Source organism: Mya arenaria, chromosome 11 (assembly GCF_026914265.1).
Source record: "Mya arenaria isolate MELC-2E11 chromosome 11, ASM2691426v1".
Lineage (NCBI taxonomy): Eukaryota > Metazoa > Mollusca > Bivalvia > Myida > Myidae > Mya > Mya arenaria.
In genome coordinates, this window is record NC_069132.1 from 51,475,049 (window position 1) to 51,763,406 (window position 288,358).

A 288,358-nucleotide genomic window follows, 5' to 3' on the forward strand; every position below is an offset into this window, starting at 1 on the left:
TAACCCAACGCTGAATTTATGAAAATGGTTTCAATTAACAAAACAATTTTATCCAAAGTATGGCATGACGTACAGCATAACAATATTTCTCAGAAAAAAGTACTTAATTACGCCATAATGCACCAATTCAGACTAAAAATATTTGATATATTCTAGGGGGAGTACCCCTTAACCCCACTTCCCACAATTTAAACATATTAATGTCATGCCCACTCGAGGGATCATGTACAAAAAAGTGTGCCCTTAAGTAACGCCCCTCTAACGCAAGTCCCTGTTCAAAACCTGCTCCAGCAAACCCACGAAACTTTTGATGGATATCATAATGATATCCACCTAGTTTTGTCTGATGTTATACATTTACTATCTTAATAAGCATGTATGGTGTAAACGTGTAATTTCAATACATCATTGAAACAAAATATCCATGTGGATGGAAGAACAGCCCTCCAACCCACTTGTGTCCCCCAGTTATGAATTACGGGATCTGCCACAGTGAACCATAACAATTAAGTGGGGGATTTCAAGAACATGAAAAAATGGATATCCTGAGTCTTAGATTAGAAAAACAAACGTGCGATTTTTCCCCTCCAAAAGGGCTAGGTCCGCTTCACCTAAATGTGAAAAAAGCCCTGACTTTTGAGTGTGGGTGGGGTATAAAAGCTAGCAGCAAGTAATAATTGTTTATTAGCAATAAATTGACTTCATCATTAAAATACTTTATTAATTACCTATAAAATAATATTCGTTACAGTATAATGTACGAGTTATATGAAGTTGTAATCTTAGTGTATTTTATCCATACAGTTCCAGCTACCAGAAAAAAAAACAAGTTTTTACCGGCAATATTGTAACACTAGCACAAATGGAAAGGTGATACAAAATTCTTTTTTTTTTATAAAAATGCATGAATAAATCATTGCAAATGTTCTAAAATATGATAGATCAGAAATTGCTGTAAAAGATTATGTTGAAATCACAAATCTGCAATAAATTTTAAAAATCAATATTCGCTGCAGATGACGGTGCAGAAAAAGTAATTGATTTGCCATCTCAAACACTTGCTGCTGATGATGATGTAGAGAACCCTGAAAACCAGATAATTAGAGAGAATCTGAAAGAAAAAGAGTATGTAGTGATTGTGTATAATGATTGTCGTTACATAGGTCAAGTTACAGAAATAGATGATGAGGATGACGAGATAGAGGTCAACTGCATGGAGGAATGTGGTAAGGTCAGTGGTCGTTACAGATGGCCAAGAAACACAGATAAGATATGGCTTAAAAGAAACGATGTATTGAAAGTAATTGAGGCTCCTAGACCCACAGGGAAAACACAAAGAATCTTTAGTGTTAATGAGAACACCCTTTAATTTATGTTGGCCAAGTAGAAACCCCAAGTTTCAATGACCAGTTACGGGACACATAGTTTGCATATACTGTTCACAATTGTTAATAACATAGTTACAAAGTTAGTGTTATTTTTCTTTGTAAAAATATTTCATGAACAAGGGACAGTTCTTTAATTCTGCTTAACTGTTAATATTTCATACTTAGTATCGCGAATATGACCCCAGTGTAATTCATTGATAAAAACCATCAATATTGATGCCGGATAAAACAAATCAATAGCACAAATGATAATTATTTACATCTGTTTTAAACAAATATATCAATCATATTTAGAAAAAATATCAGTGTAAACAGAAATATGTTTCTTTTGACTTAAATGCTAAATAGCAATTTACGAGACATTTTTTAACCATTTACGAGTCCAAAATTAATATCAAAATAATGTTTGATCAAGATATCTTACATTCCTATGTTTTGCATGGTTTATTGATCTTAACTTTGATAAACTTAAATGCATTTTTGTGTTTCCTATTGCTTTGTTCTCATGGTATTTTTGTAAATTAAAGACAAGCTGTGTTGCCAACATGTTTTACTTTCAATAAAACAGTTGACAATTGATTGGCGTCGTACATTTATAGTTTTGTTAAAAACGGTTAAAATAAACAAATTCTTACACAGAAGGAAGTACTTCTTCAGAAAATAATAATAAACAATTTGTGACTGGAGCGGTTTTGTTTGTGTTATTGCATCATGCCCATTAGTATTGTCTCGAAAATAGCATAATAAAATGCATTGGTGGTTTCATAAACACTCTCATTTTTAAAAAAAAACTATAATAGTTGTACTCATAAAAATTTACATTTCAATGCCAAAAAGGTATTGCAATAATAAAATGAACCCAAATAACAGTTATTCAAAACTCTTTTTTTTCTCTGTTTACATGCTGTTAATGTCGCACATAAGCCGGAATGAGTGTGTGAACTTTTTGGTCACCAAAACGTGAAATCTGCCCTAGTTGGCATCAAGCCACTTGGATTCCCATGAGTGTGTTGAATAGAACTTTTATGAAAACAAACTATGTCGAAATAGCAATCTATTTTTAGATAAAATATTTTAAAATATTTTATAAAATCGATCGATATTTACCGTTCACCGTGGGAATGGTGATGTACTGTCCTTAAAATGAACATTTTGCGTTTATGAATCAAACTATTTTGTGAATGTGTACTTCAGCATAGGCTGAGGTTTGAACCAAACATTATTAATGCCAACAATTTACAAGAACCAAAACTCGCAAAGATATTTTTAAAAAACTGTCAAAACTGTTCGGATTTACAAACTCAACCAGTAGACGTGTTATACGGAATTCTTCCAAGGATTTGCCATATCAAAAATCGTAAAAAATATAATTTGTCAACGTACAATATTTGAACTAACATTAACTACTGGACATGTCACAGGATTTAGTTTACAATGGATCGCAGTGAAAGTGGAGAGAATCGACACCAGAGAGCAAGAATAAGATTTCATTTTAGTATTAGCATTGAGCCTTTTCCGCCAATGAGAATTTCCAGAACAATTGTTCCACTTCCACCAACCCCAGCAGCCTCTGACCTATTTGACGAGCTTCCTGCTCCTAACCTGCTTTAGTCTACCCATCAGGAAATGTTCCTTTGGATGGGCAATAACAAGATTTGTCGAACTTCTCTTTTTAGGATATATTCTTATAGTTGCAGATGGACTTATGAAGGATATGGTTGAAGATTATGAGTATGTTAACCAGCATATTTTTTTGAGGAAACAGAACCGTTTTAAAACCTTTGTTTAAATCCTGTAGGTAACCAGCTAAAAACTGCTCAAAACCAGTTCAAGAGGTGTCGGGTCAACTCGGCCCTATTACCTTCAGCATCCTTAGGAAAAGAGTCAGCCTTAATTGTAGTCTGCTGCATGTATTTGAGTTTTGAATTCTTTCCCAGACACTAAATTATAAGTGCAAATGGTTAACACGAATTTCAAGAAATATTGCAACCCAACAGGAGAGAAGAAGTGAAAAGCAGGTGAGATAGGGATCACCTTCTAATCTAAGGTATTCACTATTGTCACCTTAAATTATAAATCATTTATACATTTAGAAATAAGGACTTACCGCAGCTGCTGTATTTCCATTTATCCATTTTATATCAAAGTGTCAGATGACCAGTGAGGGCAATCAGTTACGAATACAATATTTTTTTTAAATACTGTACTGACTGTATGATAAAACTAATAACCCTCACTGTATTCTAGTACTTTCAAGTTGTATTATTTATCCATTGGGGTATCACATATTTAGTTCATCAATTATAAGATGATATTTCATTCAATTGATTGTGATATGCATACTTTGACTTTCCATATTTTATTCATATTCTAATATTGAATACAAGTTAAACGTCTGCTTGCAAGCATCTATTTATTATGTAGTTATTTCATGTGGTGGCCACTAATCCCAATTCTTTAGTTAAATATTTTTTTGTTTACATTTACGATAGCCGCCATTTTGCTTGCAGTTCAGAACGTTCCCAGGTTAAACATTCGGAACCCCTCGGCCATTTTTTTCAATTTTTTTGAAAATAATGGCCGAGGAGCTCCGAATGCAGGTTAAAACGTCCTACGGGGACGATTTGACTTTGACTGTAAATCACGCCACAACCACAGTGACTTGAAGGGAATGTGCTGACTTTTGACCTCTACAAAATTTAGTGACATTATACCTAAATTAACCTAAAATATATATTTTTTTCTTCAGATTCATCAAAGGGGTCACTCATACCAACTATCTAGCATAAATAACTATGATTTACGGCACTTTTACAAAGTCAGAAAATCTCGATTTGTCTAAATTTGTCTAGAATATTGGTTGCAATTGAAAAATTGAAGTTTTATCTGCATGTTGGCTGCATGTTTTTGTTGCAACTTTTCGTTTGGGTGCCTTTGTAGGCATGTTGTTCTTAGCTGTCACATTTCGATGAAATTGGAGTTGTTTCACTTTACTCTATTTAGACAAATAGAGATTTTCTGACTTTGTAAAAGTGCCGTAATTCATAGTTATTTATGCTAGATAGTTGGTAATGAGTGACCCCTTTGATGAATCTGAAGAAAAAAAATAATATTTTAGGTTATTTTAGGTATAATGTCACTAAATTTTGTAGAGGTCAAAAGTCAGCACATTCCCTTCAAGTCACTGTGGCCACAACCAATGTTTACACACCGTCTCAAAAATAGAGAGTACGACCGGTGTGTACACAACGCGCCACAACTGCATTTGGAATTCCTAAGTTCTGGCTTCCATAACTTTAATGTTGATATTTATTTTTTGATGTTTACAACACATTAAACACGTCCAAAAAGGTAATATATAACGTGTTCGCTGAAGTTCTTTAGCTAGGAATTCCTCGGCCATTTTTAATATTCGGAACAAAATGACCGAGGCGTTCCTAATGGGTTTATCTGGGTCATGTCCTAAAAGGTCACTCGTCCTAGGACAAATTTCGAACCTTGGGACATCTGGGTGATAGATCACAACACTGTTTAAGTAATTCCTGTTTCACTGCTTTCAGAGGACTGATGAGGCTACTATTTCCGGTTACTATATTTCTCAAAATCATTCCATTTTTTAACTTTTACGATTTAACCTGTTAGTCGTTCTAGAATGTTAATCCTTATTTCCAGTAAATCCAAGTGTGATAGAATATTCTACAGAACATTCTGACAAATAGTGAAATTTGCTGGCGTATTTGTAGCCAAAATGGTTCACTTTATTACAACTCAGTCAATCGAAAACATTTTCGATGGAAAATGGCCGCGATGTTCCAATGTGTACACACCTGTCTCAAAAATAGTCCGTAAGACCGGTGTGTACACAACGCGCGATGTTCCAAATGGGAACTTAGTACGCACTGTAAACTGCCCCGTTGAACCGGATATTACTACACACAAAATAGATCACATATTTGTGTCTTTTTGACTGAAATAGTGGGTGCAGGTAATGAATTTTAGTTGAAAGGGTGTAGACAAATAGAAAAATGTGCACATTCATTGCATTGCAATGCCCTTTTAATGAAATATTGATGTTTAAAATCATACAGTAGCATTTTGACGGCTAACATAATTTTGACAGCTAACCGCCAAATTTGAACGGAATATTTCGTATCCCTGGTAGTCACCTTGTACCCTATGTATGAACTATTGAATGGAGGAAGACATTTATATGAAACAAAAGAAAATTGAAATGTTGTTCATGCCCGCATACAGTACAATGTAGTAGCTGCTTCAACCATAGGGGCCGATTTGTCTCGCTCCCGTTTTACCCTAGCTACATGTAGCTAGATCTATACTATTATAAAGTCGTAATTTAAAAGACCATAACTGTAAATATAGGTATATATACTGGGACCAATAACAAATAAATCCTACTCCCAAATATAGGGTATTTTTTTCGAGAGAACCTTTTTTTTTAAATCCAGTGACATCCCTATTAAAATGCACAAGTTACAACCAGATATGTATTTTAAGTGGCTGATAGGTACATACATTTTCTATTTCTTCTATTTGGTGAAAATATAAGAACAGACAACAGAAGTAAAAAACATTACAAGAAAATACCCTTATTCATTTTATATTTTGCTACTCTAAAATTATACTAGTATATATGCTTTCTGATGGTGCCCCCCCCCCCCCCCAAAGAAAACACAAACAAAACATACAACAACATTTTTACCATCTGGACGTATTTCTATTAAAGATGAACTGGAGCAGATTGTCAGGAAAATGGAATATTTTATTCGACAAAAGCATTAATAAATAAAATAATGCTCTTATTTCCCAATGTTTTGGAACAGGTTGTTGGTCCATTCAAAGTGGAGATGGAGGACACTGCTATCATTGGATCAGCGTCTGCTGCAGACTGTGTATGTGGATTCTCGATACAGAAGTGGGTGAAAATGCGCCTGCAATTGCCTAGGCAAAGACACCTTCAACACTCCTAATGATCTCCATTTAGGTGCTCACATGTATCAATACGCCAATCAACCTATTACAGACACAGTTGCATATTTCAAATAACAGTAGTAAAAACATCTAACAAATAATTTGTAAATAACCCAACGCTGAATTTATGAAAATGGTTTCAATTAACAAAACAATTTTATCCAAAGTATGGCATGACGTACAGCATAACAATATTTCTCAGAAAAAAGTACTTAACTACGCCATAATGCACCAATTCAGACTAAAAATATTTGATATATTCTAGGGGGAGTACCCCTTAACCCCACTTCCCACAATTTAAACATATTAATGTCATGCCCACTCGAGGGATCATGTACAAAAAAAGTGTGCCCTTAAGTAACGCCCCTCTAACGCAAGTCCCTGTTCAAAACCTGCTCCAGCAAACCCACGAAACTTTTGATGGACATCATAATGATATCCACCTAGTTTTGTCTGATGTTATACATTTACTATCTTAATAAGCATGTATGGTGTAAACGTGTAATTTCAATACATTATTGAAACAAAATATCCATGTGGATGGAAGAACAGCCCTCCAACCCACTTGTGTCCCCCAGTTATGAATTACGGGATCTGCCACTGTGAACCATAACAAATAAGTGGGGGATTTCAAGAACATGAAAAAATGGATATCCTGAGTCTTAGATTAGAAAAACAAACGTGCGATTTTTCCCCTCCAAAAGGGCTAGGTCCGCTTCACCTAAATGTGAAAAAAGCCCTGACTGTTGAGTGTGGGTGGGGTATAAAAGCTAGCAGCAAGTAATAATTGTTTATTAGCAATAAATTGACTTCATCATTAAAATACTTTATTAATTACCTATAAAATAATATTCGTTACAGTATAATGTACGAGTTATATGAAGTTGTAATCTTAGTGTATTTTATCCATACAGTTCCAGCTACCAGAAAAAAAAACAAGTTTTTACCGGCAATATTGTAACACTAGCACAAATGGAAAGGTGATACAAAATTCTTTTTTTTTTATAAAAATGCATGAATAAATCATTGCAAATGTTCTAAAATATGATAGATCAGAAATTGCTGTAAAAGATTATGTTGAAATCACAAATCTGCAATAAATTTTAAAAATCAATATTCGCTGCAGATGACGGTGCAGAAAAAGTAATTGATTTGCCATCTCAAACACTTGCTGCTGATGATGATGTAGAGAACCCTGAAAACCAGATAATTAGAGAGAATCTGAAAGAAAAAGAGTATGTAGTGATTGTGTATAATGATTGTCGTTACATAGGTCAAGTTACAGAAATAGATGATGAGGATGACGAGATAGAGGTCAACTACATGGAGGAATGTGGTAAGGTCAGTGGTCGTTACAGATGGCCAAGAAACACAGATAAGATATGGCTTAAAAGAAACGATGTATTGAAAGTAATTGAGGCTCCTAGACCCACAGGGAAAACACAAAGAATCTTTAGTGTTAATGAGAACACCCTTTAATTTATGTTGGCCAAGTAGAAACCCCAAGTTTCAATGACCAGTTACGGGACACATAGTTTGCATATACTGTTCACAATTGTTAATAACATAGTTACAAAGTTAGTGTTATTTTTCTTTGTAAAAATATTTCCTGAACAAGGGACAGTTCTTTAATTCTGCTTAACTGTTAATATTTCATACTTAGTATCGCGAATATGACCCCAGTGTAATTCATTGATAAAAACCATCAATATTGATGCCGGATAAAACAAATCAATAGCACAAATGATAATTATTTACATCTGTTTTAAACAAATATATCAATCATATTTAGAAAAAATATCAGTGTAAACAGAAATATGTTTCTTTTGACTTAAATGCTAAATAGCAATTTACGAGACATTTTTTAACCATTTACGAGTCCAAAATTAATATCAAAATAATGTTTGATCAAGATATCTTACATTCCTATGTTTTGCATGGTTTATTGATCTAACTTTGATAAACTTAAATGCATTTTTGTGTTTCCTATTGCTTTGTTCTCATGGTATTTTTGTAAATTAAAGACAAGCTGTGTTGCCAACATGTTTTACTTTCAATAAAACAGTTGACAATTGATTGGCGTCGTACATTTATAGTTTTGTTAAAAACGGTTAAAATAAACAAATTTTTACACAGAAGGAAGTACTTCTTCAGAAAATAATAATAAACAATTTGTGACTGGAGCGGTTTTGTTTGTGTTATTGCATCATGCCCATTAGTATTGTCTCGAAAATAGCATAATAAAATGCATTGGTGGTTTCATAAACACTCTCATTTTAAAAAAAAAAACTATAATAGTTGTACTCATAAAAATTTACATTTCAATGCCAAAAAGGTATTGCAATAATAAAATGAACCCAAATAACAGTTATTCAAAACTCTTTTTTTTCTCTGTTTACATGCTGTTAATGTCGCACATAAGCCGGAATGAGTGTGTGAACTTTTTGGTCACCAAAACGTGAAATCTGCCCTAGTTGGCATCAAGCCACTTGGATTCCCATGAGTGTGTTGAATAGAACTTTTAGGAAAACAAACTATGTCGAAATAGCAATCTATTTTTAGTTAAATATTTTAAAATATTTTATAAAATCGATCGATATTTACCGTTCACCGTGGTAATGGTGATGTACTGTCCTTAAAATGAACATTTCGCGTTTATGAATCAAACTATTTTGTGAATGTGTACTTCAGCATAGGCTGAGGTTTGAACCAAACATTATTAATGCCAACAATTTACAAGAACCAAAACTCGCAAAGATATCTTTAAAAAACTGTCAAAACTGTTCGGATTTACAAACTCAACCAGTAGACGTGTTATACGGAATTCTTCCAAGGATTTGCCATATCAAAAATCGTAAAAAATATAATTTGTCAACGTACAATATTTGAACTAACATTAACTACTGGACATGTCACAGGATTTAGTTTACAATGGATCGCAATGAAAGTGGAGAGAATCGACACCAGAGAGCAAGAATAAGATTTCATTTTAGTATTAGCATTGAGCCTTTTCCGCCAATGAGAATTTCCAGAACAATTGTTCCACTTCCACCAACCCCAGCAGCCTCTGACCTATTTGACGAGCTTCCTGCTCCTAACCTGCTTTAGTCTACCCATCAGGAAATGTTCCTTTGGATGGGCAATAACAAGATTTGTCGAACTTCTCTTTTTAGGATATATTCTTATAGTTGCAGATGGACTTATGAAGGATATGGTTGAAGATTATGAGTATGTGAACCAGCATATTTTTTTGAGGAAACAGAACCGTTTTAAAACCTTTGTTTAAATCCTGTAGGTAACCAGCTAAAAACTGCTCAAAATCAGTTCAAGAGGTGTCGGGTCAACTCGGCCCTATTACCTTCAGCATCCTTAGGAAAAGAGTCAGCCTTAATTGTAGTCTGCTGCATGTATTTGAGTTTTGAATTCTTTCCCAGACACTAAATTATAAGTGCAAATGGTTAACACGAATTTCAAGAAATATTGCAACCCAACAGGAGAGAAGAAGTGAAAAGCAGGTGAGATAGGGATCACCTTCTAATCTAAGGTATTCACTATTGTCACCTTAAATTATAAATCATTTATACATTTAGAAATAAGGACTTACCGCAGCTGCTGTATTTCCATTTATCCATTTTATATCAAAGTGTCAGATGACCAGTGAGGGCAATCAGTTACGAATACAATATTTTTTTAAATACTGTACTGACTGTATGATAAAACTAATAACCCTCACTGTATTCTAGTACTTTCAAGTTGTATTATTTATCCATTGGGGTATCACATATTTAGTTCATCAATTATAAGATGATATTTCATTGAATTGATTGTGATATGCATACTTTGACTTTCCATATTTTATTCATATTCTAATATTGAATACAAGTTAAACGTCTGCATTTACATTTACGATAGCCGCCATTTTGCTTGCATTTCAGAACGTTCCCAGGTTGAACATTCGGAACCCCTCGGCCATTATTTTCAATTTTTTTGAAAATAATGGCCGAGGAGCTCCGAATGCAGGTTAAAACGTCCTACGGGGACGATTTGACTTTGAGTGTAAATCACGCCACAACCACAGTGACTTGAAGGGAATGTGCTGACTTTTGACCTCTACAAAATTTAGTGACATTATACCTAAATTAACCTAAAATATATATTTTTTTTCTTCAGATTCATCAAAGGGGTCACTCATACCAACTATCTAGCATAAATAACTATGATTTACGGCACTTTTACAAAGTCAGAAAATCTCGATTTGTCTAAATTTGTCTAGAATATTGGTTGCAATTGAAAGATTGAAGTTTTATCTGCATGTTGGCTGCATGTTTTTGTTGCAACTTTTCGTTTGGGTGCCTTTGTAGGCATGTTGTTCTTAGCTGTCACATTTCGATGAAATTGGAGTTGTTTCACTTTACTCTATTTAGACAAATAGAGATTTTCTGACTTTGTAAAAGTGCCGTAATTCATAGTTATTTATGCTAGATAGTTGGTAATGAGTGACCCCTTTGATGAATCTGAAGAAAAAAAATAATATTTTAGGTTATTTTAGGTATAATGTCACTAAATTTTGTAGAGGTCAAAAGTCAGCACATTCCCTTCAAGTCACTGTGGCCACAACCAATGTTTACACACCGTCTCAAAAATAGAGAGTACGACCGGTGTGTACACAACGCGCCACAACTGCATTTGGAATTCCTAAGTTCTGGCTTCCATAACTTTAATGTTGATATTTATTTTTTGATGTTTACAACACATTAAACACGTCCAAAAAGGTAATATATAACGTGTTCGCTGAAGTTCTTTAGCTAGGAATTCCTCGGCCATTTTTAATATTCGGAACAAAATGACCGAGGCGTTCCTAATGGGTTTATCTGGGTCATGTCCTAAAAGGTCACTCGTCCTAGGACAAATTTCGAACCTTGGGACATCTGGGTGATAGATCACAACACTGTTTAAGTAATTCCTGTTTCACTGCTTTCAGAGGACTGATGAGGCTACTATTTCCGGTTACTATATTTCTCAAAATCATTCCATTTTTTAACTTTTACGATTTAACCTGTTAGTCGTTCTAGAATGTTAATCCTTATTTCCAGTAAATCCAAGTGTGATAGAATATTCTACAGAACATTCTGACAAATAGTGAAATTTGCTGGCGTATTTGTAGCCAAAATGGTTCACTTTATTACAACTCAGTCAATCGAAAACATTTTCGATGGAAAATGGCCGCGATGTTCCAATGTGTACACACCTGTCTCAAAAATAGTCCGTAAGACCGGTGTGTACACAACGCGCGATGTTCCAAATGGGAACTTAGTACGCACTGTAAACTGCCCCGTTGAACCGGATATTACTACACACAAAATAGATCACATATTTGTGTCTTTTTGACTGAAATAGTGGGTGCAGGTAATGAATTTTAGTTGAAAGGGTGTAGACAAATAGAAAAATGTGCACATTCATTGCATTGCAATGCCCTTTTAATGGAATATTGATGTTTAAAATCATACAGTAGCATTTTGACGGCTAACATAATTTTGACAGCTAACCGCCAAATTTGAACGGAATATTTCGTATCCCTGGTAGTCACCTTGTACCCTATGTATGAACTATTGAATGGAGGAAGACATTTATATGAAACAAAAGAAAATTGAAATGTTGTTCATGCCCGCATACAGTACAATGTAGTAGCTGCTTCAACCATAGGGGCCGATTTGTCTCGCTCCCCTTTTACCCTAGCTACATGTAGCTAGATCTATACTATTATAAAGTCGTAATTTAAAAGACCATAACTGTAAATATAGGTATATATACTGGGACCAATAACAAATAAATCCTACTCCCAAATATAGGGTATTTTTTTCGAGAGAACCTTTTTTTTTAAATCCAGTGACATCCCTATTAAAATGCACAAGTTACAACCAGATATGTATTTTAAGTGGCTGATAGGTACATACATTTTCTATTTCTTCTATTTGGTGAAAATATAAGAACAGACAACAGAAGTAAAAAACATTATAAGAAAATACCCTTATTCATTTTATATTTTGCTACTCTAAAATTATACTAGTATATATGCTTTCTGATGGTGCCCCCCCCCCAAAGATAACACAAACAAAAAATACAACAACATTTTTACCATCTGGACGTATTTCTATTAAAGATGAACTGGAGCAGATTGTCAGGAAAATGGAATATTTTATTCAACAAAAGCATTAATAAATAAAATAATGCTCTTATTTCCCAATGTTTTGGAACAGGTTGTTGGTCCATTCAAAGTGGAGATGGAGGACACTGCTATCATTGGATCAGCGTCTGCTGCAGACTGTGTATGTGGATTCTCGATACAGAAGTGGGTGAAAATGCGCCTGCTATTGCCTAGGCAAAGACACCTTCAACACTCCTAATGATCTCCATTTAGGTGCTCACATGTTTCAATACGCCATATATGACTTGGCTGTTCTGTTTAACAATGACATGTTCTTAGTTGTGTATTGACTTTGTTTTGGCTGTATATATATATATATATATATATATATATATATATATATATATATAATATATATATATATATATATATATATATATATATATATATATATATATATATGTGCATACAATGTAAAAATATGCAACTATAATGAGATGTATTTACATTTAATTACTTTGCATTCATTGTGTTTTATCATAGTATGTTCAACTTTTTTGTTTAAATCGAAACAAAGGTGTAACAAAAAATGTTTCCGATTTCACTTTTTTTTTAACCTATCCTTATTTTTTTCTTGCCAGCAGACAATTGTTTTTCTGTTATTTTTTCGGATAGATTTTATGAAATTTCTTGCAAAATTTTGAAAGACCAAATTAGGTCGATTTTTAATTTAATGTGAAAATGATTTTAGACCCGACTTAACATGAACTTAATAAGAAAGATCTTACTTGAACAGAACAACAAATATCCAGAGTCCAGGGGCAGTATTCTTAAAACTTCTCGAGTCATTTCCTAACTAAGTCATTTTCTTAAAATTTTCATAATTGAATTAAAAGCAATATACATTTTGTTTTTAACATTTAAGTATGTTATTTTCAATATGGTCAATGAAAATAATATATTTTGGAAATTCTTCATCTTTTATTTCATATTTCTAAAGAGACATTAAAATTAGGAAAATGACCTAAGTTAGGAAATGACTTAAGAGTTTTTATGAAAACCTCCCAAGACTTTCTTGACTGTTGATGCTGGAAACAAGGTTAGAGTAAAAAGACTATTCGAACATCTAACTTTTATGATTAGATTATTAAATATTGGCTTTTGTTGTAAATTGCTATTGTTTAGAACATTCATACAAGTACTTTTTAAGTAATTGTTTTTGTTTATTTCGGCTGTACTTAACCATTCATTAAGCAAATTAGCCAAATGGTTAAATCAGAATCTGCCCGTTGGTCCCATTGGTGGTCACAATGATGATCACGAGTAAAGATGTTCATAAATCAAAGTGTTTCATACACATGTAGGTCACAATGGACACAATAAAAACAAACACTTGAGGTTATATCGTGATAAATCTAACGCATAGCATCATCACTCTGGTGAACGAGAATGACTATTAAATAATAAGTAGTGGTCAGCATTATATTTTGTCCAATGATAATGCAGAACCGAGTTTTTCTCAAGTTTTCCAATACATTTATTTCAGTAAATCTGCAGTCAGCTGTTATTTATATCTTAATCAGGTTAAGCCGTACAAACAGTGACTGGCCCAGTTAGTCGGTAGTTTACACAATATAATGTAGACCACTCAACAAGTTAAGTGTTGTATGTACTTAAATAAATGTTTTTGATAATGGCTTGCACTACATATAATCTTTAACCATTATGCAGTAGTAATAAATTTATTAAATGTAATATCAAAATGTATTTCATTGTAATGAAAAAGTTTAATATCAGTGCAATACGAATGTAGATAAAAAGATACCTTTCATTATTGTAAGAATTACTTCGTACAAACAAAAATACATATCTGTGGATGCATAAATGTTTTCTTCTATTAATTTCAAGAGTATGAAATTATTGTGGAATGTTAATTACAATTTGGCAATCCAGCTTTAATTTTTTTTTTTTTCGGAAAAACATTTCAGAAAGTTCTTGTTTAATAGAAAAATGTGTCTTGTTGACCCTGTTTTGTTTTCTTCTTTGTCTGGCTATGTTCTTTGTTTTGTTTTCTTCTTTGTCTGCCTATGTTCTTTGTTTTGTTTTCTTCTTTTTCTGGCTATCCCCTGTGTTAAGTTTTCTTCTTTGGCTATCCCCTGTGTTACGTTTTCTTTTTTGTCTGGCTATCCCCTGTGTTAAGTTTTCTTTTTTGTCTGGCTATCCCGTGTTCAGTTTTCTTCTTTGTCTGACTATCTTCTTTGTTAAGTTTTCTTTTAAGTCTGGTTATCTTCTTCGTTAAGTTTTTTTTTGCCTGGCTTTCTTCGTTGTCTGGCTATCTTATTTGCCTGGCTATCTTGTTTGTTCTCTTCTTTGCCTGGTATCTTCTTCTATCTTCTTTGTTTCGTTTTCTTCTTTGTCTGACTCTCTTCTTGTTTTGTTGCTTTTTTTTGTTCAAAATGTGATCTCTACTATATTCTCATTCAGTCCCTCTAATCAAAATGTGTACAGTAATGTTTTGTAAGATTAATAGAAATTCAAATAAAATGTCATTGTGATTTTTAAAAAAAATCAAAGAATATCTCATTTCCCAGAATGTGCAGTGCATGAAAAACATCTAAAAGACTATTGTATTAAGTTTGTTTTAAAGAATTAATTGTTCATGCTATTTAACAAAAGTGATTATTCACTTACTTCTTGAAGGCTATTCCGGTTAAGCATATAACCCCGGGGGGAAGGCAATTATTTGAATAGTATATAGGTGGGTGTTTTTTCCAAAGGCTACTTTGGACCACAAAATGATTAATTTAATTCTGAAGGGGGTTGGCATAACAAAGTGACTTCCACCTGCGGGATATATGTTAAAATGGAATAGCCCTGAGTCAAGTTTTGAGCAAATTATGCTATTGTTTAATATATTTTTTGTATTAAATTTGTTGGATCCTTGTTAACAAATTGAAAGTATGCAATATAAGTTATTAGATTATTTTTGTATTAAATTTGAATGATAAATTATATCCATTTTCAATAAGTTTGATTGAAATCATATAATTTTAAAACTAAAGCTGGAAATTGAAATATTGCTACGAAATAAATCAATATTGAACCCACAACCTGTCACCAAACAGATTTGTCACTATAAAAACTAGCTGTGAGTGATCTTATTATATGGTGGCGGATGTGGTCTAGTGGTAACATACTTGACTATCAATCCAGGGGTCAATGGTTCGATTCCCCGTCGCATCACTAAAAATACTAATCGTCTTCCGGGAGGGACGTTAAATGGGGTCCTATGTGACAGTACTATACACTGGTGCACTTTAAAGAACCGGGGAAGCTCTAACCAGGGTTACATTCTGTCTGTGCACTATGCTCCAAAAAAAACTAAAATGACTAACAATCCTAATGGAGCACTCGCCAAATTGGCAAGGCCCGAGTAAATAAGCTTACACACCACCATCTAATTATAGGTATCTACCTCTCACCCAGCAGCCCGTCAGTTTGAATCCCTGCAGCTATATAAGCTCATTCAATATTAGGGAAACTGTCTCTGTGTTTTTCCAAAATGCTACTGCAAGTATATCATATACATGTAAACATGCAGAAGCATTTCGACAAAACACAGAGACAGTCTCCCTAATATTAAATGAGCTTTTACTATTTACAATTTATACAGTTTATGATAAAAAATGTCCAAGTATTATTCCATGCCAATTGTAAATGAATAGCCCGTATAAATTCATATGAATATTGACTTCATTAACTTTGTATGTATATATTTTTCTGTTGTTGTGTATATATAAACATATTGTATTTTGGTATCAACTAAACCTGCTGTATATATGTTATGCTCTCCATATGTGGAGGAAAATAGAAGATCTATCTATTATTCTTAATTAAAAAAATAACCTACAATGCAGTTATTTTTATCATAATTCAGAATTGAAATGTGCACTATTAGAAGTAAATAATGTATACCCGGTACACAATATACAGTTTCAAAAAAGAGCGCCAACTATCAGAAAATATGCCCGTCCTAAATCTGGAGCACCAAGTTTGATAATAAGTTGTTGTATTTGGAAGTCAAATTTTTAAGAGCGGACACTTTAAAAACATTTCATGCTAATTCAAGGCCATAACTCTGGAGTGACGGATGGCTAGTTATCAATCCTGACCAAGATATTGTGCCCATACACATTCTGACCAAATTTGGTGATGATTGGAAAAAAGGCTACTTTATTAATTGATTGGACAAAACTGATTTAAAGTTATGTATATAATTAAAGGGCCATAACTCTTGGGTGACTAGAGGGACATGGCTGGTTATCCATTTGTCCGATATATTATGCCCATACACATTCTGACTATATTTGGTGATCATCGGACAAAGGTTTCTGAAGTAATTCATCAAACAAGACAGATTTGAGGTAATTTTCTCTTTCGAGTGACAATAGCGATATGGCTGGTTACTTGTCCGAGATATTATGCCAATACACATTCTGACCAATGCTGGTTATGAATGGACAAAGGCCATGACAAGACCAATTTAAGGTTATTTCAGTTATTAAAGGGTGATAACTCATGAGTAATCAAGCAATATAATTGGTTAATGAACTTGTCCAAGATATAATGCCAAAACACAATTTGAAAAGACTTAGTAATGATTGGATGCCTAAACAACAAGTTCAGAATGATTGCCGATTGTTTAATTATATAAATATTATTTTTAATTCCTGTGTTTAACACATATGGCACAGTGAGGAAGAAAAAAGCAATAATAAGTATGGCAAATGCGATAAAAACAACAAAAATAAACATGAGGCCCTGTAATCCATCTATTTGCATATATATTGTCTTCAAGTCAGCCGGGTCTTCATGTATTTGCACATCAGCCTCCACTTCAAAACCAGAAGAGCAGCGTTCTGTCTAATTTGAAGAGTTGTGGGAGACCTGTCAGACATGCCAGTGCAATCTCCTTGTCGCCAGTCCATCTATTATAAACAATATAATATCATTTACTATATTTAACTTTGGTCCAGCCACAAACATTCATCTCTTAAAAAATGTAACATCAAAAAATAGTTTTGTTTACACGGATATCCTATTATTGCTAAGGTAAAAATTTCTGAATAAAAACAATTTAGTGACAAAAAACAGGAAAAAATTCAAACAAGAAGTCAGAAGAAACAGCAAAGTTTGAAGGAAGCAAGCGAACGGTTTTTAACTGAAATATGCTCACTCTCAAGGTTCTGTTTGGTTGTTTGAGCCGGTAAGCGCAGTGGTCAGCGCATTCACTTTTCACCTAGGTGACCCCAGTTCGATTCACGCCCTGGGCACTGCATGTGAGTTTGGTTTGTGTTCACCAAACGGGACAAGTTGTTTTTTTCCGGATACCCTGGTTTCCCTCACATCACAAGACCACACTCAAATAACATTGTGCTGACAAGAGTGTTTAATATAATGTTATATTTCACCTTGTGAACATAAACAAGAGCTGTCATAGAGACAGCGCACTCGACTTTTCCACCGCTTTTCGGTGTATGGATTGAAAAGTTTTGGCGAAATATGCATGGATCACTGTAAGATTAGATTTCAATGCAATACATGATGTGCTGAGATATTTACATAAATTGAATGGAAAATATTTGAGGTGGTACGCAAACTTTAACGTAAATTCAAAGTCGAAAAAGGGGCATAATTTTGTCAAAATGCTTGATAGAGTTACCTCCTCCTGTGTACAGGTTGGGGGTATGATGGTGAACAAGCGTGCGAAGTTTCAAAGCCAGATGTCTAAGGACTTTGAAAATATTTGAGGTGGTACGCAAACTTTAATGTAAATTCTAAGTCGAAAAAGGGGCATAATTTTGTCAAAATGTTTGATTGAGTGACCTCTCTCTGTGTACAGACTGGATGGCATGATGGTGAACAAGCGTGCAAAGTTTCAAAGCCAGATGTCAATGGACTTTGAAAATATTTGAGGTGGTATGCAAACTTTAACGTAAATTCTAAGTCGAAAAAGGAGCATACATCTGTTAAAATGCTTCATACAGTCACCTCCTCCTGTGTACAGGTTGGGGGCATGACGGTGAACAAGCGTGCAAAGTTCCAAAGCCAGATGTCAATGGACTTTGAAAATACTTGAGGTGGTACGCAAACTTTAACGTAAATTTAAAGTAGAAAAAGAGGCATAATTTTGTCAAAATGCTTGATAGAGTAATCTCCTTCTGTGTACAGGTTCGGGGCATGATGGTGAACAAGTGTGCAAAGTTTCAAAGCCAGATGTCAATGGACATATTTGAGGTGGTACGCAAACTTTAACGTAAATTCTAAGTAGAAAAAGGGGGTATAATTTTGTCAAAATGCTTGAAGGTTAACAAGTATGCAAAGATTCAAAGCCATATGTCAATGGACTTTAAATATATTTGAGGTGGTACAAAAACTCTTACAAAAAAATGAACATAAGTGGTTACGCCGACGCCGACACTCGGGTGACTAGGATAGCTCTCCTTATTCTTCGAATAGTCGAGCTAAAAACGAATATAACACTCATGGCTGCGCCACTCGTGAAATATAACTATTGGTGCTCACTCCGTAAAATACATATTATGATCTTACCCTGAAACAAAAAATTATCCTCTATGTAATAACTTGTTTCACAATCGTTTTACAATAAATAAGTTAACTAAACTAAATGTTCTGTTGCTACACATATACTCACTCGGAGGAAAGTATGAGTCATGGCCATTCTCAGACTGGGCTTCTTAGATGACGAGTTTGAGTGCGAACAAGATGGAACAGTTCATCCAGAGTAGGCATTCTTCACATACCTTGGAGGGAAGAAGATGGAACAGCTTATGCAGAGTAGGGCTTATCTGCTCACCTTGGAGCATAGGACCCTAAGGGGGTTTGGGGCATCCTTGAGAAATGTGATAAGAAAATCTGCCGCCTTATCCTTAGATGAGGTTAATAGACCTGTCAAGAAGTGTTAAGATATTACATAGTTATTAATAATCACTCAGATTGTGTTGTGATTACTTAGAAGACTGAAGTTCGTTAAAATTAACAATGCAGTAAATGACATCTATGGTGGAGGTGAAATAGTTTATAATGTACTCAAATATTTAAATGCAATAAGTACAGCTGAAACAGCTATCTGTAATCTGGTTACGCATACTAGTACTATATATCACAAGTGTATCGATGAAACTCCAAGAGCAGTACTGATCTAAAAGTTAATGATGAAGATATTAACACCGTTGTTAACTTTAACAAAGTTCTGAACAATCAGCTCACTGAATCAGTTTGATAAAAAAAATTATAAAGAAGTGTGTGTGTGATTTCATAAAAATAAGGTCTTCTTTACCTGAATATTTTGCGACATTTCATTTTACATTTTAATTATTATTAGTAGTAGTTGTAGAATTATTACATTCTAATGAGAAATGAAGGCAGACATAATAACTAAACTACAATTCTGTGTATATCCATTTTTATATTAATATCTCTTTCAAGTCTTTTAACTGTCAGAGGTCTAATATCCATATTGTCTTACCCAAGTTTGGTTCATGAGGTAACGCCCAGAGGTTGTGAGGTAAGTGAATTCTTTCAGAAGTCAGTTATCACTGCCCATACAAACGCCCCTTCCAACTGGTACACATCCAAAAATGGTATCAAACTGAAAAACATTTAACATAAACCATGACGGGTGTCTTGTATACAAATGTATAGATTTATCTGTGCATACAGTGGACATTAACATGCGACCAGACTATGCATGTGGCTAGAGCTACACTGGACCCAATTTCTGGAAACTTCTTAAGTCACTTTCAACAGGATTAAGCTAAGCTCATCATTTTTGTTTTTTCAATAATTTGCGTAACATTTACTTCTTTATGAGTTTTTAAACTTAAGATAGGAATTATCTTTATGATAATCACAATATACCGTTTTTCAATTATCAAAATTCAATTGAGGTTATATTTTGGCATATTGAAATAAGCCTGTTCAGCTTACAAATTGTGAAATTGGGGCCTGAATCTTAAACAAGCACCTGTGCATTCCACTGTCACACAGACCTCCATTTAACATCCCTCCCGGAAGATGGTTAATATTTCGTAGTGGTGAGGCAGGGGCTTAAACCTGGGATCCTGGTGTTGACATATCCCCTACAAATTAAACATATATACATGCATCATAGACATGCATTGAAAAGGGGAAATTGTACGGCACATCTTTCCAAACCGTCTAACAAATCCTATTAAGGAAACCAGGATATTGCTTCAGTATGAATCCCAGGAGAAATTTTGTACCTAGGAGTTGTTTTCAAAGTGCAGTACGACTATTTAAAATCCACCTCGAATACAAAATTGTTCCTAAGCAAGATTCTTAATAATATGGGCAACCATACGTTATCTAAGGTACAGTTACACAAAACATTGGTTATCCGGTAAGCAGGGCTTCTAAATGTTTGAAACCACAAAAGACTGTCTCACTGTTTGTTTCTAAAATGTTAATGAATATCATTTTGAGAACATACAGCGCCAATGTGACAACACCTTGGATCTGGCATCAGAAACAGAGGTTGAGATGAGGGCAAGGCTACGCAAAGAGCAGAATCCAAGTCAACCGAAAGCTAAAAGGTAAACCTTATGATGGTCAATAAGAATTTTTTTAAATATGTTATAATTATGCTTCAATAAACCTGTAGTTGGTTTTACATGGACATTATGAATGTAGCTGTCAGAGAAATATATATGTTTATATTATAATATACTTATATATATTATATACCCATTGCCTTATGTCTAACCAACATGGCTGGCGCATTTTCCAGACCACCTGGCATTATGTCTAACCAAAATGGCTGGTGCATTTTCCAGACCACATGGCATTATGTCTAGCCAACATGACTGGTGCATTTTCCAGACCACATGGCATTATGTCGAACCAACATGGCTGGTGCATTTGCATGACCACATGGCATTATGTCTAACCAACATGGCTGGTGCATTTGCATGACCACATGGCATTATGTCTAACCAACATGGCTGGTGCATTTGCATGACCACATGGCATTATGTCTAACCAACATGGCTGGTGCATTTTCCAGACCACATGGCATTATGTCTAACCAAAATGGCTGGTGCATTTGCATGACCACATGGCAATATGTCTAACCAACATGGCTGGTGCATTTGCATGACCACATGGCATTATGTCTAACCAACATGGCTGGTGCATTTTCCAGACCACATGGCATTATGTCCAACCAAAATGGCTGGTGCATTTGCAAGACTACATGACACTATGTCTAACCAACATGACTGGTGCATTTGCAAGACTACATGGCATTATGTCTAACAAATATGGCTAATAAATTTGCAAGACCACAGTCATGGCATTATGTCTTACAAACTTTTCTGGTGCATTTGCTATACCATATGGCATTATGTCTAACAAATATGGCTGGCGGCCTTGCAAGACCCCATGGCATTATGTCTTACCAACATGGCTGGTGCATTTGCAAGAACACATGGCATTATGTCCAACCAAAATGGCTGGTGCATTTGCAAGACTACATGACATTATGTCTAACCAACATGACTGGTGCATTTGCAAGACTACATGACATTATGTCTAACAAATATGGCTAATAAATTTGCAAGACCACAGTCATGGCATTATGTCTTACAAACATTTCTGGTGCATTTGCTATACCATATGGCATTATGTCTAACAAATATGGCTGGCGGCCTTGCAAGACCCCATGGCATTATGTCTTACCAACATGGCTGGTGCATTTGCAAGACCACATGGCATTATGTCTAACCAACATGGCTGATGCATTTGCAAGACCACATAGCATTATGTCTAACCAACATGGCTGGTGCATTTGCAAGACCACATGGCATTATGTCTAACCAACATAGCTGGTGCATTTGCAAGACCACATGGCATTATGTCTAACCAACATAGCTGGTGCATTTGCAAGACCACATGGCATTATGTCTAACCAACATGACTGGTGCATTTGCAAGACCCCATGACATTATGTCTAACCAACATGGCTGATGCATTTGCAAGACCACATGGCATTATGTCTTACCAACATGGCTGATGCATTTGCAAGACCACATGGCATTATGATTATGTCTGCGCCGTAGGATTGAAACTCCTCTATGCTTGACAACAATACAGCGTGGGTCTTGCAAATGCAACATTGCCTTTACGTGTAAAATACATATGACAAGTTTTTTTAAATTGATTCTGAACATCAAAAAAAAAACCCACCCATATTTGACAACCTACATTCTTATGTCCTTATATGCAGAACTCCATAGTATTCAAACACTAAATGTTACCTTAAACTTAAAGGAAGGAACACAGGTCTTGTACGAGACACATCATCTTTATATGCTGAACACATGTGGCAAGTTATTTTAAAGTCTGTCCAGAAGTTGAGCCTGACACACAGACGGAGCGATGGCGCGATTTTAATATGCCCACCTTTTGGGGCATAAAGAAAATTCCAGGCAAACCCACTGAGGCATACAGGTAGTCCTCAGTTCATATCAGCACATTCTACCCCTATCATTGATAGGGGATGTTTAGTAAACTTGAATATAATTTTTTTTTTTTCTCAAAATAAATAAATTTCAAACTATATGTAGCTTGTTTATAGATTGCAACAGAAGTATTATATGTTGGCTGAGCTTAAAAAGCTAGATATTTTTTAATTGATAGATTATTTCATGATTTAGATCAATTTGTAGTACAAATGTGTTATCTCCCACATAGGCTGTAGGGGCGTGTAACTTCCCACTTTGGGATGTACCGGTATGTGTGGTTCGATGTCACTGAGTCCAGACTGAGTGAGGTTCCAAACTTTTAGAAGCCCTGATAGAGGATAATGTTGAGTGTTTTGGATCATTTTGGAGATGAAAATTACAGCAGTTTCTGATTTTTCTTTGTGATCACTCTTGGAAATGAAAGAATTCGTTTAATAAAATGATCTAAAACATTTGATACATGCTAGTCGACCTCAAACAGATAAACATTTAATTTTTAAATAAGAAAATGAAATAAGGAAATGTTAAAAAGAGGACAGTACCTTCTGACATTTGGTCTTCCACTTTCTCCTTTACAAAGGTCCTCTATAGCAGATAATCTTGCAAGCATTCATGAAATGACTGAAATTAAGCCATCAGATACTTTCGTACTATTTCTAATTTATATCTATTAATAACACACATATTTCATATTGAAAACTTAATCATATAACTGTCAGCATTTTCATTAACAACCTTCCACACATATTTGATATTTTCGATATACATGTTATTAAGAACCATTTGCCATTTCTTAGTGGAAACTAGTACTCAACATTGATGAAGCTCAGAGTGGGATCGCACCAGAGAACCTTTGGTTTAAAGTCTGATATGCTGACACATGAACTACTGGTATTCCACATTAGAAAACATTGTATTCCAGCTCCAAATACATACCTGGCATACAAGTTCACTGGTGACACTAGATCCAGTGAAGTCAGGGTGTTGGTTCATCTCGCTTGATCACTTTTACATTTATAGCCAGCTCTCAGGCACATCTCTTTAACAGACCCGACAGTCAAGCTCAGTGGATCACTGTCTGCCTGCTATTGGTTGGTCTTACTTTGATCATATATATAACACTTATACCCAACTTATAAAAAGTCATATACATACCTGAAAGACAAGTTCACTTGTGACGCTAGATCCAGTGTAGCAGCTGCCTGAAAAGGTCAGGTAGTTTGTTGGCTTCACTCTGAACATGTCTGCACTTATTCCCAACCAATATGCACACGCTTGTGCAGCCTGCAAGGATAAAGCAAGTCTTTCTTCAATGTAATGTGTTAAATTGATTTGTTTCTTTCTGTCCACACATTAACTCCCATATCGAAAAATGTTGCAAGTAGGCTGGGATTACCCCAACAATTTCTATCATGAAGATAAATTACAATGCTTATCCCTTATAAAACTGCTAGTTATTCAACGTTGACATTGACAATGTGCATTATCGGCAACCACAGAAGATATAAACAGTAGGAGAATTGACTGACAAAATCTCATTTTAATGAATATGCACGAGGCAGGGGAAACAATGCCTTTTCCAATAAAATCGCATGTAATAATTAAATACTCTTCAATAACCTTGTACTGTAAATTGTCTCCATAGGTGACAGGTACAAGTAGCCTGTAATTTGAAGTGATCAGGCAGACCGAGTTCAATAAGAGCTTTCGCCAGGTATACTTTTTCTACGGGAAAACATAAGTATGAGTTTCTGTGCAAATGTGAGAGTCAGATTTCTTGAAAGTTTTCCTTGCCAAACCAATGAAACTGCCCCATTTTTTATTCATGATAATGTCAGACGTTTTCGTAGCTAAATCTTCCAAGACACCACGTAACATAGTGCCATAGTTTATTGGGGGTATAGGACGATGAATGATGAATGAAGTCTAATGAAAGAAAGAACCATTGCCAATGATGACTTAACATGAGTCATGTTTCTTAGTAGAAAACTCACTTGGTCCTATTTAAATATCTTAAGTTTTTTTTTCTAAGTTTCTCTCATAAATTTTACTACCTTGAAGCTTCATTTCATTATAAATGGAAACATCCATTAAAATCAAGCTACAGCCTGTGGATTGTACCAATATCTAATGTCAATATCACATAGATTTAGCTCATGTGTGTTTTGTAAGTTTGTGAGTAAGGCCTAAAACACAATATTTGGTTTGGTTTACCATTTTTTTTTAGTCAGTTGTTTAAAAAATATACAATTTTATTTTGATTTATTTTGAGTGTGTTTAAATATGTAGTTGAAAACCTTTAAAAGGTTATACAAAAGATTATTTTAACATCATTCTCCTATGCTCTAAAACCGCTCACAATATTATGGTAGTGCATAATATAGCTATATTCAAACCCTTTTTTATCTCTTTCCATACATGTGCAATGTGCACAGAGGCCATTGGCGACGTCTTTTCTAAGAGAAACCCAGGCTGATTGGGGGTGATCAGTAGTCCGGGTGATAGCTCCTCGCGGAAAGCAGTACAGACTGTCTTCAAGTCCGGGTGATAGCTCCTCCTGGAAAGCAGTACAGACTGTCTTTAGTCATTCTAAAATGCCGTCCAGGCTTTTAAAAAAAAAAGCCTGGACGGCATTTTAGAATGACTACTTTAAGACTGTCTTCAAATTCATAGTAGTGCACCACTACTGAACCAGTACATGTCTGTTTTCCAAATACCTGGAAATATGTATATCATATTAAGCCAATGCAATCCTTCTTGCAAGTTCTTTTTTTTGTTTAAATTGTGCAAAATAAAGTTAAATTAAAAAATTAACACATTAATGTAGGCTTTTGCAGAGGAAGAGGAGTTGACAGAGATAGATAGATTTTGCATGAGGTGTTCAAAAGGGTCAAAATTTAGATTGACAGAAGTTAAGTTCTTGGACCCTTACTAAAATTAACAACAAAACCGGGAATCCTGCCCTGTACTGACTAGGAGAATCGTGAGAAATGTTCATACTTTCGCAAACTACATTCGGAGCTCCTCGGCGATTTTTGTATTTTCGATAAAAATGGCCGGGGAACTCCGAGTGGCATTGCCTTGATCCGCTATCTTGGTATTTTCGAATTTTTGTTTTGTTTTAATTCTTTACATAAATCATTCTCATACGCAAGAAACGAATAATTTTTTACATGAAGTAGTTTTTTATATGATTCGTTTCATTTATTTGCAGAATTCGAACATAATAGCCAATCGTTCTAAAGATGGCTGAGCCAGGCGAAAATCAATCTTAAGACGTATTTTCTGGAATAATGGCTTCGCAAAGCGTTTTACAAGCTAATGAATTTAGTCAGTCGACATTAGTTGAGGTACACATGTGATATTTCTTTATTTCTGTTCTATTTATTGTTGCTGCTTTATTATGTTTATATATTTTGGCTGTTTGGCATCTGTCACAGTGCCAATATATTTACCATGAAGTATTGAAGACCATCATGGTCATTGGCGAAGATTCTGAAGAAGTGTTGAATTCTCGCATGCGTCAATCGTGTGTGACAATGTGAAACGGAGAATTGTTATGTTTTTATCTTGTTGTTGATGAGTTTATTAAGATCTGTCTGCTCCTTATAATGCCTGCGTTATGGCTTTACCCCTTCACATCCCCAACTTGGCCCAAGTGTGACTTACAAAATTTTGAAACATTTTAAGGGGGAGTTTTCCCAACACTGATTGATGGGATATTTGTCAAAGTAGTAATGTTGCACCTAACATGATGAATGACATCGAGAGGGGTCCCACAGCTCTGAATATTGGATGAGCAGGACCTTCCCCGAAAAATTATTCAGGCGTGAGGTTTAGAGGGAGAAGATGTTGCAACACCCTGCTATTTAGGATTAGCTGGAGCACTGTCTACTATTGCCTCACTGTTTAAAATAATTTAAATCTCTTCAAGACAAATGTGTTGACTTTATTTTTTATCCTGTCATGTTTTTTAAATTTTCCAAGAACTGTGTATAAACGCAACACTTTTACTGCCATCTTATTGAAGTGGTGGATTCATGGTCTAGTGGTAACACACTTGACTATTCAAATGTCACATGTACCACTTTAAACAGTGGTCGAAATTAACACAAACCTGCACTGGTAAAATGTCTTCCGGGCTTGCTAAAATTCTGAATTTTATATAGCAAGGCTTGTTAAAAAATTTGATGCTAAGCAATAGTGTAAGAATTCGGACTTGTTCATCCAAAAGTCTAATTTCAATGACTGCTTAAAGCGACTTATCATCTTTGAGAAGGGACGTCAAATGGTCTTATTTATTTTCAACAAAATGAATAATAAAGATAAAAGCAATTTTGCACAAAAAAAATCATGCTGGTGACTGTGAACTAATTTGTAATAAACAGATTAAAACACCCTAAGGACAAGTCTTATATACATATTTTTATACATGTACTTTGCTTTTTTTTCGGAAAATGACAAATTGAAAATGAAAGTAAACAAATAACTCTATGTAAGGGAAAGTGACTATGTTAATTACAATGATGAAATATATATATATATATCATATCCATAAAAAGGGTAGGGTTGGCGCCTATTTTGTAGAAAAGTGTGTGTTTTTTGGCCTTAGTGAATATTTCAATTAAAAATACTGATTTTTTGGTAATTTACAATATTAATGATTTTTGCAGCAATGGAAACAAAAATACCAGACGGGGGATTTTGTGAGCCTTCTCAAGAGACACTGGCGCGAATATGTTCTGATCGTGTTTCAACCATCAGATGACCAGACACGTGAGGAGAGACTTGCTAACAAGTACTTGTTTGGACCCCTGGAGCACTTTCTTTGCGATGGGGATCCCGAGACCGTGTTTCAGGAGTTGAAAGAGAAGGACCAGCCCTCACAGCTCTGTGGACATGTATTTAAGAATGGAGAACCCACATATTCTTGCAGGTGTGAACTCTAGCTAATGCAAAACCCATTAAGCTTGAGTTTTTTATTATGCCCCCCTTCGAAGAACAGGGGTATATTGTTTTGCACATTCGGTCGGTCAGTCAGTCGGTACATGTAGCACTAACTGGCCAAATAAAATATTGGATAAGCTTATTAGTGAAATATGATGGATTGGAATATGTTTTAGGTACCCTTGCTTTATTATCAAAACATGATAGTTAAGCAAGATTACAAAATAAAACTATATGGTAATATTGTATTGTTTCAGGGAGTGTGCCACAGACCCAACATGTGTTCTATGCATGGACTGTTTTCAAGCATCACCTCATAAGAAACACCGATACAGGGTAAGGGAATGGAAGATATGATGCAGGGCTTTTTCTGCCCATTTTGGGAAAAAGACCCTAGACATTTTGGGAAATTTTGCGTCGTGAAAATGCCAAAATTGGGAAATTTTAGTTAAAAGAAAAAGCTGTCTAGTCTCCTGCGATTAAGGAAATGATTTAAAATTAGTTTATTTTCACCTTTAAAGACCCAAAAATATCAATCCTCGGGGTGTAAATATCTTTTGCAATAAATCATGACAGATCATTTTTCATACTGATCTCTGAATGTGATGGAAATCAATTATTTCAGAGGTCAATTATCAAAAAAACTTTGCATCACATTATTTATTAGGATGTTGAAAATGAACCAGTACAGGTAAAAAAAAAACTTTCTGGAGACTGAGAAAAATTTCTTATATTTTGCTTTGGGAATGGGTCCGATAGTCGGACCCGTGGGTACTATAGAAAAAGCCCTGTGATAGCATAACTATCAAACAGCAATTCCTTCATTTTTAGATCAGAATTAACAGAAACTTCTGGGTGTTTGTTGTAACTTGTTTATAATCATGGAACTGGCCTGACATGGAACCTGCAAACCCGTGTAATTTGTTGTTTCGTATATACATGTGACATTGCCAGCAAATTGAGTCATGTGGAGTGAAAAGTGAATCGTTGTTTGTGCTGATTTTATAATACTTTGCTTTTTTCTAACTGTTTGTCAATCTCTTAGTAATTCTAATAATTGAGCTTGAAGTGTGTATGCAAAACAAAGTTAAAATTCCAAAATTTGAAACGCTTATACTAATTAAATTTCCCAGGTCTAGTAAACATACAATGTTAATCATCTGAAGACATTTCCTAACTTCTAACAGTCATATTTCTAAGTTTAATATCACACTGGTTATATGGTGTAATTACTTAATAACTGGATTGGAATACTTAATTTGTATTGAATATACATACTTAGATGTTAAGAACACTTGTATTTTTTAATTACTTAACTTTAAATTTTTGGAAATCTACCTAAGTAAGGAAATGACTTAAGATCTTTTATGAATACAACCCTTTGCCTCTTATATTTTTTGCTAAAATAGCCCTGAAAATATCTATGTATAAAATGCTGAGATGATTTGAGTTCTTGAATAATGTCTAAAACACAGGTTTGTCCTTTTTCCGTATGGTAGTTAAATTAAACGTTGGGAAAATTGTATGTACGTTTACCTTATTTATTACACTCAGATGAGCACTTCGGGAGGTGGAGGGTATTGTGACTGTGGCGACCCGGAGGCATGGAAGATAGATCCGTTTTGCGGCAACCATAAACCCAAGGAGGAAACACAGACAGCTGAGGTAAATATGAGACACAGACAGCTGGTGTAAATTATATGAGATGCAGACAGCTGGGGTAAATAATATGAGACACAGACAGCTGGGGTAAATAATGAAACACAGACAGTTGGGGTAAATAATATGAGACACAGACAGCTGGGGTAAATAATATGAGACACAGACAGCTGGGGTAAATAATATGAGACACAGACAGCTGGGATAAATAATATGAGACACAGACAGCTGGGGTAAATCATATGGGACACAGACAGCTGGGGTAAATAATATGAGACACAGACAGCTGGGGTAAATAATATGAGACACAGACAGCTGGGGTAAATATGAGACATTAAGTTAATATGAGACACAGACAGCTGAGGCAAATATGAGACACAGACAAATATGAGACACAGACAGCTGGGGTAAATAATATGACAAACACAGAGCCGGGGTAAATATGAAACATGAAGTAAATGTGGGACACAGACAACTGAGGCAAATATGACACAGAGACAGCTGAAGTAAATATGTGACACAAACTGCTGAAGATAATATGAGACACAGACAGCTGAGGTAAAAATGACATACTGACAGCTGAGGTAAATATGACACACAGCCAGCAGGGGTGAATATGACACACAAACAGCTGAAGTAAATATGAAACACAGACAGCCGAAGTAAATATGACACACAGACAGCCGAAATAAATATGAGACACGGACAGCCGAAGTGAATATTTGACACAGATAGCCGAAGTAAATATTTGACACAGACAGCTGTAGTAAATATGACACACAGACAGTTGGAGTAAATGTGACACACTGACAGCTGAGGTAAATATGTGACACAGACAGCCGAAGTAAATATGACACACTGACAGCTGAGGTAAAAATGACATACTGACAGCTGAGGTAAATATGTGACACAGACAGCCAAAGTAAATATGACACACTGACAGCTACGGTTAATATGTGACACAGACAGCCAAAGTAAATATGACACACAGGCAGCCGAAGTAAATATGACACACTGACAGTTGAGGTAAATATGACATACTGACAGCTGAGGTAAATATGTGACACAGACAGCCGAAGTAAATATGACACACTGACAGCTACGGTAAATATGTGACACAGACAGCCAAAGTAAATATGACACACAGGCAGCCGAAGTAAATATGACACACTGACAGCCAAAGTGAATATGACACACTGACAGCTGAGGTAAATATGTGACACAGACAGCCGAAGTAAATATGACACACAGACAGCTGAGATAAATATGCGACACAGACAGCCAAAGTAATTATGACACACTGACAGCTGTGTGACACAGACAGCTTAAGTAAATATGACACACAGACAGCTGAGGTAAATATGTGACACAGACAGCCAAAGTAAATAAGACACACAGACAGCTGAGGTAAATATGTGACACAGACAGCCAAAGTAAATATGACACACAGACAGCTGAGGTAAATATGTGACACAGACAGCTGAAGCAAATATGACACACTGACAGCTGATGTAAGTATGTGACACAGACAGCTGAAGTAAATATGACACACAGACAGCTGAGGTAAATATGTGACAAAGACAGCTGAAGTAAATATGACACACAGACAGCTGAAGTAAACATGACACACAGACAGCTGAAGTAAATATGACACACAGACAGCTGAAGTAAACATGACACACAGACAGCTGAAGTAAATATGACACACAGACAGCTGAAGTAAACATGACACACAGACAGCTGAAGTAAATATGACACACAGACAGCTGAAGTAAATATGACACACATACAGCCAAGGTAAATATGGCACACAGATGTATGAGACACAGAAATATAAATGTTTCATGTTTTCCTAAAGACCATGTTGAAAGGAATCCACATCCATTAAAACAACAGTGGTCAAAAGAAGCAACAGGCTTGAAGCCCAGAAACCCTGCAATGTTAAACTCATAATCTCATTTTTGTTGCAATTTCCCCGATTGTAATGTTATAATTGGGGCTTGTTGATTCAACACCTTAATTTTGATGAATGAAAAAAAACACAGTAGAAGTGTTTTTATTAGCAATTTCAATGGTTTACTTACCAAGTTGTATGCCATATTTGTTGTTAGCAGAATGTCAAAGCTTGAAGTAAAAAGTACATGTTATGAAATGTGTTTAGATTGGCATCTAAGCCCATTTTCGCAAAATATTTTAAGCATAACAAGTTGATTTTTATAGCATCATCTTTTCATAGCATTATTATCTTTTAAATAATTACAGTTCAAAGTCTAAATTTGCCTGCATGACAAAAATTACGAAATTTAAATTGGGCACAAACACTGACTAAGTTTAGGGCAATACAAATTAATTGCTAGATTTTCATTCATTTTTTTTTTAATCTGGGCAGGGCAGGGGTGACATTTTATTTTTTGTTTTTCTGATATATGACTGTTTCAACATTGAATATGTGTTTAGTCTCTTTTTTTTGCAAAAGGGACCTTAAACATGTGTTTCTAGATGAACCAAGAACATGATTGTAACAATTCCTTTTTTTGCATGTTGTGTTTATACATCGACACTGTAGGTATTAATAAAAGCTGCTCCCGGACAGTTCTGGACTGATATGCAAATACAGACCCAACTTTTTTTATTTGAGACAATAAAATATAAGGGACAGGGGTAAAAAGTGGGTGGGTGGGGATGAAAATCTAGGAATTAAATTATAGTTTAGCTTGATCCTCTTATCAGGGACTTTAAATTGTTTGAGAAGTTGGGTCATGGTACATGTACCAAATAAATAACTTCTTATAAATTAAAACCTCCATCATTCATCCCAGAACTCAATGGACAGCCTGCCTGATCTCCTGGTAAACCGAGCATCGGCTCTGTTCCTGGCGTGTCTCCGCTACACAGTGGAGATCCTTACCTGGGAGCAGTCTGACAGCCTGCCAGACAGTCTGCAGCCTGACGGGGAACTATCAGACACATATGTCTGCATGCTGTTTAATGATGAGGTTCATACTTATGAACAGGTCAGTTTTATATATATATTCAAAGGGCTGTGAAAAGTTTACTTCCATTTTTAGCTTGATATATTGTCATAGCCTTGGTGTATCTTGTCTGTGTTGGCAGTTGTGTTATAACTTTACTTGTCCGGTTAGCGCAGTGGTTAGCGCACTCGCTTCTCACCTAGGCGACCCGGGTTCGATTCCGGGCTTGGGCGCATGTGAGTTTGGTTTTTGGTCACCAAGCCGGACAAGAGGGTTTTCTCCGGGTTCTCCGGTTTCCCCCACAACACAAGGCCACACTCTCACATAAAATCGTGCCAACGAGAGTAATTAATATAATGTTGTAATAACTTTATTCACAATTGTTGTAAAATAAATATGTTTAAACTAACTTTACTCATGGCCATGAGTAAGAAATGTTCAAGGAATGGAACTTGGTACACATGTTGCCAGAGACAATCAACTCATGCCCAGCAAGGCCCATAACTCTGGCTTTCATGATTGCCCAGTTTTGGTGTTTGCTCTGCAGAGCTCTTGTTTGGTAGAAGACTTAGAGTCAATGTTTGCCATTTTAACACTACATACTGCGTGTCGTATATTGTGTATGTATGTTTAGGCTGTATCTGGAATTTATAATTATTGAAAACTATATCACTTAAATCTTAAATTGGTATATATTTAAGGATTGAATATTCAACACTGTGTCTGTTTCACAAAAAAAATAAAGCAATTTGTATAAAAACAGCAGCATCAGGAGCCTCATTTTATTTCATAAGCTAACAATATAACCTCATTTAACCAATCACAATCATTAGAAAACTTACAAACAGAAACCGTCTCCATGGCGTAGTGGTTAAGGCATCCGCCTATGGAGCAGGAGGTCGTGGGTTTGATACCTGGCCACGTCATACCGAAAGACGGTTAAAAGTTGGTACAAGTAGCTCCCTTGCCTGGCGCTTGGCAATTACAGGGCAGTGCTTGGAAAAGTGGTGTAATCAATACTGGTTTAACCCAGGAAATTTGTTCCCCGTGTATCAGTGCTTTACACCTAGCACATAAAAGAACCATGGCCTCTCTTTGAAAAAGAGCTAGGGTATCGCGCCCTGAGTTCCTTGAATCCCACCACTGTCTTTACCGCATGCTGTCCCTTCAGCAAAAATAAAGGACCCTGTTGGAAATAAGTGCTTGCACTTTCACAGGTTATTCTTGACCACAAGGTCTAAAGAAATACATACATACATACAATAAGCTGTACTTTCTTTTCAATCTGATTCTACCGGTATATATTATGTATGTAAATGTTTGAAATGTATTTAATGTGAACTTTGATGATTATGACATATATTTAATATCAAATTGAAAGAGGTTTAACATTAACAAGCATCTTTTTTGTAATATAAGAGTATTTAGAAGATGTTAAATTGTTTGGAATATGAAAATGCAATTGTAAAAATATATACATTCATCTAAAAAGGTAAATATAATGAAATTAATAAGATTTTTTTTGATGAATAGAAGTTAGGATTGATCAGGGTTTTTTGCGATTATGCTAATCGAACACAGTAGGGACGCAAGCAAATTTTCATGAAGCTTGTTAGCACATCTTGGTTATTTGCTTCCTTGCTCTTCGGCGTTCATACAGCATAGATGCAAGAAAAATAGCATTATTACTTTATTTACATTTTAAATAATAATTCATTGTGAATAAAATATAGCAGTATCTTCTGAAATTAAGTATTTGTTCTTAAAGAAATGTTACCAACAGCATGCGTTTGTATAAAAGAATAGCTGATAGTAGTAATTTGGTATATTATTGGTAAAATGATGTCGCGCTTATCCAAACAGGGTGCAATATTGAAATAAACGATGGCATCATAAGTCCTTGCATGTTATGCATTATGAATATCAAGGTTTATTGATACAAAGGACCAGGTGAATGTTAATATGAACACTTTAACCTCTGTGACCTCAGGGCTTTTTCTATAGTACCCACGGGTCCGACTATCGGACCCGTTCCCAAATCAAAATATGAGATATTTTTCCCAATCTTCAGAAAAAAATCCCAATAAAAAATATTTTTTATTTTTTTTAGAAAGTCTTTTTACTTGTACTTGTTCATTTTCAACATCCTAATAAATTATGTGAGGTAATGTTTTTTTGATAATTGAACGCGGAAATCATTTATTTTCATCACATCCAGAGATCAGTATTAAATATTATCTGTCGTGATTTATTTCAATAGATATTTACACCCCAAGGATTGCTATTTCAGCCATTTTGGGTCTTTTAAAGGAAAATAAACTTATATTAAATCATTTCCTAATTCCCAGGGGACTAGACAGCTTTAACTGTAAAATTTCCCAATTTCGGCATTTTCACGACGCAAAATTTCCCAAAATGTCTAGGGTCTTTTTCCCAAAATGGACAGAAAAAGCCCTGGACCTATCATTGCAACTACATTCACATGATGACCTGTTATACTCTTGACTCAGAAGAGTTCTTTGTCTCTTTTCAGGTTATCAGTACGCTACAGAAGGCAGTGAATTGTTCACACAAGGAGGCCGTTGACTATGCTACCACTGTCGATAGGGAGGTAGGGTTCATGTTCAATTTTTGTCATTCTGCTTAATTGAGAATTATCATGATTTATGCCTCTGGTAAAAGCATTGGAAGAGATTGAAGTCAACTAAAGAACTTTTGATACAAGCAAAACCACTTAAGATTTTTTGTAGTGTTTATAAGATTTTTTGTAGTGTTTATAAGATTTTTTGTAGTGTTTATAAGATTTTTTTATAGTGTTTATAACTGCATCTTATTTTACATGCATGTGTTTCACTAACCATATCAGTATATTATTCATTTATAATTCTTAAGAACTTCATCATTTGGAGAAGATTTTGACAATTGTTTTTGGTTAATTGTCTCACAGTGGCTGTATTCAGTATACGGAAGTTATTTTATCCTTAGACATGCTTCAGTGAATCCATTTGGTTCATTAGCCAATTCATTTAACAGTCCAATCAAAACACTCAGATAATTATCTTAAAAATTAAGTTAAATCATAGACAATTCCAATGCTGTAAAGACAGGATTCAATATCATATATATTATTAAATGGATTTGAATAAATCAGACAAACCATACAATAACTTATTGTTTATTATGTAACAAAACGAAACAACACCAGCAATGCGATTGTCCATAGCATGGCAATATACATATATAGTAAAGAGATTATCAGAGTGGCGTAAATGGTCATGTGGCTTGTGACGTAAAATCCCGGCACCAGTTGAACAAGTTATGCGTATCGAAAGTGAAAATTTTTCGCCGTGCATACACGTACAGTAAAACAAACAGACGTCCCTGACTTGACACATGTTTTGAATGGGCAGAAAAACACCACGCGGTTTTCTGCCACATGCAAGTCTGGGGACTGACACGGAAACTAGCTTGACACATGACTGGCCAGTGAACCAGAGCACTGGCACCTGCATGCAAGCGTACATTTATACACATGACACAACAAGCTTGACACATGTCTGGTCGGTGAACCAAAGCACCGGCACCTGCATGCAAGCGTACTTACACATAGACACGTTTAACACATTTACAGCACGGCGTTACCTAACTAATGCAAATAAATAAGAACTAATTGGAATGCAGTCCCAGCACCACGAGTAAGACAATTGAGCCGAAGTTCCTTTACCCGCAGTTTGGGAGAGCAGACCTTGTATAATAAGTATTGGTTAGAAATCTGGCTAAATTCAGTTTAAAGATTTGTTATTCGCCTGCCGCCAGAATTTTACGCCCACACGACTTAAAAGGACAAAAAAAAGAAAAAAGAAAAAAAAAGAAAGAAAAGAGTACATGTTCGTAGTTTAAAGCTTTAAAACACTGTTGTGTCTGCATTGTTCCAACAAAAAGGCATTGCCGTATGCTCCCTATGACCATTGATAAGTGGTTAGTTTGGCGACACACTGCACTATCTTGGTATGATTGTTTCTGAAGACTGGTCCGGTGGTGTTCGGTGTGAGCTGGAACCCGAGTGGCTTGGGCCCCTAGTTAGGCATAGCTTGCTCGCTGATGTTGCTACGAGTGATGTGCTGTCTCTCAGAACGCAAGCTGCCGAAAACTGCAATTATAAAGAACTCACCAGCAGCATTTTGAATGAAACGGCATTATGAAAGATTAACATGTACACACTATTGAAGTGATGTTTCATACGGGTCATTCAGATTATATTAATATTTTAATCGGGTGTGGTGGGTGGGTAAATAATATTTTTTCGGTATTTTTCCCACGTGTTACTCCTTCGAAGGTTAGCGAGAAAAGAACGTGCTGGGCTAGTCACGTGGTCAAGTAATCGGATGACCGGAGCGTTCCGCATGTTGATTTCCGGGCAACCACGTGTGTTTACCCGTATCTAGGAAGTATTTCCGAGAAATCGTAGATAAAAAGAGAAAACAATTTATTCCGTCTTAATAAATGAAATTATTTCCATATGTAAATAATTTTTATTATTTATTTTTTTCCACTGACCATCAACAAGGTGTTCATATCTTTCAGGGTCGAAGTTCTGTAACATACGGTTCATTCGCGGAATGCGAGAAGGCAAGAAATCTTGTTGAGGTATGTTTTGTATATCATTTTAATTCTGTAAATGTACACATAATTATTTTGTGTTTTTTTTATATATATATATATATCACGATTTTTTTTCTAAAATAGTGTTATTCCATTTGATGATCAAATGTTGTTTATCTCAATTGTTTGACATATCAATAAAACTGAGACATAGTGAGGTACTTCCTCAACACATATGACAAACTTCAGAATAAAGTCCCCTTAAGAATGGTTATTTCTAAGGTTACCTAAGAAATGGTACATTTTGGCTTGCACAGTTTCTTTATTCCGCTAGGATATTTCAAGTGAATGTACTTTTTCAGCCATTTCAGAATGAAGTACATGTTTAAATTCTAAAGAGGAATAAGGTTTAAGTGTCTGTTTAAGGTCAGATTAATAACCATAGTCTGGAACATTATGATAACCTTGGGGTCATTATCTGCATGGTCATAATGCAATAACTTGGCCTTGGCCTAAACTAAAAAATCTTCCAAGATATTCAAATAAAACTTGGTACACATGTTGGCACAGACAGTACTCACATGAATTTCAAGGTCCATAACCCTGACTTTAATAATTTATGCCCCTTGTTTAATTGAGAAAAAAAACACAACTCCCTTTTCTTATTTCCTCTCACTTAATAGATATGAGCAATAAAATGATTGCGTACTGATTTGAATATTTATGTAACACATTATTCAAGGCTGCTAGTAAAGAATTGTGGCATCTGGTAATATATCTTAAATATTTCCTTTGTTCTTAAAGCTGCACTCTCACATATTGACTGTTTCGACAACTTTCTTATTTATTGTCTTTGAATGAGCGAATTGTTGTTAAAATGTCTTGAAACCAGTGATATAAGACTGCTGACAAAAGATCACAGATTTTCAAATTTACGTTAAGAAATTGATGTTTAATTACGATCTGAACCTAATTGAAGGCACTGATGCCACAATCAGCTGAATCTGAGATGAAAAATAAAAAAAATGTTAATCTGTGGGAGTGCAGCTTCAACATTGATTTTGAACATATTTATTTGTTTATCATTTCTTCTGTCAGTTTGTTTGACTTTGTTCAGGACAAATAAATAATGATGTGGTTCCTGTTAAGTGAAAGATCCTATTGATGACTTTTATTGAAGTGTTTTCTTGGCAACAGTAATGCCAGAATGAGTATATATGTTGAACAATACAATGACAAACATACGATGCACACAATAAAATTATTTTCTTAACTAAAAATGTGTTTTTCTACATAGCTAGCAACAACCCGAGTCTGTTTTTGTCAAAATGTTACTGGAACCATAACATTACTTTTTCTGTCTTACTTGTTGAAAAATGATAATTTTAATAGGGTAAGTTTTGTGTAACACCTCCAATGATGAACTTTCACTCAGTCATTCAAGTATTTAATAGCTCTGGGCTATTCCAGTAAAACATAACCCATGGGTTGGTGTCTTTTTCGCTTATTTGGACTCCAGAAGGGTAAATTTGCTTCTATAGGGGTTGGGGGCATAATTTAGAAGTGCCTTACCCTGTTGGTTATATATATATGTTTAAATGGAATAGCCGTCTAAGGGCTATTCCAGTAAAACATATGTCCCACCCCAGGAAGGCACTTTCAAAATGGACCATCCCCCTTCAGAAGTTTATTTGATGAGAAAAGAACCCCCTTTAGAATATTTTTTGAGCAAATTCGGACCCCCTTGAGAAGTTTATTTTTTTATACGTCTATATGCAAAGATTATTTGCAATTACTCTTTTGTAACTCGTTTGATCAGGTGAGCTATATAGGACCTTATAGCTCACCCTAGTTTCTAAGCCAATCATCACCCAGAGATTTTCAAATCTTTGCTCGAATAGGTTTCATATAAGATCACATCTGCATCCAATAAGTTAATTATTATAACTAGGTCAACAGACATGGCGCGCGCCAAATGAACTTCGAGCAGCCAATGGGCACGCTGTATACGGCCTTGTTCGATGATTGGCTTAGAAACTAGGGTGAACTATAAGTCGGTTACAGCTCATGTAATGGAAAATAATAAATTTGGTTATTTTCCATTATATGGACTATAACCTACACACCATGGTTCTCTTGTTTCTTCATATGTTGCTATAAGTGCATATTAAGCCACATGAGGCTGAAACTTTCACCCATGTAATTATATACAACCTTAAAATAACTTGTGGTCGAAATGTTAAGGGGACGAAACATTCGGATTTATAACATTTACGCAATACGTACAAATTATGATTTCTAATAAAATTCTAGACAACTGTTGTCAATTTCAGGGGTCGACACTAACCATTTTTCCAAGGGATCCCAAAGGGACACCAACATTTGAAATCAGGTGTCCCTTCCTGAAATTAGGAGTCCCTTTCACTTTTTACATTTTTTCATTGTTGAGCCTGTTTTAATATTAAATTCAACATCCTTTTACTTTTCAATTTGTAATGCAAGTATAAACCACCATAATTATTATACATGTTTTCAGCAGCATGTAATGACAGGTTAGTAGCACTGAATGGCAGTGAGGTATATTTTGGTCTCTAAGTTGGTAGATTGGGTTCAAAAGCGGGAGAATGTCTAAGTCCCTTTTGTTTTCAGTCAAACAAAAACTTGATGTTGTTACTATTTTTAGATTTTTGGAAAATACGCATAAAATACATCATGGTTCAGGGTCTTGTCAAATGTCGGTGCTTTTCATTAAGAAACTGTAGGAATATAACATCTGGCTTGTGAAAACTCCAATCAATATTTAGTAGAGCTGTTGATAAATCAATCAGACTGCCCAACAGTCGTAGTGCATACTGGAAGAGCAGACGACCAAAAATTGTGTATACATGTTAATTTTCGCGCCAAAAAGTCATAACATTTTATAAATTTATTGAATTAATGAATAAAACCCTGCAAATTTTATTTCTATTATTTTTTATCAAGGCATAAAATATATGTCTTTAAAATTAACAAAGAATATTGATAAGTTGAATGCCAATTAACAAAGAATGCTGAATGTAGGATGCAGTTCTTTTGTGTCGTAACTGTAAATACTCAAAGGTCGCATCATATTATATAAAAGGTATCATCAGAGTTGGCATCTTTTTGGGCGGTTCTGACACATAAGCAAAACAATTCCACATAAGTATTTTACCGATAATAAATCTCTGTCAGCTCTGACCTTGTTTAAAATGTAAACAACAAAACGGAAGCGTTAACCTGCGCCTGTGAAATGACCTGTTTATTTATAGATTCATGACGTAACTATAGTCAAATAGTCAGCTATACTTTCGCTTTGACGAGTCCGATAATGATAATTAATAATATTGTTTTGACATGTGCTGTCAAGAAATTTAGGGAGCCCGAATTTAGGTAATAAATTAATTAAATGCTACTTATTTATTGATATTTAGCGTTTATCAGTCAGAAATTTAAAGTGTCCCGACGGAATACCGGACTTCGAAGTTCAGGTGTCCATCCTGAAAAACTGGTGTCCTCGGGATCCCGGGACCCCGTTAGTGTCGAACACTGCAATTTGGTATACTTACCACGAAACGTATCCACACATGCGGCGCAACTATTGGTTTCTAGCCAATTTTGTAGGTTGGTCTTCGACCACGACTTTACAAATTCTGGCGCCTCCGCCATCTTGTTGTCAAGGGACGCAACTTCTTCTGATTTCCGGTACCGCGGAACCGACTCGTAATATCGCGAAAATTTGTATCCAAACCAATTCTGTACACGACGTTCGGTAAAATATGTTATATGGATAAAAAAACCCCGGTATTTCACCATCGGGCAGTGAATATAAATGAGCAGTTCATACGGTCAGAAGCAAAAAAGAAAATGACGCCCCCCTATAGAAGCGAAATTGGACTTATCACCACCCCCTACAGTAGCAAATTAAGACAAAGACCTACCCCCTACAGAATTTCTTTATTTTGCCGTCCTGGGGTGGGACATATGTTTAACTGGAATAGCCCTAAAGAAAAGTAACAATATTTGTATTATATTACCTATTTTGGGTTTCTTTTTTGGCAACCTTAATGTCCAAAATGTGAATGTATGTGCATAAAAGCTCGAAATAAAAGTAACAGTTTATGCTCCAACTCCATTTTTCAAGCGTTCCTTCTTTTTCTAGGGTTTGAAGTGACCTCCTACAATTTCTGATTTTTTGTCAAAACCTATTATATACCCATTATTAGTATTATAAGGTCAGTGATAAATTTCTTGTTATTTTTTTTCACTGATTCAAACTTTTATTGAAACTGGTGTTGTAAAGTCAAATCCTGTATCTTTCCTATTATTTCGTGAAAAAGGTCCGTATTTTTCCTACTTTTTGATTTGGATTATGTGAAAAAGATCCTTAAATTTGTTTCTACTTCTGGGCATCAATAGAAAGCCTGCATGCTATATCTTATAACATTAATGATGATTATAATAATTCCATCTTATTTTTCCAGAGGCAGACATCGCGCTATGGAGGAAAGGCATTGAAGGTTCAAGTGATGCACACAGCCGTCGTGGCTCATCAGCAGTTCGCTTTACGTATGATTGGCTGGCTGCAGACTATCATTGGTCGCTCAGGTAAACTGTCATTTAAGGAGTTTAAAATATACCTAGGCTTATCAGCAGTTTCGCTTGACTTACGCTGGCTGCAGATTTTTTGTGTAGCTTGGGTAACAGTTATTGTTGGAGGGGTAAAATATATGTCTTATCAGCACTTTGCTTTGTGTATAATTGGCTGGCTGCAGACTATAATTTCTAGCTCAGTAATATTTGGGTAGGGGGAGGGGGTAAAATATATAAAGGCTTATCAGCTGTTTGCTTTGTATATGATTGGCTGGCTGTAGACTATAATTGGTCGCTCAGGTAAACAGTTGCTGGAAGTTTGAAGTATACCAAGGCTTTTCAGGAGTTTGCTTTACGTATGATTGGCTGGCTGTAGACTATCATTGGTCGCTCTGGTAAAAAGTTACATTCGAGGGTTTATAATATGCAAAGGCTTATCAGCAGTTTGCATTGCACATGTTTGGCTGGCTGTATACTTTCATTGGTTATGCAAATTAACAGATATGTGTGTGGGGGGGAGGGAAGGGGGGGAATAAAATATACAAAGGCTTATTAGCAGTATGCTTAATGTATGATTGACTGGCTGCAGACTATCATTGGATGATCAGGTGGATAGAGGATTGAAATGTTTGAGGTAAAGTTGTAAATTTAATTTGACCAGAAAATACAAAAAAGGTAAAAAAAAAATTGTGTAATGAGAAAAGAATGATAAGTCGCCAGTTGTCAATCAAACAATCAGTTGACCAAATATGTGTTTATATTTTATAAATAAATTAAAGCATATGGTTGCATAATCCAATGGAATAAGATAAAAAATAAAGATCTTGACAAGTTGCAGTTATTACTCTGGTGACAGGTCAGTTGTACACTGCTACCTTTTCTTGTTGTACATGTTCCCTTAATTAATTAAGAGATGATAAATTTAGGATAAATCCTGAAATCCAGATATAGAGCTTTCAATTTCAAATTATTAAACAGTTGTGAAGATTGTTTTTTTGAATGATATTTGAATTGAAAATAGTAAACAGTACCTTGAAATAGATATTAATGGCTTTGCAAACAGTTTAAATTGGGGCCTTAGCCTGCTTATCTCCACTTGGGGCTGGAAATTCCTCATATTTAAAACTTGATTTTCAGGATTTGGTGTTTGGTCTGTAATCCTCCCTGTTATATGTTTGCAGATGGTTTACGAAGTCTGTTCTGTCTTCTGAGTATGCAACAGCAGGAAAACGAGAAATCTCTCATGGAAATACTCCTTCTAGCAGATACACGGCTATGGAAAAGTGAGTTGTTGTATGACATGGAGATCGTGTAATCACTTGGTGTTTCCACTCATGTCTCTGTCAATTGTAGCCCTCGATTCTGATTTAATCACTGAGAAAGCTTTTGACGACAAAATAAACAGCCAAAGTTACATTCGGTCATTAAATGTTTTTATTAAGTGGATGTTCGAGGGTTCACACATGCCCGCTTGCTGGAATAAAGACAATTTTGCCAAAGACCAAGTCAGTTATTTTATGTTTTTTCTTTACAAAACAATTAAATCAAAAGCCAAAAATTAGCTATTGCTTGGAGTCAATCATAGAAGACCTGTTTTATATTGAAATAGTTATATTTAAGTGAAATTTATCATAGTTTTAGTCCAGTAGAATGTGATAGTTGGCTTAATACTGGCTTAATACTTCAGTTTGACAGACAATATTTGTTGTATTCAGTCACACATCTAAATTACACTCTTAGATGAACATGAATGATTTCTTATGCTTGTGTTTAGAATCATTACTTTTCTACTAGCCATGATATATAAAATCCAGATTTTGAGCAAGCCCCACCAATAAGCAACTTAGATTGAATTTAAATTTAAGATTAGAATTTAAGTGTTTTGATTGGTCTGTATATTTAGCTGATCAATAGGCTGAATGGAACCACTGAGGCATGTCTAAGGATAAGGATAAGATCAATATTGAATACTGAATGCTGAAGAAAGCATTTTACGATTGAACTTAAATTTAAGATTAGAATTTAATTGTTTTGATTGGTCTGTATATTTAGCTGATCAATAGGCTGAATGGAACCACTGAGGCATGTCTAAGGATAAGGATTAGATCAATATTGAATACTGAATGCTGAAGAAGGCATTTTACAAGTGCTGGACTTGTGGGCTTGTGCTAATTTCAACCTCTGTTCAATGTTTTACTAAATGTTGATGTTAAATTTCAGCTGCTAGAGTTCAGAGTCACCAGTTAATGATGGCTGGGTAAGTATCCTCTCACATAACTTTGTTAATACTCATTGCTTATGTACTGTGTTTTTTTTAAAGAGATGATAAGCTTAGAACTTACTCGAGTGGATTTTTGCAGATTCGGATAAAATCTCCATAAATCCACAAGATTCCGGATCAAAACGCAGTACTAATAACCCTTTTATTATATACATTACTGGTCACTTAAAAACCACATGTTTTCATAATAAATGTCATTTTAACGACACACTATTTTGTTTTATGACGTCATTTTAACTTCGCGCAACGATACTTGTTATGACAAGAGTGGAATACGGCCGTGTTGAACTGGAGTGGAATACGGACTACCGTATTTTGAGATATGTATTGCGTTTGGATTTATGATGGGTACAATATAATAAAATTGAATACCATGCAACAAAATACAATATGCAATACCATATAATACAATAATAATACTATACAATACAAAAACCAATACACCAATCAGACTTTAATCACAAGTTAAAACAATTTAAATTGATAAAATTTTGTTCAAGAATCAGAAATTAAATCAATTATCATGCTATAAATAAATTCGCAAAAATGGTATCATATGCTTCATTATATTTGCAGTGTTCTGATGGACCAGGAATGTAAAAAGAAATTTGCTATTATCTTCACCAAGGTTGGTACTTTCCTGTCTTTGTATCAAGTTTCATTCATTTTGGATAAGAAATAAAAAAATAATTTTAAAAATATTAATGTTAATGTACCATGAATTCTTATGACTATGACTACTGTTATTGCGATATTTCTTGATTGAAAGTTATTTCCTTCCTGCTTTGCTACAAAATAATGGTTATCAAATTTACATTATCAGGGATGTGATTTGTCCATGAATTTGAGAATTTCCACAAATTAAAGGGCTCCAGGGACCCCCCCCCCCAAAAAAAAAAAAAAAAATTTTTTTTTTTTCAAATGATAAAAAAAATTTGGGTTGCTACTTTATTTGTTGTAATATTGACACTCAAATTTGCTTTGAAGTAGAGCCATCAAAAGGCTCTCAAAGAAGTCTGTTTTCTTCTGTGGCAGAGTGCTTCATCACCTTTGAACTCCATTAGGGGCCAAAAGTGCCGCCCAAACCCATGGCCAAAATGGTTTCAGCCCTTCAGCTGCCTGGTTAATCACATTCCTGATAATTATTATAAACAAAAAAAGAAATCAGAACTATGTGTCTGGATTATTTGATTATCCCAAACATAATTTTAATCATAATTTATGACCATTTGATCTATTTATAAACCGCAAATTCTATATTTTAGGAAGAAGTGATTATTACCTCGAACATTGACTATTATGTTAAATCTGATTGCTTCAACCTGTCATGGATTACTTTTGTAATGAACTGCATCATTTCAAGAATACACATGGTGTTTATGCTCACGTCTCTGCGTAGTTACAAAATAAACAGATATTGAATATGATCAGTGTATGCGAAAACATGACTGATTGTTGGTTATTGCTGGTTGATGTTAAAACTGTCTGCGGTAAATGCGAAGTATGATGTGCTGAATTGTCAGGCGTTTTTTTTGTCCGAAAAAAATATTAACATTCAAAAGAATCCCATGCATACTTCACTTAATGACATTTGTACAGTATTTTAAAAATTATTTCAAATGTTTAATGCTTGATTTTGAAATGTAGATTGGTGTCTAAATTTATGGTATGTTGAAAGTTACATATATATTATTTTTTTTTCATAAAACAAGATTATATACATCAAAGTATTGTACTGTAATATGTCCTGCGTAGAATGCAATTTTCTTGTGTAAGCCTAACTCACACCTGACAAATAGTCCAGCCTGCTGAAAAAAGTTTTCACAGAGACTGTATGATATTTCATTGTCATGTCTTAGTAATGTTTACTACTTGTAAACGATAGTTTATATGTATAATGTATTTATTTCTCAATAAATATGTTCAAAATTCAAAATTTAGCCCAACAAACCCTGACAGGTCGAAGTAAATCAGACTAATGTTTAAAAGAGAAAGAAAAATATGATTTACAATAACGACATTGTGAATATTTGTAACAGCACTATAGCGATCTGATGAAAGCTTTCTGCCTAGACGATCATGATCACGATGTTTCCATAGCGTCTCTCTCCGTTCAAATTTTCACTGTTATCTCGTTGGTACGTCTTATCCTTTGTGTCCACGTTACATTGTGGTTGGCTTAATTGTGAGCCTGGAGAAATGAAAGTGTTCTCAGCATTCATTGGCTATTTATTTTTAGATATTTAAAAATTCAGGAATATTTGGCTATCTATTTTTAGATATTTATAAATTTTATAATTCATTGGCTATCTAATTTTAGATATAAAATTCTAGAATTCATTGGTTATCTATATTTAGATATTTAATAAAAAAAAGAATTCATTTGCTATCTATTTTTAGATATTTTGGAAGGCTCAGATTCATTGGCCATCTATTTTTAGATGTTTAAAATTCCAAAATTTATTGGCTATTATCTAAGTATTTTTGAATGCTTAAATACCTATTGCCAATCATCAAAGTTTGACTTGAATGAATAAGCCCAGGTTCTTAAACCAATGTTCGGAATGAAAAAAAATATCAGCAAGCCCTGCTTTCTAAAATCCAGAATTTGTGCAACCCCTCAAAGCATTTTACCATTGCAGGTCTTGGGCTAATTTTGACCACTGCATAAAATACATTGCCAATTATGGTGTGTATCAAATTTTAACTGTCATTTATTGGCAACAACTTTGCAAGATGAGTTCTTGGAGTTTAAGCATTAAGTAAAGCAATACATGTTGCTTTTATATGTGTGGGGGTATTTGTAACTCCTGTGACAGCTTAAGAATATTGAGCTGTCATCTTTAATACTGAGAACACATTTCAAAAGGCCCACAAGTGAGCTTAAATAATTCAGCTTTAAAGCAGCTTATGACTAGCATTTCGAGCTTCAATATCTTTTCCTTTGTGCAAGATTTCATGCACATTTAGTTTTTGGCTTTGCTTATTCCACCTGAAAAGCATGGAAGACAATGGTTGCACCACTTAGGTAAAATGGTAACAGTGATAAGGGGTGAGACTTTGCGAATCTCCAGGATTTTTTTGTCTCCGAAAACAATTTTTAATGTTTTTTTTTAACTAGTATGTTTATGTTTCCATGCAATCTTAGACACTTAAAATTCTCCAAAACTATGAAATAAAAAGTGGGAATTCGCCCTCTTTGACTCCGACCAAGGCACTGCCCCGGACCCTCCTAGAAGCCTTATTGGGTCCTGAGTACCCACTGGCGATAATATCAGGGATTTTTTCTTTCTTCCAGATCACACCCTGATCACAAATGTAAATGAAACTATAGAAAGAGTCTATTCAAAACGTAGGATATTATTTTTTTTTTAAAGAAATGCCTGTCCTAGCTGCTTTGAGGCTTGAACATACAAACCGCAACATGCAGAAAATGGTCTTGAAGTAGATTTTTGAATTATCAGTTTTTCGCATCATACCAAAGATAATCTTCATCAAAAAGTGTAAACTACCTGAAAAATATCATGGATCTTAGACATGTTACACCTTTTGGCTGCCAATCTATTTACAGTTTAAAAACTATGATGTCATATCCTGCTGATGTCATAGTTACTACAAGACCTATTTCTGCTGGTGGCGATTCATACTTTACTAACTGTATATGGTTCTATAAGAGAACTTTGTTTTATATTTTAGAACTATAGTGTTCTAACGAGGGAGTTTATTCAGGATGACCATTATAGAACTGTATCTGTCACCAGCATTACAGTACAAATTTTCACTGTACCAACGCTGGTATGTTTCCAAACAGTACATGCAGAATAATTGTGTCGATTAATTCTATTATACACTTAATTCCAGTAAATACATGTATCCTTGCTAAACATATAAAAATTGCTTAAAGCACTTAAAGGTACTCGCTCATGTTGTGTAAATTGCACTTTTTTTGTATGACAAAATAAAGTGTGGCAAATCATAAGGAGTGTTAAAACTAAGATACCATAAGGTGAAACCCTTCAGCAAATGTTGATATTTGCTCAAATATCGTGTTCGAAGACCACAATTTTCTATAGTCATAACAACGCTAATATCACTAAATTCCAGCTTTGTTGTTGCGTAATTGGTTGATTGACATTATCACATGATGTTATCAATGTATTGTTAAGAGGTGAAAATAAATACCACTTTTGAAAAACTCCCAGTGGCCTTGTGGTTTAAGCGTTGGTTCAATAATTTTTCTTGACTTCTACCGGCATGGGTTCACACTAAACCAAAATACTTTTTTGATACTATAACTGTATTTTTTTTGCAATTTCAATATTATTGAGTTACATAATATTAAAGTAAGTGTTTTCAGATGCATAACTGAGAAAAACGAATTTTTGGTCCAAAAACATAAGCGAGTAGCTTTAATTTTAATTTCTGCACTTGAGGGAAGATTTAACTCGTCTGGTGCATTTAAAAAAAGGCTCGCAAACTAATAGAAATAATTTATCACAAACATTGCATTCATTGGTTTTGAGCGCAGTTTGTTCAGTGTTTTTAAGATTCCTTTAGATTTAAATATTGTGATATCATATGTGTCGTCTGCTGCAGCAACATCATGCTAAATTTTAACCTTGGCCAAAACTCAAAATCCATTCCAGATATTTATATGAAACTTGGTTCACATGTTGCCAGAAACAACACATGTATAACAAGAGCCATAAGACCCATAACTCTGGCTTTGATAATTGTTAGTTATGTCCCTTGTTTGACTTGGGAACACTATGACAGACAACTTTTTGACACGTATTGGCTCTGCGAAGCTCTTGTTTACAGTGTAGAATGGGATTTTAATGTTTTGGGTTTCATGTACTTAATTGTTGATATATGTTTTAGCAAACGGTAAATTACATCAGTAAAATTTATCCTGAGTGTTGATAATTGTGTCTAATAATTATACAGTAAGGTTTGTAAATCTATTGAAAGTCCCAAACTTTTTGTAATTAATAAGTAATAAATGTAACCTGTTTTGCATGGGTGAGAGTGATATAGTGGTAAAGGTTGCTGCCTATCAGCAAAAAAGTAAAATGTTTGAGTCTCATCCGAACATTACCTTGGTATCTCCATAAATACTTGTGTTATATTCACTTACTTCCGGGGTCTGAGTAACAAGTGCTTATTTTAATTTATTGATTTTTTTTTGCTAATAATGCATTGATTGTGAAAATTGCTGCATAAAATTATGTTAAAAACAATTGGTGTTTTCTACCTACGATTAGGATTTCAGATTGTTTTAATAAGCTTAAAGCTGCCTTCTATGTCAAGCTTGAATTAATATGGATAAGCATAATTCTTGTAATATATTTTCAAACTCTCTAAGAATTAGAATAAAGTGAAACAGGTTGTTTTTTTTGTTGGATGACAAGTACTGGTTGTTACCCAGGATTGATAAATGTTTTTTCGTCACCTGTATATTGCAGATTTTAAAACTATACATATGTTTGCCATTTTAAAGGTTTAAAAGCTCTTCAGAGCTTTTGTTACATGTTCATAAATTTAACGTAAAATAAATCTTAGCTTAATTGTGATTGTCATGATACCATGTTCTTTCTTTTTCTCCAACCCCCTGTATGATCCCTGACTACCTGATATTTCCTCAGGCTCGACTCTTGGTGTCCGAGCATAATCTGCTGTCTGTGATTCTGCAAACCTTCCTACAAGCTTGCGAAGAAAAGAAAAGTACGTAGTTTTACACTAACCTTTCTATCTGTACTTTTATATTTGTTCATGTTCTACCATGTTTGACAGTGTTTTATTTCATTCTCTTTATAATCTTTCTTCCTGTACTTTTATATGTGTTAGTGTTTTACCATGTTTGACAGTGTTTTATTTCATTCTCTTTATAATCTTTCTTCCTGTACTTTTATATGTGTTAGTGTTTTACCATGTTTGACAGTGTTTTATTTCATTCTCTTTATAATCTTTCTTCCTGTACTTTTATATGTGTTAGTGTTTTACCATGTTTGACAGTGTTTTATTTCATTCTCTTTATAATCTTTCTTCCTGTACTTTTATATGTGTTAGTGTTTTACCATGTTTGACAGTGTTTTATTTCATTCTCTTTATAAAATTTCTTCCTGTACTTTTATATGTGTTAGTGTTTTACCATGTTTGACAGTGTTTTATTTCATTCTCTTTATAATCTTTCTTCCTGTACTTTTATATGTGTAAGTGTTTTACCATGTTTGACAGTGTTTTATTTCATTCTCTTTATAATCTTTCTTCCTGTACTTTTATATGTGTTAGTATTTTACCATGTTTGACAGTGTTTTATTTCATTCTCTTTATAATCTTTCTTCCTGTACTTTTATATGTGTTAGTGTTTTACCATGTTTGACAGTGTTTTATTTCATTCTCTTTATAAAATTTCTTCCTGTACTTTTATATGTGTTAGTGTTTTACCATGTTTGACAGTGTTTTATTTCATTCTCTTTATAATCTTTCTTCCTGTACTTTTATATGTGTTAGTGTTTTACCATGTTTGACAGTGTTTTATTTCATTCTCTTTATAATCTTTCTTCCTGTACTTTTATATTTGTAAGTGTTTTACCATGTTTGACATTGTTATGCCCCCACAAAGTGGCGGCATATAGGGTTGCCCTTGTCCGTACGTACGTCTGTCTGTCTGTACGTACGTATGTCCCGAAGATTGTTTCCGATCTAATTCTTGAAAACCGTTTGTCCAATCCTCACCAAACTTTAAACACATGTTTGTGACCATAATATCTTGATCAAGTTCCTTAGCCATGGAAATCGCTTTTGTCATTTAGGAGTTACGGCCCTTTATTATGCCCCCTTTTGAAAAAAGTGGGGTATATTGTTTTGCACATGTCGGTCGGTCGGTCGGTCGGTCGGTCTGTCTGTCTGTCGGTCGGTCGGTCGGAATACCAAATGGTTTCCGATCAATAACTTGAGAACGCTTTGACCGAGGGACCTCATACTTGGTATGTGTATTGGTCATCACCAGCAGATGAACCCTATTGATTTTGAGGTCAGTGGGTCAAAGGTCAAGGTCAGTGTGACCTTTACATGAAAAACGGTTTCCGATCAATAACTTGAGAACGCTTTGACCCAGGAACCTCATACTTGGTAGGTGTATTGGTCATGACCAGCAGATGAACCCTATTGATTTTGAGGTCAGTGGGTCAAAGGTCAAGGTCAGTGTGACCTTAACATGAAAAACGGTTTCCGATCAATAACTTGAGAACGCTTTGACCCAGGGACCTCATACTAGGTAGGCTTATTGGTCATGACCAGCAGATGAACCCTATTGATTTTGAGGTCAGTGGGTCAAAGGTCAAGGTCAGTGTGACCTTTACATGAAAAACGGTTTCCGATCAATAACTTGAGAACGCTTTGACCCAGGAACCTCATACTTGGTAGGTGTATTGGTCATGACCAGCAGATGAACCCTATTGATTTTGAGGTCAAAGGTCAAGGTCAGTGTGACCTTAACATGAAAAACGGTTTCCGATCAATAACTTGAGAACGCTTTGACCCAGGGACCTCATACTAGGTAGGCTTATTGGTCATGACCAGCAGATGAACCCTATTGATTTTGAGGTCAGTGGGTCAAAGGTCAAGGTCAGTGTGACTGTAAGCTGAAAAAAGGTTTTCTGATTGTCCATATTTTATTTTCTTATATAGTAGACAGTAGAAATTTATATGTCACTAAATGCATGAGTTGAAGTATCAGTTTTCAGTGAACATCTAGTTTAATTATGCCCCCCTTCGAAGCAGAGGGGTTATATAATTGCTTTGCACATGTCGGTCGGTCTGTTGGAAGACCAAAGCTTGTTTTATATGATTCACTTATCTTTCTATCTGTACTTTTATATGTGTTCATGTTCTACCATGTTTGACAGTGATTTATTTGATTCACTTAATATTTTCCATAAATGCATTATTATGTAAGTAGTTGAGGGTGTATCACTAAAAAATTATGTTTGTTTTACATGTGTATGTATTGATTTTGATTAAGAGCGTTACTTTAAATTTCATTAGTATTCTAATGATGAATTTCGTTCAACTTTAATGGGATTGTTGCTTGGATATTTCAGAAGATGGCAAGCTAAGTTTTGAGAGGGCTGGGACCCAAATGTTCAAAAGAGCCTGCTTCTCTCTACATGACCTCAAGTAAGTGGGACTGATTTTTCAATATTAATATTCACTGTTTGAACTGGTTGACCTTCCTTTGACCTTTGTAAGTGGAGTTTATGCAAGAAAGACCTAGGTCATGCATATGTAAAACACAATTATTTTTTTATGTGCTAAAAGGTAAACACACAAAAAGAAGTAATGAAAGGGGGAAAATGTTATTATAAGGATTGATTATTTTTTTCCTGTATTGATGTGGTATGAATGTTCAGACGTGATTTTGCAATTTTGACAAGAAGCTCATTATTGGAATTGCAAAATTGTGGCCACGCTTTCATATGGCATGAATGCAATAAAACTAAGAATTAATCTTTAATTCATATTTAAAACCATAAAATTCTTTAAAAAAAACAACTGTGCAATGTGGAAGTTACGATATAAAAAATTTCATCTTTTAAGTGTTGTTTAATTATATTTCTTTTTCACCCTAGCATAACATTACAGTACTTCATATTTAAGATTTATGTTAGTTTATAAAAATGTTGGTTTTGAGTAAAGACTAAATTAACATTCAAATTTTAGCTTGTAAAAATTGTATGATATAATTATCTTTTAACAGCATTTGGAAGAATTTTTTTCCCTGTGTTTCTCATAGATAATTAATCTTTATTAAAACTAGTAACAAATAAACTTTACATTGTAAAAAAATATAAAACTGGATCTCATTATTCTATTTTTTCCAGGTACGCATTGCTGTGTAAGCCAGGCCCAGGTGAATGGACAGACCAGTTCAGGAGAAGTTTTCTGGCAGGATACTCTCACTTCCTGGAACTGCTCAAGCTCATTGAGGTAGGAAATGCTGGCCTCTGATTGGCTGAGAGTTTTGAAACCAGTCCCTGACATTTTAAGCCTGTCTGTTTTTAGAGATAAAATTGTTGAGGCATTGTCATAGCCATAGTATCATTGTCTGCATCAGTTTCTTTGTGCAAAAACATGGCCATAACTCGAAAGCATTTGATATTTGAATGAAATTTGGTACACATGTTGCCAGTGAACATGCACCAACAAGGCCCATCACTTTGGCTTAATTATTTAAAGTGTAATAAACCTTTTTGAACAGAAAAAAAAGACAGATGAGTGCATACATTTGCTCATGTACATCTTTTCTAAACTACATTGCATTTTCTGGGAGGTAAGATGCACAAACAACAATTTTTTTTGCTAAAACTGGTGTCAATTAACTATAAAAATTGTTTTGAAATAAATTTATTTATCATTTATATGAGATTATCTGAACTTAAACAGTAGTCCCACTAAACCATTTTTAGCTCTGCTTGGTTTGCACTTCTGGTTTGAAATAGATAGTGGCGGAGCAAGTTATTGTGATTTATGTTAAGTGTGCTTTTTTGTGCATTGGACACAAGTATCTGATGTGTTTTTTAAAGGAATCATCCAAGTAAATATACATGTTGTGTAACAACGTGAATGATTGTTTATGTGTTACTCCTTATAGTTTGACCAGCTTTGGACTTGAAAAAAAACTGCACTCTGAGCCCAAGCGTGATGGTATCTTCAATCTTCAACTCAAACTAGTGGACAATATTGCACCCTATATTGACGATGTGTTTAACAATCTGTTTCTCCCTAGGGTATTGACCAGGTGAAGTGTCAGACCGGCAAACACATCAAATTGTTTGGGGCCTTCAATCTTCAACTTATACTAAAGGATAACATAACAACCTTCATGGACTGCTGTATGTAACAATCTTTCTGTTTCTCCCTAGGGTATGGACCAAGTGAAGTGTCAGACCGGCCAATAGTTTGAGTTTGACCCCGAGAGGGAGGAGGCTTTTAGTCTTCAACTGAAACTAGAGAATTACAAAGCACTCTTCATAGACTAGTCTGTGTAACAATATTTCTGTATCTCCCTAGGGTATGGACCAAGTGAAGCGTCAGACCGGCCAACACCTGGAGTTTGAGCCGGAGTGGGAGGGAGCCTTCAACCTTCAACTCAAACTAGAGGACAATATTGTGCTATTCATGGAGTGGTGTGCAAGTGATGTGAGTGATGTGATTTTATAGGTTAGGCCATTCAAAATAATTACTCTGTTTTAAGCATCACTGGCAGGTAGGTTTATTGATTGTTGACTCCAAAACACTGAACAGTTTTCAAAAATAAAAAAATAGGGAATTTAACTGCTTTTATGAAGTTTATAAATGTGAAACAAGTTTAAAAGTGACTCTCCATTCAAGATATCCAAATGTAATCTAGACATGTTGCTAGAGAACTTATACTCATGCATATCAAGGCCCATAACTCTGGCTTTGATCAGTGTAGGATTATGTCCCTTGTTCTACAGAAAAAAGGGGGACAAGCATTGGTGATTTATAAATGTTTCTCTTTCAGAGACAAGTGTTGGTTGAGGCATACAATCTAACTGTGGAAGCCCTGAGCTCCTGCACAACTGTTGACAGGAACAAGAAAGAGATATGCACAGGTAAACCCTAATATCTAGAAAATTGGATAGCATCACGTTATAATGAGTTGTTAGTTTTCATGACTTGTTATATGGGATTTCTAAATTTGGGGTCTGGGTGGGGTAGGATTGGGTTGTTTTGGTTGGGATGGGGGTGGGGGCAAAACCTGACCCAAGAAGTTTGGGTTCTAGTTCATTTACTCAGCCAAGAGGTTATGGGTTCTAGTCCCCTCATGGTGGGAGTGGTCCAGTGGTTAAGATGCTGGTCTTGCACACCAGGCCCCAATTTCTCGAAACTTCTTAAGTCTCTTGTAACAGGATTAAGCTAAACCCACTATTTTTGTCTTTCAATATTTTGCGTTATATATACTCCTTTAAATGGTTTCATACTTGAGATATGATTTATCGCTACGATTATCACAATAAACCATTTTTCATTTATACAAATTTACTATATATATATATATATATTGGCTAAGTGAAATAAGCGACTTAAGCCTATTTAGCTTAAGAAGTTTCAAGAAATTGGGGCCAGAGGTTATAGGTTTAGACTCTCATCAGGGGAACATTCTCATGTCTTCTTAAAAAGGATACCGGTACTGGTTACTGCCCTGGAAACGGAAAGATGCATGATATACATAAATATGTCATTTATAATTGTTTTTATGAATGAAAAATTAAGGAATATAGACAGAAACCAGAATATCCTGTGGTCTATAAACCAATATTGTATATGTTTTCCAGTTGCTGGACACAAGACTGAGTGTATCAAGTTCGATGTGAGCGCTCACCATGTCTCTATTCATCTACCCGTGACGAGGATGCTAGCTGGTATGTGTCTCTGGGATTTCAATGTTTAATTCTTGAGTCATTGATGAGAGAGTGATGGGCTGGTTAAGGTGTCTGCCTCTCACCCAAGAGTATTATAGGTTTGATCCCCACCTGGGGTACATTCTTTTTATCACTGATAAAGGACATGTCTGGTTTCTACCAATAAGTTGTATATATAAGATATAGACATCAGATGTATATATGAGTGTTACTGATTGATTTTTCACATAAGAGATCAAATAAACACAAGTATTGTCATTTTAAATTAAGGCATCATAACATTTCAATGCATTTTTAAAAGAAAATTTCAGTGAACATCACACATATACACACTTGCACACATGTTCACACATTCATGGATGGTATACCAATACAACAAATATCTACATTGCTCAAGTCTTAAATGATTACATAATGGACATTATCATTTTGAAAGTTTTTTACCAACTAATTGGGACAAAATATAGCATGACCATGAGAAGTTTTTATCTTGTTTGATTCTGAGGAATACTTGTTTTGGCTTGTCTTGTCTGCTTGGGCATAGTTGTACAAAAACTGACAACTTGTCCATACATGCCATATTTTCTGGAGACCATTCAGGGGGATTTGTTCAAAAGTCTGAAAATTCAGGGGGATTTTGGTAGTATTCAGGGGGATTTTTTAGCAGATCTAATTTGGCAAAATTTCGAAGTATTTTAAGACGCAAGTACGAAAAAACAACAAATTGCCATAATTTTGAAAGGCTCCCGAGGGGATTATGTCCACAATTTAAGGGGATTTTGGTCACATACCAGGGGATTTTCATCATCGCCATGTAGCCTTACGGGCATGACACACATGCCAATTCACCTTGTTTACCCCTTTTTCCAGCACTTCATCTATATTTTTATAAGACACAACCATATTGCATAATAAAATCACTCACTTGCAAAATAGAATACTTCACAGAAAAATATGTTTCAGAGACAATTTAATGTGCTTACCTTCCTCTAAAATTGGATACAAAATCTGCAGCCTATGATCATAAATGATGACTTTCAGACTAATAGAGAGAATGGAATGAATTATCAATATTTTTCATTTCAATTCCCAAATAGTCAGAATTGTTTGCTTCTGATAAAAAGCAAATGCATAATTTATTAAGTTATAAACATATCTTCTTTTGGCATTCATAAAAAAACAACAACAAAAACATCACCCTAATAAATAAATAAGTCATTTCATCCGAATTGTCTACTTTCAGTTTCTCTTCTGGAACTTGTGGAAGTTCTGTTATTTTCCAATATTTGCGATGAAGGTCAATGTCATGTATGTAAACATATTAGTGAGGCATAACAAAGAACAGCATTGTCTATTAGTTATTTTAATCCTTTTCTTTACTGAATAATTTACAGTCACCTTTAAATTATTAATTCTTTTGATGACAATGACACATGTTATGAAGAACGCTTTAATTTGTTACATCCTCTCTGATTGGATAAAAATTATAGTTTTAACCAATGAAAATCGACCTTTTATCTGACCAGTCTAATTGACATTTCTTACGCAACTTCTGTCAGTTTCAATCAAAACAATGCATGAAATGTGCCCTGCTGATTTATTAAGTGTCACCCAATAGGTGTTGTTAAAACACACCATCAGTTGATAATCCAATTAAGCTTCAGGACAGGAAGGGCATTATAACTGTAAAAAGGCATATATAATTAAACCCTGTGATAAATTTGCGTAATTTTAAACACTTTAATTCCGGGGGATTTTCATCCCCCTCCGGGAGACCGGGGGATGGGTCGAAATTCCGGGGGATTTTATCCCCCTCCGGGGGATATGGCATGTATGCTTGTCCATAAAAATAAAAAAAAACTTCCAATTTATTCATTTGAAACTTGGTATACATGCCGCCAGCTGCAATATGCATGTGTATACCAAGGCTAATAACTCTTGCCTAAGTAATTTTCAAGTTTCAAGCCCTTGTTCAAATTAAACAGACAAAAAGCTTTCACATCTGCTCTGTAGCACTCTTGTTTACATGCATTATATGACCATGATCTGTTTTCAGGTCTGCACACACATTTGGGAGAACATGGTCTGGCATTCGAGTCACCTGACTGCTCCCTTGTGGTATGTATAAACAGTTCGGTATCATTCTATGTCAGAATTTTACTTATTTAACAATATTTGCAGGTATTAAGTATATTATTATTGTCCACAAAAAGAATATCAATACCTGGTTGTCAGAATAAAAAATTTCAATGAACAAAGCTGTATTATTAGACTAGTTCTTAGCATCACTATTTTGAATCAGCCCTTCTGTATAAAATCTAGAATTTGAGCAACTCTGAAAAGTATTTTACCTGTGCAAGCAGTTATCAAATTAGACTTTTGGATAAGCAAGCCCGGATTCATTTACTAATGCCTTGCATTACATTTTTGAACAAGCCCTGCCGTATAAAACTCAGAGTTTGAGCAAGCCCGGTAAACAGTTTACCAGTGCAGCACTTGGGGACCTGTGCTAATTTTGACCACTGTGCAAATTTCAATCACTGAATACCCTCTGGAGTTAGTCTAGCATATCTTTGAAATTGGTTTTAAAAGACTTGTGGGGGGGCACTGTACTTCTAATTGGGTACATGTATAACAGTGGCAAAGTATAAAGTATTGTTGCACGCAGAAATAAGCTGGTTTTTAGATGAAACTGCAAATGGCAACTTTTAAAGATCATGGTGTTCTGAAAAAGGGCAGATGTTGAGACAAACATACCCTTTTAATTGTTGAATTGTTATATGATTTAATGAGATAAGATAATTCAAGCCAAATTTAAATATGAAAATTATTATCTTTTTTCTGTTTAAGTTGATATTTGAATGAAAAATGATGCAAATTTTTCTTTTTCCAGCGGCCAGTGCCGATTGAGTTGATTGAGCTACCTCTAAGAGTTCTGGTCATGGTTGCCCAGAGTAACGCCAACATGTGGAGACGTAACGGATACGCCCTAATTAACCAGGTACATGTAAATTCAAAGTCATGCAGCGCATAAACCACTCTGTATGAAGATGTTCATCTCTTAAATACTAAGGCCAAAAAAAAGGTTTGGTAAGGGTTACGTCCTTTTCAAGAAACAGGTAGGGTAGGTAGGCTGTTTTTATTTTCTTATTAGGCTTTATTAAATAACGTTATTGTCATCATTGGAGAATGGTGTTAAGGTTATCTTTTGTATAAACCTTTAATAAAGGAATAAAGGTTTTATACTACATTAAAAGACACACACTTAATTTATTTTTTTCACAACCGACTATAGAAAAGGTTTGATTGGTGTCTATTTTATAGGCAGGGTCGGGTAACCAGAACCAAAAGTTTTAAAAGATTAGGCCTAAGAAACTCAAAAAACGAGTTGTGATAGGCCTGGCATTGTTTTTGTTTGCATTTTGTAATGTAAAACTTTAAACTTGGCTACAACTCTAAAACTGTCAAGATATTCAAATAAAACTGGATATAAATGTTGTAAAAGACAATACACACCTGTAAAGCAAAACCCATAACTCTGGGTTTATTGATTTCTGCATTAAGTCTCTTTCAACTGAAAAATCAGCAGACGAGCAATGAGGTTAGCTCTCTTGTTTTGTTTAAAACAGTGCAGATAAGCTGTGAATGTATTCTTTTCCTGAATTATGAAACTACTTTCATTTCAGTAACAGTTCATTTTATTATGCCCCCACAAAGAGGCGGCATATAGGGTTGCCCTTGTCCGTACGTACGTCTGTCTGTCTGTACGTACGTACGTCCCGAAGATTGTTTCCGATCTAATTCTTGAAAACCGTTTGTCCAATCCTCACCAAACTTTAAACACATGTTTGTGACCATAATATCTTGATCAAGTTCGATAGTCATGGAAATCGCTTTAGTCATTTAGGAGTTACGGCCCTTTTTTGCCAAAAATACTTCAAAAATATATGTTTCCAATCTAATTCTTGAAAAGTATGTGTCCAATCCTCACCAAACTTTACATACATGATTGTGACCATAATATCTTGATCAAGTTCGATAGCCATGGAAATCGCTTTTGTCATTTAGGAGTTACGGCCCTTTATTTGCAAAAAAAGACTTGAAAAATACGTCCCGAAGATTGTTTCCGATCTAATTCTTGAAAACTGTTTGTCCAATCCTCACCAAACTTTTAACACATGTTTGTGACCATAATACCTTGATCAAGTTCGATAGCCATGGAAATCGCTTTAATCATTTAGGAGTTAGGGCCCTTTATTTCCCAACAATACTTAAAAAATATCTTATCCGATCTAATTTTTGAAAAGGATTTGCCCTTGTGCAGATTATCCTGAATAATCATTATGGCTTATTTTCTGTGACAAAAAATCGACGTGGGGGCATCCGTGTCCTATGGACACATTTTTTATGTAATTAAATGATCACATCATAAAATATTAAACGATAAAATTTAATAACAATCTCACTTTGTTAACTTAAACGAATTCTGAATAATAAGCCCAATGTTTCCAAGGTCTTTATAAAAACAATGGGTATTATTTCAAAGAAAAACATTTTATAATACCAGCTAATTTGATACATATTCAAAATGTTTAGAAAAAATAAAGAAAAATTGGATGGAAGAAACAAGCAAACTATGGAGTTGAGATACAAAAATAATATAGGACAATGTATTGCTTTATAAATATTGAAACTATCCAAACAAAAAACTTTTTAACTGAATTGAATTAAGTCTACATCAAATAACAAATGTAAAATTATATATGTAACGTGTATACTATAACAATAAAGATAATGACCATATGCCATGAAAACTGTTTATAGTTTAAGCATATAATAATATTATGCAACATTTATATAAAACAAATACAAAATGTCGGGGAATGTCAGCCTTAAATATGAGCAAGTTTTGGAATGATTTATTTACATGTAAGTGTAAAACACATGCAATCATGTCAGCTCAATGCAAACAAAAAATATTGCTTCATTGCTAAGCATATTTCACAGAAATATAACTTTTTACATGATATTCTATGATAGCAAATATCGAACTTCAACAGCCAAACAAATATTAAATTCCCAAATATCTCCCACACTCATTATAATTTGAGATCAACAAAACTCCTCCTTCACCGCATTTAAAGACAGTCATACAGATAGGCTTTTGGTTTAGATAAATTCAACTAGAGCTATCACAGAGGTGATGAATGCCCCGTGATGCCACCTGGACACAGGAATGGTTAAACATTGTGTTTTGGAACTAACAACATGAGCATGTACATTATTAAACTGATCAAAATTTTCTGCTCTTGCCTTATATATATTTCATACCATTTTTACTAAGTCAAACGCAATTAAATAATATGTTATACACAGTGGAATGTCACATGAATATCAGGTACACTATTTCCCATGTGGACCAACTTTCCCAAGTTTCATGTGAGTAGGTGGAATACTTTTGGAGCAATACGCAACACAAGATCTTTCAATTTTAAATGTGTCAATGGCCATAACTCTTGTAAGGCAGATTGATGTGCGACACAAATTTCAGGTGCACAATATCCAACAATCCTACAGTGTCATATGTGTAGGTGAAACACTTCTTGATCTAAATGTGATACGATTATTCCAACCAATTTTTACTAATTAAAGGGCCATAACTCTTTGTTATACAAAGTGAAATGACGCAGGAAATGCAAGTGCACAGTTTCCTATGCTGACAAACATTGTAATGAATTTTGATGTCTTTATCAAATTATGGGAGCAACTTTTGGAGCTACACACAACACAATATTGACTGAAGATGTTGAGACAGGACATACGCACCTCAAATATAGCCCCCAAATATATTTATCTGGGGTTTAATTACAAATTGTTTTTATTTTAGCTTATACTATTATGTTATGATTGTATAGTTACAAATCTATGAAGTCATGAATGATTTCTTTGGTTTTGAAAGACAATCTTACAGTTTGCAAATTAAAATTATTGAAGCATTATATGTGTGCATTACACAACAATATGACTGTTTTAAAAGCATTTTTGGCCTTGATAAACGGGACATCACAGTCCTGAGTATTGTATCATCACACAACAAAATTATCATATCTGAAAGTCGGCCATGTTTTACATGCTTGTCTGCAACAAGTCTAATCTAAATAAGTGATGCCACAACATTCCAATGGCTAGCTCACTTGCAGTTTCTCAGCAAGGTAAACATTTCTAGGTCAGTGACCCTTGTCCTCTCGGTAAGTTAAGTAAGTTGAGGCATTCTAGGTCTGTCAACAGCTTGGCCAATTTTTCCTTGCAGCAAGGCCATTCTAATAAAAGCTAGTCCGAAGTTTTACCTGACAGCCAGGCCAATCTTTTGATAACTAAGCCAGTGTTATTGAAGATAGCTAAGCAAGACTGTTTCTTCACGTCTAGGTAATTGTTTGCATTGACAGATAAATCAACATTAGAATTTCCAGATAATTATCATATCAATTTCCAGTTCATGTTTTTTGCTGTGACTTCCTGAGGTTCCGTAGTTTGACAAGGTTATCCTGGGTCACCTTGTCCCCAGGTTTCAGCTCAAGGGCTCGTGTGTATGACCTCTCTGCCTCGGACAGTTTCCCGTTGATGTGGTACATTGCTCCCAAATTCATATGGGCAGTTGCATCCTGGAGATGAAATCATAGTAAGTAGGAGTTAGTGTGTGACAAAGATTTTATTTTTTTCAAGTTAAGGAAGGAAATCAGCAATTTCCAACATGGAAACTCTAAAATAGATAGAGAACATTTCTGAACTATGTCAAACAAAGTAAAATATTGTTCAGTTAGTCAAGTAAGTTTCTGAAAAGCAGAGATATTAGCGCCTGATGAGCCAACTTACATTTCGCCTGAGCTGTGTAGCTCGATGAAAGAGTTTCTCTGCCTCGCTGCTTTTATCAATCTGTCGGAGGATGTTGGCGGCATTAAAAACCATCTCGAAGTTGTCTGGATCCCGTTCCAGCACTTTCCGGTACACGGCTGCAGACTCCGTTAGCCGGCCAGTCTCCCCAAGGTACAGAGCTACAGTCACAGAGAAGGCCATACATGCACAAGGAGAAACACTTTACTATATTATTTGAACGCTCAAATCAACATTTCAACACTCATTGTTTTTAATTATGTTTTTGTCGTAATAATTTCGATTTTTTTTGCACATTATGAAATTGAGTCTTGTCATGGCTTATATCTAAAAGAACACCTTTTGAGAAAAATGCTTTTTTCAATAATACTGGAAGCATTGTATCTTTGGCATAACACAGAGTAACGTCTTTGCTTACCATAGTGTTGTTGAACTGAGCTGTCGCTGGGATCTACAGTGCGTGCCTTGGCAAACCAGCTCTCCGCATCATCCAGTCTACCCTGTGTAGCATGGGGCATGGTTTATGTGAGAACATGTATAATCAAACCTTAAGGAATATTCTTCATATTTTCATACCATGTAAATTGGAATTGACCTTGCCGAATCAGTGAAGAGATCAGGTATAAACTAAAGGCAATATGAAAACAAATCATTCTTCACCACAAAGTATATATCATTCAAATCCAAGAAGAGCATCGCATATGGGTTCAACCACTGGTATTTTGTTTGCAACATTTTATGCACATGTCTCACACTTGGATGGTACCTGGTAAGTTTCATTGGATTATTGAAACAATTTTTCAGTGTTGATCAAAGTAAGTGATGATGCACTCCAAACAATGACACCAAGCCTATCCATGTATCTTGACGTTTTATTCAAAGCACAGACAAGCAAACATAGTGAAAACAAATGGTTGTATCAACCAAACAAGGGCCCAATATGGCAGTTCAACGAGTCCATTCAAACAATATGAAACTGACTGTTGTAATGAAATTCTACACTTACCAGTTTGTGCATGAGTTTTGCCATGGTGAGATGGGCAGGGATGTGGTCAGGTTTGGCAGCCAGGGCCTTGCGATAGTAGCGCTCTGCTTCCTCATGATTCCCCAGGCTGGAGAATGTCTCTCCTAAAATATGTTATGGTACTGATGCATTTTGCTATTGCAGGTATTGACTTGCTTTCTGTGTTTGGTTGCAAGCAAAAAGGGAAAGGGCTCAAATTCATACACAACAACAAACATTAATAGCCTAGATCCTTGTTATCAAGTAATCATGTGATAAAATATTTGGGCACTTATTGGTAGATCTAAGGCTGACTGATGATTTTTTACGTTAAGCAGTATCTTCAGAGTCAAAAGCCCTCAACCCCCTTAGCCCCTTGCTGTCCTTATTGTCTAGAATTGATTAATTTTGTACTTCTTTGCATATGTTGGTATTGCTAGCTTTGCCCTTGTCCAATATACAATGTCTAACATAGATACTGATACAGTTCCATTTTAACCTTGTGGGATGATACAAGCATGCATTACAGCAGTGTAGATGTTACCTACCATAGAGGTTATACAGGGACTGGGGAGCGTAGTGGTCTGGGCGTCTTCGCAAGGCCTCCTCAAACACAGATATGGACTCCTATAAACAAGAAACATGAACATTACTGCCTTTATAGCACGATTTCATTTTTAGCATTTACACACTCATAAATAAACATTGGAAACATTAGAAATAAGTACTGATATGCACATTTATTTCATATTTTAATAGAGAATTATTTCTGACCTGTGAAAAATTACATAAAACTTTTGCCCTTTTCTTTTCCAAAGATTAATAGCAAAGGGCATTTCACCATGGTTACGTCAGTTATAGAGAATGATTTCTGACCTGTGAAAAATTACATAAAACTTTTGCTCTTTTCTTTTCCAAAGATTAATAGCAAAGGGCATTTCACCATGGTTACGTCAGTTATAGAGAATGATTTCTGACCTGTGAAAAATTACATAAAACTTTTGCTCTTTAATTTTCCAAAGATTAATAGCAAAGGGCATTTCACCATGGTTACGTCAGTTATAGAGAATGATTTCTGACCTGTGAAAAATTACATAAAACTTTTGCTCTTTTCTTTTCCAAAGATTAATAGCAAAGGGCATTTCACCATGGTTACGACAGTTATAGAGAATGATTTCTGACCTGTGAAAAATTACATAAAACTTATGCTCTTTTCTTTTCCAAAGATTAATAGCAAAGGGCATTTCACCATGGTTACGTCAGTTATAGAGAATGATTTCTGACCTGTGAAAAATTACATAAAACTTTTGCTCTTTTCTTTTCCAAAGATTAATAGCAAAGGGCATTTCACCATGGTTACGACAGTTATAGAGAATGATTTCTGACCTGTGAAAAATTACATAAAACTTTTGCTCTTTTCTTTTCCAAAGATTAATAGCAAAGGGCATTTCACCATGGTTACGACAGTTATAGAGAATGATTTCTGACCTGTGAAAAATTACATAAAACTTTTGCTCTTTTCTTTTCCAAAGATTAATAGCAAAGGGCATTTCACCATGGTTACGTCAGTTATAGAGAATGATTTCTGACCTGTGAAAAATTACATAAAACTTTTGCTCTTTTCTTTTCCAAAGATTAATAGCAAAGGGCATTTCACCATGGTTACGTCAGTTATGAGCTATTGGTGCTCACTTAGTAAAATATACATGTATTGCAATTACACACTGAACCACAGATAGGAATACATAGTTCACATAGTACATTTTTACCTGGTATCGTTTCTGGTCACTGTAAAGACGCCCCAGGTTGTATAGACACGAGATCTTCGTGCTCTCATGGAGCCGCGGGTCTTTGAGTTTAGAGGTGTCTAGGTCTGCACAGTGGCGGTACACTTGTATTCATACATGTGAGGTTGTTATGTTTCAATAAAACATATCAGCTGAGTGAGATAAAAGACTATAGCCTTATTACTACAAGTTTATCACCACCATACAAAACCATCACAGCCAAAAAGCAGAAGCCTTTTTTAATCATTTGTAGACAATCTTTAAGATTTATTTAAAGTTTAATTAATATCTAAAACTACGGTCTCAAGTGATGGCAAGAGAACCTGAGCATACTAGTGACATTTCACCTCTGTCACAAAATACATGTCCCTGTTCACAGGTAGTCTGATAATTAACTCCACTGCCAACACCATACTAATATCCCCCCAGCACACATCCCACCCTCTTCCCCAACCCCACCCCCTCAACACCACACCAATATCCCCCAACACACATCCCACCCTCTCCCCCACCCTCTCCCCCACCCCCACCCCCTCCTCTCCCTATCTTCTAAGCTGTTCAATCTGTTTGTCATCCACCAGCTGTGCCAGCTGAATGTCCCATCTACTGACCTGTTCAGCCTGTTTGCCATCCCCCAACTGTGCCAGCAGAATGCCCAGATTCAGATGAGCCACTGTAACATACATAATAATTGCAACACAGATTAATTACTCACATTTGATGCTGACAGCATCCGTCCATTATGATATTTAAACAAATGTAAATAACTATTTAAAAAAAAAAATAGAAACGAGAGCACAAGCTGATGCCAATGCACATCTGTTTAAATATTTGACCAAGGGGCGTTACTGGACAATAATCAAAGCCCGAGATTTTGGCCTTGTTACACATGTCATTGAGATCATGTGAGTAATGGCCCATATAAGTTTTTGCATGATGCTGATGCCACACCAGACAGCATCATGGGTATGACATTATCTAACCTCAAGAAATCGAATGGATCACAAACAGTATTATAATAATGAATAATAATAACAATAATGATAATAATAAAACATTATTTAAATAATTTTGCTCTAACATCATTTTATAATTATGTTTTCCGTGTATTTCAAACTTTAAACTACCATTTTGCACTTGCCTAAAACATTCATAAATTTAAAACCCTTATTTATGGTATTATATTCTGTCTAACCCAATTCATAAAGAGTCTGCAGATTTTATCACCACAAGGACTTTATGAAAGATGATGAACAGTATGATATTTTATTAGCTGTTTTTTGAGAAATTGTTGCCGAGTGCAGGTCTGGAGGTGCACACGTCATCATCATGTGAAACATAACGTCATTTAATATACTGACTTCAAAAATCACTGTTGCAAGTTTGTGATTTTTATTATCACTTTATATTTAATCTATTATATAACCGGGATCTGATGATGAATATCACTATAGTTTCCACACTGCCACATTTTTTTCAACTTTATACTCTTATGCTAAGGCTATCCTTCAATGCTATCAATTTCAACAATTTTTATCTAATTATTATTCAATATTTTTGTGGTTAATTAATGCAACTTTCTTTTAACTGAGATAACTTATGCACCAAAAATTGTACTTTAAAATTGCTTTAAGGCATAAAACATGACTTGTATTATGATGTTATTTTAACTTACCATTATTGAAATGAGTGTTTTTGCTAAATCATTAAATTCACAAGGCTGTGTGTGGCATGATGAAAGTAATTAACAGGATCTCAGGTAAACAAGCCTAAAATTTGGAAGGCAAAGGGCCAAAACTCTGTAAAACATTATTCAATCAGGGTGGAATTGCCAGTTTCAATGGAACATTGCTGGAGATTCTGGTTATGATGCAAAGATGGACAGATTGCAAACCGAGTCACACGATTGCTGACAGAAGTATGACAAGTGGATGACCTCATTTGTCCATTTTCCACAGGGACATAATGAAACACTTTTTAAACAAAGTGTTAAGGGCCTTGCTAATTATAAACATATGTTATTTTTAAAATGTATGCTTTGTTTCATTTTTTTTTTATTATGGGCATTTTTTTCTCAAATCCACAGAAGACAAGGATGACACCAGTACTATGCCAATAACTCAGCTTATTCTTTTAAAACTACTAATAAACATTTAATTCAACAAAACAAAAAGAATCAATTGGCACATATTTTGTAGACTGTCAATATTGTAAGAGTCTTACTGGAGAGGTTTGGTCTGAAGCTGATGGCCTTCTGGTAACTCTCGATGGCGTCCTGGTAAAGCTTCTTGTTCTGCAGCAAGATACCCCTGGAATACAACAACAACAACACATGGTCATACTTGCATCAGGGGTCAAAATCAGCACAGGCTTACATGCCATTTACCGGGAAAATGGCACATTGTCATCCCAGTATCAGTGGTCAAAAATAGTACAGGCTTACATGCCCTACATTGGGAAAATGGCATATTGTCATTAGCACGGGCTTACATGCCCTAAACTGGGAAAATGGCATATTGTCATTCCAGTATCAGTGGTCAAAATTAGCACAGGTTTACATGCCTTACACTGGGAAAATGGCACATTGTCATCCCAGTATCAGTGGTCAAAATTAGCACAGGCTTTCATGCCCTTAACTTGGAGAATGGCATAATGTCATCCCAGTATGAGTGGTCAAAATTAGCACAGGCTTTCATGCCCTTAACTTGGAGAATGGCATAATGTCATCCCAGTATGAGTGGTCAAAATTAGCACAGGCTTTCATGCCCTTAACTTGGAGAATGGCATAATGTCATCCCAGTATGAGTGGTCAATATTAGCACAGGCTTACATGCCCTAAACTGTGAAAAGGGCACATTGTCATCCCAGTATCAGTAGTCAAAAACACAGGCTTACATGCCCTAAACTGTGAAAAGGGCACATTGTCATCCCAGTATCAGTAGTCAAAAACACAGGCTTACATGCCCTAAACTGTGAAAAGGGCACATTGTCATCCCAGTATCAGTAGTCAAGAACACAGGCTTACATGCCCTAAACTGTGAAAAGGGCACATTGTCATCCCAGTATCAGTAGTCAAAAACACAGGCTTACATGCCCTAAACTGTGAAAAGGGCACATTGTCATCCCAGTATCAGTAGTCAAAAACACAGGCTTACATGCCCTAAACTGTGAAAAGGGCACATTGTCATCTCAGTATCAGTAGTCAAAAACACAGGCTTACATTCCCTAAACTGTGAAAAGGGCACATTGTCATCCCAGTATCAGTAGTCAAGAACACAGGCTTACATGCCCTAAACTGTGAAAAGGGCACATTGTCATCCCAGTATCAGTAGTCAAGAACACAGGCTTACATGCCCTAAACTGTGAAAAGGGCACATTGTCATCCCAGTATCAGTAGTCAAAAACACAGGCTTACATGCCCTAAACTGTGAAAAGGGCACATTGTCATCTCAGTATCAGTAGTCAAAAACACAGGCTTACATTCCCTAAACTGTGAAAAGGGCACATTGTCATTCCAGTATCAGTAGTCAAGAACACAGGCTTACATGCCCTAAACTGTGAAAAGGGCACATTGTCATCCCAGTATCAGTAGTCAAGAACACAGGCTTACATGCCCTAAACTGTGAAAAGGGCACATTGTCATCCCAGTATCAGTAGTCAAGAACACAGGCTTACATGCCCTAAACTGTGAAAAGGGCACATTGTCATCCCAGTATCAGTAGTCAAAAACACAGGCATACATGCCCTAAACTGTGAAAAGGGCACATTGTCATCCCAGTATCAGTAGTTAAAAACACAGGCTTACATGCCCTAAACTGTGAAAAGGGAACATTGTTATCCCAGTATCAGTAGTCAAAAACACAGGCTTACATGCCCTAAACTGTGAAAAGGGCACATTGTCATCCCAGTATCAGTAGTCAAAAACACAGGCTTACATGCCCTAAACTGTGAAAAGGGCACATTGTCATCCCAGTATCAGTAGTCAAAATCAGCACAGGCTTACATGCCCTACACTGGGAAAATAGCACATTGTCATGACAGTATCAGTGGTTAAAATCAGCACAGGCTTACATGCCCTAAACTTGGAAAATAGCACATTGTCATGACAGTATCAGTGGTTAAAATCAGCACAGGCTTACATGCCCTAAACTTGGAAAATAGCACATTGTCATGACAGTATCAGTGGTTAATATTAGCACAGGCTTACATGCCCTAAACTTGGAAAATGGCACATTGTCATGACAGTATCAGTGGTTAAAATCAGATCAGGCTTACATGCCCTACACTGGGAAAATAGTACATTGTCATGACAGTATCAGTGGTTAATATTAGCACAGGCTTACATGCCCTACACTGGGAAAATAGCACATTGTCATCTCCGTATCAGTGGTTAATATTAGCACAGGCTTACATGCTCTGTTCTGGGGATAATTGCAGGGATGGTTCAAAATCTGAACTTTTCAAAAGAGGGCTGCAATATTCATATCCAGAAGCTGTGTGGTTGAATGTAAGAGCACACACTTGTTGATTCAATATTTTGATGTACAAAGGAAAGTGTAATCAATTATGATCACTCTATTATCAATATGGAGGTATTTATTAACGGTTCACAAATACCGCCTGTCCAGTAATAAATATATACTGTTTGTTTTCTGAACCTTTTTATTCTGTAGATAATAATTCTTATATTCAAATGAACAAATATCTAGACTATAGATTTGTTATTCAGAAAATAACCTTCTCTTTGTATAAGTTTGCCAAAATAATGCATAGAATATTAAGCACATTCATGAGCATTGCATTTAAGGATTTTTTTCCCTAGTCTAGTGAGTCAGTTTCATAACTGAAGCCATCATCCTGTCAGACAAATTCATATAAGTTTCTCAAAATTGCCTTAAATATCACTGAACAAATTTGTTGCTATGGTTATTTAGCCTTCTTACAGCCATCCCACAGAGTTTTTTGATAATTGCCTTTTAACGGAAAATCCTTCATCTATCTACAATCTATTTTTTTCCCTCAAACTATCAAACATGAACTATTAAGAGAAAAAATGGCATTGCCATGGTTCTGAATTCTAAATACAACTATCACTATAAACACTTTTGTTACTATCTACTGGTTTGCTGCAGTGTCTAAAAGTTAAATGATGTGTTACAGAATGGAGTTGTGTGCAGGACCAGTTAATCAGAATTACATTGTTTACGTAATAACTAGGGATGCAAACGAATGGCAAAATCGATATTCGAATATTCGGTAATTCTTTCGATCGAATATTCGAATATTCGATAAAAATTGAATCTTTAAAAAGTTATAGTTACCTATTAATTTTAGTTATAAACCACGATACCCTTTTCTTTATCTGTCGAATGTTTCCAGTGTTATCGTAATACAATACAATACATAGCAGCGTGTCGAATATTATTACATCTACATATGAAATACATATCTAGCACATAACAAGCACATAACAAGCACATACAATTCAATGAAATAACTCATCAATAAAATCATCACATATGATGGCCTTGTTCTTATTCAGAAATATTATCTTATCAACAAGATCACATGACAGTCTGTTTCTAAGTTTGTTAACAATGAGTCGGCGCAGGAGAAAATTCTGTCTGATGGCACAGACGTCGCAGGTATCCCAAGCAGTTGGCGAGCAACATGTGCAACGCGAGGAAAGCGTCCCTCGTTCTTTTTCCATCGTGCAAGTGGAGTGGCCTCCTCGTCGGAAGGTTCGTGCCGGTACCGACGCAGCTCGTCGTTAGCCGTCTTGGTCGTCTTTGGAACCATGAAGCTAAGACGGGGTCGTTTGGAGGGTGTTGACGCACTCTCGTCGGGGTTGGCAACCGAAATGGAACATCGTCCAATCTACTCTCGAGCGCGTCTTCCGTGTAGCGCCGCTGTTCCGACAGACAGGAAGTCCAGGTCTTTGTAGCGGGGGTCCAATAGAGCGGCAAGGACTAGGGTGGATGTGGCGGTGGCATCGTTCGAAGGTCGGAAGCGTCGACGAAGCTCAGCAGCAATAACACCCTTCACTTCCTTGACGACATGGGAATCAGCCTCGCATGCACGGAGTGTGTTGTCCAAAAGACTTGTCACGATGAGATAAACTTCACGTTCTTCTCCGTTGACATATACGAAGTCGTCTCAGTCAAATGACTGAGTACGTCGCTCAGCTCGGTCCACTCGCCGTCCTTCAACGACAGGTGCTGGTCGGCCTTCCGGGTAACCCGAGTGTCCAGCATGAGGTCGGACAGGACGCGGCGTTGCTCGTTCAGCTGGGCCAGTATAGCATGCATGATGTTCCATCGGGTTGTAACATCCTGCACCAGCTCGTGTTTGGGCACCTTTAGAGTAGCTTGGCGCTTGCGCATTTCGGCCGTCAATGTAGTCGAGTGTTTGATGTGCCCGACCAGCTTACGACATCTGGAGACGACCCTGTTGACATCCGGGAGAGCAAATGCCGGCTTGATGGCCAGCTGCAGTGTTTGCCCAAAGCACCCAGAACACAAATCATGTTTAAGACCAGAAACGTTAAACTTTTTCATTGATTGCTGTTTACTGCTTTCACTTTGAGAACTCGGATGCTTAGCCTTCACATGATTCCAGAGATTAGTCGTCGTGCCCATGTACGACAACCTCACACTGCATAGTTTGCACGTGACAGATTTCTTGTCAACAGAGCGGGTGAAAAAAGTCCATACTTCAGATGTGGCTGGCATCTTTTACGTTGTTAAGAAATACAAATCTAATATATAATAATAATAATAAGTTTAACTTATAATGTTTTGCGAACATATATTCTGAAGGAATGAAGTGGTATCTACTTTCAGCGTATAATATCAATCACCGATTTGAGCAATATTGATCAGCTTAATTGGCAGGCAAACTGACAAGAGGGTGTGAAGGCCGCTTCCTTAAATTCTTAATTGGCATGGTCATTTAAAAGAACTGAAAATCAATTAAACTTGTTTGATGTCACTTCCTAATAGCCAGTTATTTTACAATTATGGACACTGTGTATAGTACCCTACGATCGATCCCTAATTGACACATGACGCACACTCGATTGTCATCTCGTTAACGCCTCAGGCACAAGATGCGTATTGTTGTAAAAACAAGACAATATAATTTTAAACACAACAACTGCCCTAAAGACTCAAGGTTTATATCATTATTTTTTGAAAAAAAATAAGCAAATATTCGAATACCGATTTTAACATTCGAATACTAAACGTTCAATCGAATATTCGAATATTCGAATATTCGTTTGCATCCCTAGTAATAACTAAACATGCAAAAAAGGAGATGTATCAGCGCCAACATCATCAGGCCATTAGTTATCAAAGGGAAACATCATTCAAATCATCACATGATTGACTGACAGTTGTAAGATAGACAAATCAACATTAGCAATTCATAAAAACAAAGAATTAAATTATCGCCCACTCAAAAGAATATTGTTGTCTAATAAATGAAGAGTTTATGACTTAAAAAATGAATGTTTTGTCTAATCTGTGGTGACAGCGTAGACGGGAGCATGATTGCAATTGTGCTGCAATAAAGGATACGTATGTCACCTGAACGTAAAAAATGGAATAAAATTGTCCTCCATGGTCTAGGTGACACTGGAAATTAGGAAATGTTTGCCGAACAAGCGTGATTACAAGTGGATGCCGATGTTTATTTCTTAAACAAGCACTGCTACCAAAACACAAAGGCTACAGCAACATTTTTTCATTTGGACACTGCCAATGGGACATTTATGATTCATCTTATATTGTGACTCTGGTAGATCCAACTGGTATGTATACAGCACACCAACATTACAGACAGTTTTCCAGCTATTTAAGGAAAAGGACTCTACTAAAAATTGGGGAAAATTATGACTTTTTGTACCAATTTTGTAATTCAATGCCAAGTTACTTTCATACAAAAAAAGTTACAATTTGTTAAAATTTATAAAAATGATAATCTGTCAACATGTACATTATCCTTTTTTATTGGGCTTTTTCTGGTAATTTGAAAAATTAAGATGAAATTGGTCTGTGACAAAATGGCCCTAAAATACCTGAATTACATCAATTATAAGGCATAAAAAAACTGATTTTGATTAGTATATATTTCACAAATAAGTTATTTCTAAATGTCTTCTGTGTAAGTACACAACAGTGAGTTAGTTTATATGCTCTATATAAAGCAGGAATGAGGCAAGACTTACAGGTTATAGTGGGTGTCGGACATGTTAGGCCGGTACTTGAGAGCATTCCTGTACGCAGTCTCGGCATCGTCTACACGACCCTGGTTGTTGAATATATTGGCAAGGTTGCCCCATGCTGTAACACACACACGTACATACAACACATGCTGTCAGTCATCGTCAGCCGGCTAGGTCACCTGTCACATGTCATCATGGCTTCGCGGCTCAGGGTTGGCATTTTACAGATTTTACATCCTCTAATTAATACATGCTTCATGTTAATATTTTACAACAGTTTCATGCTGAAGGCACCATATTTATTGTAAATGACATGCTCCTACTAGCTGATGACATTAAAATGCAATAAATCTAGACATCAAATTTTTAATACTTTTAATTACTTTTTTGCTCTACCTTTATACTATAGAAGTATCACTTTGGATATCACTTATTTTCAATAAATTACAAACATTAACGCAATAAATAAGGAAGGTTTCATACAATGTATCTCTAATAATTAAGGACATGAAACTGGCGCCAATTTCACAAAAAGAGCAACAAACTTAAGTATCTTATTACACTAATAGCTAAACCACTTTGTTAAAATTGAGTTTAAAAAGTTGATTGTGTTCAATTATGATAATCATTAAGAAATCTTTCTATAAAAGTCTCAGAACTTTTTAGAATGGGAATATAACACAAGCTATACCAAAAAAAATATAATGTGCTTAGTTTGATATAAGGGACTTAAGATGTTTGAGAAATTGGGGCTTGGTGTTCAACATTCAGGATTTAAAAAAAGCAATTAAATATCTATCTTAATATCTCTGCGCATCAATACACATATATACTTAATGCATTTAAATTTAATTCTTGGACTTTAATGGACATGCCATATTAAGGATTAAGTAGTAAAGTTTTTTCTAACAAATGCATTCATGCAACAAGGCAAACCTTTTGGAGGGTTAACTGCGATTCCCGATGTATACAGCATCTCCTCTGTCCTCCAGTCAACATTTCGCCGGACTGTCTTGCCTGAGTACATCAGAATTAAGAATACAGTTGCAATGGCAAGAAGTTTCTGTTTGAGCATGTTGCTATGGAAATGGTTGTAGATTGTGTGGAGGCCGTGAGCCACAAGCAGACAAAAGCCCATGCTTGGAATGTAGAGGACACGCTCCGCAATCACAAACCTGACGTAAAAGAACAGGTTTGTGGCAGGGATAAAGGGTAACACCATTAAAGCTGCAGAGAATATTATCACATTAATGGTATGAGACGACACTGTGAACACTGTGAAATGACTTTTGGAATAAGAGACAGTTGTGTCCCCTGGCACAGAGGTCTGTCTCTCCGTGTGGAATGATTTGTGCTTCAAGCTGGAATGTCGTGAACTGTTTATCACATGGCTTGAGTGACTATTGCCATTTAACATCGTTTTCTCGTTAACTTGACTATGTATATATGATAACGTCAAATAAGCAAAATAAAATAAAAATGAATAAAACAAAAATGAGAAGGTATTCCTAAAGTCTGAGATGCTCTCAACGAGTGGTATGGATGACATCGACCAATCAAAACTGAGAACATTAGGGCAGAGTAATATCCACATGTTGAGTGCCGGCAAGAGTGCATATGTCAGCGTGCGGGTAGTAAAACTGTCCGCGTCCGAGGCAGGGTTGTCTGATGGGGCAAACTCAGGGGGTGTGTTGCCCATGAAGTAGACACGAGCAGCCACCAGCGTTACCAGGACAACCACAAGCAGAATCACGCCCTCCATGGTCCGCCGCCACTCTACCTGCAGAAAACATCATCATCAATTACTTTATAGAATTCATTATTCATTGCCATCTTTTCTTACATTTAATTAATAATCCAAATTAATTGAAATATTCTTTTTGACATGTAATTCATACATAAAAATAAATTATAAAATTAATATAGCTTTCAAAATACATTTTTCTTTTATCTATTTAAGATGACACTTTGAGTTATGAGAATAGCTACTTTTAATACTAAATCTGACTGAATTATTTTTGGATTTAAAAAAAGAAAGAAATAGATTAATCAACATCTCTGGTTATCTCATACTTTTACTTTTTTTAAGAATAATTTATTGTTCTTTAAAATGAGGTGTGTTGGGAAAATATGACCATATAAAAGGAGCTCAAGTGATTTGCTATAATTCACATTTTTTTTTTATATCTGTGTATCAGAGAGAGTGACACAACCATGCACGCTATGTTTGTTGGCCATTGTTATCTACTCCAACGGCACCCTGACACTGACATACATTGTGCTTCATTTGACGGCTCATTTATCCGGCATTGTGTCCCCTTCATGTAACACCAAGAAGGCTCAACCACGTATTACATCTTATTATTATTACGTCTGTCCCATTATGTACAAATATATCTGGCAATGATACTGCAGTTTTGGCTTACTATTATGGTAGTCATTTCATTTTTATTTTTCAAGTCAAGGCCATCTTTTCAATGTGCGTGCGGCTAAATATGGTAAGATCACAAATTAAGTTGGATAATACGTCCATGTTTTGCTGGGAAAATAACTAATATGTATGTTTAAACTGACATTATTTACTACAACTAAATTCACATAACTTTCTGAGTTTCAAATGATATAATTATATATAATTACTTCACAGAAATATCATTTTGAAAAAGTGATCATACAATACAGTTGCTGATAAGGCCATTAAGTTTTGCTTCTGTGGAATCAGACTTGACCATGATTTTAATCCATATACCCATACTATGAAGTAGGGATGGCAACGAGTAGTGAAATTAATACTCGAGTACTCGGACGATCGTTCGATCGAGTACTCGGGTACTCGAAAAAATTGAATATGTGTTCGTGAAGACAAGATTGTGTATACATGTATCGTTAATGGCGTATATTGTGCGTTGGTCGTATTAATGGTCATTTTCACCTTATAAGAAAACTTTCATTGCGTATTTTAACGAAAAATGATATAAAAAGAAAACAAATGTTGTTTCAGGCTTTTAATTTGTTTTATTCGTTTCATTTTATACAAGTATGCACTGCAGAAATGAACAACAATCAGAATTTCAATGAACGAAAGTTAATAGCATAAAATAGTGAACGAAATTCAATACGAAGTTCAGTTTTTTAGTTGTTTACTCTACAATTTTTTTTTTAAGATGATAGTTTTTCGTACTGTGTAATTGTTGTTTACCTCATTAATATTCATAATTCTTGATTTAAAATATCAACCAATCAATTGTGATAATCATTGCAAAAATAGTTAAAATACGCCCATTAAGAAATCAATTCTCGTAACAGTCGATACTCTTTCGGGGTCCTTTGTTGACAGTTTGCAACTATCACAACAACTGTCAACTAATCGATTGAGGTCAATTGTATACACAGCGGGGATTAGAGGGACCGTAAATTGTCCTATTGGCATCTAACCAGATCTGATATTTTGTCTGTTAATCGTGTATTTGGTGATTTTTATAGATTTTTTTTTTTCCCCAAGTACTCCAGTAGTGATTTGGTACTCGAGTACTCGGACGTTCGATCGAGTACTCGGGTACTCGTTGCCATCCCTACTATGAAGCAGTGTAGAAGTAATGTATATTTTGTGCCCATCTCTAACCCGGAAGGTTCTGGGATCAATCTCCGTTGTGATTTCAATGACGGGTTTTCTACCAAAGATAATTGACACCTATTGTTTGCAACCAAAGAAAAGGCCTCAAGTGTGATTCTGTATTGTAAAATCTCCGCCCTCATTTTACTTAGTAATTGTTAGTGTTTAGTTTGGGATTTCTAAACAAATAAGTTGAAAGGCCAGGCACAGACCAAAAATAAATGATAACTTTTTAGAGTTGAGCGCTAAATGCCTCTATACCAGCCCGCATGCATGAGCTTCTTAATAACCCAGTTAATAAACCAATTAATGATCGTTATCTGCTTAATAGATTTTTGGTTGTCAGGGCTCCCTCTATTCTAAATGATTAAAAGTGAATGTGTTGAGCAATGTCGTTGGCATTCATGAGTCTGAACACTAAAATAAAGGGCTAAATTAAATGAGCAGCTGAAGCCAATCTGTAGAACAAAGAAAAACAACAACACTTTTTAATTAAGGTGGGACCGTCAATGACAAAATTAATACAATTATTACAAAATATATAATGTTATGTGATTATTAATACCCTTATTAGCATGGCAAATCTGAATACAAAAGATTAAAAATATTTTGATGTTAAAATTGTTGATATATATAAAGTGGAGTTTACTTGATGTTTGACCATAATATTTGGACATAACTTTTGCATTGAAATATGAATTACCCCTGTCAATTTGATAAGAATAAATCAAATCTAATTTCAACACTTGACTTTTGATTTAAGTTATACCCTAAACCCTGTCCTTACTTTCAACAGTCATATCAACATATCTATGAAAACAATCATAACAGTTTTCAAAAGCCACCATTAAATTTTATAAAATTTAACTTAAGAAGATCAGACATTTATAAGGTCACAGGGAAAAAAAAAGCTGACATGCTCATTTGTTAAGAGAAGATTACAAGAGGATAATTGCAGCCACATTTTCATGTGTCTGAATAGGGTGTAATTATCGTCAGGGTTAAATACTGCTTGCGAGACATGAAATAATTCATGTCTATGTTTATGAGGAGTTTCTGACGGCTAAAATATGCCAGACAGTTTACTGCACAACATAAGGGGTTGATCCACAGTGCTTGTTTGTACATAATACTAAACAACTCTCAAACTTCAAAAAAAAAACACTGGTCATATCATGACAGACTTTATAAACAAAACATCAACAGACATTTAATATGTTCATGAACACAGTGGTCGAAATTAACACAAGCCTGCAAGCCCTGCACTGGTAAAATATTTTTCAGGCTTACTCAAATTCTGAATTTTATATAGCAGGGCTTGTTAAAAAATTTGATGCCAAGCACTAGTAAAAGAATTAGGGCTTGCTCATCCAAAACTCTAATTTCAATGACTGTGAACATGGCCTGCCTTTACAAAAAAAATAAAATATTGCTGGAAATCCTAAATCAAATTCGATGGTAATTAAAACAACACAGTGTTTGCTTGGTCTATTAACAACTTATCAAAGTTTTTTTTGCGAAACCGCGGCCCTGAAATTTGTCTTTAATTACTGAATCATCGGATACTTAAGAAATATATTTCCCTTTAAGTTTCTTCAATTTGCTGACAATGTCAGGTTACATTAATGATTTTCCTATCAATTAAACATCTCTACCTTCCTGTTTGACACTCGGTTCTCAAGTCATTCCCCGGATCTTTGAACCGCCAGAGACGACACTTGAAGTCTGCTAGACAAATATTTACAATCTGCCTAAATGTCTGCCTTTTGTTTAAAGTAATGTCAAAAATAGGGATATATAATACAAAGTCAACAGTTCACTGACTATTTTTATGGAAAGTAAATATTCCATTCCCGTCCTGGAGAAAGGAAATGCTTATTAATTATTTTGCCTTTCCTTTTTATGAAATATAAAATATGATCAAGAAAGGAAGTTTTTAATGAAATAATGTTTATGATTTTCAAAAAAACAACATTGAAGTTTTAGTTAAAGTTTTAGTTAAAGGTCCACAGAACCCTTTCATAGGCAAACTAATTATTTTGCAAAAAATGAAATGTAAAAGGAGCTAAACCTTGCAGTGAATTAAGTACCTGTGGCAAATTATCCCACAATTATTGAACAAGATATTAACCTTCTATTATTAATGAAAAAGGAGCATAACTCTGGATTTATTTGTTCCATTTAACCCACAATCAGGGACATTATGCTCACATACACTATGACAAGTTTCATCTTCAGGATTGAATACTGAACTTGTCAACAAGTTCCATGATGATTGGATAATAAATTCTGATTTATCGTCTACAATAAACTACTATGCATTATGCACAAGAGGCAAAACTATGGAGTTACTAGTGCAATTTCCCCAACAATCAAACTAGACCGAGACATTTGCCCGCACACTCTGTCACCAAATTTGATAATGATTGGATAATTAGTACTTATTTCTGCAAAAAAACTGGACATTGTATAAGAATATGAATCCATACCTACATGAAATGGAGATTAAATACAACCAAAAGCAAAGCAGACAAATTATCATACATCATTTCATTATGTATATATATATATGCAGCATTTTATTTATCAAAATTGCTTTCCTATATATTTGAAAACTCTTTCTACACACAAGTGATCATTTGAAGAACACATTACCACTTTGAAAAATAATCTACTATCAAGCATTGATGTAAAAGCGAGTATCAACATTTAATATTTTCATTTAATCCATGAAAGGCCTGGTTAGACGAAAGTAAGCCTTTCACACAGTCTGACCACAAGTGTTTACATAAAGTAAAGGGTCAATGAATCCTCAACAATTAAACTAAATAGCAAACTTTCAAATAATTTTGAATGACATATTTTGCTATGCCTTCACTTTGGATCCATTGACATCCGTTTGAGAAAGGAAGAATAGTGAAACACTCGTATTTATGTTTGAAAATGGTATGTGAATTTTAAATTAGAATGAGCATGTGCTTTGGGTATATCAAACCATCAAAGGGTTTTTTCACCGTGATTTTATATTAAAAAGACTGTTTATGAAGTATAATATTTTGTCACAGCAATTCAGATTTTGTAGTAGGTACTTAGTCCATTAAGTTTTAACTTGCTGCTACATGCCAATAGAAGGATTTCCATGTCATCTTAGTAACTACATACGAGGATGAAACCCCCTTACATCATTGTGTACCAAATTCTCTGAATCTAGGAGAACACATTAGTTGTAATGAATTTTATAGTATAATGCATACAAAATAATGTCCATGTTTTTGTTTCTGTATGTACTACCCTCTTGCTTAATGAATACTCCTTAAAAAAAGGCTAGTGTTTTCTTTCACCTTTTGTGAAAGGGGCCAGGGCCCTTGGTATTGTGAAAATAGCAACAAGATGCCTAAAAATGTGAACTTACCATATTTTAAACAAAGAATCAAACACAGCCCCCCTTAAAGATCCTGGGTTTTAATATTTTTGTAGGCAATTTGCATTTATTTAAACATTTTCAGATTCATTTTTTTTAGGTTTGTGAATTTTGAGATCAATTTTTGTGAATTAAGTATATTTTACGGGATTGTGAATTTGGCCAAATTTCAGCCCAATTTGCTGTAGAAAAACAGCAATGTAGGCATACCAAAAAGAAAATTTATGCCTACACGTACATATTGTATGAGAAAAGCTACCAGTGGGAAAGTCTACTCGCCGTCACAGCTTCATTCGCCCAGGATTACCCATATTTAGCCCGATAAATGGATTGTCAATAACATTACCCCTCGACAATAAATCATTTTCACATCGCATCGCTTCAATCATAGCATCCATAAGCAATCCATCAATCTGTTAATGCACTACATTTTTTTTCCTTTCAATTATAAAACACTCCTAACATTTAGGAATATAACATTTTGGAATAGGTTTGTAAATGGATTTTGATGGCACAGGCAATTGGCATGTTGTTTTCAATTTTTCGCTATAGAATTCGGGGTTATGGAGGAAATTATCTAGTTGGGAAACGCTAAACAAACTATCTATTAGGGCCCAACAATAAAATTACAAGTGCCTTATAGTAATCACCCTGTCCGTTCATCTGTCCATCAACATTTTTTTATGGTTTTTGTTAATAATTATACCCCCACAAACGAAGTTTGAGGGGGTATAAAGGAGTGAGCTTGTCGGTCGGTCGGTCGGTCGGTCGGTCGGTCGGTCGGTCGGTCTGTCTGTCGGTCTGTTTTCATGGTTTCCGGACGATAACTCATGAAAGGCTAGACAAATTTGAAAAAATTTTGGTACACAGGTGTAACATCAGAAGATACAGGTCAAGTTCGATATTGGGGCTGGTGGGGCCAAGGTCAAGGTCACTGTTACTAAAAATAGAAAAACGGTTTCCGGACGATAACTATTGAAAGGCTTGACAGATTTGAAAATTTTTTGGTACACAGGTGTAACATCAGAAGATACAGGTCAAGTTCGATATTGGGGCTGGTGGAGTCAAGGTCAAGGTCACTGTTACTAAAAATAGAAAAATGGTTTCCGGACGATAACTCATGAAAGGCTTGACAGATTTGAACATTTTTTGGTCAGCAACTTCTAAATTACTCAACAGATTTAAATAAAACAATACATGCATGATAAAAGACGATGCAGTGTGCAGTAACCTTGGAGTTATGGCCTCTTTTCAAAGGAATGGTTTGCCATTCCTGTGTCCAGGCGGCATTTGGGGGTATTCATCACTCCTGTGACAGTTATCAGACTTTCAACATACATATGCTTAGGGTTACAGTAAATAGTCAAAAATGACTTAGTTTAAAAAGCCCCAGTTCACCAAGGCCCATTTTTGAAATTGAACAAAGCGAAGGTTCTTCACACGTATGGTGGGTTACTTTGAAGGGGTATTTTGTTGAGTGTCTTTAATGAGACAATAACAAGTCATTACATAGAATGACACTTAAATGTGTTAGGTTTTGTTTGATCCTTCCGTTCTAAATACCGTAATTATTTTTATTAATCGTCCAGGCGTTTATTCATATCCGGGATCAGAGTCATTAAAAGGGCATTAAAAACAATTGCTTTTAAGGGGACTCATCATGCATATAAGTGTAGAAATAATTGGAGAACCGCGTTCATCATCAAGCGTTCATCATCAAGGGGAACATTTGTGAAAGGTGGCGGAATAGAATTGCCGTGTTCGTATAAAATATTTAGACGTCAACACAATAAAGTGAAGTAAGATCGTATATAAAGCAGGAAACAGAAAACTGGGGGTTGGGCGATTATTAGAGGATGGGCGATTAATAAAATCATTACAGTACTTTGCACTAAATAATGACTATCAATCCTGTGATAATGCTTCACTACTGAAGTAAGGAAGTCTTTGATATTAAAGGTACTAAGCAGAATACAAAATTAGCAGAATATGTTTGAGAAATACTATGTAACAGGCTCATTCAAATTACATTGAATGCCTGATCCAATTTACAAAATCTATGATTACAAATTGGATTGATTTTCAGCTGAAATTCCTTTGACTGTCAGTATACAAAGCCTCCATTAGGCACAATATATATTAAGAGACACAGACCAGTCTGTTAGGTAATTGAAATATTCAAATCACAAAACGCAAAAAAACATGGAATAAAGCCAACATTTTATAAACTCAAGCACCATTTCAATAACCTATATGAATGATCATTTTCTGAATTCTGACAGCTATTAAAAACAAGTCATTATACAATCATATAACCCTATTATTGAATATACAAATTACTGTAACAGAATGAATTTGGTTTTCCTCACTGGCTTGTTAACACAGTGATAGCATATTTGAAAGGGGGGGCAATTTAAAGGCATGTTATTACTTACATAATCTAAATCTGACAATATTTAAAAATGAATATAAGATATAAGGTTTACTTGCAGTAATTTATGGTCATTAGAGGTAGTTCTATGCTATGGTATGATCACAGTGCTTGATCTTTAAAATTAATAGTTTAATTTCATATTCTTCAATAGGTTTGTTTTCATGGACTTTCAGTCTAACTAGAACCTTGGTCTGGCTTTGGGTACTTAAGGATCACTTATCATGAATAATTTTATTATTGAAAGCCTTTTGCAGTTTTGGGACATAATTAAAACTCACAATAATCTTCTTGAATATTATGTGCAGGTCTACCGTGCATAATATGTGAGAGCTTCAGTGCATGTATATAATAAATTTTATACATGTTTATATATATATATATGCAGCAATAAGGTGTCTGCAGGGAAGGTAGTTTTATTCATTCAAAGTTTTCTCTTGAGAGTTTAAGCTGATAAGATTAGAATGTTTATTACAAAAAATGAACTACTGTCTAACCATTTTTGTTGGCTTAGTGCCTCTAAACTATGCTTGTATGTGCAACAAGAAATTATCTGCTTTTTCAATGGTCATTCACTTGATTTTTTAGAGGCAGTTCGGGGAGATTGAGCAAATTAAAGGTTTCTTGGCTGATTCAGGGGAGATTGAGCCAATCAAAGTTTACTTGGCAATTTGGGGGAGATTGAGCCAATCAAAGTCTACTTGGCAATTTGGGGGAGATTGAGCCAATCAAAGTCTACTTGGCAATTTGGGGGAGATTAAGCCAATCAAAATTTACTTGGCAGTTTGGGGGAAATTGAGCCAATCAAAGTCTACTTGGCAGTTTGGGGGAGATTGATCTAATCAAAGTTTACTTGGCAGTTTGGGGGAGATTGATCTAATCAAAGTTTACTTGGCAGTTTGGGGGACATTGATTCAAACCAAGTTTACTTGGCAGTTCAGGAGGGATTGTGTCAAACCAAGTTTACTTGGCAGTTTGGGGGAGATTGTGTCAAACCAAGTTTACTTGGCAGTTTTGGGGAGATTGTGTCAAACCAAGTTTACTTGGCAGTTTTGGGGAGATTGATTCAAACCAAGTTTACTTGGCAGTTTTGGGGAGATTGATTCAAACCAAGTTTACTTGGCAGTTCAGGAGAGATTGTGTCAAACCAAGTTTACTTGGCAGTTCAGGAGAGATTGTGTCAAACCAAGTTTACTTGGCAGTTCAGGAGAGATTGTGTCAAACCAAGTTTACTTGGCAGTTCAGGAGAGATTGTGTCAAACCAAGTTTACTTGGCAGTTCAGGAGAGATTGTGTCAAACCAAGTTTACTTGGCAGTTTTGGGGAGATTGTGTCAAACCAAGTTTACTTGGCAGTTCAGGAGAGATTGTGTCAAACCAAGTTTACTTGGCAGTTCAGGAGAGATTGTGTCAAACCAAGTTTACTTGGCAGTTTTGGGGAGATTGATTCAAACCAAGTTTACTTGGCAGTTCAGGAGAGACTGTGTCAAACCAAGTTTAGCCAAACCAATTTGAACTGGCTGGTTTAGGGCATATTTAGCCAATCGAAGTTTACCCGGCAGTTCAGGGTAGTTAAAGCCAAACCAAAGTAACTTGGAAGGTTTGGGGATTCTGAGCCAAACCCATACAGGCCTATCTATGCTATTAAGGTTTTAACCTGATTTTTCGTCTGTTTATCTTTCTGTCTTGTCATTCCATCACAAATTGTGTCTGCTTCATAATTCCTGAACCTTGGGGGATTTTGAAATAACTTGCCACAAATGTTCCCCATCTTGAGATGATGTGCAGAGCGTATGTCAGTCAACAAGCTCAATACAAGGTCAGGGTCACACTCATATGTTTTGAACCTGTTAAAGGATTTTTAATTACTCGCCACAGATGTTTACCATATGTAGAAAATTGAACTCCTTTTTATCAAGCTAGGGAGGTCAATCTCTTATACAATTTCGGTGAATGTAAACAATTTTGCTTAAAAGCTTACAACTCTCCTAAAATTACAAATTTGTTTTTAATTGTTAATATATTCCATAAAACCTTCTTCAATAACCTGTCTCTATGGTGTAGTTGGTCCTGTCTGACCTTTAATAACCGGTATCCCCAGCTCGATACATTCTGTTTTTGAAACCTTTTTTGGTATCGTTTGTAATTAACTAATTTGCTTTTTAGCTCCACTGGCCGAAGGCCATGGAGCTTATGTCGTCACAGATTGTCCGTCGTGAGTGCGTGCGTGCGTGCGTGCGTGCGTGCGTGCGTAAACTTTTACTTTAAACGACATCTCCTCTGAAACTGATAAGCGGATTTTGACAAAACTTCACAGGAATGTTCCTTTGGTGGTCCTTTACCAAAATTGCTCAAATGGTTCCGGTCCATTGCACAATATGGCGCCAGAGCTAAAAATAGCAAAATCTTTAAACGACATCTCCTCTGAAACGGTTCGGCAGATTTTGATGAAACTTGACAGTAATGTTCCTTGGGTGGTCCTTTATTAAAATTGCTCAAATGGTTCTGGTCCATTGCACAATATGGCCGCCACAGCTAAAAATAGCAAAATCTTTAAACGACATCTCCTCTGAAACGGATAGGCAGATTTTGATGAAACTTGACAGAATTGTTCCTTGGGTGGTCCTTAACCAAAATTGCTCAAATGGTTCCGGTCCGCTGCACAACATGGCTGCCAGGGCAAAAAAATAGAAAAACCTTTAAAGAACATCTTCTCAGAAACCGATGATCAGATTTTGATGAAACTTAACAGAAATGTTCCTTGGATGGTCCTTTATCAAATTTGCTTCAATGGTTTCGGTCCACTGCACAAGATGGCCCCCAGAGGTAAAAATAGAAAAACCTTTAAACGACTTCTCCTCAGAAACCGATGATCGTATTGCAATGAAACTTGACAGAAATGTTACTTGGGTAGTCCTTAACCAAAATAGCCCAAACAGTTCTGGTCTGCTGCACAACATGGGCACCAGAGCTAAGAATAGAAAAAAACGTTAAACTACATCTTCTCAGAAACCGATTATCAGATTTTGATGAAACTTTACATAAATGTTCATCGGGATGCCCTTTAACCAAAATTGCCCAAATGGTTCCGGTCCGCTGCACAACATGGCTGCGAGAGTTAAAAATAGAAAAACCTTTAAGGACTTCTTGTCCGCAGTCTTCACGAAAAACATTTTAACCTACTAGCCAGTTGGACTAGCATAATGGCATATTTTACTAGTCCGAATGACAATCTAGTAGTCCGACTATTTTGCCACATTATAAAATTGTATGCTTGAGGTAAATACCTATTTCAATTGAGCAGCTTGCAGTTTGAGTAAACATTTCTTTATTATGATGCTCATGCAGTGATAGGGAGTGACATCCTTCTGTTGGGAATAGTGCTCCTTGTTTTTCAGAACCTATGGGTACTATGTAAAAACAAAAGGCATCTTGCTTGAATAGACTGTAATAATATCAACATGGTTAGAAAAGAAATGCCATGCTTTAATAGCTTTGATTACATTTTACTACTGAATTACCTCCCTTTAATAGAAAAAAAAATAATGTCTTAATTTTTCACGTATAGCATCTTTAAATAATTTTTAAACAATAATAATTTATGAGTAAACATATAAGCATAAAGTTCTCACAAAAAGATCAATTTAAAAACCTTACATTTATACATAGGAAAGTATATATAGACTGAACATTAATTTTCGTTTAAGTGACATTCTGAAAGTTTATGAAACAGCTATTTTTAGTAACTTAAATGGCCGAAAAGTGTAAGTGAAACACCAAGTCGATTCTATCTCGTCAGTTCTTGTTCAGGTTAGATATTTGCTTCATAATCTATTCAGATTAAATGTTTATTAATTGTTTAACTTTTAAGCATTATTTTGGGTCGATATTTATAGTTTAAAGGAAAAACTTATATCTTAAACAGCGACAACGTGTCGCGAGTGGCAAAAGACCCGACATCACATCAGAAGTGAAAAAAAGATGGTCTTATGCAGGACTAAGTGGATGCGTGTTGAATGCTGCTTGTATAAATATATTTTGATAATCAGTAACTAGTGATTAAAATCGATATCACTTAAGTTAAAAACTAAAAAGACAGTAAATGCTTATATTACTTCAGGTTGAGGGTTCTTTTCTGTTGTTGTTGGTTCTTGTCGGTTTTTAGTGACAGCGATTATTCAGAAGGTCTCGTCGATTTCCAGATAATTTCCTGCGGAAAAACAAGCATGGCTGCGAAAAGAAAACGTGAAAATGACTCGGTAACGGGTTATTTAAAAGACGTGTCGCCATTAAAAGTCGCAAAAAACAATAATAAACGTCTCCATTTCCATTTGGAAAACAATGGTTTGTAATTTTTAGCTCGCCTGTCCTATGACAAGACAAGATTACATGTTAGTCAATCGTCAGTCCACAAATTGCCTGCGTCACAATTTTGACATAATCTTTATGAGACTTAATAACAAGGGTCATCTCAACAAAATCTTTGACAAAATGGCCCAGATGGTTCCGTTCCGCTGCACAACATGGCAGCCAGAGCTAAAAATAGGAAAAACCTTTACACCACTTCTCCTCAGAAACCGATGATCAGATTTTGATGAAACTTGACAGAAATGTTCCTTGGGTGGTCATTAACCAAAATTTGTTAAATGGTTCCAGTCCACTGCACACCATGGCTGCCAGAGCTAAAAAATAAAAAAACTTTATACGACTTGTCGTCGAAACCGATGACCTTTTTTCGATAAAACTTGACAGAAATGTTTGTTTGGTGCTCCTTTACTCAAATTGCCCAAATCATTTCGGTCCACTGCACAACATGGCAGCCAGAGCTATTAAAGTAAAATTTTTTTTTAAATAACTTCTCCTCAAAAATTGATGATTGTATTTCTATGAAACTTGACGAAAATGTTCGTTAGGTGGTCTTTGCTTGAACCTTTTGGCCAGTGGAGCACAGGCACTGATGTGCCTCTTGTTTGGTGAACGTTTTATGAAATTAAGATATTCTTATAAAATGTTCAATATACAGGTAATTGAATGTATTGCTGGTTCCTAAATATTTAATATTGTTTTACATGGATAAAATGCTTAGATAACTTTTAATGTGCACTTATTAAGTTTGTGTTGTGTTGTTATGTTTTTTTCATTAAGTTATTAAGAACACTAAAAGGTTATGGAAATTTACTTACGGTTGCTAAAAAGCATGACAATAGCATCACACGTACTGATTTCAGATTTAACTATTTAAATGATCATGATGATACTATGTATAAAGAATGTATTATTCCTTACTGATGTACATGTACTTTCGATTATTGTCCGATCGAAATGCTTGGTCCGATTCAATTCGATTATTGATAGTAAATGAAGTCTGATTTTCAAACACTAGTTCAAGGTCAAATTCACACATAGAGATTAAAGGTCATATGAATTTAATGTGACTATTATTTTAGTCTGCTCCATATCTCTTGAACCCCTTGAAGGTTTTTGAAATTAAACAGGAAGAATGTTCACCATATTGAGATGATGATCAGAGCCCATGTGACAGCTAGCTTGGTTTAGGGTCAAGGTCAAACTTAGAGCTAAAAGGTCATATGATGATTTGTGTCTGCTCCTCATCTCTTTAACCCATTAAAAGATTTTAAAATAACTCAAAACAACTGTTTTTGATTTTGAAAAACAACAATCTAGTTTTTACATTTTATTTATTTATTATGAGTACAAATGTTTCTTTAACTTTAAAAGAGCATTTTTTTTTAACTATTTAACTCCTTTTTGACAGAGGTCAACTTTGGAAAGACAGCATGTCTAAGAAAAATATACATATTTCGTTGTATGGGGATAAGGTTTATAACTAGATTTGCTCACACACATAGAAGACCCACTCACAGTAATTAATTGTTGCTGGAAGAATTATTAATGTAGCAGCACATTATTTCTTAATGTGTAAACAAAAGATTTTTTATCAATGTTTTCGTTCTTACAGATTAGAAAAATACTCACAAAAGTATTTCACAGTCATTTACAGTGGTAAAGTAATATTTATTTGAAATTATGGCAGCTTTTCCGTGCCAAATAAAAACGAAGCTTCATAAAAAGCGCAGCTTTAGCATAGCTTTTTCTTCGCTAAAGCTGCGCTTTTTTCAAAAGCTGCGCTTTTTTTAAAAGCTGTGCAATGGAATTATTTTGCATAATATTATAAAATTATGATTTATTGCATTGATTTATTAAAAATATCCTTTTGCAAATAGCTGCGCTTTTTGGCCAATACCGCACAAAGCTTCGCAAAAGCTGCGCTATTTCAAACTAAATTAGAAGCTTCGCAAAAGCTGCGCTTTTTCAAACAAAAAACACAGCTATTGCGAACAAAAAACACAGCTTCTGCGAAGAGCTGCGCTTTTTTGTCCAAAAAGCTGCGCTTTAACAAATCGAAAGCTTCGCTAAAGCTTCGTTTTTTTTGGCCAATACCACATAGTTTTGCAACGTTTTGCGAAGCGTTTTGCGACGCTTTAAAGCTTTTTGGCACGGGTTGCTGCACAGTGTAAAACAAGTTGCTTGTCCTGGTGAAATGCTAGACTCTTGCCATAAATATCCAATGATGAGCTGTAGCTCATCCATGCCTGTGGATATTGGCTATGTAAAAACTGATGAAGAGTCAATACTGCATGCCAGAGTGAAGCATTCTCCCTGGGATAGATTGTCAATGATTTGCTATAGCACATCCAAGCCAGGTCCAGCCTGTTCTGAAGTTCATAGCAGTGTCCCAGCATGTTGAAGGTGGTATCAATATGGCCACCTTTTCTCCCATTTGTGTACTTCTTTAGTTTACGTAGGGCTGTTTTTTCTCTCTTTCTGTATAGTTTAAGTAGGGCTGTTTGTTTTTTATGTCTATCTAGGCTATGTAGGGCTGTTTGTTTTCTACAGGACTTTTGTAGTTCCCTGTAGGTGAGGTGCTGTAGGTAATACAGGAATGGTCTACAGTCAGTTACTGCATTTTCCTTCCAAGATTCCATAGAAACTCTGTCTTCAGCCTTAAAACTTCTGTGCATTTCAAATAAAAGCTTTGGTGGAATGCAGTTTAATTCTTTTTTGGTGAAAGTTAAACACATCATTGTGTGTTTCTTTACTATTTCCAAGTTTGACAAGGTGAGCAGTTTCTTCCAAAACCCAGTTTCTGCTTTCCAACATATCCTTCCTCTATGTCCACAGAATTGCAACATATCTTGTCCTAGCAGTTCTTCACAGTAAGTCAGTTCTTCTGCAGCGTTCTCATACTGCCCTTTGCAGTACAACATTGAGGCAAACTTCAACCTACTGGACATACAGTCAAAGTCCAGTGACATCAGGTACCAGTTTAAAATATCTTTTGTGATTGGTTGTCTCTGGTTGATGCACGTAGAAGCCAGCATTGAGGCAAAAGTGCATTGTAGGAATGGTATCAGCAAAGAAGCTACTTCCTGTTCAACAGGACTTTGGGAATCAGACATACTTTGTAGAATAGACAAATGGCTTGAAATCATACCATTATCTAATATTTCTATTAATGCCTCTCCAAGCTCAGTTATTTCATTTAACAGAAGCTCCTTTAGAAATTTTGTATGGATCTGGTTTCTTGTTTCCACATTCTGACCAGACACATTTTCAATGCCTAACCATTGTCGCAGTCTTAAACCAATATTGTCCATAGGAGTATTAAACAAACACTGCAGTTTTGTGTTGATGAGATTTGAAATGATTCTGCACAGTTTTGGAAGCTCCCATAAGTTCAATTTCCCCACAAACAGATTAACTCCAGAGATTGTAAAGTGGGGACAGTATTTCTTTTCCCCCCATTTTTTTAGTGTATTAAAAAGGAGACACACACATTCAACAATGTTGTCTTTCCTCCATATCGTTGCTGGATAGTTTTCTATTGTAAACATCATTGCAGTTTTAATGTGAAAAGTGCTTAATCTGTCTCCAAATTCAGGCTTGAATAAAGTTTTTCTTATGATTTTGGCGAGAGTATATGCTTTTACTTGAACAGTGCTTAAATCAAACATTAGATATCGCTCCATCAATGAAGTTGAAAATCTCCACTGCCATTTTGAATATGGGTAACTGGTTAACTCTGAAGGAACCAACAATGCTGTAGATTTACACATCACTTCTTTAGCTGGGCTCTCAGTGTAGCCTTGTTGCACAAGGAAAACTCCAGCCTTCCTGGCTTTGGCAAGTGTGTCAGGTCTGGGCCAGTGTCCAGGGCGTGATCTATGGAACATGAACTTACATTCGTCTGGCAGCTGTTCACAATGGAATGATTGGACAATGTCAAGTTTTATACCAACTTTATCAACTGTTACTGCTGGACCATTTACAGATACTTCACCAAGACCTATTTTCTTTAACCATTCCTTTCCTTGAATGTTTATACCAGATATTAGTACTCTCCTTTCCCCATCTATCACCTGTTCAAGTATTGGTACGGGAAGATCACAGTCTTCTTCCAGTCTCTGCAAGTAGCAGTGTTGAGGAGGAGTAAGTTCATCCATTACCACCAGAAAATTATGCTTTTCCCTCTGCTTTTTACTCCGATCAAGGGTCACATGTACAATGTTATAACTTAATAAGTAGTCAGTGTCAGATTCCATCTCTAGAGTTGTTGTACCCTCATTCTGACTGCCAACTATGTATTTAGTAGCTTTCCCTATATTAGAAATAAGGCAAAACCTAGTGTATAGAATCTCCCTTCTCCTGTTTACGCTCCTCCTCCTGTCAATCATCCACCTGTTGACCCCGATATCCCCCATTACCTGGGACAGCTGCTGGGAAAACAATCTCTCACTCTCCGTATCACTATCCATAGTTCAGTTTTTTAAAACAATTTCTCATGAAATCAAGTTGTTTGTGGTACTTATCCTTAATAAGAATAATGAATGTCTACTCTCTAATTTCTGAATCTCTGTGTTTAAATCATTCCTGTCTCATAATAGTTGTAGCCCGGAATTATAGCTATAGCTAAGCAGAATTAAACCGTTGTTATATACACACGTTACTTCGGAATCAATAGAGTCATTGGACTGTTTCATAAATTTCAGTAGCTGGCTTATAATTCACTTTTTATGATTTTATTATATTGATCGGGTTTTTAGCGGTGAATTCCCCAATTACGTATTTTATATATTTACACTTAATGTAGTTTTTTAAAAACCTGGCAAAATTCCAGGCCCAAAGTTCACGAAAAATACATTGTAAATTAGTCAACAACTTACTCATTTCATTTAACGGCTTTACACCTAGCATTGGTTTAATTCTTTTAATGTTATTACTCTGTTATAATCATTACTCTCTAATAGATTTAAGTGACTTATTTCAATAAAATACACATACCGGTAGATATGACCATTTCCATTTTTGCATTAGGCCATATTGTGTTTCCTGACTGACTCACAAAAATACCAATGACCTGTATCGTTTTATGGGTTTTTCCAGTAAAACAAATAACTGAGGGGGGGGGGACTTCCCTCTGGAATTATATATGTTTAAATGGAATAGCCCTAACCTAGTCCGATAGTGTTTTTGAACCAGGTTTTCACATAGTGAAACCTGGTTATTAGTATGACGAACGTCGTTGTGCGGGCGGGCGGGCGGCGTCAAACTCACCTATGAAACTGAATAACTTTAGTAAGGGTTGACATATCTTGACCAAACTTGGTCTATAGAAAGAGTTTATGGGTACCTTTCATGGGATTGCGTTTGGGGTCCCTAAGGTCAAGGTCACTGTTACTAAAAATAGAAAAATGGTTGAAACTGGATAACTTTAGTTAGGGATGACATATTTTGACTAAATTTGGTCTAATTAGGAAGAGTTTATGGAGACCTTTCATGGGATTGCGTTTGGGGTCCCTAGGGTCAAGGTCACTGTTACTAAAAATAGAAAACCGGTTGAAACTGGATAACTTTAGTTAAGGAAGACATATCTTGACTAAACTTGGTCTATAGAAAGAGTTTATGGGTACCTTTCATGGGATTGCGTTTGGGGTCCCTAGGGTCAAGGTCAATGTCACTGTTACTAAAAAAAGAAAACCGGTTGAAACTGGATAACTTTAGTTAGGGATGACATATCTTGACTAAATTTGGTCTATAGGAAGAGTTTATGGATACCTTTCATGGGATTGCGTTTGGGGTCCCTAGGGTCAAGGTCACTGTAACTAAAAATAGAAAACTGGTTGAAACTGAATTACTTTAGTTAGGGATGACATATCTTGACTTAACTTGGTCTATAGGAAGAGGTTATGAAGACCTTTCATGGGATTGCGTTTGGGGTCCTAGGGTCAAGGTCGAGGTCACTGTTACTAAAAATAGAAAACTGGTTGAAACTGAATAACATTAGTTAGGGATGACATATCTTGACCAAACTTGGTCTATAGGAAGAGTTTATGGATACCTTTCAATGGATTGCATTTGGGGTCCCTAGGGTCAAGGTCAAGTCAATGTTACTAAAAATAGAAAAACGGTTTAAACTGAATAACTTTAGTTAGGGATGACATATCTTGACTTAACTTGGTCTATAGGAAGAGTTTATGGAGACCTTTCATGGGATTGCGTTTGGGGTCCGTAGGGTCAAGGTCAAGGTCACTGTTACTAAAGATAGAAAAACGGTTGAAACTGAATATCTTTAGTTAGGGTTGACATATCTTGACCAAACTTGGTATATAGGAAGAGTTTATGGAGACCTTTCATGGGATTGTGTTTGGGTTCCCTATTGTCAAGGTCAAGGTCACTGTTACTAAAAATAGAAAAATAGTTGAAACTGAATAACTTTAGTCAGGGTTCACATATCTTGACCAAACCAGGTATAAAGGAAGAGTTTATGGATACCTTTCATGGGATTGCGTTTGGGCTCCCTAGATTCAAGGTCAAGGTCACTGTTACTAAAAATAGAAAAATGGTTGAAACTGAATAACTTAAGTTAGGGTTGACATATCCGACCCAACTTAGTATAATGGAAGAGTTTATGGATACCTTTCAGTGGATTGCATTTGGGGTCCCTAGGGTCAAGGTCACTGTTACTAAAAATAGAAAAACAGACACAGGCTGAAGTTCTTCTGTCAATCATTAAAAACCTGGTTTTGTTGCATTGCGGCGTTTCTTGTTTTCATTTTTCAATTCAGAATTTGGGGGTAAGGAGGAAAATTTTGGAAAGGAAACCCTAAACAAACTATGTATTAGGGCCCAACAAAATATTAAAGGTGTCTTATAGTAATCACCCTGTCTGTTCATCTGTCTGTCCACATTTTTTATGTTTTTTGTTAATGATTTATCAGCCTTTCAGGATATCGAGGTAAAACATCCCATGCTTGGTCAGAGTAATTATAAGCTTTTGTGACAAGTTATGTTTTTCATTCTTAAATATTGTCAGATTTAAGTTATGTAATTCATGCTTAATAACATGCCTTCAAATTGCGCCCCCTTTCAGATATGCTATCATTGTGTTAACAAAAGCAGTGAGGACACCCATTTGATTTTGTTACGTTAATTTGTTTTATCAATAATAGGGTTATGTGTATAATGACTTGTTTTTAATAGCTGTCAGAATTCATAAAATGATCTTCATTATACCTTATTGAAATGGTACTTGAGTTTATAAAATGTTGGCTTTATTCAATGTTTTATTGCGTTTTGTAATTTGAATATTGAAATTACCTAACACACTGGTCTGTATTTCTTAATATATATATAGTGTCTAATGAAGGCTTTGAATACTGGCAGTCAATAGAATTGCACCTCAAATTGATCCAATTTGTAATCATAGATATTGTAACTCGATCAGGCATTCAATGTAATTTAAAGAGTCTGTAGTATTTCACAAACATATTCTGCTAATAAACATGTTCTGCTAATTTTGTATTTTGCTAAGTACCTTTAACATCAAAGACTTCCTCACTTCAGAAGTGAAGCATTATCACAGGACTGGTAGTCCTTTATTAGCGCAAAGTACCGTAATTATTCTAACTATTTTAACTACTACTCCCTTTTTGACAAAGGTCTACTTTGGAAAGACAGCATGGCTAAGTAATATATATCTTTTGTTACATGGGGATTAGGTTTATAACCAGATTTGCTCAGGTGCATAGAAGACCCACTCACAGTAATTTTTTGTTGCTTAATGTAGCAACACTTTATTATGCCCCTAAAGGTGGGCATATTAAAATCGCACCGTCCGTCCATCCGTCCGTCCGTCCGGCTCTGTAACTTTCCCTTGTATGGACAGATTTTAAAATAACTTGCCACATGTGTTCCACATACCAAGACGATGTGTGGCATGCAAGACTCGTGTCCCTACCTCAAAGGTCAAGGTCACACTTAGTGTTTATTCACAATTTTTGTTGCTTAAAGAGTTATTATTGTAGCAACACTTTATTTATTATCTGAAAACAGTTAAAAGATTCTTTTATGAATATTTTCGTTCTTACAGATTAAAAAAAACACACCCACACAAGTATTTCACAGTCATTTACAGTGGTAAAATAACATTTAATTGAAATTATGGCTGCTTTGTGACACAATGTAAAACAAGTTGTATATCCTGCCAGCATGCTAGACTCTTGCCATAAATATCCAATGATGTGCTATAGCACATTCAAGCCAGGTTCAAACTTTACTGAAGTTCATAGCAAAGTCTGTGTCATTGTGGATATCAGCTATGTAAAAACTTATGAAGAGTCAATACTGCATGCCAGAGTGAAGCATTCTCTCTGGGATAGATTGTCAATGATTTGCTGTAGCACTTCCAAGCCAGGTCCAGCCTGTTCTGAAGTTCATAGCAGTGTCCCAGCATGTTGAAGGCTGTATCAATATGGCCATGTTTTGTCCCATTTGTGTACTCATGTAGGTTACGTAGGGCTGTTTGTGCTCTCTCTCTGTGTCTTTTACGTAAGGCAGTTTGTGCTCTCTGTCTTTGTAGGTTATGTAGGGAGGTTTGTGCTCTCTGTCTATGTAGGCTATGTAGGGCTGTTTGTTCTCTACAGGACTTTTGTAGTTCCCTGTAGGTGAGGTGCTGTAGGTAATACAGGAATGGGCTACAGTCAGTTACTGCATTTTCCTTCCAAGATTCCATAGAAACTCTGTCTTCAGCCTTAAAACTTCTGTGCATTTCAAATAAAAGCTGTTGTGGAATGCAGTTTAATTCTTTTTTTGTGAAAGTGATACACATCATTGTGTGTTTCTTTAGTGCTTTGAAGTTTGAGGACGTGGTCAATTTCTTCCTAAACCAAGTGCTTGCTGCCCAACAGTTCCTTCCTTCATGTCCACAGCACTGCCACACTTCTGGTCCTAGCAGTCCCTCACAGTAAGTCAGTACTTTTGCAGCTGCATCATACTGCCCTGTGCAGTACAACATGGAGGCAAACTTTAACCAACTGGACATAAGGTCGGAGTCCAGTGACTTCCCATACCTGTTATATATATCCTGTGTGATAGGTTGTCCCAGGCTAATGGACATTGAAGCCAGCATTGAGGCAAGGGTGCCCTGTAGGAATGGTATCAGCAGAGAAGCTACTTCCCATTCAGGGTGACATTGGACATCAGACATACTTTGTAGAATAAACAAGTTGCTTAAAATACTGTCAACTGAATTATCAGCTAACAATTCTTGTATACATCTACCAAGCTCATTTGTTTCATACACCAGAAGCTTTTCTAGAACAACACTACAGATCTGGGTTCTTGTTTTCACATTCTTTCCAGACACATTTCCAATGCCTGTCCATTGTAGCAGTCTTAAACCAATATTGTCCATAGGAGTATCAAACAAACACTGCAGTTTTGTGTTGATGAGATTTGAAATGATTCTGCACAGTTTTGGTTGCTCCCATAAGTTCAATTTCCCCACAAACAAATTAACTCCAGAGATTGTAAAGTTGGGGCAGTATTTCTGTTTCAGCCATCTTTTTAGCGTGTTCAAAAGTAGACACACACATTTCACAATATTGTCTTCCCTCCTTATCTCAGCTGGATAGTTTTCTATTGTAAACATCATTGCCGTTTTAATGTGAAAAGTGCTTAATCTGTCTCCAAATTCAGGCTTGAACAAAGTTTTTCTAATGATTTTTGTGAGAGTATATGTTTTCACTTGAACAGTGCTTAATTCAAACATTAGATATCGCTCCATCATTGAAGTTGAAAATCTCCACTGCCATTTTGAATATGGGTAACTTGTTAACTTTGAAGGAACCATTAATCCTGGAGGAATACGCATGGTTTTAGTTGGGCTTTCAGTATAGCCTTGTCGCACAAGAAAAACTCCAGCCTTCCTGGCTTTGACCAATGTGTCAGGTAGAGGCCAGTGTCCAGGGCATGATCTATGGAACATGAACTTACATTCCTCAGGAAGCTGTTCACAATGGTATGCTATGACAACGTCACATTTTCCATTAAAGCTTACTGCTGGACCATGTCGAAATATAAGACCACGTTTAATGTTTTTCTGTAACCACTCCTGTTGTTCTACCATTGCAGTCTGCGAAATAACTTTTCAGATGAACTTGCCCTTTCGGGCATCTCCCTGGCAATTTTAACTTGCCCGGACCAATTTTCACTTGCCCGAATAAATTTCAAATAAAATATAAAGCAAAGATCACATCAGAGTTGTTTTATTCATTCTCTAAATGACAAAAGAAGAGAGAAAACAGTATCTTCTGTCATCTCGACATCATCATCATCATCATCGTCGTCTTTTTCACCAAAGAAGTCTTTCATGACACTCGTTTCCTGAAAAATTACAAGGCACATATTTACTCATGTAACGGTATAATAATTTTCTGAAATGAAATTTCATGCAATTACCTCTCAGCAACAACACAAGTTTTAGATATTTAAGTACCTGCTGTGCAATATCATTATCATCATCTATCCCTACTAGGTCCTCCGGCTCCTCATCTGTATCAGAAATGACAACTGTCTTGGAAGTTTAGCACCAGGAACATATCTCAAAAATGACATTTTCTGATCTATGACCTTCGTCTTTGAAACGCTTGCATCGGACTGGTTTAAAATCAAGCGTCCAATCGGCTTTCAATTTTATACGCATAGTTATAAGCGTCTATTGATTCGGACTGCGGAGTAAGTCGATACAGACCGCGTAAAACGTCATCAAATTTAGCGACTTTTACAAAGTCGAGTAATACGTCATCAAATTTAGCGTATTTACTTTGTTGATTTTCGGATAAACGATTTCGTTCTCTTTTTTCACTTGCCCGATCGGGCAAGCAAATACGATTTTTTACTTGCCCGGCGGGATTTTTACTTGCCCCGGGCATCGGGCACATGGGTTATTTCGCAGACTGCCATTGTATGAGTCAATAGTATTCTCCCTTCCCCATCCACCACATCATCTGAACCCACCATTTGTTCTTCTGGTAGTCGACAGTCACCTCTCAGTCTCTGCAAGTAGCAGTGTTGAGGAGGAGTAAGTTCATCCTTTAAAACCAGAAGATTAGGCTTTCCCCACTGCCATTTACTCCAATCAAGGGCCACATGTACAGTGTTATTAGGAGACAAGATGTCAATATCAGATTTCATCCCTGGAGTTGTTGTACCCTCAGTCTGACTGCCAAATATGTATCTAGTAGTATTTATTTTACAACTATTGGGCATAGTCTCCCTCCTCAGGTGTGATCTCCTCCTCTTGGCAATCATCCAGCTGTTAACCCCAATATCCTCCATCACAGTGGACAGCAGCAGGGAAAACAGTCTCTCAACCTCCCTATCCATAGTTCAGTTTTATAGAATGAGTTCTCATGAAATCAAGTTGTTTATAATGCATATCATATATATGAATATTAATGAATGTCTACTTTTAAATTTCAGAATCTCCGTGTTTAAATCATTCCTCTCTATAATTCAATGGCTGCTTGTGTTGAAGTTCAATATTGTCAAAGATAAATTTTAAGAGGGATCATATTTCAAGTCTGCTATTCAAGTGATTTTATTTTATTGATCTGTTTTCAATGGGAATTCCCCAATTTAAAGTTCATTTTGTTAATTAATACCCTAGCTTAATTCCAGGCCCCTTACTCAAGAAAATACTTCGGAAATTAGTTGACTAGTTACTTATTTCATTCAACAACTTTACACCAAGCATTGGTTCAATTCTTTGAATGGTTTAATTTTGTTTAACTCTGTTTGAATCATATTCTCTAATAGATTTAACTGACATAGGTTTTTGGTTTTAGAGGAAGAAATGTGCCTGACTCATTACTCAAAATCAGAATATGTACTTTTTTTGCTTATTAAATGACCGTATAAGGGAATTTACAAAAATTAACTCAGTAGATTTAGGACTTTTGAGAAACAGGGGGCATGGTTGATGTAGTTTTATGAGATCAGTATGTTGACAGGGCCAAGTTGATGTACTTTTATCAGTATGTTTACAGGGCCAAGTTCATGTAGTTTTACCAGTATGTTTACAGGGCCAAGTTGATGTAGTTTTATCAGCAGCATGTTTACAGGGCCAAGTTGATGTAGTTTTATCAGTATGTTTACAGGGCCAAGTTCATGTAGTTTTATCAGTATGTTTACAGGGCCAAGTTGATGTAGTTTTATCAGTATGTTTACAGGGCCAGGTTGATGTAGTTTTATCAGCAGCATGCTTACAGGGCCAAGTTGATGTAGTTTTATCAGTATGTTTTAAAGGGCCAAGTTGATGTAGTTTTATCAGTATGTTTTAAAGGGCCAAGTTGATGTAGTTTTATCAGTATGTTTACAGGGCCAAGTTCATGTAGTTTTACCAGTATGTTTACAGGGCCAAGTTGATGTAGTTTTATCAGAATGTTTACAGGGCCAAGTTGATGTAGTTTTATCAGTATGTTTTAAAGGGCCAAGTTGATGTAGTTTTATCAGCAGCATGTTTACAGGGCCAAGTTGATGTAGTTTTATCAGCAGCATGCTTACAGGGCCAAGTTGATGTAGTTTTATCAGTATGTTTTAAAGGGCCAAGTTGATGTAGTTTTATCAGTATGTTTTAAAGGGCCAAGTTGATGTAGTTTTATCAGTATGTTTTAAAGGGCCAAGTTGATGTAGTTTTATCAGCATGTTTACAGGGCCAAGTTGATGTAGTTTTATCAGCAGCATGTTTACAGGGCCAAGTTGATGTAGTTTTATCAGCAGCATGCTTACAGGGCCAAGTTGATGTAGTTTTATCAGAATGTTTTAAAGGGCCAAGTTGATGTAGTTTTATCAGTATGTTTTAAAGGGCCAAGTTGATGTAGTTTTATCAGTATGTTTTAAAGGGCCAAGTTGATGTAGTTTTATCAGCATGTTTACAGGGCCAAGTTGATGTAGTTTTATCAGCAGCATGCTTACAGGGCCAAGTTGATGTAGTTTTATCAGTATGTTTTAAAGGGCCAAGTTGATGTAGTTTTATCAGCAGCATGCTTACAGGGCCAAGTTGATGTAGTTTTATCAGTATATTTTAAAGGGCCAAGTTGATGTAGTTTTATCAGTATGTTTTAAAGGGCCAAGTTGATGTAGTTTTATCAGCAGCATGCTTACAGGGCCAAGTTGATGTAGTTTTATCAGTATGTTTTAAAGGGCCAAGTTGATGTAGTTTTATCAGTATGTTTTAAAGGGCCAAGTTGATGTAGTTTTATCAGTATGTTTACAGGGCCAAGTTCATGTAGTTTTACCAGTATGTTTACAGGGCCAAGTTGATGTAGTTTTATCAGAATGTTTACAGGGCCAAGTTGATGTAGTTTTATCAGTATGTTTTAAAGGGCCAAGTTGATGTAGTTTTATCAGCAGCATGTTTACAGGGCCAAGTTGATGTAGTTTTATCAGCAGCATGCTTACAGGGCCAAGTTGATGTAGTTTTATCAGTATGTTTTAAAGGGCCAAGTTGATGTAGTTTTATCAGTATGTTTTAAAGGGCCAAGTTGATGTAGTTTTATCAGTATGTTTTAAAGGGCCAAGTTGATGTAGTTTTATCAGCATGTTTACAGGGCCAAGTTGATGTAGTTTTATCAGCAGCATGTTTACAGGGCCAAGTTGATGTAGTTTTATCAGCAGCATGCTTACAGGGCCAAGTTGATGTAGTTTTATCAGAATGTTTTAAAGGGCCAAGTTGATGTAGTTTTATCAGTATGTTTTAAAGGGCCAAGTTGATGTAGTTTTATCAGTATGTTTTAAAGGGCCAAGTTGATGTAGTTTTATCAGCATGTTTACAGGGCCAAGTTGATGTAGTTTTATCAGCAGCATGCTTACAGGGCCAAGTTGATGTAGTTTTATCAGTATGTTTTAAAGGGCCAAGTTGATGTAGTTTTATCAGCAGCATGCTTACAGGGCCAAGTTGATGTAGTTTTATCAGTATGTTTTAAAGGGCCAAGTTGATGTAGTTTTATCAGTATGTTTTAAAGGGCCAAGTTGATGTAGTTTTATCAGCAGCATGCTTACAGGGCCAAGTTGATGTAGTTTTATCAGTATGTTTTAAAGGGCCAAGTTGATGTAGTTTTATCAGCAGCATGCTTACAGGGCCAAGTTGATGTAGTTTTATCAGTATGTTTTAAAGGGCCAAGTTGATGTAGTTTTATCAGCAGAATGCTTATAGGGCCAAGTTGATGTAGTTTTATCAGTATGTTTTAAAGGGCCAAGTTGATGTAGTTTTATCAGTATGTTTTAAAGGGCCAAGTTGATGTAGTTTTATCAGTATGTTTTAAAGGGCCAAGTTGATGTAGTTTTATCAGTATGTTTTAAAGGGCCAAGTTGATGTAGTTTTATCAGTATGTTTTAAAGGGCCAAGTTGATGTAGTTTTATCAGCATGTTTACAGGGCCAAGTTGATGTAGTTTTATCAGCAGCATGCTTACAGGGCCAAGTTGATGTAGTTTTATCAGTATGTTTTAAAGGGCCAAGTTGATGTAGTTTTATCAGTATGTTTTAAAGGGCCAAGTTGATGTAGTTTTATCAGCAGCATGCTTACAGGGCCAAGTTGATGTAGTTTTATCAGTATGTTTTAAAGGGCCAAGTTGATGTAGTTTTATCAGCAGCATGCTTACAGGGCCAAGTTGATGTAGTTTTATCAGTATGTTTTAAAGGGCCAAGTTGATGTAGTTTTATCAGCAGCATGCTTACAGGGCCAAGTTGATGTAGTTTTATCAGCAGCATGCTTACAGGGCCAAGTTGATGTAGTTTTATCAGTATGTTTTAAAGGGCCAAGTTGATGTAGTTTTATCAGTATGTTTTAAAGGGCCAAGTTGATGTAGTTTTATCAGAATGTTTTAAAGGGCCAAGTTGATGTAGTTTTATCAGAATGTTTTAAAGGGCCAAGTTGATGTACTTTTATCAGTATGTTTTAAAGGGCCAAGTTGATGTAGTTTTATCAGTATGTTTTAAAGGGCCAAGTTGATGTAGTTTTATCAGCAGCATGTTTACAGGGCCAAGTTGATGTAGTTTTATCAGCAGCATGCTTACAGGGCCAAGTTGATGTAGTTTTATCAGTATTTTTACAGGGCCGAGTTCATGTAGTTTTATCAGTATGTTTCAAAGGGCCAAGTTGATGTAGTTTTATCAGCATGCTTACAGGGCCAAGTTGATGTAGTTTTATCAGCATGCTTACAGGGCCAAGTTGATTAGTTTTATCAGCATGCTTACAGGGCCAAGTTAATGTAGTTTTATTGGAATGCTTACAGGGCCAAGTTAATGTAGTTTTATCGTCATGCTTACAGGGCTAGGCAATGTAGTTTTATCGTCATGCTTACATGGCCAGGTTGATGTTGTTTTATCAGTATACTGACAGGGCCAGGTTGATGAAGTTGTATCAGTATACTTACAGGGCCAAGTTGATGCAGTTTTTTCAGCAGCATGCTTACAGGGCTAAGTTAATGTAGCTTTATCAGCCGACTTCCAGGGCCAAGTTGATGTAGCTTTATCAGCATACTTCCAGGGCAAAGTTGATGTAGTTTTATCAGCATACTTCCAGGGCCAGGTTGATGTAGTTTTATCAGAAAGCTTACAGGGCCAAGTTGATGTAGTTTTATCAGTATACTTACAGGGCCAGGTTGATGTAGTTTTATCAGAATGCTTACAGGGCCAAGTTGATGTAGTTTTATCAGCATGCTTACAGGGCCAAGTTGATGTAGTTTTATCAGCATGCTTACAGGGCCAAGTTAATGTAGTTTTATTGGAATACTTACAGGGCCAAGTTAATGTAGTTTTATCGTCATGCTTACAGGGCTAGGTAATGTAGTTTTATCGTCATGCTTACATGGCCAGGTTGATGTTGTTTTATCAGTATACTGACAGGGCCAGGTTGATGTAGTTGTATCAGTATACTTACAGGGCCAAGTTGATGTAGCTTTATCAGCATACTTCCAGGGCCAAGTTGATGTAGCTTTATTAGCATACTTCCAGGGCCAAGTTGATGTAGCTTTATCAGCATGCTTCCAGGGCAAAGTTGATGTAGTTTTATCAGCATACTTCCAGGGCCAAGTTGATGTAGTTTTATCAGAAAGCTTACAGGGCCAAATTAATGTAGTTTTATCAGAATGCTTACAGGCACTGGGTCAGGTTGATGCAGTTTTATCAGTATAATTACAGTGCCAGGTTGATGTAAGTTTATCAGCATGCTTACAGGGCCAAGTTGATGTAGTTTTATCAGCATGCTTACAGGGCCAAGTTGATGTAGTTTTATCAGTATACTTACAGGGCTAGGTTGATGTAGTTTTATCAGCATGCTTACAGGGCCAAGTTGATGTAGTTTTATCAGCATGCTTACAGGGCCAAGTTAGTGTTGTTTTATCAGAATTCTTACAGGGCCAAGTTGATGTAGTTTTGTCGTCATGCTTACAGGGCCAGGTTGATGTTGTTTTATTAGTATACTTACAGGGCCAAGTTCATGTAGTTGTATCAGTATACTTACAGGGTCAAGCTGATGTAGTTTTATCAGCATACTTACAGGGTCAAGTTGATGTAGTTTTTTCAGCATACTTACAGGGCCAGGTTGATGTTGTTTTATCAGTATACTTACAGGGCCAAGTTGATGTAGTTTTATCAGCATACTTACAGGGCCAGGTTGATGTTGTTTTATCAGTATACTTGCAGGGCCAAGTTGATGTTGTTTTATCAGTATACTTACAGGGCCAAGTTGATGTAGTGTTATCAGTATGCTTTCAGGGCCAGGTTGATGTAGTTTTATCAGTATACTTCCAGGGCCAAGTTGATGTAGTTTTATCAGCAGCATGCTTACAGGGCTAAGTTGATTAAGTTTTATCAGCATACTTACAGGGCCAAGTTGATGTAGTTTTATCAGCATACTTACAGGGCCAGGTTGATGTAGTTTTATCAGCATACTAATAAGGCCAGGTTGATGTAGTTTTATCAGTATACTTACAGGGTCAAGTTGATGTAGTTTTATCAGTATACTTACAAGGCCAGTTTGATGTAGTTTTATCAGCAGCATGCTTACAGGGCTAAGTTGATGTAGTTTTATCAGCATACTTCCAGGGCCAAGTTGATGTCGCTTTATTAGCATACTTACAGGGCCAAGTTGATGTAGTTTTATCAGCATACTTCCAGGGCCAGGTTGATGTAGTTTTATCAGAAAGCTTACAGGGCCAAATTAATGTAGTTTTATCAGAATGCTTAAAGGGCCAAGTTAATGTAGTATTATCAGCATACTTCCAGGGCCATGTTGATGAAGTTTTATTAGAATGCTTACAGGGCCAAGTTGATGTAGTTATACCCCCACAAATGAAGTTTGAGGGGGTATATAGGAGTGAGCTTATCGGTCGGTCGGTCGGTCGGTCGGTCTGTCTGTCGGTCGGTCGGTCTGTCAGTCGGTCGGTCGGTCTGTCGGTTTTCATGGTTTCCGGACGATAACTCATGAAAGGCTTGACAGATTTGAAAAATTTTTGTACACAGGTGTAACATCAGAAGATACAGGTCAGGTTCGATATTGCGGCTGGTGGGGCCAAGGTCAAGGTCACTGTTACTAAAAATAGAAAAATGGTTTCCGGACGATAACTCATGAAAGGCTTGACAGATTTGAAAAAATTTTGGTACACTGGTGCAACATCAGAAGATACAGGTCAAGTTCGATATTGGGGCTGGTGGTGCCAAGGTCAAGGTCACTGTTACTAAAAATAGAAAAACGGTTTCTGGACGATAACTCATGAAAGGCTAAACGGATTTGAACAATTTTTGGTACACAGGTGTAACATCAGAAGATACAGATCAAGTACGATATTGGGGCTGGTCAGGTCAAGGTCACTGTAACTAAAAATAGAAAAACGGTTTCCGGACGATAACTCATGAAAGGCCTGACAGATTTGAACATTTTTTGGTACACAGGTGTACATTTCAGAAGATACAGGTCAAGTTCGATATTGGGGCTGGTGGTGCCAAGGTCAAGGTCACTGTTACTAAAAATAGAAAAATGGTTTCTGCTTCATAACTTTAATTGGGCATGAGATATTGTGATGAAACTTGCTGTATAGGCAGCCTCTGGGAAGACAATGCTTGTGATTGAAAATGGGGCCAGTGGAGTAAAGGTTTTTGTGCACTGTTACGAAAATACAAAAAGGGTTTCCGGACAAACAATACATGCATGATTAAAGAAGATACAGTGTGCAGTAACCTTGGAGTTATGGCCTCTTTTCAAAGGAATGGTTTGCCATTCCTGTGTCCAGGCGGCATTTGGGGGTATTCGTCACTCCTGTGACAGCTCTAGTTTTATCAGTATACTTACAGTGCCAGGTTAATGTAGTTTTATCAGTATTCTTACAGGGCCAAGTTGATGTAGTTTTATCAGTATACTTACAGGGCCAAGTTGATGTAGTTTTATCAGTATACTTACAGGGCCAAGTTAATGTAGTTTTATCAGTATTCTTACAGGGCCAAGTTGATGTAGTTTTATCAGTTCACTTACAGGGCCAAGTTGATGTAGTTTTATTCAGCATGCTTACATGGCCAAGTTGATGTAGTCTTATCAGTATACTTACAGGGCCAAGTTGATGTAGTTTTATCAGCATGCTTATAGGGCCAAATTGATTTAGTTTTATCAGTATGCTTACAGGGCCAGATTGATGTTGTTTTATCAGTATACTTACAGGGCCAGGTTGATGTTGTTTTATCAGTATACTTACAGGGCCAAGTCGATGTTGTTTTATCAGTATACTCACAGGGCCAAGTTGATGTTCTTTTATCAGTATACTTACAAGGCCAGGTTGATGTTGTTTTATCAGTATACTTACAGGGCCAAGTTGATGTTCTTTTATCAGTATACTTACAGGGCCAGGTTGATGTAGTTTTATCAGTATACTTACAGGGCCAGGTTGATGTAGTTTTATCAGTATACTTACAGGGCCAGGTTGATGTAGTTTTATCAGTATACTTGCAGGGCCAAGTTGATGTTGTTTTATCAGTATTCTTACAGGGCCAAGTTAATGTAGTTTTATCAGTATACTTACAGGGCCAGGTTGATGTAGTTTTATCAGTATACTTACAGGGCCAAGTTGATGTAGTTTTATCAGTATACTTGCAGGGCCAAGTTAATGTAGTTTTATCAGTATACTTGCAGGGCCAAGTTGATGTTGTTTTATCAGTATTCTTACAGGGCCAAGTTAATGTAGTTTTATCAGTATACTTACAGGGCCAGGTTGATGTTGTTTTATCAGTATACTTACAGGGCCAGGTTGATGTTGTTTTATCAGTATACTTACAGGGCCAGGTTGATGTTGTTTTATCAGTATACCTACAGGGCCAGGTTGATGTAGTTTTATCAGTATACTTACAGGGCCAGGTTGATGTTGTTTTATCAGTATACTTACAGGGCCAGGTTGATGTAGTTTTATCAGTATACTTACAGGGCCAGGTTGATGTAGTTTTATCAGCATACTTACAGGGCCAGGTTGATGTAGTTTTATCATCATACTTCCAGGGCCAAGTTGATGTAGTTTTATCAGCATACTTACAGGGCCAGGTTGATGTAGTTTTATCAGTATACTTATAGGGCCAAGTTAATGTAGTTTTATCAGTATACTTACAGGGCCAAGTTGATGTAGTTTTATCAGCATACTTACAAGGCCAGGTTGATGTAGTTTTATCAGTGTACTTACAGGGCCAAGTTGGTGTAGTTTTATCAGCATACTTACAAGGCCAGGTTGATGTAGTTTTATCAGTATACTTACAGGGTCAAGTTGATGTAGTTTTATCAGTATACTTACAGGGCCAAGTTGATGTAGTTTTATCAGTATACTTACAGGGCCAGGTTGATGTAGTTTTATCAGTATGCTTACAGGGCCAAGTTGATGTAGTTTTATCAGTATACTTACAGGGCCAGGTTGATGTTGTTTTATCAGTATACTTACAGGGTCAAGTTGATGTAGTTTTATCAGTATACTTACAGGGCCAGGTTGATGTAGTTTTATCAGTATACTTACAGGGCCAGGTTGATGTTGTTTTATCAGTATACTTACAGGGCCAGGTTGATGTAGTTTTATCAGTATACTTACAGGGCCAAGTTGATGTAGTTTTATCAGTATACTTACAGGGCCAGGTTGATGTAGTTTTATCAGTATACTTACAGGGCCAGGTTGATGTAGTTTTATCAATATACTTACAGGGCCAAGTTGATGTAGTTTTATCAGCATACTTACAAGGCCAGGTTGATGTAGTTTTATCAGTGTACTTACAGGGCCAAGTTGGTGTAGTTTTATCAGCATACTTACAAGGCCAGGTTGATGTAGTTTTATCAGTATACTTACAGGGTCAAGTTGATATAGTTTTATCAGCATTCTTACAGGGCCAGGTTGATGTAATTTTATCAGCAGCATGCTTACATGGGCTAAGTTGATGTAGTTTTATCAGCATACTTCCAGGGCCATGTTGATGTCTCTTTATCAGCATACTTACAGGGCCAAGTTGATGTAGTTTTATCAGTATACTTCCAGGGCTAGGTTAATGTAGTTTTACCAGAAAGCTTACAGGGCCAAATTAATGTAGCTTTATCTGAATGCTTACAGGGCCAAGTTAATGTAGTTTTATCAGCATACTTCCAGGGCCAAGTTGATGAAGTTTTATCAGAATGCTTACAGGGCCAAATTGATGTAGTTTTATCAGTATACTTACTGTGCCATGTTAATGTTGTTTTATCAGTATTCTTACAGGGCCAAGTTGATGTAGTTTTATCAGTATACTTACAGGGCCAAGTTGATGTAGTTTTATCAGTATTCTTACAGGGCCAAGTTGATGTAGTTTTATCAGTATGCTTACAGGGCCAAGTTGATGTAGTTTTATCAGTATACTTACAGGGCCAAGTTGATGTAGATTTATCAGTATACATACAGGGCCTGGTTGATGTAGTTTTATCAGCATACTTACAGGGCCAAGTTAATGTAGTTTTATCAGTATAATTACAGGGCCAGGTTGATGAAGTTTTATCAGTATTCTTACAGGGCCAAGTTAATGTAGTTTTATCAGAATACTTACAGGGCCAAGTTAATGTTTTTTTATCAGCATGCTTACAGGGCCAAGTTAATGTTGTTTTATCAGTATGTTTACAGGGCCAAGTTGATGTAGTTTTATCAGTATACTTACAGGGCCAGGTTGGTGTAGTTTTATCAGTATACTTACAGGGCCAAGTTGATGTACTTTTATCAGCATGATTACAGGGCCAAGTTGATGCAGTTTTATCAGTATACTTACAGGGCCAAGTTGATGTACTTTTATCAGCATGATTACAGGGCCAAGTTGATGTAGTTTTATCAGTATACTTACAGGGCCAAGTTGATGCAGTTTTATCAGTATACTTACAGGGCCAGGTTGATGTGCTTTTATCAGCATTCTTACAGGGCCGGGTTGATGTAGTTTTATCAGCATGCTTACAGGGTCAAGTTGATGTAGTTTTATCAGTATACTTACAGGGCCAGGTTGGTGTAGTTTTATCAGTATACTTACAGGGCCAAGTTGATGTACTTTTATCAGCATGATTACAGGGCCAAGTTGATGCAGTTTTATCAGTATACTTACAGGGCCAGGTTGATGTACTTTTATCAGCATTCTTACAGGGCCAAGTTGATGTACTTTTATCAGTATACTTACAGGGTCAAGTTGATGTAGTTTTATCAGTATACTTACAGGGCCAAGTTGATGTAGTTTTATCAGTATACTTACAGGGCCAGGTTGATGTAGTTTTATCAGCATGCTTACATTTCAAAGTTGATGTAGTTTTATCAGTATACTTACAGGGCCAGGTTGATGTAGTTTTATCAGCATGCTTACATGGCCAAGTTGATGTAGTTTTATCAGTATACTTACAGGGCCAGGTTGATGTACTTTTATCAGCATGCTTACAGGGTCAAGTTGATGTAGTTGATCAGTATACTTACAGGGCCAGGTTGATGTAGTTTTATCAGCATGCTTACAGGGCCAAGTTGATGTAGTTTTATCAGTATACTTACAGGGCCAGGTTGATGTAGTTTTATCAGTATACTTACAGGGCCAAGTTGATGTAGTTTTATCAGTATACTCACAGCGCCAAGTTGATGTAGTTTTATCAGTATACTCACAGGGCCAGGTTGATGTAGTTTTATCAGTATACTTACAGGGCCAAGTTGATGTAGTTTTATCAGTATACTCACAGGGCCAAGTTGATGTAGTTTTATCAGTATACTCACAGGGCCAGGTTGATGTAGTTTTATCAGTATGCTTACAGGGCCAAGTTGATGTAGTTTTATCAGTATACCTACAGGGCCAAGTTGATGTAGTTTTATCAGTATACTCACAGGGCCAAGTTGATGTAGTTTTATCAGTATACTCACAGGGCCAAGTTGATGTAGTTTTATCAGTATACTTACAGGGCCAAGTTGATGTAGTTTTATCAGTATACTCACAGGGCCAGGTTGGTGTAGTTTTATCAGTATACTCACAGGGCCAAGTTGATGTAGTTTTATCAGTATACTTACAGGGCCAAGAAGTTAATGTTGTTTTATCAGTATGTTTACAGGGCCAAGTTGATGTAGTTTTATCAGTATACTTACAGGGCCAAGTTAATGTTGTTTTATGAGTATGTTTACAGGGCCAGGTTGATGTAGTTTTATCAGTATACTCACAGGGCCAAGTTGATGTAGTTTTATCAGTATACTCACAGGGCCAAGTTGATGTAGTTTTATCAGTATGCTTACAGGGCCAAGTTGATGTAGTTTTATCAGTATACCTACAGGGCCAAGTTGATGTAGTTTTATCAGTATACTCACAGGGCCAAGTTGATGTAGTTTTATCAGTATACTCACAGGGCCAGGTTGATGTAGTTTTATCAGTATGCTTACAGGGCCAGGTTGATGGTGTTTTATCAGAATGCCTACAGGGCCAGGTTGATGGTGTTTTATCAGAATGCTTACAGGGCCAGGTTGATTTTGTTTTATCAGAATGCTTACAGGGCCAGGTTGATGTAGTTTTATCAGTATACCTACAGGGCCAAGTTGATGTAGTTTTATCAGTATACTCACAGGGCCAAGTTGATGTAGTTTTATCAGTATACTCACAGGGCCAAGTTGATGTAGTTTTATCAGTATACTTACAGGGCCAAGTTGATGTAGTTTTATCAGTATACTCACAGGGCCAAGTTGATGTAGTTTTATCAGTATACTCACAGGGCCAAGTTGATGTAGTTTTATCAGTATACTTACAGGGCCAAGTTGATGTAGTTTTATCAGTATACCCACAGGGCCAAGTTGATGTAGTTTTATCAGTATACTTACAGGGCCAGGTTGATGTAGTTTTATCAGTATACTTACAGGGCCAAGTTGATGTAGTTTTATCAGTATACTTACAGGGCCAAGTTGATGTAGTTTTATCAGTATACTTACAGGGCCAAGTTGATGTAGTTTTATCAGTATACTTACAGGGCCAAGTTGATGTAGTTATACCCCCACAAACGAAGTTTGAGGGGGTATATAGGAGTGAGCTTGTCGGTCGGTCGGTCTGTCTGTCGGTCGGTTTGTCAGTCGGTCGGTCGGTCTGTCGGTTTTCATGATTTCCGGACGATAAGGCCAGGTTGATGAAGTTTTATCAGAATTCTTACAGGGCCAAGTTAATGTATTTTTATCAGAATACTTACAGGGCCAAGTCAATGTTTTTTTTATCAGCATGCTTACAGGGCCAAGTTAATGTTGTTTTATCAGTATGTTTACAGGGCCAAGTTGATGTAGTTTTATCAGTATACTTACAGGGCCAAGTTAATGTTGTTTTATCAGTATACTTACAGGGCCAAGTTGATGTAGTTTTATCAGTATTCTTACAGGGCCAAGTTGATGTAGTTTTATCAGTATACTTACAGGGCCAGGTTGATGTTGTTTTATCAGTATACTTACAGGGCCAAGTTGATGTAGTTTTATCAGTATACTTACAGGGCCAAGTTAATGTTGTTTTATCAGTATACTTACAGGGCCAAGTTGATGTAGTTTTATCAGTATACTTACAGGGCCAAGTTAATGTTGTTTTATCAGTATACTTACAGGGCCAAGTTGATGTAGTTTTATCAGTATACTTACAGGGCCAAGTTAATGTTTTTTTATCAGTATACTTACAGGGCCAAGTTGAAGTAGTTTTATCAGTATTCTTACAGGGCCAAGTTGATGTAGTTTTATCAGTATACTTACAGGGCCAAGTTAATGTTGTTTTATCAGTATACTTACAGGGCCAGGTTGATGTAGTTTTATCAGTATACTCACAGGGCCAAGTTGATGTAGTTTTATCAGTATACTCACAGGGCCTGGTTGATGTAGTTTTATCAGTATACTTACAGGGCCAAGTTAATGTTGTTTTATCAGTATACTTACAGGGCCAGGTTGATGTAGTTTTATCAGTATACTCACAGGGCCAAGTTGATGTAGTTTTATCAGTATACTCACAGGGCCAGGTTGATGTAGTTTTATCAGTATACTTACAGGGCCAAGTTAATGTTGTTTTATCAGTATTCTTACAGGGCCAAGTTGGTGTAGTTTTATCAGTATACTTACAGGGCCAAGTTAATGTTGTTTTATCAGTATTCTTACAGGGCCAAGTTGATGTAGTTTTATCAGTATACTCACAGGGCCAAGTTGATGTAGTTTTATCAGTATACTTACAGGGCCAGGTTGATGTAGTTTTATCAGAATACTTACAGGGCCAAGTCAATGTTTTTTTATCAGCATGCTTACAGGGCCAAGTTAATGTTGTTTTATCAGTATGTTTACAGGGCCAAGTTGATGTAGTTTTATCAGTATACTCACAGGGCCAGGTTGATGTAGTTTTATCAGTATACTTACAGGGCCAAGTTGATGTAGTTTTATCAGTATGTTTACAGGGCCGGGTTGATGTAGTTTTATCAGTATACTTACAGGGCCGGGTTGATGTAGTTTTATCAGTATACTTACAGGGCCAAGTTGATGTAGTTTTATCAGTATACTCACAGGGCCAGGTTGATGTAGTTTTATCAGTATACTTACAGGGCCAGGTTGATGTAGTTTTATCAGTATACTCACAGGGCCAAGTTGATGTAGTTTTATCAGTATACTCACAGGGCCAGGTTGATGTAGTTTTATCAGTATACTTACAGGGCCGGGTTGATGTAGTTTTATCAGTATGTTAACAGGGCCAAGTTGATGTAGTTTTATCAGTATACTCACAGGGCCAGGTTGATGTAGTTTTATCAGTATGTTTACAGGGCCGGGTTGATGTAGTTTTATCAGTATACTTACAGGGCCGGGTTGATGTAGTTTTATCAGTATACTTACAGGGCCAAGTTGATGTAGTTTTATCAGTATACTCACAGGGTCAAGTTAATGTTGTTTTATCAGTATGTTTACAGGGCCAAGTTGATGTAGTTTTATCAGTATACTCACAGGGCCAAGTTGATGTAGTTTTATCAGTATACTCACAGGGCCAGGTTGATGTAGTTTTATCAGTATACTTACAGGGCCGGGTTGATGTAGTTTTATCAGTATGTTAACAGGGCCAAGTTGATGTAGTTTTATCAGTATACTCACAGGGCCAGGTTGATGTAGTTTTATCAGTATGTTTACAGGGCCAAGTTGATGTAGTTTTATCAGTATACTCACAGGGCCAGGTTGATGTAGTTTTATCAGTATACTTACAGGGCCAGGTTGATGTAGTTTTATCAGTATACTTACAGGGCCAGGTTGATGTAGTTTTATCAGTATACTTACAGGGCCAGGTTGATGTAGTTTTATCAGTATACTCACAGGGCCAGGTTGATGTAGTTTTATCAGTATGTTTACAGGGCCAGGTTGATGTAGTTTTATCAGTATACTTACAGGGCCAGGTTGATGTAGTTTTATCAGTATGTTTACTTGGCCAAGTTGATGTAGTTTTATCAGTATACTCACAGGGCCAGGTTGATGTAGTTTATCAGTACTTACAGGGCCGGGTTGATGTAGTTTTATCAGTATGTTTACAGGGCCAAGTTGATGTAGTTTTATCAGTATACTCACAGGGCCAGGTTGATGTAATTTTATCAGTATGTTTACAGGGCCAAGTTGATGTAGTTTTATCAGTATACTCACAGGGCCAGGTTGATGTAGTTTTATCAGTATACTTACAGGGCCAAGTTGATGTAGTTTTATCAGTATACTTACAGGGCCAAGTTGATGTAGTTTTATCAGTATACCTACAGGGCCGGGTTGATGTAGTTTTATCAGTATACTTACAGGGCCAAGTTGATGTAGTGTTATCAGTATACTTACAGGGCCAAGTTGATGTAGTTTTATCAGTATACTTACAGGGCCAGGTTGATGTAGTTTTATCAGAATACTTATAGGGCCAAGTTAATGTAGTTTTATCAGTATACTTACAGGGCCAAGTTGATGTAGTTTTATCAGTATACTTACAGGGCCAAGTTGATGTAGTGTTATCAGTATATTTACAGGGCCAAGTTGATGTAGTTTTATCAGTATACTCACAGGGCCAAGTTGATGTAGTTTTATCAGTATACTCACAGGGCCAGGTTGATGTAGTTTTATCAGTATACTTACAGGGTCAAGTTGATGTAGTTTTATCAGTATACTTACAGGGCCAAGTTGATGTAGTTTTATCAGTATACTCACTGGGCCGGGTTGATGTAGTTTTATCAGTATACTTACAGGGCCAAGTTGATGTAGTTTTATCAGTATACTCACAGGGCCAAGTTGATGTTCTTTTATCAGTATACTCACAGGGCCAAGTTGATGTAGTTTTATCAGTATACTTACAGGGCCAAGTTGATGTAGTTTTATCAGTATACTTACAGGGCCGGGTTGATGTAGTTTTATCAGTATACTTACAGGGCCGGGTTGATGTAGTTTTATCAGTATACTTACAGGGCCAAGTTGATGTTCTTTTATCAGTATACTCACAGGGCCAGGTTGATGTAGTTTTATCAGTATACTTACAAGGCCAGGTTGATGTAGTTTTATCAGTATACTTACAGGGCCAAGTTAATGTTGTTTTATCAGTATTCTTACAGGGCCAAGTTGATGTAGTTTTATCAGTATACTTACAGGGCCAAGTTAATGTTGTTTTATCAGTATACTCACAGGGCCAGGTTGATGTAGTTTTATCAGTATACTTACAAGGCTAGGTTGATGTAGTTTTATCAGTATACTTACAGGGCCAAGTTAATGTTGTTTTATCAGTATTCTTACAGGGCCAAGTTGATGTAGTTTTATCAGTATTCTCACAGGGCCAAGTTGATGTAGTTTTATCAGTATACTCACAAGGCCAAGTTAATGTTGTTTTATCAGTATTCTTACAGGGCCAAGTTGATGTTGTTTTATCAGTATTCTCACAGGGCCAAGTTGATGTAGTTTTATCAGTATACTCACAAGGCCAAGTTAATGTTGTTTTATCAGTATTCTTACAGGGCCAAGTTGATGTAGTTTTATCAGTATACTTACAGGGCCAAGTTAATGTTGTTTTATCAGTATTCTTACAGGGCCAAGTTGATGTAGTTTTATCAGTATACTCACAGGGCCAAGTTGATGTAGTTTTATCAGTATACTTACAGGGCCAGGTTGATATAGTTTTATCAGAATACTTACAGGGCCAAGTCAATGTTTTTTTATCAGCATGCTTACAGGGCCAAGTTAATGTTGTTTTATCAGTATGTTTACAGGGCCAAGTTGATGTAGTTTTATCAGTATACTCACAGGGCCAGGTTGATGTAGTTTTATCAGTATACTTACAGGGCCGGGTTGATGTAGTTTTATCAGTATACTCACAGGGCCAAGTTGATGTAGTTTTATCAGTATACTTACAGGGTCAAGTTGATGTAGTTTTATCAGTATACTTACAGGGCCAAGTTGATGTAGTTTTATCAGTATACTTACAGGGCCAAGTTGATGTAGTTTTATCAGTATACTTACAGGGCCAAGTTGATGTAGTTTTATCAGTATACTTACAGGGCCAAGTTGATGTAGTTTTATCAGTATACTCACAGGGCCAAGTTGATGTAGTTTTATCAGTATACTTACAGGGCCAAGTTGATGTAGTTTTATCAGTATACTCACAGGGCCAGGTTGATGTAGTTTTATCAGTATGTTTACAGGGTCAAGTTGATGTAGTTTTATCAGTATACTCACAGGGCCAAGTTGATGTAGTTTTATCAGTATACTTACAGGGCCAAGTTGATGTAGTTTTATCAGTATACTCACAGGGCCAAGTTAATGTAGTTTTATCAGTATACTTACAGGGCCAGGTTGATGTAGTTTTATCAGCAGCATGCTTACAGGGCCAAATTAATGTAGTTTTATCAGCATACTTCCAGGGCCAAGTTGATGTAGTTCTATAAGAATGCTTACAGGCACAGGGCCAGGTTGATGCAGTTTTATCAGTATGCTTACAGGGCCAAATTAATGTAGTTTTATCAGTATGCTTACAGGGCCAAATTGATGTAGTTCTATCAGTATGCTTACAGGGCCAGGTGTTAATGATGGTTATAGTATTCCTTCTTAAGCATTGCATAATGGGTTGATTTTAATACCTGTCAGAATTCATAAAATGATCATTCATATACCGGTAACGTATTGAAATTGTACTTGAGTTTATAAAATGTTGGCTTTATTCCATGTTTAATTGCATTTTGTGTTTTAATATTTATATTACCTAACATACTGGTCTGTGTTTCTTAATAAATATTGTGTTTAATGGAAGCTTTGTATACTGACAGTCAATAGAATTGCACCTCAAATTTATCAAATTTGTAATCATAGATATTGTAATTCTACCAGGCATTCAATGTAATTTAATTCAGTCTGTAGAATTTCTTAAACATGTTTTGCTAATTTTGTATTTGCTTGGTATCTTTAACATCAAAGACTTCCTCACTTCAGAAGTGAAGCATTATCACAGGACTGGTAGTCCTTTATTAGCGCAAAGTACCGTAATTATTCTAACTATTTTAACTACTACTCCCTTTTTGACAGAGGTCTACTTTGGAAAGACAGCATGGCTAAGTAATATATATCTTTTGTTACATGGGGATTAGGTTTATAACCAGATCTGCCCACGTGCATAGAAGACCCACCCACAGTGATTTTGTGTTGCTAAAAGAATTATTAATGTAGCAACACTTTATTTATTATGTGAAAACAATTATAAGATTTTTTTATGAATATTTTTGTTCTTACAGATTAAAAATCACACACAAATATTTTAGTCATTTACAGTGGTAAAGTAATATTTAATTGAAATTATGGCAGCTTTGCTGAACAATGTAAAACAAGTTGTATATCCTGGGTGGAATGCTAGACTCTTGCCATAAATATCCAATGATGTGCTGTGACACATTGTAAAACAAGTTGTATATCCTGGTGAAATGCTAGACTCTTGCCATAAATATCCAATGATGTGCTGTGACACATTGTAAAACAAGTTGTATATCCTGGTGAAATGCTAGACTCTTGCCATAAATATCCAATGTTGTGCTGTGACACATTGTAAAACAAGTTGTATATCCTGGTGGAATGCTAGACTCTTGCCATAAATATCCAATGATGTGCTGTGACACATTGTAAAACAAGTTGTATATCCTGGTGAAATGCTAGACTCTTGCCATAAATATCCAATGATGTGCTGTGACACATTGTAAAACAAGTTGTATATCCTGGTGGAATGCTAGACTCTTGCCATAAATATCCAATGATGTGCTGTGACACATTGTAAAACAAGTTGTATATCCTGGTGGAATGCTAGACTCTTGCCATAAATATCCAATGATGTGCTGTGACACATTGTAAAACAAGTTGTATATCCTGGTGGAATGCTAGACTCTTGCCATAAATATCCAATGATGTGCTGAGACACATTGTAAAACAAGTTGTATATCCTGGCGGAATGCTAGACTCTTGCCATAAATATCCAATGATGTGCTGTGACACATTGTAAAACAAGTTGTATATCCTGGTGAAATGCTAGACTCTTGCCATAAATATCCAATGATGTGCTGTGACACATTGTAAAACAAGTTGCTTGTCCTGGTGAAATGCTAGACTCTTGCCATAAATATCCAATGATGTGCTGTGACACATTGTAAAACAAGTTGTATATCCTGGTGAAATGCTAGACTCTTGCCATAAATATCCAATGATGTGCTGTAGCACATCCCAGTCAGGTCTTTACTGTTCTGAAGCTCAGCAAAGTCTGGTCTGTGTCATTGTGGATTTCAGCTATGTAAAAACTTATGAAGAGTTAATACTGCATGCCAGAGTGAAGCATTCTGTCTGGGATAGATTGTCAATGATTTGCTGTAGCACTTCCAAGCCAGGTCCAGCCTGTTCTGAAGTTCATACCAGTGTCCCAGCATGTTGAAGGCTGCATCAAAATGGCCTTGTTCTCTCCCAATTGTGTACTCATGTAGGTTATGTAGGGCTGTTTGTGCTCTCTCTCTCTCTCTGTAGGTTATGTAGATGTGTTTGTGCTCTCTGCCTGTGAAGGTCGTATTGGGCTGTTTGTTCTTTATGTGTGTCTAGGTTATGTAGGGCTGTTTGATCTCACTGTCTGTGAAGGTTACTTAGGGCTGTTTGTTTTCTCTGTCTTTGTAGGTTACATAGGGCTGTTTGTTCTCTCTGTCTGTAAAGGCTTCGTAGAGCTGTTTGTTTTCTCTGTCTGTTAAGGTTACATAGTGCTGTTCGTTCTGTCTGTCTGTGAAGGTAACACAGAGCTGTTTGTTCCCTCTGTCTGTGAAGGCTACGTAGCGCTGTTTGTTCTCTCTGTCTGTGTAGGTTACAAAGTGCTGTTTGTTCTGTCTGTCTGTAAAGGTTACGTAGGGCTGTTTGTTCTCTCTGTCTGTGTAGGTTACGTAGTGCTGTTTTTGCTCTTTGTCTGTGTAGGTTACATAGAGCTGTATGTTTTTTCTGTCTGTGTAGGTTATGTAGTACTCTTTGTTCTCTCTGTCTGTGTAGGTTACATTGGGCCGTTTGTTCTCTCTGTCTGTGTAAGTAATGTTGGGCTGTTTGTTCTCTCTGTCTCTGTACATTACGTAGTGCTGTTTGTGCTCCCTGTCTATGTAGGATACAAAGGTGTTTTTGTGCTCCCTGTCTGTGTAGGTTATGTAGGGCTGTTTGTTTTTTCTGTCTGTGCAGGTTACGTAGGGCTGTTTGTTCTCTATGGGGCTGGTGTAGTTCCCTGTAGGTGAGGTGCTATAGGTAATACAGGAATGGGATACAGTCAGTTACTACATTATCCTTCCAACGATCCATAGGATGTCTGTCTTCAGCATTAAAACTAATGTGCATTTCAAATAAAAGCTGTTGTGGAATGCAGTTTAATTCTTCTTTTGTGAAAGTTATACACATCATTGTGTGTTTCTTCAGTACTTCTAAGGTTGACAGGGTCATCAGTTTCTTCCCAAACCCAGGTATTGCTTCCATCCAGTTCCTTCCATCATGTCCACAGCACTGCCACACTCCAGGTCCCAGCAGTCCTTCACAGTGAGTCAGTACTTCTGCAGCTGCATCATACTGCCTTGTGCAGTACAACATAGAGGCGAACTTTAACCAACTGGACATAAGGTCGGAGTCCAGTGACTTCCGGTACCTGTTTAAGATATCATTTGTGATTGGTTGTCTCCGGTTGATGCACCTTGAAGCCAGAATTGAGGCAAGGGTGCTCTGTAGGAATGGTATCAGCAGAGAAGCTACTTCCCGTTCAGGGTGACATTGGGATTCAGACATACTTTGAAGAATAATCAAGTTGTCTAAAATACCATCATCTGATTTATCAGCTACCAATGCTTGTATACATTTACCAAGCGCATTTGTTTCATACAACATAATTTCCTTTAGAATAACACTACATATCTGGGTTCTTGTTTTCACATTCTGACCAGATACATTTTCAATGCCTAACCATTGTAGCAGTCTGAAATCAATATTGTCCATAGCAGTAAAAAACAAACACTGCAGTTTTCTGTTGATGAGATTTGAAATGATTTTGAACAGTTTTGGAAGCTCCCATAAGTTCAATTTCCCCATAAACCGATTAACTCCGGAGATTGTAAAGTGGGGACAGTATTTCTGTTTCACCCATCTTTTTAGTGTGTTGAAAAGCAGGCACACACATTTCATAATATTGTCTTCCCTCCATATCGTTGCTGGATAGTTTTCTATTGTAAACATCATTGCCGTTTTAATGTGAAAAGTGCTTAATCTGTCTCCAAACTCTGGCTTGAACAAAGATTTTTTTATGATTTTGGCAAGTGTGTATGTTTTCACTTGGACAAGGCTTAAATCAAACATTAGATATCGCTCCATCATTGAAGTTGAAAATCTCCACTGCCAGTTTGAATATGGGTAACTGGTTAACTTTGAAGGAACCAATAATCCTGGAGGAATACGCATGGGTTTAGTTGGGCTCTCAGCGTAGCCTTGTTGCACAAGGAAAACTCCAGCCTTCCTGGCTTTGTCCAATGTTTTAGGTTTGGGCCAGTGTCCAGGGCGTGGTCTGTGGAACATGAACTTACATTCCTCAGGGAGCTGTTCACAGTGGTCTGCTATTACAAAGTCACATATTTCATTAAAGGTTATTGCTGGACCTTGTTTATTCACAACTTCAGCTCCACTGTATTGCTTTAGCCAGTCCTGTTGTTCAACCCTTGTATTAGTCAAAAGTACTCTCCCTGCCCCATCCAGCACCTGATTATGACCTTTTGGTTGTACTGCTTGTATCGGATAGTCACCTCTCAGTATCTGCAAGTAGCAGTGTTGAGGAGGAGTAAGTTCATCCATTAAAACCAGAAGATTAGGCTTTCCCCTCTGCCACTTACTCCAATCAAGGGCCACATGTGCAGTGTTACTACAATGTAAGATGTCAGTATCAGATTCCATCCCTGGAGTTGTTGTACCCTCAGTTTGACTACCAACCATGTACATAGTAGTATCCTCATTTCTCATCTTTTGAGAACTATTGAACATAGTCTCCCTTCTCATGTATGATCTCCTCCGCCTGTCAATCATCCAGCTGTTAACCCCGATATCCCCCATCACACGGGACAGCTGCAGGGAAAACAATCTTTCAACCTCACTATCCATAGTTGAGTTTTATAAAATGAGTTCTCATGAAATCAAGTTGTTTGTGGTACTAATATCCTTAATATGAAAAATGAATGTCTACTCTCATAATTTTCGAATCTCTGTGTTTAAATCGTTCCTCTCTCATAAGTCAATAGCTGCTTGTGTTGAAGTTCAATGTTGCCATAAGATAAATAATAAAAGAGAACCTATTTCCAGTATGCTATTCAAATAACTAAAAGTTTAGTGAGTTTATATTGATCTGTTATTTTGATCAACGGGTATTCACCAATTATTTTTTATAAATTTATACTTAATGTAGTTTGTTAACCCTTTACTTCATGTAAACCTAAGCCATATCAGGCTGCCAGTGTATGGCTTATCAGTTCATATCAGTACCCCTACTTCATAGAGATTATTGGTTATTATTGTAATTTTGACCCTCATGTATTACAAACCTATTTTCTTCGTATTTCTTTTGGGTTAATCAATAAGTCATCAATATAAAGTTTATAGAGAATTAAATTTGGAATCCAGTCATATAAATTTTATTTTGTTATCTAAATTATTTCCGCATAATATTCATTAATAGACAGAAAAATATGTCAAATTTGATGAAAATTAACTTTAATTACACTTTTATTTATCAAACATAACACAAGATATTATATAAACAACATATTTTTATAATTCATTTAATGCAACCTGAATTGAAACAAAGATGGATAGAATTAAAAAATAATTCACAACAAAGAAGCACGGTATATTTATATATATGAACAAGAAAAAAAAAAGTTGAACATCAGTCACAGTACGTATAATTTTCGATAATTTAACACACTACAATGAACAAATACAGTTATTATTCAACTACTAAATGAGGCCTACATGTTGTTGTTTACTAAATTTATATCGTTTATTGCATGTCCAGGTATTGTCATTATAAATTGGGTTTGATTTTAAAAATCCTCATAACTCGTATCCTTGTGTGCGTCACGCCGAGGTCCGAATTTGCCATCTCAACGTCGTACTCAAACTCATTTTAATCGAAGCCAGAATGTTCCGATTCGTCAGACAATCACTGAAATATAAATGACATTATTCAGGAATGTTGTTTTAAACTGAAGTTAACAAGGGCAGAAATTAGTTCTACATTGCATTCTTGTGTATTCGAAAACAAGTGTCTCAACAGTTGATCGATGTTAAATTGGGTCATGTCAAAGTTTTACAATAGGGATAGTCATTATTTTATAACACATTTGTACTTACTTTCAATTTGTAGAAGCAGATGTGCATTTTTATGACCGGATTAGCGAAACAGAAGTGACACATGTCCCATATAATGATTTATGGCCTTTGTTTATACAAGCCAGACGATTTTTTGTTTATCCAACATGGCCGACATTTTGTAAAAGTTTTACGCATCTTTGATACCAGTGACCTTATTTCGCAATTTTCCGAAATTCTTTAAATAGTAACATAGTGTTTTTTTTAGTGCATTGTATTCATCGATGTTTATACTTCATGAATATGCATTTATAGCGAATAATCAAGCATCAGGTATGAAAATAAATGCCCCTACATTACAAATACGTAGGGTTACATATCTATGAAGCTATCGATAAAACGTTAAGATCCCTATCTATGAAGCTATATGGATAGATAAGTAAAATTGCGTATCTATGAAGTAAAGGGTTAAAAACCTGGCAAAATTCCAGGCCCCATGTTCATGAAAAACACCTTGGAAATTAGTCAACTAGCTACTCATTTCATTTAACAACTCTATACACATAGCATTAGTTCAATTCTTTTAATCGTTTAATTTGGTTTACCTCTGTAAGAATAATATTCTCTGATAGATAGATTTAAGTGACATAGATTTTTGGTGAACAGACAAGCAATGATGTTAGCTCCGAGGCTCTCTTGTTTTGTTTAAACAGTACAGATAAGCTGCGAGTGTATTCTTTTCTTCAATAAAAAAACTAGGGTACTTTTATTTCATTAAAAGTTCAAATACACATACCAGTAGATATGACCATTGTGAAAACATTACCATTTTTGCATTAGGCCATATTAATTATTTTTTTTCTTTTGCGTTTCCTGACTGATTCACAAAAATACCAATGACCTGTATTGTTTTATGGGCTATTCAAATAACCCAGGGGGGATGGGGGGGGGGGGTTGCTAATTTGGACCCCAAAAGGGTAAATTTGCTTCTATAGGGGGGTGGCATAATTTAAATGTGCCTTCCCCTTGGGAGTAATATATTTAAATGGAATAGCCCTAAGCTAGTCTAATGGTGTTTTTTTTTAATTTTTCAGTTCTGAATTTGGGGGTTAGGAAGGAAAATTTTGGTTGGGAAACTCTAAACGAACTATCTATTAGGGCCCAACAAAATATTACAAGTGTCTTATAGTTATCACCCTGTCCGTTCATCTGTCCGTCCACATCATTTTTTTATGTTTTTTTTTTGTTAAGAACTTGTCAGCCTTTAAAGATAATTATAAGATCAAACATTCCATATTTGCTCAGAGTAATTATAAGCATTTATAACAAGTCATGTTCTTGATTCTTAAATATTGTCAGATTTAAGTTATGTTATTCATGCTTAAATATTGTCAGATTTAAGTTATGTAATTCATGCTTAATAACATGCCTTCAAATTGCTCCCCCTTTCAGTGTTAATAAAAATTCTTCTTTCAATATTTAATATATAAATAATCAACACTTTATGCTGTTTAAAAACATTTATAACAGGGTTGTCATTATGTTTTTCACAAACCGATTTTTTTATAAATCTAACAGATCTGGCCAGGGGTCAAGGGGGGTTCAGGGGGGCGAAGCCCCCCCGAGACGAAAACGAATTTTAGACGTTCCTGAGGGTCTAAAACCTGTTTTCCTGAAAGCAAAATTGACTGTTTGGAAAACATTTATTCAGACTATTCTACCTAACTTGTATCTCTAAATATACCTCTAAAAGTCCCCATCATTTGACTCAGATCCAGAATCCCCATACCCTCCTTCCAGGTTCAGTTTCTTCAAAGCTGCTGCTATCTCCAATTTAAGTTCAACCCGTCCAATAACCAAATCAGTGTCATCTGTTTGCACCCCAGCCTCCGTGTAACTTCTAGCTGCAGCTGCCGCAGTTTCTTTCTCGGTTCTGACTGTTCTACGTGCTAACTTCCTCCTGGCCTTCTCATTCATCCACATACTCACTGCTCCCTTTACCAGTTCTCCTGCTTCCTCACACTTGGGTCCATTTACTGTTACCTGCAGTAGGGCCTCAAGCAAGTCATTCTGAATTCTATTTCTGTGTCTTGTTTTAAGGTTTTTTAAGGCACTAGCGCCCCTCTCTGGCCAGGCATTACTCACTACTTCTGCTATAAAGTATAGTTTCGGAAAGAATTGTTTATAGACTGAAACTGACAGAATTTGATTAAGACACCATTCTGTTGTGGTAATTCTGTGACTGGTGTCAAGAACATGTCTTGAAGCAATGAAATCACCTCCTACCCGGAGATCACCGAGAAAAATAAAAAGTGGGAAGAATCTAGCTTAGCGGACCGCTGAAATCGCCGACCATAATATCATACATTTTGTTTCAAAAAGTTCGCTACCTTTTCATAATGAGTAATCTTAGCGGGGGTTTGAAGGTATCAGCACCAGACATATCAGAAACGACACATTGATTTTATCGCGATCCGCTAGACTAGATTTGTTCCGTAACAGAAAACAAACACATTTTATTCAACAAAATGGACATTTCAAGCAGGCGCCATGCATCGACCGTAACTTAAAAAGAACAACAAACAATGTGTTTCCAATTTGCATTTTCGTTCTCACCGGTTCTTTGTTGGAACCCAAAATCAAATAGACTTTTAAACTTTTTTGATTTCGGTTGCGCCATTGTGCATGTGTTGTTTGTTTTTTGTATCGCGGCACATCATTGGTCGCTCAAAACTGGAATAATCAATCAAACACTGTGTTATTTTTTTCAAGCGTTTGTACTACAAGGAACGGTGTCGCTATACGGTGTTCATCGGCAATTAGTACGGAGATTTTCTTCGACTTTTTCGGCCATTTTTTTTTTATCTCAATTCTAAAATTCCTGAAAAAGCAACCGATTTTAAACGATGGATTCGATCGGCAATCGGTTCATAATGACAACCCTGTTTATATGTAAACATTCGGCAGCATTTTGCCTTCATCAGTAAAAAGATTTACAATAATAGACAGGAAGTGATGTCAACTTCATACACTGTTTAATCAGTGCACAGATCATTCATATAGCGTATTGAAATGGTACTTGAGTTTATAAAATGTTGGCTTTATTCCATTTTTTTTTATTTCGTTTTAGGATTTGAATATTAAAATTACCTTCAACAGATTTGTCTATGTTTCTTAATATAAATTGTGTCTAATGGAGGCTTTGTATACTGACAGTCAATAGAATTGCACCTCAAATTGATCCAATTTGTAATCATAGATATTGTAATTGGATCAGGCATTCAATGTAATTTAGTCTGTAGAATTTCTCAAACATGTTCTGCTAATTTTGTATTCTGCTTAGTACCTTTAACATCAAAGACTTCCTCACTTCAGTAGTGAAGCATTATCACAGGACTGATAGTCATTATTTAGTGCAAAGTACCTTAATTAATTATTTTTTTAAACTATAACTCCCTTTTTGACAGAGGTCCACTTTGAAAAGACAGCATGGCTAAGCAATATATATCTTTTGTTACATGCAAATTAGGTTTATAACAAGATCTGCCCACGTGCATAGAAGACCCACTCACAGTAATTTATTGTTGCTTAAAGAATTAATGAAGCAACACTTTATTTCTTATGTGAAAACAATTATAATATTTTTTTATGAATATTTTCCTTTTTACATATAAAAAAAACACCCACACAAGTATTTCACAGTCTTTTACAGTGGTAAAGTAATATTAGATTGAAATCATGGCAGCTTTGCTGCACAATGTAAAACAAGTTGCTTGTATCGGTGAAATGCTAGACTCTTGTCATTAATATCCTATGATGTGCTGTAGGACATCCAAGTCAGATCCAAACTGTTCCCAAGTTCAAAGCAGTGACCCAGCGTATCAAAGTTGGTGTCACTGTGAGTATCGGCTATGTAAAAACTTATGAAAAGTCAGTATTGCATGCCAGATGGATGCATTGTGTATACACAATGATTTGCTGTAGCACATTTAAGCCAGGTCCAGCCTGTTCTGAAGTTCATAGCAGTGGCCCAGCATGTTGAAGGCTGTGTCAATATGGGGGGGGGGGTGTTGTCCCCATTGTGTAATTATGTAGCTTATGTAGGGCTTTTTGTGCTCTCTGTCTGTGATGGTTTTGTAGGGCTGTTCGTTCTCTATGGCGCTGGTGTAGTTGCCTGTAGGTGAGGTGCTGTAGGTCACGTAGGAATGGGATACAGACAGTTACTACATTTTCCTTCCAAGATACCAAAGAATGTCTGTCTTTATCATTAAAACTTCTGTGCATTTCAAACAAAGGCTCTTGTGGAATTCAATTCAATTTTTCTATTGTAAAAGTAAAACGCATCATTGTGTGTTTCTTAAGTGCTTCTAAGGTTGATAAGGTCATCCGTTTCTTCCTAAACCCAGTGCTTGCTGCCCAACAGTTCCTTCCATGATGTCTACAGAACTGGTACACACCAGGTCCCAGCGTCCCTTTTGAGTCAGTACTTCTGCAGCTTCATCAAACTGCCCTGTGCAGTACAACATGGGGGCAAACTTAAACCAACTAGACATACAGTCAGAGTCCAGTGACTTCCATTACCACCAGTTTAAAATATCTTTAATGATTGGTTGTCTCATGTACATGCACCTTGAAGCCGGCATTGAGGCAAGGTTTCTTTGTAGGAATGGTATCAGCAGAGAAGCTTCTTCCTGTCCAGGGTGACTTTGGGAATCAGAGATATTTTGTAGAGTAAACAAGTTGCTTAAAATACCAGCAACTGATTCATCAGCTATCACTATTTGTATACAAGTTCTAAGTTCAAGTATTTCATCAAACAGTAGCTCCTCTAGAACACCACTACAGATCTGGGTTCTTGTTTTCACATTCTGACCAAATACATTTCCAAGGCCTGTGCCGGGTTGCAATCTCAAACCAATATTGTCCATAGAAGTATTTAACAAACACTGCAGTTTTGTGTTGATGAGATTTGAAATGATTCTGCACAGTTTTGGAAACTCCCAAAAGTTCAATTTCCCCACAAACAAATTAACTCCAGATATTGTAAAGTAGGGACAGTATTTCTGTTTAACCCATCTTTTTAGTGTATTGAAAAGGAGACACACACATTTCACAATATTATCCTCCCTCCATATCTCAGCTGGATAGTTTTCTATTGTAAACATCATTGCAGTTTTAATGTGAAAAGTGCTTAATCTGTCTCCAAACTCAGGCTTAAACCAAGTTTTTCTAATGATTTTGGCGATTGTGTATGTTTTCACTTGAACAAGGCTAAAATCAAACATTAGATATCGCTCCATCAATGAAGTTGAAAATCTCCACTGCCATTTTGAATTTGGATAACTGGTTAACTTTGAAGGAACCAATAATGCTGTAGATTTACACATCACTTCTTTAGCTGGGCTCTCAGTGTAGCCTTGTGGCACAAGGAAAACTCCAGCCTTTCTAGCCTTGGCCAATGTGCCAGGTTGGGGCCAGTGTCCAGGGCGTGGTCTATGGAACATGAACTTACATTCCTCTGGCAGCTGGTCACAATGGTATCCATTCACATAGTCATATATTTTATCAATGGTTATTGCTGGACCATGTCGAATTACTACACCAGCTTTACTGTATTGCTGTAGCCAGTCCTGTTGTTCAACCGCAGTATTAGTCAATAGTATTCTTCCTACCCCATCCAGCACCTCATCAGTTCCCATCGTTTGTACTGCTGGTTGAAGACAGTCACCTCTCAATCTCTGCAAGTAGCAGTGTTGAGGAGGATAAAGCTCATTCTTTAACACCAGAAGATTAGGTTTTCCCCTCTGCCACTTACTCCAATCAAGGACCACATGTGCAGTGTTATCACAATATAAGATGTCAGTATCAGATTTCATCCCTGGAGTTGTTGTACCCTCAGTCTGACTGCCAAATATGTATGTAGTATTATTCACTTTTCTCATCTTATTAAAACCATTGCACATAGTCTCCCTTCTCAGGTGTGTTCTCCTCCTGCTGTCAATCATCAAGCTGTTGACACCGATATCCTCCATCACAAAGAACAGTCGCAGGGAAAACAGTATCTCACTCTTTCTTTCACTATCCATAGTTCAGTTTTATAAAATGAGTTCTCATGAAATCAAGTTGTTTGTGATACTTATCCTAAATATGAATAATGAATGTCTACTCTCATAATTTCCGAATCTCTGTGTTTAAATCATTCCTCTCTCATAAGTCAATAGCTGCTTGTGTTGAAGTTCAATGTTGCCATAAGATAAATAATAAAAGAGAACCTATTTCCAGTCTGCTATTCAAATAACTAAAAGTTTAGTGAGTTTATATTGATCTGTTATTTTGATCAACGGGTATTCACCAATTATTTTTTTATGAATTTATACTTAATGTAGTAGAATGATGACTATAAATAAAGATAAATTTAATTTTTAGCTGGATTTTTCAACGTAAAATTATGGGTTATAGAATGGCGAAAACCAGGCGGGTGGGCGGGCGGTCGGTCGGTCGGGCGTTAACAATTTTGCTTTAAAGTTTTCATTTTATGTAATTAAATCAAAGAGTTGTTATCCAATGGTAATCAAACTTGATCAGACTATTTGTCGGCATGTTATCTTGAATATTTATGAATATGGGTCATCCCGGGTCAAATTCTAGGTCACTAGGTCACATCTTAGGAAAATCATTCCACGTCTTAAATTCAACAATTTTTGTCAAATCTTTATCAAACTTGGTCAGAATATTTGTCTGCATATTATCTTGAAAGATTTTTAATATGGGTCATCCCCGGTCAAAATCTAGGTCACAAGGTCAAATCTTAGGAGAAAGAATTCCACGGCCATTAAAAATTCATTAATTTTTGTCAAATCTATATGAAACTTGCTCAGAATTTTTGTCTACTTGTTGTCTTAAACATTTGTGAATATGGGTCACCTCAGATCAAAAACTAGGTCAAATCTTAGGATATATTTTCCCAATGTCATAATAAAAATTCTCAAATTTTCATGAAACTTTTACAAAAAAAAAAATTCTCCAGGATATCTTAGTCACATTAAAGTATAATAATAAATTAGCAAATATTACAGTTTTTTCCTGCAGATTATTGATTTTTTTTTTTAATTTTCATGACATTTGGTTACTTTACATACATACACACATGCGCACACATGCTTTCACACTGGCACACACACCATTGACCGATCAGCACCACAGTGAAACTACAGACTACCACTCTGGCATGGACCATATATATGTCTCATATATGCCTCACAAAACAGATGTCATGGAAACCTTCTGGACTGACCACAATGCTGTCTGGATTGCCTACTAAGTGTTTACCATTATCATTTAAGGTTAACCATTTCATATAATCATGCCTACACAATGCTTACCAAACCTATCAATATCAGTCAACAACTAAATTAAATTGCTACTTTATAAACACACATCCCAATCATGAATTTCATATATACCCATATTTTACAAAAAAAATTTTTTTTTATTAACTTTAAAAATATCTTAGATGATAAAGTGTGTTGTCTAGGGTCAAAAACTAGGTCTCTGGGACAGATCTTATTGGAAAAGCTGATGTATTTATAAAATGTTCATTTTTTCCTCACACAAATGGAATAGTTTCTGTTGATCAGGTTAATTATTCAATATATTAAATGAAACATGGGGCAGTTTACGCCGATGTAGCATTTATGACACAATTTATCATGTGGTTAACACACACTGATACTTGCTCAGAGTAATTATGAGCTTATAAGTGACAAGTTATGTTATTCATGCTTAAAGGGACTGTACTCGGTATGATGAAATAGCGAAAAAAAGAAAGAAAATTGTCGAAAACTGACATAAACTTGGTATCGTTGTGTACAATGCATTGGAACATAACGACTGAAGTACCACATAGTTTACAATTAATTTATTTTTCGCAGTTTTTTCGTATTTTTCCCAGTCTGGTGTACAGTCCCTTTAAATATTGTCAGATCAAAGTTATGTAATTCATGCTTAATAACATGCCTTCAAATTTCAGATACACATGCTATATTTTGGGCCCTTATCACTTCTGTGATGGCTCTAGTTTATTATAGCATAATGACATTTTGATGGGTATTTTTAAGAAAAATACACATGTAGTAGAGAGTGCAGTCATTTTCAATGTTTCCTATTCTGTTTCAGATATTTTTTTACCACAATGTGAAATGCCGAACAGAAATGTATGACCGGGACATAGTCATGTTACAGGTAGGAATATCTCCCAATCATATTTAACTTAAGGGATGTAATTTGCCTATTTCTTTCATTTTGTGTTTAACTAACTATAGATAATTTTGTCCGAAAGTAAATATGTCTTATATTTTGTTATACCAAAATACACTATTATTGCAACAAACTGTTGGTGTTTTTTTTTCATTTTTAAATGTTCATATATGAAAAACTGTAATCAGGTTCTTTTTTTCAGCAGTATAATAATGGTCAGTAGATGACCAGTATTGATATTTAGGTCATTAGGTCATAGTTGGTCATGGTCATTAGATGACCAGTATTGATGTTAAGGTCAGTAGGTCACATTGGTAATGGTCAATAGATGACCATTATCAATATTTGGGGTCAGTAGGTCAAAGTTGGTCATCATCAGTAGATGATCACTTGATATTTGGGTTCGTCAGTCAAAGTTGGTCTTGGTCTGTAGATGACCACTATTTATATTTGGGTCATTAGGTCAAAGTTGGTCATGGTCTGTAGATGACCACTATTTATATTTGGGTCATTAGGTCAAAGTTGGTCATGGTCTGTAGGTGACCACTATTTATATTTGGGTCATTAGGTCAAAGTTGGTCATGGTCTGTAGATGACCACTATTGATATTTGGGTCATTAGGTCAAAGTTGGTCATGGTCTGTAGATGACCACTATTGATATTTGGGTCATTAGGTCAAAGTGACATGCACTGTCCTGAATTTCAACACAAGATTTGTGGAATTCTTGTTGTATCATGATATACTCCTGATTTGAATGTACATGTAAACCTTTGCCTTGCAGATCGGGGCTTCTATGATGGATGGCAATGATTTCCTCATTCAACTTCTCAACAAGTTTGGACTCATTGCCTGGGCAAAGTAAGAATTCTTTTCATTCTCTTAGCTTTTTATGATTGAGATTAAAAAAGTTATACATATATATAAATTTATTTGTTGAATTTTTATGCCTCAGACAAAGTTTGGTAAGGTACTTACTTTTAACTTACGATCTCAAAGGTCAACCAATTCGCCACCTTTGAAAAGTATTCCTTGTTTGACTTAAACACCGTAATTAAAGAAATAAAGGTGTATAAACATGCACTTGTAGCTATCTTTTTACCAGTTGAACTAAGGGTGATTCATTTGACAATCAGGAGCCATATTCATAAAGCATCTTAGTGAAATTTTTCTTGAAATTTCCTGTATCAGTTGAATTAAAAAGAGCAGCAAAGTTTTCATACCGAAAATAAGAAAAAAAAGAACGATTTTCAAATAATGAATAAATAGGTATTAATTTTATGAAGATTTAAAGGTATTTGTAATAGTAAGATGATACGAAGTATTATCTTAATGATAAGGAAAGGGCGGACTGAGCGTATGAACATGCCCTTCCTTATCATTAAGATAATACTTCAGGTCATCTAACTGTCTTTGAATACAACTTCATTGGCTGACATATTGTCAATCCAAAACCTAATACAGGGAGTGTGTATCGGATGAGTGGCAGTAGGCAGTTTAACAACCACAAAGTTGAAATTCTTAGTGATAAAGCCTTGTACTTTATGATTGCCTATCTGCAATTTCATCGGCTTAAATTGTTTTTTGTATTCTAAAATATATTTGTGAGCAAAAAATATGAAATTTTCACTGAGCTGGAATTTTTCATGAAGATCAATTGATGCTTTACTAATACAGCCCCAGAGTCATACTTATTTGTGGCTTTTGAAGTGTTTGCAGTCAAGTTTTAGTATAAGTTATCTATCTATATATACATGTGAATGTGTTTTCAGGGAAGAGTATGATGCTCCGGCGAGTGGTCAGGAGGACTCACTGAGACAGACTGTGCTGCTCGCTGAAGAGTTACTTGATCTACTCATCATCATACTTGGTAGGCTTATAAGTTAATAAGATCTCATTATCATACTCATTAGCTTATCAGTGAAAATAAAACTCGTTTTCACACTTAGTAGGCTTATCAATAAATACAAAACTCATCATCAGCTTTTTTAGGTTTATCAGTGTAGACAAAACTCATCGTCAGATTTGGTAGGCTTATCAGTAAATACAAAACTCTTTATCAGACTTAAGGTTTATCAGTGAATACAATAATTTTCAGACTTTGTGGGCTTATCAGTTAATACAAAACTCCTCATGAGACATTGTAGGCTTATCAGTGAATATAAAACTCATTGTCAGATTTTGTAGGCTTATCAGTAAATACAATACTCATCATCAGGCATTTTAGGTTTATCAGTGAATACAAAACTTATCAGACTTTGTAGGCTTATCAGTGAATACAAACTCATCATCAGACTTTGTAGGCTTATCAGTAAATACAAAACTCATCATTAGACTTTGTAGGCTTATCAGTAAATACAAAACCATCATCAGACTTTGTAGGCTTATCAGTAAATACAAACTCATCATCAGACTTTGTAGGCTTATCAGTAAATACAAACTCATCATCAGACTTTGTAGGCTTATCAGTAAATACAAACTCGTCATCAGGCTTTGTAGGCTTATCAGTAAATACAAAACTCATCGTCAGATTTGGTAGGTTTATCAGTGAATACAAAACTCATCGTCAGATTTGGTAGGCTTATCAGTAAATACAAAACTCTTCAACAGACTTCAGGTTTATCAGTGAATACAAAAAATTTCAGACTTTGTAGGCTTATTAGTTTATACAAAACTCCTCATAAGACATTGTAGGCTTATAAGTGAATACAAAACTCATCATCAGACTTGGTAGGCTTATCAGTAAATACCAAACTCATCATAAGACTTGGTAGGCTTATCAGTAAATACCAAACTCATCATAAGACTTGGTAGGCTTATGAGTAAATACAAAACTCATCATCAGCTTTTTTAGGTTTAAATACAAAACTCATCAGCATACCCAAAATGCTCAATGAAATGTTGTGACTGTTAACGTTTTATCCGCTAATGGGACTTTTTGTGTTTTTCAGGTGAGAGGTTTATTCCAGGACTAGGGGAGGTAACTAAAGGTGATATTGTGAGAAGGGAGGTAATTCACCAACTGTGTATATCACCACTGGCTCATAGTGAACTGGCAAAAGCTTTACCTGAAGATGTAAGTGTATTGTGAGATTAACTATGATAAATAGGGGAGGTAACTAGAGAGCTATTGTGAGAAGGGAGGTTATTCACCTGCTGTGTATATCACCACTTGCTCACAGTGAACCAGCAAAGCCTCTATCTGAAGATGTAAGTGTATTGTGATTGTTGGATGTAGGGGAGGTAACTAAATGTGATATTGTGAGAAGGGAGGTAATTCACCAGCTGTCTATATCACCACTTGCTCAACAAGTAAAGGAGGTAATGAGTAGGGGAGGTAAATTGTGGGAAGGGAGGTGATCCATTAAACCACAGTGGCTCACAGTGAACATCTAAAAATGTTATTCTATTAAGTGGGTTTACACTTACGGTACATATGGAACCTTTGTTTAAAGCAAGGTACACATCTTCCCATCTAAAAAATGGAATTATATTAAACAATGTCAAGCATCTTACACATGTCGTTTTAAGTTTTGACCTGATTCACTTTTCCAACACATAATATTGAAAGCCTAATAAAACACCTGAAAAAAATAACGAAATGCTCTCTTGAAATTTAGCTTTTGAAATCATTGTTTTTTCAGACTAACCATGAAACCGGGTTAGAAGAAGTAGTTAAAGATGTGGCAACATTTAAGTAAGTTATTGTCTGAAACCAAATGTTTTTCTCAAAATATCCTTGTCATTTTTTTTATTTCATTTATGCCTTTTTCTCATGTAAGTGTATATGAATGTAAATTCGGTTGAAAAAAAGCTTTTTTATGAACACTGTATAACAAACAATTGATTAAAGTCTTGGTAGTTGTCTTAAATTGATAATTGTCTCAAGCGAGCCCCACGTCTTACCCATTTAAAGTTTGAGAATAGGTTGAGGTCAAATACATTCAAAACTCGCTATGTCAAAGTTGTCAGGAGCTTGTGAAATACTTTAAGATACTGAATATTCGACATAACACATGTGCACACGTGTGAGTTCAGTTTGTGGTCACCAAGTCAGATAAGTGGGTTTCCTCAGTTTCCTCCATAACTCAAGACCAAATACAAAAGGTGTATTACTAAGCCGAAACCCGCACATTAGAATTCTTTTTGACATAACCAGAACATTATAGCGAGTTTCGACTATACTTATCATGTATCAAAAAGTGTTCCTATCCTAAAAAAATTATCTCTTGTAGTAGCAAAGTAAAATAGCTTAGGAAACATCTAATGGAAAACAAGGAAGGATTTATCACTACATGAATGATAAGGCCTAAAATTCAGAGTACCTCTCTTTAACATTACATGTAATTAAAATGTAATTAAAACTTCCCCAGGAAAGCGACGCCTGCCAAAGTGAGCCAGAGTGCAGGAAAGGGCAGGTACGAGCTGAAGCCCGAGTTCTATGAGAGTTACAACCCCTATTTCTACCATTACACCAAGGGAGATAAATCAAAGGTAGGCGTCATCTATCATATGAAATATTTATATATTTATTTAGTTTCAGCGAAGAAAATTCATGGTAATTTTGACAAAGGTGCTTGGTTGGGAAAGGTAATGTTGCAAAAAGGTAGCGCAATATATCAAGATATTTCCATCATGTATTGTAAAATGTATTGCAATATATCACAATATTGCCGTCCTGTATCGTGATACGTATAACAATATATCACGATATTTTCCACTGTGTATTGTGATAATCAACGCAGTAAATCACAATATTTCCATTGTGTATTTTGAAAAATAATGCAATATATCATGACATTTTCCATCATGTAGCGTAATACTCGTTGCAATATTTCACGACATTTTCCCTCGTCTATTGTGATATATATCACAATATATCATGATATATTTCATCGTGTATTATGTAGCTGTAAGCAATATATAATGATATTTCCATCAGGTATCATGAGAATTATCACAATATATTATTTTAAAAATAAAAAGAATTTAGGGAAAGAATTTTGGGAAAAAATAATTGATAATTATTTCATGAAAATTCATTTGAGAAACTTCAGTCTTGTGGTATATTTTACTGTGAAAAGAGTGCTGAAGATTCATCAATTTCTTTCAGTGCCCTACATTTATAAATATAACGCAAATATCCGATGGCTTAAAAGGAAGGATAAAAAAAATATCAGGATAAGCAGAATATTAAATAAGATAAACAATATCCTGATAGGCCATAGTTATAATTATAAGCCATCCTATGCATGTGCATATTGACACAAGTAATATGTGGACTATGTTTCATATGAATCTTGAATGGTTATTTAACTAATGGCCTAGTTATTGTTTTGTATAACTTTTTTTAACGGCAAGTAATACAATGTCTATGTAGGTCATAGTTATATAAGTAATTATTATACATCTTCCTGCACATGTGGATATCGGCACTTGTGACATGTGTATTAAGTTTCATATGAATAACTTGTATGGTTATTAACTTCCCCAAACTAAGTTTGTCAGGTTAGTGCCCGGGGTAAGGGCACACGCTTCTCACCAAGGCGTCCTAGGTTTGATTGCCCGCTTGGACGCATGTGAGTTCGGTTTGTGGTCACCAAGTCAGATAAGTGGGTTTCCTCATGGAACTCTGTTTCCTCCATAACTCAAGACAAAACATCACGCCAAAGAGAGAGATAAAGTAAATGCTGAAATAAATTTTAGTTCATTATTGTGTTTAACTTATTTGTCTTAATTTATTAAAAGAAAAAGATTTATATGGTTTAGAATGATACAGCTAAAAAAATATTAGCAATATTATGGCACTTTTTAAACTGGGGAATTTATGGCCATGAGAAACATGATAACGAATTGAAATAAAAGAAATAAAAAAGGGTATCAACCATTATTGTCTTCCTTTAAAGTTTTTACATGCCTCAAGGATGAGTCTACAACTAAAAGGTTATAGTTATACAATACCTGTCTAGGTCTCTATTGTTAAGCAGGCATTTATTGAAATCTTTAGGAAATCTGGCCATTTTTTGAATGGTTTGTTGGGATTAGTTATTTAAATGTAAGAGAAAAAATATTATTGTATTGCTTTTGTATTTCTTTTGTTTGGGTGATTTAATTTGCAGTTTGAAGCTCCACTCTCACAGAATGGCCGCTTTTACAACTTTTTTTTTAAATTTTGTCTTGAAATGAGGTAATTTTGGTCTGGAAACCAGTGTTATTAGACTGCTGACAAAAGATCAGACCGCAGTTTTCATATTTACGTTAGAAATTTAATGTAAAATGGCTAAAGCATTACTAAGGCTTTAAGAAAAATTAGCTGTTCGATGTAAAACTTCAATTTTTGAACGTAAATATGAAAACCTGTGATCTGATCTTTTGTCAACCGTCTTATATCACTGATTTCCAGACATGTATGCAAAGGATTGGCTGATATCAAGACAAAAAATAAAAATGTTTTCAAAACAGTTGATCTGTGAGAGTGCAGTTTTAAGTTATGGTGAGCAATCTGTGTTTTATTGTTGCCTACATTCATTGATACTGCAGACAATAAAAATATTGTGTATTGTTTTGATATGATCCAAAAATGTGTTAAGTCTGGGTGTGTTCGAATGATGAGAAAATAATGTACACAAATCCTGCCAGAGTTACAGTGTAAGAAAGTAAGATTTTCAAGCACTAACCTGTATTTATATATATATTCTTATTAAACTATACCATTCTAAAAACAGTTTTACTGAGTTTTTACTTTCTGGCTGGTGCAAATTCTGATTTCTTGAAATTTTGTTAATAGAGTTACCTATTACAATAAGTTCTTAACAAATTGTAGTCTCCTTTTCACTACTTTTTATTAAAATCAGTTTTTTATTCTCACGCATTTTTATACCCCCCAAAACAAAGTTTGGGGGGGGTATACTGGAATCGGGTTGTCCGTCTGTCCGTCTGTCTGTCCGTCTGTCCGTTTTTTTTTTGTCCGGGATTCATCTTTGTCGTTATTGAACAAATCTTTTTCAAACTTTCAGATATTAATGGCCATGATGTAAACTTGCGCCTCTGTGAAATTGGTACGGGTCACATGACCCTGACCAGAGTTATCTCCCCTTGATGTGTTAAAGTAGGCAAAATAAGCCCTGTCCGGGATTCATCTTTGTTATTATTCAACAAATCTTTATCAAACTTTCAGAAATTAATGGCCATGTTGTAAACTTTCGCCTCTGTGAATTTGGTACAGGTCACATGACCCTGACTGGAGTTATCTCCCCTTGATGTGTTAAAGTAGGCAAAATAAGCCCTGTCCGGGATTCATCTTTGTTATTATTCAACAAATCTTTATCAAACTTTCAGAAATTAATGGCCATGTTGTAAACTTTCGCCTCTGTGAATTTGGTACAGGTCACATGACCCTGACTGGAGTTATCTCCCCTTGTAGGCAAAATTAGCTTTGTCCGGCCTAACTCCAGGGCAAACAACCTAGACATGAAGGGGTGGGGGGTATTCGTTAGCCTATGGCTTACAGTTCTAGTTTATAATGTTTTCTTTATAAAGACCAATATAATTAACATATTTCACTGTGAACTGGGGTAAATAAAATAGGGATATAAGTACTGCATTTTGATTATTTTCGACTGATGTGGATTTTTGCAGATTTGGATTTCACGAGGCGCCAGCTGAGATAAAAAAGGGAGAATGTCCATTTTACACATAGATCAAGACTGCTTTAAAAATAGACACAAAAATGAAAGAAAAGTGAAAATATTTTTTTTTGATAATACACGAACTTAACATAATTGGTTTTCAGGGTCTATGTTTTTATAATTAATTAAAAACACTTTTTTTTTTAAAAACAGAAATTGGGATTTTTATTTTCACAATTGGAAAAAAAAGAATATGTTTAAGCATTGGGAAAAAAATCGGATAAAAACATGGTAATAATACATATGAATTAATAAATCAACAATGATTTTCCATCCACTTGTAACTGTTGATTTTGTGATAATAATGTATTGCTTGCAGATTTATTATTTAAGAAATACTACACACCACAGAGAGTCATATGACACAGTAAGGACCAGCCAGTCAGCCCCTGAAGATATTTATCAATCAAGGCATAAGCAAAGGTCCATTCACCTTTGGGGGCTGACTGCAATAATTCCATATGGTCCAAAGTGTTGTGTTATAGTTTTTAAATAATACCAAACTCTTTATTTTACCTTTCAATAGTTTTAAAGCATTATTGATGTGTTTCATTGAACAAAGCTCATAATGTTCCTTGCAAAAATGTTTTGCCTTTGTGAAAATCGCAAGCAGCACTCACAAGTTTTATGACATCAGCGGTCCACATTATATTTTTGGCTAGGTCGGGACGTGATAAAAAGATAAACAATAGTTCCAATACCTGTATTAATCTCTTCAGTCAGAAGAGATGCAGATCAAACGTAAGAAGGCTGGAGAGAGTCAGGCCCTCCCTCCGCCTGTACCCCCAAAATTCAAGCCCATGTTTGCGCCCATCGTGAACATCCTGCAGTGTGATGTAATGATATTCCTTATGGAGCTCGTCCTGTCAAGGGCCGCGGCAGTCCGGTCAAGGTCATTGTCAGAGACTCAACTGGAGCGGGTATGTGATTACTTGGGTGTTATAAAGGTTATTAACTTTATAGACTTTTTTATTAAAAATGATTTACTTGAACTGAATTATTGGTAGAACATAAAGGTTTTCGTTTCAATCAGGACAATAGTAAATTTACCTTTGTTCATAAATTTCGCCTTTCAAGCTTGCAAATATTGGTTTAAAACAGGTAAATAAACACACTACAAAGCTGATAGGCCCGCCTAACCCGAACCAGGTTTATTTTATGCATTACAATCACATGTGCAAGCGTCACCCAGATCCTATCTGATTCCATGTATTTGTTGTATGAGTAGGTCCTACATCTGATTTGCCTGGGCCTTCATGAGCAGAAGCGTGCAGTAGAGGAGGGGAACCGGAGCTTTGACTTTCTGGCCAGAGTCTGTACCCCGGCTCGCAGCAAGAAAGGAGGTAATATAGAGTGCTGTAAATAATGTAGATCTAGGGAACCAGAGCTACCACTTCCTGGCCAGAGTCTGTACCCCAGCTCGCAGCAAGAAAGGAGGTGCATTATATTATGAAGGGTAGGGGAACCAGCACTTTGAATCTGTACCCGAGGTCACATTGCTATATGATATCGATTTAGGGAACTGGAACTTTGACTTTGTGGTCAGAGTACAAATCCTGGCTTGCAGCAAAAAATGGAGACTAAAAAATTGTTTAGTTCTCAATACCAAGAAATTTTAACCTCATTTGAATCAAATGCAAAAAAGAAAGAATTTCAATGCATTTCCAGTATCCAATTTAAAGTTTTTGATTTCACTGCCACAAGATAAGCTAGGTAGGTCAGAATGTTTTCATAAGATGTGTCTTCATATTTTTCCACACTTAATACCATTGCCATTTGTCTGGGTACATTGACTGATCTTTCCTTTACTAGAAACTTGTACTTGTTTTTGCGGCAGGGTGCTCCACCCTAATGGGGCTTAAGTGCCCCCAGAATTCATTACCGAAATGGTTTCAGCCCTACAGCTGGCAGGTCAAACACATCCCTGAAACTTTGATTTGAACTCTTTCCATAGGTGATCGGTGTATACAGATGCTACTGGATTCCATAGTGAACAGCCAAACAATCACTCATGACAGCATAAGAGACCTGGTGACATGGACAGTCAAGGTAACCATGTTATAGGGGATGAAAAATATTATGGGGGATAAAAAAGATGAAATATTCTGGGTAAGGGGTTTTGGGAAGGGTTCAGGCCCATCTTATTGATAAAAGTGTCATTTTGATTAAAATTTGGAATCCATTAGGCCTAGAAGTGAACAAGAATGCTTTAAAGATAGACATGATAATAAAAAAGATTATATTAGATTTGTTTATTTTGAAATACACAATGGTTTTTTTCAACTAAAAAATTGCTTACCTGAAAAATATGTGTGGCAAATGAGGATGCCAAATCTAATGGATCATTAAAACAAAACAAAAAGAACAAAAAATATAATATTGAATTTCATCCTTTAGACACCATAATATATCTGAACTCATTTTGGAGTGAAAATCTATCAAACTATCGAGAAGTGACTAGAATAGACAAAGGAGGCTCTGGTGTTTATATTCTACATAGGATGTTGCTCCCTCGATTTTTTTTTTCGAGGACTCTTTGTTTTTCAGGATAGCTAGATAGGTTTTTGTACTAAGGGTTGACGCTTTTGTATTGCCTGATATAATATAGTTCTAATTTTGAGCTGGGGATGAAAGAGTAAATATTGTAATTCCAGCTTTTGACTGAGGTTCGACAACTAAAAAATGAACCAGTTGCCATGGAAACTCGGGAGAATGTAGCAACTCCCAGGGATGCGAAGGCAGAGGCTGCACGCAAGAAGAAACAAGCTGCTGCAGAGAAAAGACGGCAGAAAATTATGGCACAGATGTCAGCCATGCAGAAAAACTTTATAAAGGAGAATGCTGATCTGTTTGAGAACACAAGTACTGATCTGTTCCCTAGGGTTGGCTCAGACATGGATCTGAGGTAAGATATGATTACATTGGTTATGGGTGGTGTTTATTGTTTGAGAATACTAGTACTGATCTCTTCCTCCAGCATTGGATCTGACATGTATCTGAGGTAAGAATATGAAATCATTGGTTATGCATTTGTCTTTATTGTTTTAGAATACTAGTACTTACTTGTTTCCAGACATGAAACTGCAATGGATCAGAGGTAAAAATTAAAAGGAATAATTGGTTATGTGTCCTGCCAAATAAGCCATTTGGATGAACAATTCTGAATACCTATACTACTGCTTGGCATAACATTTTTTAACAAGTTCTGCTATATAAAATTCAGAACTTGAGCAAGCCCTGAAGACATTTTACCAGTGCAGGGCTTGGAGGCTTTTGTTAATTTTGACCACTGTAAGGATGGGGACCGATGGCCTATCAGGCTTAAAAACTAAGGACCATTTTCAGAAATGGTGTTTAATAGGGAAAAAATATAAATCTCATGCATGTATAAGCATAGTGGACAGTGAAACATTACTATCATTGACGTTTAAACTCAGATTTGAAATAGAAATCAACAATATTTATGCCCCCCTTCGAAGAAGAGGGGTATATTGCTTTGCACAGGCATGTCGGTATGTCGGTCGGTCGGTCCGTCGGTAGACCAAAGCTTGTCCGAGTGATAACTCAACAATTCCTGGACGTATGGTCATCAAACTTGACATGAAGGTTGGGCCTGACCAGTAGATGACCCCTATTGATTTTAGGGCTCATCGGGTCAAAGGTCAAGGTCACAATAACCTTTAATGGTAAAATAATTTTAAAGCTTGTCCGAGTGATAACTCAACAATGCCTAGACCTATGGTCATCAAACTTGATATGGAAGTTGAGCCTGACCAGTAGATGACCCCTATTGTTTTGGGGGGTCATCAGGCGAAAGGTCAAGGTCACAGTGACCTTAAATGGTAAAAGGATGTCCAAGTGATAACTCGACAATGCCTGCACCCTTGGCCCTCATTCTTGACTTGGAGGTTGGGCCTGACAAGTAGCTGACCCCTATTGTTTTTGGGGCTCATAGGGTCAAAGATCAAAGTCACAGTGACCTTGAATGGTAAAAGGTTGTCCGAGTGATAACTCAACAATGCCTGCACCCATGGCCCTCATAATTGACTTGGAGGTTGGGCCTGACCAGTAGATGACCCCTATTGTTTTTGGGGGTCATCAGGCCAAAGGTCAAGGTCACAGTGACCTTGAATGGTAAAAGGTTGTCCATGTGATAACTCAACAATGCCTGCACCCATGGCCCTCAAACTTGACTTTCATGTTGGGCCTGACCAGTAGATGACCCCTATTGTTTTTGGGGTCATCGGGCCAAAGGTCAAGGTCACAGTGACCTTGAATGGTAAAAGGTTGTCCGTGTGATTACTCGACAATGCCTGCACCTATGGCCCTCAAACTTGACTTGGATGTTGGGCCTGACCAGTAGATGGCCCCTATTGATTTTAGGGGTCATTGGGCCAAAGGTCAAGGTAACAGTGACTTTGAACGATAAAAGGTTGCCCGAGTGATAACTCAACAATGCCTGCGCCCATGGCCCTCATAATTGACTTGGAGGTTGGGCCTGACCAGTAGATGACCCCTATTGATTTAAGGGGTCAAAGGTCAAGGTCACAGTGACCTTGAAAGCAAACTCGACAATTCCTGGACCTATGGTCATCAAACTTGACATGAAGGTTGGGCCTGACCAGTAGATGACCCCTCTTGACTTTGGGGGTCAAGGTCACAGTAACCTTTAATGCAAAAAAGTTAACAAATCTTCTCCCAGTGATATCTCAACAATGCCTGAATCTATGATCATCAAACTTGACATGTAAGTTGGGCCTGACCAGGAGATGACCCTTATTGATTTCAGGAGTCATTGGGTCAAAGGTCAGGTTCACAGTGACCTTGAATGCGAAAATGTTTCAAGTGATAATTGGACAATGCCTGCACCCATGGCCCTCAAACTTGACTTGGAGTTGTGTCTGACCTGTAGATGACCCCTTATGATTTAAGGGGTCATTGGGTGGGTCAAAGGTCAAGGTTACAGTGACCTTGAACGAAATATGCTTGTCTGTGTGATAACTTGTCAATGCCTGCACCCATGGCCCTCAAACTTAACATTAAGATTTTTGATGACCAGCTGATGACTACTATGGATTTTGAGGTCATAGAGTCAAAGGTCATGGTCATAACACACTCAATCCTCAAACTTTGAATGGTCATAATCTTAAAACTGCCTCAACGGCATACAATGTCAGCGACAAATCAGCTGTCATTTCGGTCCATGCATATTTCATTCAATTGTCCATATAATCCTGACAACATGGCGCTCAGGGGGCATAATGTTTGACAAACATCTATTGTAGCAATTATTTTTGCATTAAAATAATTCAAATTATTTTCTAAGAAATAGTCTTTAGCTACAAGACGTGTTTCTAAGGCATTCGAAGACGTGGTTTTCATCGTTTATCCACAAGATTTATTCTTGCTGGAAACGAGACAAAATAAGATAATGTGACAGGATCTCGTCATAGTTCTTTCTCAATGGTGAAACGGTAGGGACAGCTACAATTCAAAACACTGATCTGAATTGATAGGTGCAAAAAAAGATGACAACACATTTAGTTGTTTATCATTTTCTTACAATTTATTTCCGGCCAAAATTCATCAACAGTCCGGTTCTCCTTCCATTTTCATGAAAAGAAAGAACAAATTATTATGATTAATAATTACTTCCATTTCAAAAGCCAATGAAAAAAGCCACTGCCAAATGTGCTCATCCGATTATAACCACTACAAATTTTCATTGGCCGGTACATCCAGGCATTTTTAGAGAAAAGTTCCAAAACAGGCTGATTGGGCCATGTATTGGAACTTTGATGCGCCATTTTAAATTTTAATGCATCCTGGGTGCAGCATTGGCAGAACACTGTTGGTTATGTGTTTGGGTTTAATGTGTTTCTCTCTTTCTGTAAGCAGGACACCTGATAGATGCAATACAAAATGTGTGGGAGTTTACTGAATGCACAAACTGTGATTCTTTTTAAAATCTGCTTGCTCATTTTCTAATCTGCTTGCTCATTTTCCAATCTGTTTGCTCATTTTCCAATCTGTTTGCTCATTTTCCAATCTGCTTGCTCATTTTCCAATCTGTTTGCTCATTTTCCAATCTGCTTGCTCATTTTCTAATCTGCTTGCTCATTTTCTAATCTGCTTGATCATTTTCCAATCTGCTTACTCATTTTCCAATCTGCTTGCTCATTTTCAAATCTGTTTGCTCATTTACCAATCTGCTTGATCATTTTCCAATTTGCTTGCGTATTTTCAATGCTCATTTTCAATGCTCATTTCCAAATCTTTTCAATGCTCATTTCCAAATCTGCTAGCTTATTTCAAAATCTGCTTGCTCATTTTCATATCTAAGATAAGATAAGATAAGTTTAATTTTGAGTCAGCAAGATTCAAACTATACATCATAAGCTCATGCGAGCTTTTGATCTGACTATTTGTAAAAATATTGTATATGGTATAACAAGTGTATAAAAGCTAAAAGTCAATGGTATATATAGTGGCATATTATTTAAGGTGTTATACAGTTTTTTATAATACATAATTACTTAAAAATATCAAAGGTGGTATATAAAGTTAATTAGAAGGTACTCTTACATAAAGACAGGGACTTAAGTATTCAATTAGGTAACAGAAATATGAATGATAGTTGCCAAGTTACGGTACATGTTATTAAAAAGGTCAACTTAGTTAAAAGACTTCTAATAAAAAAAGATAGATCCACTGAAGAAATTCACAGATAGAGCTTCATAACATCTGCTTGCTCATTTTCAAGACTAAAGGCTATATCCGTGTGTATAAAGTTCCTTGTCACAGAAGTATACTCTACCAGAGAATAATGTCTAACGTATACATCATAATAACATTTTCAAGAAGCAGTTTCTTATGAGTAATTGATGTTAAGCGCACAATTGATGTCTACATGAATTTGTTTGTCCAGGATTATCATGTGACTAGTAAATCTTTCAAAAAGTTAAACCCATGCTTCTAAAAGTTTGGTCTTCCCTGCCCCTTGGCATATTGTCGGTTTTTAAAAGCCCTGGTTAAACCGATTTGATTATTTATATTATGGTGGTAAGGTTTATGTCAGTTGTAACACTTTATTAGCCAATATCTGACATTTCCTCGGAATTTGTGTTTGATCTGGTATGTTTATTTCCAGTGATGTTCCCAGTAGCAGCTACCCAGTGGCTGTAGGGGCCAAGCGTACGAGGGTGACGGGAGCCCAGCCGCAGATTGGCACTTGTATCCTCTGTCAGGAGGAACAAGAAATCACACACACATCAAAGGCAATGGTCCTAACAGCCTTTGTACAAAAGTGAGTCATTCTACATACATTGTACATACATTGTACTATAATATATATCATGTTCTTTGTAAACTTGTAAGCTTCTCATAGAAAAAAGTTGAGGTGTTGTCATAGCCTTGTGTCAGTCAGCAACATTGTGTAAAAACTACAATCTTTGCCATGATTCAAATAACCTTTTAAGATATTCAAACGAAACTTTGTACAAATGTTGCCAGAGAAAATACTGACATATATTGGAAGGCCCATAATTCTGGTGTCAATAATTGTTGGGTTATTCTCCTTTTTCCATAAAAACTTGCAAATACTTGATATTTGGCTATGTCTCAAAAATCATTCATTATATTTGAATGCAACTTGGTATACATGTTTCCAGAGACAAAACACACATGTATAGAACCATAACACTAACTTTAATACCTATCAAATTATACTCCTTTGTAGACAACAAAAAACAGACTAGCCTTTTTGTTTGCTCCGTGACACTCTTGTTTTGGATGTTTAAAGTTAACATTATGCTAGCTATGATTTGTAATTGAATGAAATATTATGAAGATTAGTGAATCTTTTATATATCCGTACTTACATAAAGCATTTAAATTGTTGAAGTAGACTGAAACAAGCAATACAATAAAACAATGGGCTGATTGTTCAGAGCTTTGTCAAAGTTTACAACGTTGTTCAAGTGATCATTGTTAATTTTCAAATCTTTACTACTCTGGAAATTTGTGATCTGCAGTACATGTTCAGTACAAATGTTGAGACAACTTTTTCAGATATGCTTGTTTTATTCAAATATGTTAGTAAATCATAAAATTGTTCACTGTTAAAAGTTAACAACGATCCTGTTCACAATGTTGTTAACTTTAAAAAAGTTCTGAACAATCGTCCCATTGTTTGACAAATATCTATACCCAAATTCCTGTCTACAGGTCCACAGTGCTTTCACAACAACACGGTAATGCGTTAATCCACGGTGACGACTTTGACCCACTGTTTATGAGGTCAGACCTGGGAACAGCATGTCACTTGAGCTCCTGTGGTCACATGATGCATGCAGACTGCTGGCAGAGGTATGCATGAATACATGAAATTTACATTTATTTGTATAGATAAAGCTTGATGTTTATATTGTTTAACATGCAAGGAGTTATGAAGTCATTGTTTATTTCAATACTGTGCTCCTATTGGATTAGCGTGATGTCATTTAACCATTGATATATACGACATTACAAATATCATCCATTCTTTTAAACAAATTTTAGTTGTTGGTTAAAATTTCTTTAAGAACAAATACTAAATTACAGAAGATTCTACTAACTATTAATCATAATGAATACTTATTCAAAATGTGAATATAAGTATTGATCACGTTTTTTGTGTGTTTATTCTGTATGAACACACTAAAGCATGTGAGAAAATAACCAAAAAGCGCTAGCAGGCTTGATGGAATTTGCTCGCATGCCTTACTGTGTTTATACAGCTAAACGCAATAAAAAATGAGACCAATCCTGAGTTGTGTCTATTTTATACTTTTGTGAATTAGCTTTTTTTTGAAAACATATACGTATATCACTGGTTTTCAATAAACCATTCAATTATCCCATTTAGGGATTATATCTTTCATATTAATACTAGCAAATTCTCTGACACGTGACAAGGTGGAGCTAGGCTTAATAATTACAGTACCCATATAATTCAAGGCCAGTTGAATTATAATCAGAATTATTGTTTTTCCTATCAAGCTTTCTCATATAAACCATTGTTGTTGTTTTTGAAAAAAAAAAAATGTTTTCTGTGAAGATTCCTTGCAGTTTAAGGGAGGTTACTTTGTTAAAACTTCCTGTCAATTTGCCTGCTTTCAGTTTCTTTGATGCAATTCTGGCCCGTGAGAGGCGACGCCCGCTTCGGTTCCGCCACCACTACAGTTACGACATTGAGAAGTTGGAGTTTCTGTGTCCTCTGTGTGAATGTATAAGCAACACTGTGATACCGGTCCTGCCGGGGGCATCGGGGACGGCAATAGATCGGTAAGGCAGGTCATATGTAGGTCACATCTGGATGTTGACGTTTTCTGGTTAGCGCAGTGGTTAGGGCATTTGCTTCTCACTTGGGCAACCCTGGTTGAATTCACAGCCTGGGCACATGTGAGTTTGGTTTATGGTCACCAAGCTGAACTAGTGGGATTCCTCCAGGTACTAAAGATTCAAGACAATACCCTCTCCTAAAATCATGCCAATAAGAGTGATTAATATAACATTGTAATAACCTGTTTCACAAGCTTTGTAAAACTAAATAGGTTTAAACAAATATGTTGGATCAAATATTTGAGAGTTGCACACCACTACTACTGCTCCAACATATCCTAAAATATACCATTCAACTTGTAGATAAGTTGTCATAAACACAGTAAGAAAAAATTATATTGAAACCTGGTACAAATGTTGCCTGAAAATGTATGCACATGTATAGCAAGATCCATAATTATTACTTTAATATTTGTTGAGCGATGCCCCTTTTTAGACTGAACAAACATAAAAGAGAATTGGTGTCTGCTTTGCAGTACTTTTCTTTAAATATCAATTATTATTAGCTCGACTATTCGAAGAATAAGGAGAGCTATACTACTCACCCTGGCGTCGGCGGTGGCGTCGGCGTTGGCGTCACACCTTGGTTAAGGTTTTGCATGTAAGCACCTTTAAGTCGTTATCTCAGTAAATACATCAGTTATTGCATTGAAACTTTGGATATGTATTCCCAACTATCTTATATACTAAATTAATGAAGTTAGATAACAATTATTTGAATATAATGCAAATAATAGGCCTTTATTATTCGACTTAGAAATTCTGGTTAAGGTTTTGCGTGTAAGCACACATAGGTTAATATCTCAGCAACTACTTGAGGTATTGCATTGATACTTGATACAATGGTACTCAACAACCCAACCTACTAAATTAACCAAGTTAGATAACTCTAGTTTGCATTTAATGCAAATAATTGCCCTTTATTATTTGACTTAGAAATTCTGGTTAAGGTTTTGCATGTAAGCACACATAGGTTAATATCTCAGCAACTACTTGAGGTATTGCATTGAGACTTTATACAATGGTAGTCAACCATCCAACCTACTTCATTAACCAAGTTAGATAACTCTAGTTTGCATTTAATGCAAAATAATTGCCCTTTATTAATCGACTTAGAAATTCTGGTTAGAAATTCTGGTTAAGGTTTTGCATGTAACCACATTTAAGTCAATATCTCAGCAAATATATCATGTATTGCATTGAAACACTAGATATGTATTCCCAGATAACACTTTTTTGAATATAATTCAAATTATGGGCCTTTATTATTTGACTTAGAAATTCTGGTTAAGGTTTTGCATGTAAGCACACATAGGTTAATATCTTAGCAATTACTTGATGGATTGCATTGAGACTTTATACAATGGTACTCAACCTTAAATAACCAAGTAAGATAACTCCAGTTTGCAATAAATTAAAATAATGGCCCCTTTTTTATTCGACATAGAAATTCTGGTTAAGGTTTTGCATGTAACCACTTTTAAGTCAATACCTCAGCAAATACATCATGTATTGCATTGAAACTTTACACACAGGCTCCCATCTATTTAACCTTCTTATTTAATCAAGTAAGATAACTTTATCTTTTATAATATATAATTTTTGCCCCTTTATTATGCGACTTAGAAATTCTGGTTAAGGTATTGCATGTTAGCACACATAGGATAATATCTCGTCAACTATTTGATGTATTGCATTGAGACTTTATACAATGGTATTCAACCACCCAACTTAATTGAATAACCAAGTTAGATAACTGTATTTTGCAAATAATGGCCCTTTATTATTAGACTTAGAAATTATCGTTAATATTTTGCATGGAACCACATTTATGTTTATATCTCAGCACACCATGTATTGCATTGAAATCTAATCTAACAGTGATCCATGCATGTTTAGCCAAAACTTTTCAATCCTTACATTGAAAAGCGGCGGAATAGTCGAGCGCGCTGTCTCTGTGACAGCTCTTGTTCTATATCTAATTTATATGTCCAATTGTAGACTCTTATTTTCAACACATGACCGTACAACATATTTAAGTATCAGGACACAACGCGCCTACAAAAAATCCTGTTTTATTTTTGTATTGTACGATTCACAGGTCCTAAGTTAAACCTTTGATAAAGACTGAAACATGTGAAAAGACTGAAAAGATTCTTGAATAAAAATCATGATCGATAAGCGATCTAAAGTTAGAGTGACAAAAATCGTCTTTAATAACAATGCTCGTCCAATATGCTTTTTCCAGCTGTGTAAACGGCATTATTGTACAATACAATGTTAAAAACCTATAAATTTTGTACAATACTTGTACAGAAAAAGATCATTGTACCAGATGTATTTAACTGATCAACTATGTTCAACAATATTTGCCTTTGGTTGCAGTTCTCCGAATGTTCAGCTGAGTTTCTCTGATTGGCTGGATGGAATTCACAAGACGGTTCTCAATAGCGTCAAGGAACCGGACGATATCGAGAAGAAGACTGATCATAATGGTAATGAGTGAGCTAGCTGAACGTCATTTAAATCTTAACACTGTGATAAAAGAAGAAATTGTGATTTTCTCTTCAAAAAGGCAAAGAATTTTGGGCTCATTTTATCAACATGTTGAAGAAAAAATGTCATACTATCACGCATTTTGATTGAATACAATGCGAGTGTGGAAAATAAAATGAAATACTGAACTTTTAAAACTAAACTGTCTCTCTAGAAACTTAACAAACCTAGAATGATAATTTGAGCCAAACTTTTTGTTTCAAAACTTATCTTGATACAACCACAAATTAAGGATACAAAACATTTGGTCATATGATACTATCACTGAGAAGATGAGGCCTTTGTGTTTATTTTTTATTTCATTATGTTTAAGACTGACTTTGGTCTGTTCTTAGAGTAGGGATAAACAGATGTGTATGAGTCATCTTACAAAAAAACAACTGAATTTAAAAGATATCTTGATCCTGGTTGACATGGCAAACAAATGACAGTGTCTAACTCTGCCAACTGAAGCAATTGTATAATTAATCACATATTGCAATCTCTTCTCTTCATAGAAGAGTCAATCCTGTACCAGCCATGCCCGTTGACAGCAGTGACGCGACTTATGACCGACAGTGTGGCCTCAAACTTCAAGGCTCTGTGGGCTTACATCCAGGACCCCAGCAGAGATCTGCCAGCAGAAACCAGGGAAATGCTCAGAAAATTCTCAAGGGATGCATACTCAGTAAGTTTGCTTTTTTTAGAAATCATATATAGTTATTTTTGGGGTCTTTATTTTCAGTTTGGGCATGGGTATGACCAAAATGATGAGACTCCATGGGTGACAATGATGGCAGGCTTAACTTTGATAATTTGGCTTTATTCCCAGGTTGGGCTTGCTGTTCAGCCATTTTATGGGAAAACAGGCAGGTGCCTATGATGGTGTTCTTTACTGTGATAACTTAGCTTTTAATTCTAGGTTGGGCTTGGGGGTTGAGCCCGATGCTGAGAATCCATGGATGCCTTTGATGGTGTACTTAATCCATGGGTGCTGATGATGGCTGAGGTAATTTTTAGGGCTTGGGGTAAGAGCCCAAAGAACTAAATCCTTGGGTAACTTTGATGGCTTACTTTAATGTCATAACTTGTTTTTTAATTCTAGGTTGGGCTTGGGGTTGAGCCCGATGATGAGAATCCGCGGGTGCCTATCATGGTGTGGAACACTTGTGCCTTCTCTATCATGTCTCTTGGTAAGTGGGCTTAGGGCAGGGTTATGTCTTAGGTAAAATACTTAAGGAGACCATTCTCTGATAATGAATTAGTTCTCTTATGCTAGTCATAAAAAAATAAGCACAAAGCTATCTATAAACAATGAGTTTGGATTTATCCTTAACAAAAATGCATTTTCTGCTAATAATATGGAAAAAAAATGTTTATCAGTTTTTCAATCCCTTTTTTCTTCAGTAAAAGATTTATCTTAAAATTCTAAATTATAACAAACTGTGCTGTACTAATTAAATGCAACCTCCACCTTTGTATTAATCTCATATTTTTACAACATACATGTAAAACAACACAACATTGATATCATGAAATAGACATATGGTGGTCAACATACTGCTTCCATAGTTGCTATATTGAAAACAAACACTCAAGGATTTTCTTATGCTCATTCAAAAAAATGAAAAATAATATAAAATAATCCCTCATTTTCTGACCATTAACTCATGCAAAATGTTTTACCCCATAACACATGAAATATTTCATGTATCTTTCGCAGTTTTTGCATATATAACCAATTCGAAATTAAGTTGGTCTCTATACCCTGTCAATTAAAATATAGCATCTTTTGTATCTGTACTTATCATGTGAAAGTACAAACTGGGAAACCATTATGTGCTATTTTTAAATGGGTAAACTCAGCTGACAGTGACAAAATATTCTTTTAATCATGTAAATTGATGTTTTATTGGCCTCCTGCTAGCTCCTATTGACAATTGTATGCTTGTTTTGAAGACATAAGCTATTTGCCAATTTTAGGACCATCTGGTGTCTAGTCCCTTTAAATTTTTAAGTGTAACTGGAATTATGAACACTTTTCAACCACAATTAATTCCAATTCCAGAGCAACAACTGCGTGAGGAGGGCAAGCCTTTGTTTGGCCAGCTGTCTAGCCGACAGAGCGACTGTATGAGGTCCCTAGTCAAGGTTGCGGCAGCCCACAGCCAGACTGCCAACCCAGAACTGACCAAACAACACTGCATTAAACTTCTAACATGTACGTAGGTGACCAGGCCCCAATTTTTCGAAACTTCCTTAAGTCCCTTATCTCAGGGTTAAGCTATGGGCTATTCCATTTCAACATATAACCCCCGGGGGGGAGGCACTTTTTAATTATGGCAATCCCTACAGAAGCAAATTAACCCTTTAAGGCTCCAAATTAGCGAAAAAAGACAATCTACCATAAAAAATTTATACTATTTAAATAATTGCCTTCCCCCCAGGGGTTATATATTTTACTGGAATAATCTTAAGCTATCTATTTTTGCTTTTTAATAATTTGCATAAAATTTACCTCTTAAAGAGTTTTATACTTTAGATAGGAATTATCTTTATAATAATCACCCATTTTTTAATTATCAAAATTTAATTCAAGTAGGTATTTTGGCAAAATAAAAATGCTACTTCAGCTTGTTAAGCATAAGAAGTTTCAAGAAATAAGAGCATGTATTGGATCATTGTACAGGATCTTACATTTGGTATAATTTAACACAGAAAATATGAAACGGGAAAAGTTAGAAAGCCAGCCTAACCCTTAAGCATTATAACCTTTCCTTTACCAGTTTCATCAAATTTTGTATTTAATAGCAACAAATGTAAGATTCTTTTTCAGGAGATATTTAAGCCACCAAAAATGAAGATTATATTCTTTTTTACGTAAAACTCTAAATTTGTCGGCTGCAATGACGTCAATGTTAAGTTACCCTAGTTTAAGTTAAAAAATATGTATTTGTTGTATTTCACTCTGAACAACCAATGTCATTTGATATTATTAAACCTCACTAGACATTGCCTTTATATAATTACCTTTTGTCATCATTAGTTATTCTGTTATGTCTCGTGCGATAAATTGTAATACTACCCTAAATTAGCACTAATGCCTCGGTTGACATTAACATTCTCAGGTTAACATTGTATGTAACAATATCTCACTGCCATAGAACATAAAGTAAAAACGCCAGGGCAATATTTTCGACTATCACCCTGCACTATCACCCTGTACCGCACTGTTACCCTCTGACGTCATGAAAGTTTTTGTTCAGTATAATAAATTAGATATTGACTTCCTTAAGGGTGACAGTGCATATTGTCAACTTTTGGAAAATACTGTCAACCAGGTCGGCCTTGCCTTTGTCACCCACAAGGCAGTCAATATTTATATACTATATACTATCACCCTTTATGGCATCTGATATTTATCAATTATTATTTCATGAGAATATTTCTAAGGAACCAACCCACATTTTGTTTAGTAATAGTTTGAAGCTATTTTTATGGTATCTGATGTACAGTGTAGTGAATGCCTCGTGACCCATTATTATTTTGGTACCATTTTAAACAGTTTGATATGTAGATACAGAATATGTAAACACCATAGTGGAAAAAAGAATACAAATGTTGTTTTTACATAAAGAGATATCATGATTATATGGGGTCACCATTCATCCAAATTAAGCATTAGGCCAATATAAATTAATTGCTAGATTTTAACCCATTCTTTTTTTAAATGGGTGTTAGGGGATGATGTTTCATTTCTTATTAGATGACTGTTTCACCATTGTGAATATGTGTTCATGCTCTTTCTTATTGCATCAGGGACAATAAACATGTGTTTCCAGACAAACCACGCACATGATCGTAACAATTCTCCCTTTTTAGCTCCACTGGCCGAAGGCCATGGAGCTTATGTCGTCACAGATTGTCCGTCGTGCGTGCGTGCGTGCGTGCGTAAACTTTTACTTTAAACGACATCTCCTCTGAAACTGATAAGCGGATTTTGACAAAACTTCACAGGAATGTTCCTTTGGTGGTCCTTTACCAAAATTGCTCAAATGGTTCCGGTCCATTGCACAATATGGCCGCCAGAGCTAAAAATAGCAAAATCTTTAAACGACATCTCCTCTGAAACGGTTCGGCAGATTTTGATGAAACTTGACAATAATGTTCCTTGGGTGGTCCTTTATTAAAATTGCTCAAATGGTTCTGGTCCATTGCACAATATGGCCGCCACAGCTAAAAATAGCAAAATCTTTAAACGACATCTCCTCTGAAATGGATAGGCAGATTTTGATGAAACTTGACAGAATTGTTCCTTGGGTGGTCCTTAACCAAAATTGCTCAAATGGTTCCGGTCCGCTGCACAACATGGCTGCCAGGGCAAAAAAATAGAAAAACCTTTAAAGAACATCTTCTCAGAAACCGATGATCAGATTTTGATGAAACTTAACAGAAATGTTCCTTGGATGGTCCTTTATCAAATTTGCTTCAATGGTTTCGGTCCACTGCACAAGATGGCCCCCAGAGGTAAAAATAGAAAAACCTTTAAACGACTTCTCAGAAACCGATGATTGTATTGCAATGAAACTTGACAGAAATGTTACTTGGGTAGTCCTTAACCAAAATAGCCCAAACAGTTCTGGTCTGCTGCACAACATGGGCACCAGAGCTAAGAATAGAAAAAAACGTTAAACTACATCTTCTCAGAAACCGATTATCAGATTTTGATGAAACTTTACATAAATGTTCATCGGGATGCCCTTTAACCAAAATTGCCCAAATGGTTCCGGTCCGCTGCACAACATGGCTGCGAGAGTTAAAAATAGAAAAACCTTTAAGGACTTCTCGTCCGCAGTCTTCACGAAAAACATTTTAACCTACTAGCCAGTTGGACTAGCATAATGGCATATTTTACTAGTCCGAATGACAATCTAGTAGTCCGACTATTTTGCCACATTATAAAACTGTATGCTTGAGGTAAATACCTATTTCAATTGAGCAGCTTGCAGTTTGAGTAAACATTTCTTTATTATGATGCTCATGCAGTGATAGGGAGTGACATCCTTCTGTTGGGAATAGTGCTCCTTGTTTTTCAGAACCTATGGGTACTATGTAAAAACAAAAGGCATCTTGCTTGAATAGACTGTAATAATATCAACATGGTTAGAAAAGAAATGCCATGCTTTAATAGCTTTGATTACATTTTACTACTGAATTACCTCCCTTTAATAGAAAAAAAAATAATGTCTTAATTTTTCACGTATAGCATCTTTAAATAATTTTTAAACAATAATAATTTATGAGTAAACATATAAGCATAAAGTTCTCACAAAAAGATCAATTTAAAAACCTTACATTTATACATAGGAAAGTATATATAGACTGAACATTAATTTTCGTTTAAGTGACATTCTGAAAGTTTATGAAACAGCTATTTTTAGTAACTTAAATGGCCGAAAAGTGTAAGTGAAACACCAAGTCGATTCTATCTCGTCAGTTCTTGTTCAGGTTAGATATTTGCTTCATAATCTATTCAGATTAAATGTTTATTAATTGTTTAACTTTTAAGCATTATTTTGGGTCGATATTTATAGTTTAAAGGAAAAACTTATATCTTAAACAGCGACAACGTGTCGCGAGTGGCAAAAGACCCGACATCACATCAGAAGTGAAAAAAAGATGGTCTTATGCAGGACTAAGTGGATGCGTGTTGAATGCTGCTTGTATAAATATATTTTGATAATCAGTAAGGTGGTCTTTGCTTGAACCTTTTGTCCAGTGGAGCACAGGCACTGATGTGCCTCTTGTTTACATGTAAACATCGTAGGTATGAAATAATGCTGTTCCCAAACAGAACCAGTCTGATACACAAATACAGACACTAGTTCAACATTTTCATTTGAGTCAATAAAATTTAAGGGGCAGCAGAAATAGAAGGGGGCAGAAATGGGGATGAAAATTTAGTTTTAATTCATAGTTGCCTGATGCCTATTGTTCAGTGAAATGACATGCTATTTTGTACATCGGAACTCTGAAGAAGTTTAATATGGAATTAACCCAGTGACTTCTTGTTCAAGTACTTAGACATAAAAAATGTTCTTTCTCTCATAGTTTGTCATGTGTTGAAAAAATAGCATCTAATGTAATTTAAATATCATTAATTCTATAACTGTACTTGTTGGTTAATTTCGTTCCAAACTTTGACAAAGCACATTTTTTTGTTTCATGCAAAAGCAATTTATCTTTTATTGAGGCATATTTTCTTCATTTAAACTTCTATTAAACAAGTATGTAGGGTAATTTGATCTTCAAACTGTCTCAGACTGAATTTGAAGTTAAAATGGAAATTCATTTATACGCTTTAAGTGATTCTAGTTAAAATAAAATTAGAACAATTTGACTGTATTTATTATGCTTCCCCCATTCATAGCCAGGTATTGTTTTTGCCTGGTCTGTCTGTCCGTCTATGTCCATGTTAGTCTGTACTCCACACTTTGTTTCTGCCTAATAACTTTAGAATGCTTGGATCCAGGAACTTTATTCTTGGTATGCGAGTTGGACATGACAAGTAGATGACCCCTTTTGATTTTGATATCAGTAGGTCCTATCTCATGGTGACCTTGAGGCAAAAAACAGTGTCCACTCAATAAATAAACTGTGGGTAGAGGAACTTCATACTCAATATGCAAGTTAGTCTCATGCCTTGAAGATGAAACCTTTTTATTTTAAGATCAGTAGGTCAAAGGTCAAGGTTGCGATGACTTTCAGGTGAAAAACGATATATCGACAGTGATCTTAAGCTGGAAAATGGTTTCCGCTCAATTACTAAAAAACGCCTTCACATACGTTCTTCATACCTGGTATGGCAGTTAGTCATGATTAGTAGATGACTTCTGTTGATTTTGAGATCAGTAGGTCAAAGGTCAAGGTCACTGAAGTGGAAAAGAATGTGTCATCATGTATCCCGCTGATGTCATAATTACAATAGGACATATTCCTGCTTGTTAAGTTTCAAATAAAAGAAATAAGAGGGTTTTACGTAATGTCGTTCCTAAGATGTGATTAATGTATTGGAACAATCGCTTTTTACCTTTGAACATAGGGATGTTTACTGTAGTATGCGTTACAAATCAAAATTATTTTCAATTTCAGTTTTATTCCCGGACTCAATCAAGGGTAAGACTTGCATCCTAGATGTTGACCTATTCCACTACCTGGTTGCCATGGTGATGTCCCTTCCCAGCCTGCACCAGGATGTGACCTCAGCTTCCTGTTTTGTAAATACTCTCCCGGCTGGAGGTGTGAATGATCAACATATACTACATCTTGTGTTGGCAGCACATTTAGTGCAGGTAGGGTGTAGATAATGTTTCAGGGTAATTCATATAAATATCAGTGTGTTTTATCTCACTATTTTGGGAATGTGTCGGGCCTTTCCCAGTAAGAAAAATCTGTAATTTTGGGTAAAAGTTAGGGATTTCAATTTTCACAAAAATGATCAAGATTGCTTCAAGGAGAAAAAGAATAGATATTATAATGTGATAAAGTTTCATCAAGAATACACCAAGTCTTCTATTAAAAATTATGCAGGTGGTCCAAATTTTTGATGAAATAATAAAAAACCCGTTTGATTTTCATATTCAGGAAAACTGTACATGTTTTAGCATATGGAATGAGGACAAGCGACTTGATCATTCTCAGACGAGCTAGATTTTGACTGTTGTTGAAGAACAAATGAAATTGTCCAACTTAGCAATTTGGGTCACTTAGCTATTTGGGTCATAGATCTTCTAGTGATTATCTACTTTCATTTGACTGAGCGTTAAGCATTATATGACTCTTATCTCTTGGACATTCAATCTACAATCCAATTAAAACAGTCAGATTCTACTCTTAAATTTAAGTAAAGTCTTACATGGTTATTATGCATACGGCCTGAGGATGTACTTGGCTTAAAGAGTGGGGTTGTGGTGTGATAATGGCCCAGTTAATAATATCAGCATAAGAGCTTTAGTTATTTCTTTCCAAGACAGGTATTCAAAGTTTATGATTTCTCGATGCAGGTTTTGTTGACATTTGACGAGGGCAACTGTGGTATGGAGGTGGATGACGACTACGAGGGCGAGGCCTTGTTGATTCAGTATGATCACCTTCACACAATGGCCAAGTGAGTATTTCCTTTTGTATGTGTGCTCTGCACGAGATAAATAGATTTGAGAACCTGAGCGTACATGCCATATTTCTGGAGACCATTCCAGGGGATTTGTTCAGGAAGGCTGTAAATTCAGGGGGATTTTTTTAGCTGGTCTAAGTTGACGAAATATAAAAATAATTTTAGACTCAAGTACGAAAAAATGTATTCACATATATTTATTGCCATGAAAACCTTAACCTTTTTTTACGTACCGAAATATTTTATAAATCATCATATTCTTTTCAGACACTTTATGTCATATCCAAATACTGTTTACTGTAATGCTTTTGCAGAAAAAAATATGTTATAAAATAAGCATGTTTTTGAGATATTTTATTTGGCTTACCTTCCTCCAAAGTAAATTTAAAAAAAAATATGTTTACTATTAGCAATGATGACTTTCAGATAAAAAGAGAATGGAATAGATATTATGAATAGTTTTCTTTGCCTCAATACTTGTTTTCTTTTGGCATTTATCAAAAAAAAAATTCAGTGTAATTTATGAAGTCATTTTCTCCAGTGTGGAGTTGTTTGTTTACATTCAGTTTCACTCACATACTGTGGGTTTACTTTATTTTTATTGCCTGTTGTAAAATTTTCCTAAAAATTACTAAAAAAAATTCTGGAGGATTTTTATCCCACGCTTGGAGATTGGGGGAATGATTAAAATTTCGGGCGATTTTATCTCCAGCCGGGCAAAATGGCATGTATGCCTGAGGCCAAAATGATGTGTGCTTCAAACATGTTGCCATTCCTTAGGTGCTTAACCCTCTTTTTCCTATAACTTTCCATTGTTTTTTTTCAGTTTACAAAAGGAGAGCACACCTCTGCCCTCGCAGTTATCCGTCCATGTGCGGCGAGCCATGTTGCCATTCCTGAGATGTGCAGCCCTGCTGTTCCACAATCTTACTGGGGTACAGGTTCCAGCTGACCTCACTGGTAAGATTTTACCAGATTTAACTGTAAACATTAAACAGTAAACATTTTTTTTATCTACTTTCCAGTGGTTTATAGAGATTTATCAGTGAAATTTGAGATTTTTCACTGTTTTGAAATTTAAGCCCACTCTTGGTTAAATAACTTTCAATAAATAAATTTCACCTAGTGAACATCGAAAAGGATTCTTTCACACCTGGCTATGCCATTTCTGAAATATAGTATGATCTTACTTTGAAACAAACAATTAGCCTTTATATTCCCAGGAAATTATTATAATTATTGCCTACATACTATAGATCACATCAAATATTTGGCAAATATTTTTTTTCCTGCAATCTGAACATAGGTTAAAAATTTGTTTCCCTGATTTTCTCACCTTTTTCATTTTTTTTTTCAATTAAATCTCTCTTTTGTAGCAGAGTTCAGTTGTAATTTTGACTCATTAAATTCTAACATATATTTACAGAAGTGGCGGATGAACCAACCACCACTGAGTTTGACAATGTGTGCAGGTACCTCGGCATCAGTCACCACATGTCACGACTACTGGATAACCAGGGCGAACTTATGTACAATCTCGTCAACCGGTCAGTCTTACAGTGTTGTTTATTAGTGTGGTTTTTGTACATTTATAGGCAGGATTATATGAAGATGACAATTAAAGAGAGATTTCCCCTTGTCTGTGTCCTTCAATCTGTCAGTCTGTCTGTTGCATGCATCTATTGAATCATTGGTCATAAACTCATGAAAGTTCAACATTGGATGGTTTGTACAAGGGTATTATTTGAGGTTTCATTTAGTTAGACAAGAGTTATTGCCCTTAACTTAATGAAAACCCATACTGCCTATAAACATGCAATTTCCTACGCAGTGATCTCCCTTGACAAGCAGAGATAAAAAAAAATGGCTGAATCTTGCCATCTTGCTTTTTAAGAATTCCATTGTTTTTCATCTTATCGCTTTCTAGATTGTTGAAAATCTTGTTTGAATGTTTTATATTCAAAAGTTAATTGTTTTGAATTAAATTGTCTTCATTTAAATTGTCTTAACTTAGTGCACTATGTAGTGCACAAAATATCAAGTTTGGTTTTAACAGTACTATAGGTTGATGCAATTTTTTATTTTTTATTTTAATGCATTGTTATGTTGAACACATTAACATAATAATGCATTAAAATTAAAGATTATAAGTATCTTCCATGGCCGAGAGTGTAAGATAGGTTCATTCCGACCCGAGCGTAGGGTGTTTTGCGGAAACGAGGTTTACCGAGTTTCCGCAAAACACCCTGCACGAGGGTCGGGATGAACCTGTCTTACACGAGCGGCTATGGTAGATGCTTTTTCTCCCACCTCAGTAAAACAAAATTAAGTAAAAATGTATTTTTTGCTGGAACTCTTTTGTGCTTAGTGAAATAATTGTGTATGGATATGCGATAGCACATGGTTGTCATGGATATGCGCGCAATGATCCAGTTAATGTTAATAGTCAAATCGGTCTTTTTAAATAGTTCTAAGGAGAATGAAGCATTATTTCTTGAATGGTGCTTGAAAACTGTTTTATGGTGACATTTGAAGCGAGAAATAATTAATTAGCGTTCTAAATATTACCATAAGACAAGATTTCCTTGATGCTACTGACGACAGTCTTCAACAAGGGAGGAAATTACAATGTTTTGACCATTAAAAAAGGAGTTCCATACGGGCATTTTATCTTCGCCTGTGGGCAAGATAAGAATATCTGGAGCATGGTTAAATTATTGAATTTACTTATCTGAGGTGGGAGAAAAATGTTTTTTGCATCGACCTATATTTTGCCCTTTAAAATCAACATAATGTGATATGCTTGATGCTAGCGACTACTGTATCACATGGCAAGTAACTGCTGGATGAAGATTAATAAACATATTAATCCTTTTGCTTTTATCCATAGATGGTGTAAGAACGGTGTTCTGAAGGACCGATTCTCTGCGTCCAGTCAAGCCATGGTCCAGTACCCACTGCCTATAAACAAGCTCATCCAACTGCCTGACGACTACAGCGAGCTTATCAACAAAGTCTCAACTTTCACGTAAGTAGCAAAATGCGTCGGTATGATAATGGAGTACTGAAAGAAGTGTACTTAACTTTACAGATTAGTTGAAAGAGAAAATGAGATTTTGGGTCTTCGGTAATAATTATTACAAATGAAATAATCAATAATAGAAAATGCCAAAAATAGTGAATATTTCTATGTATAGTAATTTCTTCCAAACTATCTTTTAAAGGATTGTAATAGTGCATCATTTTCTCGATGATTTATGACCATTAGTTTACTCATATATTTTTATTTCCATAGCAACTACAGATTTTGTCCCGACTTATTTTGACTGCATGTTAAAACTGTCAAATAGATTAAAAACACATAAATGAATCATCAATTTTTTCTTAATTTATATTCCATAAAAATCGGTGTTAGGAAAACAACTCAATCTATAAGTTAGTTGTTATATTGGTATGTTGATGTTGCACACCATTTTATTAATGCACTTGTATGTTTTCTCAAATTAAGTGATAAAAATGCGCAAAAAAACATACTCTCATTGGAAACACATACCTGACACAATATGAATTAGGTGATATCGCATGATGCGGCTCAAATCAGCTTTGAGCTTTAAAGGGGTACAATGAAATTATCAGAACTTCAATTAAAAAAATGGATATGGCTTGCGTACAGTTAAAAAAAATGTAAGCCAATAATTTGGGTTTTCAATTAATAGCTGTGTGAATACAAGTCTGTACACCAGTATAACCATGAAAGAAACAAAAGCATTCTTGTTCCTTTCAAGTCAAAATTTTAATTTCCAATTTAAGTGTGAATGACCCGTTTATCCAAGTCAGAATGACCCAACCTGAATGTCCATAAATTGTTTATTAAAAGACTGATATCAAATATTGATAGTTTACGATATTATCTTGACTGATACGTCAAAATGTACCTTCTTTCCCCTACAGGTGCCCAAAGTCGGATGGAGATGACAGTCGAGCCCCTACAATGTGTCTTGTGTGTGGACAAATGTTGTGTTCTCAGAGTTACTGTTGTCAGACTGAGTTTGAAGGGGTCACAATAGGGGCTGCAACAGAACATGCCTACAAATGTGGGGCAGGCTCAGCAATTTTCTTAAGGTGAGCTTAGGGTTTGGTCATGTTTGTTTTGTTCTTGTCTATTTAGGGGAGGTGTGTGTGTGTGTTGGGGGGGGGGTGTTATTATTTTGAGATGTTACTTGAGTGCCTTTCGGAGAAATTCAGCTTTGTTGTTGAGGGGAGGTGTGTGTGTGTTGGGGGGGAGGTGTTATTATTATGAGATGTTACTTGAGTGCCTTTCGGAGAAATTCAGCTTTGTTGTTGAGGGGGATGAAAGCATTTACAACATGGCAACCAAGAGATGGTCATTCATGTTGATAAGGCGCTTGTTTCCGGTTTCCCAACATACCCTATTTTTTGGCCCCAGCCCTCAACCTTTTTATTGCCTTGATAAATATTTTTTATCATTTGTTTTCTTTTTCTCTTTTAACATTTAAAAATGAGGCATTTTGGGCCTTTTGTAATACCAGTGGTGCTAATACTGACTGCATAGATATTTTGAGGCATATTATTTATAGTTTCTTTACGAAGACGGAATTCAATCTTAAGCAAGAGGGTTGGTCTGAAAGTGTGCGGAATCTTAACATAAAAAGTACAAATTCTGTTGAAAGTGTTTGTAAGTTGTTAAGAATGATATTTAATACTATCTACATTGATTGTTGAAAATTTGGTGTTTAAAAAATGCTTTATCTAGACGTCTTGTATCCATGACAACGAATATGCTTGCACTTGACTCAGGTCATATAACTATCTGAACATTTGCGAAAGAGATATTATATGTACAGTATGATAGCATCATAATTTTGCAGGTTGATTTGGCACTAGAATGTTTCACATGTCACATCAATAAATAGATAGATAAGTTTATTTGCATATTTACACTCTCTTTTTCCCTGTTGTAGATAGATTAAAGTGTTTTATTTTCATTTTCTGAAAATTTGAAGATGTTTTCAATGATAGTTTGTGTTTTTATATCAGAGTGCGAGAGTGTCAGATCCTCTTACTGGCCGGTAGAACAAAGGGTTGCTTTGTGCCCCCTCCCTACATCGACAACTACGGGGAAACAGACCAGGGGCTCAGGTAAGGGTACAATTACACATGAAAACATGTAAGGTATTTGTTTGAAGGGCTTTCATTTTCATTTCTGTCCATTTCATACATGCTATTACCTGCGAATTACATAAGATTTGTACATGCAAAGACTGTTTAGAAAAATGGTGTGTAGAAACAATTAACTGATTTTTGTCATATGTAGGTACCTCTTCATTAAATCCTATCAAAGAAATGTCAAAAATGGCTAGGTCGCAAAATTCCCTGAAGATATGAACAGTGTAATGTGGTGTAATTCCTGTTCAACCAAGATGGAATAAAACTCTGGAAAAAATGAGTTTAATCAGCAATAATAAGTTGACAAAATATAAATCTGCTGTACTTTGGTAATGTTATCATCCTTAAACACTTCTAATTTGCTGCTTCTATATCTGAGTTTTAAATAGCAGATTATCTTGGACGGACTGAATTAGTATAATAGTAAATAAAACCCGTGATATTTCAGACGTGGAAACCCTCTTCACCTGTGCAAGGACAGTTATGCCCATCTGGAAAAGCTGTGGATGTCACATTCGATCCCGGAAACCATTGCCCACAACCTCGAGTCTAACGCCACGCTACTGACTATAGACTGGCAACACCTATAGGCATCCTTCTGCCCGGAAACCATCGCCCACAACCTCAAGTCTAACCCTACCCTACTTACTATAGACTGGCAACACCTATAGGAACCCTTCTGCCCAGCAACGATTACTAACAACCTCGAGTCTAACTCAATTTGCGTGCTCTGGACTGGCAAACCCTATAGACACACTTCGACCTTTTAGTTGGTGTTAAAGTTGAAAAACTTTGAATATGGTGATGCATTTCAGAATAAGTGACCATAAGGTTTGCTCTGTGTCACGTATGTAGTTGTGAACAACATAATGGAAATGAAATTAATGAATATCAGATTATGGGCATTGTTTTGGGTCATAGGGTAACTGGTTTTGTTTTGGACTATTTTGGTAATGCTGAAGCAGTGAATAAAGTGGACAAATTATTTGGAGAGCCAGATAATGTAATCAGCAATGGCATGCTATATTAGCATGCTATAAATGCCTGGTTTTTGCATTTTGTGTCACTTTAATGACTACTGTTAAATAGAACAACGGGAGTTGCATTAATTTGTAATAAAAACAACAATTTAGTCACTTTTTTATGAATGAACTTTTGTCGTTACCTTATGCGGTATGGCATGTGTTTAGCATGCTATCTGTTAAGACTTTGTAAACTGTACGTTATCATATATAATGATGATTTTTTCCTCTTAATACAATCCTGTTAGCTAAGAAAATTGTATTTATAACATTAAATTGTCCATACAAGATTCAGTAATTATCACACAAGGTGTTGAACTGAAGTCTGCTTACTATTTGTTATGTACCATCAGTCTAAAGTAGAAATAGCATGATTTGTTGTTGTACTATTATAATACGGTCTTTAAAATATTTAATATACCTTTGAATGACCTCAAAATTCAAAATTCTCGGGATTTTTTTTAAAACTATTTACAACAAGTACAGCTGCGTTTAAACACAAACCTTGACCCTTAAAATGCTTTAAACGGGCTAACTTCAGGGGAACCTTGCCTCCTGTGACGCTCATCAAGGTGCTGGATAAATTCACAATCTTAGGCATTTTGTCACTATTTTCACAACTCTAAACGCCCTTACCTCATTCATAAAGGAGTGGAGAAAAAAAAACAATGGTAGATTGGTTATGGAAATGTGTAGAACTAGAAGTGTGAATTTTTGTTTGTTTGTGATTTGAAATTGGAAGAATTAATACAGTTAAAACTTGCTAACGCCTGGAAAATACTAACAAACTTTTGATCTAACCAAAATACAAAACATGTCTAACTAAATCCAAAAAATTTGAAAAAAGTTCATTATAACCTGAACATCAAGATAGCAGAGTTCGACATAGCGAGTTTAGACTGTATGTAAATACCCTTAATTATAACGTTAGCTTGATTATATATTGTTTGTAAGAAGTATGATCGCTCATACGTGTATTCTGTTGTTGCTTTGTATAAACTTGTACAGTGTATAATAATTACTGGATTGTAAAAGTTATATGGCAGAATGGCATAATACAGTGTAGTTGTTTATGTATCGATCCTGAAATTTAGTCTTTTTAATCAGGATTGAGCCCTCTTAACTTCAGACTACCTATTGTACAGTTGTGAAGATTGATATTGGCTCGCACATCACATTTGCATCACGAACAGTAGGAACTTGATGTACATTGAATTAAATATGAATGACTTTGGAAACATTAAATTCAGAAGGCGTCTAAGCCCCTTTACTCTGTTTTGGGCATGAATCCTTTATACTCAGTCAGACCCCTAGCTATTTTTCATTTTTTCAGGGCATAAATAATTTGAATTTATACTCAGGCAGAGCCCTGGCTATTTTTCATGATTGACATTTGTCATCTGTAAGAACCCCTATTAATAACTAGATGAAAATCTTAGATTGATTTTATTTTTTATTTGTTGGAGAATAAATATTTCATTTTACACTCCTATTGGTTAGTATTAACTTTCACTTCACTTGACAATTAATGTCTCGAAACTGGTGCAAAAAGATCAAAACAAAAAAAAATGATTGATTATATTGATTTGCAGTTTGCACTTTATTGACAAATAATTCATAATTCTCTTTTTCCATCTTATTTTGGTTTTTAAGGAATGGCATTCCTTGATTCGATTGTTATACCATAACATATCTTTTTTGTTTTATTTTCTATGGTCTAATTTAACTGGCAATGACGTCATTTAGCTCATGTAATTGAGCATCAGGCTTTTTTTCTGAATTTGAATTTTCAATTTTGGCAATTAGTTATATGTGATAAAAATAATCATACATTCATTGCCTTTAATGTATTTAATATAAAACTGTATGAAACTTTAACAAAAAAAATAATCTTGAGCTCGTTTTATTATTTGTCCTAAACTTGTTTAATAATTGTAATAAATGGCAACTCACCTATGATCCTATATATACCAGTCATTGTTTAACTAATCAAATATTGGTAATAAACAAATCCTGAAATAGTCAACTATTTGAATCCAGCTTGAGGCTTCTCCCTGCTTAGGTATTTAAGGAATAAATTATGTCAGTGAAAATACAAGATCTGTTCAGTGGTTAAGTCTTGGTCCTACCACACGTTTGTTTCACCTCTGATGTAAAATTTGCTGCCACCACTCGCCAAGTTATTGAAATAAATGACAAGCTTGAAGCACAAGTTATGTATGATTTCAGTCAATAGGAGAGTAGGTTTAGTAGATGTTAAATACCATTTTTCCAAACTTACAATAAAATAGGTAGTGTGCATGTATTAAAATATAGTTTGTTTATCTGCACACTGCTAATTGCATGCTACCTACATGTATGGCAGGGAAGCCTCTGATAGTATTATTAATGCAAAACAAAGTCAAACATAACACTCTTTAATATGATACAATCTCTGAAATTAATACTTAAACATATATTAACCATTACCCGTTATATGCATGTACATAATTATGTCTTCTGTTGTTGTTTTTTCCTATAAATGTTTTGATGGAAGAATATGTTAATTATTTTATATGATTTCAAACTATATGCATATATACTTATGTACTGTATGTATGTATGTTATGCTTTATATTCCCAGTGGATATGCGCAATACTTATATGATAACATGTATTTTCTTCTTCACGAATGATATTTATTTGAAAATTAAAGTCTGTTGAAACAATCAGTTGTTTATAATAATTTATTTTAGCTCCATAGTGATGTAAGCTGACAGCTTAAAGAAGCAGGCTCATGTCCCTTTCCTAGTATGTGACCTTATATCATCTCACCATTAACATTTATCAATATACAACTACTGTTTAATGTAATCGGGTATATGATGTGTATATAGCGGCACTTATACTGTCTGGCTATAGAGCTAGCTTTTATAGAGCTGTCTTTTATAGCAATGCAATAGAGTGTCCGCCTGCACAGCGAGAGGTCGTGGGTTCGAACCCCAACAGGTGCACATAGGAATTTGTGCAGTCTGTTACATTTGGCACCGTGTTGCACAATTAGCCTTGAGGTCATTGCAAATTGACCTTTGTCTCCGAAATTGGAGGACGAATTTCAAAATGGAATGGGAATTTGTAATCGGGTATTTGATGTGTATGATAGCAGCACTTGTACTGTCTCGCTATAGAGCTAGCTTTAATAGCGACGTGGAAGAGTGTACGCCTGCAGAGCGAGAGGTCGTGGGTTAGAGCCCTGACAGGTGCCCATAGCAATTTGTGCAGTCTGTTACATTAAGCATATATATTGCAAGAACTACATAACTTTTGGCACCATAGTAAAAAATATAGGGCATATTTTTGGTTAAAAAATGTCAAAATATATTAGAAAAACACATTTTTGTCTCTGTAAATGTGAATCATTAGATATCAGCATGTTCTACAAAGAAGGAAAATGATAATAAACCTAACCTGTACACAAAATGTGTATGTAAAATGCTGATTTGTTGCTAATGGTGATCCTTCAAATTTTGGCGGCCATATTGAATTTCACGGTTATGACCATGATGCAACGTGATCACCCTCACTTTTCTAGCACCTGAGCTCTTCCTCTTACATCGTCAACAATGATAATGAGGGGGACCTTTCATGCAGACAGAAACACCCCCAGGGACTAGACTGTAGGTAGAAATGTCCATTTTGAGGGACGTGAGTATTTTCCACTGGCGGGATTCAAAGCCATAAGCTATTGGGTGAGAGGAGGATACGCACATGTATACCACTGGACCACTCTTACCCTCGTTGAAAACAGCTGTTTCTTTAGTTATTAGCTGTGTTGCATCCATGTTAGATTTTCATCATTAACTTTACCTACTGTAAATGAGGAAGTTTTAAAAGGCATTAATGTTGATATGTTTTCGAAACATAACTTGAATATCAATACTCCTGAATTTATAACTAAGCTCTCACCATACAACTTTAAAAGTACTTGAAACCCCAAGTGAGCATTCCTGAGTGGCAACTGTAATATTTCTTGATAAATATATTTTTAAAATAAATATGTCTATATTTGTAAGCGGTAGCATTGTGTGTCTCTCATTAAGTTTCTATAAGGCTCTTACCTTGAGCTTCTAAACAGGGCCTTTGTTAAATGTTTGGCTACTGGTCTTGTCCCTGTAGTTTCCATTGTATTCTAAACCTTGTATCTCTAAAAAGGGTATTTGGTTAATTTTTGACTACTGATCTTGTCCTTGTATTTACCATTGTATTCTAAACGTTCTGTTAATAGGGTATTTGCTAAATGTTTGGCTTCTGGTCTTGCCCCTGTAATTTACATTGTATTCTAAACCTCGTGCCTCTAAACAGGGTATTTGTTAAATGTGTTGCTACTGGTCTTGTCCTTGTAGTTTTTAATGTATTCTAAACCTGTAGCCCCTAAACAGGGTCTTTGTTAAATGTGTTGCTACTGGCCTTGTCCCTGTAGTTTCCATGGTATTCTAAACCTTGGGCCTCTAAACAGGGTCTTTGTTAAATGTTTTGCTACTGGCCTTGTCCCTGTAGTTTCCATTGTATTCTAACCCTTGTACCTCTAAACAGGGTCTTTGTTAAATGTTTGGCTACTGGTCTTGTCCCTGTAGTTTCCATTGTATTCTAAACCTTGGGCCTCGAAACAGGGTCTTTGTTAAATGTTTGGCTACTGGCCTTGTCCCTGTAGTTTTCATTGTATTCTAAACCTTGTGCCTCTAAACAGGGTCTTTGTTAAATGTTTGGCTACTGGTCTTGTCTCTGTAGATTCCATTGTATTCTAGGCATTGTGCCTCTCAACAGGGTCTTTGTTAAATGTTTGGCTACTGGTCTTGTCTCTGTAGTTTCCATTGTATTCTATACCTTGTGCCTCTAAACAGGGTCTTTGTTAAATGTTTGGCTACTGGCCTTGTCCCTGTAGTTTTCATTGTATTCTAGGCCTTGTGCCTCTTAACAGGGTCTTTGTTAAATGTTTGGCTACTGGTCTTGTCCCTGTAGTTTCCATTGTATTCTAGGCCTTGTACCTCTAAACAGGGTCTTTGTTAAATGTTTGGCTACTGGTCTTGTCCCTATAGTTTCCATTGTATTCTAGGCACTGTGCCTCTAAACAGGGTCTTTGTTAAATGTTTGGCTACTGGTCTTGTCCCTGTAGTTTCCATTGTATTCTAGGCATTGTGCCTCTAAACAGGGTCTTTGTTAAATGTTTGGCTACTGGCCTTGTCCCTGTAGTTTCCATTGTATTCTAGGCATTGTGCCTCTAAACAGGGTATTTGTTTAATGTTTGGCTACTGGTCTTGTCCCTGTTGTTTCCATTGTATTCTAGGCCTTGTGCCTCTAAACAGGGTCTTTGTTAAATGTTTGGCTACTGGTCTTGTCCCTGTTGTTTCCATTGTATTCTAGGCCTTGTGCCTCTAAACAGGGTCTTTGTTTAATGTTTGGCTACTGGTCTTGTCCCTGTTGTTTCCATTGTATTCTAGGCATTGTGCCTCTAAACAGGGTCTTTGTTAAATGTTTGGCTACTGGTCTTGTCCCTGTTGTTTCCATTGTATTCTATTGTATTCTAGGCCTTGTGCCTCTAAACAGGGTCTTTGTTTAATGTTTGGCTACTGGTCTTGTCCCTGTTGTTTCCATTGTATTCTAGGCATTGTGCCTCTAAACAGGGTCTTTGTTAAATGTTTGGCTACTGGTCTTGTCCCTGTTGTTTCCATTGTATTCTAGGCCTTGTGCCTCTAAACAGGGTATTTGTTTAATGTTTGGCTACTGGTCTTGTCCCTGTTGTTTCCATTGTATTCTAAACCTTGTGCCTCTAAACAGGGTCTTTGTTAAATGTTTGGCTACTGGTCTAGTCTCTGTAGTTTCCCTGGTGTTGTAATGCTAAGACTTAAATCCATTTAATCCAAAAAAAGGTCCAATTGTCAAATTTATGTTTTCAGAGTTCTACTTATCAGTGATAGCACACTATACTGACCGTCAATGAAAACGCACTATATCTTGATCTTATGTCATATTATGAGTCATTTTAATGCAATTTCGTCCATAGTATATATCAAACACACAGTCATCGAACACATTATGTTTTTTCATGCAACGTCCAAAACGTGACGTATGCAGCCAATTATATACATCTAGCAGTTTATGCGAGACGAATTGTTTCATTCTTTAAATTCAGTGCATTTTTTTACCTTAAAAAAACTTCGCCAGCATAATGCTCCGGCTTATTTGATAAAGAACATTACCTTGACGTCAGCGTCAGCTTATCTTAAAATACTCGGACGTTTAAAACTTGGCCTTATGAAAATATTTATTCTTTTCAATCCGAACAGGCATCTGGCATGAAATTTATATGCTCTAACAAGCGTTTGTGACATTGTTTTACTGTGTTTCACACTAAATGTATCTGCAGCTTAATTTGGGCGATATAACCCTGTTATTACTGTTATTCGCTGTTCGGAGATTGTTTGTACTTCACTGAGTCATCTGATGGAATCTCAATGTCGTACGATGAATAATACACCTCGTGTTTTATAAGAGGTTTTTTAAGAGGAGTTTTTTATTCATACGAATATAGAAAATGCGACTGTTTGATATAAAATAGCAATGTAAGAATTTCTATAAGGCATATACTTGTTTAATAATCGTGTAACATTTTCTAACAAAAGATCGTACTCATGGACGCATTTGAATTCAAACAGAACAAATTGACATCGTGTTATAACTATAGATTTAATCTCAGAGATTAAGATAATAGTTTCAAAGTTTTATTTGCATAATTTCCAGAAGGCCATGGCCCTAGTGGACAAATATTATAATCAGTATGTATTTACAGGTGAACATATATACAAAGTAGCATTACCAAATTTATTACCAACATTAACTGTCATTACATGAATAGCAAAACATCAAGTAATAAAGCAATAAACTTGAAAAAGTTAGACATTTTTACTTTATGTACTGTATGACGATTTGTTATATGATTTTATAAAATTGATATTTACATTGTAACGATACAGTTGATCTCAATATAAAACATTTATTAGTAATAATATGATTAACTAATAAAATATATTTCAAGATTATTCTTTCCCGAATCAAACTATATTATGTCATGCCATATTGATATAAATGACGAAAACATGTGTAACATGTATATTTATCCATTTTCAGTTATGAACTGATTTAAATAAGCATGTTACTATCTCTTAAAAAGAAGTATTTTTTTCAGGTAAGAGTTTCATCACATAATATACTGTAAAGAACTAATATGTTATTATCGTTAAATAATTTCATTTATGACAAATAAGTTTATTAAAAAATATCGATAACTTTCTATATTCGGCATTCTATACGAAAGTGAAATTATAAAAAGCCTATGAGAAAAATGATAAAAAGATACGCATATGAACTTCTAATATTTTACGAATTAATTGTGTTATTGATATAAGTACACACTTGGCACATAGCTAACTTGCAAAACTACATATTAACTGTTTGTTTTTACACATAATCCTATTAAGGCAAGCAGCATACATGTTAACTGATCTCACTAAAAATGCATTATATACAAAGATACTAATTTGTCTTAACATATCTACATGGTTGGATGTAACTAATTTAATAAACTTTAGCATATTTCATAATCTTCTATAATATCATGAATTATAGTTACCTCGTATATCGGAATAAATAATTTATTACAATCTGAAAAATGGTGTTCAACTTCGATGACTTGGCATAAGTTACAAATGATCCGATAAATAGGTAAAAGATTTGGTTTCGCCCGTCTTTCACTTTCGACTTTAAGTCTATGTGCAGATACATGTAACCTAGATAAGCTAAAACGAAACTTGATAATATAACATGAAATTAAACAATATTGAAGTTTAAAACTTGTTTTTGTATAATCTTTCATTCCAGTTTTGAATAAAATTATAAATTTTTTCTCTGTTTAACATAAGACAGGAACATTTTATCATTACATACAAAAGAAACTTAAAATACCAAACAAATAAGCTTAAATAATTAAGACAACAAACCATACATAAAATAATATCACAAAAAAAAGAAAAGAAAACACAGAAGTGTTATGATTTTTTGATTTATTTACGAAGACAACATTTAGCAGAAAATGGAGGTTATTAGAAACGCATCGCCAAATTTTAATTGAGACATATTATACATTTTATTATTTCGGTCGAACTTTTGCTCTGTTATATTATTGAGCGATTTTAAAATGTAGTCTGATTACACAAAAGGAAAATGTGCCTCATAAACATATAATTTATGTTATGTCTTCATTGAAGCATTAGCCAGTTATGTTTTCAATAAAAGTGTAGTGGTACTACGTTTTTTTTATCAGGAATGTCGTATTCGACTCTCATGAGCTTTGGCAAATTTCGATTTAACTTGGCTAGCGCCTCATGAAGTCCAAATCCTTAAATCCACTTTAGTCGAATACATCCCTCTCGGACAAAAACGCAGCTCTGATACCACAATTGTATCCTACCAACCTCAAGGATAGTGTAACATGTCAATCTACATTTATCAGAAATCATAAGCTTTCAAATGTGTGTGTTTAAGATTATCTTTGCTCTTATTGTCGAACGTTGAACCTTTCTCGTGCTTTCATCTTATTGATTCTTTTCGGGGATTTCCCGGGAACCTCGTCATTTTTAAAGTAGTTTAATTGTTCATCATTCTCAAAGTATTTTGATTGCAAAATATATTGCAGGATGTTTTCAAAGCATTTTAATAAAATTTTATATCCATTTTTTAGCATTTCATCTAATGCGTCCGAAATAGAGTATGCAGGCAAAAGCAGTTTTGCAAATATTTACGAAATGAAACTCTTGATAATTTTAGTTATGCTCATAAGAAATCTGAAAAGTTTTATTTGAAGGTAAAATGGACACATCAAGATCGAGAACAGTTGCTTTCTTAAGACAAATATAAAAATGAATGGTCCAACATTTAAAAACAAGCGAAAACAATTGTTAAAACGTTTGTAAATACAACTGCTATGAATATTCGCCCGTAGGAGGATATTTTATATAAAATATAAACGTACGATACTGTTGCAGAGCATATTCTAAAGAATTTCTTTTTATTTCTCATTGGCCACATCACAAAATATCTAAAATGCGTCGCAGTTGTTTTGGTAGTTTGCTTTCAAAAATATTGGTTTCTCTTAATACAATATATATTCCAACACTTCCCAACAGAAAATGCAACACAGCCGCTAAAATCGACGTAATATATTACAGAATATATTCACGCGAAGAAAGAAACCACTCATCAAAAACTAGAACGCGTTCAGTTGCTATAGAAGCTTGCAAAATCATCCACAAAGATACATTTCTTAGCCACATTATAGTTACTTCCAACGAAGTTGATACAGATAAAAGGACGTTTTTGCAAACGTCAAGCAAGAAATTTACCATTATTGCCATCGCCGAAACATTCCGATGAAATGACATTTCCCCAAATATAAGTTCATATACTTCTTGCAAAACAGTCCAAATCGTAACAGCAGCGCTTTCAATGGCAAAATGTACCCATAAAGAAAAATGTCTTAAAGGTGCTTCCAACGAAGTAACCACAAACAGAAATGCGTTTTTAAACCACATTGCAGTTGCTGCTCCCATCGATGGTAACACAAATAACACGACGTTTTTTAACCACAGTTCAGCTGCTTCGAACGATGTAGAAACGAGTAACGCGGCGTTTTCTATCCATATTACAGTTGCTGCTCCAATCGACGTTAATACAAAAGTCACGGCGTTTATAAACCATAGTACAGTTTCTCCGAACGATGTTAATACGAACACTACGTACGGCGTTTATAAACCACAGTACAGTTGCTCCGAGCGATGTCAATACGAACATAACCCCGTTTATATACCACAGTACAGTTGCTCCGAACGATGTTAGCACAAACAACACGGCGTTCATTAGCCACAGTGCACTTGCTTTCAAGGAAGTAAATACAAACAACAAGGCATTGTTTGGCCATAGTTCAGCTGCTTTCAACAAAGATTTTACATAGGAGAAACAACACGCAAATAGGACAAAAACACCTGAACAAATTATCATTATAATACTAAACATACACGTATCTTCTAGTTCAGACATTTTGTGGTAACGGCCAGAACACATTATTTAATTTTAGATACATGATTAATAAGCATTTCCTTTAAATACAATTCAGTCGTTCATACTTTGAAATTTTCTCAACCTGGATAAATATGTCTGCTCAAATTTTACTATGTTTCAGGAGAGAGAATTAAAAAAAACTGGTTAATATTCAATCTGTAAAACTACTAATATTGGTAATCAATTTCACAAGAGTATGTGCTTCATCATTAATATTATTCAATTATCATGTTTGTTGTAATATTATTTGAAAAAAAATACTGGTTAAAGTACTAGTGTACCTTTTTGCCAAAAATATCGTTGTTGATGTATAATCCGTTCTGTTGGAAAGTAAATCAAGTTCGAAAGCTTACGTCATTCGTGTAACCTAAAATAAAATAATATAATAAAAGATAAAAGTATGATAACGATATATATAGGTCATCAGGTAATTGGCTTTGTTTTGGACTATTTAAGTAATGCTGAAGCAGTGAAGGAAAGTGTAAATTCCCTTGATGGAAGAGCCAGATAAGCTAACAAACAGTATTATCTCGATATAGATTTAACTGTAACAGTTATCGATGTTCGGTCATCGTCAGATATCTTGGGTTTTAATTCAAAGCATTGGTGTAAGGAGTTTGAATGGTGATCATTAACTTATATATATATAAATTAAAATTGATATCTTTTTTATATTTAATTAGTTTTCAGATGCAAGCCACAAGCAGACTGGCCTACTACTTTCAATGTCGATCATTATTGTCTTATCAAATGTTCTCAAGAACTCAGTTCCTGTTGGTCATATAAATTGACGACATACACCAACTGGACGGAAATTTGTAGAACGATGCAACGTTGAAATTTTGGCCCAATGGGGCGTCATTGAAATACAAGCGAAGCTAAAATACTTCACACGTAAATAAGCAGAAAATAGCGTAGTCTTTATAGGCTAAGAACTATTTTCATATATTTTCTGTCAAAAAATTTATTTAGAATTTAACGGCACTAACTTGTTCGTTTACATCGTTTGTGACCCGTGGTAACCCATGTGAGAACCCCAACATGAATCCATTCAATTCAATAAAAGTCCAGTTGTCAGCTGCGCCATGTTTTCAGTGGTTTTCTATCAGCAAACTTTACTGACAGTCAATGAGAACGCACTGCATTTTGATAATACATCCTATCGCAGTTTTCTGATTATGAGTCAACATTTTTCGTTCAATATCGCACATAGTTTATATCAAACACACAGGCATTGTGGTTGTATTTTTATACAACATCCAAAACGTGACTGAATCAGCAGTGTTAACATGTAGAAGCTGATGCGTGACAAATTGTTTTATTGTTTAAAAGTAGTGTAAAATCTTGACTTTAAAACCCATGGAAAAAACCCTTGCAACACTAATGTTCCGGCTTATGTAAGAGGAATGCCACCTGGGCGTCAGTGTTACACAGAAAACGTCCGCTTATCTTGGAATAGTCGGAAGTTATGGTTTAAACATATTTATTTCGTGAAAATATACAAATGACAACGTATTTCATTCTAAATATTTAAGAATTTGATCGGAAGCTAAAAGCATGTAAAGATCATCTTCTTCTGTAGAAAGCAGTTAAACATTTTTATTTGGTTGTCTTTTTAAGGATAAGTGTTTAAGCATGTAAATCAGCAAATAAAATCGGAAGCAGCTGACATGAAACTAACAAACCCAAACACGTGTTTGTGACTTATGTTTTGGACAGTGTCTTATATCAAGGATAAGTTCAATTTTGTCCTGAGTTAGGTTTCAATAGTGTTATTCGTTTGGTAAATGGTTGTAGTTTACATACACAACTGATGCGATGAAATATAGATCCCGTATTTTATCAGTGGTATAATATCCTATATCGTTTAAGGACGCTCGAAGTATGGGCAATCTCTGTATCTTGTTTAAAACTACATTCGATTTTCACTGTTTATTTATTGTATAAGTGCCAATACGATGTTGCTGCAATGTTCTTCGGCATAAGAAATAATTAAGGAGTTAGCTTCTTCACTTTTGGTAATGCTGAGAAGGTCAGCTGTCTTTGATGTAGGAATGTAAATACAAATACAAATACAAATACATTTGTATAGCGCAAAAAGTATTATTCAATATTCGATTGCGCTTCACACAGTTCATGCGCTATTTTCACAAGGCTATATACAGTCATTTACACATAAAATCTGGTACACTCTTTAATTATAAAACAGTCCAAACAAATAAGTTTTCAGTTCCTTTCTAAAAGTAGGTTCACTTTTAATGTGTTTTATGTCTCTAGGAAGAGCATATTCCACCATTTTGGCCCAACCACAGCAAGTGATCTGTCAGCAATTCTGGTTGGTTCTTGATAATCGATAATGTATCGTAAAGTTAGAATGGTAATTCTTGCATACCGGACGTGTGTTTCCGGTCATGTGACCAGTGCTGGAAAACTCCATCTTACACCCCCCATGTAAGATGAGTCACGCGCAACAACGCGCCACTTCTTATTTCTTTTATTGCATGGTTTATGAAAATAATATTATGCTAGTTCAATAAAGCGCAATCAAATATATATATATGCAAGACTTTTAATTAAAATTGAAAATAAATAATCGTATAAAACACGATTTTTAGTTATTTAAAATTACTGCGCTTTATGACGTCAGTAAACAACGTCGCACGCGCTTTTTGGTGAAATGTACAAAAGTTCGTTTTCTACGTCATTTTCCCCACAAATTGATAATTTTAGATATGCAAGAAAAAATATCAATCATGTGTTTCCGGTCCTGATCGAAAAATCCGACCCTCGGGCACGCTGCGTTGCCGGTACCTCGGCAAGCCTCGTTACCGGCTTACGCGCGTGCCCTCGGGTCGGATTTTTCTATCCGTACCGGAGACACATGATAGATACTTATACGACAAAGACAATACCAAAAGTGAAAAATTTAAAGAAGGTTTTATTTAGAGGCATAAGGCAAGGGCCTAACAGCCACTAAACGAGAGACTCACAGAGTAACAAAACAACAAAGATGGACTACACGTATCAAACAATCTTTATTAATAAATGATTGGGTAAAAGTAAGACCCAATTAAGCTGTATTTTTTCACATTTGAGTCAATGTCAAGATTGACCAGCTAATGTGGTTATTCTACAAAGCAGCAGTTAATACAGAGGTATTCTAGCACACCGGAAAGGCATTTCCGGTGAATTTAGCCGTGCTAGTAAACTCTATCTGGCACCCCAAAACAGAACAAAATATCCTTTAAAATATGTTATATTGAAGGAACTTCTTGACGTATGCAGTGAATAAAAATAACTGACCGTCATAACGTCAGTAAACAATATCGCACACACTTTTTGGTGAAATGTACAATAACGCGTTCTTCTATTGTTTTTTCTTTCATTGCTAGTAATTAAAGGTATGCTAGAAAAAAACCAATCATTTGTTTTCGATCTGGATAGAAAAATCAGGCCCGGGGGCACCTGCGTTGCGCGGTAACGAGGCGATTTACTTGTCTATTGTTTACTGTCAATATAAATAAAATGTGTATTTCATTTTAAGTCACTATTAAATAGTGTAAGGTGACCATTGCAAATAACTTTTGCTTTTTTATAGATTGTTTCAAATGAAGACATTCAAGTCGCATTCGTGTGAAGTACCACAGGCATCTGTATTGACGACGAGTCCGAAAGCAGTGCTGCGAACTTAGTTGACGCTAGTACATGCTTGACATCAGATGAAGTCTATGAAGACTCCACTCCAGGCATCACTTCAGGTTGGTTAACAGTGAAAGTTAGGTAGCCCTCAATCAGAACTAATACATGAAAAATAAAGATTTAAAAGTTCTACTTTTTTTATAGAAGTGCATGAACCATTTATTTTCCCAGAGCAAGTTTCTTTAAAATAGCTATTGTCTTAACATTCTAGATTATTTCTTTATTCAAACTGTGTCTGTCAAATGCCATGTTTAATGCTTCGGCTTATTCCTGGTGGTAGAAAATTGAATTTCTAGGACTGGTTCATATTCCTTATAACTGTGTTTTATCTTAAAATTAACAAATTTCAACAACAGAATAAGAACATATCAGATAACGATTTTGAAATATTAACAATGAACATAAAAATATCGACTAAAAGGGTTCAATACTGCTTTGAAAACAAACCGGTAAACTACTCAACAAGATACACTGCAAAACTGACAAAAGGAGAGCATACATGAATAAGAAGCTTGTTTTGTATACATATTTTAATTATAGATGGACAATCAAACGGACTCATTCATATACAATTGAATAGAAAAATCGACATTAAACAATAGATAAATAAATCGCTTTAAAACATATTTTTATAGAAAGTATTTAACACGTGGTAATATAATAATATGAAACGTTTGTCACAAGTTTCATTTGTCACACAGTATGTTTTTATTTATGAAAGCTCGTCAAATGTCTTTCAGTTCAGATACCAAAAGGTGGTTGAACTGTTATCAGCAATTATTTAGGTAGTTAAACCAAAACAAAATGACCATGAAGGCTCTTGTACAGCAAAGGAATTGTCAGCAAATTAAAATACTACATAACATTTAAATAATGTTAAAGTAGAAACCATTGCATAAAAAATGTGTTTTTGGAGCTTAAACGTCCGAAAAGGTATCGAATTATCGCTTCCCACATATGTAAACAACATACTGGTCGAAGGTTTCCTTCAATAACTTTTTTTATTCCGTTACCTAGAAGCATGCAATAAAAAGCCGAGGGAGGCATGGTAATTGTAGAGCCGAATGCGCGTCATATTTTGAAAATATATACTTTATACTACTAACCAGGCGAAAACAGGTTCCGAAAATCCTATTTTGTCATTGTTTCGCCACCATCTTGCATATCAGACTTCAAAACCTCACTTAAACTGTTGCAGATTCGGAATACGTGTACCCCCTGCAACTGTCAGGTGCGTCCATCACATTGAAATAGGTATGCCCTTTGTGAGTTGTCGTCTCTCGGGTCTCTTTTCAACCTTTGTAGTTTATTGTATCTAGTCCTTCTTTTTCCCGTTTTTATTTAATGTCACTCGGGGCTAAGCGCAATTCCATATACTCGTCATCTGTTGAACCTGTCTCTTGTAACTGTTCTTGTTGTTTTCTCAAGTAAACCTCGTCATTTTCGAAGTATGATTGCAAAATAATTTGCAGGAGATTTTCACACAGTTTTAGTAAGTTCTTGAGTTTATTTTTGAGCATTTCAACACAAATATCAATATTTTTGTATGATGCCTGCAATATACGACTTGATGAGAAACACAGGTTTGCGAATATCTTCGATATTAAACTTCTAAAAGTATGGGTTATGCTCATAATATATCGGAGAAGTTTCATTAGCTGGTAAGCTGGAAACATCAACTTTGAGTACAGTTGTTTTCTGATCAGAACTAAGAAGACAAGTGGTCCGACACTCATAAACAATCGCATAACTGTTTTTAAAACTAGTGTCAATACAACTGATATGACTGTTTGACCAAAACCGGATAGTTCGTATAAGATATATACGTACGGTGATATCCCTATGCATACTCCAATGAATATTTTTTGTTTATTTTTGACTGCATCACAATATATTTAATTATACGTAGCGGATCTTTAGGTATTTTGCTTTCAATGATGTTGGTTTCTCTTAATGCAATAAATATTGAAACACTTCCTAGAAGGCAATACAGCACATCCGTTAAAATCAACACAACATACGGCAAAATATATTCTTGGGTAGAGAGAAACCAATCCTCGAAAGGAATGATTAAATCTGGAACGCTTTCGGCTGCAAACGATGCTTGCGAAATCATCCACAAAGAAGCATTTCTTAGCCACACTGCAATAACTTCTAAAGTAGTTGATACAAACAACACAACGTTTTTGTAAACGCCAAGCAAGAAATTAACCGTAATTGTCATCGCCAAAACATAGCCATACAATGACATTTTTCCAAGAATGGTTGTAAACACTTCTTGTAAAACGATCAAAAACACAAACGCCTTTAGTTGCAAAAGGTGCTAAATTTTCCACGTAGTTTATATGTAAACCTATTGTAACCGACCCCGGATGTACAAATCAACTCCGTCCAGTTACTGTCTTATTTATTTAGGTGTAACATACACAGTATACCACAATGTCAATCTGCATATATATATATAAATGGGTCCCGACTGAAGGTATACGAAAACCCTGAAATATATAAATCAACAAAAACATACCAAGTACAAATTAACGTTTAAATAATATCAATAATCACATATACCTTTGACATATAAATCATTAATTGATATGTCCCTCTAATGATATCAATGAGATAACTCATTTTCCTGGCATATGAAAATATGGCAGTTCAGTCTTAAACTAACACAAATACTTTAATAACTAAATGATTAAAATACACAGTCCTTCATTTAAATTGATACACATACGATTCCTCTGTACTCACATAAATGGTTGCCATCAATGGTACTTGTCTCGACCCTCTGGGCTCGCTTATCTCTCACTCAAACATCCAGTGCGGGACTACACTGTGAAATAAGTGCATCTTACAACATGTGAACATGCAAATATTTCACTGATAGCCATGATAGAATTTAGAAAGAAGAATGTTACCGCCAGGCCATCTGGAAGGTAAAAACATGGCCCATTTCCCTGACTACATGTATTCCTGGACTGGGTCGGGGCGTGGTTAGAAATGACTGGTGCATAACATTCTAAATGCAATGTCAGATTCTAATTGAGGGAATTGCTCCCATTTGTCCAAATTTTATTTTCATCAATTGTGGCAATGAAAGCAGATCAGATATCGTGCACAGTAAAGATTTTCCTTTTCTTTTTGTAATATATCTTGAAGAATATCAAAGACTGTGGGAACTGAAAGGTTTTATATCAAGACTTACATTCATAGTTGATAATGACAAAGTTATCAAGTATTGCATTATTAAAAAATATAATTTCAGGTTATGCAGATTGTTGAGAGCAATATGATGAGGGAAGGCAGGAAAGAGTACCTGAGTCTTATAATCTGGTAATGTTAACAAGAAATGTTTAAAACACCTTTTTATCATGACTTTACAATATGATTTTATGTGTATTGTGATCCTAAAATTGGACTTTTTTCTTTATTGGATTTGTTGGAATATTTAACTGCTTCAGACTTTATATATAATATCATGACAGTAAAGCAAACCAAAAAGTATGTTTTAATATATTTTGCCTAATACTATCGTACAGGCCATCCATAAAGCATACTTTTGTTGTAAAAACATCTTAATATTTGCACAATAGGTTTTAAGACTTTGATTTTTTGAAGGTGATCAACAAAAGAAAGATTTTTCATAGAATTTTCTTTTATATTATGATTTTATTGCAGTATGTACTCATGGCAAAATGGTGTTCGAGAGGTGGCGAATAAGGATTTTCTTGCAGCATTGAAGAACGATAATATGTATGTTGTATTTGTTTTCTTCTATATATGTGAATACTGTGTTAAACTTTAAATCTTGCCATGAAATAAGTAGCATGCATTCCAATTTCAATTTGCCAGTATTGCTATATCATAATCCTAAACGATCCTCTACAACTAAACTTTGTGCAAAAATGTTTTTTATACATGTGAAATTCTTGTAATTTCCTGCTAACAGCTTTTATTCCTGTATTGCATATAAACTGATAAATGCCCGAGATGCCAAAAAATTGTATAGATTCCAGTGGTCAGACCGTGAGCGTGTATAGAATATAACGTCGACGTTGCAGCTTTTCGTTTGGGTGCTTTTCTTGGCATGTTTTTCGTACTCATCACATTTCGATGAAATTGAAGTTGTTTCACTTTCCTCTATTTAGGCATTTCGAGATTTTCTGACTTTGTTAAAGTGAAGTAATTCATAGTTATTTTATGCTAGACAGTTGGTACTATTCCCACCAAATCACTGTGAATTGTAAATCCATCGCCAATGCCAATTTAACCAAATGCTACAATTCAACTTCTACTTCTAATAATGATTAAACATCTATATTTGCATTTGCTACTCTAACTTTCATGAATATCTCATCCAAACTACTTTAGTATAATGAAACTAAAGTTTGCACTTTACCCCAGCCAACTCTCTCGTCGACCTTCTCCAAAAACAATGTGACTCAGCAAAAAACAAAGACTCTACCGCACAGTATAATGGTAACATACTACTGATTCGTTGATGATAAAACTGATCACTGACGAGAGAGTCTTTAGCAATTCATGAAAGATACACGCAATATACGTAATGTACGATACAAATATGATAACGATATTGATATAAACGACAACTTTGATAAATGATTAAAGTAAGACATGTATATAATATACGATACAAGTATGATAACGATATGAGGATACTGCAGTTGCCTAATTCCTGATTTGCCTAAATATTCGGAAATCGTTTAAAAAGCGTTTCGGGGACCGTGATCAATATAGAATGATCACAGTCTACGCAACTGACCTCCATAGCAACAGAAACAACACAAAAGTGCAGCTATTCGAGTATAACCCCAAAATAAATAACTCTAAACTTTCGCTTTCCTAAATGTCAATATTAAGTCACGTGGGGGATGACGTCACACAGCGCGAGCTTTTATACTGAGGTTCGAGAGGGTTATCTTTAAACACTAGACCTACTATACGATGTTTATGACTTATCGTCAATCACGAAATACAATGCCAATTACATAAAAAGTAAATAAATTGACGATGTCATTGTTTTGTGTTGTGCAGCATTTGATATGAAAATGAAGCAAAATTATGCAAATTCGGACAAATTAGTAGTTCGGATACGCCGAAAATACACATACAAATACTTCCTAGAAGTATAAAATTTATATACAGGTTAAACATTTTATACATGATTTTCATTTTAAGTAGCATTTAAATATTTTTATCGACTTGATAATGTTTACTTTGTTCTTTGAAAACCCCCGAATATTTAGGCACTGAATGCAGGTTTTTGGACGTCGTTTATGCCCTTATTTCGTACTGAATATTATATTATGATTAATTGTTTTTTCTTTTATTCTTTTTCCAATTTGGTTGATATAGTACCCAACATTTCTCTATTAAAATTCCATGCACTTATGTTCAGTTATTATGACAGTATTTTAAGAAAACTTCAAAATTGATCCGGAATTAGGCAACTGCCCAGTATACTGCATCTTTGATAAAATATTTTAGAATGAAGTACAAGATTTACGGTTGGTCCAGATACTTTTTAATATTATTATACATTATTTGTTGGATACACATTTCATTTCGCATTTCATATGGATTAGTATTAACTTTTGCGTTTCTTCACCATTAATAAATCGGAATGGGTGTCAAAAAAGGTCTAATGAAAAATCCACGTAATCGATTAATAATCATGTTATGCCTTTGGTAGATATCCCTTTATCAGGTCGATTAATCACCATATCGACCACACTGAAGTGCAATAATTGTATATTATAAAACTTTTAAAGGAAAATATATTGAGCTCGCTGTGTTCGTATCTTACTAGTCCCACCAACGCCTACATAATAAATTCACAATAATCACTTACCCACCTGTCCAAGTCGGCCATCTCATCAAGAGCTACATTGAAATATTATATTACTTAACATAAAAATAAGCGTTTTTGTATGATGGCATATAACTGCCGTAAGATAACAAAGATAACCTGTTAGCGTTTTCGAATTGTTTCGTGTTATCCACTTAATTTTCGCGATAAATATTAATTTATCTAGTTAATATTCGGGATACTTTTTTTGGTAAGATTTATATAATGAGACTAAACACAGGCTTGAAAGTGCCAAGAACTGCCACCTTTTACCATTTTTAGCTATTCCTTTGCATTCTAAACCTTATGTCTCTAGAAAGGGTCTTTGTTAAATGTTTTGCTGCTTGCCTTGTCCCAGCACTTTCCATTGTTTTCTTAACGTTTTACACCTAATCTCTGCATTGTCACCTTGTTGCAAACAGCTTCAAATCTGCACTTTTCATTTATTGAATGAGACAATTAAATTACAATATGCTGTATCGCTGCAATGTTTCTTGATTTTAGATGTCTCACATGGCTCTATGCTGAGCGCGCCACATGTCATTGGTATAATAATGTATCATAACGATACAGTGAGAACTACACGGACAAGACCAGTAGTCAAACAATTAAAGGAATACCCTGCTGAGAGGCATAAGGTGTCGGCCTTACAGACACTTAAGGAGAGACACATAGCGCCACAAAACAACAAAGATATACGACACATACATTAAAATATCTGATAAATGATGGGGTTAAAGTTAGATCCATTTTTGCTGTTTCTTTACCTTTGAGCAAAGGTTATGGTTGGCCAGCTAAAATGGTTATTCTACAACGGTATTGTTTGTACAGAGGGATTCGACCATCAATGTATGGCCATCGCCTAGTCATTTTGTACGTGAGAATGTGTAGCAATATGCATGTAAATTTAAAATGGGTTTATTGTCGGAAATCATATAAACATTAACAAACAGAACACATACGAATACGATAGTATATAAGAACAGCCATTAATGCAATGCTAGCAAGTGAAGTTTAATAATTAGTGTTTATTGTCATATATTATTTAAACACAATCATACAGAAAACATACGAATAAGATATACGAACAGCCATTAATACAATGCAAGTGAACACACGTAAAGAGACGCAGACTATACAAGTGAAATAATTTCATACAGATAAAAGGTTCAGAAACTTAATGCAACAAGAAAACAATGTGCATATGAAACAATTTTGGAGGCTTCATGAAGCACAAATAAAGCTTATATTAAAGCAATATGATTTAACACCGGTGTAAAATATTTTCTATAACATGACTTTACCTCGTTAATTTTCTTTAATTACATTCTATTTTGTTAAACGTAAACACAAAATGTCTCACGATATTTTCCTCTGTCCGCAATGCTCGCACTAGCACGTCTGGGACTCCAAATTTTAATAAATTTCAATGCGCCTGTCTTTACACTCTTTTTTGTTAAGTTATTTTTCTTTGACATCCAACTATTCCATTAATCCCTCTGCATTTCTGTCATGCTGTTTGATAAAATTGAATGTGTTTTCATGAAGAATCATCACAAAATTCAAATTGTGAATCATGGAATGATCATATTTTCAAGGAGTTGATTCTGATGACTTTATTTGAAAGGCCTACATCCAGTAGTCAAGACTGAGTGGTTTCAATCTCGGATAACCATACATTTGGTAAGTGTTTTGTACCGGGCATTTTAATGGAATAGTTAGGCGTACATAAACTAGATTGAAATTGCTTTGAAACAATTTAAACAAGATTAAAGCATTTTAAAACCCTCATTGAGTCCTGTGAACTATCATATTCTTACTCATTTGTTTGGAATTGAAATTCTTGATCGGTTAACATTCCTTAGCAAGAGTAACCATACTTTATAAAAGCAAATACTATTTCCGTATCATTTATATACTCCTCAATTGATTTATTTATTCAAGAAATGTACACCAACTTGGATTTTACGGTACTTTTCAATTTGGAGTGGAGACGTAAAATCTGACTTTATTAACATCAAAATGTACGTCAAGAACGAAATTGAAGTTACATATATTGCAGGTCGGAACACCTCGGGCATTATCAAACGTCGATCTCGAAGCTTGCCGAAAATGGCCGAGTTGTTACGATTGAATGTTTGACCCATGTACTAATAATGTGGAGTTTTTATACTGTACGGTGCATCCATCACACAACAAACGAAATGGTTGCGGGGGTTATTTTGTGGTTTATTGTCGTAAGGTACAGAACATTTAATGCACCAAGAACTTTATGTACAACGAACACTTATAAAAGAATATGGGAGTTTGCATGATGCACAAATAAAGCTTACATAAACATCCAGCATATCTTGCCCATGCGTTTTCTCAATTTTAAGCACTATCAAAAATACCAAATATGTTTGTTCAGACTACCCAGAAAACATTGTTCAATTACTTATTAGACATCGTTAAACTTATCGAAACAAACAGGGCTTTGCTGTTTGTCAAAAGAGAAAATGTACCATGCCATTTGTCATTTTCCATAATACAAATTCTAAGAAATCCGAATGCGGTTGTCTAAACATTGTTTGGCTATATTAGTTTTTTGTTGACATTCCCGAATTCAAGTATTCCGGTTTCGTTCTTAATAAAACATAATATGTTATCATGAAGAATGATCGCATCATTCGAAATTGTGAATTATGGAAATAATTGGAATTTATTTTGATTGACTTGTTCAGTAATCTTAGAGGGATGATACAATTCAGGATAAATCCTGAAATGAGGCCTAAGAGGTTACAAATTCGGATTTCCATACAATTGTAAAGTTCTGAACATTACCATTACAGTAAAAAAAACCCTGTATTTAAATGGCTTTAAAACCATTGCAATAGGGTGAAATCATTTTTTTGAATCCTCGTTGAGGCCTCAACTTATCGTACTCAAACTAGAATTGCAGGATTGGGAGTTTTAATTAGTTTTCATCCCTGAGCCTCGGCTACTATACTACTTCAAAACAAATACTATGCCCATGCCATTAAAAAACCTCAAATACTTTATTAAGTCTAGATATGCTGACCTGCGTGGATTTTTCTCGATACATCTCAAATCTGACTGAAAATGTTTCTGATCAATCCCTGTGTAAACGCCCCAGTTGGCTTAATAACATCAAAATTTACGTGGCTCACGATTAAAATGCAAATTTCATACACTGCACGTACGACGCACGCTTGGTATCTGTAGTAACACAGCTATAATGTACTATAATATGGAATTCTTCGTACTGTAACGTGCATCTTTAACACTGTCAAATGTAAACTATTTGTAATGTGTGGTATCTCGGGACTCTTTCCTCTGTTTGTGATTCATTATCTCTCGCCACTCTTTCATCTGTTGGTGGTTAACTGTTTTTCAACACTCTTTCCTCTGTTTGTGGTTTATTGTTTTTTGCCATTCTTTCCTATGTTTGCTGTTCATTGTTTTTCGACACTCTTTCCGCTGTTTGTGGTTTATTGTCTCTTGCCATCCTTTCATCTGTTTGTGGTTTAGTGTTATTCGTCAGTCTTTCATCTGTTTGTGGTTTATTGTCTCTTGTCATTCTTTCATCTGTTTGTGGTTTAATGTGACTCGACACTCTTTCCTCTGTATGTGGTTCATTGTCTTCGCCACTCTTTCATCTGTTTGTGGTTTATAGAGTTTTGACACTCTTTCCTCTGTTTGTGGTATATTGTCTCTTGAAGTTCCTTCATCTGTTTGTGGTTTAATGTAACTCGACACTCTTTCCTCTGTTTGTTGTTCATTGTCTCGCGCCACTCTTTCATGTTTGTGGTTCATTGTTTTTCAGCACTCTTTCATCTGTTTGTGCTTCATTATCTCTCGCCACTCTTTCATCTGTTTGTGGTTCATATTTTTTCGACACTCTTTCATCTGTTTGTGGTTTATTGTTTTTTGACACTCTTTCATCTGTATGTGGTCCATCGTTTTTCGACACTCTTTCCTCTGTTTGTGGTTTATTGACCCTCAACACCATTTCTTCTGTTTGTGGGTTATAGTCTTTCGGAACTATTTCCTCTGAGCGCTGATTCATACACGTGTGAACACCATTTGAACCTGTCTCTAGTACGCTTTTACTGAAATGTTCTTGATGTCTTTTCACGGAAAAGTAATTTGATTTCAGAACATATTGCAGGACGTTTTCAAATAGTTTTATAAGTTCTTGAGTTCATTTCTGAGCATTTCAACACAAATGTCGATATTTAAACTGATGCCTGCAAAAATCGACATGCTGAGAAACGCATGTTTGCGAATATTTTCGATATTGAACTTTTGATATTATGGGCTATGCTCATTAGAAATCGGAGAAATTTCATAAGCAGGTACGGTCGAAACATTTACTTTGATAACAGTCGTTTTCTGATCAGAACTATGAAGACAAGTGGCCCGACATTCATAAAGAATCGCAAAACTGTAGTTAAAACTAGTGTCAATACCACTTATATGACTGTCCGCCGGAACCGGATAGTTCATACAAAATACTGCAAAATATATTCTTGGGTAGAGAAATAACCAATCCTCCAAAAGAACGATTAAATCTGGAACGCTTTCGGCTGCAAACGATGCTTGCGAAATCAACCACAAAGAAGCATTTCTTAGCCACATTGCAATTACTTCTAACGCGGTTGATTCAAACAAAACAACGTTTTTGTAAACGCCTAGCAAGAAATTAACCGCAATTACCATCGTTGAAATATATCGATACAATGACATTTTCCCAAGAATAATTGTAAACACTTCTTATAAAACGATCCGAAACACAAACGCTTTTAGTTGCAAAAGGTGCTAAATTTTCCACGCTGTTTATATGTAAACCTATTTCGAAATCTTAAGCAATTCATAAGAGATAAAAGCAATTTACGTTATGTATAAGACAAGTATGATAACAATATTGATACAACTTTGATAAATGATTAAAGTAAGACATTTACGTATCGTACGATAAAAGTGATAACGATATGAGTATAATCTGCATCTTTGATAAAATATTTAAGAATGAACACGAATCTTATAACATTAACCTGTTAGTATGTTACTTATTATGTGGAATTCGCAGACTATAACAAGATAACCTGTAAGCGCCTGAATATGGAATTCATTTATAGCTAAGTTGTAACACGAATAATATAACGTTAACCATTTATTATTCTACTTATTTAGTGGAATTCGCAAACCGTAACTAGTTAACCTGTTAGTGTTGTACATTTAAAAAGGTAACAGGTGGCAGATCTGGGCACTTTCAAGCCTGCTTTAGTCTTATATTTATCTTACCAAAAAGGTAACGCGAATATTAATTAGATAGCTAGATAAATGTCGCGAAAATTAAGTGGTTAACACAAAACAATTGAAAGTTAACAGGTTATCTTACGGCAGTTATATTCCACCATACTTTACCTCTGGCTGGTTTTATTTATAGGAAACTCAAATTTTGCTAGCTTTACTATGCTAAATACAGGTAAATAAGCGCAATACCTACTTGACAACATATACATTGTATTACTATAAAAAATCACGAATGGTGTTTATTTAATTCTGTTAACACAATTGTTCTTTCATTATTAGTTGTTTTAAATACATACAGGATTTTGACCATAAACTAAAACCGCTTTGGGTGGAGATGTTTTAAAAGGCATATACAATGAAACTGGCTGTTTCGAAAACATAATTCAATTATTTATATTTGCTTTGTTATGACTGAGGTTCTCTCAACAGCACTCTTAAGTCCGATTTAAACAACTCAGTGAACTATTGTTTCTCTGGCGGTTCCTGGTCTGTATCCTTGTAATTCATTCATCAACATATTTTAAGTCATTTGTTGCCATTTTTGTTGCTTTTTGGCATAATATGTCTCTCATGTAGTTTATGTTAGGCACTGTGTATCAAAATAGAGTCGTTGTTAAATGTTTGGCTACTGGACTTGCACCTGTAGTTTTGTATTCTTAATCTTGCTTCTCTTAACAAGGTTAAATGTTTGGCTTCTGGATTTGTCCCTGCATATTCCATTGCATTCTTTACAGTGTGCCTTTAAACATTGTCTTTGTTAAATGTTTGACTTCTTGACCTGTCCTTGTAGTTTCCATTGTATTCTTAACCTCGTGCCTCTAAACAGGGCCTTTGTTAAATGTTTGACTTCTTGACCTGTCCTTGTAGTTTCCATTGTATTCTTAACCTCGTGCCTCTAAACAGGGCCTTTGTTAAATGTTTGACTTCTTGACCTGTCCTTGTAGTTTCCATTGTATTCTTAACCTCGTGCCTCTAAACAGGGCCTTTGTTAAATGTTTGACTTCTTGACCTGTCCCTGTAGTTTCCATTGTATTCTAAACCTTGTGCCTCTAAACAGGGTCTTTGTTAAATGTTTGGCTACTTCACCTGTCCTTGTAGTTTCCATTGTATTCTTAACCTCGTGCCTCTAAACAGGGCCTTTGTTAAATGTTTGACTTCTTGACCTGTCCTTGTAGTTTCCATTGTATTCCTAACCTCGTGCCTCTAAACAGGGCCTTTGTTAAATGTTTGACTTCTTGACCTTTCCCTGTAGTTTCCATTGTATTCTAAACCTTGTGCCTCTAAACAGGGTCTTTGTTAAATGTTTGGCTACTTGACCTGTCCTTGTAGTTTCCATTGTATTCTTAACCTCTTGCCTCTAAACAGGGCCTTTGTTAAATGTTTGACTTCTTGACCTGTCCTTGTAGTTTCCATTGTATTCTTAACCTCGTGCCTCTAAACAGGGCCTTTGTTAAATGTTTGACTTCTTGACCTGTCCCTGTAGTTTCCATTGTATTCTAAACCTTGTGCCTCTAAACAGGGTCTTTGTTAAATATTTGGCTACTGGTCTTGTACTTGTAGTTTCCATTGTATTCTTAACCTTGTGCCTCTAAACAGGGTCTTTGTTATATGTCTGGCTACTGGTCCTGTCTCTGTAGTTTCCATTGTATTCTAAACCTTGTATCTCTAAACAGGGTCTTTGTTATATGTCTGGCTACCGGTCTTGTCCCTGTAGTTTCCATTGTATTCTTAACCTCGTGCCTCTAAACAGGGCCTTTGTTAAATGTTTGACTTCTTGACCTGTCCCTGTAGTTTCCATTGTATTCTAAACCTTGTACCTCTAAACAGGGTCTTTGTTAAATATTTGGCTACTGGTCTTGTCCCTGTAGTTTCCATTGTATTCTTAACCTTGTGTCTCTAAACAGGGTCTTCGTTAACTGTTTGCTACTGGCCTTGTCTCTGTAGTTTCCATTGTATTCTTAACCTTGTGTCTCTAAACAGGGTCTTCGTTAACTGTTTGCTACTGGCCTTGTCTCTGTAGTTTCCATTGTATTCTTAACCTTGTGTCTCTAAACAGGGTCTTCGTTAACTGTTTGCTACTGGCCTTGTCTCTGTAGTTTCCATTGTATTCTAAACCTTGTGCCTCTAAACAGGGTCTTTGTTATATGTCTGGCTACCGGTCTTGTCCCTGTAGTTTCCATTGTATTCTAAACCCTGTATCTCTAAACAGGGTCTTTGTTATATGTCTGGCTACCGGTCTTGTCCCTGTAGTTTCCATTGTATTCTAAACCTTGTGTTTCTCAAATGTGTCTTCGTTAAATGTTTTGCTACTTGCCTTGTACAAGCACTTTTCATTGTTTTGAAAAGTTATATATTAAACATCTTATCTCTGCATTGTAACCTTGTTGCAAACAGCTTCAGAATTGTACTGTACTTTTTTAAAATGAGACAATATAATGATATTATGCTGTTTTGATGCAATGTTTCTCGGTTTTAGATGCCTCAGATGGCTCTATGCTCCCTAGTTGTCAGCGCAAACCAGGGTAATGGATGTATCTATGCTCTCTTATGGTAATGCTGAGCGTACCAACTGTCACTGGTGTAATAATGAATCATAACAATACAACGAGAACTACACGGACGAGCCCAGTAGTCAAACAATTAAACGAAGACACCCTGTTGAGGAGCACAACAATGTATGTGTTGGTCTTACATAAACTAAACGAGAGACACATACTACCACAAAACAACGAACATATACGACAGATACATCAAAATATCTTTATAAATAAATGATGGGGTTTAAGTTAGATGTTTGCTGTTTCTTCACCTTTTAGTCAAGGTCAAGGTTGACCAGTAAAATGGTTATTCTACAACGGTATTGTTTCTACAGAGGGATTCGACCCTCAATATATGGCCATCGCCTAGTCATCTCGTAAGTAAGAATGTGTAGCAACTAAGTGAATTTAGTATGTGTTTATTGTCGGATATCATATAAACATAAACAGAATTGAACACATACGAATAACATAGTATATAGGAACAGCCATTAATGCAATGCTAGCAAGTGAAGTTAATTTGTGTTTATGTCGGACATCATAAACATACAGAAAACGTACGAATAAGATGGTTAATAAGAAAAGCCATTTATACAATGCAAGTGAGCACACGTAATGGGAGACGCCAACTATGCAAATGAAATAATTTCATACCGGAAAATGGTACAGAAACTTAATGCAACAAAACAAAATGTACATATGAAACAATTTTGAAAGTTTCATGAAGCACACATATAGCGTATATTAAAGCAATATGTTATATTGCCGATGCTTTTTTTAAAATGAAAACGCTGTCAAAAATCTCCACATTCCAATGTTCAGATTAACAAGTGAAATTTGCCTTATAACTTGACTTTATCTTGTTTAAACTTATTTAATTGCCTTTGAATTTTGTTTAATGTAAAGACAAAATGTCTCACGATATTTGCCTCTGTTCACAATGCTTGCACCCGCAACAACAAGACGTCTGGGACTACAAATTCTAATAAATTCCAATGGGCCTGTCTTAATACTCCCTTTTTGTTATGCAAGTTTTCTTTGACATCCAACTTTTCTCTTAATCCCTCTGCTCTTCAAAATTGCTGCTTGAAAAAAACGTGAAAGTAATTTCATAGAGAATAAACATAAAATTCAAACTTGTGAATCATGGAATCATCATATGTTCAAGGAGTTGATCCCGATGACTTTATGCGGAAGTCCTACATCCAATAATCATGACAGAGTGGTTTAAACCTCAGATTACCATTAATTTGTTAAGTGTTTTGTACCGAGCATTTGAATTGAATAGTAAGACGTACATGAACAAGATTGGAATTGCTTTGAAACAATTTAAACAAGGTTTAAGCATTTTAAAACCCTCATTGAGTCCTGTGATCTATCAAACTCTTACTCATTGGAAATCTTGATTGGTTAAAATTCCTAAGCATAGGTTTCCATACTTTCTAAAAGCAAATACTATGTCCGTATAATTTATACACTCCTCAAGTGATTTATTTATTCCAAAAATATACACCAACGTGAATTTTCGATACATTTCAAATTCGAGTGTAAATGTATCTGACTAATTTCTGTATAAGCTGCATGAGGCTTAATTAACATCAAAATCTACGTAGCTCACGAATAAAATTCAAATTGCATATATTGCAGGTAACATGCAGTGTATCTGTGCAGTTGTCGCACAATCTATGACAATCGGAACACCTCGGCCATTACCCAGTTGTTGCAATTGATTCTTTGACCACATGGACTTATTATCTGGAGTTATGGTACTGTAAGGTTTTTCCGTCACAGTGTACAAGGAATTCTCGTATAAAGAACGCATATAAAGACTATGGGAGGTTGAATGAAGCACAAAAAAGGCAATTATATCTTGCCCATGCGTCTTCTCAAGTTCAAGCACTATCGAAAATACCAAATATTATGGTTCAGATTACCCAGGAAACAGTGTTCATTACTTACAAGACATCGTTAAACTTCTCTAAACAAAAAGGTATTCAATGTTAAGTCAAAAGAGAACATTTTTCATGAAATTTGTGGTCTTTCCACAATTCAAATTTTAAGGAATTTCAATGCGGCTGTCTTAACATTGTTTGGCTATATTAGTTTTTTTGACATTCCCGAATTCAAGTATTCCGTTGTCGTTCTTGATAAAAACATAATGAATATGTTTTCATGAAGAATGATCGCATTATTCGAAATTGTGCATTATGGAAATAATTGGAATTGATTTGAATTTCTATGTTCTGTAGCCTTATAGGGATGATACTATTAAAGATAAATCCTGAAATCAGGACTAAGAGGTTTCAAATTCGGATTTCCATACATTTGTAAAGTGTAATGTTCTGAATATTAGCATTACAGTAAGAAGTACCAAAAACTGTATTTAAATGGCTTTGAAACAATAGCAACAGGATGTAATCACTTCAAAATTCTCATTGGGGCTTGAACTTCTCGTACTCAAACTAAATTTGCAGGATTGGAAGTCTTGATTAGTTTTTATCCCAGAAACTCGGCTTCTATACTCTTTAAAAACTTATTCTATGCCTATGCCATTCAAAACACCTCAAATACTTTATTAAGTCTAGACATGCAGACCTACGTGGATTTTTCTCGGTATCTGATCAATCCCTGAATACGCTGTATTTGGCTAAATTATCGTCAAAATTTACGTGACTCACGATTAAAATTCCATACTTATGTGAAAAATACATACACTGCAGGTATCTGTGCAGAAGTTACACAACATGTGACCGCAGATACTTATTAAAAGGAGTTCTTCGTACTGTAAGGTGCATCTACAACAGTGTCAAATGTAAACTATTTGTAATTTGTGGTGTCTTTTTGCTCTTTCCTCTGTTTGTGGTTTATTTTCTCTCGCCACTGTTTCCTCTGTTTGTTCTTTATTGTCCATCGACACTCTTTCCTCTGTTTGTGGTTCATTGTTTTTCGACACTCTTTCCTCTGTTTGTGGTTCATTGTTTTTCGACACTCTTTCATCTGTTTGTGGTTCATTGTTTTTCGACACTCTCTCCTCTGTTTGTGGTTTAATGTCTCTCGACATTATATCCTCTGTCTGTGGTTCATTATTGTTCAACACTCTTACCTCATTGCGTGGTTTTATTTCTCTCGAGACTTTTTCCTCTGTGCGTGGTTTAATGTCTCTCGGCACTCTTTCTTCTGTTCTCGGTTTAATGTGTCTCGACACTTTTTCCTCTGTTTGTGGTATATATTTTCTCGACACTCTTTCCTCTCTGTGGGGTCTAATGACTTTCCACACCTTTTCCTTTGTTTGTGGGTTATAGCCTGTCAGAACTATTTCCTCTGAACGCTGATTCATACACTTGTTATCACCATTTGCACTTATCTCTTGTACGCTTTTACTGAAATGTTTTTGATGTCTTTTCACAGAAACCTCGTCATTTTCAAAGTATTTTGATTGTAGAATATATTGTAAAACGTTTTCAAATAGTTTTAATAATTTCTTGAATCCTTTTTTGAGTATTTCAACAGAGATATCCATATTTTTATCTAATGCCTGCAAAATACGACTTGCTGTGAAACGCAGGTTTGCGAATATGTTCAATATTAAACTTCTGATAGTATTGGCTATGCTCATTAGAAATCGGAGAAGTTTCATTTGCAGGTAGGTTCCAAACATCAACTTTGAGTACAGTTGTTTTCTGAGCAATAGTATGAAGACAAGTGGCACAACATTCATAAACAATCGCAAAACTGTCGTTAAAACTAATGTCAGTACCACTGATATGACTCTCCGCCCGTAACCGGATAGTTCATACAAGATATACACGTACGGTGTTACTCCTATACATATTCCAATGAATTTCTTTTTGTTCATTGTTAACCGCATCCAAAAATAATTAATTATGTGCCGCGGATCTTTAGGTATTTTGCTTTTAATAATGTTGGTTTCTCTTAATGCAATATATATTGAAACACTTCCCAAAAGGCAATACAGCACTCCCGTTAAAATCAACACAATATACTTCAAAATATATTCTTGTGTAGAGAAAAACCAATCCTCCAAAGGAATGATACAATCTTGAACACGTTCAGTTGCAAACGATGCTTGCGAAATCATCCAAAAAGAAGCATTTCTTAGCCACATTGCAATTACTTCCAATGAAGTTGACACAAACAACACAACGTTTTTGTAAACACCAAGTAATAAATTAACCGTAATAACCATCGCCGAAACCAATTGAAACAATGACATTTTCCCAAGAATGATTGTAAAAACTTGTTAAACGGTCCAAACATTGTCCACGCTGGTTTTAGGTAAACATATTTCGAAATCTTAAGCAATTCATGAAAGATAAACGCAATATACGTTATGTACACTACAAGTATGATAACGATATTAATATATACTGCAACTTTGATAAATGATTTAAGAAAGAAATTTAAGATAAACGGGTTGTTCAGATACATTTATAATGCTTTATGGTAGATGTAAGTAAAGTTTATTTATTTATTATTATTTTAGACAGTAAATTTTTTATTTCTCATTTCATATAGATTGCTTAACTTCATTTTTAATATCTCGGAGCGGGTGCAAAAATATCAAAAGAAAATGCACTATATAGATAGAAAATTTATAATTCCCTTTCTCCTGTTGCTTTTCCTCATATGACGTTCATTGTCTCACTTGTCATATAACCATTGCATATCCTTTTCCAGTTCAATACAACTTGACATTTATATCTACTAATCAAGTTTCAAAAGTTAACCGAAATGTTGAAAAAGAATTTTCATTGATGGCGATGAATGTGCCGCGTGATAAAAATAATCTTACATTTAGTTCCCATTTAATATACGAAAACTTTATAACGGAAAGTTTATTGAGCTTCCAGTGCTCGTATTCCTCTAACACCGACACAGTAAATATAAAATAACAACCAACCTACCAGTTCTAGTCAGCTAATTCTAGTCAGCTAAGGAACCAGCCAACAGGGTAGGTACCCCTGATCAAGGGCATTGAAAATTATATAATCCAACGTTTACTTCTGTAAAAAATACGCACCTTTGCACTGGCTGGTTTATTTCATTTCAAGTGGTAGCTGGTCGTCTAGTTATTGAGTTAAACTAATGATAAGCCTTAAATTAAACAAAGAGTATGTGAGGTTTACAACTCGAACTACGCATGTATGGGTTATATAGGGACGGGGTGGATAAGCCCTCGAAAAAAAGTTGTAAGGACTAGTGTGGGTTTGAACCTTCGGAAGCCAGTTATGCTTGGACTGATGTGAGGGTTTCGCTCGGAAACCAGTAATGCTCGGACTGATATGACGTTTAACGCCAGAAATCCGGTAATGTTGCGGCTGGAGTGAGGTTGTGCTCCCGAAAACGAGTGATGCTAGGACTGGTGTGGAAATGAGCCCTCTAAATCCGGTAATGAATAGACTGAAGAGTTTAGCGCATGAAAATTAGAAACGCTTGGACTGGTGTGGGGTTTAGCGCATGGAAACCAGTATTGCTTGGACTGGTATAACCATTAAGCGCTAGAATCTCGGTAGGCTGCGACTGGTGTGAGGTTTAGTGCTTAAAAACCAGGTATGCTTAGACTGTTGTGGGATTGAACGCTCAAAATCCGGTACATGTTTAAACGGCTGGGAGGTTTAGCGCATGAAAACCAGTATTGCTTGGACTAGTGTGGGGTTTTGTGCAGGGAAACCGGAATTGCAACGAGGTGGGTGACATTTCGCGCTTAAAAACGAGAATGCTTGGACTGGTTAGAGGTTGATCGCTCGAAAACTTGTAATGTTTGAATAGATGTTAAAATCAGCCCTCGAAAAAAAACGGTAATGTTAGGACTGTTTGGAGACTGAATGATCTTATAAACTGTATATTGGGGGCTTGTATAATGTCCAACGCTTGAAAATATTTTCACAGGTGTGAGGTTGATTGCTCTTAAACCGAAAATATTGAGTCAAACATGAAGTTGATGGCTCGATATCAGGTAATGTTCGGACATGTGTGAAGCTGAGTGCTCGAACACCGGTTTAATCTTCATTGCACGTTTGTTTTCACTGATTCACTGGTTTTAAGGAGGTAAATCCAGACAACATAACTTATTGATAACGATAATTAATGTTGTCTTGTGGTTTTGTGTGTCTCTTATTTGGGTGTTTGTTAAAGCTTTGCCATTCAGAGTGACTTGTCCTGTTAATTTCCATTATCATACCTCACTCGCATGATTAAATGTGAATAAACAGTCCAACTGTCTCATGACGGCTTAAGCAGGATGGAACAAAAAGACAACTGCTATCGCTTCAGTTAGTCCATATTGCCGAGACGCATTGTTGGATAGATGGATGGATGGATGGATGGATGTCACTTTTGAGATGGTAAATACTGTTTTACCTTGGTCGACATTGTTTCCTCGGGTCGATGATATTCACTGTCCCCTCAGTCATCAACAAGGTTTATTGTTTACACATGACTCACCCATAGTTTTGCTTCAAGTAGATAATAAATGCTTCGACATGGTCATATACTGATAGACATATCATGTAGGTTGAAATATCCCTGCTCAATGATGAGGTTTCATTATGCTTGTCTGTGCCATTGAAATAACATACCGAGGAACTTTGCACGTTTGACACCGAAACGAAACTTTTTACTTTAAAATAAAATGAAAAAAAAAAAACACGGACAGATTTGCCAAGACCATTTCTTAAAACATTTTAATATGTTCATTATTTTGACATCGAATTTTAAAATGAATATTTTTTTACCATTGATGTTATAAGATGTTAAATGTTCTCTCTCAAGTGACTCTTAAAGTAAACTGACACACATTGATAGATCTTAATAATTTCCCTCCCCCTGCGGACAAAATGTTTTCAAGAAGCCCGAGTAACAAATATTAAAAAAACCTAAATCAAACAAACGTCACAGAAAAGCCCAATAGACAGAACAATAGCACCAATGGAAAAAAATCAAAATGTGATCTTTCGTCTTATATATGTACAACGTCTACGAGTGTTTTCTGTTTCTTTACGTAAACAAATATCGGAACGGTTAAAAGTAGGTGGAGTTTAAACGTTTTATAAGTACTTTGCTCTTTAATTCCCACATTATTCACTTATACGGCACTTATGAACGTTGTCAATACGAACATGGTACAAAACTGTTACATCACCATAAACCGGTGTGATGTTACTATGTTCTATAAGCATTTACTTTAGCGTGTGTATATACGAATTATACCAGACATGTTATGTCGGAAGGCAACCTTATGCTTCGAATGATGACTTAAAAAAATCTAAACTTTTCCTTTTCTTTAATATTGTAAATGTAACAAATATCAGTCTATGCCGCTCAAAAAGCCCTGCCTTCCTTATGCCCTGCCTTCGTTTCATAACCGAAGTTTGATTAGTTGTTTATTTCTTCAAACACTCCGACAAACCTGTTTCCGAAATACTGGCAGTGTTGCAATAGGCGGATGTTTTGTGAAAAGGTTTGTCGAAGCGTTTTAAGTAACTCAACTCTCAAACTCTGATAAAATGCCAAAGGTGGGGCTCCGTAAGTGTCGTAGGTTGCGCTATGTTTCATTTAAAATAGTAAAGAAATAGTAAAGTAATCCTTGTTTAAAGTCTTCATTCAACATGTTTTCCTTCCGGCGTGGCATTTATAACGTAACTTATCACGAAGTATACATACGCTGAGTGAACTAGTGTTCGACATGGGAAGTACACACATGGAAGCATGACGCAGTGCGCCTGAATGAGACTCTCGTGCAAACACCTTTGTTGTTTTTGGGCAGGTACTCATTTCAATTGCTTTGTTGATATAAACATTTAGTAGATAAAAGTACACGTAACTGTTTCCCCCCAACGTCAATCCCCTTGCCCCAATTTCTCGAAACTTCTTAAGCTTAACAGGCTTAAGTCGCTTATTTCAATTAGTCAAAATACATACTGAAAATGGATTTTGGTATATGAAAAATGGTTCATTCTGATAATCATACAGATTATTCCTACATAATGTCTAAACGTTCTTGTAGAAGTAAATATAACACATTTTATAGAACAACAAAAATAGTGAGATTAGCTAAATCCTGATATAAAGGACTTAAGAAGTTTCGAGAAATTGGGGCCAGACAGTTTGAGATATATTTACGCAAAACTATAAAGAATCACAAAATTCAACATTTAAACATGTTTAACTTGTTTGAAGCGACCTTGGATGCCGACTGACAAGAACACAACATTGTCACATCGATATACGTTACACTTAACTCATATTTCGTTCAGCTTGAATAATATTCTGAAATGTATACAATACATTTGATGACATGAACTCCATTGATAATATAATTATCAAAAAAGGACTCATTCATGTGTCAAGAAATTTAATTTGGCGCTTAAATTTGACCAAAAAAATAAATAAAATTATTTTGATAAAAAATGAAATTTTCAACTGTCATTGTCGGCTGTCCAAGCGCTGAATCCATGCAGAAACCCGAAAACCTCGTGCGCAAAGCGCGCCACCTAACAATCCATTGGAAATAGACAGGGGGAATTTATTTTCTTCTAATTCACTGAGTTCAAAAGCAGAAAAAATATTTTTTTTCTTTGTGCTTGTATGATTGGATAGATTAATATCGCACATATATTAATGTCACTTTCATTTCAAAATGGGCTTGCGAGGTAACTCGATAAATGAGAGTACTCGACTGCCGGATAACACGGAAAGCAAATGCGTGCATTCAATGGAATTTAAAATATTATTGCTACTATTTTGTCACTCAAAGACTAGTGTCTCCTATTGCTTTCGTTACAACTAATAGCAAGGGTTTCATGTATCAATTGAGCATAGCTTTAAGTCCGTCAATCGACTCCCACATCCCCCGCAAATTATCTACATACTAAGATGAACAATTTGCATAGGTTTAACACCAGCCGACCAATGGGGTTCTCACATGGGTCACCACGGCTCACAACCAATGTAAACAAACAAGAAAGTGACGTTAATTTCCAAATATTTTTTGACAGAAAAATTCGGCTAAAAATCAACTTGACGGATATTTTTTTAGAACGTTGCAACGCCAAGGATGACATCATTAAAATACAAGCAAATCTGAACTATTTGTTTTTCAATCTCATCTACATACACGAGTATATATTATGCCCTATACTGATGAAATGTCGCATAAACCATATACCTTATCTAATATTTGTGCGAATTATATGATTTTAAAACAGTATTTTTTTCTAGTTGGCCTGTCCCATGTAGTCTTATATGGTTATGACATTAGGATATGCGTTTGACCTTCATTTAAAAACTCACTTTAAGTTGGTGAGAGTGATGACATGTTTGATGATCACGTGACAGGCAGCGGCCGCAGGATAACGAGTACTGTTTGTTTGAGTGTGCAAACTGCGTTTAACTCTGGTGCATACTATACGACAGACAAAGGTGCATCAAATGCTGTCTTTATAGCCACGGGGCAGAGGTCGATCCTGAGTACATGAGGTATGGAAAAATAAAACGGAATATGTTTGTGGAATCATTACACAAAAAAACTAAAATGACGACAGTATAAACTAAACATACAACTATATATGTGGTGGTGATACACTCCAGTTTTGCTTGATAAGAAGAAAGCTAACAGACAACGCCAACACAATTCGAACATACATTTATTTTTCAGGTGTGGAGTTACATTCTTACATCAAGCTGGTTTAATCATCATCAAGTTACATCTAAATGCATAATCAGTGCCTGTCCCCAAATAAAAAAAGAGAAAAAACACCTGCTATTTGAATCTTGTTTATGTTGTAATGCTTCACCTTCATACAGTTTATTCGGTTTATAACAATAATTCGTTCGCGTGCTATAAGGGAGCAAACAAGTAATTTTAATATCAATGATAATAATAATAATAATAATAATAATAATAATAATAATACATTACCCGCTGTCTTTATGAATAAGTAAACATTAAAAAATGAAATACAAGAATGGAATTACTTCGATATCTGATATTTTATTGCCTCTTAGTGGAATGCAATTTGCGTTTGCTGTGTTCATCCCGGCAGGTAGTCTAATGGAAATAATAGATAATTACAGTTTGTCAAGCGATAATCGTAAACAAAGAGTATTCAATAATTGTGTACGTGGAATTCGTACGCCCGTGACAGCCTATTTAGTTTTGTTATTCTCGCAAGGCCACATGTCGCAGAAGCTGACGAAAAGCACAAACCGCATGAAGACAAATAATGCATTGTCAATTGGCGAAAACAGAACCATTAATATTGAAATTGTAACAATTGCTGTTCTTTTTAATCAGAAACCATATAGATCGGGTTAACCCACTGTGAGCTCCATTGAATTGACAGTGTTTCAATACCTTAACCTCGCTTTAAACATTAGAGAATACACATAGAAAGATACGGTCCTATTTTTTTAGGGGTTCATTTTCTTTTTAGCACACAACTGGCCAACTAAAACTGGCAACAACAACAGTAGCTGTTGCATTGACAGTTGTTAGGGGTAGCATCATCATCATCATCATCATCATCATCATCATCATCATCGTCGTCATCATCACCATCATCATCATCAATGAACATACCATCGTACACCGGCAAATTCCATTTTTACCAATTCACTTCTTTCATTTGGCAAATTATTTGCTTTAACTCATTTAATTAACCTAAACATAGTTTTTTACGATAAAACCAACGCATAAAATAGAGAAAAAAAGATTCAAGAAAGAGCTATTAAACTATTTCCAATGACAACACCTCAGTTTTCAGTATTCACTAATTGTGAACGTGGAATTCACGTATGCCCTTGACAGCCCATTTATGTTGTATCATTCTCGCCAGGTCATATGTCACAGATACTGACGAAAAAGCACATACAACTCGCATTAATACAAGTAAAGCAATATCTATTGGTGAAAACAGAACCATTAATATATTGAAATTTTACCAATTCGAGGGGTAAATGCGAAAAAGTTCCTAGTGACATTAAAAAAAGAAGAAGATAGCACTTTTTGGCTTTCACTCCTTGCTGTTTTTTTATACAGAAACCATATAGATCGGTTTAATCCCCTGTGAACTCCATTGCATTGGCAATGTATCAAGATATTTACCTTGCTTTAAACATGAGAGGATGCACAAAAAAGATACAATTTGTTTTAAGGGATCATTTCATTTTTAGCACACAACTAGCCGAGTAAAACTGGAAATAACAGCAGTAGCTGCTGCAGTGACAGTAGTTTGGGGTATCATCATCCTCATTATCATCATTATCATCGTCATCATCATCACCATGAACATACTTTCTTACACCGGCAAATTCTATTTTTACCAATTCACTTCTTTCATTTGGCAAATTATTTACTTAAACCAGATTTAATAAACCTAAACATGGTTTTTTACGATAATCTTTCAAATTATTTCCTTTAAAAGTTTAAAGAATTGTATGCTTAAATTCAGTAATTTAAACCAGAACAAAATTGGCTAGGTTAGCATGATTCGATTTGAAGGGACATTAGATTGTTCGTGAAACTTGGGACGTCGAAAATAACTACGAATAAACAAACGTATTGGGATAACCCTTTTTCCACAGCAACTTGTGTTATCAAAATGAACTAAGACTACAAAGGGGACCCCGAAAGAACCAGCAATAGTGTCACTATCATATAATCACAACGTCAACATCCACTACATATAGAAATAAAAAGAAAAGAAACGGTTAACCACCATTGCAAGTTCCGTGTACAAAACGGTACTGAAATGGAAGCATAAAGAAGTACTTTTGAGTGAGTTTCGCATGCCACCGTCTTCATGTTATGCTTGTCGTCATTTTGGTGAATCCTATCAATTTTCTTTCGCTTTGCTCATATGAAAATTAATATGCTAAATCGTCGCAAAGGAACATGCATGTTTTTCTTCCTGTTTATATACATAACCACTTTCATGATGACATTTTCTTGATATCGCAAATACATATCTGACATTATCATTTCTATATGGGCTAGCGAATCACTCTGACAACTACACTTTTAACGAACTACTTGTACATGTACTGTTCAATGGCACACATAATTTAACAATATAAATTGGGCTCACGAGCATTAATTGAAAAAAAAAATTGACCCCCAAAAAAAGAAAACTCCAAAAAAGGAAAACACCACCTTACACAAACTAACATGAATGACGCAAACTTATTCACAAGACTCATCAAGCATGAAACACCTTTACAGAAAGCAGAACATGGCCAACTCGCTAAGCTACACGGTTTTCAAGTGAAAAGAGAACCTATACCTATTTATTTCCTAGAGCGGTGTAGTAGAGGACCCCAATCAAAACACTTCTGACCGAAAATTAAACCTGTTCTCTCATAGAAAGGTCCATATAGAAAGTTTGGTTTCTGTTCAAAAGCTGGTGGCTAATAAAATGACATCATTTTACATCAATATAGCGGAAAATATTGAAATGTCTGGAACACAGCTTAAGATAAATACCCTTGTATTGACAATATACAGGAACATTGCCACTTGTCACCTGATTGTCATTTCAACCCGGTTAACGATAAAAGTATTGGAAAATATATTGATAGGTAATTTAAAAAAAATTGGAAGAGCTCGGATTCATCCCGAAATCACCATTGCTGGCAAAGATACTTTAAAAGTTTCCATCTCAAAAATGGCCAATGAAATCATAAGACAAGGATCATTTCCAAAGAGTCTTAAGCAAGCAAAAGGTAACCATATTTTAAAGAAAGATGTCCCCTTTATAGATAAGAACTATAGATCAGTTAGTATTTTACCATCAATGTCCAATTCTTATTAATGGGTCATGAGCGAGCAACTAATAAGTCAATTTGATAAAACCAAAATCATCCTTTCTTGGCAGTTTTCAAACAACATATGGATGTCCAACTTGGTCAAATAACTAGTGAGTTCGACATTTTTTAAGGCGTGCCACAATGATCAATATTAGGGTCTCAAGTCTTCAATATCATCATCAATGATTAATACGACAGCCTTGTATAATTATGCAGATGACAATACTCCTTCTGTGTGTAATAAAAATCATGATGTTGTTATGACATCTCCTGAAGAAGAAAGTAACATTTTGAGAAACTGGTTAACTTTCAATCAAATGCTGGCTAACCCTGACAAATTTCAAGCAATTTCAATTTGCTCCAGGTTTGTTTAAGAAATAAAGCAATTAAATATACTTAATCACACTTTTGTTTGTACAGAGCAAGTTTAATTTTAAGGCGTTAAGGCAGATAGTCAATTAAAGTTTGATTATTAAAATGTATGAAATGGCAAATAAGCTACTGCATATCCTTCAAAGAATAAGCAAAATGTTGCCATCAAATAATCGAATATTCTTAATCTTTTCAACTATTTTTGTAGCAAGCCCAACACATAAAAAATAGAGAGAAAGTGGTTGTATAAAGAGTTAAAAATGTTTTTCAAAAATTATACCTCACATTATGATCATCTTCATGCAGTTAAATTGCCAATAAATCATGTGAGCAGAGTAAGATATATCGCTCTTAAAACATACAAATGTCTGTATGGTATCTTACCGGAATATATTGTTCAAAACGTGATTTTAATCTCAGATATGAAAACTGAATATATGTGTCATCAGTAAGAACAACTAAATGTGGGAAGATCTCTTTCTGCTAAGATGCCTCACAGGTGTTGAACAGTCTCCCAAAGTAAAGGAAAGAAGGTGCTCTCAAAACTACCTAGAATTTTGAACCGGACATGGACAGGTCCCTCTAGTAAATGCTTGATGTGCAACCGGGCGTGGACAGGTCCCGTTTGTGCTTTATATGCAAGTACTCTATCACAATTACAAAAACAAGAAGAACAAAAAGAGAATTATAATGTGTCTCACTGAATATATTTTATCCCTTGTCATAACGGAAAATGAGCTTTGTTTCCAGTTGGATTGTTATCACTCTATGGACAAGATTGGGCAGTCAAAAACCTTATTTCAACAGACATTTTGAACATTAATTATCGAACTTAAATTTCAAGGCCAAATTTTTAATTTTATTTGTTTCAAATTTCTATATCATTAACATATATCCTCACGTACAGCTCATTGGGTTTGTCGGGGAAAAAACCTTTGTTGTTACGATAGTGGTAAATGCTGATATTTATAGTATAGCAGTTTGGCTGAGATTTTGACTGTTTTCTGTAGGCAGGGATCGATCAAATCATAGGTGCAACCACATCTTTGTACAATACTGTTTCTGATAATGTCAGCATAATGTTAGATACTTTAAGTTACCTGAGAAATTAAATTAAATTACCTCCTCTTAGCAATACTTTTTTAGGAGGTTTTCTAGCAAGCATGAATGTGATTTTTATACTCCTACAGTGGGTGCAGTTACTATTTTCTATAAGCATTTAGTTAACTATTGTTCGAGACCGGACGTACATGGAAGCCTGACGCAGTCCTCCATAATAAAACTCATTGCATACGCCTTTGTTGTTAATGGGCAGATGTTATTTTCTGAAATATGATAAAAAGTACATGTAAGGTTTTTTCTGCGTGGTTGCATGATGGGATTGTTTTAATATCGCACATATATTGATGTCATTTTCATTTCAAAATGGGCTTGCGAGGTAACTTGATAAATGAGAGTACTCGACAGACGGATTAGACGGAAAGCATATGATTGCATTCAATGAAGCTTACATATTATTGCTATTATTTTGTCACTCAAGGGTTAGTATCTCCTATTGTTTTCATTCCAACAAATACCAAGGGTTTGATGATTTAATTGATCATAACTTTATGTTCGTAAATCGACTCCCACATACAAGGAAACCGATTGCAACCACCAGCTATTTCGTATGAACATAACCTTCTTAAAAGAAGGCTTATTACCCCACAAATAATCTACATACTAAGATAAACAATTTGCATTGGTTTAACACCAGTCGACCAATGGGGTTCTCACATGGGTCACCACGGCTCACAACCGATGTAAACAAACAAGTAAGTTTAAATTCTAAATTACTTTTAGACAGAAAAGTTGGCAAAAAATCAATTTGACGGAATTCTGAAGAACGATGGAACGCCAAGGATAACATCATTAAAATACAAGCAAATCTGAAACAGTTCACATGTTTAGAAACTGAAAATAGCATAGTCTTTTATAGGCTAAGACTTTTTCCCTATCTTTCGCGTGCCTTCTCATCATGCAATTCAATTGTAACTTTCGCGGAACGAACCTTAACTCATTTGAACTGCAGAAACTTACTGATGAGGCGGTACAAATAACTGATTGACTAGAACGCATTGCCAAGTTTATTTGCAATCATATTTACTATGCGCATGACATCAAAGAACAATCATTTTCTTGCATTAAATGAAGCCCTAAATATTACTTTATATTATTTGAGCTTTATCCAAAAGCTAGGACCACGCATTTAACTCGTTATTACGTCACCGACGGCTGTAACGTGAAGATTTATAGTACAGTAAAACTCCGATAGCTCGAGGTCGCCAGGGACCGAGACAAAACCTCGAGGGAACCGATGTTTCGAGCGAGCCGATTTTCAATTTTCCAGTTTGATATGAAGTATCTTTCAGTGTATTTTAAGTTTGAAGTCGTCAAACAGACTGTTTACTAAGACACCGATTCTTTCCTGTAAAGGACGTGAGTGGGCGTGTTGGTGTCTTGGTATAAGTAATGGGTCCTTCATTAGATTTCTCAGGTGTTTGACAATTATTTTCTTTTATTTGGGTGTGACATTTTGAAAGTAAGGAACTCGATCTAGCTATCCCCCAGTCATGGGTCCTTCACTAGATTGCTCAGGTGTTCGACAATATGTAAGTTCTTTCTCATTTGTCATATTGCAAAACAAAGTGACAAGAAGGAATTCTTTTCAGAGATTCCGATGTTGGATCGATATGGTAGTGTTTTAATCATATTTTTATTGGGCAATGGCAACCCGTCATCTATAGGATCAAAGATATCTTGCCGCTTCTGCTTCAACAAATTCAGTTATAGTTTTCAGTACACCCTTTGAATATACTCTCGACAAATTTCAACGCGAAACGTTTAATCAGGCACACCATCAAGAGTGTATACCACGTGATAAATTGCGTCATAAATGCTCCGTCGGAATCAATATTGTGCTTCGCTGGTAGACTTTAAACAAATATCACATCTTTTTTTTCTAAACCATTTGAAATGTAAAATATTGCATTATACGCCACTAAGACAACCTCATCTTCGGTCTTTCACCAGAGTTTAATGAGGTGATTTTCTAAAGCGAATTAATCCCAGGTGTTTTCTTTGACTGAACCAAGTTGTTGATATTTGATATCCCAATATTCATATCAGAGTATAGATGTTTATAAAGAATATTTCATTCGTATATGTTCGAATTTTCTAGAAAGAATACATAGTTATTGGCCATTTTATTCCTAATTACGATCCCATCTATATACACAAATATCTTCATTTAAGAAAACATAATGTGTCCTTTACTGATGCAATGTCGTATAATCTATATACCTAGTGTAATATTTGTGCGGTCATATATGGTTTTATTACGGTCTGTTTTCTAGTTTGCTTCTCCCCACTAGTGTCATGCGGTTATTACCTTTTGATATGAATTCGGCTTTCTGATCTCTCTCTGTGTTAGTAATAATGAGCACATGTTTGATAATTAAGTGCCAGGTTGTCGAAGGGCACAAAAACTGTCTGAATGAGAGTGCAAACTGCGTTCAACTCTGGGGCGCAGAAATTATGATGGACAAAAGTGCACCAAATGCTGTCTATGTAGCCACGGGTTCAAGATCGACCCAGAGTGTAAAGAATGGACAATAAATCGGATTTAGAACTCGAAAATAGATATGGAATATGTTCGTGGAATTCTTACACAAAACTTTCAACATGACGATAGTATAAATTACATCTATATATGTGATGGTGATTTAATGGTTAAGAAAGCTAACAAACAATGTCAATGCAATTTGAATACACATTTTACACGTGCGAAATTATTTTTCTTACATCAAGCGGGTTAATCAACATCATATTACCTCTTAATACATAATCAGTACCTGTCCCCAAACAAAAGAAGAAAAACAAACCCTGCTGTTTTAATCTTGTTTGTGCTGCAATGATTCACCATCGTGTTTATAATGTTAACAACAATTCTTTCACGTGTTTTCAGCGAGCAATGTATTAAAATAATAAAACACCCGCTGGCTTTATTAATCAGTAATATGAAAAAATGAACTACAGCGATAGAAGTACTTCGATATCTGATATCTTATTGCCTCTTAATGGAATACAATTTGCGTGTGCTGTGTTCAACCCAGTATGTAGTCTAAGGGAAATAATAAATAATAACAGTTTGTCATGCGATAATCGGAAACAAAGGGTATTCAATAATTGTGTACGTGGAATTCACGTACGCCCGTGACAACCTATTTATTTTTGTTGTTCTCGCCAGGTCACATATCGCAGAAGCTAACGAAAAGCACAAACCGCATATGAAGACACGTAATGCATTATCAATTGGCGAAAACAGAACCATTAAGATTGAAATTGTACCAATTGCTATTTTTATACAGAAACCATCTCGCTTTAAACATGAGAGAATATACTACACATAGAAAGATACGGTCCTATTTTTAGGGGTTCATTTTCTTTTTAGCATACTACTGGCCAAGTAAAACTGGCAACAACAACAGCAGCTGCTGCATTGAAAGTTGTTAGGGGTAGCATCATCACCATCATCATCATCGTCATCATCATCATCATCATCAACGAACATACAATCTTACACCGGCAAATTTTATTTTTACCAATTCACTTCTTTCATTTGGCAACTTATTTGCTTTAACTAATTTAATTAACCTAAACATTGTTTTTTTACGATAAGACCAACGCATAAAAATAGAGAAGTTTTTTTTTCAAGAAAGAGCTATGAAACTGTTTCCAATGACAACACCTCAAATTATAAAAATCTTCTTCATGTTTCGCTATTAAACTTAAAACAAATGTCTGTATGGTATCTCATCAGAAAAGGTTCAAAACCTTGTAGCTTTTAAGACATGTAGTTTTAATCTCAGATATGAAACTGATTATATGTGCCATCAGTAAGAACAACTAAATATATGAGGACGCGAAGGTGTGGACATGTAAATAAGATGCTCTCAAAACTATCTAGAAGTTAGAAAGCTGTTCCGCTCTTGTACATGCTTAATTTGCAAATAATTTATTATAACTACAAAACAAGTAGAGCGAAAAGAGAATCATAAGGTGTTTCACTGAATATATTTTATCCTTTGTCTTAACGAAAAAGAGTTTTGTTTTCAGTGGGATGATTTACACACACTGGACAAGATGTGATATTGATGTGGATATAAGACATATATAACATAATAAAGATTTGGGTTGTCCGGTAAGCGCACTCGCTTCTCATCAAGGCGGGCCTGTCTTGGTTCCCGGCTTGGGCGCATGTGAGTTTAGTTTGTTGTTACCAAGCCATACAAGTGGGTTTTCTCCGGGTGCTCAGGTTTCCACCACAACACAAGACAACACTCTCTCGCAACATCTTCCCAACGCGAGTGACTTAGTATAAGCTATCATAGCTTTCTATACAATCGCTGTAAAATATACGTTTAATGTTCAAACTAAGATGTGATATTCAAAAACAAGAAAATATTTCAGGAGGCATTTTGAATGTTAATTATCAAACTTAAACTTCAAGGGCAACTATTTATTTTTGTTTGTTTCTTATTTCAATATCATTAAAATATATCAATCACATACAACTATTTGTATGGTTTTTTCGACAAGCTTTTAATAAGGTGTTACGATAGTGGTTAATACTGATATTGGCAGTGGCCTGGCAGAAGTTTGGATAGTTATACTTGTAGGTAGGGATTGACCAAATCAAAGGTGCACCCATATCTTTGTACATAACTGTTTCTGACAATGTCAGCAAAATTTATTAGTAATTTCAATTTTAGTTCAATTAAATTAAATAACCTGTTCTTAGCAATACTTTCCAAAAAAAATCCTAGTAAGATATAGTGACAAAAATAAATACTGTGTAATAACATTTCTTATGCCAACTGCTTATAACTACATTCTGTAATTCCCATGTTCATTATGCTTATTGCAACTTTGCTTTTAAAATGTATAATGTTATTGTCCTTCATTATTATTCTTGAAAGAACTAACCATTATGAAGTGGTATGTCAGCTACCGGAACCATGCGCGTGTGGACTGGCCGTACAGACGGGAAAACTAATTGATGGTTTTATGTTTTCAGAACGAACTCTTATCCTCTCACTTTTTGTAATTGTCTGCATGGATATAAACGGCTTTTGTGAATATGTTCCCATGTGTAACTTATTTAAAACTGCATGCTTGTATTTTAAGGTCACCAATCCATTGTTATATATTGTTATGTTATGTATGTTATTCATGTTGGAAAAAGCTCATTGTGCAAATGTTTTTTGTTATCATATACCCGACTTGAAAGAAACTCGCTTATGTTTTTGAACCAAAAATATTTTTTCCGTTAATGCATCTGAAAACATTTATTTTATCATTTTTTACCCTTTGATATCTGTATTGCAGGAAAAAAAATCAATTTAAAAAAAAGGGTTTCATTGGTCTTTAAACCCACGCAGGTAGAATCATGAAAAAATAAGGAACCCGACGCCTTAACACTAGGCAACAAGTACTTTTATAACAGGTAAGTTCTTCTATATTTAAATTGTATTTTTTCTGCAATTTCAGTATCAAAGAGTAAAATGATAATAACGTTGGTGTTTACAGATTAATTACCGGGAAAAAATGTTAGTGCCAAAAGATGAAGATATTTGTATCTTATTGAATGTTTCAAAAGAATTAAAATATGTGATAACAGATAAAACGGCAAGAATATCCTAGATGATTTCCTAAGGTATTAATTAATTATTTATATCATCCCAAAACTAGAAGCTCCCATATACTCGCTATTACTATGCCCTTTAAATTAAACAGGATTTCTATGAAGATTAACATTATTGGCAAAACCTATACATTGGCTCAATGATAACTTGCCGCTCCTACTAAAAAGAATTCCAATAATAACTTGAACTTTCGGAGCACCCTTTGAATAAACTCTCGCCCACTTTCCATACGACGTGTGCTTGAAAATCACTTAAAGGTCGTTTGAATGCTTATTAATTATATTTTGCACGAACAACTGCTAGTAAACCAAATATGGTTAAAATGCCGATTTGGTGCGCATATCGGAAATGAGTGCCATTTTGAATGACAGGAAGTGTTTATAACAGAATGATGAGTGCTTATTTGTATCAGTGAACGTGAAGGCAAGGATTAACAGCTGCCAAGATCTAGCTTCAAAATGAGGTGGGTACCAATGAGGAACAAATGAGACAGAGTTGTTGTCAATGTGTAACAAGTTGTATTGTGGAAATAACATACCATTCGGAAAATATTATGGCAGAATTGTAAAATCTATTTCAATTTTGTAATTTATTTTTTAGATGTTTTCTGTTTTATATTGTTCTAGTCTAAATCTGATACAAGTATTTTTGTTCCACCTAAAGAAAGAGTTTTCCGTTAAGTTATATTTTCGAAACTGTTTCGTTTAATTGTTGTTTGGATCAACGCTTTTATGTAAATAATAATAATTATACGCTTTAAGAAGTAGAAAAAGTATACACAGTTGACTAGACTTTATATATTTTATATTATGAAAAATAATTAATTGGTATTTAAAAAAAGTAAAACAAACATTATCGGATCCCTGAAAATGTACAATTAACTTACACTCGCCGCCTGAACAGAAATTTCTTTTCATCAAATGTTAAAATCTTTTTATGAAAGTGTAGGTATTGAAAACAGGGAAAAAGAGGGACGAAATATAAATATAACATTAATAAGTAATGCAGCAGTATTTTCTCCTCCAGTTTAAAAACAAAATACTTTCACGATTGATTCCATAACACACTGACTCTTACAACTGACACGTGGCGGTTAATTCTTGATTCTGGAAAATAATATAAACAAAACTATTGATCTATCGACCGAGCAACACTCAATCTACCTGGGTTAGCATTCAAATACAATCGCCAAGGAAGAAATAATTTTGCCTGTAGATTCCACTATAAAAATGTTAGCAATTTAATTGTTGTTTTGCATGTAAACTTTATAAAGTTGGATTCACGTACCATTGTCTCAATTTTTAATACATTGAATGGTAATCTAAAAAGAGGATCTTTATTATTGTAGTACGTTTAAACGCTAGCTTACGTTAAAAGAACTGTTTTAAAAAAATAAGTTCTGAATGATACGTGGTCAAATAATTTTGAATGCTGATCTTTTTCACGGTAAAATGAAATGCAAGTTTTAAATAATAGACGATTTTTTCAAAGTCAGGTTCTTTTGAATGCTTGTCGCTTTCACGCTATAAGAAATGTTAGAAAAAGAATAAACTGACGATTTCGCGAGGTCAAGTCCTTTTGAAAGCTCGTTGCTTTCACCTTATAACATATGTTAGGAAAAATTAAAATAATAGGTGATGTTTATGAGGTCAAGTTATTTTGAATGCTTGTCGCTTTCACGCTATAAGATCTTTTAGGAAAAACTGAAATGGTAGGTGATCTTTATTAAGTCAAGTTCTATTGAATGTGTGTCGCTTTCGCTTTCGGTGTGAAAATCAAAACGGATATATCTAGACTGATATAAAAAGGCGGACCTTACTAGGTGCTGGTTTTTACATTTTAAATGATGTTTAAACAATTGTAATAGTTTTTTTTAATTTAAAAAAGGTAATACTAGTAAAGACTAGGTGTTCGCTTTCGCATTAAATAAGTTTGTTTTAGAAATCTAAAATATACAAGTTATGTTTCATATTCAATTGTTTGTTTTTTTAACCTTCTTAAATAGCCAGCTTTACTGTCGGTCAAGTTCTTTTGAGCGCTTTTACATTATACAAATGGTACCTGACGCAAGTAAGCAATTTAGGGCAACACTTCTTAACATCTTGAACACTTCTTAAAAGAGAATGACAATACATTGACAACTATATATAGTATACAGTTTAATGTGCAAGAATCAGGAATCTAGCCTCTTGTAGTGATAATCGATCCATCCATAGACAGTGGCTATTTATTTATATTAGATGGAAAGGTCTTCAATACTATTTTTACCCCTTGTCCAATAAACCTTAAGTTTTCAAGTAATTAAACAGCATTAATTGGATCCGATCTAATTTGCTTTGACGAATTTGTTTGCACAAACACTTCCGAAAGTTCGTATTTAAAGCTTTTAACGGTTTTTGAGAAATCGAAATGTTTATCCCACTATTATGGTGTTGATTTTTTTTTAACAGTCGAGAAAACTTCAACTGCACAAGGTTGTTGGTTTGACAGTGATACAATCAACCATAACGAATTCCATGTATTAACAATTGTTCGATAAGATATTCAGAAACCAATAATTTTAACACGTTATTGATATTGAACAGAAGAACATCCATTTCTTGTGTCCGTTTTCCTTGATATATCTGATTAAGTTCATCTTTCAAATGGACAGTCTGATTTCCTCGTTGTCGTATAATGATTTTCTCGACGAAAATACTTTTTGTTCATTTACGACACATCACACAAAATCGGTGTTCATTTGGTGTCACTGTCTCGAGGGACTAGCAGACTAAACATTTGCAGATTTAAAAGGTCTAAACCCAGACCATTGGCTTAGTCAAGAGGGGTGTCTAATATTCTAAACATGTTATAACATGGTGTTATCCTAATGTCCTACTAAGATTATATCCAGGATGTTTCAATGACTAAGTGAAGAGTGTAACCCTTATATCAAAAACAGACTATATCCTGGTAGATTCATTGACCGAGTCAGGGGTAAACCAAAGGGGCATTCGGAACTCCCCGGCCATTTTTATCGAAAACAATCTCGGATGTATTTGGACGGTTTACATACTCAGAAATGGTTAAGTCCGCTGCAAGTAGATCGCGTAGTATTTTAATTTAGCAGTTAAGCATATTTACTTAACTGTTGGGAATCTTAATTATGTTTGCAATAATACACTTCACTGGCAATCAATTTAAACCTAGATCAATAAATGCAAGCTAAAACACTACATTTAATTAATGATATAATTCAAAATTTACGAACTACTCCAACTGATGTACCGGCATACATCCGATGATGTTTTCGATAAAAATGGTCGATGCCAAAGAGGCTATCAAAATATTAAAAGCGGATTATTAATAGTTTATTGATACATAATTGAAATATTTAGAAGGCAACATACTCCATTTTCATTGTATGGTTTTGACCTATTAAGTGGTAGATATATAACTTTCGGACTTTTTTCAGAGAATATTTCTTCGAATTTCAATTCTATATACAGGCTAACATTGAATTTAGGCATCAGTTTTTGTCGTTTACTGATAAAATGTCATATTTGTAATAGTTGTGTGATCACATATGGTTTTAAAGGCCTAGTTTAAGGAATGTTTGGCATGATAATCCCCTGCTGTGCATCTCCTGCTAATTGCACTTGTATCACAGTAGGGGCCAATTTCCTGTGTATTCGTTTATTGGCTCAGGGCCTTTTAGGGTCCTTTTCTATATTAAACCTCCAAAACTGCACAACAGGATACTCAGATCTGATAAGAAGGAACAAGGCAATTAGATTAAGATCAATAAACAGAGGTTGTGTACTGTACACAGATTTTCAGGGTGGGGGGGGGTCACTTATAGAAGAATTAAACTAGGCCTTTAATGTTTTCGTTCGGTATTGCTCTACTACGCTTGTCCCCATAGTATCATTTGGTTATCATCTTCAACTCCTAAAACGATAAACAGGCTTAAATAGACAGTTGTCTTTGGTTACATATGAACTCGTTTGATAAGATGTTGCCTTCATTTCAGAACTCACTTTGTGTTGGTGGTAGTGAGCGCATGTTTAATGATCAAGTGCCAGGGAACGACCACAGGTTACAAGTATTGTCTGTATGAGTGTGCGAATTGCGTTCAACTCTGGGGCGCAGAACTGTACGACGGACAAAGGTGCGCCAAATGCTGTCTCTATAGTGACGGGGCAAAGGTCGACCCTGAGTGTAAAGTATGGACAACTAATCGGATTTCGTACAAGAAAAAGGATTTGGAATATGTTCGTGGAATTCTTACACAAAAGCGTCAAAATGACGATCGTATAAACTACAACTATATATTTGGTGGTGATATGCCCGATTTTTGCTTCAATTATAGTTAAAAATCAGAAAATCAAAACACAACATTTTAACATTTCCAAGAAGTTTGAAGGTGCCATTTGCCTTAAGATAAATTGCAAGCTTAGGCAGGCAAAACAATATGTTAATCATTACGTGGTTTTAAAATGCAAAATTTCTTTTTCCCTAGCGATAAAAACTGATAATTTTTGCTATTGTTTTATATCATTAATTTTTCCTTTTGTGTGTAACATGTGTATAACAGTTATTCTTGTGCGTGCTATGAGAAAGCAAACACGTTATTCTAATAACAAAATACCCGCTGGTTTTATATGGTCACATGAGAAAATAAATTATTACAGTTGTCATACTCCGATATCTGATATTGTATTGCCTTTTGGTGGAATGTCATTTGTTTTTGCTGCACTAATCCCAGTAGGTCGTCTAAAAGGAAAACGTTATAATAACAGTTTGTCATGCGATAATCGTAAACAAAGGGTTTTCTATAATTGTGTTCGTGAAACTCACATAAGCACTTTGCAGCCAGTTTATTTTTGTTATTATTGCCCAGTCATATGCAACAGAAGCTCATGAAATGCACAAACATCCTTATAGAGAACAAAAAAGTACTATCCATTGCGGACATAATTATTTATATTGAAAGTGTTATAATTGTTCGTCAATTTTTATTTGATATTAAAGGAAAACATATTGTTGACTAGATTTATACCTTGTGAATTTCCTTGCTTCCTTCCAAGACGGCTACTGTAACTGTCACAAAACGGGAATTTACCAAAGAACCATTGCCACGAGGCCGATAGGCCGAGCGCAATTAATTTACTCAGTCCTTCCACGACCAAGGGCAAACGGGTTTGACAATTAATCGACAAGCCTTCCAATTCCATTTAGTGTTGAATAACGTGACATTAAAATTTAATTAAGTTAAAATTAAATTAGTTAAATACTTATTGTTCTTAAAAAATAACACTAACGGTACCATAAACACAGGAACTAAAGTATTCAATCGGTTAATATGAAAGAACTAGTTGTCAAGTTACGGTACATGATTTAAAAAAGGTCAACTTATTTAAAAGGCTTCTACTAAAAAAATCGAAAAGAGAGATCTACCAAAGAAAGTCATTGCCCAAAAAGTGTTCAAAATTCACAGAAACTAAAACAACTTAAGCGAGAAGGCATTTGTACAAACACATTTACACACATGCGACAGTATAAGGAACAGAAAAAAGAAACAGCAGTCTAACCCAGTGCCATTAAACTGGGTTTATGTTTAAACTTTTTGCTACTGAGCTTGTTTCTGTAGCTTTTCGCATAAATATTTGTAAAAGCACAGATTTAGCAATAAACTATAACTTTGATCTATATACATGAAGCTGATGAAAACAAATAATAAATACAAATAGATGCGTGTATACCCCACCCGCGCTGTGTTGACACGATTAACCAGCAATGCACTTACAGTCCCTTCCACTCCAAGTGATAATAAGACTTCTAAATTGATTAAAATCTGAACAAGATCATAAGTGATCTGGCAGTGACTTCCACAGCAGTGGTGCTGCATATCTAAACGAATTTCCCCAAAGGTAGATGTTCTCACTTGGGTTACCTGTAAATATTTAAATATCTAAAGTTTATATTGGTAAAATTGTTGACAACAATATCAGATAAAACAGGTGGAGAAATATTATTAACAATTTTAAAAGTTTCTTGAGCCATAGTTCTCATTCGGCGGATATGTAAAGTAGATAGTTTTACCTTAGAAGTAAAATGCTGGACAATAGCCTCTTTGCCAACTTTAAACAATTTAACTGAAATACTGTCAACATTTGTGGCCTTTATAGAGTCGAATTTATTTATAATTTTACAAATGCGTTTTTAATCAGTATGCTTAAAATCATTTTTGCAAAGATGTTGAACTCATTTTGTAATGAATTTTAGAAAAACTTTGATGGTTTTCTGTAGACCGCCAAAATGAACTCTAATATATACTTGGTGTTACATGACATGACCATGATGTCATTTTCCGACCATAATCTTTACCATGATGTCATTTTCCAACCATAATCTTTATGCTATTGAAAAAGACTCCTTGCAGTGTAAAATAATATAAAACAAGATAACAATGATGCAATGCATCAATTTCGCCGGAAAACTGAAGTGAACATTGTTTGATTACTTCAGCTAAAATTGACAGGTTAATAGGAAGAGTGAGACTTTTCATTTGGCTATTTGAAGCATCATGCCAGAAAGGGCAAACATGGGAAATTAGTAAATAAACAATTAAGCTGGCATTGAAATGTGGCAAATGCACCCGAATTCCATTATTAGATAGATAGCCATTAATCAGAGAATTATTCTCATCTTACAATATCGATGTGTATGGCCAAGTTACCCCTTGGAGAAATAGGAACACGAGACCACAAAAGAATTTCAAGTGTGACCTTCGAACTTTTCGCATAGATTTTGTACGCGACACGCCATTTTCTCGGTGAGCATTTGTTTGGTTGTAAGATACAACAATACATGGCCAAAATAAAATATTGAAAAGCAAGAAAACGATGTTTTTTTACAATGAACTTCAAGTGTGGTCATGACCTTTGACCCACTAAAGCGACACGCCATTTTGTCTTAATGAAGACTTGTGCAAAGAAATTAAAAATCCCTCCATGCATAGTCAAGTTAAGGCTCGGCAGATGAGTGAGGACTTCAGCTGTGACCTTGACCTTTGACGAGCTGACATGTTTCGTGTAAGCGACACACTTTCTCACGGCTAAAACTTGTTCCAAGTTATTTTCAAATTCCCGAATTATTATATAACAATTTCTTTTACCGTTAATTTAAACCGGTTCAAATAAAAAAGAGCTAGCTCTCTTCTTGTGAAAAAATAATCATAGTTTATTGGTTAGTATCTTACATAATTCGAACAAATAACTTAAAATTAATAATTACAGCACACAGATAATATAAACTATATTCAGAAACTGATTAAAGTTTTGTCGAACACACACGAATAATTCAATTGTGTATGAGGAATTACAAAGTTCCTCATATATAGCGTAACGTGAAAGAATACACACAAAATGTTTAAATCGTATTTTGGACTAAATGTGGATAATTATTTTCTATCAACTACACCAATGGCGTTCGAGTATTATATTTTGTCATTAAGAACAGTAAGGAAAATAAATCTTTCGGCAAAGCAAACAGGACAGGCATTTATAAGAGGTATGGGACATTTATAAGAGGTATGGTGTATTAATACGAGTTATGGTACATTCATAAGAGGTATGCTACACTAATAAGAGATATGGTGTATTGATAAGAGGTATGGTACATTTATACGAGGTATGGTACATTTATAAGGGGTATGATACATTTATAAGGGGTGTGGTGCATTTATTAGAAGTATGATACAAAAATAATAAGAGGTATGGTACATTTATAAGAGTTATGATACAATAATAAGAGGTATAGTACAATGATAAGAGGTATGATACATTAATAAGAGGTAAGGTACAATTATGATAGGAATGGTACATTTTTAAGAGGTATGGTACATTAATAAGAGGTATGGTACATTTATAAGAGCAGGGGATCCAACGTGTCTTGTGTTTTCCGAATAAGTTAGGGAAATGTGTGATGCAGAATGAAATGGCGGTGTTCGAAGGGAGTTTGGTGTTTTGGGAGGATATTTTTACCTGGTAAGTGAGTTATATAAATTATCTCGCAATATAAATACGCCTACCCGGAGGCCACACGTGTAAGCTTCCCTCAGTTCTTTAACCTATGTTTCTAGAGACCTTAACAAAAAAGTTATTGAATGTATAAGCTGAACAATTGCCTGATTACAAAGTGAAAGTAGAAAATTGCGTGACTTGAAACTGTATTTGTAGTCAAAGTGTACCATTTTTTTACCTATTTTAGCTATTTTCCATTGATTTTTTGCATATTAGTTTTTCTTTTCGACGGCTAGTGCACTTACATGGGCACTATACGGCCGATTTTTGTATGTTTAGACACATTTAATGTTGGGCAAGGGAGTTTTATGCATTTTTTGTTTGATGCAGAATCAGAATACGCGCGCGTTAATAAAAGTGTAATTAAGACACGAGCTGTAAGACATGTTAATATTTATAAAAAGGGCAAATTGTTATCCAATAAGAACGTACCGCGTATTTGCATAATAACCTACCAGATACACTTGTTTACTATTCTAGCAATTAATATATGTGGTCATTAAATTATTACTTTCTATATCAATGTAAGAACTGTTGATGTAGCACGAACGTCTTGCAATACAGCAAAAAATTGAAAGCAAAGCTGCAAGATCGCGTATTAATTAATTTAGCAGTTAAACTTAATGACTTTACACTTGGGAATCCTAATTATGTTTGCCATAATACACTTCACTTGCAATCAATTTAAACTTTGATCAATAAATGCAAGCTTAAACACTATATTTAATTATTGATATAATTAAAAAAAATTACGAACTACTTCTACTGATACATCCGAGGTTGTTTTCGATAAAAAAAAATAGCCGAGTAGTTCCGAATGCTATTGAAATCAACAATACCACGTGGTTTGTGTGGTTAAAGACCGCAATGTAATCCTCGCTGTTAATAGGATATCAACTTCTATGAGCATATATCAGATGCCATTTAATGTTGTTGTTTTCTAAAGAAAAGGCATTTGATGTCAACGATCTATCATGTGGCAATGGAAATAGAATAGTAATCAAAGATCATTTAGCAATGATCAACAAAGCGTACTCACCCTAATGGTCGCCGTTGAAAGATACTCGCTCATGTTTTGTTTAGCTAAATAAGTGTTCTCGGTAATGCATCTTATATCATATTTGAGTTTTTATAATTTATTTAGTCCAAATGTCTTTATTTGTCAATTAATAAATGTATACAATAGTTTAATCGTGAATGCGTTTAATAATAAAGATATTCCAATTAGGGCATTGTAGAGTTTGCCACAATTATAATAATAGAACTTTTGCTTCAAACAGTAAAGACAAATTCCCGTGTGGAATGCCACAAAGAAAGTACAATTGTATGAGAGGGTCAAGTGCATCCATGTTTTATATCGCCGGTCATATATCTTAAATCATTAAGGTTCTTGATCATGCTCTGCTTCTTTTGGAAATGTCACATATGTTTGTTTTTTTCTAATACCATCATCCAAGATCGTGTAATATAAACCTTTAACAAAATGTAAACCCTCCTAAGTGGGAAATAAATAAATTGTTCTTGAAAAGTTTGAACACATGTTTGGCATTTTATCACAAAATGATACAATAACAAAGCGAACCAATCGCTGATGGAGGCAGTCGGCTTGCTTTGATGTGTGGAGTCGATTGACAGGCTAAAGCTGTTGTAATTGATTCAGATTCACTGAGTGCATTTGAGCGTAGCAAAAGCCACGATAATTCAATGCTCCAAAACCTTCAAATGCTAAGTTCACTTGCAAACAATAATAAAACCGTAACATTGTGAGAACTTCGTTTGTAACAGAAAAATGTGGCATTATAACATCGACCTTTCATACTTTATCCATAAAACAAAGCATTAACAGTGAAGAACAAATGAAATTTAAATCTCCTCAAAAGAGCAAAATGAATTAAATTTTAAGTTATCCGACATTTTATCACAAAATGATACAATTTAATAACGAATCAACAGACGTAAGTTAAACTATTATTGCATCAGTTGGTACAAGGATGAGAATGTCAAGGTATATTTCCTCTTCTTTTTAATTTTCACCACAAAATGAGCATTAACTTTTAAACGACAAAGCAGTTTTGTAAGGAGACAGAACCAATAACTTATATATTATTGTAGATCGAATAACATTTAAATTATTAAGTCAATGTTCCATTTAAGCATTGTGTCATGAATTAAACATACGAACACAAATACACATATCACTTTTTGTGTAATTGTGTTATTAATGGAGTATGATTTGTGTACAGGCAAAACATATTAGCCATTATATTTTTTAATCATGGCTACATAGTTACGAAACTTATTTAAAAAGCACCAAAATATCACTATTTTCTATCTGTATCAACCTATAGTGCACACTTAGTGTACCGTTTAGATAAATCGGGTTGTTTCTGCACTTACAATTACCTAATGTGATTCAGAGAAGAATTTTACCCAGTCAGAAATCATATAAAATGAATTAGGAATGCTTGATATTGTGCATTCTAAGGTATTCGATGTACAATTAATTTTTATATTTAATTGGCATCAACGGCCATAGCCTGAAATGACACTCTTCGAAGTGCTATAACATACTGCTCAGAAAATCAATTTTTGGGCGGTACAAATTGACTGTCTGTTCGTTGCAAAAAGGCATTACCATCGTGCTGTTATTAGCTGATTGACCAGTACGCTTTGCTAGGTTCATTTGCAAACAGAAAGTTTCGGTATGTGAACAGTACACATCGATCCCTCCTATATTCATGACATCAATCATTTCTGTGAGGAAAAACTCGACATTAGAAAAGTCTCCAAAATGAAAAGGGGGTGAATTTAAGTGCCCAAAACATTTGCAGATTTACTAGCATGTAAAAAAACAGCAATACTCTACGTAAGTAATTATAAATCTCACGGCAAGAAACCATTCATAAACCAGCAATAGCGCAAGGGCATACAATGCACATTTCTTTTAGTCCTAATGAATGTAGCAAGGTAAAAGAACACTGCTTCTATTTAAAAAATAAACATTATCCATGATCCATGTAAAATTACACGTTCATAGAATGCAGGCATGGCACAAATATATAGCGTCAACTTTCAAACAAAGCTTTCATTTATATAATTGAAAAGCAAGTATTCATCAGATACACTTAATTACTTTATGCTTACACAGAAAGTCAATGGTGAAAACTATTCCCGTGAGAACGAGTGACCTATTGCCCGAGGTCCTCAAAGAGCAAGTAACTTATTACCAGAGGTTTGTGAATATACTACCCTTACGAAAAACTTCAGCTGTAAATGTTTAATTTTAATATATGACTAGATAATGTACTATTTCGCCTTTAAAGATTAATAACAATGCCATTAATCACATTTTATACTTCTGAACAAATAGATCAACATCTTATGGTTTGTGATACTGGTAAATCTTACAAAAACACACAAAAATAACGGGAGGAATATAATAATGCTCAGATATTAACCATATTTATAGCCCGACTTTATGACAGGCCGCTTTACTATTACTCGAGTTCGTGAAATGAAAAAGAAACAACTGTCCGAGGAAGTTTAGTACCAGAAAACTTTTAACCGGATCACAGAAGCAACAGTGAAATAAACCCAGAGTTTGTGAGTTGACAGTGAACAATTGCCTGGATCACAGAAGCAACTGTGAAATAACCTCAGGGTTTGTGAGTTTGCCAATGTACTATTGCCTGGATCACAGAAGCAACAGTGAAATAACCCCAGAGTTTGTTGGTATACCAGTGAACTATTGCCCGGATCACAGAAACAACAGTAAAATAAACCCACAGTTTGTGGGTTCGACAGTGAAATATTGCCTGGATCACAGAATCAACAGTGAAATATTTCAGAGTTTGTGAGTATGCCAGTGAACTATTGCCCGGATCACAGAAGTAACAGTGAAATAAACCCACAGTTTGTGAGTTCGACAGTAAGCTATTGCCTGGATCACAGAATCAACAGCTATTTCTGAACATTAAGTGCTGGGTTGATGCCTATTGTCAGCATCATATCTTATAAGTATATATCATGTGTTTCAGGTACGGCTAGAAAAATACGACCCGAGGGCACGCGCGTAAGCCGGTAACGAAGCTTGCCGAGTTACCAGCCACGCGGCGTGCCCGAGGGTCGGATTTCGTATACCGACTTGAAAAAAAACGTGATTGATATGTTTTCTTGCATATCTAAAATTATAAATTTGTGGAAAAAAATGACGTAGAAAACGCACTTTTGTACATTTCACCAAAAACCGCGTGCGACGTTGTTTACTGACGTCATATAGCGTAGTATTTTTAAATCACTATTTACGTCAAATAGTTCCTCTAAAAATCGCGTTTTTACGATTATTTATTTTTAATTTTAATTAAAAGTATTGCATACTTATATATTTGATTGCGCTTTATTAAATGGCATAATATACTTTTCATCAACCATACAATAAAATAAATAAAAGACTCATCTTACATGGGGTGTAAGGCGGTTTTTTCCAGCACTGGTCACATGACCGGAAACACACACTGCTTCTTTTGGGACTGTCACATGTGTTTTTTTCTAATGTCATCATCCAATTCCGTGTAATGTAAACCTTTAACAGCGGAGAACAAACGAAATGTAACCCTCCCTTGTGAGAAATAAATAAATTGTTCTTCAAAAGTTTAAAACAAATATTCGATATTTTACCACAAATTATACAATTAAATAGCGTATCAATTGCTGACGGTGGCAGTCGGCTTTTTTATTAGTGGAGTCGATTGACAGGATGTATATGATGCACTTGCTTCGGAATTCACCTGGTGCATTTTGGAATAGCAAAAGCCACGATAATTAACTGCTCCCAAACCTTCAAATGCTAAGTTAATTTGCAAGCAATAATAAAACAGTTACATTGTGAGAATTGTGTAACAGAGAAATGTGGCATCATAATATCGACCTTCCATATTCCATAAAACAAACCATTAACAGGGAAGAACAAACACAATTTATGTCCTCGAAAGAGCAAAATGAATTAAATTTAAATGAGTTATCTCATATTTTACCACAAAATGATACGATTTAATAGCGAATCAACAGACGTAAGTTGAACTATAATTGCATCAGGTTATACAAGGATGAGAATGTCGAGGTATATCTCCCGCTTCCTTTTTATTGTCACTACAGAATGTACATTAAAAGTTGAGCGACAAAGCATTTGTGTAAGGAGACAAAACTATTAAAAGTGTGCGTATACCACGTGATAAATAACGTCATAAATGCTACGTCGGAAGGCAATAATCGTTGGAAGGCAATAATTTGCTTCAAATGAAGACTTTAAACAAAGATATTCACTATTTTAAATGAAACATAGCGCAGTCTACGCCGCTTACATAGCCCTCTTTCGATATTTACTGGTTTGATTGAGAGTTAAGTTTCGTGTAACACTCCGACACACCTTTTCACAAACCCGCCGCCTGATGAATCACCGTCAAAACCTTTGGTAGTAAAACCAAGTCGGGGCTCTTTGAGCGGCATAGACTGCCCATTGTTTCAATTGAAATGATGCAGAAAAAGCAAAAGTTTTTGTTTTAGGTCATCAGTTGAAGCAAAATGTTGCCTTTCGACGTAGCATTTACGACGTAATTTATCACGTGGTATACACACATTGTATTTAGCTACCATTAAATTATCTGCCGATTCATGACAGTGTAAATATGCTTGGACAATATTTAAGAGTGATTTGTTTGATTTCGTATATTCGTTAACTTAAACATTATTATATATCGAATACCATTAAACATGCTCAAGTTTAATTATGTCATTTAATTTTAAATTATTTAATATCAATGTTCAATTAACGCATGCGACTTATTATACAAACACACGCTATTTGAACACATAAATGTTTGTGTAAGTTTGCTATTATTAGCGTATGATTTGTGTTCAGATAAAAAAAATATTAGCCTTCATATTATTCTTTATAAATCATAGTTACATAGCCACGAAATTTTTGTTTAAAAAGGCACCAAAATATCGCTACTTTTATCTTTATCTGTATCAAACTATAGTGCACATTTAGTGCACCCTTTAGATAACTCGGGTTGTTTCTTCAGTTACAGTTACCTAATGTGATTCAGAAAAGAATTTCAACCAGTCAGAACACAGATAAAATGAATAAAGATTGCTTGATACTGCTCACTTTAAGGTATTCGAATAACAATTATGTTTGATATTTCATTGGCATCAACCGATTAATTGCCGAAAACATACTGCTCGGAAAATCAATTTTGGGGCAGTACAAATTGACTGTCCGTTCGTTGCAAAAAGGCATTATCATCGTGTTGTTATTAGTTTAGTTTTAGTTTTATTAACAAATACAATAGACAATATGTCCATGAGTATACATTTACAAATAGAGAATTATATGCATGTAAGTAATCAAATGGTCAAATAAATCACCAATGATCATATAAATAAATATTCATGTTTCATGTCATAATAGAGACACAATATAGCATTATGTACATGTATATGACAGCGAGAGATCATTGTGTACATGAAAAACACATATTATTCATAGTAATAATGGTATTGGTTTCTAACATTAAATGCCTTATGTATATACATAGCTAAATTTCTATTCACTTTAACATTGTCCGATTGCATTAACTCAACAAACTGTGGTACATTTGGTCTAGTCCAATAATATTTACTAATATAAGTTTTTCTTAAATCACTATACAATGAGCATTCTAAAATAAAATGAAATTCATCTTCTAATACATAACAACACAAACATTTTCTATCAATATATGGTATTGGGTCAGGTTTGTGCCATCTGCCTGACTCTATTGACAGTCTATGTGAAGAAACTCTCAATCTACACATGTCTTTTCTAAATTTGTACATATTAACATTTGTCAGATAAGGTTGTAACATAAAATTACTAAACATTGTATACGATCTTGCACGAGATGAGTTATTTAATTCTGACATCCAATTCTGAATAAACATATCATTTAGTCTTGTTTTTAACAATGATATAAACATATTTTCATCACCAACTCCTTGGTTTAACCATACATAATGAAAGCCTAGAGATTGCAATAAAGAACACACATCATTTGCCCAAGATTTACAATTAGGTCTTGTTTCAATATAACTACACATATGAGAATACATACCTTTAACATATTTATGAGCATCTAATTTTATAACTTTCAACCAATATCTTATAACATTAACAACTCTCCTAGTGTACAATGTAGTTCTACCAAGTTCACCATATACAAAGTTATTCTGAGTTTGAATTTTAACACCTAATAATCTTTTGCAAAAATTTAAATGTACTCTTTCTAAAACAATAGAATCCTTTAATCCCCATACTTCTGATCCATAATTTAAAATTGGTAAGATTAATTTATCAAACAAATCTAACTTATTACTAATAGACATATATGGAAACTTAGCTAAATATGAGTTTAACTTGAAAATAGCCTTGGATGCCTGTCCTGCTAAAGTATCAAAGGTGGTGGTGAAGGAACCACCACAGGTAAAAATAATACCTAAATATGTAAAATGTTTAACTATTTCTAAATTGACCCCCTTATAAGAAAAAACAATATTTTTCCTTAACCTGCCTCCCTTTTTAAAAATCATAACTTTAGTCTTGGTAGAATTAACACTTAATTTCCATCTATCACAATACTGCTCTAGTAACAACAAACCCTTTTTTAACTGGTCTTCAGAGTCAGCCATAATAACAATATCATCTGCATATAATAACAGAAACAGTTTCAGCATACCTATATCAATACCATCAAAACCATTTAACATGTAATACTCTTCAATATCATTTAAATACATAGAAAATAAGAATGGAGATAAGCTTTCTCCTTGTCTAACACCAAGCATACATGTAAAGTCATCTTTACTAATAGTATTATGCATTTTAATTCTAGACTTAACAGTGGCATACATAGATTTAATAACATTAAACATATTTCCTCTAATTCCTAACTTCAAAAGTTTATACCAAATGACATCTCTCACTAAAAAATCAAAGGCCTTAGTAAAGTCTACAAAAACTGCATAAAGTCTCTTATTATTTTCTAACAAATAATTTATAACACCATGTAGTACAAAAATATTACCAACTGTGCCCATATTTTTTCTGAAACCAGCCTGTGCCTCAATATATACATGATATTTTTCAGCCCAACAATTTAATCTATTATTTATTACTTTAGTAAACAATTTACCAAATGTACTTAATAATGTAATACCTCTATAATTATTTGTATCATTCTTATCACCCTTCTTATGCAAAGGTACAATAAACCCTTCAGACCAAGCCTCTGGAAAATATCCACAACTCAACAACTTATTAAACAAAGTACATACAACAATAAAGAAATTATTACTATTAATACCATGTTTAAAAAACTCATTTAACAGATAATCAGGCCCAGCAGCTTTACCATTATTTAACTGGTTACATGCCTTAACAATATCCTCATGTGAAAATGGTACATTCAATTCTTCAAACATAATATTCAATTCTTCATTCATATATCTATCATGAAAATACAAAATATCTTCATCAGGTTGATAAAATGTTGAATCTGGGTCATTAATAGCCTTAAAATATTGTAGAAAATCTGCATTTGACAAATTACCACATTCTTCCTTAACAACTGACCCTTTTAACATTTTCCAATACATCTTAGCATTTGATAATCTAACACTTTCTAATTTCTTAGTCTGCATTTTATCATACATACATTTCTTTTTTCTCACAGTACTCTTATACAAGCTTCTGGATTCTACCATATTCTTTCTATTTACATCACATGGATAATTTCTATACATGTTTAAATTTTTATAATAACAGTGTTTTAAATTTTTACAACCATCATCAAAATATAAGCCATCATTTGCTCTACATACATGTGCAACATTATTATCACAATATTTTTTAAACAAAGGTGAACATATATCTTCTATAATATTACAGAATGATTTCAAATTGGAATCAATATCATCATTACTATGTGAATTTTCAATGTCATCACACAGTGTTTCAAGCATATGTGTAGTCTCTTCATTATTTAATGTGTTAACATAATCATTCTTTTTGTCATCACTCCACATGTATTTATATGGTATATTATCAACTGTATCATCATTTTTCACATCTTCATTACAAAGACTATTATTACCACAAATTTGTGAACATCCCAAGCTAAAACTAACAACACAATGATCAGACTGAATGTTTGGATCTAACACATTAAAACTCTTTACACAACAGAACATCTTTTTTTGAGCATAAAACTAAGTCAATAGTACTGCATCCTGCTGCATTAACAAAAGTATATTTTCCTATATTGGCATCTAATCCAATCCTACCATTTAAAATTCTCAAACCTGACATTTTACAGAAATCTAACATCATATTCCCATATTCATTTACAGTTTTATCTAAATTGCTTCTATGCATATGTTCATCTTGTACATAGTCATCTGGGAAAATATCTTCCAAACAAGTATGAATATTATCATTTAAGTTATTAGCTGATTGACCAGTAAGCTTTGCTACCTTTATTTGTAGACAGTAAGTTTCACTATGTGAATAGTACACTTCCTATATTCATAACATCAATAAGTTCTGTGAGGAAAAAACAACAACATTAGAATATATCTAAGTCCCCAAAAGGAATAAGGGTGTGAATTTAAGTGCTCAAAATATTTGCACATTTGCTAAAATGTATAAGACCAGTTATATTCTACGTAAGTAAATTATAGATCTCACGACAAGAACCCATTCATAAACCAGAAACAGCGCAAAGGGCATATGATTCTCCATGATCCATGTCAAATTACACGTTTATAGAATGCAGACATGGCACAGTGATATAGCGTCAATTTTCAGAGAAAGCTTCCATTATCATTGAAAAGCATGTATCCAGCAGAACACACTTACTTATTGCTTACATAGAAAGTCAATGGTGAGAACTATTCCCCTGAGAACTAGTGACCTATTGCCCGAGGTCTTCAAAGCGCAAGTGACTTATTGCCAGAGGTTTGTGAATATAATACCTTTACGAAAAGGTTCAGTTGTGAATTTTTAATTTTAATATATGACTAGATCATAAACTGTTTCGCCTTTAAATGTTAAGAGCAATGCCATTAATTGCATTTTATACTTCTGAACGAATAGATCAACATCTTATGGTTTGTGATACTTGTAAATCTTACAAAACAGACACAAATAAAGTGAAGAACATAATAATGCTCAGATATTAGCCATGTTTATAACCCGATTTTATGCCAGGCCCGTTTTACAATAAATGAGTTCGTTAAATGGAAAAGAAACAACTGTCCTAGGAAGTTGAGTACCAGAAAACGTTTGTCCGCATCACAGAAGCAACAATAAAATAAACCCAAAATTTGTGAGTTTGACAGTGAACTATTGCCCAGATCTTGGAAGCAACAGTGGAATAAACCCAGAGTTTGTGAGTTTACCAGTGAACTATTGCCTGGATCACAGAAGCAACAGTGAAATAACCCCAGAGTTTGTGAGTTTGACAGTGAAGTATTGCCCGGGTCACAGAAGCAACAGTGAAATAACCACAGAGTTTGTGAGTTTGACAGTGAACTACTGCCTGGATCACAGAAGCAACACTGAAATAACTCCTGTTTGTGAGTTTGCCAGTGAACTATTTGCCCGGATCACGGAAGCATCAGTGAAATTACCCCCGAGTTTGCCAGTGAACTATTGCCTGGATCACGGAAGCATCAGTGAAATAACAACAGAGTTTGTGAGTTTGCCATTGAACTATTTCCTGGGTCACAGAAGCAACAGTGAAATAACCCAAGAGTTTGTGAGTTTAACAGTGAATTATTGCCCGGATCATGGAAGCAACAGTGAAATAACCCCAGAGTTAGTGAGTTTAACAGTGAACTTTTGCCCAGATCCTGGAATCAACAGTGAAATATCCCCGGAGTTTATGAGTTTGCCAGTGAACTATTTCCTTACTAAATTTGGGGATGATTGGATAAAGGCATCAAAAGTTATTGATTGGATAAGGATGATTTGAGGTTGATTCTATAACTAAAGGGCTATAAGTCTCGAGTGACTAAAGCGATATCACTGGTTATTTAACTTATGATATTATGCAGAACACATTCTGAACAAATTTGTTGGTAATCGAACAAAGGCTCCAACATTATTGAGCAGACAAGACCAATTTTAGGTAATTTCTATACAGGGCAATAACTGTGGAGTTACAATAGACACATGGCTGGTTACAAAACTTGTTCGAGATATTATACACATTGTGACTAAATTTGGGACTGATTGGACAAAGGCTTCAAATGTAATTCATTGAACAAGACAAATTTGAGGTGATTTTTAAAGGAAGATAACGTTGGACTGGATATCAAAGACTTCTTAAGATGTTGAACATACTGGACACCTCATGAGCCACGCCTGGCCGCCCACTCACAGGTCCGTTTGATGCAGGTAAAACATGAATGCGTCCCTTTTTTAATGGACATCTTTTATACATCTTGTTAGATATGCAATGAATGACAAAAAGATAAAACTATTATTTTAACTATGTTCACAATTTATTGACCAAAAAAGCAAGTACAAATTCAAATATTGCTATAACAGATTGAAAGGCTCATGATAAAACAATAGTCCATTGTTCCTTTAATATATATATCCATGAACTTATTTTTACAACGGCCACATATTTCAAACTAAAGCATTATTACTTTTTAATCAGCAGTTTTAAGCGTTCAGAAGTACAGGTACTCCATTTTGCAAACATAAAGTATATACCTGACGAAATTTACAAAAAACAGGTCACAGTCAAAAACACCAGAATACGCTCATTTATCAAGCATGATACTGGGATTTATCTATTAGTCTCTTAGTTAATTGAGAATAAAAATAAAACCACTGTCACACTTAAGAAAATCAGCTTGTTGGAAAAACCCTGATTTCTCATGTTACGTCATTTTCACTGTTGGCCTGGTTTGCGCTCATTACTTCAGAATTTTTATATGGAATGTAAGTAACACATTTTAATAGTATTTCATGTAAAACATAAGAGCCACAAACATCGCATACCATTCATACAATGTGATTACAAAATAGACAAAAATACTTGGAATAAATCACACAAATGCTTCTATCACAATGTCCAAACAATATCACAATAGTTATAAATAATTAGATATGAACAGGCGATGCAGTCTGGCAGGATTAAAAGTACTCGGCGAGTCGAGGGTCTTGTCTCAAGGTTTGTTCAAGCATCATGTATTTGTGTGGGGCCTGGTCCTTGTGCCTAAAATAGTGACAAATACATGTATTTATTATATGCTTTTCGGTGGTTTATAGAGATTTATTAGTGAAATAAAATTTCAAACAGTGAAAATATCAGTTTGATATTTTTCACTGTTTACAAATTTTAGCTCGTTTCGACATCCAGATCAAACGTCAATGCACATAGGGCTGGGACATTATTTCAACGACGTCATTTCCGAAATGATGTTACTTTCAATATAATTTGGCGCACTTTTATACAATTATACATGTACTAATTTCTTACCATCCCAAGAGTACCAGTAATACTCTACTGTTAAAATAATACATATATATATTAAAGGATTGATCACATTTTTTCTTGCATTTATGCTGAATGAAAGCAATAAGGCATGTGAGCAAATTCTATGAAGCGCGCTTAATAAAAGAATTATTCATTACGATTAAAATTAGCTGTATCTTCGGAAATTGAGTATTTATTTTTAAAGAAATGTTACCAACAACATACGTTTGTATAAAAGATTAGCTGATATTTGTAACGTCGTATATTTTTAGTTAAATGACGTCGCGCTGATCCAATCGGAATGCAATATTGAAATAAACAATGGCTACATAACTCCCTGTGTGTTATACAATATGCTGGTTAATGTCAAGTATTACCTTTACAAATGACTACAAGAATGTAAATTTATGTATAATAACTTTGTCAGTGAAAATGAGTCCAGGGTTGGTATTCAATATACAACTTATGTAAATCTTATGGTCATACATCATTGACTTCATTCACTCTATTGGTCAGTTATCAATAACAAGTAATCCGATTAGCTACATCGTTCTTAGATCCAATTAAGATCAATATTGAATACTAGCTCTGTTGAGGAACAAGGGACATTTTTTTGGATAAATTGAGCCTCTTAAGCCTACAATTAATAGCTAGAAATAAATTTGAAAACAATCTCTAATGTAAGTTTATTTATTATCTTAAGATTATTTTTTTAATCATCTCAGCCTAGCTTAAATTTAGTTTTATGACTGCCACATAAGCAATACATAGAGAAAAGGCAGTACAATTAAACATGTTTTTGGACCTCCAAGAGTTTAAGAATGTATTTATCTCACAAGTTTTTACAATTTGCAGCTGCGTTCTCAAGCACCGTAGGGCACTGTGAGGACAGTGCCTTGATCAAAGAAAACAAATATCTCTCATCTACCACTTGAATTTGTATTGACAAACAAGACTGTGAACCTAAAGTACTAGGAACAATGTTTTGCCAGTACAATCTTAAGATTAGCCTCTCCCTGTATGGTTAATGATGTTTTTTCATGAAACACTTTGCTATTATCAGTTTTTCAACAGTAATCTGACACCTCATGAATAAGTACAATGCTAATTAAGTAAACCACAACCTGTAATTACCATTGATGTGTTTACTGTTTAAAAGGTTATAGGGTTGGAATGCCCGGTGTAAATACTAAGTCTTTGAACAGATATCGAACAGCGCTGTCACAGAAACATGACAAATACCCCAGATTGAGCCCGGTTGAATGGATAACTATTATTATATAAAATACATGTTGAAATAAAAAAATGTGTTCTACACATATAAGTAGACTAATTGTATTCCCATTGGTATGTAAAATGTTATGGACTAGGTATGAAGTACATTGTATTACTAAAAAATCAATATTGTGCAATCATAATTGACCTCCAAGTATGACCAAGACTTTTAAGATGGGAGTACAGATGTCATGTGTGACATATCTCTAGATTTTTCCTTTATGTTTTAAAAGTTCTGGCTGAAACATAAAGTATTGCTATAAAAATGTAATGAGCAACATGACCTCAATGTTTGACCTTGATCTTTCAGACGAGAAAAGTCTTATTGCTATGAAGTTAATATTGTTCAACACTGACCTCTAAGTGTGACATTGACCTTGGAGGTAAAGCACTGATTTTATATGCAACACACATTCCCATGGTGCACTACAATTGTGTGAAGTTTGATTGAAATACCATTTAAAATAATCAAGTCATTGCTGAGACAAGGTTGTAAGGGACAATTCTGTGAAGTTTCATTGAATTACCATTCATAATTATCAAGCCATGTCTGAGACAATGTTGTAAGGGACTTGTAACTCTGTGAAGTTTTATTGAATTACCATTCATAGTAATCAAGCCATGTCTGAGACAATGTTGTAAGGGACAAATCTGTGAAGTTTGATTGAATTACCGGGTACCATTCATAATAATCAAGCCATGTCTGAGACAATGTTGTAAGGGACTTGTAACTCTGTGAAGTTTGATTGAATTACCATTCATAATTATCAAGCCATGTCTGAGACAATGTTGTAAGGGACTTGTAACTCTGTGAAGTTTCATTGAATTACCATTCATAATTATCAAGCCATGTCTGAGACAATGTTGTAAGGGACTTGTAACTCTGTGAAGTTTGATTGAATTACCATTCATAATAATCAAGCCATGTCTGAGACAAGGTTGTAAGGGACAAATCTGTGAAGTTTGATTGAATTACCGGGTACCATTCATAATAATCAAGCCATGGCTGAGACAAGGTTGTAACGAACCATTCTGTGAGGTTTGATTGAATTCCTCCCATTCATAATAATCAAGTCATTGCTGAGACAAGGTTGTAACAAACAAAAATTCAATACAAATAACATGAAAGTAAAATTCGCTTAATTAATGGACATTCAAAGTATCCAGGTAGACAAATTTGTCAGCATTATAATTATTGACATTGTACATGTTAACGAAACTAAGACAAGCCAAGCTATAATACCTGTTAAGTCTGAGCTCCAGTATGTGTATACGGAACATGGCCTGACTGCAGTATTCCAAGTACGCCTCCTCATCGTCCTTCAGCATGTTCACCTGGTTCTGCTGGTACCAAGCCTGTTTCTTCTGCAGCTTTTGGGTCTCCTGTAAATGTGCAGCACAAATTGTTTAAATACAAATGTCTATTGTGAAAAGATTCTGTTTTGTATTTTCTGGAAACTTTAATGAAACATTAAAAAGATTCTTAATCCTGGATTAGAATATTTTATATGAAACAAATTTGTTCAATGTATTGTTGCCTTATAAACTAAAATATTGTTGTTGTTTTTTAAAGTCTCACCTTCTCAAAGCGTGCTTGTATGAGGTTAGCCTTGTCAATAAGGCGTTGTTTCAGGTCCATCAGGCAGTCCTCCTTCAGCTTATAAGCCTGTTGGCGGGTGATCTTCTCTGGGTCCCCGATCTGGGCGAGGAATGGAGCAAGGTAGTCGATCTCCATCTCTTGCTTACGCATCTTCTCCTCAAGTTGTTGGCGCTCCTGAAACATTAAGTAGCATAGAGAAATTGAGGGCGTGAAAGTAGTAGAGGTTTAACTGCATTTAAACTTAATGCCACTTTCATGTTTTTTTCAGCTTTTGATCCTTGCCATTTAACCTTCTCACCTACAGCAGATTGCATAAAATGTGGATAAGTTGTCCACAGGGTATTTTATTGCTAGTTTGCACATTTAAATGATTTGATTGTGATAATAATTTTTAGATAAATTTTCACCAATCAAAAAAAATGAATGAAAAAGTGAAGTAGTACTTAAATGAGGTACAAAGCGAAGAAATGCTCCAGTTAGTGACAAGGGGGAGAAATGCTCCCATTCACATTGTGTTACATGTACTAATTATCTATTTCTTTTTTTGTATTATTTTGATATATATTAATTTTCAACTCAGAGAGCCAAAATAAAGCTATTACCAGGTCCTTTCTATGTTTCTTCGCCTTCTCGTTTCTCTCCGTATCATACACGGAAATGTCCAGCTCCTCGGCAGCCTCTTCCCGTATCCGATCCTCGAGTATCTCGCGTACCTCCTCCTCTGACTCACGAACACCCTCCATACATGTCCCCTCCTGCTCCAGGAGCGATAGTAACATCTCATACATCTCAACCTGCTTGTTGGATGGCAGGTTTGGATCAACCTGGAAAGAAAGAGCAAGATATGTCACAGTACATGAACAAAATCCCCTGATAGCAATGCTTACTGTTATGTCTAGTACCTACTCGTTGAACGTTTGGTTTTGATCAACCTGGTAACAATTAACAGTAACATCTTGTACCTACTCGTTGGACGGTAGGTTTTGATCAGTCTGTTAAAAATTAACAAGATACAGTAAATGTTCAAATGACATGCACAAAACTTCACAAAGTACAAGGAAAGTGTTTAATGCGAGTACATCTCAGAGGCCTACATGTACAAAGGTATGTTCAATCCCAAAATGGTTTTGATATCTACAAATTCATGGGAAAGCGCTTTTTGAGAGAGCTTGTCAGCCTACCCGTACTCCCAAAACTAGATATTACACAACAATTTTTAAGGCAAACTGCAACTTTTACTGGTTCTAGAAGCTACTGTCAGTGTTCACTTACAAGTTTCATATAAACCCTCTATTACATGCTCAAGAGATTCTAAAATAGAAGCCATTACATTGCATGCACAGTGTTCATATTTTTTTTAAATTTATATAATATTTTATTTCAAATCCATTCTAAAGAAAATTTATTGCATATTATATCATTTACACCTGCCATATAACTTTTCTATATACAAGAGTCAAGCCTTCAAGCAATGAGACATTTAGAAAACTAATTTTTAATGGAATTTTTCACTTGATAATATTCAGAAAGAATTTCCAATGAGTTTTTAGCCATAGAAACCCCAATTAATGCAGCAGTCACTTGTAACCACGGCCCCCCCCCCCAGGTCTGGAGAATAGCGGGGTCTTTGACTTTCGGTCCAGCCAACCCCGAGTAAAATCCCCACCCTGCAGGGACAAACAGATGTTAAAATCCCTGCCAAATGCCCCTGCACCCAAGGGACCTTAGGTTAGGCCCATTACCTGCTATATTTTTGCGAACACAAAACCACCACATTTACGGCACTGCGGGGCCACCATGAAGGTTAAAACACGGCCCATTTCCCCAAATATCCCCCCGGATCTGGGAGGGGGGGGCAGTGGTTACAATTGACTGGTGCATAAGTATAAAGTATCTGTATGAGGCTGAAAAAACACTGTTTTATATCTATGTGATATTAAATTGCATGGTAATTCATTGATGGCCAAATTGTATGGGAATGTGAATGTCATTTTATGTTTTCCATTAGTCTATTGGGAAATCATTCACATATAGGGTACAATTACTGTATTAAATTATCATAACAACCGATAAAAGCTCTTCCTTTAAATATTGTTTTTCACCAAATGGCTGTATACAGGATAAAAATACATACTAACATATAATGACAAAGCAATAAACACACTTCAGTATTAGGCCAATATAAATTAAGAACTAGATTTTCATCCAAAATATTTTTTTAAATGGGGACATAGGGTACATTTCATTTTGTATTTTCTTAAATGATCATAATTATACATGTTTTTCTAGAAGACACAAGAGCATGATCATAACAATTCTCCTTTTTACATGTGAATGTATACATTTTCACCGTATGTATGAATAAATGCCGTTCCCAGACAGTACCAGATCGATACGCAAATTCAGACCCTAGTTTCACATTTTTTCAAAAAAGTTTAAGGTGCGGCAGAAAAGCAGGTGAGGATGAAAATCTATCAAATAATTTAAAGCTACCTAAGCATTCACTGTTTAAATATAATTTAAAATCCAAGAGGGCTGCGGGGGAATGCAAATGCTCACCTTAAATTTTAAGTTGAAAAAGGGACATAACTTGCAAAGTGATTTTGAATCCAAGCCTTCATGCATTTGTTTGTCCAGGATGATCATGCAACTAGTAAATCTCCCCATTGGTTTATCAGTAATGAATATTTATATCATGTTTTTTTTAATTTTAATTATGTTATCACGTCACCATGTGACGATTGAAAACCCCTATTTCCATACTCCATTTCAAGAGGTATGTAGACTTTATTTATTGTACATGGAATGATACTGAACTTTCAATAAATAAATTTTGAGAGAGTATTCAAAATAATAGGGTTCAAAAGTATTTATATTCCCTCAACACCATAAAATTCAACTGCATTTTGTTTAATTATAACATTGTGTTTAGCTGCTCACAGAATGATCGTCTGACAACTTTTTTTCTTTTTTTGTCTTTGAATGAGCAAATTTTTGTGTAAATGTCTGGAAACCAGTGATATAAGACTGCTGACAAAGCATCAAATCACAGTTTATCCTATTTACATTCGAAAATTTATGTTTTATGGCTAAAAGCCTACTGAGGCTTTAAGAAAAATAATATTTTCGGCAGTTTACCTAACAATCAAGATCTGTTATATTGTGAATTATCTGATAAGAATGAATTGAAGGCATTGATGCCAAAATAAGCTGATTCTGAGACAATAATATAAAAAGTGTAGAAATTGACAATCTGTATGAGTGCAGTTTTAAGTCATCAATGTTCAATGAATCAACCTTTATTCTTTTGTCCTGATTACAATTTCCCAAATTAGAGACTTAATGAAATTAACGTCCCAGAAAAAATAAAAGTACTCGGAGGATTGCTCTGATAAAGTTTTTTTATGGATAACATAACTTTCAACACATGAGTCAATGATTGAAACAACAAATAAGTGTGCCTAGGAGATTCATGTAATCAATTAGTTGGCAATCACATCGTTATCAATTGTTTTATTGTTACTCATTATCCTCCTCTTGAAAAACCCATCCAAGATCAGTTTCTAGTAGGCTTAGTTAAAGGGACTCGCTCATGTTTTGGCACCAGGGCACCAAATTATTTTTTTCCTGCTTATGCATCTGAAAACACTTTTATTATGATTATTTTTACTCTTTGATACTGAAATTGCAGAAAAATACAAATAAAGATTAAAAAAAACCGGTTGTGGTGGGGAACGAACTCGCATTGATACAGTCAGGAGAAAAATTAGAAAAACAAAACTTTATCCACTCGCCCACAGGGACTCATACTAAACTGACCGAAATTTCAACCTATATTGTAAACATTGCTAGCATCACCTGATAATGTCAATCAACCAATCACACCACAGCTTTTTGTTAAATAGCGTTAGTAATGCATTCAAATTTGTGGATTTCAAAGACAATATTTTAGCAAAAATCAACATTTGTTGAAGCGTTCCAGTCGTCAGTATCTTAGTTTTACCACTCCAAATGATTTACCACACTTTATTTCATAATATTTTTTTTTTTGTAAAAAGTGCATTTTACAAACCATGAACCAGTCCCTTTAAGGTTAATTTAATCTAATTACTATAATCAAATTCTGTTAGAAAAAAATGAAGTAGATTACTTCAATTATTTTGTGAGATTCTAATTCATTGATCATTAAAAACTATAAAGGCCTTCTTCAATTATGCTGCACTAGGGATTGAATTGCATTCATTTAATTTCAAAGAGAAAATATATCAAAGTTGATTGATATATACATTGCAAGTTGAGTTTATACATGATAGATATAGATTGATTTAGGAAAATAAGAACATTAAACGTGTAAAAGTTTCGCCCTGCCCTCCCCCCCCCCCCAAAAAAAAATTGTCCAAGTTTACTTTTTTATTTTAAAATAGGAGAAAAAGTCATCATTAAACTTAATTTTTTTTGCACCATTTTGTACTTGAAATTGTAAAAAAATTCTAGGGGAAGCACCCCCTCCCCGCCAACACTTTAAACCAATCATATTTTGAATCTGAATGGGAGGCACAAGTCAAAAGGTTACGACTGAAAGTTTCGCCCCTCAAACATCAAATCCTGGATCCGCCCTTGAATACTGGTATAACATTCAATTCAACCTGGTATGAAACCGGAGAACACACAATTGAGACTAACCTGGAATGTCTGCTGCATGTCCCCAGAGAATGTCAAGGTCGCTCCCTTCTCGTCCCAGTTATGCGGCTTCAGGAACTCCCTCGTCGAGGAGGCGATACGTTTGTCCTCTGTGTGATATGTGATCTGTATTTTGTCCTCGGAACATAAGTAGACAAGTTCTGCAATGTCGTCGTTTGCCTTCTTGTTCTTATTGCGATGGTATTTCATCTGCATTTTCTGTGGAAAGAAAATGGAGTTTATCTTATTTCTTATAAAAGGCAATTATAAGTAGGGCTCTTGAAATCATCAATTTTGATAGCAGTTGATATAAAAGTCTGAGCCAAACTAGTTTTAGAACTTCTCGAGAGACCAGGCCCCAATTTCTCGAAACTTCTTAAGCTTAACAGGCTTAAGTCGCTTATTTCAATTAGCCAAAATACATAATGAAAATGGATTTTGATAAATGAAAAATGGTTTATTCTGATAATCATACAGATTATTCCTATATAATTTCTAAAAATTCTCGAAGAAGTAAATATAACACATTTTATAGAACAACAAAAATAGTGAGATTAGCTTAATCCTGTTATATTGGACTTAAGAAGTTTCGAGAAATTGGGGCCAGACTCAAATATCATAAAATCTCAATCTCGGCCTCAATTCATTTGGTCTCCTAACATTAAAAGGTGTTAAAATCATAAACATTTTTACCTTTTTAAAAGAGCATTCTCGATGAATATGTTTATTTAAAGATTTCGTCCATATTCCAAAGAAAATGAATTATACAGCACAAAACAAATTGAGTACAACTCATTGTTTTTGAGCAATAACATAGGTTCATTTTTTGCTGTAGATTTTTTGTTTAATTTTGAATATTTAAAAAAAAATAAAAAATAACAACATTCTCCATGAGAAAATATGTTTTAAGATAGATAAAAATCGTACAAAATGTTAAAATAAATCCTGCTTTTATGTGGAAAAATAAGTTGAGACTGAGATTTGACTTAAGTACTTTTGTGATTTGGGGCCTGGGGACAGCTTCATCAAGAACCCTAGCAGTGGTTTTAATTAATGCTTGTCTACCAATACTGGTAAGGCCATTAAAGGTGCACTCTCGCAAATTGACAGTTTTGGCATTTTTTTTTTAATTCTTGTCTTCGAATCAGCTGATTTTGGCATCAATGCCTTCAATAAAGACAAGATAACTCTTAATAGAACAGATCTCAATTGTTTTATAAATGTCAGAAAATTGCAATTTTCTTAAAGCGTTAGTTATGCTTTTAAGCATAAAACATAAATTTTCTACCATAAACATGAACAAAATGTTATCCAATCTGAATTCGCAACTGTTATATCACTGGTTTGTAGACTGTTACACAAAAAATTCTCATTTCAAGATAAAAGATTACAAAGTTGTCAAAACGGTCAATCTGTGAGAGTGAAGCTTCAAGACGATCTGACCATGACAAGCTATAACTGATTTTTAATTTGTTTATACTAATCAATTTAGCTCAATTGTAAACATAGATTTATCTAATGTCAATCAATCTTGAGTTCGTTTCCCAGTAAGTGGCCAAGACAAATATGCCCATAGTGGGCTTGAACGCAGAACTTCTTGGGTGAGGGGCAGACACCTTTAAGATACGGTAAGATAAGAAAAGAATTATTTTGAGTCAGCAAGATAGCAACAAGTACAACATGTGAGATTTTTAACCATCTAAGACCTACTACTAAGACTACTCTTATCCTTCTAATACAATCTTAAGCTTCCATGAATCCTATTCCTACCAGTATTGGTCTAGGTTCCTGGCCAGAAGATTTATCCTGGGGACCAAATTTCTTTGGTTTCTTCCCAAACTCTGTGTGCTTGAAGTACAAGAAATCATCCCGATTTTCAAAGTGTTCGGTCATTTCCGACGGGGTCTCCATCCTCTTCATCAGCCCGTCAACGCGAGCCTCTGCATAAAACAACATTGTGCGCTCACTCTCAGGACCTGGGGTACTCGCCTTATACTGGTGCTCTGAAAATAAATGAGAATGTATTTCTTTTTTAAATATTAAAAGCTACAACCTACATTCTCAGCAAATGGAAAAGCAGAAATGCGTTCAATAAGCATTTATAAGGTTTAAGCATTAAATTTTTTTAACTTCCGCGGGTATTTAAACTTCCGCCTACTGCCACTCATCCGATACCTACTGCTTGTGTCAGATTTAGCGTTTAAAATGTGCCAGTCAATGAGGTTGTATTCGAAGGCAGTTACATGACAAGAAGTAAGATCATAATTATTAAGAATGGCTTGTTCACTACGCTCACTCTGCCCATTCTTAATTATTAAGATCTTACTTCATTCAATATGGTGTTTCTTAAACAGGTTTTCTAAAATTGATATGAATGAGCTTTGGCAAATTTTATCAATTCTAGTAAACAAGTTCAATTTCGTATTGAATGACCACAAACATGATATTAAATATATATATCACAATTACTTATTTGATTATTTACAGCGCTATATATATGAAAACATCACTATATAAAGCACACATTTTCAATGCTGTTTATTTATGAGGTCAAGAAAAAGTTATATCACTGGTTATATAACAAAAATATATAATGACGTTATTTCAGACTGGCAAGGCCATGTATGATATAACAATATATTAAATTGTTTTCTTACTATCTACTTCTCAACAATGTGAATTAGAAAGAAATATAATACAAGCAAAAATTCTTTACATTTCAAAACATGAATTGCATAAAAAATTGTTAAAAAAAAAATAAGGGCGTTTATCACGCAATTTTTGTACATAAACATACACACAGCTAGGCTTTAATAAGGAAAACGAATACAAATAACAGCTTGAACATAATATATGGTACAATTTAATTTCAAATAGCAGAGCAGTATATCACTTTAATCTATTTATACCTGTATGCCTGCAATACTAAACGATTTATAAATATAAGTGTGTAAATTTTCTTGTATTTTAATGAAAAACTGACACCATGCAGGGTTTTATTGCGCTTCACATGAATTAATATAAATGTGTTTATAATCTCAATACTTTCTTGAAAAATTAAATGTTTTATTTATCGCTAATAATATTTTTAATTACAACCATAATTCTACCATATGTGCATTTCCAAATGAGTACGATCATTTCTATACGGCCACAGAGATGTCATATGTGTATAACCATTTCTAAATGGCCAAAACGATTTCATGTAGGTGCAACCATAATTATGGCCACACCCATTTCATATTGGTACGACCATTTACATATGGCCACACCGATTTCATAAAGGTGCAACCATAATTATGGCCACACCCATTTCATATTGGTACGACCATTTACATATGGCCACACCGATTTCATATGAGTGCAACCATTTCCATATGGTCACACCGATTTCGTATGGGACCGACCATTTCCATATGGCCACATCCATTTTGTATAGGTTTGACCATTTCCATATGGCCACATCCATTTCGTATAGGTTTGACCATTTAAGGAATGAATTGCGGGGTTGATGTCATTATAGGGGTATGAAAGCAATTGGGCTGGTCTTAGTGTGTGGAGTCCGAAGGACTCCACGCGTACTTTGACCAGCCCAAATGCGTTCATATCCCCGATAATGACATAGTACCATTTCAATATGGCCACACCATTTTCCTTATGGCTACACTGTATACTAATATTTTGGAATTGAAACACAGATTAAACTGAGTGATGAATGTCACCTCCACAGGGAATTTGATATAGAAAATAATGAAAATAATTATATAACTTTTTTGGGCCCTTTAGTTTTCTGAAAAGAACTTATAATCATTGTCTTAAACAACCAGTATGTTAAATTCAATTACATGTTTGATGCATTTGCAGTTATCTTTAACTCAAGTTTCTTTGATAAATTTAACATTGGAGATACAATGGATCCTGTGGGTCTGATGCCATCTAGATGGTGCCATGTACATGTTCCTGTGGATAGTCAAGGTCATACCAACTAGTTACAATAGCTGTAACAGGAGAGCGTAATCAACTATACACTGCTTTGTCGTAGAAATTAATACAATAATATGATCTAGCAAAAGCATTAAAATGGTCAAAATAAAAAGTAAACAAGAAACGCTGTAACAAAACCACAGAAGAACTTCTAGTGTGAAATTCCTGAAAAACTGTGTGAAGTATTTAGTGAATTGAATTAAGGGTAATGGAGTTATAAGTGATAATGCCAACGTGCCCTAAAACTTTAACCGGACGGCAATGCCAGGGCTAGTAGTATGGCCTCATTATTCTTCGAATAGTCGAGCTTTAAAGGTTATAACCTTACCTTTGACACACTTTGCCCGTCCTGGTGCGAAGTACTCAGTGATCCAGGTAGTCTGATGGTTGTGTACTCGGTTATACAGTTTGTCTTCTCGGTGTTCGAAGTACTCTCGAGTCATTACCATATCTGTCACTGTAACAACAGACACAGCAAAATGATATTGATTTAGTCAATTAAATAACTTGTAATGCTTAATTCTTGTCTTATCAAACTGACTGCTACAAAATGATGCCAATATTCTGCCACTTTGCTTATAATTAAACTACTTATTCAGAGATGAAAAGAAAAAAAATCAGGATTTGACATTCGCAGAACACAAAAAAAATACAACAAAGTACGAGAAGTTAACATGGAACAGGTCACAAATTTATGGTAACTGTTATCAAACTAAAAACTAGAATTGTCATAAGAGTGACAAATTTCCCCACATGCCGAATGGACACAGGAATAATAAACTATTTCTCTGAGAAGGGGCCATAACTCTGACAAACATAGGTGGATTGGAACCGAAATCAAACTAACCTGTGTTTAGCACTGTTAAACATGTGTTCCCAAATTAGTTTTATCTATTGTTCCTGTCAATAACTTATCATCTGGACTACAAATTTGGGCGGTTTTCAAGTTTTAAAGGGGCCATAACTCAGTCAAAAAATTGGAAGTTTGTAAACAAAGTCAAACTTGACCCATATTTTTGGGGAGGTTTGAGATTCACTAGTCACAGGATAACTTTGGACAAACATAAGCATGTGGACTTGGATTCAACGTATAATTTTCTTAACCAAAGAAGGTAATTACTGAGGGTGATCGAAATCAGATCCAAAAGTCAAATCAATTGGTTAGCATTCAAACATCTTCAAAAAACAACAAATCTTACGTTCTCTGTCCGAGTACACTGATAGTCGTGACACCAGTCCGTCTTTCATGAGATAGTGGGCAAATTTTTCCAGCTTGGCCCGCTTGTAAAGTTTGTTCTTCTTGCCTTGTGGGCACCGCATCTCAAAGTCTGCAGTAATAAAAGAAACCATGTGAACTCTCATGAAAATAAATAAAAAAATTCTGTCCAACGCTTTAGCAAACATTTACAGAACAACAAGTATAGAAGTGTTAATTTAAACCAGAAGAACAGCGCCATCTAGCAAATGCCAACATTCGTCTGCTCTTGTTATATCCAGCAAACAAGGGGCATAACTCAAATATGATTAAATCAAGAGTTATGTGCCTTGCTATACAGGTGCATATTGTCTCTGGCAACATGTGTGCCAAGTTTCATTACAATATCTTTTTTTTAATCATTGCCAAAGCTAAAAGAAAATCAAGACACAATGATGACACAGAGGCTTTCTAAAATAAGCCAAACTTTTTTTCATCAAATAAGGCTAACCTAAAAGTGTATTCAATTTGATTGCATGAGAAAATTGGCACAATGGAATGAGAAAATGACAACACTACAGTGTTCTCAATAAGAACCGGCTGCCGGCCAAAATGGACGGTTCAAATGGCAATAGGGCCGGTTCAAATTTGGAAAACTAAATGAATTTTCAGTAGAATAAGTAGAAGCTGGTCGGTAACTTTACTATTGGAGATGGTTCGACCGAAACTTATTGAGAACCCTGCACTAATTAACTTTAACAATAAACCAAGTTTGTGGAATTCTATATATATTTCATTTTCAATTTTTCTGATGTATTTAGTAACATTTGCATATTCCTCATCCTATGTTCCTGTTATTCTAAACTTGTATAATGTATAATTATGCCTGGATGATATTATACACCAAATATAGTTCAAATGAAGCTGTAAATGAAGTGTGTGTTTTTTAAATTCTCTAATATTGCAAGCATGACCATTTCTTGTAAAATTTATTGGGGTAACAAATTTCAGTTAGCATGGCTAAGTTTCGTATAGGGAGTTTTTTTGCAAGTTATAGCATTTTACAATGCCTTTCAAGTTCATGCATTTTAGAGAAAATTCTGTTGTTCATTAGTTTGGTAGCGGCAATAAATTCAAAGGTGACTCTTTCATAAGGATTAAAATAAATAATTATTTTTCGTCACCTTAAAGCTGCATTCTCCCTGATTGACTTTTTCTTTTTTATCTTCGAATGAGTAAATTTTTACGTAATTGACAAAAAATCAAATCGCAATTTTACATATTAATGTTCGAAAATTGATGTTTCATGACTTAAAGCGTTACAAACGCATTAAGAAAAATATTTTATTCAGCAGTTTCCCAAACAATTTAGATCTGTTCTATTGTGAGTAATCTTATATGACTGAATTGAATGCATAAATACCAATACCAGCTGATTCTGAGATAAAAGCTAAAATAAATGTCAAAACTGTCAATCAGTGAAAGTGCAGCTTTAATGCAATAACTGAATACCTGCGTCTATTTCTATTTGCAGTTCTTGTGTTATTGCATTAGGGTGTCAAATTAATTATTATTTTAATTTCAACATTTGGAAAGAGAATTATACCTAATACATTGTAAACTACAGGGACAAAAAAAGCAGCAAAAAACATTGACTGTGATCTTGTTTTAAAAGGATGTAAAAGAGGCTGATGCAAAAAAATAATAATTTGATTTTAATGATCAAAACTAAAAAAAAAACAAAAAACAAGAGGGCCAAATGGCCCTGAATCGCTCACCTGTCATATATTGCACATTCTTCCATTATATACAAATATTGAAAACCTAAGCCTATGAACACGGGGCGTGGCCAATTTTGACCCCACGGCTAAAGTTTGAACAATCTTAATAGTGGTCCGATAAACGATGCTTCATACCAAATATCTAAGGCCTTCGCCTTTTGGTTTCGGAGAAGAAGATTACTTAAGTTTTCATCATATACATATATAAGGAAACCCATGACCGCCCGGGTGGGGCCATTTTTTGACCCCAGAGCCAAAGATTGAACAATATTGGTACAAGTCAACTAGATGGTATATCATGCCAAATATCTAAGCTCTTGTCACTACTTGATTTTACGTGTGTATCTATATATGTATATTTGTAATTAATTGTTGTATGTGGCCCATATTGAAAATTGGTATGTGTACTAAATATGTTATCCAGTTTAAATTAAGACGTTATTTGTCTTTGTGAGTTCGGAGAAGATTTTTTAAGTTTTCACTATAACCCATATAGAGAAAAACCATTAGCCCCGGGGTGTGGCCAATGTTGACCCCAGGGCCATAATTTGAACAAACTTTGTAGAGGTCCACTAGACGATGAATCATGCCAAATATCTAAGCTCTAAGCCACGTAAGTTCAGAGGAGATGATTTTTGAAGTTTTCACTATTAACATATAGAGAAAACCCATGACCCCCCAAGGGGGCGGGGCCAATTTTGACCCCAAGGCCATAATTTGAACAATCTTTGTAGAGGTCCACTAGATGATGAATCATGCCAAATATCTAAGCTCTAGTCCAAGTAAGTTCAGAGGAGAAGATTTTTGAAGTTTTAACTATAAACATATAGAGAAAACCCATGACCCCCCGGGGCGGGGCCAATTTTGAACAATCTTTGTAGAGGTCCACTAGACGATGAATCATGCCAAATATCTAAGCTCTAAGCAACGTAAGTTCAGAAGAGATTTTTGATTTTATTTACTATAAACATATAGAGAAAACCCATGACCCCCCGGGGCGGGGCCAATTTTGACCCAAAGGCCATAATTTGAACAATCTTTGTAGAGGTCCACTAGACGATGAATCATGCCAAATATCTAAGCTCTAGTCCAAGTAAGTTAAGAGGAGAAGATTTTTGAAGTTTTAACTATAAACATATCAAGTATACCCATGACCCCCCAGGGCGGGGTCAATTTTGACCCCAAGGCCATAATTTGAACAATCTTTGTAGAGGTCAACTAGACGATGAACCATGCCAAATATCTAAGCTCTAGTCCAAGTAAGTTCAAAGGAGAAGATTTTTGAAGTTTTCACTATAAACATATAGAGAAAACCCATTACCCCCGGGGCGGGGCCAATTTTGAATCCAAGGCCATAATTTGAACAATCTTTGTAAAGGTCCACTAAACGATGAATCATGCCAAATATCTAAGCTCTAGTCCAAGTAAGTTCAGAGGAGAAGATTTTTGAAGTTTTAACTATAAACATATAGAGAAAACCCATTACCCCCGGGGCGGGGCCAATTTTGAATCCAAGGCCATAATTTGAACAAACTTTGTAGAGGTACACTAGACGATGAATCATGCCAAATATCTAAGCTCTAGTCCAAGTAAGTTCAGAGGAGAAGATTTTTGAAGTTTTAACTATAAACATATAGAGAATACCCATGACCCCCCGGGGCGGGGCCAATTTTGACCCAAGGGCCATAATTTGAACAAACTTTGTAGAGGTACACTAGACGATGAATCATGCCAAATATCTAAGCTCTAGGCCAAGTAAGTTCAGAGTAGAAGATTTTTTAAGTTTTCACTATAAACATATAGAGAAAATCCATGACCCCGGGGCGGGGCCAATTTTGACCCAAGGGCCATAATTTGAACAAACTTTGTAGAGGTCCACTAGACGATGAATCATGCCAAATATCTAAGCTCTAGGCCAAGTAAGTTCAGAGGAGAAGATTTTTTAAGGTTTTCACTATAAACATATAGAGAAAACCCATGACCCCTCGGGGCAGCGCCAATTTTGACCCAAAGGCCAAAATTTGAACAAACTTTGTAGAGGTCCACTAGACGATGAATCATGCCAAATATCTAAGCTCTAGTCCAAGTAAGTTAAGAGGAGAAGATTTTTGAAGTTTTAACTATAAACATATCAAGTATACCCATGACCCCCGGGGCGGGGCCAATTTTGACCCCAAGGCCATAATTTGAACAATCTTTGTAAAGGTCCACTAGACAATGAATCATGCCAAATATCTAAGCTCTAGTCCAAGTAAGTTCAGAGGAGAAGATTTTTGAAGTTTTAACTATAAACATATAGAGAATACCCATGACCCCCCGGGGCAGGGCCAATTTTGACCCCAGGGCCATAATTTGGACAAACTTTGTAGAGGTCCACTAGACGATGAATCATGCCAAATATCTAAGCTCTAGGCCAAGTAAGTTCAGAGGAGAAGATTTTTGAAGTTTTCACTATAAACATATAGAGAAAACCCATGACCCCCCGGGACGGGGCCAACTTTGACCCCAGGGCCATAATTTGAACAAACTTTGTAGAGGTCCACTAGACGATGAACCATGCCAAATATCTAAGCTCTAGGCCAAGTAAGTTCAGAGGAGAAGATTTTTTAAGGTTTTCACTATAAACATATAGAGAAAACCCATGACCCCCCGGGTCGGGGCCAATTTTGACCCCAGGGCCATAATTTGAACATACTTTGTAGAGGTCCACTAGACGATGAACCATGCCAAATATCTAAGCTCTAGGCCAAGTAAGTTCAGAGGAGAAGATTTTTTAAGTTTTCACTATAAACATATAGAGAAAACCCATGACCCCCCGGGGTGGGGCCAATTTTGACCCCAGGGCCATAATTTGAACAAACTTTGTAGAGGTCCACTAGACGATGAATCATGCCAAATATCTAAGCTCTAGGCCAAGTAAGTTCAGAGGAGAAGATTTTTTAAGTTTTCACTATAAACATATAGAGAAAACCCATGACCCCCGGGACGTGGCCAATTTTGACCCCAGGGCCATAATTTGAACAATCTTGGTAGAGGACCATTTGGTGATCCTACCTACCATATATCAACGGCCTAAGCCTTGTGGTTTGGGAGAAGAAGATTTTTCCTTTTGGTTGCCATGGCAACCAGAGTTCTGTATGGAATTAAATTCTTTGAACAACTTTGATAGAAGACAACCCAAGGAACCTATGAAGTTTTATTAATATTGGCCTAGCGGTTAAGGAGGAGATGTCTTTTAAGTAAATTGTTGACGGACGACGCACGCCGCACGACGGACAAAAGGCGATCACAAAAGCTCACCATGTCACAAAGTGACAGGTGAGCTAAAAAGGCAATTTCATAAAAAAAAATCTCAAAAGATATTATCATAAATTGGAAATAAAATTTAGTAGAATTACGTATGGTTATGTAAATCAATAATAAATCCAAAAATATTTATATAATGTGATTGTAAGTCTTAATAAGAACAATTAATATCTGCCATAAATAGAATGATACAAGAAAATCCAAATAGACATTATTTAAGAGTCGGTAGTTGCACTTGCAAAATGATAATCATATTTATCAGATATATGAAACAGCTGAAAGTTCTCAAACATAGACATTTATGTTCAAATATCACCGGTAAATAAAAATAATTGACCTAGTGACCTAGTTTTTGACCTGGGTTGACCCAATATAGAACTTGACCTAGCTTATGTTAAGATGATCATTCTGACCAAGTTTCATTAAGATAAGGCTAAAATTGTGACCTCTATTTTGTTCACAAGGTTTTTCTAATAATTGACCTAGTGACCTAGTTATTGACTGCGGATGACCCAATATCGAACTTGACCCAGATTTTATAGAGATGATCATTCTGACCAAGTTGCATTAAGATTAGCCTAAAATTGTGACCTCTATTGTGTTCACAAGGTTTTTGTACTAATTGACCTAGTGACCTAGTTATTGACCGCGGATGACCCAATATCGAACTTGACCTAGATTTTATAAGGATGATCATTCTGACCAAGTTGCATTGAGATTAGGCTAAAATTGTGACCTCTATTGTGTTCACAAGGTTTTTCTACTAATTGACCTAGTGACCTAATTATTGACCGTGAATGACCCAATATCAAACTTGACCTACATTTTACAGCGATGATCATTCTGACCAATTTGCATTGAGATTAGGCTAAAATTGTGACCTCTATTGTGTTCACAAGGTTTTTCTACTAATTGACCTAGTGACCTAGTTATTGACCGCGGATGACCCAATATCGTACTTGACCTAGATTTTATAGAGATGATCATTCTGACCAAGTTGCATTGAGATTAGGCTAAAATTGTGACCTCTAATGTGTTCACAAGGTATTTCTACTAATTGTCCTACTAACCTAGTTTTTGACCCCAGATGACCCAATATCGAACTTGACCTAGATTTCATAGAGATGATCAGTCTGACCAAGTTTCATAAAGATTAGGTCAAAATTGTGACCTCTGTTGTGTTCACAAGGTTTTTCTAATAATTGACCTAGTGACCTAGTTATTGACTGCGGATGACCCAATATCGAACTTGACCTAGATTTTATAGAGATGATTATTCTGACCAAGTTGCATTGAGATTAGGCTAAAATTGTGACCTCTATTGTGTTCACAAGGTTTTTGTACTAATTGACCTAGTGACCTAGTTGTTGACCGCGGATGACCCAATATCGAACTTGACCTACATTTTATAGAGATGATCATTCTGACCAAGTTGCATTGAGATTAGGCTAAAATTGTGACCTCTATTGTGTTCACAAGGTTTTTCTACTAATTGACCTAGTGACCTAATTATTGACCGCGGATGACCCAATATCGAACTTGACCTAGATTTTATAGAGATGACCATTCTGACCAAGTTGCATTGAGATTAGACTAAAATTGTGACCTCTATTGTGTTCACAAGGTTTTTCTACTAATTGACCTAGTGACCTAGTTTTTGACCCCAGATGACCCAATATCGAACTTGACCTAGATTTTATAGAGATGATCAGTCTGACCAAGTTTCATAAAGATTAGGTCACAATTTTGACCTCTATTGTGTTCACAAGCAATTGTGAACGGACGGACGGACGGACGGACGGACGGACGGACGGACGACGGACGAAGAGTGATCACAAAAGCTCACCTTGTCACTACGTGACAGGTGAGCTAAAAATCAACATATGATATGCGTGTTCTATACAAACGTTTTTTGTTTTTTTTTTCAATTTAAAGTTCCGTGGTTACAATGTCCCCAGTTTAAAAAGGTCTAAAATATTTCTAACAATTTTTATCTGTACACAAATCTATTTTTTTGGCTTTAATATTTAAAGACACAAAATTATGCATTAAGATTAAAAATAATACTTTGGCATCAACCTTTATTGTTCCCTTCAACCTACATTGTGTCCCTTTAGCCTAAATCATACCCCTTTAACCTTTATTGTGCCGTTTTAACCCATAACATACCCCTTTAACCTTTTTGTGCCCCTTTAAACTTAATTTTGCCCCTTTAACCTATATCGTGTCCCTTTAAACTTTTTTTGCCCCCTTTGCCTTTATGTAGCCCCTTTTACACCTTTATTGTGTCCCTTTAACCTATATTGTGCCCCCTTAACCTTTATTGTGCCTGTTTCACTTATATTGTGCCCCTTAAACCTTTATTGTGCCCCTTTAACATATATTGTGCCCCCTTAACCTTTATTGTGTCCCTTTCAATTATATTGTGCCCCCTTAACCTTTATTGTGTCCCTTTCACTTATATTGTGTCCCCTTAACCTTTATTGTGCCCCTTTAACCTTTATTGTGTCCCCTTAACCTTTATTGTGCCCATTTAATCTGTATTGTGTCCCTTTAACCTTTATTGTGCCCTTTAACCTTTATTGTTCCCCTTTAACCTTTATTGTGCCCCTTTAACCTTTATTGTGCCCATTTAACCTTTATTGTTCCCCTTTAACCTTTATTGTTCCCCTTTAACCTTTACTATGCCCCATTAACCTTTATTGTGCCCCTTTAACCTTTATTGTGCCTGTTTAACCTTTATTGTTCCCCTTTAACCTTTATTGTTCCCCTTTAACCTTTATTGTGCCCATTTAACCTTTATTGTTCCCCTTTAACCTTTATTGTTCCCCTTTAACCTTTATTGTGTCCCCTTAACCTTTATTGTTCCCCTTTAACCTTTATTGTGTCCCCTTAACCTTTATTGTGCCCCTTTAACCTTTATTGTTCCCCTTTAACCTTTATTGTGCCCCTTTAACCTTTATTGTGTCCCTTTAACCTTTATTGTGCCCCTTTAACCTTTATTGTGCCCCTTTAACCTTTATTGTGTCCCTTTAACCTTTAGCTTAATGATCAAACGACACAGCAAAACAGGCAATAAACAAGAGAAAACAATGATTTGGGAAAAAAAGCAGAAAAATTACAATTGAAAAATATAGGGCGCCACCAAATATGACCCCAAATCGTTTCCATGCAATGCTGATGTTTGGAATTTTCTGCAGCAATGTCAGAAGCCTCCATTTATAGAAAAGCAACATGTTTAATTGCTACTTAGAATAAATTGATCTTATAATAATGATATGTTGATAAGTAACTAATTTTCATAAGAAAAAATCAATTTTGGGTAAAAAATTCCAAGACGCGAAACAATTGATCTAGTCTAACCTTTCTTTGATATCTTGATAGGCTCAACCCAGGTTGGAGGTAAGTCTAGCTGCTTCTCCTGTTCCTCTGCATTCTCCTGAGAAAGTACATTGTATATTTTACATTTTTGAAAAAATACATTACATAAGATAGATATAAATCTAACCTAACATAGAAATGCTATATATGGTTACACTATTTACAGATTACTATTGACATGTGATGAAAGATATTGAAATATAAGTGTTGAAGAGTGATATATTAAATGAAGAATATGATTTTTAAGAATAACAGATTTTCCTATAGAAATGTACGTTAAGTAAAGATAAATCAATATTGTGCCAACAGAAAAAGAATAAGCATATTGAGGTGAAAGTTTCGAAATACCAAGAATAAATTCGGACTTTAAACAAGATCTATGTGGAGAAAACGCCCGTGCTCGCTCATTGCTTTTCAGAAAAAGAAGCATAATTATTCAAAAATCGTAATAGACAGAGTTATGGGCATTGCACATGCGTTTTGTCTCATTTTAGCATCATGTATACCAAGTTTCATTTGAATATCTTAAATGGTTATCAAGTTACGGCCGAGGATAAAGTATGCACTACACCAAGGCCATAATAATACATCAACCTTTTTTACTTTGAAAGACAAATGAGCTATAAATGTCTGACGAAGATTGAACTCAGTAACACATGCATTACACCTCAAATTTGTTGTTCTAGAGTAGTAATATATTCTTGAATAATTTTCACAGCAATCACTCTGGTTGAGGAATAAAATTTTAGGTTACTAAGATATATGTCATTGTGTAGCTGCAATAAAAATATATATTACGGTTATTATATGACCGGCAGTAAGTTTAACAAGACCCACTTCATTCAACCATTTTTTTTAATAATTGCTTTAAGATGGCTTACTGGGAAAACTCAATTGTGGTGCCAAAACATGCACGTGTCCCTCTAAGAATTAAAGAACAGTGCACTAATCCTGTTAAAAACTACTCCTACAAAAGCTTTTCCTACTTGTTTTTTCTTTGCTTTTAAAGGAATGGTGGCAGGCCCTTTAATAGGGAAAAAATAGCATTGTTTTGACAAAAAGGGGAAAAATATTAACATGATTAATATAATGTTGAACTCGTTTTCAAACCTAAAGTCAAATTTATGAATGAGGGGATTTTTCACCTGTAGGTAGGTTCTTGACAAAATGGCCTCCAGTTAAAACAATTTAAGCCAGCATGCGAGGATTTGGATATAAATAACACAAACACATACATCACAAACAATCACACACGTTATGATTCATTCTGATTTCTGTCTATATGAGTTGCAAACATATACACATATATACACATTTCAGTACATTTGACAAAACATACACATTCCTGTGAATTCATTGTGTTTTCACTTGTAAAATGGCCCTGTAAAAACAGTAATGACATTTTAAAAACATATGAACTGCAACCAGCAGAAAAAATAAGAGTTAAAGTCATTTTTTTCACGATGACAGCACAGACAAGGAAACAAATGCTCAATACGTCAACTTTTTCCTTCAAAAAATAGACAGGGCAATAAAAAGTGAAAAACCTACAAAAAAAACACCCTTAATTAATTGTCTAAGACACAATGTGATATTTTAGACTGAAGGTTTTCTTTTAAAAAGCATTGCAAGTTGATGCCATTTTTTTAAATTTCTCTATATTGGCTGGTCAAGGAGCATAACTTTACAACCACTTCAATAATAGTTACTGGCCTTGTTAAACAAGTTGTCCCTACAAGACTATAATAAGTCCTTCTATGTATTCAGGTATGAACAACAGTCTTCCAAGTACCCCTTCATATTGATATTGTCATTGGTAACCTGTATCATGTTTCGTATTGATCCAGGCTAACCCTGTTGGCTCAAACTCCCTTGGCTCAAATTCCTCTTTGGCTCGAACTTGATGTTACGGACCGATTTCTTTATTCGGAAGGTAAAAAATCCGACTTAGCTCAAATTTTCTGAGGCTCGAGGTATTTTCCCCAGTCCCTGGGAGTTCAAACCAACTGGGTTCGACTGTATCTTGAATGTTTTTTTTTTAATTTAGGCAAAAGGTTCAAGTGCTTTTTCTCACTGCTGCCAACGACACTCAGGCAAGGAAATTACCATATTCTTTTAATTAAAAACAAGGAGAACTAATCTTTGGAAATTTGTCTGTGTTTGAATATAATTATGCTGATTCAATCCTACAAACACATACCTAAACACACATTTCCATAAGGTTATGAGAATAAGCATGTTTTAATCAAATAACGCCTTAATTTGAGCTGCAGCAACAATTTCTAGTGTCAATCCCAAGCTATGAATTAGTAAATATAGTTAAATTAAGCAGTAACCTTTCTCTTTAAAGCTTTCATTTTCAAAATAGCGTCACAACTGTTATTGGCATGAAACATAATACAAAACATCATTAGTTCAATTTTTATACCCTTAAGAACTGAAAAAGATCAAAAACAGCATTATTAATGTTTACATGTAAAAATATAAGCAAATAAACATTCAATAAAATTGGCAATTAAATGAAAGCAATGTTCTCTTTAAAAACTGTGGTGCTCGTGCTTATTTCGTTACAATTCACTTTTTACCAAAAATTGAGGCAAATTAAACAATGACAGATATTTGTTTTGCTGTGCCTGTATGTAGTTTTTTTAAATTTGTTTTGTTTCATGAAGAAATCATAATTTTTTGTTGATTATATAGCTTGTAGGATGTCATATCTGTTTTGTTGAATTAAAATAACCATGTCTAATTGTAAAATTATGTGCTGTATAATGCCTTCTATCGTTCCAAAGTATAACCATAAATTCTTAATCATAATCAATTACGAAACGACTCCTGATAATTAGTGATGTTCCGATGATCGATTATAATCGAAAATCGATTGGTTGGGCCTGAAATCGGCGACAATCGATAGTATTTAGTTATAATCGATTATCGAAAAGAAAAAAAAAATAATAAAAAAAAAAAATTGTAAGTGTTCAGATGTTATCTTTAACAATATGGCTGATGAAAGCCACAATGAGCAAGAAAATGAACTTTTTTTTTATACAACAACACCTAATAACTTCAATCATAGACATAAGGTATATGCATATAATGATTAAGAGTTTAATACTGTACCTGAATAAAACTACAACTCAGGTACTATCTAGTAATTTAAAAACCGATTGTACTATCGATAATCGGTTACTTGAGTGGAACCGATCATCGATAGTAAAATTGCAACCGATTCCCAACACTACTGATAATAACGCAAATATGGTACTGTTTTATTTTCAATATTTGTAAAATGTAAACCTGAAATTGATTACTTTTGAATAATTATATTTTAACCTTATTAAAAATAATTCTCACTGTTCCTGTATGGAATTTACAATACCACATGTGTTCATGAAATGAAGCTACCGTAAAAATTTCATTTATGTTGCATCTTTGTATGTTTGTTTTGATACCCTCACGTGATTATTTAAATTATAGCAAGCATTTGCTGTTGCAATATTTTGATCGTCTGTGCAATAAAGGTAATAGTTGTTGTTGTTGTTGTTTAAGGCAAGCCGTCCATCATTAGGATGCAAAGATGTGTTCGTGTGTTATAAGGTGATAATTAAAGAAGTCCAACTTCAACACAAATTATTTATTAATGAAACGTTTCGGCCATTTGGCCTTCATCAGGTTGTATGTATATAATAAACAGGAAATGACGTCAACGTCAAATGACGTCAACGTTGATAATGTCAAAATATATCATACACTTTAGCGCAAAATAATGTCTTATAGGATCTATAGAGATACAATTATACTGGTAAAATGCAATATAAATGCATAAACAAATATCTAATAAGTGTGTTATAGAAATAGGCATCAAAATAATTTCTATGTTTAATTCATGAATATTGACTAACCATTATATTATTTTTGCATGGATTACATTTTTGAATAACACTATAATGACGCTACTGTTATATGATTATATTAAATGGAGGTTATTACACATAATTTCAAAATGAATATATAGGAATTTGATTAATATGTTTTTAAAGTACCATAATGTTTATATACAAAATAGCTCTCAGGGCTATTCCATTTAAACATATAACCCCTCGGGGGAAGGCACTTTTAAATTATGCCACCCCCCTACAGAAGCAAAGTTAATCTTTTGGCGTCCAAATTAGCGAAAATAGACACCCACCCATAAAAAAATGCCTTCCCCCTGGGGGTTATACGTTTTACTGGAATAGCTCTCAGTGAAAAATTTAAAAATATTTAAACTTGAAATTTGTTACTTTGAAATAAAGCTTAACCAGTTGTATCTTTTTAACTAATGATAGATAGATTACCTTAAGACACTAACTACTTGTAAGCTGGGGTTATATTGTTTCAGAGTATGATAAAAGAACCTTTTTACGCCTTCTTAATTTTCAGTAATGTTTTAAACTGTGACATGTTTTTAAGATAACTATTTTAATTAAACTTTTTTCTTTTGTTACAGCGAATTTTGTCCCTGAATACTGCTTCAATACAATTAAGTAGGAGCGTTTATTGTTTGGCGATGTTTATTAAAAATGTCACCTTAGATGTATATTACACAATAATGACAATTGTAAAAAGTGTGATTTTTTTATAAATGAAAAGAAAAGATATCAAAACCAAGGTCAAATTCAACTATATTACTAATTTTGGTTTGAAAAGTATTCTATTCATTATTCAACAATCAATTTATTTGCTTAAACATAACTAGTGAATACAAATCATTGTTATGGAAATATTAAAAGCTTTTGATATATACGAAAAGAAATTTCAGATATCTTGTTATATAATACACAAAAGTTCAAATTTCTTCATTAAAAATAATCATTTATTTTTTATTACAACAGAAATGACAACTGGAATATAAATACAAACACATATTTTTCCCAAAGATCTTGACCTCAAATAGGAACATAATACAATATCTTTACAATTGTACTAAACAACCCGAGATTTATTGTAAGTTTTAAAATCAAGCACTCCTAGTTTGAATGTATTGGTAAAATAATTCTTGAGAAAAAAAATCTAAAATGCAAATGGCAGTCTACAATGTATATAAAAAGTCTGAAAAGCGAAAGAAAAAATGCAGATAGCTTTAAATTTCAGATTATTTTGTGTGTGTTGCTGCGATTTTTGTGACTTTCAAAATTTGGAATGCCATAATGACATAAACTGTTTCTGCAAACATAGAACATTTTCTAAAGTTTTGAATTGGCCACATCATAGCAAATATTAAAATAAACTCTCTCAAATTTAAAGTAGTCTGCGTTAGAAGCATGTTTTCATATCGACCTACCTCCTCATCATCGAGGCCGTCCATGATGTCCTCCTCGGCCTCAGGGATCTGCAGCAGTGGCTTGTCCGTGTTGGGGAACATGTACTCCCATTTCGTGCAGTCACCAAGGTCGTAACTTAGGTTCTAAAATATATGGGATGGGTGATGTTTGAAAAAATGTATACTGTCATATTGCAACATTTCCATAACACTTTGTGAGATCAAACAGGTTCCTAACTCAAGTTCTGAAAAACGTTCAATCCATTCAAGTGGACTATTTCTGTTGCAAAAAGGTGAGAGTTTTACAAACCATAGAACAGAAAATCATATATTCTTTATTTGATATATCAGTGGTCGAAATAAGCACAAGCCTGCAAGCCCTGCACTGGTAAAATGCTTTAAGGGGTGGATCAAATTGTGGGTTTCATACAGCAGGGATTGTTCAAAAATGTTATGCCAAGCAGTAGTATATGAGTTTGGGCTTGTTCATACGAACGACTGATATATATGATAAAATTATACAAGAGATAGAGGACAAGGCTTAATATGTGAGATCTGGAGAAAAAAAGGGCAATGACTCTCAGTTCACTTATTTTTATAACCATAAAGAACATGTCTGTTAGGGACATAACCTACAATGTTCTTCTCATTCATCACATAGTTTAAAAATGGTTAAACAAGGAATCTGAGATGACTTATATGTATTGTCCAGTTTTAAATCAAGTTTATATTCATATCTGTGAATTTAAAGGTCGTTTATAGTTTTAAACAATCAGTCAATTTATATCTAAATTTGTTGAAATAGGAATTTTTTAAACAATAATTTGGGGTAAAAAAGTGCATCCTACGTATAGTATGAACCGGTAATACACATGTTCATGTACCAAGCAAAATGTGTCAGTTACAGTCTCTTACTCTTTACCTAAATCAGATACCACTCTTCTCGAACTCAACTACTACTCTGTAAATCTGATGTGCGGCCAGTAGAGAGTCCCCATAATAGGTATTTTTTTACAATCCAAGGGCTATAACTCTTAAGTGGCTTAAGCATTCTGACTGGTAATCAAACTCATTTGAAAAATAACGCCAATAAGCATTGCTGCCAAGTTTTGTAAAGATTGAAGAAAAACTGAGAGCAAACAATGGTTGAATGCAATTATGAAAGTGAGACACTGTGGAAGATAAAGACACAGACAATGAAGCTTCTGCCAGATAACATGATCCCTATATGTGTCTTTCATTCTGTGATCTGACACAATAAAGCAAAACTTATGGTGCAACCTTCAGCTTAAGACAAACACACTACAAACCTGGACCCCCTCTGAGCAGTCTTGCATATTGACCCAGAAGTTGACATGGTTCCACACACTCTCAATGCCCTGGTAGTTGGAGCTGTCCACCGGGTGGGAGAGCCCGGTGAAGGGTTCAACAAAGAAGCTCTCCGGCACCTCACGTTTCCCGTGCAAAACGATCACCCAAGAGTGGATACGCAGACCATACAGCGGGTCTGGTGGAGGTTTCTCAAGCTCCTAAGGGAGATACAAAGTTTTATTTTGAATTGATAAGACATACAACATACGATATATATAAAGAAATATTTTGTGAAATGCTAAATATATTGCTTAAAGCTGCACTCTGACAAACAGACCGTTTTGACAACTTTTTTTCTTGGAATGAACCAATCACTGCATAAATATCTGAAAACCAGTGATATTAGACTTACAAGTGACAAAATAGCAGATCGCAGTTTTTAATATTTATGTTCAAAATTTGAAGTTTTGTGTCTAAAAGTGTGACTAACGCTTTAAGAAAAATGAGTTTTTTGGCATAAAACATTAATTTTGGAACATAAATATGAAACACTGCGATCTGCTATTTTGTCAGCAGTCTTATCTCCATGCTACTCAGACATTAATGCAACAATTAGCTCAATCTAATACAAAAAACAAGAGCTGTCAGCGCGCTCGACTATTCCGCTGCTTTTCAATGTAAGGATCGAAAAGATTTGGCGAAACATGCATGGATCACTGTTAGATTAGATTTCAATGCGGTGTGCTGAGATATAAACATACATGTGGTTTCATGCAAAATATTAACGAGAATTTCTAAGTCTAATAAAGGGCCATTATTTGCAAAATACAGTTATCTAACTTGGTTATTAAATTAAGTTGGGTGGTTGAATACCATTGTATAAAGTCTGAATGCAATACATCAAATAGTTGCTGAGATATTATATTAAATCCTATGTGTGCTGACATGCAATACCTTAACCAGAATTTCTAAGTCGCATAATAAAGGGGCAAAAATTATATATTATAAAAGATAGAGTTATCTTACTTGATTAAATAAGAAGGTTAAATAGATGGGAGCCTGTGTGTAAAGTTTCAATGCAATACATGATGTATTCGCTGTGGTACTGACTTAAAAGTGGTTACATGCAAAACCTTAACCAGAATTTCTATGTCAAATAAAAAAGGGGCCATTATTTTTAATTTAATGCAAACTGGAGTTATCTTACTTGGTTATTTAAGTAGATGGTTGAGTACCATTGTATAAAGTCTCAATGCAAGCCATCAAGTAATTGCTGAGATTTTAACCTATGTGTGCTTACATGCAAAATCTTAACCAGAATTTCTAAGTCAAATAATAAAGGCCCATAATTTGCATTATATTAAAAAAAGTGTTATCTGGGAATACATATCTAATGTTTCAATGCAATACATGATATATTTGCTGAGATATTGACTTAAATGTGGTTACATGCAAAACCTTAACCAGAATTTCTAAGTCGAATAATAAAGGGCAATTATTTTGCATTAAATGCAAACTAGAGTTATCTAACTTGGTTAATTAAGTAGGTTGGATGGTTGACTACCATTGTATAAAGTCTCAATGCAATACCTCAAGTAGTTGCTGAGATATTAACCTATGTGTGCTTACACGCAAAACCTTAACCAGAATTTCTACGTCAAATAATAAAGGGCAATTATATGCATTAAATGCAAACTAGAGTTATCTAACTTAGTTAATTTAGTAGGTTGGATGGTTGAGTACCATTGTACCAAGTATCAATGCAATACCTCAAGTAGTTGCTGAGATATGAGTGCTTACACGCAAAACCTTAACCGGAATTTCTAAGTCGAATAATAAAGGCCTATTATTTGCATTATATTCAAATAATTGTTATCTAACTTCATTAATTTAGTATGTAAGATAGTTGGGAATACATATCCAAAGTTTTAATGCAATAACTGATGTATTTACTGAGATAATGACTTAAAGGTGCTTACATGCAAAACCTTAACCAAGGTGTGATGCCACCGCCGACGCCACCGCCGACGCCAGGGTGAGTAGTATAGCTCTCCTTATTCTTCGAATAGTCGAGCTAATAAGAACCTGTCAAAATAGTCTTACTCTATCTGTGAGATTGCAACTTTAAAGATATATTTGAATATACAAATCCCTAAATAGAACGAAACAACATTTTTGCCATACTGCTTGTCTCTGTTCCTCCTCGGTACGATGTTTCGCATCCTCTTTATCCTTCTCGGCCTTCGCCTTGGCAGCCTGCTTCAGTTCGAACTTGGACTGTAGATCCTTGGGTGGTTTCACTGTGTATTTCTTTAACTCCTTTTTCTTTGCTTCTTCTTTTATCTGTTTAAATTATTCAATACAGTTGCGGTGGATAAAATATACTGAGATTTTTCGTTTAAACATTTCGTAACATGATTTAAGTTGAAGAATAATAAATTATTTTTAAAACCAGTTATAAATTTTGCTTTTTACAGTAAGATTTAAAAAAAATGTTTAGTTTGTTTAAACAAGAAACCTGATAAATGTAATATTTATATGTAAATCCAAAATGGTTTATATTGTTTTTTCATTTGTATCAACAGGCCCCCATCAACATGTTGTTAATTTGATTTGAATTGATTGATTTTTTTCCGCATTATTGTGACATAATTTGATAAATTGTTCCAGTTTTGGTCGGGTCATTCTATTTAAATCAGGGTGAGAAAATAATTGATTTTTTTTACAATTATTTAATTGAATAATGAACTATTTCTGTTAATATAAGGAATGAATTGCCGAAGGGATGTCATTTTCAGACTCAACACAATTTAACCAGCCGAACTGCGTTCAAACCCGATAATGACATCAATCCCACAATTCTTTCCTTAAATAAATTCATTTAATTAGTTATCAAAGGGGCCAATATGTGTTTGAAAAATGAATAAGGCTGATGACAACAACACCAAGGCAATGATAATACCTTGACTTTGTTTCTTCAAAAAACAGAATGTTGAACTAAATACAATGAAAACAAACAAAAATTTATTAACAAAAATTAAAAAAGCACACCTCCTCTTTTTTCTTCAGTAGAGGGCATATTTCTCTGGACTCATCGGCCAGACATACTTCCCTTGTGGCATATCCGCTCACCACATAGGCATCATACCCCGCCCCTATCAGAAGGGAACACAGTAGTGTGCTGTACTCAAAACAGTTTCCCTTCTGGCGCTTCAATACTGTGGTTGGGGACAGTAATCTTTTTGGCTGAAAACATACAAGAAAATAGCATCAGAATATCTTTCTTTTTAAAAAAAAATCATAGTTCTAAGTTAAACCAATTGCATATGAAACACGTTCAGTGTATTTCCAATATCTATGTTTATTTTTATAAATGCATACATGCCATATTTCTAACGCTTCCCAGGGATTTGGGTCTGAATTCCAGGGGATTTTGATATTACACCAGGGGATTTTTCGCAGCGAAATTTGGCGAATTATCTACATTTATGATATAAGAATAAATACAGACTCTAATTATAATTGTTTTTGGACTTAGTCATAATGGTCCTTCATGGAATTTTACACCCATAATATTATTGATGCTTTCCACTGTCAAACTTGAGCTATTTGAAAGAAAATGTTCTTGTTTATTTATTTTATATTTTTGTATTCCAGGGGATGGGTCGGAATTCCGGGAGATTTTCCCCCAACTTGGGGATATGGCATGTATGCATGTATATGTTTACTCTGTTTAAAGCACATCATGATCAACCCTTTGCTTGATAGATATCGCTTTTTACTCCTCTATTGATATCTTCATAGTTCATGTATGCCCTTATACAAGGTTATATAACAAGGGGATTAACAAGAGGCGGCTAACATTGCCACTTGTGTATGAGGGAAAGGGTTAAGATAAACTCAGTCCTCAATTGATTGACAATGACACACCAACATTCAGATATTCAGTAACACCATATACATTTAAATGAACTTTCTAGTGAAATTATCAGGATTACGACAAAATTGGCCCTAAATTATTATTACAATGATTTTCAAAACATTTAGACATTTTGCAATACCATATACACGTTAATAAGCTTTCCAGCTTTGCTTACAGTGACTTACCAGTTCAAAGGGAGGTTCGAGTGTTTCGAAGTTTAGATAGTCAGCTACAAACTCTGCTGCCCCATCCCAGTCATACAGCTCCTTGTACTCAAGCTGTGTTGGACGGATTGTTGTGCAAACAAATTTCTGCAAGAAAAAAGCAGTTAAATGCTTTTGAGTCACACATTTGAGTAGTCATTTCTTTCAAAAATCAGAAGAGCTAAAAACTGAAGCCTGGTAATGACAGGTCATCTATAATAAGCTGAAAAAAACATATAAAAATGTTTTCCAGCTCATTTACAGATAAAAATATATTATTCTTTAAACTTTTTTACACTATTCCATGTTCATTTTTTTCATTGATAATTACTCAAATACTAAATGATGATGAGGATGGCACCTATGATTACAAGAGAAGTTGTACCAACACAAACTCGCATTACTAAGAAGTTCAGCCATACATGGATAAGTCGCCTAACATATGGATTATATAGTACATATTATTTCTGTCAAACTTTAAAATGTATATTTGATATTGATTTTAAAGGTATTTTTTTTACCTTTTATAATATGATGAATTTATAATGGTAAATTAATATAGTCTATATGACAAGCTACTTTTATGAATCTACCCATACCGCCTATATAATAAATATGTGAGGCGACTTCTCTTTCTATTGCGTTACTTCGTAGTGGTGCAAGTTTGTGTTGATACGACTTCCCCTGTTGCTGCACCTGATATACCGCTTTATCTAAAGGTTATATTGCTGTTAAGCACAGACATCGCGAAACTGTCGGTCCGACGGTCCTGACCGGTAAATTTTGATGCGGTCCAACTAAATTTCTGATGGGTCGGTCCGTCTGACCGACAGTTTTCCGGCCAGATGTAAAAAATAATGAAGATTCAATTTTGATCAATTGATCAAACGCCGCTTAAAAGTAAAAATAATTTATTTTGTTTAACAGAAAATCACGTTTTTATCAATAATATTGTCAAATAATCATTTGTTTACGAATCCAATGTCGTTTTTCGGTATGCATACCGCACAGAACGAGTGTCAAAAAATGGCTACCTTTTGTTTACACGAGAGTGAATTGTCTAGTTGATACCAGAAGTAATTCGGCTGGTTTAATAATATGTTGTCAAATAAAGCTCTGTGAACTGCTATTGTGTTCAAGTTTAACTGGTTAATATCTTAATACGTTTTTGTTTCTTGTAAATGTAATATTTACAACAAAGGTTTTGAAAAAGCAACTTTTTGTGATGTCTGTAAGCAATTGTATTGTGTATGAGAATCAGTATTATCCGTAATTTTGTACCTCTACAAAGCATTCATTGACTGGATTCAGAAGAAGTGGCTTTCTGTCCCGATACAGATGGACAAACTGTCTTCTGAAGTTCTCAGCAAACTGGAGGACCAAGTTTTCATTTGGAAGATTTTCCTTGTAAGATGAAGGAAATTCAGCAGGATCAAATGTTTCTTTTGGTGTTCTGAAATATAAAATTGAGATCATTTTCTTTTATTGTTTAAAACAATAAGTTTCTTGTATTCTCCTTACCAGTAAAATTCTCCACATTCAAGAACTTTGATAGCATTGAAAACATTTTCATATATGCACTTTGACATCATAGGCTATCACAAGTAATATTGGTTTATATTGGTATGCTGAACATCAAAGATTTTGACAACTGTTAATTTAAAACCTCATATAACCTTTCAGTATGTTACTGAGTTAGTATGCATGATAAGCTTTCTCATATTTTTTTGTTAATAAATAGTTAATACTGGGACTATCACCGATTCATCATGACATATGCTTAGTTTTGTTTACAAAATGTCTGTCGCGAAAATATGTTACACAATACTTACAAATCGATTGTAGGCGGATGCACTACTATTTTAGCAAGTTCCTCTTTAAATGCCTCGGCATCTTCACTGAGCTCTTCTACATCTTTAACTTCATCCTCTTCATCCTCTTCTTTTAGTGTTTCTTGAGTGTTTTCAGTTTCTACAGCTGGCTCAGTGTCCGCCATTTTGTATCACTGCCGTCATAGCAACTCCAAAAACCCATAACCGTATAGTATAGGTTACATATAACTAAATCATTAGATCAGGAAATACAAAGATGACTTATATACACATTTTGATCGTTATTGACCTGAACTAAACGTTAAATCCCACTTCATACCATGATATATTATGATAAATAGAGGAATATATAATTCACAATTATTTAAAGGTCTTAAAACGGAGGTAGATGATGTTTTAAGTTAACCCATACACGTCACGACAATTACTGATTCACATGCATATATATATGGTTGGAACTTTTTTGTCACCGGAAAACAAGTCCAGTTGGTTTGAAGTGTAGTGTGAGTGAGTTATAAGCAGCAGCCATGTAAGCTCAGTTGGTAAGAGCGCCGTGCTAGTGTTTCGGCGGTCGTTGATTCGAGTCCCACACAGGGCGCACTTTTCCTCCCAATTTAAAACATGTAATCGTACGTACACCAACGATACTAGGCGAGGTGGCAGCGCATAGTGTACAAGATACAAAATACAAGAATCTTTATTTAAAGTCGGGTATATGATATCAAGAAACATTAGCACACTTAGCTATTTTCCGAAATGAATAACAAACAAACATAACATTGCACAACATAAAAATGTACTGGTGACCTGAAAATAACAGCATATATTTTTAAATATATTACATATTGCAATTTGTGTGCAGTTTTCCCAGGTGAGGCTTTCAGTAATGGTGTTTCCAAGGTATTTGCTGGCGTGAACAACTTCAAGTGTGTGGCCTTCGATTCTGTAATGGGTGTCTATGACTTTTAAGCAATGGGGGACGATTTGTTTAACAAAACACTCAGTAGATTTGAAGCTCATGTGCCATGTTTCCTCCCACTTTTTCTTTGCCGCAAGCTCATCATTGGGGAGCTGTCTATCATTGTCAATCTTGATCACACATAAGACTGCAAAGACTTATGTCGTCAGCAAATAACTCTAATGACAAAGATTTGATAACATAAGGAAATTCGTTGATGAAGGATAAAACAACAGCGGGGTCGAGTACTGTCCCTTACGGAACGTCAAATAGTACTTCTGCGGTTATTGACTGGTTTGGTCCGCCCGGTTAGCTCAATCGGTAGAGCGTTGGACTCTGAATCGGACAACCCAGGTTCAATTCCCGGGCGGACCAGGTCACTTCTGTTGTGTTTGGTTATGAAATACTTTCTACGACCATTCGCACTGTACCCCTGACATGTACAGAAGTTTTCAGTTCCTTGCAGAGATGAAGACACCTAGTACTGGTTAACCGCCTGATAGTCTGCCCAGGATAGGTGTGCGGTGGTTGAACTGTCACCCTTTAATGTGCTCACGCCGGAACCCGGAGTATAAATTACTAACACCACCACACCACTGACTGGTTGTCGCTCAAAACGTCGCGCGTGTCAAAGTCCAGCATGACATTGTTGTGTACTATATGACCTCACATACACACACTAGCATCAACATGGCAGCAAACATGAAACGTGCAAAAATAAAAATGTCACACGAATAAAGGCCACGGACATTAAACATGTGAGTGCACATGTGTAGGCTGTAGGCCGCAGGCCAACATACTTAAGAATCGCAATATATATATGCAAAAAGCTACAAAAACATGCTCAGTAGCAAAAAGTTTAAACATAAACCCGGTTTAGTGGCAATGGGCAACGACAAAGACATAGAACACAAATTCACAAACAAGAAACATAGAACAGCACACAACTCTACAAACAGCACAGTGCATAAATACTATATATATAATTGGTATGTTTATCAAGAATTGTAAGTACCGCCTTGGAACGGTCGGTAAAATGTAAATTTACTGGGGGTTTAAACCAGTTTATGTGCACAAACCTCACTCTTATCCCAACAATTCTTAATAAAAATCAGGTATCGTCGGATCTATTTTTTGTCAGGATATGTTTAAATAATTTATGCGCCGGGGATTCAAAATGGAACTTATGGTGTTTAAAAAAGTGCGAATTAAACGACCAATTATTTTTAATTGCCACGTAAATGTGAATTTGAAAGCAAGCCGAATTCTCTTAATTTAATTTTGATAAGGAATCGAGTGGCAAAATGCAGATAATCACGCATAAAATGGAAATGTGTTGACTTAAAGACCCTGCCATACATTACCTACTACAAAAAAAACAACGTCTTTAACCAATTTCGGCGGTCATTGCGAGATAAAATCAATGTTCATATTTCCTTGTACATATAGGTTTAGTAGTTACCTTATTGTATTAATTCTCACCAATTTAGGTAATGGCATGCACTTATCGGTTTCAGCCTACTGCCTTTCACAATTCTTGCTGTCACAAATCTTTTTTGAATAGAATCGACTTAGATTATTATTTGTTTCCTTTCCTTCGGTAGTGTACCTTATATTTAGTGCGGGTCGTTCGATCGACATTTAGTTATTCAAACGTAGAAACGAACAACTAGCCAAGTAAAGATCGCCTAGTTTAAATTTCCGTAAACAGAACAATAAAGTGAATGCAAATTTATTCGAATCGAGCGGTTAAATCTGCACTTTCATAGAATACCCGTTTTAAAAACTTTTTTTTATATTTTGTATTTGAATTTTGCGCTAATGTCTGAAAACAGGTGATATAAGACTGCTGATAAACTATCAGATCGCAGTTTTTAATATGTACGCTCGAAAATGGATGTTTTGTGGCTAAAAGCGTTACTTATGCTTTAAGAATAATGAAAGTTTCGGCATTTTCTATCACTTGAGATTTGTTCTATTGTGAGTTATCTTATATGACTGATTGAAACATTGATGCCAAAGCCAGCTGATTCTGAGACAAAAACATGTAACTTGAAGTTGTCAAATCGGTCAATCTGTGAGAGTGCAGCTTTAAAAAGAGTTTATGCAAAACAACCAGTACGCTTATATTTCATAAATTGAAACAACGTGCAACTAATAACATTTTTTCACTAACAACTTTGATTTCCCATCATAATTTATTTTAATGGTCGAACAATACCAGACTTAAATAGTATTTGTTTCCGCTCCCATGACCTACATGTATGTAGACTGAGAGTGGGTAGGTCGATCGGTTATTTTCTTCCAGACTAGAAAACGAACATAAAAGGTCAGTGTTTTGTCGGACCAACTGAGTGCGGGTCGGTCGATCGGTTATTTTCTTCCAGACTAGAAAACGAACATAAAAGGTCAGTGTTTTGTCGGACCAACTGAGTGCGGGTCGGTCGATCGGTTATTTTCTTCCAGACTAGAAAACGAACATAAAAGGTCAGTGTTTTGTCGGAGCAACTGAGTGCGGGTCGGTCGATCGGTTATTTTCTTCCAGACTAGAAAACGAACATAAAAGGTCAGTGTTTTGTCGGACCAACTGAGTGCGGGTCGGTCGATCGGTCATTTTCTTCCAGACTAGAAAACGAACATAAAAGGTCAGTGTTTTGTCGGACCAACTGAGTGCGGATCGGTCGATCGGTTATTTTCTTCCAGACTAGAAAACGAACATAAAAGGTCAGTGTTTTGTCGGACCAACTGAGTGCGGATCGGTCGATCGGTTACTTTCTTCCAGACTAGAAAACGAACATAAAAGGTCAGTGTTTTGTCGGACCAACTGAGTGCGGGTCGGTCGATCGGTTATTTTCTTCCAGACTAGAAAACGAACATAAAAGGTCAGTGTTTTGTCGGACCAACTGAGTGCGGGTCGGTCGATCGGTTATTTTCTTCCAGACTAGTAAACGAACGTAAAAGGTCAGTGTTTTGTCGGACCAATTGCTATTTATTTTTTTAACTTGGTCAGACGCAAAAAGGAGAAAACATACTCTTTAAGATTCACTGACTACTACCAAAACACAGTGCTAGAATGTCGTTATTTAACAAATAATTTACAACCAAGGTTGCAGGTATTCAATATTGGTTTAATTGGGTCTCAGTGTGGTGTAGCTAATCGGATTATTTGTTATCTATATTTAACCAATATAATGGACGAAGTCAATGATGTATGGTCATAAAAATAACTTAAATGCCATCCAAAGGACTTCCCTGATAACACAGTGGTGGGGCGTCGCTATGGGAGCGAAAGGTCGGTGGTTCAGACCCCGGCCGCGTCAAACAGAAAGACGATAATATATGTTTCCAGTAGCCCCCTTGCATAGCACTGAGCATTTTGATGGTGTACTCAGTACTGGCTCAAACCAGGAGAGTTGTTTCCCTTGTATCAGTACTTTACACCAGCACGTAACAAGAGCCAAGAGGTCTATTTCGCAAAAGAGCTGAGGTATCGCACCCGGATATTTTGTATCGCACTATGTTTCTTCAATTATTCTAATGTCTGTATTTGAAGGCAAATTATAGTCACTTATATCACGTCTGTGTCACAGGGTGAGAAAAACCTGGAACCCCTCGCTAACAAGGCGAGTGCACTACCAACAGAGCTTCCGGACCTTCTCAACACCTGAATCATTCGGAACTCCTCGGCCATTTTTTCAAAAACAACCTCGGATGTATATGGACGGTTTACATACTTAAAAAGTGGTACGTTTAAGTCCGCTGCAAATAGATCGCGTAGTAATCTTATTTAGTAGTTAAAATTTATGACTTAACTCTTGGGAATCGTAATTATGTTTGCAATAATACACTTCACTGGCAATCAATTTAAACTGAGAGCAATGAATACAACTCTTAAACACTACAATTAATTAATGCTTTTATTCAAAAAAATACGGACTACTTCAACAGATATACCGGCATACATCCGAGGTTGTTTTTGAAAAAATGGCCGAGGAGCTCCGAATGCACCTGAATAGGTAACGATACCGTGACATACTCCCCTCACAAGTATTATATTCAATGATGATTCCAGTGATTACAAAAAACGTAATTTTCAGAAAGGCATAAAAATGACATTGCGCCATATGTCACTAATGGCATTTAAACAGGTTTATGTCGTGGCGGGGTCAGGCCATACTGCAACCATTAGTCTCGGACAGACCTTGATATAATCAAAATAAATGAACAACAACAAGAAGCTATATAAGCTAGTGTACATGTGACGTGAAACAAACACCAACAGATCCCTTCAGAGAAAAGCATGCTCGACCCTGAAGGGGTCCTCTGATCTTTATATACAAAGTCTCAATCCATACAGAATCCAGGCCCATATGGGGTCAAAATAAAATAGTGTTTGGTTTAATTATTTTAATCTGTTACAAACACACTAATCACATGATAAAATAATGCGACACCGTCAGGATGCTGTTTTGGAAAGGAATGTTTCCTGATTTGGTTTAGTCAAGTGTAAAACAAACATTTCAGTTTAGATTAAGTAACAAAATCCTAAAACTGACCAAGTTGTGATAAAAATCCATATTTGGCGATGAGATACTTCTAAATATAAATTGATGATAGCCAAACGCACTTCACATCTGAGAAAAATCAAAATTATTATCCAAAAATAATGACAGATCTAGTACAAGCTTAAGTTGTTTATACTAATTTATTTTAATTCGATTTTTCAGACACTTGGACGCTGATATTAATGACTTTCCAATCGTAACAACTCGGCCATCTCCGGCAGGGTTGGAGATAGACTGTTGGATAATGGCCGAGTTGTTCCGATTGAATCACTCTCGTGACCATTTCAGCCGTTGTTCTTTTAAAACTTTGATTTTATGATAAGTTCAACTGTTAGGTAAAACTCTTCTTGTCTATTTCCTTTATATTTTGTCAGGATCAGCATTGATCGAGTAACGCCGGCGTTTGCTTGAACATAAATAAATACAGTGACCAGTATATTTCTGTCACACCCAGAACGCTTTAAAAATGTTTTGCCCTACCGGCGGGGCGGCGGGCATATAGGGGAGAATTTTTAAATGCCGATTGGGACAACCAACCGGAAAATAGACTTTGCCGGCATTTGTTTTCATTTAGTATTTCTGTTGCTTTCAACACCTCAGACATTTTGCTAAATATCCCTGCATAATGGGTGGGATATAGACAAACATAACAGTTTGTTTAAAAACTCTTAGTGTAGCTGCCACCCACCCGCGTGGGCAAAATATAGAAAGGCGCATAGAAGGGGTGTTGCACATTTGTGACTCTTCCGTAACCCATTCACATTTGATACCGTGCCATTATTCGGTCAATATGGGACTTTGGTTCTTGGTAGTAATTATAGATGACATGAATTAAAATCTTAATGATCATGAATGGGCGGAGTGAGCGTCGCGACTTAAATAATTCAACCTCATTGGCTGATACATTGTCAACGCAAAATCTGTCGCAGGGATTGTGTATCGGATGAGAGACAGTGGGCGGACCTTTTAACACCCACGAAAGTTGAAAATGTTAATGATTCAAGTCATTAAACCTAATGCATTGCCTATCTACAATTTCATTAGTTGTAAATGTAGGTTGTATTCAAAGACTGTTTAGTACACAAGGCCCCAAATACCGTCGGTGATTAAGGCCGCGAACTTTGAAACGGTTGGCATATAAGGGAGAGATCGAAAGATCTTGACAAGCCATTTGAAACTAGTAACCAACCGGAAAATATACAAGGCCGGCTTTTTTTCTAAAGATATATATTTGATGCTCGGACCACCTTCGACGAAATTTAACAACTTTTCCTACTCCATTGGTTGGATTAGATCCAGTTTATTTATATACCTCAGTTGTCCCCTACGCCCATTCAGTACATTGATAGAAAATAAACCATAAGCGGATCCGGGGGCGCACCCGGCGCCCAAGCCCCCTAAATGCGTCCAATTTTATGATCGGAGAAAAAGTAACAAAAAGCTGACATTGCACCATTTTGGACTATGATTGTCATAAGATGGGGGGGATACATGTAATGTACCCCCCCCCCCCGCAATGATTTTAAGCTATCTCAATTTCGGTTCAGAGGGCGGGGTGAATGCCAAAAGGCTGTGATCTTAAGCTGCGCCCCCTCAAACGTTAATTCATGAATCTGCACATGCATACATGTTTTTGATACACCCTTGTTAATGAACCTGATCCGAGCATGATGAGTAATAGTACGAAGTGACCGTTCAAATAAGTCAGAATGCTTCACTTATACATTCAATCAACACTCAGTCTGTTACGACAACATAAGTTCTCACTCGTATTTTTTGAAGTTTGATCAAGTAAAATTAATATATAAGATAACATTTAATCATTGGTTTAACAAGGGAAAGTACATTTCAATGCAATGACTTTGTAGGCCGAGTTTTTAAATTTATAGTGCAATACCAATCTATAGTATAATTCAGTGGCGGTTCCAAGATTTTATAATTGGGGGGGAGGAGGGGGGGGGGACACCAGTCAAACCCCTTAAAAGTGATAATTAATTGAGGTATTGAAATGGCACAATACCATATATAACCGTTGATACATTTCAACCATTCATTCAAAAATACTTTAATACATCTTATAAAGTTGACAGAAAAAATATGTATGTATATATAACAGCGTTTAGATTGTCAAGGTATCAATTTAAAATTAAAATTAGATCCATTTGCCGGCCAAATCTAATAGGGGGGGGGGGGGGGGTCTTTCACTCCCCCGCCCATACTGTTATCATGCACACTCACTTGGGATAATTATTTACGTCTGTATCCTGTTCAAAGTCTGACAGAGAGTACATTGCTCTTCTGTGAAGAGGTTAATAATGTGAAAAGGTTCATTCAAGTTCGAGCAATTATCAAATGTTCTATGAGTACACAATAACTACCAATACGAATAATGACAAGTAGAACATGACACAGTGGTCAAACAACATTATACATTGAAATACTACTTCATGATGTTATCACTTTTTGTGTATGACTTCAGTGCTTTGAATGTGAATTGCGAATTTTGCACACACACCCATAGGTGACAGTATTTGTCATACATTTTAATAAATATTTCACGATATGAGGCTTAAAACAATACTTTGGGTTTGGATTTCCCGACCCTACCTACGAAATAGGCCCAGATTCTATCGTTTTTATTAGCCATTGGGAAGAAATAAATAAATAAAAATAATAATAATAATAAAAAAAAAAAAAATCAAATAAATAAATAAATAAATAAATAAATAAATAAATAAATAAATAAATAAATAAATAAATAGATAAATAAATAAATAAATAAATAAATAAATAAATAAATAAATAAATAAATAAATAAATAAATAAATAAATAAATAAATAATTTAATAAATAAATAAATAAATAAATAAATAAACAAAATAAATAAATAAATAAATAAATAAATAAATAAATAAATAAATAAATAAATAAATAAATAAATAAATAAATAAATAAATAAATAAATAAATAAATAAATAAATAAATAAATAATTTAATTAATAAATAAATAAATATAATAAATAAAGCTTTATATAGAAGCCTTCAATAAACACCATTCTCCAATGATGGCAATAACGTTCTTACATAAAGCCTTACAAAAATACATAAAAGGCCTACCTAACCAACCTGTATTTGGAAAGGATGTAACCCTAACCAAACCGTATTTTGGCCAAACCATGGTTTGGCCTTCTGCATTTAACAATGTTATATCCTATATTCTTATCATGTGTTAAGCCGAATAAATTGTTCATTATCTGACTGATAAAATCCCCTTAAATTACACCCTCACACATATTTCATGGCTGCTACATATATTCGTTGTTCCGTCTGTGCAACCGTCTGCGCGGCGAATCCGTGGTCTAGTGATAACACACTTAACTGTCAATCCAGGGATAGCAGGTTCGATTCCCCGCCACCCCACTAAAAATACTAATCGTCTTCCGGGATGGGGTCCGTTAAATGGGGGTCCCGTGTGACAGTGCTATACACTGGTGTATGTAAAAGTACCAGGGTAGCTCTAACCAGCGTTACTTTCTGTCTGAGCACTATGTTCCAAAAACCTACTTAAACGACTAATAATCTTCTCGGAGCACTCGCCAAATTGGCAAGGTCCGAGTGCGAGTATAAATAAACTTACGCACCACAAATAGTCTGTAGCTTCGCCCCTTCGGTCTACTTGCATGTGTGTAGAAGTAGCACTTGAAGGGGATCATACAGGGGCGTAGCTAGCCATCTATCCATATGGATTCTTTATTGTGCTAGTAGGGTCCGGGGGCATGTCCCCTCGGAATATTATGAAAACCATGGTACAATCTGGTGCATTCTGGGCGTTCTGGGGTGCTTTAATTAGTTCTTGAAAAAAGACAGTTTTAAGGATTATGTAGTCAAGTACGCATACTGCAACTTAGGCTGATTTCTTTGTCAGAATCATGTGGATTCAGCCGCGTGCTCACTTATAGGCAGCTACGCGCCTGTCCTATATAATATCATATAACCGCACTATAGTCTGCATGTTCTGAATAGTCTGTCCTTCATAAGTCAACAACATTGATAAATTCAAGATTTGTTATAGATAAGACTTGTTAGAAACTATATAAATACCATAACATTCGGATAACCATATTGTTCTCACTGAAGCTGATAAAAGTGATAAACGCGGGTCAAGATGTTGGTTATATCGAAGTTGCTGTGTGCATTTTTACCCTTCTTTTCCTATTGTACTGAAAATGTGGTTGGGAAGGATATTTCGAAGTTCATAAACTGTGGTAAGTCCATTATACTCCTATATACATGAACACATCTCTATAAATATCATTTTGAAGGTTTGTTTATTATTCCTTTTGACAAGTTATTTCAGAGTCCAAAAACTGTGGTGAGTAATTTTTTATACTCCTATATACACGAACGAAACTCTTTTAAAATCATTTTTGAAGGTTTCCAAACTATTCCTTTTGACAAGGTATTTCAAAGTTTAAAACTTTGATCAGGTGAGTACATTTTACTCCTATATACATAAACAGACACCTTTAATATCACTGTTGAGGTATGTTTATTATACTTTTTGACAAGATATTACGAAGTACAAAAACTGTAATAAGTCCATTATACTCATATATAGATGGAAAACACTTTAAATATCCTTTATGAAGGTTTTGAATTAATCCTTATGACAAGATGTTTCGGAGTTCAAAAACTGTGCTTAAAGCACATTTTTATTTTCCTATATACATGAAAAAAACACTATAAGTATCTTTGTTGAAGATTTTGAATTAATCCTTATGACCAGATATTTCGAAGTTCAAAATCTGTAGTGAACACATCTATAATCACTAACACTCAGGTTTAATATGATATTTTGAAGGTTTGTTCATTTCTTTTCTACCTTTACATACATATTTAGATGGGACACATAAGTGTGCTTTCCGATGGTTTAAAGAGATTTATCAGTTAAATAAAAATAATAAATCACTGTTTAAAATAATAGATAACGTTTTTGATAGTTGGCATTGTTTTGAAATTTAAGCCCGCACACATTTCCAAATCATACGTTAACGTTCACAGGGCTTGGACATAATTCAAACGACGTCATGACGTTACGTTGAATACAAAACGCACGTTTTTTTCCGAATTTGTTTTTACAACAACAACAACAACAACAACAAGTACCTTTATTTGCCATGGTAACATTTGTTAAAACAGACTATAAAGTTCAATAAAGCATTGGTAAACAAGATGGTCTCGAAGTGAAATTATTACGCAATATAATAATGTTAACATGTACAACTGAAATAAAGCTTTATAAACGTATTTGGGGGTTCAGTGACATGGGTAACATTAGTTAAACAATTTATTTTAACATTTTGAAGTAAAAAATTTGGAAAGGAACTGTAGGATATTTGTGGTATTAGTATTTTCTGCAAGTAAATTAACCGTCTATTTATGTCCAGTTTAAAACGCTAATAATAAAAAGAGAAAGAAATATAAGTTTCAGTATGAGATCGTATTATATTTTACCTCTTTAACACCAAAATTGAATATTTCACTCACGTGAAATATATATATTTTTGAACTCGCTTGGTTAGTATGTTACAAATTTTCACTGACACTAACAGTTATCCCCCCCTCTCTCTCAATATATTAGATCACCTATAACTTGGAAATTCTAGTCAATCAGCTATATTTCCTTGTGCTCGAACTCACAAAACAGAATTCTTAAAATGCTTAAGAAATGTCTTTAAAATAACCCTTTTTGACGTAAGATTATGGATAACAGTTTTAGCAAGTTTTACCATTACTACTATTAAAAGAGCATATTTTTTCAAAATAAAAATAATATATATTATATTGCAGTTTCGGGTCTTAAACGTGTCAGCGCGCTAAGTCTTAGGATTGCCATTTAACGGGGCTCGCTCATCATTAAAATGCATTTTTGTTTTATGACGAAATAAAGTGTTGCAATTCATTAGGAGTGTTTCATTAAGGCACTGACGGCTTGAACCCTTCAACACATGTTGATAGATGCTCAAATATTGTCTTTGAAGTCCACGATTTGAAATAAACGCTTACAGGTTGAGTTAGCGTTATGTTTGTGCTTGAATCATTGTGGGCGTGAGGTTTTGTTGTCAGTTTTCTAACGTGTCCTGTAGTGGCGTGATCGCATCACACTAAAACCAAAACATTTCTTTGCACTTGAAGTGTATTATTTTCTGCAATTTAAAAGATTTAAATAGTCATAATATAAATGTTTTAAGATGCATTATCGGGAAAAAATGGCGAGAAGTCCCAATGAGCGAGTCTCTTTAAACATCCAAATATTTAACGGGTTAAGGACAAGTTATATAAAGCGAGCAAATGGCAAATCTAAAATTATGTAACATTTCCGTTTAAAAGTTCATCAAAAGTACTAAATGGTAACTCACATCACACTACATGACATTTGTATTCGCAAAAAAATAAGATTTATTCATTGTATAGGTAAAGAAAATCACGCAAAATTAGTAAAAGGGCGAAAAAAATGTCGGGGCAATTTGGGTACAAAATTGTACCCCCCCCCCTTTGGCTTCAAAATTTGGTATAAGTCTCACTTGGGGGTATTACTAGTTCAAGCCATAATAGGGCGCGGGCAAACCTATAAAAACAACAACAACAACAACAACATAAGGGGACCCAAATGACGCAATTTTATTTTGCGAGGTATAAGTCCATTAAAAAAAATAACGCGATTTTTAATGTGCCGAAGACAAAAAAAAATCCCGCGGAATGAAATTGGGCGCTACAGGCAACCATATTCTACGGACTTATTTCGGGCTCATGTTTTTAACGCTTGTACACTTCTCTTGGCGCTCAACCACATATATTTCAAATAAACAATACACTTCATTTTTGTGGCGGATCCGTGGTCTAGTGGTAACACATTTCGATCCAAGGGTCGTAGTTTGATTCCCCGCCGCAACATTCAAATAATAATCTTGTCCCATGTGACAGTTCTATTTACAGGTTTCATGGTTGCTCTAACAATGATTATAGTGTGACAGCGCACTGTGCTCCACAAACCTAATTTGACTAACACTCTCATCCGCTCACTCGCCAAATGACCCTTACAAGAGTGCGAGAATTAATATAAAGTACACGTGTTACTTCATTTCATTTCAGGCCCTAATACCATCAATACAATATCGCTATCCCCCTGTGAGGTGGAACCATGCGTTTTCCACAAAGGCTACAACGTGACGGTCTCCATCGACTTCAATACAGATTCTCCGCTGGGTAAGGCGTTAATGTGTTTTAACTATTTCTAAATGAATTGACGGACTATATACTGAACCAATTGTTATTATTATTATTATTATTATTATCATTTATTATTATTATAAATATTATTATTATTTTCCTCCTCCTCCTCCTCCACCTCATCATCATCATCATGACGACGACGACATCATCATTACCATAATCATCGTCGACGACATAATAATAATAATAATAATAATAATAATAATAATAATAATAATTATTATTATTATTATCATCATTTATTATTATTATTATCATCATTTATTATTATCATCATCATCATCACCACCATCATCATCATCATCATCATCATCATCATCATCATCATCATCATCATCATCATCATCATCATATTATTATTATTATTATTATTATTATTATTATTATTATTATTATTATTATCATCATCATCATCATCATCATCATCATCATCATCATCATCATCATCATTTAATATTATTATTTTATTATAATTATTATTATCATCATTATTTTCATCATCATCATCATCATCATCATCATCATCATCATCATCATCATCATCATCGTCGTCGTCGTCGTCGACGGCATCATCATCACCATAATCATCGTCTTCGTTGACGACATCATCATCATCATCATCATCATCATAATTATTAGTATCTTGCGAAACAAAACAAGTAGTCGGTTGACAGTTTCCAATATAATATAAATATTCGCACCACATACAACTTCACGTTAAACTTTTATTTTACATCAATTGTGATATGATATTACAACATTACATTACTCCTCGTTGCCACGATGTTACCACGGACTTTAGAAGGGAATGAACTCCTGATTTGGTGTGATGCCAGAAAATCTGGAAAAGCCTAAATAGCCTCGAGACTTTCTAACATTGTTAAACTGCAGTAACTCATAGTTATCGTCTGCTTGATCGTTGGTAAGAGTAACCCCTAGTCCAAATAATTGTACGTTGACGGATATTTTTTACGATTTTTGATATGGCAAATCCGTTAGGGATTGGAAGAATCCCGTATAACACATCTATTATTTTAGACTAGAGTAACCCCCTAAATTTGATAAATCTGAAGAAAAAAAAATACTTTTAGGTTAAATGTCACTAACATTATAACAGGTCATATGGGGGGGGCTAGTCCAAAATAGCAGGTGGGGGTGGGGGTGGTTACAATTAACTGGTGTACAGTGGCGTAGCTACGTATAGGCATTGTAGGCCTGGGCCTACAACTTTTTTGAAACATGACAAAATTTAAATACTGTATCCAAAATATGCAATAAAAACTAATAGCTAGTCAAACACTTTGAACAACTCAAAAGTTTGTGTTTTTTTAACCAATGCAAGTTTGATGTTAACTCAACCTAGGGTGTATTGCTTGATTTTATTGTGATCATTGCAAATTTAATTAATGTTTGTTATGTGCATATATTAGTCCCCAAACACACATAGAAGCATCGGGCCTACAAGATATTTAGGCCTAGCCTGAGTGTATTACGCGTGATTTTTGTGTAAGTGGTATACATTGAGGAACCCCACATGTCCGGCTTGCAAGCAATCACACCCTGGTCTTTTCCAAACACACGTGTCGTTTGATATGTTGGATCATTTAAGAGCCTTTATGATTTCGTTTGCACGTCGAAGGCAACGAAGTTCAAACACATCGACTTCAAACCGAAACAAGCATATCACGGTTACTTAACATATATCAAATGTCCTTCAATTACAGTTTCTGCGGTGAAGACGAAGGTTTACGGTCAGGTGGCGGGCATATTTGTTCCGTACAGTCTGCCGAACACGGATGGCTGTGTGAGCTGTAACCTGACGTGCCCCCTCACCAGCGGCGCACACACATACGTTAACGTATTTCCCGTGTTGGCGATCTACCCGGATGTGAGTACAGAATGAGATATTTTGCTTAATCACAAACATGAGCGGACGCGGCATGTAAACGATCGCCATATTTTTACCTAGGAGCAAAGTTCAATACTGACTTATTTCATCATTATGGTTGCAATCACTATAATATTCACATGTGTACCATGATAAGCATATCTACTTATGCATGAGGCAATAGACGACGAAATTAACAACATGACCACAAAAAATATTTGTAAAATTTCGTAAATTTAAAAGAATATGCTAATTACTAGTCTTATAAAAACTCTGGCTATTTTCATTTAAAAAAACAACAACAGAAAAATAAAGTTCTATAAAAATTGAACCAAGTTTTATTTAAATATCTTAACAGTTTTCGAGTTATACAAAAGGTTGACGCGGCCATGACTATAGTAAAAAACAGAAATCCTGTGTTTATTTTCTTTTCAGATCAAGCTCGTGGTGAAATGGGAGCTCGTGGACCAGGATGGAAACCTTTTGGTGTGTTTCGAATTTCCCATGTCCATCGTGGGATAACAAGAGACTGGTCATATTACATACACCTTACATAATGGACTGAGTTGATGCCAAGTTAAACCAGGGGCCGCATTAAAAAAACATCTTTAAGTCATTTCCTAACTTAAGTGGATTTAAAAAAAAAAATCATAGTCAAATTAAAATAAATTATAAATGTTTTTAATTATAAAGTGGTTTTTTTTTTCAAAATTGTCATTAAAAATAATGAATGTCAGTTATTATTAAGTTTTTTTATCATATGACCAATAAAATTAGGAAAGTGACGGAAGTCAAGGAAATTGACTTTCAATATGCTTTTTGATTATCAGTCCAGCTGTACAGAACTACAGTTATATCCGAAAATTGACCAGAAAAGCTGCTTTAGCATGTATAATGAATTATAGTATTTCTGAAGTATAAGTTTTAGCTTAAGACAAAAAAAAACACACTAACAAGTAGGATTTTTTAATAAAAATAAATAGAAATATACTTTTCCATGTTTTCATATTCTTCGTTATTTTTCAGAACATTAAGATAATGATTACAATCGAATATTTTTTCCGTTAAATATACTATTGAATTGCCTTTTCATACAAGTTCGTTCTTTTTGAAGTACTTGTTGATGATATCTATTGCCTTTTTATATTGTCGTTAAATATGAGACAAAATGACGCAAGTATCAATGCATTGTGTGAACCGAACACTTGTTATCTAAGAACAAACAGTTTAAAGCTGCCCATGTTTTATGGCTAAAAGCTTTACTTACAATTTAAGAAAAATGGGATTTTCGGCACTTTACCAACCAAATATGAATTGTTCTGTTGGGAGTTATACGAGCTGATTCTTATACGAGCAGATAAGCTGATTCTTATACGAGCTGATTCTTATATGAGCAGATAAGCTGATTCTTATACGAGCTGATTCTTATACGAGCTGATTCTTATACGAGCTGATAAGCTGATTCTTATACGAGCTGATTCTTATACGAGCTGATTCTTATACGAGCTGATAAGCTGATTCTTATACGAGCTGATTCTTATACGAGCTGATTCTTATACGAGCTGATAAGCTGATTCTTATACGAGCTGATTCTTATATGAGCTGATTCTTATATGAGCTGATAAGCTGATTCTTATACGAGCTGATTCTTATACGAGCTGATAAGCTGATTCTTATACGAGCTGATTCTTATACGAGCTGATTCTTATACGAGCTGATAAGCTGATTCTTATACGAGCTGATTCTTATACGAGCTGATAAGCTGATTCTTATACGAGCTGATTCTTATACGAGCTGATTCTTATATGAGCTGATTCTTATACGAGCTGATTCTTATACGAGCAGATAAGCTGATTCTTATACGAGCTGATTCTTATACGAGCTGATTCTTATATCAGCTGATTCGGAGACAAAAAAAAATAAAAAGGTCAAAACTGACAGTTTGTGAGAGTGCAGCTTTAAAAGTACAAGGTCACTTTCGAAAACATTTTGCAACATTCTATCTAAAATATCTCTGACTAAGTCAGTTGTCCGAGGTTATCAAGTTAGTGTTAAATGTAAAATCATGAATATAGTGAATGGTACACATAATATGAACAGTGATACTTTCGCAATGGTTTATTAGATATACCAGTTAGCAACACATAGAACAAACGTGATAATCTTTCATAATCTTGTTTTCTGTTTCAAAAATATATCAAATACTAAATGATAGAATAAACAGTATCTGCATATACAGTCGTAAACAACTGTGGTAAATAAATACAAAACAACTTATACAAAACATTTATGCATGCCTAAAAGATGCACTCTCACAAATTGAAAGTTTTGACTTTTTTGTCTCAGAATCAGCTGATTTTGGCATCAATGCCTTCAATTCACTTATATAAGAAAACACATTAAAGAAAAAAACTTAATTGTTAGAAAAACTGCCAGAAAACTCAATTTTCTTAAGGCATTAGTAAAGCTTTTAGCCATAAAACATTAAATTTCAAACGTAAATGTAAAAACAGTGATCTGATCTTTTGTTACCAGTCTTATACCATTGATTTCCAAACATCTACACAAATTGAAAAAAACGACTCCATCAAAGACAAAAAATAAAAAAAAGTTGTCAAAACAGTAAATTTGTGAGAGTGCAGCTTTAAGAAACATTTATGAAACAGCTATGTTATAAAGAGGTCATGTGATTTTGGTGAAAACAAATTTTGAGCTATGAATTTTTTGTTCTGTCAGAGTGATGGTCTTTGATTTCATGATTATTTTTTTTCTGACATAAAATTGTTTTACAGGTCTATGCAAGTTGTGTTCATGTTCATTATGTTAATGAAACTCGTTATTTTAGCCACATACAATGCAATAAAAATATACAAACAACATTTGATTTGATTACTTATGTCCTTTAAAGTTTAAATACAGCTATCACAAAAAGTGATGAATACCCCCAAACACCAGCTGCACACAGAAAAGGTTAAATATGACAAGATATCTAATACCATTTTTACTGAGTCTAGGGCCATAACTACTTTTAGACAAAGTGAAATGTCAAAGAAATCATAGGTACACCAATGCACATGCTGACCAACATTTCTATGCAGTTTCATGAGTGTAGGCTTCATGCTTTTAGAGGTAAATGCGACACAATATATTTCAGACCATTTTTTGCCTAATCAAGGGCCAAACCTATATTTCAGAGAAATAGAAATAACAGATACACAAATGCATATGCTGAGCAAAATGAAGTTTCATGAAAATAGGTGCAATACTTTTGGTGATAAATGTGACAGAAATTTGTTAAGAGTAGGGACTGGACATTGCGGCGCCACTCCATATATATGGTAGACCCGAGATGTAACTATCTGCAGTACGATTAAAGTCAGTGTCAGAGAACAACACAATTGACAATCCATTGTCAAACAAAACGACTTGGGAAACAATACGCTTAGAATGGCTGCACACATACATGGCCAATTGTTCAGAATGTTTTTCAACTTGACATTGTTCTGATGGTGTCATTGTTAACTTTTAACAAACAATAAAGATTAACAAATGTGTGCTGATAAATTCAACTAGATAAATCACAGCCGAAACAGTTGTTGCAATACTTTTGAGAAGTAATTAAGGTCATAATGGTGGCCATGATCATTATTTTTTTAGATTATTCAAAATATGAAAGTTAACACCGATGCTGTTCATACAGGGATGCCAAAGCAAATTTGTAAAAGGAGAGAAAACTAGTATGAAATAGTGGTATCTCCATCAAACTACATACAAAAAACCATTTTTTGTATAGCTCAGATAAAAGGCAACAATTCAAATTGTGCACCCCAGTTAATAACATTGTAAACCTTAACAAAGTTTTCAACAATCCATCCACAATGTATAAGAAAAGGTATGACATGAAATTACTCATGTACATGAAAGCAGTCTATTACTTATTTTCACACCATCAACACACGACCGTTTATCTCCATTCATGCCTGTTGCTATCGGAGAGCTTGGCGGTGTTTCATACAGGGCCAATAGTTCCGGGGGCCGGGATCGAGCCAGCTGGATGATTTGACTGAGATCTTGGACTTTACACTGAATGTCCTCCAGGTCCTGGAAAAATCAATGTGATTAAGTAATTGAATAACAATTCTTGAATCACAAATCTTCCCTTATTTTATGATACCAGTATTAAATTATAAAAAAAATATTGCTCGAATTACTTCTACAATATGGCCTAATTTATTATTTACCAGTATTACATTAATAATAATCAATGCTCCAGCAACTTCCACATATTAAAGTGTCTGAACAAATTGAAAATGTTAAAGCGAACTTGAACCAGAATTTCTGTACATTTCAGACATAACTTTGATTTGTTTTTTTAGCAAAATCAAGTTGCTGTGTTATATGTGTATAGCTTCATGCAACATGTTTCATTTGAGTATCTACAATAATTTCTGAGATCTGGTCCCAATATCAGGAACATTCTTAAGTCAAACCTCCATCTCAACTTAATTTCACATATAAAACGATGGTATGAATCATGTTCTTAAATGGTTTTACTCTTTTAAAATACATATTTTTCTCATATAATGTATTGATGAAAACCTTTTGTCAATAATTAAAAAAAAATCCACAGCAAAAAAAAACTTGAGTAATTATAAAAGAAACAATGAGTTCTTTTTCAATTGCATTTTTTTGCAGTAGAAAATTTTGCTCTTGTATCTTGACCAAAGTTTTGAATCAACATATTCTATGAGATAATGCCATTTGAAAACTGTAAAAACATATTAAGAGATTTTCAAGAACTTATGATGTTTTGTGGTAAAATGAGTTGAGACTGACCTATGACTTTCGGGTAAAGCCTATTCCAGCGAAGTATAAATCTTCAAGTTTTGACAACAGAAAGGGTTTGACAAAACCCCTACTTAATTACTGTTTCTTGAGAAAACACTAGAGTCAACTACCACTAAAAATGAGAATACCTGTTTTCCTGATTTGCATGCATCTGATGTCTCTTTCAAGATTTCCTCCAAGTCACTCATGTCAACAGCTCCAGTTTGCGATGAGTCAGTCTCCATCTTTTCTGGAGAGTCTACTTCAACATTGCACAGTGCCTTGAATGTATATAAGCCAGACACATGCATAAGCTACATATGGAGTGTTGTCAATAAGAACTGACTGCCGGCCAAAATAGATGGTTCAAATTCCAATTGGGCCAGCTCAAATTTTGAGAAATAATATAAACAAAAAAACTGAATTTCAAGTACATCTAGTCCATGTACGGTAGTAGCTGGTAGTTTACTTTACTTTTTCAAACGAAACTTTTTGAGAAACCTGCATATAAGTTTTATATTCAATGAACAGAACAGAGCAGAATAGTTCACTGTATTGAGTATAAATTCATTTCATAAAAATATGTTTTGAACAGAGTGAAAGAATAAAAAAAATCTGAAAATCTCCCCACCAACAATAAAAAGGGGATATGGCATGTATTGGCCCTACAACAGATGTGCTTTTCGTCTTGGGCAGCATGTGTACCAAGTGATAGTACTTCGGACCATTTTAAAGTTATGGCCAAAGTTAAAATTCTGCATGGCACCAAGCCTAAGAAAATTATATATGATACAACTGCAAACACAATAATATTAGACTTAGTTTAATACTTTTAGATTTGAGACCCTGAACACCGAGGAATTTTCCCAAAACTGATATAAAGCCATCTGGTTGTTTATGACCCAATATCAATATTGTCTTCCAATTATGGAAGTTAATGCCTCTCGAACTCTAAGAATAACTGCTATTGTCCGACTAAAAACTTTAATTATTATATAATTTGTAATTATAAATTACAAATTTCACAAAGAATTCATTTTGACCTGATTTCAGATTGTTATAACAACACTCTTATCAGTTTTATTGCCTGTGTAAGAATCTAAATTGTGCACATATATGAAAACTCACCAGGTACTTGAGCTCATGCCTTATGATTTTCTTCACAATAGAGCGTAGGTGTTTGGGTGCGGTCTTTCTGGTGCTTGAAGTCTGCAGGAGACCCTGGTGCCACTGCTCCATCAACTCCTGTTCTATCAGCTCCTGCTTCTGTTTGTCAACCTCCTCATACTCTGGAACATCATTTGATAATGGTTAAGAGCTTTCCTTAAGATTACACATGTCTTTTTAATTGTATGCAACAACCAAATTCCAAAAACGGTAATGAATATGACAAATGTATGTGAAATAGGTCTTTTTCTACCCATTTTAGGAAAAAGACCCTCGACATTTTGGTAAAATTTGTGTTGTTAAATATGCCATTTTTGAGTAAAAATAATCGCTTTACATAAAAAATTAGTAAATTTTACAATACTTAAAGGAATAAGCTTTTCTGTCTCCTGCAAAGGATGAAATTATCAAAATATAAGTTTCGTTTCCCAACCTGAAGACCTACATGGCTGAAATATCAATCCTTGGGGTGTAAATATCTACTGCAATTAATCATGACAGTTCATATTGCATACTGATCACTGAATGTGATGAAAAACAACAATTTGAATTCAAAAATCCCCAAAACTTTTAATCAAGCAATTCATTAGGATTTTGAATGAAAGACTTTCATAGTTATTTTTTTATTATTTTAAAGTTTGAATTGGGATTGTTTTTTCTAGATTGGGAAAAATATCATATATTTTGCTAGAAAATGGGTCTGATAGTTGGACCCGTGGGAACTATAGATTAAAGCTTATATACGGTACTATTATAAAAGACTGAATTAATATACCTATATCTGACAGAAGGTCTGTATCATCTCCTGTAACAGGTTGTCCATTGAGTAGAACATTGCCAAGCAGAGCGTACTTAACCTCCTGAAAAATAAAAAAAAATATGTTTCTTATATTATAAGAATGAAACATGGATGTTTAAATTATAATTACTTTATTGACAACTGAATTAATAGGGTTGAACCGGTTCAAATTTTGTCTTGCATGCTTCCAAAACTTAAGCTCAAATGCTACAGTACCATATATAACATTTCTTTAAAGAAACAAATATTTCTGTTGTTTTGATTTTAACTTAAAATATGATTATACATTCATATGAATTTGACATATTTGGCAGTTGATCTTTTCAAAATATATCTAAAACCCTATAATGACGCGCAAAGACCTGAGAGTGACAGTGGCTGAGCTATCTGGGTCGGTATAAAAATATAACTTTTGTAAGTTTTTTCTAGTTACAGTTCCTCCATCTTATGATCTATATTTATAATCCTGTTTTTTGTTGAGGGGGCGTGATAATAGCAGTGTGACATAACAGCGTATCCTACCCTAGTCTAAAATAATAGACATGTTATATGGGATTCTTCCAATCCCTAACGTCTAAACGGGAATGTGCAAAAAACAGGGGTGTTTTAAAAATATTGAAATTATTTTAAGTGAAGTATTTTATGGTTTAAAGTGATCATAAAGAGTTAAATTCATATTTTACCATGTAAGTGAAATGTTATTTTGCACTAAACCAGCATTTAATGCATTAAAACAAGTTGTTTACCTTTCCAATAAAACGAAAGTTGACTGACACAGATAACAATTATGCGAAGGGGAACAACTCGATACAATCGTAATAACTCGGCCTCCTCCGACAAAGCTTCGAGATAGACCTCGTTATACAATCGTAACAACTAGGCCATGGCCGAAATGTTCCGAGCGATTTAAAACTGTGCCCTGAAGCCTTGCAGGTGCCCTTCATGTATATATCGTTATGTTTT

General features: G+C 35.1%; 7 protein-coding genes and 2 long non-coding RNA genes across 17 annotated transcripts in view; 2 read left to right on the forward strand and 7 right to left on the reverse strand.

The window, feature by feature from the left end:
- Window positions 1–17,186: 17,186 nt before the first annotated feature.
- LOC128209575 (uncharacterized) lies at window positions 17,187–26,163 on the reverse strand. 6 transcript variants are annotated; one of them, XR_008257023.1, is made up of 9 exons: window positions 26,088–26,163; window positions 25,484–25,644; window positions 24,243–24,371; window positions 23,630–23,708; window positions 20,570–20,684; window positions 20,072–20,194; window positions 19,238–19,346; window positions 17,759–17,958; window positions 17,187–17,510 (listed from the first exon to the last, which is right to left on the reverse strand). It is a non-coding gene; the product is annotated as an uncharacterized LOC128209575 (long non-coding RNA). The 6 variants fall into 6 exon arrangements; XR_008257024.1 differs by lacking the exon at window positions 17,759–17,958 and having other exon boundaries at window positions 20,595–20,684; XR_008257020.1 differs by lacking the exon at window positions 17,759–17,958.
- A 142-nt stretch (window positions 26,164–26,305) lies between these two features.
- On the forward strand, window positions 26,306–166,656 carry LOC128209355 (E3 ubiquitin-protein ligase UBR2-like). Of its 3 annotated transcripts, none has more exons than XM_052913367.1 (45): window positions 26,306–26,437; window positions 27,761–28,023; window positions 28,292–28,370; window positions 29,589–29,699; window positions 32,513–32,707; window positions 35,199–35,276; window positions 37,250–37,312; window positions 41,770–41,893; window positions 43,060–43,161; window positions 44,099–44,135; window positions 44,736–44,787; window positions 46,199–46,297; window positions 49,805–49,883; window positions 52,265–52,340; window positions 53,045–53,150; window positions 54,234–54,362; window positions 54,709–54,799; window positions 55,523–55,609; window positions 57,666–57,727; window positions 58,503–58,610; window positions 129,890–129,955; window positions 130,753–130,829; window positions 131,741–131,838; window positions 132,920–133,044; window positions 133,613–133,665; window positions 134,342–134,462; window positions 138,376–138,576; window positions 138,885–138,999; window positions 139,611–139,705; window positions 140,311–140,561; window positions 144,807–144,962; window positions 145,883–146,023; window positions 146,816–146,980; window positions 149,423–149,532; window positions 150,091–150,260; window positions 150,678–150,765; window positions 151,641–151,793; window positions 156,725–156,924; window positions 157,636–157,739; window positions 158,572–158,705; window positions 159,172–159,292; window positions 160,636–160,773; window positions 161,697–161,867; window positions 162,804–162,905; window positions 163,381–166,656. In XM_052913367.1, exons 1-45 carry the CDS (start codon window positions 26,381–26,383, stop codon window positions 163,520–163,522), a joined length of 5,295 nt encoding a protein of 1,764 aa, XP_052769327.1. In that variant the 5' UTR covers window positions 26,306–26,380; the 3' UTR covers window positions 163,523–166,656. The 3 variants fall into 3 exon arrangements, with proteins under 3 accessions (XP_052769327.1, XP_052769328.1, XP_052769329.1); XM_052913368.1 differs by lacking the exon at window positions 46,199–46,297 and adding an exon at window positions 47,856–47,954; XM_052913369.1 differs by lacking the exon at window positions 46,199–46,297.
- Window positions 60,256–92,381, reverse strand: LOC128209357 (protein O-mannosyl-transferase TMTC2-like). The gene is made up of 11 exons (XM_052913372.1): window positions 92,344–92,381; window positions 74,454–75,297; window positions 73,521–73,635; window positions 67,514–67,599; window positions 65,900–65,963; window positions 65,273–65,393; window positions 64,052–64,130; window positions 63,507–63,628; window positions 62,919–63,000; window positions 62,483–62,661; window positions 60,256–62,271 (listed from the first exon to the last, which is right to left on the reverse strand). Exons 1-11 carry the CDS (start codon window positions 92,371–92,373, stop codon window positions 62,104–62,106), a joined length of 1,890 nt encoding a protein of 629 aa, XP_052769332.1. The 5' UTR covers window positions 92,374–92,381; the 3' UTR covers window positions 60,256–62,103.
- On the reverse strand, window positions 95,204–98,833 carry LOC128209356 (uncharacterized). 2 transcript variants are annotated; one of them, XM_052913370.1, is made up of 2 exons: window positions 98,359–98,833; window positions 95,204–97,474 (listed from the first exon to the last, which is right to left on the reverse strand). In XM_052913370.1, the coding sequence occupies exons 1-2, from the start codon at window positions 98,725–98,727 to the stop codon at window positions 95,654–95,656; spliced, it is 2,190 nt and encodes a 729-aa protein (XP_052769330.1). In that variant the 5' UTR covers window positions 98,728–98,833; the 3' UTR covers window positions 95,204–95,653. The 2 variants fall into 2 exon arrangements, with proteins under 2 accessions (XP_052769330.1, XP_052769331.1); XM_052913371.1 differs by having other exon boundaries at window positions 97,469–97,725.
- Window positions 166,657–180,204: 13,548 nt separating the features above from the next.
- LOC128207756 (uncharacterized) lies at window positions 180,205–182,268 on the reverse strand. The gene is made up of 3 exons (XR_008256759.1): window positions 182,202–182,268; window positions 180,554–180,635; window positions 180,205–180,297 (listed from the first exon to the last, which is right to left on the reverse strand). It is a non-coding gene; the product is annotated as an uncharacterized LOC128207756 (long non-coding RNA).
- Window positions 182,269–194,333: 12,065 nt separating this feature from the next.
- Window positions 194,334–195,047, reverse strand: LOC128208606 (G-protein coupled receptor-associated sorting protein 2-like). Its single transcript, XM_052912156.1, has one exon. The coding sequence runs from the start codon at window positions 195,045–195,047 to the stop codon at window positions 194,334–194,336; it is 714 nt and encodes a 237-aa protein (XP_052768116.1).
- Window positions 195,048–231,127: 36,080 nt separating this feature from the next.
- LOC128209668 (dynein regulatory complex subunit 7-like) lies at window positions 231,128–266,066 on the reverse strand. Its single transcript, XM_052913806.1, has 16 exons — window positions 265,899–266,066; window positions 265,348–265,519; window positions 264,049–264,174; window positions 262,993–263,187; window positions 262,126–262,284; window positions 259,941–260,159; window positions 258,652–258,774; window positions 253,311–253,386; window positions 244,865–244,993; window positions 243,994–244,122; window positions 241,452–241,684; window positions 239,685–239,900; window positions 235,604–235,825; window positions 234,981–235,175; window positions 234,645–234,784; window positions 231,128–231,865 (listed from the first exon to the last, which is right to left on the reverse strand). Exons 1-16 carry the CDS (start codon window positions 266,060–266,062, stop codon window positions 231,784–231,786), a joined length of 2,580 nt encoding a protein of 859 aa, XP_052769766.1. The 5' UTR covers window positions 266,063–266,066; the 3' UTR covers window positions 231,128–231,783.
- Window positions 266,067–275,457: 9,391 nt separating this feature from the next.
- On the forward strand, window positions 275,458–282,727 carry LOC128207252 (NPC intracellular cholesterol transporter 2-like). The gene is made up of 4 exons (XM_052910074.1): window positions 275,458–275,686; window positions 278,574–278,687; window positions 280,439–280,602; window positions 281,038–282,727. Exons 1-4 carry the CDS (start codon window positions 275,587–275,589, stop codon window positions 281,122–281,124), a joined length of 465 nt encoding a protein of 154 aa, XP_052766034.1. The 5' UTR covers window positions 275,458–275,586; the 3' UTR covers window positions 281,125–282,727.
- Window positions 282,728–283,125: 398 nt separating this feature from the next.
- Window positions 283,126–288,358, reverse strand: part of LOC128207251 (uncharacterized) — a 5,825-nt gene continuing 592 nt past the window's right edge. The window contains exons 2-5 of the mRNA XM_052910073.1: window positions 287,372–287,456; window positions 286,558–286,718; window positions 285,579–285,710; window positions 283,126–284,703 (exon numbers count right to left, since the gene is read on the reverse strand). Coding sequence (XP_052766033.1) covers window positions 284,512–284,703; window positions 285,579–285,710; window positions 286,558–286,718; window positions 287,372–287,456 — 570 coding nt within the window. The 3' untranslated portion in view covers window positions 283,126–284,511. The remainder of the gene's footprint in view (window positions 284,704–285,578; window positions 285,711–286,557; window positions 286,719–287,371; window positions 287,457–288,358) is intronic.

Bases quoted from the DNA above. Each gene is read 5' to 3' on its own strand.
- LOC128209355 (XM_052913367.1), top strand. From the start codon at position 26,381: ATGGCTTCGCAAAGCGTTTTACAAGCTAATGAATTTAGTCAGTCGACA. The intron at 139,000-139,610 runs GTAATATAGAGT...CTCTTTCCATAG, and splicing joins GGCTCGCAGCAAGAAAGGAG to GTGATCGGTGTATACAGATG. The intron at 146,981-149,422 runs GTAAGGCAGGTC...CTTTGGTTGCAG, and splicing joins TCGGGGACGGCAATAGATCG to TTCTCCGAATGTTCAGCTGA.
- LOC128209357 (XM_052913372.1), bottom strand. From the start codon at position 92,373: ATGCAAAAATGGAAATGGTCATATCTACCG. The intron at 67,600-73,520 runs GTAAGTCTTGCC...GTTGTATTCCAG, and splicing joins TCCGACACCCACTATAACCT to GGGTATCTTGCTGCAGAACA. The intron at 63,001-63,506 runs GTAAGTGTAGAA...CATGCTACACAG, and splicing joins CAAAACTCATGCACAAACTG to GGTAGACTGGATGATGCGGA.
- LOC128209356 (XM_052913370.1), bottom strand. From the start codon at position 98,727: ATGGATAGGGAGGTTGAGAGACTGTTTTCCCTGCTGCTGTCCACTGTG. The intron at 97,475-98,358 runs GTGGGTTCAGAT...GTTATTTCGCAG, and splicing joins GACTACCAGAAGAACAAATG to ACTGCAATGGTAGAACAACA.
- LOC128208606 (XM_052912156.1), bottom strand. From the start codon at position 195,047: ATGGATATCTCTGTTGAAATACTCAAAAAAGGATTCAAGAAATTATTA.
- LOC128209668 (XM_052913806.1), bottom strand. From the start codon at position 266,062: ATGGCGGACACTGAGCCAGCTGTAGAAACTGAAAACACTCAAGAAACA. The intron at 244,994-253,310 runs GTTAGACTAGAT...TTATTACTGCAG, and splicing joins TATCAAGATATCAAAGAAAG to ACTTTGAGATGCGGTGCCCA. The intron at 241,685-243,993 runs GTAAGGTTATAA...ATTTATTTTCAG, and splicing joins ACGGGCAAAGTGTGTCAAAG to AGCACCAGTATAAGGCGAGT.
- LOC128207252 (XM_052910074.1), top strand. From the start codon at position 275,587: ATGTTGGTTATATCGAAGTTGCTGTGTGCATTTTTACCCTTCTTTTCC. The intron at 275,687-278,573 runs GTAAGTCCATTA...ATTTCATTTCAG, and splicing joins TTCGAAGTTCATAAACTGTG to GCCCTAATACCATCAATACA. The intron at 280,603-281,037 runs GTGAGTACAGAA...TTTTCTTTTCAG, and splicing joins TGTTGGCGATCTACCCGGAT to ATCAAGCTCGTGGTGAAATG.